The following is a 271142-nucleotide window of genomic DNA, read 5'->3' on the forward strand; positions in this document are numbered from 1 at the left end:
GTCTATATGGGATATGGCATTACTTTTCGACCCCCAATAACCAAGGTAAGAATATACAAGGGTATCATGGTTATATGGCTTCATTTTCGGTCCACAATAACCAAGATAAGAATTCAAAAAGTGATGTCATATAACCATGGTCATATGACATCACTTTTTGATTTCTCAAAAGCCAAGATATGGATAGCAGGGTACCACGGTTATATGGCTTCACTTTTCTATCCCCTATGACCAAGATAAGAATACAAGGGTACCATGGTTATATGGCTTCATTTTTCTATCCCCTATGACCAAGATAAGAATACAAGGGTACCATGGTTATATGGTTTCACTTTTCGATCCCCAATGACCAAGATAAGAATACAAGGGTACCATGGTTATATGGCTTCACTTTTCTATCCCCTATGACCAAGATAAGAATACAAGGGTACCATGGTTATATGGCTTCACTTTTCTATCCCCTATGACCAAGATAAGAATACAAGGGTACCATGGTTATATGGCTTCACTTTTCGATCCCCAATGACCAAGATAAGAATACAAGGGTACCATGGTTATATGGCTTCACTTTTCGATCCCCAATGACCAAGATAAGAATACAAGGGTACCATGGTTATATGGCCTCACTTTTCGATCCCCTATGACCAAGATAAGAATACAAGGGTACCATGGTTATATGGCTTCACTTTTCGATCCCCTATGAACAAGATAGGAATACAAGGGTACCATGGTTATATGGCTTCACTTTTCGATCCCCAATGACCAAGATAAGAATACAAGGGTACCATGGTTATATGGCTTTACTTTTCTATCCCCTATGACCAAGATAAGAATGCAATGGTACCATGGTTATATGCCTTCACTTTTCGATCCCCAATAACCAAGATAAGAATACAAGGGTACCATGGTTATATGGCTTCACTTTTCGATCTCCAATAACCAAGATAAGAATACAAGGGTACCATGGTTATATGGCTTCACTTTTCGATCCCCAATAACCAAGATAATAAAATAGGGCTACCATGGGCATAATACTTCACTTTTCCATTGTCTTCTTAATTTGGTTCTTTATGGATCGAAAAGAGAAGAAGGTCTGGGTATTTTTTAATGTTTTTCCAAACTAAACCTTATTAAATCTATTATTTATCAATTTTCTCATAGTTGTGTTGGCACTGGCAAAAAATTCAGTGTAAAAAGGACGAGGAACGCCTGGTCAATATCGTGACTTTTACACCAGCTCAAAATGCTTTAAATTGAGCTTAATCCGTTGGTGTAAAAATGACGAAAATCAACAGGCGTTCCTCGCTCTCATTTACATGATACGTAAATGTAATATATGATATATATATGTTTTTCGAAAGGTTTTCTAATAAAACATGTCATTTAATAGATTGGGGAGTTCAATGGGTTATCCCTTGGGGTTTAGGGCATTTTAGAGCACTTTCCGCGTGTTTTTCAAATAAGGGTTAAAATTTTGGCAAAAAGCTAGTGTAACAAGGACGAGGAACGCTTGGTCAATATCGTGACTTTTACACCAGCTCAAAATGCTTTAAATTGAGCTTAATCCGTTGGTGTAAAAATGACGAAAATCAACAGGCGTTCCTCGATCTCATTTGCATGATATGTAAACAATGGAGTTCTGTTTCTTTATGTTTTTCGAAAGTTTTTCTAATAAAACCTGTAATTTAATGGATTGGGGAGTTCCATGGGTTATCCCCTTGGTGTTTATAGCATTTTAGAGCGCTTTCCGCGTGTTTTTCAAATAAGGGTTAAAATTTTGGCAAAAAGCTAGTGTAAAAAGGACGAGGAACGCCTGGTCAATATCGTGACTTTTACACCAGCTCAAAATGCTTTAAATTGAGCTTAATCCGTTGGTGTAAAAATGATCAAAATCACCAGGCGTTCCTCGCTGAATGGCTTTATTTTTCGATCCCCAATAACGAAGATATAAAGGATATAATGGTATCATTGTTATAGGGCTTCACATAAACAGGATAAGAATTCAAAGCTACCATGGTTATGAGGGTTTTGGGTTGTGAACAGATTACTCACCTTTTGCAAAACAATTATCTATTAACCACAATTGCATATTATTGTATTTTCGGCCATCTTCGGTCAAAAAGAGTGGAATATAGCTCATGCTTTTGAAGAAGCTTGTATAATTTTCACAAGTTTTGAAAAATGAATGATTTATGATGGGACCAAATTAAAACAAGTCATTTTTGACCGATTTTGGCCAGAAAGCATGTCCGGCTTAGAGAGAATTCCGGTATACTGAGGGTCCGGTATAGAGGGGTTTCACTGTGTTGCCCTTGGTTTGAAAAAATGCATTATTTTCACATTTATTGTTTTTTATTATGAGTAAAGAGACATTATTAACTAGGAAAATATTTATTCTTTTCGTAGCGTTTCTTTAGGAGACACATTCAATATCAATGTTTCAACTTTTGATCAACTATTTTTTTACAACTAGAATATATTGATGCTAAAAAGTAACGATTATTAAAGAACCTTTGTGTTAACCCTGTTTGTTTCGAAGGAAAGTTAAAGAACTCATAAAAAATAAAATACAAAATGTATTTAAGAAAAAGAAAATACGAGAAAGCTAAAAAAAAAAGCAAAAAAAAAAAAAAAAGAATAAAAAATTAAGGGAAAGAAGAAGAAGAAAAAAAGAAACAAGAAAAGGGTTAAAATGTTTTATCACAAGGGATATGTCTATATGCAGATTTTAAGAATTTACAAAGCACTTATATCTGGAGATGACAAAACAGGTATGGGTGGAGATCGACATCCGTTTCCGATATTACTGGGCGTGACAGATTCTCGCATGAGGTCGATGAGTGTACCATTGATATTGAGGCTCTGGACACATCCCTCTAGTCTGACCTTGGATGACCCAAGATGTGATGAATGCCCCGAACCATCTGTAAAAAAACGAAATTTAAATGGTTTAGAGAAAGAAAATGCCGAGATATGAAAAGATTTATAACGATCACTGGTGCCAATGGACTACTTCGACGATACGGCGGCCATCTTGCCAGGGGGAAAACAAAACAAAGATGACGGAAAATATATAGAGTTTCGTGTGTTTGTCTTTCTTTTATGGGTAAAGGGACATTGATGAAAAACGCACTGCGCATGCGTTGGGAGAAAAAAAACAAAATGGCGGACAATAACAATTGATCACATCTAAAGGTAGGCTTTATTTTAACAGACAGGGCTATTTTTTAAATATTTGTTTTGGAATTTTACAGATATTTTTGAATTTCTTTACATAGAATCCGACTATGTGATTATCTGCAAATTAGCCATGCTGGATGTCGACGTCGGGTGGCGGTACTTTCAAAGATTATTTTTGCTTTGTATAAACAAAAGTTTTTTTGTATAAATCAGCAGTGTATCACTATCGAAATTATCTTGCTATTGCGAAAAGGACAACCTTAAGTTTTCAGCATTTTTCTTAAGTTTTGCGATTTTGTAAAACAATCAAAACACCGGCATCAAAAACATAAGTTGCCCTTAGTTACGCTACGCCATCTCCGAGCGTGCGCAGTGCGTTTTTCACCAGTGTCGGGTATAGGTAAAGGTAATCAATGTACTGTTTTAATTAATCTTTACAAAGCTTTTTTTGTACCCTGTACGACCCATAATGCATCGTGATCCAAGATGGCCGCCGTATCGTCAAAGAAGTCCATTAAAAAATCACGGTCATGTCACGACATCCAATAGGAATGCTCAGTGACGGCAGTGTCACGGTCACGTCACGAGCAGCATACGTTAAACCAATTACATCGCACAATATTTTTATCCAATCAGAAGATAGGACATAGCACGTTATTCAATAGGAATTTTCAGCGACACCGTGACGGTCACGCGGCACAGCACTATTTAACAATTTTCACAATCACAAGGAATTTTTTTAACCATACTTACTTGGTACTCCACCAACGTAAAACTTTCCAGTCAGCGAGAAATCTTCATTGACAGTAAAGGTCTTCGTTTCGTATTGGTCAACAGAGATCTTCACCGTGGATCCTATCCTCTGTACACGAACACTGTGGAACTTGTTATCGCACAGATCGTAAGAGGCATTGTACATGTCCTCAGAAGGAATAGATGGGTCTGTCCACACCATGGTGGTTTGGTTCGACTCTGATGTGAATTTCAGTACGATCTAAAAAAAGAATTAGAAATGCCCATAATTTAACTGATGTATGACGATGGCTTTTAAGTGCCCCTAATGCCTGAGACAATACTTTTAGTATTGATTCTACATGAAGTGAATAGTTGAATGGTGAAATGTTTCTGCATTTGAGTGTTGCGTCTTTAAGTTATAAAGGTTTACACTTTTGGCTGTGACGTCATCTGGGTATTTGGGTGAAATTTGTTTTAAACTGTAATGCTAAACACAGGCAAGGACGGATCCAGGGGGGGGGGGGGGGGGGGGGGCAAAGGGGAGCTGAAGCCCCCTTCAGCAGAAAAAAAAAATGAAGAATTAGATGCTTTTTATTATTGTTTTCCGTTGTGTTGACGGAAGATCCGCCCTTGAACCGGCCATTATGAGACACCAAATTTACATTAAACATTGTGTAAACCATGCGTATGGTTTGATATTTATTAAATACTTTTTGGTTGAACAAGTTAGTATTTGTATTTTTAATGAATACCCAGATGACGTGACAGTCAAAAGTATAAAACTTGATATCTTCAAGACGCATCACTCAAATCATATAAAAATATATTATCATTCAGCTATTCACTCCATGTAGAATCAATACTAAAAGTATTGTCTCAGGCATTAGGGGCACTTTAAGGTTTTACTAGTGCGGCGACCAGCACAGAAACACGGTTTATGCACTAGGAATTAAATTAACTTTTTCAATCAACGCGGTAATTTTTCTCCCCCTCCCCCCTATATACACTTGCCTTCCCTAAATGTATCTTTATAGAATAAAACGCTTAGAAGTTGTTTTCCCAGAAGTTGTTTTCGATGTCGGCCTTCATATATGTTTGGATTGATTGAGCTTTATTACCATCATTTTTCAAAGTTTATTTACAAGATAATATTGAAACAGGTATTCAGAATAGCTAGACTAATCGAGCTGAGTAGCTGTTTGCGCTTACTTCTGTTTTCATTCTCGAATTCCCCCTGTTTTCAAAAAAAGAAACTAACCTGTCCTTGTAGTTGCTCCAGTGTCACAGCTCCACGCCCCGTGTTATTAGTCCATACCCACAGCAGTCCTGAACGCATGTAAGTACGGACGCTTATATTAACGTCTATCGAGTATGGCAGGGTGTAGTTCTCGTCTGGAACAAAAAGAATCAAATTTATGAGGAAAAATATCTTAAGATGGTTTTGTGGTGCGTCTGTGAAGGGCGGGCGGAGTATTTGGTAGAGCGATTGGTTTTCGTAGGGAAAAAAAGTTTGCGCCAAATTCATAACCGTACGGTCATTGGATGATTCATATATATATAATGATGCACTGATAGCCAATTGGTTACGACATGTTGTATACAGGCATCAAGAGTTCCGCGCTACTACTCTAAGGGTACAAACCTGAAGTGGGATCATGCATGGGTTGTAAAAATCATTATATTTTGTTATATTTTATTTGGGATTAGCTTATTTCTACTTTCTCTTGGATATTTAAAATGAAAACTGTGCATGATAAGAAAAAAACGATTAAAATATAGCAATTTTTATAAATCTCGCGTTCTGATTGAACAGGAGTGCGTGCTTTGTGACAGCACACAGCACGCTTGCGCGCACTTTCTTTGGGTCTTTCGTATCCAAAATTACGGCTATAGCTGTATTTTATTAAATGAATAAAAAACTTGACACAGCACGCTCGCGTGTTTTCCATTTCTTTGATACAGTAATGTGCTACACGTCTCCCATTCACAATAAAAGTTATATATGAATGTTAATACTTACAAAGTAAGATGTACGAAGGACCATAAAATGAGGCCTGTGGCTGGACATATTTGTAACAGGATGTGTTGCTTATCTTGGTGTTATTCGCATCGTAGTCCGTCCTTTAAAACAAAGGAAAAAAGCTATTAATAATGGTCTTACTTTTCTACTTCTGGCAACGCTTTTGATATCAAAATAGAGAAATCGTATGATGATTTAAAGTGCATGATGATAGATATGTTGAGTACAGAACCATTCAACTGTTTTGTACGAAAAAGGATGCAAGTTGTCCGAGACAAGAGGCCGAGAGTTAATACGCTCTATGATTTTTAGGACATATAATAATAATAAAAATAATAAGTTTACCTTGGGTTAAGTTTCTTGGTTTGTGTTTCATTAGCAGAGCTGATTTCTAACGAACCCATACATCCCATAAAACTGATAGCTTCTCCATTCTTGTCTACAGCCTGACAGACACAAGTACAAATAACAATACGATTGACTTCGTTACTTATCGAGTTTCTCACTGAGAAGGGGAATAGCGCGCGCGTGCGTTTCGACGGGAAAGTTCCCGCTAAAACCACAGGAACTCCACAGGGCTTTTCTGTTATTGTGAGCGAAATTTGGTTTTCTTGACAGAATTAATGAACAAAAAGGTAAGTTCCACATAAAAAGAGGGTGATTGCTCCCATGTCTTCCCTACGCTACCGCTATTCAGAGTTCTCGCACAAATCTTTCCTTATTCACATTTCCGCAATAGGGGCCTTGCACCATCACGTGATGGCAGCCATGACAGGAGGCACAACAATAGAGTCTTTTCCCCTGGGAAACTGAATTCTTTCTCATGTAAATCAGATTAGTCCAGATTCAATTGTTCCTGCCTCCTGTCATGGCTCCCCTCACATGATGGTGCAACGCCTCTATAGATTATCATCACTAGGGTCACAAAATTAAATGTCTCTTACCTCGAGCATTGAGGTGTTGGTTCCTTTGGGGATCCCTCCCAGGAACAATGGAAAGTTGAGAAGAAGAGATTTAGTGGCATCACCAACGCGTTTGTTGTTGTAGTCACGTGTTAGGGGTACGAGTAGACCACCAAACTGATCGATCCTTAGGAAATGAGCCTGAAACAACAAAAAGACAGAAGATGACCGTCTGGACTTACTTCAAGAGAAAAGAATACTATTTACTACTCAAGAAATCTTAACAATGATAAATAATAAACGCCAAAGATCTTCATAAGCGCAAAGAATATTAAGTCATGTTATAAAAGAAAGCAGAGTGGCAAAGAGAAAAAGGAAATGAATTAAGTAAAAGAGAAGAACGGAAAACGAAAAACGAAAAGCGAGGGGACGGGAAAGGAAGTTGGAAAACTTAAACGAAAAAAGAGGAAGAAAAGAAAAAAGAAAGGAAGCAGGGAAATAGGAGAAGGAAAAGGAAGTGAAGAAAATGAAAGGGATTCCTTACCTTGTACCAAACACCTCCAATGGAATATTTATTATGATAGCTCTGTACTCGTACCAGCCCAGCACCAGTATTAAACTTGAAGACAAGTCGGCCATTAACAAGCTCTATAGACAGGAACTGTGTTGGTGTGACGAGGTTATCGGTAGCATAGAGTAACACCCCATTGGGTGATAGAGAGCGGAAGTTGAGAGTGATCACATGCCTAGGAAAATGTAACCCATGTTAGTATACTACTATAGTTTATTATATAGACATTCTCTCTTATTACCCAAGCCAGTGAAGTGAGTCCTGGGACACAAATGGGTCCCAAGCATTGTGTTGCGGGTGCCAATCAATATTTAGGAAGCCCTTGTCAACACAAGTGAAGTGAGTCCTGGGACACATTTGGATCCCTAGCATTGTGTTGCGGGTGCCAATCAATATTTAGGAAGCCCTTGTCAACACAAGTGAGGTGAGTCCTGTGTATCCTCCCATCCAGGCCCATTCTAGAGGAGTATATTGATAATCTTAAGAACAATCATACTACAGACACAAGCTCCATCTCTGACACATTCAATGTGCTTCCCCCTCCCAGGTATAGACAATAGTCCCTTCTACTACCCCCTGAGTTACTTTGTCAACTTACTGGTGTTCCATGTAATCCAATACGTTTCGTTCCAACCAAAATCCAACATACATTGGCTCAACTCCAAACTTCACTTGATCGGGTTCGCGTGATAGGGCTCTTTCAGGCAGACGGTCGCCACATGTAGGTGGGGGTAGGGTGGGTGGGGGAATAGTTGGTTTTGGTGTAGGAAGAGCAGTTCTTTCAGGGCTGCTCCCAGCGAGAGACACTTCCTTCGATTCACCAGAAAATATATTTTGTCTTCTGAAAATATCAATGTAACAAATCTCTTTTAGCTTGGGTGTATTGTTTACCCATTTTAGACCATGTGTCATTCCCTTGAGTATCATTTCTTTGTTTATTAGTTTCGTTTGAGAAGACACATGAATATGAATACAACTTAAACAAAGAATATTATTCTCAAGAGAATGACACGTGGTCTGAAATAGAAAAACGTTACACCCAAAGTAAAGAGGTCTAAAGATTTCTCTATCATGTACAAACTTTTTTTGTAAATTCAAGTAAATGACAGGCAACGAAACTCAGTTAAGTCAGTAAGTCACTTTCGATATTTTCTTTTGGTACAAGATTCGCAGAAAACGGACAGGTAATTAGTAAGAATAAATAGAAAACAATCATTGTTTTCAGAAGAATAAACCAAAAAATTGCGGAAGTAGGTTCCCTGTGTTTTTAGTACCTTTCATTAACGTCCACATATTCCATGGCTCCTACGAATGATTCTACAACTGGAACATTTAAAAGAGGAATGTTCGATGAAGATTTCACGCCCCCAATAAATAGTGTTCCATTGAGCTGAACAGGACCAGGAGCCACTTTGGGGACATCAACGGACAATCTTGCATTTGCACCGTCCAACACCAGTTGAAGGCTGAGAAAAGGAAAAGCAAGGTTATATGTAAAACTTGTTATATGTAAAACCGGTTATTTAGACCATTTTGTTCTACTGACTAAAAAGAGAAACGAGTTTGACCCGCTAAACAGGTTGTTCATACTTCATAAATATTCTTTATTTTTTATTTTATTTTTGTATTTTACAACCACCACTCCCCATACGGGGCTCTTCCGTGAGGTTCCCTCCACACGCACTACCACTATATTCTATATTTACAACATACAACACTCAACTCACATGTTGATTTTTATGGAGGGAGGATACCGGAGAACCCGGAGAAAACCCTCGTAGCATAGGAGAGAACAACACGTCAAACAAACTCAATTCACATGTGGCGACCGCAGGGCCCGAACCAGCGACCCGACTCGTTGGACTCACAGCGGTGAAAGTCGACGCGTTAGTCGCGAACGCCACCCATGCTACCCATTTATTACCCAGTTATTCTTACCCAGCTTCAACGAATGTAATATCCACGGTGTGAAAAGCACCATCGTTCAATGTCTGCCCGGAGGTAGTTACTGTTTTTTCACTGTCTAGGTCTTTGGTGTTGATCAGAAACAAATTGCCATGAAAAAGAGCCAGATAGAAGTAGTGATTCTAAAAAGTTGATCAAATATTAGCAAGATTAATACACCTAAATCCAAAATGGCGCAAGGCCGGGTGGAACGAGGCATCCAGGGCCAAATTTACAGTATTTTCTTATAATTTGATGCCGCGAAATTGTTGTGTTCCTGAAAGTAAGAAGAAAGGAAAGACAGAACGAGTGAAAAAATGTGTATAATTTAGTTTGACAACATATTATTTCTTTGCATCTGGCCCTGGAAGCCTCGTTTTTATGTAACTCATTCGGCCGTACCCCATTTTGGACTTGGGTGTAAACGACCTCGTATCATCGCACTCAGAGACGGTGCTGTATGTCTGACATGGTCTGCGCATTTGCGCAAATAGGTTTGAATACAGGCGCGCACTATTGATACATGCAAGTAGTAAAGAGAATCTGCAGCGCACATCGAGTATATTTTGTTTAACGTTGGCATGGTAACGGCGCTAAATTGACCAACCACAGTGCGTGAAAATCGCCACTTATCCAATAGAAATGCTTGGTCACGGCACCATCACGGTAACGGCACGATTCATTCCACGGTGAGTTTTTCACAGTCATACGAAGTTCGCTCTAAGACGATACACGCGCATATACTAGTTATGAGAAAAGGTTTCATTTGCCTACACCGTCAGCGCACCATGCAAAATCAATATTAACAAACAAGATAAATCATGTAGTTGTACATACTGTAGCAGCATCTCCACTATAGACCAACACGCCACTCGGGTTCAACGTCTTGAACTTAATTGACAAGTTGGACATGTTCCTGAAACCCGTGTGTACGCCAGCGTAGCCGTTACCGATGAATCGAATTGGTGGTTGAACCTACAACAAACAATAAAAAATAATATAATAATGATATCAATAACCCTTATGAATATTACGCTTCTCAGCTGATTTTGGCGCGAAAATAGTTTTGTCATGAAGTTTTGACGGTGTAGTGCAACATCAAAAATATTCAACAGGGCCCGGCGTTGTACGAAGCCTGGATAGCGCTATCCGGCGGATAAATCCTTATCCAGTGGATAAGTCGATGCTGTTTTCCAATAAATTTATCCACTGGATCAGATTTATCCGTCGGATAATGCTATTCAGGCTTCGTACAACCGGGCCCAGGAAGCAAGCATAATACTGACGACAACGGCAATACAGCGCAACATGACAACATGCACAATTCATTGACAAAACTTCGTAACTACTTCGAAACCAATGCCTGTCGCTGCAAATAGCGTAGTATAATAGCGTGGTATAGTACCATGAAAGGAAATCAGGGACCAAAAAGAGAGACCCTTCTCCCTTTTGACGAAGCTTAGGCTTATTGTCATAGTTGTGGATCTACTTACATAGCGCAGAATTCCACAAGAGTTGACTTGATCGGATGTTTCTGTAAGGTTTTTGTCACTGATGGATCTGGACACTAAGGACCCATCGGTGCTGCTAAGGCTCACGTTGCGGATGTGACCGGCAAATGGGGTCTCAATCGGAGCTTCGAATGGCCTGAAAATATAAACAAATTGATGGGATAATGAAATAAAGTTTCCATTAAAGTGAGTGATGAAGGACAAAATCGTTTTATTTAGGGGGAATGTACGAACTTCATCAAAAATGGCGGGTAATTGAAGTTAATGGGAAAGCCTTACGTCTCTCATCTAGTGCATCTTCAGTAGAAGTAATCGCGCGCACATTAAGAAAGATTTTCCCGTCCAAATCTAAAACCATGGTTCGTTTGCATACAAATTGGCGGCGTGCTTCCTTTCCCATGAGAATAAAAAAACAACAGACGCCATGTTGGCTGACAGGACAAAGTCCTGGGTTTTGGTTAATATTTACCTTTGAGGGTCTTTGCCACCAAATATCAAGTTTTGTCCATTTGGAAGGACAAGAGATGACCTTAGGGTCAAACTAGACACATCCATCTCCTGAGAAGCAACGTCCTTAATGACAAGGGTTGAGTTGATGAGCCCACGAGTCACATGGACCTCGTACCAGCGGCCATTACCATAGGTGGTCTTGTTGCTTACAAGGGTATGCAACGCAGAACCGTTCTTGAAATAGAACCCCACTCTACTGGAATTGAGGTAGACGCCATACACATAGCCCTGGAAAACAGCATGAAAATAAAGGAATGATGGCTTTGCCTACTCATGTGTATCTAAAGCCACGGGATTGCCATGGTTACTATCTAGTAACTATAGTTACGATGTTGCCATGGTTACTCCTTAATTACTTACCAGTTCACGGTGTAGTACATTCATGATTGCCCCAGTCTTCTGGAAAGTTCTGAACTGGAACATGATCTCAGACGTGGATGAAATATCAAACGTTCCCATGGACTGGATGAGGTATGTGTTGGAACTGCCGTAGAAACTGGTGCCGGGTATGACGTCATCAAAGCCTGACACGAAGGCTGAGACCAAGCTACGAATAAAGTAAAGAAATATATGATGTTGCATCGATACAGAACTTTCACCTTATATGTAAAACTTGACTTTGTGTAGAATATTCATGTGTTCCAGATAGTATCTACGCAAAATTACTGTAGTATTTTTGTTCAATAAAGGGGCGCTACAAATTACTTTCCCGTATCTGCGCAAATTACTGTAGTATTTTTGTTCAATAAAAAGGCGCTACAAATTACTTTCCCGTATCTGCGCAAATTACTGTAGTATTTTTGTTCAATAAAAAGGCGCTACAAATTACTTTCCCGTATCTGCGCAAATTACTGTAGTATTTTTGTTCAATAAAGAGGCGCTACAAATTACTTTCCCGTATCTGCGCAAATTACTGTAGTATTTTTGTTCAATAAAAAGGCGCTACAAATTACTTTCCCGTATCTGCGCAAATTACTGTAGTATTTTTGTTCAATAAAAAGGCGCTACAAATTACTTTCCCGTATCTGCGCAAATTACTGTAGTATTTTTGTTCAATAAAAAGGCGCTACAAATTACTTTCCCGTATCTGCGCAAATTACTGTAGTATTTTTGTTCAATAAAGAGGCGCTACAAATTACTTTCCCGTATCTGCGCAAATTACTGTAGTATTTTTGTTCAATAAAAAGGCGCTATTAAACTACTTTCCCGCCGGAAAATGAAGCTTATTTTTCCTAAAGACTAATGCTTATTAGTTTACTTAGCGTAAATTAATTCCAAGGACAAAAAAGGACCATATCATTTCTTACCATTTTGAACATGTAAATCTTTTTCCAGTAACCTTTGTTGGCTCCCACAACCCTACGCGCTGCTGGTTCACCACGACATTGTCAATACATCCATAGAAAAAACGATGAGTTACATTTGGCTGAAAAACAGACGAAAAAAATACTTATTATTATACGTTTGAACTGCTATTATTGGTCAATTATGTCACATGACATTTGTGTTAACCAATACTTTTCCCCCATTAATTTTCTCTTGATTTTCCATTAACCAATAGCATTTCTTCGGTGACGAGCATTTCTTCACGTGACGAGCTAGTTAACCAATAGTATTTTTGCCTAGTCTCACGTGATCGTCGCTTTAACCAATCACAATGGCTTGTGAAACTTAGATACCCGTAATTGTTTTCACTTTTCTTTAGTATGTTTTCTTTTTTTAGCAGAAACGCGTTAAAAGAATTATGTATGCAGGTGTGACGACGGTTGTATCACAGTTTCTCTTACCAAAAGGTCATTAGGAAGGCTACCAAGAAAGAAAGGACTCGATGACGTGATATTCATGTAATTTCTTGGTAAAATCTGATTGGTCGAACTCTCGTAAGTGCGGCTCATGTTGTTGAGGTAGTTGGTCACGGTAAGACGTGCCTTGTCCTTAGTCCTACAAACCAAATACAAAAAAAAGTGAATTGTACGACGCTGGCTATTGCCATACCACTGAAATGGCCTTCCAATGTTTCATTAGAATTCTTCCAATCATACGCCTACATAGTCTCCTAAGCAGACGCTGTTAGTGTCGTCACGCAACGTAGGGAAGTGAGCGTTGCGTGACGACACTAATAGCGACCGCGTAGTAGACTAACACTTACAATACTGCTAAAAAGTTGCCTTTTCCCATCCATATTAAAAAATCCTCCACTGAGCATATGCGTTTGTAAAATTCGTCTGGTTTTTAAATTGCATGTGGAGAAACTCACAAAATGCAAAGTCCAACAGTTCAAGGTAAGGAGGGCTAAGTAGTTTTGGCATCTGTTTAAGACTAGATGATATTTCCAGGAAGCATTTTAGCACTAGGAAAAGCGTATCACATACCTGGACGCATATACTCGGTACCAGCTTCCAGTTCTGATTGGAACTGCGTAGTTTATGACAGATATCGGACCTGAACCAAGGTCAAAGGTAAAGCGAACATATTCATCATACACTATTGACAATAACATACTGCTACCCTGTAGGAAGAAAACATTACACAAATATATGTTAAACTACAGTTCTTTATTGAGTTTGATTTGCTAGCTCGAACCCCCTTAATTATGATCCTGCATCCGTCCCTGGAATAGGGAAGGAGGGAAGGAGTGAGGGAAGGAGTGAGGGAGGGAGGGAAGGAGTGAGGGAAGGAAAGAGGTAAGGAAAGAGGAAGGCAAGGAGGGAGGGAGGCAAGAAGGGGGCCAAGGAGGGAAGGAGAGAGGAAGGGAGAGAGGGAAGGAGAGAGGGAAGGAAGGAGGGAAGGAGGAAGGCAAGTAGGGAGGGAAGGGAAGGAGGGAGGGAGGGAAGGGAAGGAGGGAGGGAAGGAGGGAAGGAGGGAGGTAATAGAAGAGCACTAGTAAATAGACTTGGTCAATTTTGCACTGTCGGTTTCCTAGATACTATGTTAAAAGCTGAAAAAATTGATGATGTGTAAGTTAAAAGAAATTATTAAATTTTACCGAGTCGGTCAGTCCCTCAGCAAGGTAAAGAAGTGGGCCTTGAATGACTTGGTTTCGTTCTGCTTTGAAGTCCAAAGAAATGTCATTGTAGAGTGTCTTCTTCGCAATCCGTCCCGTGGGGGTGTACTGTAGGGTGGTGTTGCCATGGATTTTCAGAGCGTGTTGAATCTAGCAGGGAAAAAAGTCAAAATGAAGAACAAATCAAAGGAAAATAAAAGTAAAAGGATTTTTCTTTAAAGATTAAAGTGACTAGCTTTTTTGATTGACTAACAACAACTTTGGCAGATAGTTATACCCAAAATAAGAGATCAGAAAGCAAACCTTTGCTATTCTCTCCTTTGCTTGCTCTAATTTTTTTCTCAGTCTGTCCATATTTGTTTCCAACTGTGTTTGCAGGTCAGCGGTTTTATTCTTTTCGAGCTGCACTTGAATTTTGCTCTGTGTCACATTTACCAACGCGGCATTTCCTCTAGCAACTGAAAAACAAATATGACTTGGAATAAGAACTGAACGAAATGATCATATTACTAAATGAAACAAAAACGGGTGTAAGTGGATGGAAGGATGGGAAAATGAGAAGGAGACAGTAGATTATTATTTTTAAGAAAAATAGAAATGATAATGGTTTTCATTCTTTTTAGTAAAACAAAAACAAAAACGAAAGAGGTGTTGGAAAAAGAAAAGAGATTTTCATCATGGTTCTGAATCTTTGTTTTCGCTGGTTGTTTACTTCTTGGTATACTATGGAGAACTAAATCGAAAATTTACAGCCAGGATACCCCAAGATAACCACGTACACCAAACAAAAACAGATTCTCAGTAGAACTCTTACTTGCTGCAAAGGCTTCAGGCATAAGTTGATGCGCATGCTCAGACGATGCATTAATGTAGGCGATGGAAGAATTTAGCCTTGACACCTCTTGCTGAACAACCTTCGAGTTATCCCAAATAGAAGGAGCAACTTGATCAACATTCGATTTATAAGAAGCAGCATTTTTAAAGTCTGTGTAGATTGAGTGTTCTGCTGCTCCAGGCTCAGATAAACCAATAAGTCTGTTGCTTCTGGAGAGAAGGATATTATGGTACAGGTCGATCTGTCTGCCAATCAGAGTCGCACGTTGGAATGTCTCGTTTGCCATGGTAACGTTCTTTTGAAGACCTTGGAGGAAGGGAAAAAAAAGTATTGAGAAATTTTGGTAAAACTTAGTCTAAGGTTTTTATTCGATACCACAGATTTGTTCCGCGCGACTGTGAATTCTCGTAATGCGTACGCATCGACTAATCAGAAAGACAGAATTTATATAAAAATTTACAATACAGAATGAAGGCATTTAACCAGTGAAATAGATATTAGACTAATACACTTTAGTAAACCTTATGAGGTCCTTTTTGAAAATCATGATTATGAAAAAGTTATCTCAATAAAGGTTATTATTATAACCTTAATTCCATTGTTTCCTTTTGTGTCTATTTGACTATTACACGTTGACTAATATTTTTTATTTCACGGGTTATATGCCTTCACTCTAATATTTGAAAATAGCCAATAATTCAGGGAAACACTACATGCATAGGGAATAAGCGTATTGCACAAAGATGATTTCTTGCAATAATTTTCCAGGAAACGAAAGATGCATGATTTCTTGCAATAATTTTCCAGGAAACGAAAGATGCAATATACGATGAGATATTCAAGATAAGAGAAAAGCCCGCAAATCCCTGTTGCTAAAACAAGAAGTGAAATATATTCTCGATTTAAGGAATGAAGAAACAAAAATATTACGAGATCTCATAGGTAACTCTTTTTTACCTGCAACATCGATACTCCTAGCTTGAGTTTTATCGAGCAGGTCTCTGCTTTTGTTGTAACTGTCTTCTGCACTTTGCTTCACAACAGAAAACGATGAATGGAAATTATTTAACTGTAAAAGAATTGGAAAAATAGTTTAATTTTAACCTTTTCTATGCATTCTTATTTTCCAGCTTGTATCTTTCCAACTTCTTCTCCAATTCCTATATTTCATATCCCATTTTATCCCATTCACTTTTCCCACTCATCTACTCCAATGCTGATTTACTTACGCGTTCCATAATCTGTTGTAAGGTCTTGTTTACTTTAGCAGTCGTTTCCAAGGACTGGTTGACAAGTTTTACAACAGATTCGTATTGTTTAATAGCATCTACGGCTCGCTTTGCGTTGTCTGCGATGCTGTCTAAAACACTGGTAGGAAAAATACAATATACATTTGATCATTTGTCATATGTTTTAGGTTCTCCGCAATTTTAAGATGTCTGAGGTGGGGGGAGGGGGGGCTTTGATTTCTGTCAACCAAGACCGTTTAAATGAAGGTGAGGTTAGCTTGTTGCTAGGAACAAGTCAGTGGAGTCCCTCTACCTTATGAGAGTCCCTCTACTTTATGAGAGTCCCTCTACCTCATGAGAGTCCCTCTAACACATGAGAGTCCCTCTGCCTTATGAGAGTCCCTCTACCTCATGAGAGTCCCTCTACCTCATGAGAGTCCCTCTACCTTATGAGAGTCCCTCTACCTTATGAGAGTCCCTCTACTTTATGAGAGTCCCTCTACCTCATGAGAGTCCCTCTACCTTATGAGAGTCCCTCTACCTCATGAGAGTCCCTCTACCTTATGAGAGTCCCTCTACTTTATGAGAGTCCCTCTACCTCATGAGAGTCCCTCTACCTTATGAGAGTCCCTCTACCTTATGAGAGTCCCTCTACCTTATGAGAGTCCCTCTACCTTATGAGAGTCCCTCTACCTTATGAGTCCCTCTAACACATGAGAGTCCCTCTACCTTATGAGAGTCCCTCTACCTCATGAGAGTCCCTCTACCTCATGAGTCCCTCTACCTTATGAGAGTCCCTCTACCTTATGAGAGTCCCTCTACCTTATGAGAGTCCCTCTACCTTATGAGAGTCCCTCTACCTCATGAGAGTCCCTCTACCTTATGAGATTCCCTCTACCTTATGAGAGTTCCTCTACCTTATGAGTCCCTCTACCTCATGAGAGTCCCTCTGCCTCATGAGAGTCCCTCTACCTTATGAGATTCCCTCTACCTTATGAGAGTCCCTCTACCTTATGAGTCCCTCTACCTCATGAGAGTCCTTCTACCTCATGAGAGTCCCTCTACCTCATGAGAGTCCCTCTACCTCATGAGAGTCCCTCTACCTTATGAGATCCCCTCTACCTTATGAGAGTCCCTCTGCCTTATGAGAGTCCCTCTGCCTCATGAGAGTCCCTCTGCGTTATTTGAGTCCCTCTACCTTATTCCCCCCCCCCCCCCCCCCCCCAGTCTCTATACTTTTTTAATCATACTTTTTCCTTAATTGTGCTTCTGCCGTCAGGTTCGCGGCATGTCTGGTTGCATTCACATTCACAGATAGGTTAGCAGATTGAATACGACTATATGTTGGTGATAGGCTGGTGTTAAGTTGAGTCATCTGGCTGTTGAGTCCTGGGTCGTTATTCAGAATCTTGTTGGACTCCTACAAAAACGAAAAGAATTGACCCATTGTCATGGGAAAAGACAGTCAGACAGTCCAGAAAGTCAGAAAGTCAGACAGACAGACAAATAGATGTGTGCGCATGCAACTCACCTCAAGAGCAATTCGTCCATTTTCGATCTCAGCCCAGCTTTTGTTGAGAAGAGCATATGCGTCTTGTAGAAGACTACCAGCTGATGCCAGCTGCATGTCGCCTTGGCCTATTAAAACCTACAAAACAAAGACTGGTCATTAAAATATCACTAAAAATGATGGCAGGATTTTATTCATATCCTGAAACGACCTCTGCACTCGTCAGGGTACGGATAACTTACAGATTGAACCCGAAACAACCTCTGGGCTGATCTAAGTCAGGGTACAACTAACTCACAGATCAAACCCTGAAACAACCTCTGGGGTGATCTAAGTCAGGGTACAACTAACTCACAGATCAAATCCTGAAACAAACTCTGGACTGATCTAAGTCAGGGTATGGCTAACTCACACAGCAAAACCTGAAACCACCTCTGGGCTGATCTAAGTAAGGGTGCTGCTAGCTTTCAGACCGAATTGGCTTTAGTGTGTAGGTTTTGCAAAGGGAGGAAAACCAGAGAACCCAGAGAAAGCCTGTTGAATCAAGGGGACAACAACAAACTAAAAACAAGGAAACCATGCTTACCAATGTCTGATTAACCAGCACATTCACTTGTGCAGTAAGCTTTTTGAAGTTATCATTTCTTGCATGGATTCTACTAAACTCGAACAGTTTCTCATTGAAGGTTTTTTCATTTCTGGTGACAGTGGCATTCAAGGCTTCTGCGGTATTTCTATGAGTCGTAGTGTTATGCCTGGAGATTCTCGTTAATGTATTATTGACATAGCTGGCATTGGAAAGCTCGTATTCAGCTCTGACTGACTCACTGTCAAATGTTTGGTTGAGAAAGGTAGATACGTGAGACAGCATTTGATTGGCTGAGACTTTCAAGGCTTGTAATTGGTTGGAGATGTTGAATGTAAGTTCGTTTACACCTATAAAAACATAACGTTTTGGTTAAAGCTTACACAAGTGTCTATAACCAAACCGGAAGTACGTCATTCATATTAACAGGAAGTGACGTAGTTCATTACTTACTCTTAACATATTGGAGCGCATTTTCAGTTTCATTCGTAATGTTTCGTACTCGGTGTATTTCTTGAGATGTGTTTTGTTTCAATGTGTCTGAGTACAACGTCATAGCTGAAAGCTGCAAGCACAAAAATATTTATCAATTATTTGTATTAAGTATCAATGATCTTTGTGTCGATGCCAGGCCTTATAAGAGGCTGCGAGGGACTAAGGGGACTCAAAAGATCGTCTGCACATTTTAGTCATGATATGTGATTGTAAATGAATTTTTGTAAGCCAGTAACTACTGGTGTTGTAAAAGCTTTGATGTTGTAACCCAGTAGTTACTGTTATTGTAAATGAATTTTTGTAAGCCAGTAACTACTGGTGTTGTAAAAGCTTTGATGTTGTAACCCAGTAGTTGTTGTGATTATAAATGAATTTTTGTAAGCCAGTAACTACTGGAGTTGTAAAAGCTTTGATGTTGTAACCCAGTAGTTACAGTGATTGTAAATGAAGTTTGGTAAGCCAGTAACTACTGGAGTTGTAAAAGCTTTGATGTTGTAACCCAGTAGTTGCTGTGATAATAAATGAATTTTTGTAAGCCAGTAACTACTGGAGTTGTAAAAGCTTTGATGTTGTAACCCAGTAGTTACTGTGATTGTAAATGAAGTTTGGTAAGCCAGTAACTACTGGAGTTGTAAAAGCTTTGATGTTGTAACCCAGTAGTTACTGTGATTGTAAATGAATTTTCGCAAGCCAGTGACTACTTAGTGAAAAAAAAATTGTGAAATTTATAATTATCCTAGGAAGATAGGAACATAGTTGCACCAATCCCCGGAATAAGAATAATATTCCTAAAGTTCATTAGGGCTTTACACTAAGGTAATGAATGTAAATATCTATGTTTTTCACGACATGGCGTATTTACCTCCCTATAATACCTAATAAGAATATTGAAGTAAAGCAGCTATATATAGCAGGAATGTACTTTATGTTTTTGATAACAAGGTGTCTTACTTGTGACTGAAGATCAACGATGGTTTTGTTTAAAGTGTTTGATTTCAGGTCTGCAATTCCTGCGCTCAGCTCTAGTTCTCTTTTATCAAAATCATCAGCCAAGCCCTGAGGAACATAAATTTGAAAAGGTAAAGGAAGAGATACAAATCCTCTTTAAGGATGGGCCTCGAATAGAGAACTGGTCATGATGATGATCAGATGGAGAAGACATCCAATGATGATGGTAATGATGATGACGGTGACTAAGATGATCTGATGGTGATGGTGATAATGGATGACGTTAATCATGCTAAAGATAGTCATGAAGATGATCTGATGGTGATAAATATACAGTGGTGATGGCGATGATGATTATGAACTAACAATATGGGAATTAGATATTGTATATCTATTATATATGATAACCTTGTTGACGATGAAGCACGAAGATAATGAACTAAGTCACAAGGTCGATAAATAAAAAATAAATTTATTTATTTATTGAAGTGTCTAGTCGTTTTACCCCTTTCCCATTGATTGGGGACACTTTTCACTCACACACACTACCGCTACATTAAAGATTCTTTGCACACAACGCTCAACTCACATGTTGATGGTGATGGTGATGATGATATGAAGTTAACAGAATATGAGAGTACAACAGATCATTAAGTAAAGCCACCCTCCTCTTAATCCCAAATTGAAAAGCAAAAAGTATCTCAGCTACTTCGTCTCTCCCACACAGTCGTTCTTAGCGTCGTCACGCAATGCAACAGGATGCGTAAGTGTCATCACACAATGCAACAGGATGCTTTAGTTTAGTCACTCAACGCATCCTGCGACACTCAGAGCGGCGGTCGGAGAGACTTATCACTTACTTTGATCTTCAAGACTCTGTTATCCACATCGTCCAGTAACGCCTTCAAAGGTTTCAACTTCTCCACTTGCATGCTTTCATTCAGTGCTATCTCCAATGTGTTCTGAGTTTCATTCAAAGTCCCTTGGAGGTTCGTTCGGGCACACTCAGGACAGGCTGCACATAACACAGTGTATGTTAATTAATTACATTGCTAATCTAGTTATCGATAAGTTATAAGAGACTTGCGGCATGTTGGACTTGCTAACTCAATGGAAGTGAGCTCGGAAAGGGGAGTGATTCTGGGATCAAAGAGGGAGAGGAAAGTACGCATTTTGCGACAACGGGATATAACTGGATAACGTTAACCTCCTTATCTCCTTTCAACTTTTGTGTATGTGAATAAATTATTCATATGATATTATGGGGGGGGGGGGGGGGGGGAGGTTGGTGCTCTAATGTGGACTTCAAAAACGATAAATGACTCGATATTTATAGAGATTTTGTACCACCACGTGATGACAGCCATGTCAGATGGCAGGAACAATACAATCGTTTTACATAAGAAAGAATTCAATTCACGAGAGCAAAGGGATTTTATTGTTCTGCCATCTGACCACAGGCAGCCCAAGCTGTTTTATGGGCTTGGTCACTTGATTGTGCAAAACCTCTAATTTCACATTTGGACGACCTTTGCTAGGCCTAGTTTTGGTGATAACAGTACCATAGGGGAACGAAAAACACACACCAAAAAACAAAAGATTTTGCCACCCAAGCCAGGCCAGAATGCACCAAAGGCTGAACACACTCATGAAGATGACAAAATAGACTTTTGATACTCACGATCGCAGCCATCAGAAGAGAAGTTGACGTGCATGACCATACATCTGTCACACTTTCGTCCTGTCACGCCTCGCTTACAGTGACACTGACCATTCAAACTATCGCATGGTTTTGATGCATTTGAACCAGTTTCGTTACAGTCACAGGCTGAAAAACAATGTCACGCATCTGGTGATTTTAATAGTCAAGGAGGGAAGGAAACAAGGAAGGAAGGAAGGAAGGAAAGAAGGAAGGAAGAAAGAAAGAAAGGGACGGAGGGAGGGAGGGAGGAAGGAAGGAAGGAAGGAAGGAAGGAAGGAAGGAAGGAAAGTGAGTCATAGTTTTTACCTTTACACGCTGCAGCTGGAAGGCCATAAAAGAAATCTTCACATTTATCACACTTTATTCCCGTGGCGTTCTCTTTACATTCACAGACTCCTGACTCGTTACACTGTAAGTTATTGGAACCAAACTCATTACACTTGCACTCGGTACAGCCACTCTTTGTGAAGTTATAGCTATTGAGCTGGAAAAGAAAACATTCATTCAAATCAACAGATGAACCTTTAGTCATAAAAATAGCCTGTTTGAATTAAACCAATTATCAAAATATATATTTTGTAGATGTCCACATCTCTCCTTTGATTGACGTCCACTAAAACCTATTTCGTTGCGACGAAGTTGTACAATTGGGAAGCATTGGAAGAAATATAGTTTCTCTTAAAAATTTCAGAACCCCTGCGAATTCACTCGATATTATTACCTCGCATCTGGAACAGTTTCTTCCGGTAACATGCGGCTTACAATAACATTGTCCTGTTCTGTGGTCGCATATGGAGCTGTTTGATCCAGTGATGTCACATCGACAATCTGGAAAACAAAAAAAAAGCAATTGAAGAGCATTTACTTTGGCAATTAATTTGTGCTGTCATAACACAAAAGAACCAAATAAATTAAGGAAACAAAAACAAAATGTATAAGGAATGTTGGGTGGGTTGTGAAGATTTACACAAGCTATCGACCTCATTCAAGGGTTAACTCGTGTCTAGATCACCTGGCCTGTTTTGCTTGGTGATCAGCATTGAATGCAGCCTATGCTATGTCAGTTCTTCTTGGCCAAAATGTGAGTAAAATGAAAGACCATATGGCTTGAGTTTGGGCTACTTGTGTCTAAATCAATCAGAGTTAATACCTGTGCAGTTTTGTCTGGGAGCGTAGCCATACGTGCCATTCTCACAACGCTCACAGTGAAATCCTGTAGTATTCATCAAACAGTTATGGCATTCTCCAGTGATGGTATTGCAGATATCACTGTTGTTGTTACACTGACAGAGAGAGCAGTTTCCACCCGGCAAGTGAGGTTTACCAAAATACTTAAGCTGACACCTTTGTAAGGAAAAGTAATAATAAATTGAATAATATGAAAATAATTACAAGTTAACAAGAAACGAAAAAAAATATAAATATAAGACAATAGTAAATACACTCGGCTATTAACGTGTAAGCCTCATTCTGTAATGGATTTAACTAATCGGAGAGTAGAGCGCGCGTTTTATATTTGACTTCTTCACAGTCTTAGGCCTTGCTCCTTATTTTGTTTAGCCAATCAGAAAGTGCGCTTTAACTGAGTACTTTTGCGCGCTCTTTCAATTTTAAATGAGAGTGTCTAAAACGAAAAGCTTGGACCCCGGTCTAAGTATTATATTGATCAATCAGGGCGTGCGTCAATCATAACTTACTTGTCACAGAGATGCCCTTCATAACCAAGCGAACAGTTAGTACATTTTGGTTGTCCTTTATCATCGGTACAAAGAGACCTAGGGGAAAACAAAACCAACACAATCTAAATTCTTAGATCTGTAAAGATTCCAAGTGCTATGAGGACTTCCAAAAGCATTCGAGGACTTACGTTGTAGTCTTTGGGGCCTCACAAGGACAAGTCTTGCAATCACCCGGTGTCCCATCTGTAGCGTTACCATAGAAACCATCCAGGCAGCGCTCGCAATGGTCGCCAGTAGTATTATGTTCACAATTCTGTAGATGGAAGCCAATATTTAAAAAAAAATTACATAAACAATTCGCTTAAATTTTTTTTCTTTTTCTGAGGAGACGCAGGTTAGTTATAAGGAGCGTGCTCTTTGAAATGCCTCAGTGAATAAAAGTATATAGTAATCTCGTGCGCGCTGTGATTGGCTTAATGGATTTCATAAGAGTGACCGTGACCATGCCGTGACAGTCACGAAATCTAGTCCACTGGTCAAGTATACTTACGTAACACTGTCCAGAACTAGCATAGCAATCCAGAGTATGATTACTACAATCACATCGAGTACACTTGCCAAAGAACGAATCATCGGTGACATTGATTCGGTAATGAGTTGGAGCACATCGCTGTTGAATGACAAGTTAACAACATATGTTAACTAAGGTATATGGAATAATATATACGTTTAGGCACTGCCTAAAAGCAGAATAGAAAAAATTGGGCGTAATGTTTTCCCATTTAAGACCACGTGTCGCTCTCTTGAGAATAAGATTCTTTGTTTGAGTTGTATCCATGTTCATGAGTCTTCTCATGCACAACCGTTAAACAAAGAAATGATACTGGGAAAATGTTATGGGAGTGAGCGTTTTGCGTGACGACACTAATAGTGGCTGCGTAGGAAACTAAGAGACATCACACTAGGAAAGATATTCATATATTCCCAACCCTAATAAACTGCATACAGTGTACCTCGCATGAAAGACCGGTGTATTCTGGTCCACATTGGCACTGTTCAACTTCATAAGCTCTCTCCTGAGGTGAATCACTGACGTCTGGTAAAATAACGCCACCGAAGCTGAGAATGAAAAGGTTGAGAGGGTTAACCAGATTTTTTCCCGATCCCTGTAGAAAATAAAATCTGTTCTTATGCAATTTCCCACATCAAGGCCATGTTACAGCTCCCTAGCGATAAAATTTCCGATTGCAAACTAAATTAGCGCGCGCACGTTAAACAATAGTGCAGTTTTCGTATGGTTGTGAAAAGCTCAGTGCCGTAAGCGTGATGTGCCGTGACCGTGATGCTTTCTAGAATTTTAATTGGTTAATCTTTTTCTCGCGCAATATGATTGGTCTTGCATTGCCGTGACCTTGGCGTGACCGTGTCCGCGCCGTGTTTATGCCGTGTTCCGGGTATTTGATTGGATAGAGAGTAAATTTTCGTGCAATGTGATTGGTCTGGGGTATCCCTTGCCGTGTCACGACCGTGCTCGTGCCGTTAACTTTTCACGGTCATACGAAAACTGCACTAACCCAATAACTGCGCACGCTCCAAACTTTGTTATCAAGGACTCTAAAATATAAGATTTTCTTACCTGGTTTTGTAGTACCCATCTCCTCCACGTAACAACGAAGCAGTCACGTGTACAGATAGTGGCTTGGCCAACACGAGCATGAAGTGTTCACGTGATACTGTAGTTGACGTTCCCGCATAATTCCATGCAGTCTTATAAACAAATAAAAATCTTCATTATTATTTATTAGGGTTACCAATTGTTTCCATAGAAAACATATAGCTACCCCGTGCCGTTTCCTAGGTGATCACGTCGTTACCTTGGTATTTCATTTTAATTTTAGTAATTCACTAAGTAAAGCAAATTTCATTTTACGTGACGGTGGTATGTTCAAGCATTTTCATTGGATGCGCCGAAATTTCGCTAGCTGTGATTGGTCAATGATTGTCATTCATCCGTACCGTGACCGTGTCCCCGTCTAGTCACATCACAGTAATAAAAAATATACTCTAACTATTATACCACAGTCTTACCTCTTTCATGAAGATAACTCGTCGGTTCATTTGATCGATACTAACAGACGAAAAACTTTGCTCAACTGTGATTCCATGTGAACCCTGCAAACAACGAAGATTTGTTGGTTTTTACTGTTATGGAGATAAAAGCCACAACAAATTAATCGGCAAAGAGTGCCGTTATTTTATTGACACTAAACCACGTCTTTTCCTATTAACTTGATATGAATTTTGCTTTTATCTGCACGAAGCATTGATAGGAATGTCAGTAGACTCAATTGTACGAGTAATAGATACACAGACAGACTCTACCTCGATCACGATCTTGGGGTTTGTAACCACTTCTGCACCCGAAAGATTGGTAACATGGAGGACAAAGGACATATTTCCATTATACGAGGACACCTAAAAAAAATTACACCAGAGTAGAAATAAAGTATACTGAAAAAAAAAAATAGGGCATAGCAGAGACAGGCAATTACTTGGTTCGGCAAAAGTGCATTTAGCTGGGGAATTGCAGAACGCCTATGTCCCCCCCTCCCGATTCTCATTATTGGAAGTTTGATTGCCGCCCTTAGGCTATGTAGTTTGAGGGAAGGGAGAGGCTATCAACTGTAACGCAACGATCGTACATACCAAAGAGTTCTGAGTAAAATTGTCACTGGCTTTCCATACCAGTCTTTTAGCACCAGACGAGACATTGGCTGTAATAACTGAAACGTTACCTTCTTCTGCAACCTGTTCAAACAAAATTAGGATAGATAGATGAATTTTCAACTTTAAAACAGCGTTTTACGATTGTCCGACCTCTCAGTTTTGCTTTGCATTTGCCTTTATTTTGGCAAACTGTGCATGAAAAGAAAAAACTATCATGTTCCACGTGTTCCGATATTCATCGAATTCAACAACATTTTATTTCCCTTTTTTACTCCGACGAAAGACTAGCGTCCTAAACGTCAGTAAGTTTTTTCATCTTTTCACGGTATATAATTTACCCTTTTATCATTACTGTTTCATTAGAAACACCGACGCAGCTCACACTAGTTTTTAGCTAGTTATCTCTTCCTATTTTATTTGCACTATCAGTGTATTAACTTTTACCTACCTTTAAGGACTGGTCAGCCTCAATTGTCTTGTTATTTTCTTCATCAAATAAATACCACAGTTTCGACTCCAATGGACGCTAAAGGAAAATGAAAGATGCAGGATTGACTTAGTTGTCCCGTCAGCACAGTCCTCTTGGTCTGTTGTGAAGTACTGAGAGAAAGGCGGGGGAGGGGAATGGGTTGGAGAGGGAGGCTGATGCGGAGAAAATAAATAAACGAATGAAGAAGTGCAGGAAAGAAGGAAGGAATGAAGAAAGAATGGATTGATGGAAGGATGAATGGTAGCAAGCAATAAAGGGAAGGAGGGAGGGAGGAAAGAAGGAAAGTCAGGAGAAAGGGAAATGAATATATTATTCATTCAAGGAATGAAGGATGGATGAAAGACGTAAGCAAGCAAGCAAGCAAGGGAAGATGTAAGGAAGGGAGGAGTGAGTGGATGAGTGACTGAATGAAGAGTGAATGTAGGTTACCTGGTGTATGTTCTTGGTAGTACTGCTGCAGTTCTTGGTGATCCCCATACATATACAGTCCGTACAGCCTTTAGGGTTTGGTTCGTTCAAATAAAACGTCCCTGCTTTACACTGATTGCATTGTAGTCCCATGGTGTTGTTCTGCAAAAAGATGGAATATTCTTAAGCAAGCAACACACTACAGCTGACGAAACTTCAGTACTTCTAACGTGAATGTTCGTGCTCTTGACCCCATTCATATTCTTGCTATGTCAACGACCACTTTCTAATAAGAATAAATCTCCTAATAAACGACCACCATATCTCATAAGACACCACCATGTAGCTAGATAAAACATATACATACCTTGCACTGACATTGGCCTGAACCCTTGTCACAGACTGAGCTAAGACTGCCTTCAGCGTCACAATCACACCTTGAACATCCTTTATCTGAGAAGCCCTTGTATTCATCCTTACATTCTGTGCATTTAGCAAGATGGACTCCTGGTTTACACCTACAAAAAACATTACCATATCAAAACCTGTGAAATATATTCGACATTAGGAAACTCCATGATCAGTTGTAGCTATTTTAAGTGAGGGAAGCAAATTATCCTGTGGGGGGGGGGGGGGGGGAAGGGAGGGAGCTTCCCTGCTACCCTTCTTCCCCACCCCCCTTGGATGCAGGCTGCTCCTGTCAAGTCTCATTTTCCTTCTCCTCCGTCAACCCTTCTTTCTATGCACCACAGACACAGTGGCTACAAATAAATGTAAAAGATGACCCACTTACCCTCGCATCTACAGTGAGTGTCTTTCTAAATGGTTCCAGTTAATACAGAAAAGCAAAATAACTACTTACGTGCAAATACCAGTTGTAAGATTGCACTGAGTGTCTTCACAGCCTGTCAGGTTACAGTTACAAGCCTAGAGATATATGAAACACTAACTTTATCAATCTTATCAATATCTTTTAATCGCTTATCAGATGTATATGAGTAGAATGTTTAGTTGGTATTCTTCTTTGTTGCAAGGGTTTTTCTGCAGTTCTTCGTTTTTTCTTCTCCGCAAAATAAATTCCTAAATTCTGGTTGGATCTTGTAACGAGGGGCACAGGAAAATTATTGTGCAAGAGTCACAGAACTATGGAAAAGTTTAGTTGGTTTTCTTCTTTGTTGCAAGGGGTTTTCTGCAGTTCTTCGTTTTTTCTTCTCCACAAAATAAATTCCTAAATTCCGGTTGGATCTTGGAACAAGGGGCACAGGAAAATTATTGTGCAAGAGTCACAGAACTACGGAAAAGGTTGTGAGCTCCTAATGGATCATAATGCAAAGCTTAGCATCTAAATTGGAGGATAACAAAGATTAGAGCAAACTTGATGACTAAGGAAGGGTCTTGCGGTGCAAGTAGTTTATGATTTTAAACCCTAATTTAGCCTCTACGTAAAGTCCCTGATTGTTAATTCTTTCATAATTTCAATCTTTTGTACCTGGCATCCTGTAGTAGCATTCCAACCCCAGAATGTTGCATTACACTGGTCACACATTCTTCCTACGGTATTTGGAGGACATGTGCATTGTCCTGTCACACGGTCACACACCTTGTCATCCGCAGAGCAGTTACAAGCTTCAGTCAGAAAAAAACAGTTTAAGAAAATTAATAACAGTATCCAAAGTCAAGGTCTAATTGGGGGAGGGGAGACTGGGTGCGTAGATCCCCCTCCCCCTTGGTCAGTTGTTAGTCTCAAAGCCAAAAATTAAGGGTAGAATAACGGTGCAGTCATGCAGTCGCCTCTAGCTTCTGGGGTCTAGGGTTCTATCCCCGGATCCAGCATTAGATGTGAGGAGTTTTTATTAGGTCTCTCCCTTGATTCAAGGGTTTTTCTTTGGGTTCTCTAGTTTTCCTCCCTCCACAACACCCTTCACACACTAAATTCCAGTTCAGCCATAGAGTTAGCCGTTCCCTGGCTTTGATCAGCCCAGGGGTTGTTTCAGGGTTCAATCTGTGAGTTTCTAACTGTGTCCTGACTTTAATCCACCCAGAGGTTGTTTCAGGGTTTGATCTGCAGTGAGTTAATCATGCCCTGGCCCTAACATATGTAGTTCGACCAAGAAGTTGTTTCAGGGTATTGATAATCTTTGAAGACTTTTTAAAGGAATTAAGTCTAGTTATCTTCATTTACCTGTACATCCAGATATAGTTAAGTTATAGAATCCTGCCTGACATTGATCACACTTTCTTCCGGTAACACCTGGTCTGCAAGAGCACTGACCACCATATTTCTCACATATTAGATTATTTGAACCAATAGGATCACAATTGCACTCTGAAAAAAAGAAACCATATTTATACTGATAAAGAAAACTACTGAAAATAGAAGAATAATAGAAAGCGTCCCTATTCAATGATAAACTGGGGCTGTAAGACTGTTGTCAAAAAATCAAAGCACTCTTCATTTGCACTCTTCATTTCTTCACTCACAGCCAAAAGCAGATAGTGTAGTCTGTCTTTCAACTCTTATATAGTTGCCTATCAGTTTCATGCAAATAAATGCTACATACTGCATGATGGGTATGCACAAAACTGGCTCGGAGCCTGAAGTAATTGGAGACCAATGATTGAAGTCAGGTGTCAATAGCATGTTACTTTCAATGATATTTCTCGTTAAAGGCAACAGAAATGCATCCCGTGCTGTGTACTCTTATAAAGCATTCAAAAATTTGCGGGATACAAGATAAGTATGTTCTAAGTGTTCTCAGTGCCAATTCCCAAGTGCTTCATAACTACATAAAGCACAGTCTTGTGTGTTTCTTATTTTTTTAATAATGTACAGTTTCTCACCTAACGCCTTTCCAAGGTATCCAGTAGTGATAGTAAACACGCCCTTCTTACAGAACTCCTCCGACGAATTACCGATAGGACCATTGCTAATAACACTGCAGTTCCCAAGGAAGTCTTCCTGTCCTTCTTGCAGGATATCAGGTTGATAAAACTCCTTCGGCAGAGCAACAACTCTCTTTCCTTCAAAACCATTAGCACCAGAATATGTAATATTTACTTTCACCACCCCCCTAAGGTTCATCTCTCCAAACTGAGATAAATTCCGATAACATGTGCTTGAGCAGTTGTCAAGGGCAACACTCTTTGATATTGTGTCTGTTGACATTGTCACAGTAACGGTTACCGATTGAGAGGAATCGCTTTGATAATATAATAGGAGGGCAAAAAGACCCGAGTTGGTGGAACGACCAGTTGTAACGTTGAACGTTGTGGACCAGGAGTTTGTCTGAGGATAAATAGATAAAATTTTGAGAATTTACATCTGCTAAAAGAGGCCACAAAATCAAGGCATGCCAAATAATACTTATATATAATGTGTTACCTCTGGATTATGTTGAGTGTTTCCTCCAATGAAGTGTAAATCAGGGTAATATGCCCTGTCTTCGGGCCTGAGAGAAAAGCAAGAAGAACATGAATTGTGTCGCTTCCATAACAACCTGTAATGGCTGATCACTCTCAAAATAAGGAAAAATGCATGCTAGGAGCAAAGGAGCTCTACACTGACAATGGTCATCTACTCGTTCCCTCCTCCCCCACCCCGGCCTCCTAGGTACACAAATCCTGGCTCCGCCCATGGTTTCCAGTCAGTGCCAGTAAAGTCAAGTTTGATGATGATAAAGATCTAGGAAGACTATTGTTATTGTTGTATTACCTTTCACATTGTCGTCCTTCAATGTTCTCTAGACAAGGGCACTGACCATTATGTTTGACACAAACAGAACCATTAGATCCACCATAGTTACACAAACAAGCTGAAACAGGTACAATAAAAAATATTACAATCAAAGTTAAGCACTACCCTGAATAATGGGCAACAATCAGTCGCAATGCCTAAATAAATAGTATAATTTTTAATGAATTGATCACAAAAGCTTAATATGTCCATCAGTGGTTCACTTAGTGAATCTTCTTCCAATTAATCCAACTTGAATCTAGAAGTTGATCTTTGAGAGAGGGAAACCAGAGAATACCAACAAAAAACTGAATAACATAATAATTATAACCCTGAATTCCCTGAGCTTGGGAATTAGATCCTGGGGTGTCACAAAATAGCAAGAGTTGAATGCTCTGGCTACCACACCACAATCACTCAAACCTAAGTTTATATTCTTAGTGAAGCTAGGACAGGGTAAGGTCTTTCAGTATGTACATACAATGTACACATACAAAACTTCATTACCTTGACAGCCAAGGACATTATCATGACTGAGGCCATAGAAGGTATCCTTGCATGTATCGCATGTAACACCTTGTACATTGCGTTTACAAGTGCATTGACCTTTGTCGTCCGGTTCACAGATGTTGGACTTATTGACTGTCCCCAATTGATTGCACACACACACTGCAAAAATAAAGCAATCAGACTTGTCAATGATTATGCTATTTCTAGAATTATAATCTATGTAATATACATGTATATACTAAAAATTATTTGCACAAATATATGCTGCTCGTAGTTTTCACCTTGACATCCCTCTGGGTTAAATTCAGTCAGGTTGTAATATCCTGGTTTACAGCGGTCACACCTTCTCCCTTCAGTGTTGTTCTTACAAAGACAGTCACCTGGAAGCTGTTAAAAATGGAGGGAATTAAAGTGAATATGAAAAAATATAAAAAAATTCATGTAGACAAGAATCATTGTATCAGAGAACAAAAATTTCTAAATTTGTGAAGTATTCCTGTGGATAAACTTACGAGATTCTGTCCTGGTTCTCTCATACATTCCCTAAATAGGACTCCCGGCAGTGTTTCATTTCTTGAACCAGCCTTGCTGCAGTTGCATGCTAGAAATAAAGTTGAAAATCATTTAAGGTATTGTTAAACAAATGTACAACTCAGCTCTAGTCATAAAAATGTTTTTCTGTCATTTTCCGATTTTTTTTTTTTTTGCAAAAAGGTACATGTAAAACTTCAGAATATTTTTATAATTATTTTTTAGTGCATATTAAGTTTCATGAAAGGAGTTGCACAAGAAAGTGTATGTTGCCTGCATGTAAGGGAGGTCAAGGAGAGCTGATGCATTTTAGTTTTGATTTGCATATTTTTCTTTCCATTTCCTGCTATAAAAAAATGTTAGTCACCCCTTCATTTATACTCCTTTCCTTGTTCTTACCAATTTGCACAAAAAGTAATGACTTGGCCCCTCAAAGGCTTGCATAAATTTCTGGGACCTTCCTTTTTAGTTTGCATGGTAAAATTAATGTCCTAACATTGTTGCCCCTCTATAATAATTCAGGGATTGGTCACTAACATCCCCTTGAATAAAAAAAGAGTGCAATTTTCACAGCCAGCAGTATTCTGTCTACTTCGTAAAACTTACATTCACAGACATCAAGAGAAAGCTTGCTTCTGTTTGCAGGGCGATAATAGTAAGGCTTGCATCTTTCACAATTGACACCTTCTGTATTATGCTTTAGAGGCAAAGAAAATGTAAAACTGTTTATAAGAAGTCAGAAATATATGTTGGGTTTCCTGCATAAGGGCAAAACTAGGCACAGGATGCTCTGGAGTTGGACCATATGGAATTGATAACAGAACATAGGTACCATTATTCCCTTAAGAATAATAAACTTTGCGTGCGCACAGAAAACGATTCTTAAACTATGAACTGGCCTATAAGAAATACAATAGCCTGTATGTACTTAATTACCTGACAGTTTTGACACACTCCTCCCCCACTATATTTGTTGTCCATGGTAAGACTTGCATTCATGCGTTCAATGGTTTCATCGTAGATACACACATTGCTGTGATTGTGACAGTTACACACTAAAAATTAAATAAAAGAGAATAGGAAAAAAGTAAAATCAACATATTTATTTTCATAATTAACATTTTAAGAGTAATAAATATATAAGAAAAATCAAATTCAAATTATTAAATTTTATTTGATGAAATATATAGAGGATATTACATGGGCTTGCGGAGATACAAAATTTATCTTCGAGTGAGCTCTCACGAGTGAGCGCAGCAAATATTACGTGGGCATGCGGAGATACAAAATGTATCTTTGAATGTTGAAGCACAGCGAATGAGTGAGAGATTTTCAACACGAGAAGGTAAATTTCGTATCTCCAAGCGGCCATGTAATATTCTGTTTATTATATATTTATCCATAAAATGAACTTAACAAGCTTTTTATTATTATAAAAAGCTTTTATTCATAAATAGCTTAAATACACATGTGAACGATATTTTCACATGTGAAAATAACATGCTATTTTCACATGTGAAAATAGCATGTTATTTTACATGTAAAAATATCAATTTTTTGAAAATAAGAAATATAGTTATTTTATGAATAATTTATATGATAAAAGGATTTATCCGGTCTTGAATTTCGTACTTTCTACACAGTGAAGTTTGCTGTACTTACTCATGAGAGATATTATCAACACTCTAATATGACATTCGTATCCCCCCACACCTATGATATCCTCTATACAACCTATAAATGACCCCATACTCACACTGACATGCTGAGGTTTCGTCAACCACCATAGGTCCCTTACTTCCTCGTTTCCATGCATATTGATTATAAGCTGGGCAACAATGTTCGCACTTGTCTCCACACGTTCCTGGTTGACATGCACACTTATTGTCACCTATTGTTTCGTTATAGTTGCAGGAAACACCATGTCCATTACAGTCGCAGTATGCTATCACCTTTACCTCTCTTACTGCATAATGATACTGTAAACAAAATTTATTCCCATTCTCATTAGTTTATCAATGTATTATACAGTCAAGAAACTGAACAGGCTTATTTTTCTATATTTATTTAAAATCAATCAAAACATCTGTAAGCAAGGGAGTGTTCGTAATTTATGGGGTGGTATGGACTATGGAAATTTGGAGGGTGGACAACCATTTTCTCTGGTAACAATAGTTCTTGGAGTACCAAATATTTTTTTCACATTTATGATGATTGGTGTCTATTAAAAGTTCGTAGTTTTGAGGGTCACTGTTAATGGGGAGAGGGGCACTTACGGTATTATTTCAAAATGTAAATCATTATGAAAAATAATCTATGGATTACTAAGCACTTTTGATTTTGCTGGACTTTGATTTTGAATATAATACACTAGCATGTAATACAACTTGTATTTTCAAGTATTTTCACTTATAAAGTTGGGGTACAGAGATGTGAGAATTGCATGTGAATTACCAACAAAAATTAGAAAGGCTACAGCTATCTGTGACTTACCCAAAGAACTGCAAGAGGGTCATAGGGTTTATTCAATGTTAAAAAATTGATGCGAATGTTGGTAACATTCATCCAATCCTAGAACATAAAACATGAGGTAAGAGGTAAAAGCTGTTAGCACTTGGCATATGGGAATGGCAACTTTATATTAATTATTTATTTTATTTCATTTATTATATATAAGTGGGAAAAGTATAGTATTGTAATACAGCCCTCACACAGTAGCTAGGACGTGTTGTAACACTGAAATGGCTTCTGTTGTCTTCCAATAATTTATTTAATAATGAGGCATAGTTAAGGCCGGTTGAATTAGACGGTATGATTTTTGCCTACAACTATCGTATACAACACGCTCGCCAACTCGAGTCGTAGTGTGTAAATCAAGCTTACAACTCGCCTACAACAGACGCGAGCATGTTGTATACAATAGTTGTAGGCGAAAATTGTACCATTTAAACCAGCCTTTTATGAATGGCTACATTATTGTCTCCCACTCATATGAAAATAGCTCTTTATTATATATCATATTAATTTATAGAATCAACATACCACTAGCTTAACTGTGGGGTTGTTTGGTTCACCTCTAAGGAAGGCAGGTTTCCATTCAACCTGTGACACAAATAAAAATATATAAATAAATCATATAATTTCAGTTATAATAAAATTTCTTAATCTAATAAACAGTAATAAGAGGGTCCAGAAGTGGGGTCCTAATCCCATTTCCCAGCCCACATTTTGACCAAATCCCATTGTCCCAGCCTATGTATTAATTGCTAAAATCTCAATCCCATTCCTGTTTTTTTGTTTTTGTTTTTTGTTTGTGAATCCCATTCCCAGTGTGTAAAATTCAATTTTCCCAGCCCAAAAAGGAGAATGCCAGCTCCCATTTTATTCTATTTATTTATTTATTTATTAGAATAAGAAATAAAAATTTTGAAACGAGACAGGAAAATTAAATTTAAAGATTTTCGATGTATTATAAATTCCTTTTTTGGTACAAATCTAGGTAATTTCGAAAAGGGATTCCAAGGAAGGGGGCAAGCAGTATTGGCACTGATTAGTACTACATATATAATGCCTTACTACCACTGCTTTCATTGGTGCTTATCTAGGTCCTTATCTAGACAACAGTCATGACATGGAAACTGTGCAATATTACACTGCACTGTACTGTTAGAGTACTGTTAGAGTACGTAAAGGTACAGTACAGAGTGTGACAACATGCACTCGTTTTTACGGAGTCTGAAAGAAAAAGTGGGACCCCTCGCAGTCTAAGGTACAGGGTTACTGCGAAAAGGTGCATGGGAAACTACTCTTATAACAATTAATTTGATTGACAATGTACTGTATAGCCTACAGTATGCTGTCAATCAAATAAATTATAAGCAAGTGGGACTGTTGTCTCTATCAGTGCAACTAGCAATGATAAAGGTGTTAAAGGGGAGGCACTACTTTTCCAAGTGCTCACCTATATACCCCTCCTCAATCAATCTCTTCTTGATAAAAAATAAACTGTCCCTTACATCTTTACAAAATCCATTTACCATACCTTTTGATCTTTTGGAAGAGCTACTGGATCAGGATACTGCGTACATATAATATTGTCCACATAAGCAGGTTTTGACCCTAGGGAAATGTTAAACTTTTCTTGGCACTGGTTTTCGGGATTTTCCTCCGATACATAGTAATGCCAGGGGATGTAGTTCTCGCCATGGTCTGTGGACTTCTCAAACGCCATCTGCATTGGTCGGTAGAACTCTCCAAACTCAATCTCAATGCTATCGACGTAGTAATACTAAAAACAAAAATAAATAATAAAGAAAATTATTACACGTCATATGAAGATAAATTATGAAGATTTTCATATTCGATCCAGATCGAATGGAAAAGGTACGAAAAAATGTAGTGGACTAATAGTATCGAAAATAAATGAACTGGATTTGTAAAATCAGCTGTCTAAAAACGAAATAAATTATTATCATTATTTTTCCGAGATCTATGTAGTGAATTTCCTTAAAATCATGTACATTTTTTGCACGAAAAATATGAATTCAACCCCGAAAATGAACTGCCGAACTAGTTAATTTAAAGATAGCGAAGTTAAATATTGAAATCTCCAAAGTAACGAGTCATGAATTGAACTTAAATTTTTAATGCGTCACTTAACCGCAAAATCGATATGGTTTGTATAAAAATATGAAATTATAAAAAGTTAAGATCAAGTTGCGAAAAACGGGCCAAAGATCGTAAAGTACCAGTTACAGCGATGAATACAAATGGTAGAAAGAATTGATTTCCAACCGATAACACTCAAGGGGTTACCGAGTAAATTTGTATACATTTTTTACCTTGTGCATCGGACCAGAGAAGTCAATAGTAATGTTTGCAGCATTCACCATTGAAGTCGACTGCCAAAACGTATCTCTATTGCCGTCTACCAAGTACGAAGCATTGTGAGAATCTGTAGGACTTGAGGCATTGCAAAATTGACTTTCTCGAAATCTCGGTGGAACCTCGTTCTGTGACGAAGAGAAGTATTTCTCCGGAGGACTTCCACAAGTTTTTTTAGCCACAACATATTTTTTGAAAGCTGCATTTGTGGTTGAAGTACTCAGAGCGCCATTAATCCCGACAATAAAATCCGTATGAAGAGTTAGAATCACTACAAGAATAGCGAACGCCATCTTGTGGAGTTCCTTCGTATGGTATGTAACTAGGCTTTGTGCGTCTTGCTACTAAGGAAATGGATTAAACAATGACTGACATATGCTAATCAAAGTCGGGCCTTTTGTATTTTTTGTTTGATTTAATCCCCCTAACAATAAACGTCGAAATTTGATCTAATTTCAAACCTAACGGCCTTAAATCAGATTTATTTTCGGATACAAATACAGACAAGCGATATTTTTACAGGAATGTTTTCAGCGAATTTTAAAATCAGAAAGACAAAATTCCCTGTGGATAATAACTTTAATTGAAAGTTTTACACTAGTCCATTAGTGTCAATTTTACGCATGCTTGATTCTGCTATAGAGTGAATTTAGTCTAACTGTTGAATAGTTGACACCACCTAAATTAGATAAGTTATTTACTATTCAACAACTAGTGTGACTAAATGCACTCAACTAGTATCTTCAAGAAATTCGTATCAAATCGTGTCAGCTCCCGATTACAGTACACTAATGAAGCCATAGAAAACGCGCGCGTGCTGTGTGCAGTTATAAAGCACAGTTCATGACAGTTATAAAATAATACATGCAAGTTAAAACAGCCCTTGAAGTTCGGTTACTGTTTCATAATTTGGTTAAAACGAAACTTTCAGTCAACTTTAAAACACTATGTCTATGCTTGTGTCGATAGCAAAACCAAGTTTTAAACAAGTTTATCCCTTTGTAAACAAGTTATTTAATTTTAAACCATTCAGTAACAATTTTACATTTAAAAAGTGGGATTCTTAGCCATTCTTTTCCTTCTACTTTTTTTTTTTTTAATTTAAGTAAATTATTTTATATTTCATGATTTACATTTTACTTTAGGAAAGTGGTAGTTTCGGCGACTCTTTCTCTCTTATACCCTTACAGGGGCGGCAGAGCAGTTTTTTGATTGGGGGGCTCAATAGTGAGTATTAATTAAAATGTCACAAAAAGTGGGGCGCTAAAGCCCCCCCCCCCCCTCCCCCAGCCCCCCCGGTTCCGCCGTCCCTGCCTTATTATTTTAAAGAAAGATTATTTTATGTTTGACAGTACAGTTAGACTGAGAGGTCAAACAAACCGAGAAGTTGACCCCATGAAAAAGCACATTATTATGCACTGTTTTCAATGCGTTCGGCTAATGTGAAGTTCGACTTTGATAATAGTCTTAGCTATGAATCAGAGATCAGCCTGCGCAGGAAGTTTTTCTCCTCTCAACCCTGCGAGAAGATTTCTGGCTGCAAGTGTAGCCATTTCCGTCCTTGTTGCGTCCTCCGCGCTACCAATATGAGGAAGAATAACTAGAAGAAAATAACGGGATAGTGAACGAAAAAATATCTAGTGGAAAACGTAAGCCTTGCGCAAAATCTTTCTAAATCGGGCAAGCGCACCTTTCGTAGACTAATACCCCAATAAAATGAAGCTGGTCGGTTTACAGAGGTTACTATATTAAGTGGTTATTGCATTGGTGTTGAAAACCAAGGGGGCCCCCTTCGTCGCAGCTTAATAGATTTTATACTTACTATCTGTGTTACATAACATTGGTCAAGCATCTGACCAAGGCGGTCGATTGAACTGGGGTGTTTATGCAGTGTAGTATTGGTCGCATTTAAAAGTTTTTTTTTCATGAGAACTAAATAGATTCACCGATCTGAAGATTTAAAAATTAACAGCTAGCTTACCGCAGTTTTTAAGTGTCAACAGCTTGTGGTCGGTTGGTAGAGGTTCGGGCACAGTTACATCCAGCCCCGCAGCCTGTTGCAAGAATATAAAAACATGATAGTCCTTTTCCACTTTGCTCAGGGTGACGTCGCTCAGGGTAAGAAACAAGTGGAGACAAAAGCGAGCGTCGAAGTCGCGATTGTGAAATTGCCTTCGTGAGGTGCGAGTGATCCTGGTTGGCTTGCGTGTGCTTTATTAAGCGTGCGCAAGAGAATATTACATCATATTCTCTTGGCGTGCGTTAACTAATACGTAATAGGAAATCGCACGGTCTCGAGTGCAATTCGAAATTTATAGGTACGACTGATGTTTTGAAAGTTGAATATTACAGGGTGGCGTTTGATGGGCTTCCTGTGGTTGAAAATTTTAGGCGCGCAGGAAAGTAAAGTTGAGCCAACGAAACATATATAATTTTTCCTTTCTTAGTACAGTAAAAATAGTTCTAACATTCTAGATTTTTACTGACTCCCTCTGGAAATGGAGAAGTAAAAGTAGTCACATATCATAAACTATCTGTGATGTTCTAAAATCATCATACCCTAATGTTTCCATTTAATAATGCATCATAAAGGTCATCTTGATTAACAACCCCGCCTCTGTGAAAACACATTAAGAAATTAGATAAGATTTCACGAAAAATACCACCGCCATGGTGTATACTGATTTACTATGTTTTGTCTTTTTGTCTGTTCAATTATTTTTTGCTAATATATTCCCAATAAATCTGATGGACGGAAAACCCTTTTGCATAACAGACGTTTCAACACAATTTCCTGTCCAGATTACTTAAGGCTAATCATAGTTAACAGAGAGGTATAGACCCATCTATTAACTATGGACAAATGAAGTACATAGACATACCTACTGGAGTTGACAAATATAGCAGAGGGTTTCATCTTGGAAAAAGCATCTTTGTTAAACATTTCTAGCACATGATGAGATAATATTAGTTTTAGTTTTAATCTTAGTTTTTGTTAGCCTCACAAAGCTTCTACTTTTGGGTATCCTGTGTTGTCTTTCCCTCTGACACCACATGACTCCCATAAAATAGAGTAGACTAGGAGATTTGCTAGCTTTTCTTACCATTAGTCTCAGGCGTCAATGCCAGACAGCCAACCACAAAGTCAGATTCTCTGAGTAAAGTATCAATGCTAACTGAGAAGGAAAAAAAATTAATAAACTAAAGTTTTACTAAAACAAAATCCTAACTTGAAAAGGTCTCTTACCATATGCTGCATTGACCTCTGCTTCAGCTGTAAAAAACCGGAAAAAAGAGAAAACCAAATATGAGAAATGGACAAAAACTGAAGACATAAAAAGGGCTGTAAATAATGTTCAGTATTACCTTGATTATGAGGGCTACGCCCAGAATATAATATCTTTGAAACACCAAAGGGTACAAGTCTCTTGGCAACTGCTACACCTAAAGACAAAAACAGGAAGGCATGAATGGATGGACAGATGGATGGATGAACAATGAAATGGATGGCGGGACAAACAAAGGAATGGATGAACGAAGGCATGAATGGATGGACAGATGGATGGATGAACAATGAAATGGATGGCTGGACAAACAAAGGAATGGATGAATGGATGAAAAGTATAAGAAAAGCAAGCATGTCTTGCATTCATATACATCTATTAAAAAACTCAAGGAAGAAAGTGCAGCATGAAAGTTGTACATTAAAATGACTGAGCAATATGTTTAAATACCAATTCTTCCAAGTCCAACAATCCCAACAGTGCTGCCCATAAGAGTTGATCCACACATCCACAGAGGTTTCCATGTGCTCCACCCTCCACTAAAGGCACCAACAAATAAAAACAATGAATCATATTAGGCCAAACAAAAAAATAGGTGTGTTTTCTGTTGCACGACCAACCCTAATTTTCTTGCTGATTTTTGCCGACCCTAATATTTTTTCATTCCCAAATGCACCACTGGGCTCCCAGTAAGCTCATTTCCACTGTTGTATCAGTAAAAAAAATCTGACCTACCGACCCCAATTATTTTTCTCATGCAACAGGAAACACACTTATTTTTTTGTTTAGCCATAGTGATATTGCTTTTCCCAACAACTTCACCGACTCCTAATTATGACCATACTAACAAGATACAGAAATGTAAACTCATGCTCACATGTTTGATCCAACAACATTGGGCATTATACCCTGGGTACTAGAGGCTTTCTCACTCCAGTGCTTTGATAACAAAACCTTGAACCAATAACAAGAAGCACTAGAGCCAGAGAGCCTCTAGAATTCAGTATATGGGCATTAGGAATAAGGTCAAAAAATTGTCATCTTATGAATCCAATTTAGAAAAAAATAACATCAGGTTCATATTTTGGACCATTACTTTGACCTTATCACCAATACTACAAAAAGATCTATCTTTAGTTGGTATTTTATTTAGTCTTACTTTTTGACTTCTGCTGCAGATTCGATAAGTCTTCTACTAGTTGCCAGTAACAGTGCAACAGTCAGCGTTGCCTAGAATGATCATTTTTTAAGGTTTAGAAAACACATTAGGGTGCATATGGTTCTATGACAGCCATGTCATTCAAATAAATAAAATATTATTTTGGCAAATAAGCACAATGAACATCAACAGCAACAGGAAGCCCACAATGTAAAGTCAGTGTAAATACTTACAGTAGCATCAGTGAGAACATTAGGTGTGTAACCCAGTGGAATGTTTCTGTATTTAACCAAGATTATTAGATAAGTAAAACATTATTAGGCCAAACAAAAAAATAAGTGTGTTTCCTGTTGCATGAGTAAAATGATTGGGGTCGGTAGGTTGAATGTTTTACTGATACAACAGTGGAAATGAGCTTACTGGGAACCCTGTGGTGCATTTGGGAATGAAAAAAAGGGTCAGCAAAAATCAGCAAGAAAATTAAGGTCAGTCGCACAACAGGAAACACACTTATTTTTTTGTTTGGCCTTAGCAAAAACACTGCATTGAGTGCTTGACCTCCAGTTTTCCTCTGCAAAAATTTAAAGTTCTAGATTCTTTTTGCAGTCAGTGGATATAGAATTACTGTGTCCATGCCATGCATCCCAGCCCTTTTTCAATCAGAGTCCCCTTCACCCGATTTTCTAAGGCTTTAATATGCTGAAACAGAAATAGTTCCATGCCAGTTCCATGCCTGTCAAACAAACTCTCCTCACATGTAGACGTGAAATGCAAGTTTACAACCACTGCACCCCCCCCCCCCCCCCCCTTTTGATTCTTCGAATTTAATAACAGTTCTCTTGTAATAAAATGAAATTAAGCAAATGAACAGTTCCTACTGCACCTTTTCTTAAGTTCACTAGTGGTCACATGATCATAGCCTACTGACATAGTACTGACAACTTTAAGCTGTTCACCTGTAAAATATCATAACAAGACATTGGTAATGCCATTAATTAGTAATGAGAGCCTGACTTGGAAGACTGAGCAATCACTTTTTGAAAATGTGTTGCTTAACGTAACTCTAACCTGCTGTATCTAACAACTCAGCATCAACCTTCTCAGTCAACAGGACATACAGCCCATCTTTGCCTTGAGCTCTTTTCAGTAGTTCTTCTCTTGGGATTGGGTCATCAGAGTCCCATACATCCAGCTCACAGCTAAGAAAGCAAGACAATGCAACAAAACTGGGCAAATAGACTTTATTTTAAAGAAATATATGCAGAGTAATAGCACTTGATTTAGAACAAAGTCTGAGGCAAGCACTATGTATTAAGACAGAGAAACAGAGCAAGGATCGAACTCATAAGGGGGTCCCTCAGGGGTTTCAGCATTGTCAACCAGTGCTATTTTATATAATTCTGCTAGTTACTGACCTGAGAAAAAATTATAATATTCAGTATGCATGCTTGATAATTCTTAAAGTCGTTTTCATACACACCTTTGGGAATTCCTCAAAATCTCCATGGTAGGCAGAGGCACTCGACGAGTAACTAGTACTTTATTATTTGCTTTCGTTGCTATTGTTCTTGTACAAATTAAAGCGGGCTTCCAAGCTCTCCTTAGAAGAAGCATGGTGGTGTTCCTATGCTTATATTTGTCCTTCAAATATTTAAAACTACTCGAAAAAGGCTAGAACTGTCATAAAAAATGGGGAAATTCTCGAGTTACTGCATCATATAATAGACCTTTTGTCAGATACTATAATTAGAGTGAAAGCGCGGTTTTTACGAAGTAAAATTAGACAAACTGAGGGAGAAATCGCTGCAGTTCTATAATCACGAAATTTAGCAGGCGTTCCTCCGTTAACACACCCGCAAGGGCTGCTGGATAAAACTTAGACAGTAAATTTGAAAAATAAAATGACTGCATAAAATTGAAAAAGACGATGTTAATTTTTTTATCAATGTTTGTATCGATTCCTTGCATTTTTGGTTCAATAAAGCCTTCACAACAATGGATAACTATATCTATATTCATTTACCTTGGGCTTCCTGTGGTAAAGCTTTCCTTGCACTGTACAGGGTCCTGAATGTGGGGTCCTAATCCCATTTCCAAGTCATCATTTTGCCCAAAACCCATAGTCCCAGCCTATGTAGTGCTTAAATCGCTATCCCATCCTTTGATTGTTTTCTTTTTTTTGGATCTCACTCCCTGTGCATGAAATCCCATTTTCCCAGCACAAAAAAGGTGAATTCCAGCTCCCATTTTTAACTCTTCAGGTCCCTAACCATAGCACAACCTGTCAGAGATATTACTGCATATGCTCAAAGAAGAGGGGAAGGTTGTTCAATGGTAAAGAAATCATAGTTATATGGTTTTATTTTCTCATCCCCAGTAACCAAGCAATATTCATATGCAAGGATAGAGTGATTTTACTTGCCTGTAATACAAAGTTGTATATAAGTAACTAACAGTACAAGTAAAAGAAAAGAAAGCAGTGGAATTTGTATCTAGTACTAAGTATTACATTGACTATTCTTTCACTGGCAAAGTAAAATCACTCTACCAAATGCCTCTGACTCTTTTCTTTTTTTTTTTTTTTTTGTGAAATAATATGTGGACTACATGTATTATTTTCTGTTGTAATTAGTTTATTGGTGATGGCTTAGACTTTGATTGAACGATGAATATATCATAAAACAAAGTCAAGCAGCCAAAGCAAATCTAGCACTCATTTCTTACAAATGTTTTTTACATTTCATACCTGAAATGCACACTACTTTTTCAAATTTGAGAACACAATTCCAGGGCTTAAAATAATGGCTTGATGTCGGACAATGTCAACCCAGAATTAGATCTTTGCATTGCCAGTCTTTTTGACCAGTAATGTTAAGCAATAAACAAGGTATGACTGAGCTAAAACTAATTTGGCCGGCCATCATGACTGGCAGCTTACCAACGATTATTTCAAGCCCTGCAATTCAATGCTCAAGGTGAAACGATTTTGTGGCAGAGCACATTGCTAGCAGGTGCTCTCACATCAATATTAGACATGTTATGTGAGTGAAGCTCTCGTGCATCATTCAAGCAAATATGTTATTATTCTGCAGTAGGAGCAGCACCAGATTCTGAACCCTCTCTACCGGAAGCCTTCTTGGTTCCTGAGACAATGTCATCAATACGAAGCAACAACATGGCAGTCTAAAGATAAATAAAATAGAAATGTTAATGTACAAAATACCTGACATAAAACCCCTCTATAACAAATCATACTGTGTGGTTCCAGAAAATATAAGAAATCAGAAATTCCCAAGGGGTGGGGGGTTAGAAGAAAAATGAAATTACAAGTTTTGTATAAGTCTTGATGGCGGGGAAAGGAAATTTTCTGGAATGAGGCATTGATAATTAAATAACAAGAGTAGCAAGTGCTTTGGTTTACCTCCAGAGCAGTTTTAAATGTTTGGGCCTTAACAGAGTAAGTATCCCAGACTCCTAGCTCAGTCATGTCCACTATTTCACCAGTTTCTCCATTAACACCCCATGTGGTATTCCCTGGAGTTGCATGCTTGGCCTGTTGGTGTTAACACAAGAAATGACTATCAAAACCATAATAATAAAAATTATTTATAATTATTTGAGTCTTGGAAATGTAAGAGAAAATCTTCAAACTTCAATAATGTATAGGGAAAGTTTGTTACTACATGATGTTTGAAGTCAGTGCTTGAAGAAATTTCCTCCTCAAACCTTCCAAACTTAAAAAATTTAAAATTCTTTTTTGCTGAGGTACATTGTGTACATGAAAATATTTCCTAGACTAACAAAACATAGGTGTTCTTTGACAGAATTAACGAAAATAAAAATTAAAAGAAATAGTTTGCATACCCTAAGTGCTGTGAGGGTTCTGATAGTGTTAGCTCCACAGTTTTGTATAAGAGTTCTGGGAATTACTTCTAGTGCTTTACCCACAGCACGGTATGGCCATTGCTGGATTCCAGCTACGGACTTGGACTTCTCGATTAATGCCTGGAATTAAGTTAATTAAGTTAACAGCACTGCACAGCACCCAAAAAACACTTTGTCCCACCTCCTCTCACCTCAACTAAACCTACTCAATCAGACCCCACACTATCCATCAACCCCACTTTATCCCACAATGCAACACCTCTAACTAACAGACCTCCCTTTAAACCTCCCCCACCACATTATACCCCACACTATCCATCAACCCTACTTTATCCCACAATGCAACACCTCTTACTTTCCCAGCCCACTTTAAATCTCACACCACAACAATTATATACACCTTTCTGCTCCACAGTTCATCTTATCTTACAACAACTGAACTGCCAATATTACTAGCTACTAACAATAGGAATTATTCCTGTCTGACTTACATGAGCTAAAGCCATTTCACAAGCACCACCTCCAGGGACAAGCCTTGGATCTTGGATCACATTGCGAGCAACGTTCATAGCATCTTGAAGGTTTCTCTCGACCTGATAAGGTTTAAGATTAAATGATAATGTATAATTATAAAATGCATCCTTTCCTATGCGTTTTACACTATTTAATCATCTATTTCATTTGTTATAGCAGTATAAGTTTCTCTAGCACAGGCTTTAAATTTAATTTGTATGAGTATAAAGAGAAAGACAATTACCTCATTCAAGATATCTTTACTTGCTCCTCTAAGTAAAATAGTACAGGCTTTGGGGTTCTTGCATTCAGTAATAAAAGTGAAATATCTGATGGGCAAATACAGCAAAGATAAAAAATATTAAAATACAATAAATGTATTAAAAAAAGAGCAGATTTAAAAAAAAGCCAAACTGAAGTCTTGGTTTAATCCCTGGTCAAGGCACTAGAAAAAAAAGTGAAAACCTGGCACCCTACATTAGGGACTTTGTATCCCTTGTAGCTTAGATGACTACGTTAAACGGCAGTCCTGTCTTCAAATAGGGATGTAAAGGGACCTGCATAAGAACCACTGAGGACGCTAATGAACCTTATCCATAACCACACTGACAGTGCTAGTAAAAGCAATCTAAGAATCTTCCCAATAGACTACTTAGTGTATGAGACATTGAATTTCATTGTTAACCACATTACAAATTACAACTGGTAATACTTATGGAAGGAAGATGAGTGGTAGAAAAACACAGGAGTATATTATTATACTATGTATGTGGGAAATCATTCTGCATCAACTACCATAAGAATTTGTCACTTACTCATCTCCAAATTTATTAATCTCAAAGAGACCAGCACCAGTTCCAACATCTTCTTCTTTAAGCTCATCAGTTCTATTAAGAATAGTAGCACCAGTGGCACGTGCAATCCTGTTGTTATCAGTTTTCCTGACTCTACGGATAGCTGATATGTTTGCCTTCATCAGAAAATGCTGAGCAAGATCTATATGGGTATTTAAGAGAATTATAATCAACAAGCATTCTGTTTACACCTACTTGCAAGAACGTTGTCATACGACATTAGAACATTAGTAATTCAGTGAGAAAGGAATACATTAAAAGACAAAAAAAAAGTTCTTCTTTTGTCTTTTAATATAATTCCTATCGCACTAAATCACTAATGTTCTATTTTCGTATGACAACGTTCTTGCAAGTAGGTGTATATTATTATTCGTACATGTGTATAAAAGTCATGCACACCTGAAATGCCTTTTTCTGTAATCACAAGGTCAGGCTTAACAGCAATGATGTCATCACACAGCTTCTTGATGTACTCCTCTTCAAGCTCTAGAATTCGGCTGTAAAATAACTTTCATCAATACTTATACAATATTTAAGAAAATAGGTTTTTGCATGCTCTCAGTATTTCAGTAGTAAGCACTTTAAAATGAACAAATTGAAGGCTAGTAATGCCCAATTTCATAAGCTTCCTAAGTATTGTACTACTGAAAAAAGCACAGATTTATTATAATTATGAAAAGAAAACTCCATTGTAGTTTTAAATGCTGTTTTCTTACACTTCTTTGCAAAGCAGGGCATACATATACAGATTGCATCAGCACTGTGCTCTGTTTACTAATACACCACAGTCCTTGACCAATCAGAGTGTGTGTAGTAGGTGAGGTAGTTAAACGATCTATGGTTTTATATACCACTTACTTGAAGTCTGTTTCACCAGAGATTTCTAGACTTGTCTAGAAGGTAATGATAGAACAAAATATATTGGACTCTGTATATTTTGCACACGCACAGTGGACACTTGTCAATTGAATTTATCATTGTTAATTTTTTTACCTGGCTTTCTCCCTTCTTGTACTCAAGGTTACAGTCCAAAAGCACAATTCTAGGGTTTTCAATGCGTCTAAAGTAAGAAAAGCATCAAAGTAATTAGGGTATGATGGATAATTTGTAAACCATAAAGAATTTTATGGAAAATAAACCTTTTCATTCTGCCATGGGTTACATCCTTGTTGATCATAACGCCAGAGAGTACTCTTGAATCTTCTATATCACCACCAGGTACCTAAATAAAATTACACCAGAGCATTTAATTAGACCTCTTTGGTTTTGGGTGTAATGAAGAAATAAAAAACGAGCATGCATGCTGTGTGCAGTTATAAAGTATGTGAGGGTTGGCAGAACACAAGAGAAGTGTTAGGAGAAGCACAACTCATAGCAGAGTGCTTCTCGACCCTTCTCGAGTGATCTGACAATCCCCAAGTGCTTTATATTTCCACACAGCACAGCAAGCAAGTTTTTTATGTCCTTTATAAAATACCAATTACATGAATGATTAAAATGAAAGTATGCCAGTGTGCTGTGTTCTGTGTGCTGTGTTCTCTCATAAAGCACATGCTCCCAACCAATTAGAACGCCAGATTAGAACGGTTATTTTATAAAGGCTTTTTCTTCAAGGGTTTTCTCTGGGTTACTGGTTTTCTTCCCTCCACAAAAACCAACTCCGAAATTTGACTCGCGATTGGCTACCTCTCATACATGTGAAAACATTTTTATATTTCCACGTAAACACGAGGCTAGTCAGCGGCTAGTCAGCGCAAAACAATAGTTATTCACATTGGTTGCCATATTTGAATTCAGTGTATTATTTTATTTTATTTTTTGTATCAGTGTATTATGAATTATTATTGTTTGACAAACCTTTTCTACTTTGGCATAGTTCTTAATATCAATCTCTTTTCTGCCTCCTCTATCGAGAGCAACTGTATTGACAGCATCTAGAGCTATGTTGCACGCCAAGTCACCCCTGAAATGATAAATTCATTCAAATATTAAATAAATAAATAGAATAAATTATTAGTAGGGCATGCGTGCCGAACTATTAGACTTTGAAGGATTATTAAGTTATTATTATCACCATCATCACTATTACTATCATCAACATCACCATCATCCCAACCATCATCACCATCACCATCATCACTGTCATCGTAACATCACTATCATCATCATCATCAACATCATCACCACCATCATCATCACCATCATTATCATCATCACCACCATCATCATCACCATCATCATCATCATCATCATCACTATCGTCATCATCATATTCATCACCACCATCATCACCACCATCATCATCACCATCATCATCATCATCATTATAGGAAGTCTGACCCAGCAAGTTGCCTAAAAGAATAGATATACTTTCTAAAATCGGTGCTTACCATTTATTGATAAATTTCGTACCCACTGAACTCCTAATAATTTTTAACATTTCTTCTCTGTCTCCAACATCTACAGGTACACTATAACATACATGGTACAGAGAAAGTTATGAGTAAAATACTAAAAGATCTTACACCAAAATGAAAAATATTTGTACCAAACTATAGCATTCAATATGAGGAAAACCTAAGAATCAAGAGAAATCCTTTAATAAAGAGAGAATCCTAACAAAAATTACTTACATGTGGCCCTAAGTTTGAGAATCAAATACAAGTCCTCAGAGGTAGGGAGAAGGTACAGTGTACTATCAAAACACCACCCTTAATTTTTCAACGACTGAAATGCATTGGGTCAGATTCTAATATCACCTCATATCATCAGTGTCAAAAAATCCATACATTGCAGCTTCTCTCTCTTGATTGAGTTTAGCATGTCAATTTTTTTCTTTATGAATAGATGTAAAGTCTAGTCACTAGTGTCTTCAAGATAAGTGACATGATAACATGAGAACAATTATATGACAAGTATTACCTGACTTGGTTTTTAAGAATATCAACAAGGTCATCCATTGCTAGGCGATATGCTGTTATAATCTGTGTAGGGTGCATCTGTTGTTCAAGGAAAGGTTCAGCAAAAGACATGAACTCTCCAGCTGTAGAAATAAAAACATTAGTTTCAGTGGCCTGGGCTACCTGTGTTAGGAGGAAGGTCGCCATACCTGTCAGTAAAACAGTCAACATGTTTGTGGGGTGTATGTGTAAGGATGATTTGAGCAAACAAATTCACCCACTAAGCAGGTCCAGAGGACTCTATACCATCATCAATACTATGAAGTCTTACCGAGTATAATGACAGAGGTAGTACCATCACCAACTTCTTCATCTTGGGTTCTGCTTATCTCTATCATTGATTTAGCAGCAGGGTGTTGTACTTGAATCTGAAAGATAAAACATTCTAATGTTTAACATAACTGGTAACTTATATGCTTATATGTACATTACTGGCCTTCCCTGTTCTACCACCCATCACAAAGTATTCTTGTATTAAATCATTACGATTTAGATTACCTCTCTTAGGATAGCATTACCATCATTTGTCATCACCACACCACCCATGGGATCCATCAACATCTGCAAAACAAAATTTAGTTTAGAAAATCATATAACCTGTGTGTGTAAAAATGTTTTCCACCCCTCCCCCAAAGGAAGGAAAAAGGAAGAGGAGGGGGAGCTATAAGGAGTGGTTATAGGCAAGGTACAATTCAAATCCACATGTGACAATACACATTTCAATCTTTATTACTTTACAAACCTTAAGCATTGCCCTTGGACCAAGGCATGTTCTAATGACATCTGCTATAGTCTAAAAAGAAAGAAATATATATTTGATATTCAAGTTTGTATTAATATTTATTATATAATTACCAATGAAATATCTATTTTTCTCTATTTCGAAAAATTGATATCTTCACACGTGAAAATAACATGTTATTTTCACGTGTATTTTCACGTGTGAAAATAACACCATTGCGATGGCTATTCAAAAATACATGGAAATAATTGCCTGAAAAAGCCAAAACATACTCCATTGATAATTATATAATAAACAGAATATTACATGGGCGCTTGGAGATACGAAATTTATCTTCTCGTGTTGAAAATCTCTCACTCGTTCGCTGCGCTCACTTGTGAGAGATCTTTTCAACACTCGAAGATAAATTTCGTATCTCCGCGCGCCTATGTAATATCCTCTATATATCTCTTAATACCAAAGAGCATTTGACACTACTGTATAATGTACTGACAAAGATGTGGGACAACTGCAGCCAAGGACACTGGAGCATCTTAAAAAGTAGGGTGGCTTAGATTGCAAAATATGGCAGACTACTTTGCAGAAGACTAAAAAGAAGGGGTTGATCCTTAATTTATTTTTTGTGGATAATAGCTAAAAGTGTGTGTGTGGAGGGGGGGGTGGGGGGCCGTTCTCTACATGACTGTAATTGCAGCTCTACAATGTATCATCTGTCAAATATGTCAAAGGCATTATGTTTATAAAATTCCTATGCAATGTGATCAATCGAGATCGGATTTGCCAAAATGTACTGGATCTTAGCCATCATTAACACCCCTCCCCAGTTTCACAATGTACGTCTCTGCATAACTATTACTTTGCGAATCTATCTATACATTATGTGCACACACATAAATCTGTTCTGAGCACCAATATCTTACACAAAATCAAGTGGAAAAGGTTCAATATGTGAAAGAGTCACGCCCATAATTTTAGAGTAAGGAAAAAAAATCAAGAAAAAATAATTCAAACTTTTATTTCAAGAATATATAAAAGGTAAAATACACATAACCCTGAAATAATGCAAACTTCTGAGTCAAAAGCAACCCGATATACGAATTTTCTAATTTTGGGCGATGTCTTTGACTAGAAATTTATATCTTTAGGAGTTCAATAATATCAAGATCTTGTCACTTGTCATCCTAAAACAGGCCAATCTAACCTTCCCTATCAATCGAAAAGCATCACAGCACAACCTTAGGCTCAAAGAGGTATAAAAATCTTCCTATAACACGATATTAATGGTAGGAATAGCTGGCTTCAATGTACGAGAATTATACACAATGTCATTTTCATGCAAGAATATGTACAAGAATTTCAAGCGATTCGATCCAAAAAAATTAAACTTTTCGCTACAAATTTTACTCCAATCAAAAACATAATTATCAAGCATTTAGTAATTCAATAAATCCAAAGGTTTTGAGTCTTTCATAGTTCTTTAAAGTAGTTATTTCTCACCTTTGCTGCTTGAACATTAGAAAGCTGAACTTTTCTTCCTGACTCTCTTTTAGTGTTCTGATCTGTAGCAAAAATATCCTCGTTAAATACAATTTGCACCACTACCAGTCTCAAATAGGCTTCAGAGATAAACTATATACTTACTAAGAACAATTACGGACATCTTTGTTAGGATTTAATATGTTTTTTCTAAGGTTTTTAGGGTCGAAATTTCACCGGTAAAATTCAATATGGCTGCCGCCTGCACGTGTTGGTTGACAACCAGATGAGTGGGCTGGGTGCTAGTACTTGAAGACGTGAAAGATTGGTATCTAATGTGACAGACAGACAGTCTCTGCTACTGGCGAGGATTTTCTAGGTCATATAGATAGATCGTTTGAGTGCGCAAAGACACATTTTACTGGAAATCACTTTCTGAGAGTGCCCGGATTGAGTTGAGATATCCAGTTTTACTTCAAAATTTAGTTTTGTCCATTATAAGATCTGCTTCATTACGTGAATGAGGAAAGCGCGTTGAAGAACGGGCGGTATGATTATCCAATGATTGATTGACCTAGCATGTTCGCGTGAGATTCTTAATCATTTTACACCTGAAGCTCAGTTAGCCTCTAATGAATATCAGGATAACAGCAAGAAATACGTAGTATAGCGAAGGAGGAAAGACTGAAAAGAAGGAAGGAAAACCATTCGGAAAATCATGGGTACGCCCCTGAAATAAGTCATAAAAGAAATAAGGAATGAAAGAATGAGTGAAGAGACTAAAAAGAGAAGAGAAGAGAAGAGAAGAGAAGAGAAGAGAAGAGAAGAGAAGAGAAGAGAAGAGAAGAGAAGAGAAAAGAAGAGAAGAGAAGAGAAGAGACAGAGAAGAGAAGAGAAGGGAAGGGTTGAAAAGAATAACAGAAGGAGAAGCAATTCAGTTCTAAATCTTAACCAGACACATAAAAAGCTAACACCAGCGGGTGATTATTTGATTAATATTTTCATAACTGAATTCCCTACACAGGCCCATTTCTTCACTACAGACCTCTAAAAAATCACCCAATCAAATGCCCCGTTCTTATGCAATCTATAGCACCTGTAAATCTTTAATTTCCATCTTTTCGATCCTCATTTAACATTTCCATCCCCGTTCACAAGAGCTACTGGATGTACTTTGATACTGATGATTCTTGATAAACTTTTACTGAATTAATTCGCTGATTATAACGGAACTTTTCCAGCTTAGGATTGAAACGACGACAATGACATAAGATTATGAATATGAACGACTTTCGGGGATTACGCCATCAAAGTTTTTAGGATTGCGGTCAGACACTGAGCCAAAAGGTCTAAGATCGTTGGATCAAGAAGGTTTATCAATTCCCGTACCGTCTCGAGGGCGTTTGTTTGATTCAAGCAGATGCTTTAATGGCTGCTTTGCGGCGATTTCCCCAGATAAAGAAAATCGTTCTCAATTTTGAAGTTTCAAGTGTTTCAATTAACTTTTAAAAATAACATGAACTAAGCGTAGTTTTTCCTCCCCTTAATATCCGGCCAACAGACACGGCTTATTTTATTTCAGGAAGCCAGCCATTATTAGTATTGTTCTTTTATGTTTCGGTGTTTTAGTTCATCCGGCAATTGTGTCGTGTAAGTCTTTGATTGATGGCTTCATCAACTTTCAATTTTTGAGGAGTTTTTTTTTTTCTTTTTTGAAACAAAAGTTTCTGCCGAAGTGTCTTCACTCTAGTTTCATTCATGAAAACATTCTATCATCTCCAGAGCAATTGGTCACTGAAGTGCTGTGTGGCGTGATGGCAAATCACCTCAGTCGCAATACCAGAAGATTTTTCCATTATTAGTTTTAGGAGCTTTTACTCCATGAGCCTGTTTAAGATCTTGGCCTGTACCTTCATCATAGTCAAAACTTTTCAAAATTCACTCCCCCCACATGGCTTTTTAGAGCCAACATGCTTAGAATATAGCATATATGACCCAGCCTATCCCAACCCCCTACCCAAAAAAGGGTTCAGTGAATTAATACCAAACAACTCTCAGGATTAGTTTTCGTTTTTTTTATAATTTTGACTGCCGCGCGATTTCGTTTGCACGCTGGGTGTGCCAGCTGCATGTAGTCAGGTAGTGCGGAGAGTTAACGTTACCAAAATACCGTTATCTTTCCCTACATATCCGCCCCTAACAGTATCAGCATTGAACGGGGATCCAGATTAAATTTAGACGCTCTGGTTCTGCCTGCTTTACCAGCCGGAAAGAGAGAAACCTCCCATCAGTGTCAGAATAAATCAAATCACTGACCGCACCTAGTTTCTCGACTCTTGACAGGAAAATATAAAAAAGGAAAATTGGAAAATTCAGCAAAATGGTTAACTAACGCCACATACCGTAAGAATGAAATTCAGTAAAAAAATATATAATTTAATGATGGAGCTGAAGAAAGTTAGTTATTTCAAAGAGAACGCTCTCTCATAAAATATACTTAAAATAGTACTTTTCAAATAGGTATTGATGATTTTCGATCTGGTTGCGTATTTTAGTGCATACTCAAAAGCGCCTTTGAAATATACCCATTAGAGTTTAGAATTGCGTCGTTTTGTCAACGAGTACTCGAAGAATCCAGATAGCGACACGAGTGCCCGAGTCATGTCGATGTTAATACTTTAAGGGCTTCCTCCATTTTATCTTTTTTCAGTACTAGTTTCGCAAAGAGTTTTAAGAGCCACTGACTGCATCAAAAACTTACTAAAGATATTTTTTTTAATGGTTAAGTGCCTTTGAAATAAGTAGAAGAGTTATAACAAAGAGCGGTGGTTTTAACCAAGTTGCCCAGTCATTTGAAACACTTAGAAACGAAAACGGGTCAAAAGTATAATGACAAGTGCCTCCGTTGAAATAAGTAGAAGAGAGCGGTATAACCAAGAGCTGTAGTTTTGACCAACTTCCCCAGTCATTTAAAACACTTAAACTGGTAAAAAGCATAAAGACAAGTGCCTTTGAAATATGTAGAAGAGAGTTCAAAGGGGTCAAAAGTATAAGACAAAGCGAACATCCTATACGTTCAAAAATGGATTTGTCTATTTGAACAATCATGTAAAGTTGCTGAGAGAGTACTTGAGCTAGTTACTCTTGTCAGTACGATGGGAATACGTCCTTAGAAGTACTCTTGAATATACTTGTGTACGGGGTATCTTCGTACAAGATCACTTACCAATGACACTATCTTTAGCGGATCAATACATCTGCATCTTCATGCACCTCTGACGTCACAGTTTATTTTACAGTAAGAACCGCGGTTAAAAAAAAAACGTTTTGCCTATTTCCCGAAAAATTCCCCCGCTAAAAAATAGCTCTCATTGGCAAGTTAAAGTAGCGAAAAAAGTTCTTTGACAGCACAATAAGCAATCGAAGTCCATTCATATCCTGAACTTGTTATTACGTTTGTTTTTAGTAACTTTATTACATGAGTTATTATTTCGCGATTCAAGTAAGACATCGGCAAGCATAAGAACATGGCACCCTTGGCTTTACAGTAACAATGTCCTCAAATAAAAAAGACAATACAAAATCAATATTAACTGCATAAAATTTTAAATACAGGTAAAGTTTTGGGCAGCGACATGACTGATAATATAAGATCCAAAGTATCGATCTTTTGACACTATGTAAGATTTAGATAGGCTAGCGCTTGCGCATTAAGTCAGAAAATATGATCATTGCAGGCTGGGACAATTTTTTTTAGAAACTGAACCTTCAGATACGCAATACGGGATATTTGTTGTTCCTTTTTTTTTAAAAAAAAAACTTATGTCAAAAAACCACCTTAGGTTACTTTTTTCAAACTTTGTTGCAAAAACAACTTGACCCAGAAACATTGAAAGAAAAAAAGCTTTGAACGTAACATCCACGATTATTTCAAATTTAGTTTAAAATATACCAGACAGATAACAGTTACTGACATCCATAACGGTTGATGCCATTCCTACCCATCCATTATCCTGGCAAATGATACCTGCAGACAGCCATTAATGTTACTTCATGACTGATTTGATTTGCTGGTTCTCTTTTTTTCTTTCTTTTCCTTTTTGCTAAACCGTGAATCGATTTTTTAAATAACACGAAACTGTATCAAAAAAAATTTTTTCTGATCATGAAATTTTAAAATGTTTCTGAAAGAACTTCCTTTCCTTTTATATTTCACAATAAACTCTTTACTTAGCGAAACTTGAAAATACTTACACCTATACACACTGGACACAAGTGTGAGAAGCGTCACAACTTGCTTCCCTTGTTCCTCCCCACACTACTGAGCTATATTGTTTTCATATTTTATTCAATCCACAACAATTGAGAGGTGTGAACGTTGTAGTTTTTAGTTAATTGTAGTCAGGAGATTACGTTACGATAAGGAAAAAAAAGCTAGGGCTAAGAAATCTACTCTGGTTCCCGCCACATTTCGTCGAAGAAGCGCAGAAAGAATGGGGTCGTGAAATATAACGGTTAGGAGACCGTCTGTCTCATTTCAGTTACTTTGCTGGCTTACTGCCACGAGTTTTGTTTTGCAAGAATATAGTCAGAGAACAAAAATGCCTGTATTTAGTAATGATTTATCTTCACTAAAAGATCCATTAAAGAGCTTTGTTTCAAGTTGAGGCTTCCCTTCTCTTTCTCTCAAAGTGCTTTCTTCCAAGTCATTCATAGCGAACACTGACGATCCCACGCCGGAAAGACATTTGAACCAGTGAACAATCAGCACTCCCTTCAAACACGGTGAATCTTGAAGTTCTTAAGACTCTGTGAATCGAAGTTTTTAGCCTTCGCTTTGGTCTATACACACTGCTTAGTCGTGGCCACGGAATCGAAGTTAATTAACACACGATTGATAAAGATAATAAATGAAATCAATTCAATTTACAATCTAATGAATAACGTACATTGCAAACAACCTCAATGTGACCTTCAACTTACTAGACAAAAAACTTTTCATCGATTTTTACCTTCTACTGGAGAACATTTTTTTTCATAGATAAACCGTTTTCTCCCACCAAAGTTAAAACAAAACCTGATGCGTCAATGATGCATTTTTCTTATTTCGTTATTTACATCAAGCATAGATTTGTTTGCACGCTAGACTTTTTATTTGTCACAGCTGTCGCTTGTCATCATTCCAAAACCAGGCGACCGGTCTGCACCGCGTCGAAGAGGAAACAATAAAAAAAGGTTTATTTTTCGAGGTTTTTTTTTTCTTTTCAGGGTTCTCGTGTTTTGGTGCTTTCGTAAAACTTAACAACTTAAAGTCTAATTCAAACTGTGAGATATCCATACCCTGACTTTGATCAGCCCAGAGGTTGTTTCAGGGTTCGATCTGTGAGTTAGCCGTGCCCTGACTTTGATCAGCCGAGAGGTTGTTTCAGGGTTTGATCTGTGAGTTAGCCGTGCCCTGACTTTGATCAGCCCAGAGGTTGTTTCAGGGTTCGATCTGTGAGTTAGCCGTGCCCTGACTTTGATCAGCCCAGAGGTTGTTTCAGGGTTTGATCTGTGAGTTAGCCGTGCCCTGACTTTGATCAGCCCAGAGGTTGTTTCAGGGTTTGATCTGTGAGTTTAGCCGTACCCTGACTTAGATCAGCCCAGAGGTTGTTTCAGGGTTCAATCTTTAAATATCGGAAAATCCGAATGGGGCCTTTACTACTGAAAAAACGCTCGTTCTTGGTATCGATAATATTTTAAGGCTTAAAGATTGAAATGTCACCTGCAGTCAATATAACATTGCCTGAAAGATACCTTTAATGAATTGATCCAGTATTTGGTGTTTTACTCTCTTTTTGACGGTGTACTTCCGTCATGGTACTGTAGTACGAATAAAAACATTGGAAATAAAAACAACACAAAATTTTTAAATTCACTTTCTTTAGTTTTTGTCATCCCTGGAAAACTCTTTCGTTTTAATATCCAAAAAGAATACCAGATATCACTTGATTTACAAAACTTCACATAGGGAAAACTTCCTATCAGAAAGTTAATAATGAATTTAGAAGAGAGGGTACGGAAAAGTGTTAATGAATAAATCGACAGCTGGAATATTTTCTAATTCAGAAACACGTACGCTGCGATTATCATTTAGTGTTCCTTAAAAAAACACGCCTCCATGCTCCAACCTAAATTTTACTCAACTGATGGGGCGTTTTGACTGAAAAGGGCTCTAACAATTCCTTGAGTGAAGTCTTCCGATCTCTTATTCCGCTCCCGCCGCATGAACAATTCCATAAGACATCGTGATTAGAGTACTTACAAAAACGTCCACATTTTATCATTAATTTATTGCAGCGCTGTCATACCTTCCTTCTCCTTCTCTGTGTGAGATCTCCAAGAAATTATTCGTACAATTTGTTGGACATTGTTTCATCATTATCCATTAGACGAGAGAACAATGATCCTTTACGGGTGTTATAATCTGTTATTTTTGTTACAGAAACAATCTAACTATAATTGATTACGACTTAGAATTACGAGCTGGCGGCTAGAACACGCACCATTCACATGCTTCACAGCAAAAAAGGACATCGATATATCGATACGATGGACCAAATGTTCGAATTAACATAAATGAAAAACGCTCAAGATCTTTTATTTTTAATTATTTTTTTTTAGATTCAATGAATTTTATTGAGTTTGGAAGCTAGAATCAAATCGTACTCGACTTGGGTAGACGTCTGGTGTCGACTACCATAACACAACCACAACTTGATTCAGACAGAACTTCATACGCGGTTTAGATAATTGAATTAAGTATTAAAAGAGAAATTTTTTAAATGGGAGTTTAACCTAAAAATGTTTCAAGTTAAGCAATTGATGTGTTTTGCTTTAAGTGTCTGATAAGTTTGCCATCAAATATTAGCAAAAATAGCCGTTCCATTAAGGATTTAAAGACTCAAGATTAAGACCATTATCAAATTTCTAGGATAATAAATCATCCAACTACGAGAAGTCCCCGAAAAAAGGCTTTATGAGCTTACGGTTGCATTTGCCAAAGCCGGAAGAATTCATGTCTTCAATAAAGGAAAAACCAGCTTAAAGTAGCCAAGGGAAATAATTAATTTAGAATTCAATTTTTCTAAGAGCCATAGCCAGTAATCTCTGCGAGAGTTGAAAACTTCGTTACTTTAAAAAGACAACGAAACAATCAATCAGGCGGTTCGTTTTACGTTTCTATACAGTCGAGTTACATTATTTGATTACAAATATTGACCAATAGTATTATGATTTATTATTTTTTGGAAAATAAAACAATTTTTTTAGGATGTTTGGCTATCGAAATATTTCATTTCATGTCTCGTTATGTGAATGCTTTTCGTTCTTAGTTTCAATTGAGTTCCCCAGCGTCAAGTCTATTAACTGAGTTAAGCGACGAAGGCTCTCTTAGAAGTTAATAAAAATAAGAAAGGCAAATAACGCAAGCATATTACTGCAGGTGTTAAATTCAAACGCTAATTTTCCCGGCTGCAAAAACAAAGTCAATAGCGGGAAATAACGTGCCCCAGACGCAAGCTAAAAATATATCAAACCAAAAGATATTACATTTTTGACATTTTTTAGAATTGTTATATGAAGGAAAGTTCAGGATGTTGGGTAACTTCATTCTTTTAATGGGTCAAAAGATTCGCAAAAGGAAATTTCAAATCAAGTCGACCAAGTGAAAGGTCTTATTAAAAATACAGCATCAAATTGGTTAGAACTATCTAAAGGTGAAAAAATTCTTCTCAGAATAAAATCAATTAATGCTCGCGTAGGAGAAGCTCAAGATTTTCACCTGTTCCACGCAAAACAAAAACAATTAAGACGCTCCGGAAATCGAAATTACTATATTACTGACCGACGCCCTATGGTGAATACACTTAGCTTCTTAATCCCGTGTGAGGTATAGATACATCAGAGCTGCCAGCAACGAACGATCAGTTGCTCGACCAAAGGCATGCAACGAAACTAGTCACAGATACAGCAACACTGTTTTAAGTCGTCGTGAAGGAGTAAAAAGAAAAAGAAGCCTTCCCAATAATGTTATTCACAACTAGAATAGTTCTTGTCTCAGTTTTTTTGTTAGTCTTTGGTCAATTTTCGCGGTCCTTGCCGTTAGAGAATCGCCGAAGAAAAGATGATATCGATTCGTTTTGGAGAAACCAACTCCTTACACCAGAATGCCAGGGAGACGATTGTATACGGAAAGGAGAAGCAGCGCAAAGAACATTCTCTTCGTGTCCTTTAGGAGCGCCGTGCACCCAAACGCTGGAAACACAAGAAAAGAGAAATCCTTGCCTTACGAAAAGATGTCAAGAAAGTCAACACACCAAGCGGATGAAAGAATGTCAACAAGATGAAGAATGTTACAACAAAAGAAGTAGCAACATAAATAGAAGTGACAAAGAAAAAGAATCACTGGGATGTCCTTTAGGAGAAAACTGCGAGCGGACAACATTAGGTTTCAATAATGACAAATCTGATATTCGTTTTACAAGAAGCAAGCAGAACCAAGTGTTACAGCGAAGAACCGTTTCACTTAGGAAAAGGAAAAGAGGAAGAAGGGAAGGCATAAAGGAAAGGTACGCCAAGAAAACGGGAATCCAATCATCTGATCAACTTTCTGGTTGTCCGCCTGGACTCTGGTGCAAAAGACAAAGTGAGAAATCTAAGGACAAATTCAAGTGTCCTCCTGGATTGTGGTGCAAGAGAGGGCTGAATAAAAGAAAAGCTATGAAGTTGGGATTCCAGTCATCTGATCAACTTTCTGGCTGTCCGCCTGGGCTTTGGTGCAAAAGACAAAGCAGCAAATCTGAGGACCAATTCAAGTGCCCTCCTGGATTGTGGTGCAAGAGAGGGCTGAATAAAAGAAAAGCTATAAAGTTGGGATTCCAGTCATCTGATCAACTTTCTGGCTGTCCGCCTGGGCTTTGGTGCAAAAGACAAAGCAGCAAATCTGAGGACCAATTCAAGTGTCCTCCTGGATTGTGGTGTAAAAGAGGTTTAGCTGAAAGAGATGCTAGAGAGATGGGGTTCCAATCATCTGATCAACTTTCTGGCTGTCCGCCTGGACTTTGGTGCAAAAGACAAAGCAGCAAATCTGAGGACCAATTCAAGTGTCCTCCTGGATTGTGGTGTAAAAGAGGTTTACCTGAAAGAGATGCTAGAGAGATGGGATTCCAGTCATCTGATCAACTTTCTGGCTGTCCGCCTGGGCTTTGGTGCAAAAGACAAAGCAGCAAATCTGAGGACCAATTCAAGTGTCCTCCTGGATTGTGGTGTAAAAGAGGTTTAGCTGAAAGAGATGCTAGAGAGATGGGGTTCCAGTCATCTGATCAACTTTTTGGTTGTCCGCCTGGACTTTGGTGCAAAAGACAAAGCAGCATATCTAAGGACCAATTCAAGTGTCCTCCTGGATTGTGGTGTAAAAGAGGTTTACCTGAAAGAGATGCTAAAGAGATGGGGTTCCAGTCATCTGATCAACTTTTTGGTTGTCCGCCTGGACTCTGGTGCAAAAGACAAAGCAGCAAATCTAAGGACCAATTCAAGTGTCCTCCTGGATTGTGGTGTAAAAGAGGTTTAGCTGAAAGAGATGCTAGAGAGATGGGGTTCCAATCATCTGATCAACTTTCTGGTTGTCCGCCTGGACTCTGGTGCAAGCGACAAAGCAGCAAATCTGAGGACCAATTCAAGTGTCCTCCTGGATTGTGGTGTAAAAGAGGTTTAGCTGAAAGAGATGCTAGAGAGATGGGGTTCCAGTCATCTGATCAACTTTCTGGCTGTCCGCCTGGGCTTTGGTGCAAAAGACAAAGCAGCAAATCTGAGGACCAATTCAAGTGTCCTCCTGGATTGTGGTGTAAAAGAGGTTTAGCTGAAAGAGATACTAGAGAGATGGGATTCCAGTCATCTGATCAACTTTCTGGTTGTCCACCTGGACTTTGGTGCAAGCGACAAAGCAGCAACTCTGAGGACCAATTCAAGTGTCCTCCTGGATTGTGGTGTAAAAGAGGTTTAGCTGAAAGAGATGCTAGAGAGATGGGGTTCCAGTCATCTGATCAACTTTCTGGTTGTCCGCCTGGACTTTGGTGCAAAAGACAAAGCAGCAAATCTAAGAACCAATTCAAGTGTCCTCCTGGATTGTGGTGTAAAAGAGGTTTAGCTGAAAGAGATGCTAGAGAGATGGGGTTCCAATCATCTGACCAACTTTCTGGTTGTCCGCCTGGACTTTGGTGTAAGCGTCAAAGCAGCAAATCTAAGGACCAATTCAAGTGTCCTCCTGGATTGTGGTGTAAAAGAGGTTTACCTGAAAGAGATGCTAGAGAGATGGGATTCCAGTCATCTGATCAACTTTCTGGCTGTCCGCCTGGACTTTGGTGCAAGCGTCAAAGCAGCAAATCTAAGGACCAATTCAAGTGTCCTCCTGGATTGTGGTGTAAAAGAGGTTTAGCTGAAAGAGATGCTAGAGAGATGGGATTCCAGTCATCTGATCAACTTTCTGGTTGTCCACCTGGACTTTGGTGCAAGCGACAAAGCAGCAAATCTGAGGACCAATTCAAGTGTCCTCCGGGGTTGTGGTGTAAGAGAGAGGACCACAGTGAAACGACTCCACCTAAGTTTGAATAAACTTTGCTTTCTAGGACAATTAAGGAAATTGAATGAAAGGAAAAGCAATTGAAATTTTCTCTTGAACTAAGTGTTGACGTTACAATAACTAATTGCGGACACAGTCATTTACACTGAACAAGCAAGTCGATCACCGCATATCAAAAGTAAGATAATTTAGCATATTGCATATATTCATTCTACTTTATTGTAGATCTGAAAATACAGACAAATAGTTTAGTAACCTCAAGAAATAATATAAAATGAGAAATTACTTGAAATAAAGAGAATAATAATGAAGGCGAATCTTCGCGTTTGACGAATACACGGTAATTATTAAACTGTAACTAGATTCCATTTGCAGCTTTGTTCAGGAGAAAATGTTGAATAATCAATGTTAAAACTTAAATCAAAGATAGAAAAACACAGAAAATAACTCATTCTCGGTTGAATAAGCTACCGGTTAAAGTTATTGGTATGTCTAAAATGCTGTAAAACAGTCCTTTCATGAGATACTATTACTAAATAAGGGTAAATCAATTAAATTAAATGCTAAATATTGGGGCTTTTTCTAGAGTTAAAAATTAACAAAACATCAGAATTCAGATTAAATTATTGATAGACATAAAATGATAATAAAAAGTCACCAAACTGATGAAGCCTGAAATTACTCTATCAGTTGAGAAACTGAATAAATAGCAAAATTAACTAGAATATTTTAAATAGACTCGGTAATAACTTACTCAATTATTTATCGTGTTTCCGATCCTCTGCAAGAATTAGCTGCTCCGTTTTAGCAAAGATGTTCCTTCTGAAATGAATAGGAAAAAAATGTTTTTTTTTTCTATTGAAAATAACAAGTCTTTTTTTCCTTGAATTGTAAAATGGCGGGGGGAACGTAGGCGCGTCCCATTTTTTGGCGGGAAAATCATGGCACACGCGCGCTTTTTTGTTGGCGGGAAAACTAAGATACTGTCAGGTGGAATCACCATTATAATTTGATTAAAATAAAATAATTTTTACCAATTTGCTTGACTCGCGCAAGATATATTCCAAACCCTAGTATAGGAACATTAAACTTTTGAATTTGAACTAAATTTTTATCTTGCCTTTGTATTTCCCAGAACATCTTTAAGTTTTGTTCAATGTGTCTTGCAGCGCATCACTTTCGACCGACATAATTTCGGGTATCTCGTACTGATTGGTTGGGAGCCCGTGCTATATGAGAGCACATAGCATGCGCGCGCACTTTCTGTTTCGTCATTCATGTAATTTGTATTTTATAAAAGAAATAAAAAACTTGCTTGCTGTACTGTGTGGAGTTATAAAGCACTTTGGGATTGGCAGATCACTCGAAAAGTGTCAAGAAGCACTCCGCTAAGCGTCGTGCTTCTCCTAACACTTCTCTCGTGTTCTGCCAACCTTCACGTGCTTTATAACTGCACACAGCACGCGCGCGTTTTCTATTTCTTCAATATATATATATACACATACAACATACATATATACAAACAGTTCTTCGAAGCAAGGATGGTGATCCTCAGTCCAGTTTTCCCCATGTCTATCGTAGTTTTGGTACTAACATACCAGTTTGTTTGAGAACAAAGCAAGAAACAAGTTTATACTTTTAATTTATTTGTGCGAGGTACAACATCTCCTCGAGTTGTTACACATGATAAAACTATGTACAGGTACTACTGAACACACATTAATTAATCTTTATTGTAATATCTGTTTCTAGGGAAATACCATGGAGAGAATAGAGGCTTTGCACCGTTAGGTGATGGCAGCCATGACACGAGGCACATGTCCTTTTTCCCAAGGAAGCTGAATTCTTTCTCATGTAAATAAGTTTAGATCAGATTCAATTGTTCCTGCCTCCTGTCATGGCTTCCATTAAGGGATGGTGCAAAGCCTCTATACTAGTTTTTTTAGTGCGGCAAATTAGGCAGGATTTCGAAAGGGGTAAAAAGCTTTTTTTTTTTTAAGTTTTGTTTGTCTGCTTGTAACAGCCCTTTGCCTTTTGTTATCACCAATCTCTAATTATGCGGAGAATTTTTCAGTTTGATGCCATAACTCGAATCCCAAAAAAATCGAAATGACGTTGACTCTTAAATGGCCATGTGGTTTCCACCGTGGTAATATGCATACCATACGATCAAAGTCGAGTATAATGGCAAACTATCCATAGTCTCTAATTCATAAGAAATAGTATGGTACAATATTGTACATCATAAAAACTGAACTGGATTCAAACCAAAGAACTGTTTTATGAAAACTAGAGCTTAGTCTATATAGCAAACTACATCTTCGTTCAGTATTAAAATATACAATTCACTTCAATAAGGCTAGTATCAAGTTATATGAAACTAGTATAAGTTTTAAGTGCTACAGATCTATCAGCTGTCCAACTGCTGGAGATCTTGCAGCAGTCATTAAATTTGAAGGGGTGTTTTCTGACTGTTCATAAGTGTCGTAAGAGGGCGAGTGTGTTAGGCTTGTTCCATTGACAGTTTCTGGTGAACCGCCTTGTGAACCTTTAAAAAGAAAAAAAATGACAATGAGAATTTATTAAGAGAGTGACACTTGCCAGTATGAGTGGGAAACGATACGCCAAATTCGTCACAGCAATGTAAGTGTACCGCAACATAGTGCAGTTTTCGTATGACTGTGAAAAATTCACGGCACGAACACGGCTATGACACGGCAAGAGATACGCCAGACCAATCACATTGCACGAGAATTTACTCTCCATCCAATCAAATACCCGGAACACGGCATAAACAAGGTCAGGGCAAAGCCAGACCAATCACATTGCGCGTAAAAAAATCAGCCAATTAAAATTCTAGAAAGCATCACGGTCACGGCACCTCACGCTTACGTCACTGAGCTTTTCACAGTCATACGAAAACTGCACTATGTAGCCATAACTACGCGTTGTGATTGGTTGAATTACCGGAAGACAATGGAGGCTATTACATTTGGGTTTTTGGTGCTTGCTGCAAATAAAGTGCCGTAATATAAAAATGCACGACTTTGTCAGTCATTTGGAAGCTTACTTTTAGGAATTCGAGGAACGAAAGGTGTGTTTTGGACAAGAAACGAGGAATCCATACTTTCATCTGAAAATAAGGAAGAAAATTAGCGTTTCTTCTGGAAGATATTCAAAAACATTTACAACAATTTCTGTCTCTTACTTAAGAAATTGTCATAGCTGAGTCTACGGTCTCCAGATATCGTTAGCCCTGCAGTTGAAAGAAATGTTAATGGATTAGTAATACAAAAAAAGCCATAAAAGCACTTTTCGTATCACGATTAGTACGTGGCCTTTAAAGGGCTTCCATTCTATTCTGCACCAATCATAAAGGCCATTTAGGCCTTGTCCACACGTATCCGGAAATTTTTGTATCCGCAATTTTTTTTTTCGGATACGAAAATGTTCGCGTCCACACGCAGCGTATTCGAATCGTTTTCGAATCGTTTTCACTGTCCATACGTATCCGGAAATTTCTTGATCCGCCCTGATGCACGCTAGTGCCTAGTCCCTTTGACGGATAGTTTTTCTCATTGAGCATGTGCAAAATCGTGTTTACGTCAGCGTATTCGAAAATTTGCGGATACGACCGTCCACACGTATCCGTATTCGGAGCGTATTTGAAAATTTCCACTCTAAAGACCGTTTTCGAAAATTTCCGGATACGGATACACAAATTTCCGGATACGTGTGGACGGGGCCTTAGACAAATTTAGACACACGAGTTTCCAAAACGAAATCTGGTCGCTTGGAGAGGTGAAAATAAAATGCGTTCACCTTTGGGCGTGGTATGACTTGACATCCAGGAATCCTCGATTCCATTCTGATCACTCGCCGTAGATAACAGTGTAGAACGGTTTCCCAAGTGTTCCACAGTCGGACTAAAATCGTGTTTAATGTTCAAGTCTTTTGATATCGACTCACTATACTTGTCGCCCAACCGTGTGGTGCCAGGATCCGGAGTTCCCTTGGGGGAGTAAAAAGTCTGGCCTTCTATAGGAACACCAAACTTTGTGGTTAAATTATCATGTTGCACATCAGGGGAGGCCATAGGAGAGTCTAGAGTAAACACCCGGTGCAAAGGGGAATCGTTCAGATAGTCATCTTTCTCAACTCCGAACGGAGACTTGAGAAGAAATCTTTCACTTAGCATCGACAGTGGAGTCGAACCATTACTGGACGTTTCAGCGGCTTCTCTAGTCGAACCTTTGGTTAATATTTCCAATGAGGATTTTGCTCCAGCCTCACTATTGAGAGGTTCTAGAGAACCATTAATTCTTGTTGTTGTAAGGGGTGAGTCTGCCCCAGTGAAACTGGTTTCCAAGGCGACAGGAAAGTCAGCGGCAGGGAGTACCTAGAGAAAGGTAATAAACAGAAGAAATGAAACCGGATTCCTTGTTTCGGGTTGCCTGTGGGAAAAAAAAAAAAAGAAAGAAATGATCTCACCTGTGCTTGATCTGATCTTCTTGGCTGTAACGTTTCCATAGCAACACTCCCTGTAGCTGAAGTACTCATACTTCCATTACGTTCTTTCGCCCCAGGACTTTCTAGGTCTGTCTTGGATGCGCCACGTCCTGGTGATGAGTACAGGAAATCGTAACGCTGTTGCGCTTGTTTGATTTTGTTCAACCTGCTCATTAAGTCAGAATCCTTCATCTCCTTGAAAGAACTCTCACTTACAGGATTTTCTTTCAACGGGGTTTTCTCACGGCCCTCAAAATCTTCATTATCACTTATCTCCAGTCCTCCAAATGGAGAGTTCTTTTTATCCAATCGGTGACCCGTCTCATCCTCCGATAGTATCAAACTCCCTTCTCCATCACGCTCTATAGTGGGCTCAAAAAGACTGATCTGAGGGCTGAGCTTACATGCCGCAGCTTCATCAATACGGCTATTCGCTTGGGTGTGAGAACCAAAACTCGGAGACGCAACAGTTAAAGATGGTGTGTTGAAATGACTAAAGGATGACGTGGTAATCCTATGACTAGGTGTTTCTATTTGATTGATTAGCTTTTCATTGCTTAACCGTAGCTTTTCCTCTAAAGCATCACTCAGCATCACTTTTGATGCTGTCGAAGGTGTGACAGTCTTTTTAATTGAGTCTGTCCCATTTACTTTACTAGGCATTCCACAAGGCTCGGTCGTTGGCCCTTCATTGTCACTTTTTAAAGTGGTGTAAAATGGCGATAAACCTGCCGCTGGATTTTCAGTTCTTTTCGAATCTTCCTTGGTTAATGGAGTAACGAAAGAGAAAGGAGTTAACAATGTCGGCTCATGAAACTCCAAAATGCCTTCGTCCTCGCCAGCCACAGACACACGTGAAAGTTTTGGAGTTTCGAATGCAAAAGGAGACAACAACAGCTCATCCTTGTCGAACATACTTCCATTTAAAGCCGATTTGGACATAGGGGAGTCCATGTCGTGTAACTGCGACGCCTGTAACATCTTTGAGAAAGGGCTATTGAGTTGCTCCTCAGGGGAGGGAGGGAAGAGAGAAGTTTTTACTTTTGCTACACTTAATGGCTCGTTCGTTTGATTCAGGATTGTTTCTAATAGTCTACCAGATCGATCTAAGGACTTGGTTTCTGAATGCTTTTGTTGTGACATTGTTGAGGAATGTTTTAATGTGTCATCGTCGTCATCATCATCGTCACGATTATGTGTAGCGGAAGATTTTACTGGCGACGGAGCTAAATAATAATAATAATAATAGGAAGTAAACCCCAAGCGAGACAGGATAACATGAATAAATATTTAAGTGTGCATTCTTGACTTACAAACATAATGAAAAAGGATAAAAAAGATGAAATTTTTCAGGGTGTCACAGCAAAACTAAGGGAAGTTGGGGGAAAAACCGAGTCCCTCGTGGGAAATGATCCAATACCCTTCCTTCCAATTCAAGTCAGATGCTCTACCAAAGAGCTACAGGAGACTGTCAGTGAGCTAATGGGCAATTTTTTCGTGATACGCTGAAAAATTTCATCTCCTATTAATACCAGCGAAAATGATTCTACTTTTCGATTAGAAAAGAGGTTACCATATTTTTCCTTTGGTGCTGGAGTACGCATGAGGAGATCACGTGACACAAAAGCAGTCTCATCTATAATGATATAATAGTTGCAATCAGTAACATAATTAAATCAAAACAAATGAAATGATGAGTTAATATCGCATGCATTATTACCTAGTGCTTGCATTGGATCATCGATTGCCTGAGGCTGCAAGAAAATGGAAGAATGACAATTAATGGGATGAAGTTCCAAAACGCCATAATAGGTACTGACGCGGGGATACGGCATAGTATGACACAAAAATCATTGATTGGCGACTGGATTACACGTGGTGTACCTAATGTTACGATCACCAAAACATCACCAAAACGTTTGGTGATCAGACCAGCGTCATTACCCAGAGTATTATTTTTTCATTGAACAGTTGCACATGAGAAGACACATAAATATGGATCCAACTCAAACTAAGAATCTTATTCTAAAGAGAATGACACGTGGTCTGAAATGGGAAAACATTACGCCCAAGTTGAAGAGGTCTATCAAGATTCTGTACCTTTGGAGTGCTGGCTCGAGATGATGACTGGGATGAGCTAGCTGAGGCAGAATTGGGTCTGTCTGATGACATAACACCAATGATCTGATAATAATAAATGAATAAATGAATTGAAAAATGATGAAAGGGAGGAAGGGTGAAGGGAGGTAGGGAGGAAGGATGTAAGACAAGGAAATGAAGAAAACAACTTTCATTAATTGTGCATCCCCATATGAGCATATTATACAGGTGTTATAAGAATAAAAACTTCAGGCCCCGTCCATACTATGCCGGATAGATTTGAATCCCCAACTTTCACACAGAAACCGAAAAAAAAGTTTTCCATCCACACATGAAAACGGATAAAATGTTTCGCATCCACACTAGTCCCATCAGAGGCGACAAAAACGCTTCATTGCACATCTGAGCATGTGCAGCAAAGCTGAAATTGAGCCCACGGTGAATTTTTAGCCTTCCCGCCATGTTTCCATGACAATCATGACATCATCGTATTCGAAAAATTTCGGATACGAAATGTTCTCTGTCCACACTAATACGGCTAGCCGGCGTTTTCAAATTGTTCCACTCTGGAGACCATATTCGAAAAAAATCGTTTTCGGTGAAGAATTGTTCCGGATTCGCCGGAACTAGTGTGGACGGTAGGCCTAACCGAATGAATAAAAATTCGAATTCAAATTTATCCGGCATAGTGTGGACGGGGCCTCAGTATTGAAGTTCAAGCTGAAGTGCAAGATCGCTAAGCCACACCCCTCCACCCTTCTTTCGCATTCACAAATAAACTCTCTCTCTCTCTCTCTCACCTGATTTGCAACATCAGTGACTGCAGAGGCCTTATTGGGATCAACATCTTCCTCCATTCTCTTTGAAGGACCTTTTGATACTTTCTTGCGAGGCTCTGTTCTAGTCAAATGGCTTGTCTTAGTACCAGACACCATTGTCTTTGAAATAAGTCTACTATTAGCTGCTGGGGTAAGAGGTTTCTTAGCTGAAGCAGATGTACCCTTATGAAACGATCCTTTGTTGACTTGTCTTCTTTTAGATTGATGTTTCTCAAACTCGCTAACAGTGGTCTTAGGTTTAGGAATCTGTGACGGTATTTCCATTCTCTTGCCACTTGATGGCTCAATACTGCAAAGAGAGTAAGATTTCATAATGATTTCTAGGAAGAATGCTGAATATTAGAATGCAGAAATGAAAGATACTGTACTTACAAGTCAGTCCTTTCCACAGATTGCTTGGTATGAACTGATATCATAAGGAAAAAGATACACAGAAAAGAATGAACAATGGTTACACTAAACTAACTTCAACTACAATGGACCCTCTCACCTTGGGTATGTTTTTCCTTTTCAGATGGCACAGTACATGTCAAATATTTTCTCATACAAAACCATTAAACAAAGGAATGATACTATAGGGAATGACATGTAGCTTGAAATGGGAAAACATTAAGCCCAAACCGAAAAAAATCTATTCCTGATCCTATTTAGTTAAAAATGCTTATCTTTTCATTAATCCCAATAGCATTAGAATAGAAACATCCCATACTAGATAAAACCCTGTTGGTAAGGGATTTTAAATTACCTTGATATTTTCTTCCCCGAAGTGATTCCGTCCAGGAACTAACAACATCTGGTGTGGAAACTGTAGGCATAACATTATACAAGCATAAAGACAAGAAACAAGACTGCAAATAATTTTTGTGAAAGGCAGGTCATTTGTCAGGCCAGATGCATATTTGACCAGTAAAAACCCATGTGTGGCTGGTCAAATGTTTAGCCAAGGCAAATCATTTACCAGTCAAGTGGTCGTTTTACTGGACATTGTCCAGTGACTGACAATTATTTACAGCCTTGAGAGAAAGATGTTAGATTATAAGTTATAATTAGTATACAGTGGTTCATACCTCCCACTGGAGTTTTCCTTAAGGAATCTTGAAAGGATGAGATTCTATGACTTGCTGGGGTTTCTGCTGCAGTAAATGAGACTGGAGGAGTAGCTGGAGCTAGACCGAGGCCAAGATTCTAATAATAATAAAAAAATAATAATATTTTACAACCACCACTCCCCATATGGGGCTCTTCCATGAGGTTCCCTCCACACACACTACCACTACATTCTATATTTACAACATACAACACTCAACTCACATGTAGATTTTTATGGAGGGAGGAAACCGGAGAACCCGGAGAAAACCCTCGTAGCATAGGAGAGAACACATCAAACAAAATCAATTCTCATGTGGCGACCGCAGGACTCAAACCAGCGACCCGACCCGTTGGACTCACAGCAGTGAAAGACGACACATTAGCTGCAAACGCCACCCATTCTACCAATAAAAAAAAGATTTTGGAAACCTTTTAGCTTCATAAATGCACAAATATTCCCATATGATAATGAACGCATCAAGTCCAACTTGGACTTGAAGGCTATCCTTGTGGAAATTTGGGCAAATCCAGGAATTAGGTTTATCAACATTTAATTTGTCCAACATCTGTTTTGATTTTTCCAAGAAATTTCAGTACACTATATTTGGTCATAATAATCACTTGAAAAATATGTATTCATGTATTACCATGAAGAGAATATGGAGTTTTTGATATTGGGAAATTTTAACATACTGTAGCTCTTACAAATGAGTATGGGTGTGGTCCATTGGTGCCTCTCCTCAAGACCATGTCTTGGTATATTCTATTCTTCAGCTTTTCTACCGATTCTTTAAGTTCAGGTATGGTCTCATTGGATAGCATTGACCTTGTGAAGCAAAAAAGATAATTGCATTAATTCCTAAAAATGTACACACTGTAGTTTTTAACAATTGTGTGAAAATTTATAGCAGGTGTAGATCAGTTGGTTAGTGCGTGGCCTAGAGGTCGAGCTAGAGGTTCATGGTTCAATCCTTAGGACTTCCATGTCTGTTTCGATTTATCTCTAATCTTTGTAGCTTCAGCTTTGAATATTCTTAAAACAGAGCACTGATGGAGTCAGAGGGGGGTAAAGTGCACACTGTCAACTCCCTGGAAGACCTGGAAGACCAACTACTGTACTAGCTGAAGGAACACTGACGTTAAATAATGCCTTTACCTTAACCTTTTAATACTCTATCATAGTCTTAGTAATACAAGGGAAATTACCTGAGAGTTTCAGTATTTGATAAGAGAGACTGATGAGTGTGGACATCATTCTTTATCTTTGGTGAACTTTCATCAAAACTTGGCACAGAGTCTAGTACACAAGTTATAATTATGAGAGTCAGCCTTCAGTAATAAAAAAGTGTTCAAACTGAAAAAACGGCAAACAAAAGTTACTTAATTTTGTGTCAGTCGTTCATAGCCATACTGTACCTTGACGAATCTTGTCTCGAAGAAGCCTCAAAGATAGGTTCCAGAGTTGAACAAGACTGAATAATAACAACAAATTTCTTAATTTAAGTTTCTTAAAAAGTAAAGATTTTTCTATAAACCATTTCGTTGTTTACTTTATTTCCAGTTTAGCAGGTGGGATTTGATGAATCCAAATGCTTCTCAGCCCAGTGAAATTCAGCGAGTGGTACGGTCAACTGGAAATAGCAGTAAGGCACAGAAATATATTCCATACAGTACCTCAATAGATTCAGCTTTCCACCAACATATGTGTTACCAATTCTTTTCTAAAAGAAAAAATGTATGTAAATATATATTGACTCAGCCTATTTAGTATTCAAAACTAGAGGTTTGAATAATGCTTTGTCTTACCATTTGGAGCTCTCTTTCACACTCCCGAAACAAGAGATCAGGAATCTACAGACAGAGAGAAATGAGTACCATTAATTGATAAACATGGAGCTTATAATGTACTGTAACTTTTTCTACTCATATAGACTGACACACCCACTCAGTATTATCCCACCCATATGAACATAGACCATGAACAGAGTTCAATTCCTTAAGTGAGTATCAGGTTACCTTGACTACAACATCAGTAGCATCCAAATGGTGTTGATTAGCTTGCCCTTCAAGAACTGCTTCCACAACTTCTCTCTATTTAAAATATAGTAATCCATTATAAATATGCTTGACAATAATAATTATCTCCCCAATGCTTCCCATGATGCATCAAACTCATGCTTAGTCAGCATTACCATTTAAGACTGGACTGGCTAGATATATTGTAATGTGTTTAATATGTCTTACCTGTTGACCATGTTCTGAATGAAATTCCTCAAACCCTCTCCATAAGCCTCTAACCTGAATTAAAATGAATGATGCTTAATCATACAATTGTTACCATATTATTTTATGATAAAAAAATGGTGAATGGAGTCTCACTTTTTGAAGTTGTTGTGTTCTTTTTATGGCATCTGTTTCTTTTTGATATTCATGATTAGCAGCCAAGCTAAAATTGAAGAATAAAGATGTCATTGCAAAAAAAAAAAGCCTAAGAACACTTTCAAGAAAGAATATTCTCTCAAAATTAATGATGTATCAGGGGTAAAATAAACAGATGCTCAATGGTTGAACATGATGACCTACCACACTGGACTGATCAACATTTCACTAGTCAATAGGACTGGCCAATGACAAGAGCCAATTTTGGCCTAACATTGTCTATTTACTGGCCATTACTTTGAGTCCTGGATCTAGAGAATACACCGGGGGGGGGGGGGGGGGGGGGGGGTGGGAGAATACACCATACAAAAGGGCCAAATAAGGAGAGTATGCAGAATATACTCCCGATAATACTATCTTGAGCCTATTTTATTGCACCTTGGATGGAAAGATTGAATTAATTTTTTTACTTACCTTCTAGCCATTTGCTCTCCTTTGTATTTCACTTCACCTTTTAACTGTCGCTCCAATTCTTTAATTTTCTTTTTCAGACTCCTATTCTCTTTGGTCAACTCACTAACAGGACATGCAGAGACGATAATTTTAAAAATCATCAAAAATTCAGTGAGTTGATAAAAAATGATGTTATGCTTCTATATACCACAGTGCCAGTTTATTGATGAACGTTTAAACTTTATGCAGAATAATTATTGAGCCAAGCTTTCTGTGGTCTTTTTTTGGTTATTGCATATCTGGGTAGCCTGAACAGCATGAAATACTAACATAAAATACTGATATACTTCTTTTTTGTGCATTTGTTTTGCCCATTTTGGACTATGTGTCATTCCTTTGAGAATATGATTCTTTGTTTCATTTGCGTCCAAACAAAGAAATGATACTCAAGGGAATTGACATGCGGTCTGAAATGGGCAAAACATTACGCCAAACTTAAGAGGTCTATTGATGCAGGACATCAGTGGAAATTAAAGTAATTAATCTTTAATAAACTTACACGGCAAAAGCTTTCCAATGCTGCTGGACTTCTATAGAGTATTTCGTAAGTTCAAAAAATCTTGAATTGAGAAAAAATAATGCAATGAATATGAATACATCGATTATTAAATAAATAAAGATTATCAAATATAAAAAGCTTGATATAATTTTGGTTCACGATTTTACATACTGTATCATATTGCAAACAAGTGAGTCCAAAAGTGAGTGAGCAATATGATATGCAAAATAAGTAAACAAATATTTGTTTATTGCAAATTTAGGATTGATACAATAACAAAATTTACAGTTTACAAATATTGTTAAGAAGTATTGTATAACTTTACTATTAAGGTTTTCATTCACGACTTTATTACAGTGATATTGATTCTATTTAGCAATAATGTAGGCTGATATTTCAATCCCTGGGAATGATTATGCATGGAGTCTGGTTAGGAACTGCTTAATATTTAGAGCATAATATAGTGAGTGGGCTGCCAATTTTTCTGTAGAGAGAATGGGGGTTACAATAATTAACAATAATTGTAATTTATGGGGAATTATTGTGCCTTACAAAAAATGTGGTTAGGGGGAGGGGGGTGGGTCAAAAAAAACAAAACATGGCATACCCACTGTTGAACCAGCCCCCTTCCTCACCCACTAAACAATGACTGGTCCATTAGGTACCTTTTTCTATGTATTGCTGTTTGAACTTGGTAAGACTTGGACATGACTTGAGTAAAACTGTGATTATGAATGGACTTGGAAGGAAAAGGTGGTATAGATACATGCCTACCTGAAGAATAGTCAGAGAAATGGAATAGAGTTTATATCTATATCATTATCATTGGGAAGCATGTTTTTCCTCCTACAAAAATCAAGTCCTAAATTCCAATTCCATCATGGAACGAGGGCCACAGGTTTGTTAGCCTCTGGCTATTAAGTGCTACCCTTGTAAAAAAAGTACAGTTTTTTTTTTTTTTTTAATCATCATTTTTATGCCTGTGTGGCTAGTAGGTCACCGAGGACCTATAGATCTCCATAATCTTTTCACCCAAACAACTTGATCCATATTTGAGGCATGAAATAGTCAGTAATAGACCAATAAACACCCAGATCTAGTAATTATTAGAATTTTTATAACATTCTCAAATACAAATGATTCTTACTGTGATCTCTCAGCATGACAACTGTTAAAACATAGCTTGAAAAAACAAGAAGGAATTGATAGAACCTGTCTCCTAGTAAGGAAATAGAAACTCATTAGTCTTTTGTGGTTTACAAAGTGATTTGGTTTACAAAGCAAGTCTTTACAATCACACATAAATAATTATGCATGCAGTGAGATTTTTTAAAATTTCATTTACCAGGGATTTCTGTTTTGTCTACTTACCTCCTTTGTTTTATTTTTTGTAAAGCGCACTGAGATCAGAAGGGTTTGCGCTATATAAGAACATCTTTATTATTATTATAATTACCTCCAGGAGAATGAAATAATGATTGAACTACTCTTGGCAAGTAGGCATCTTTCTCTTCCTAAAGAAAAAACCAACACTTAACAAATATTCCACTCTATTCCTATTTCTCTCAATTTTCCTTATATTGAGCAACTAATTCATCTATATCCTTGCCTAATCTCCATCAATATGTTACTATCGTAAAATAATTATCTAACTTATTATTGTAATCATTTAATTGTTTACAAATGGAGATAAATAAAAAAATACAAAAATGTGTGGGTGGGTGGTGCACTGAGAGTAGCGGTGGTTTTTGCTGTGTTGTTGTGATTATTCTGAAAGTTCTCAGTGACAAGTTACTGTATATTAAAAACGTTTTCCAGTAATTCTCCATTCTTATAGTTATAAATTACCTTAGCAATTCTAGAGACCCAATTATAACAAGTTTTCCTAAACTGTTGCTCTTCCACTTTGTTCTTGACTGGCCAACAATCCCTGATTTAAAAAATATATTCACATAGTTAAAGTTTCTCTTTTTTGTGTGGTGGAGTATTTTTTGTTTCATTAGTACCACAAATGTTCATATTCATAAAGAAATTGTTTTTACGACAGCTGTTAGGGGACTCTTTTCTTACCTAAATTCTTCATAGGTCATCTGAGGATTAATCTTAGTAAACAAGAAGTGCATAACAACCTCCATGGCTTTCTTGTTTGGTAGTGCAAACATATCCCTGAACAAGCACAACAAAATTTGAATAATGGTAAGAAAATAGGTCATAGTTTAGAGCTAGGAAGTGTGCACTGGAGTTTGCTGACTTGACATATAAATAGATCTGAAAAACTTATGCAGACACCTCAGTTAAATCGTTCGCTGTTCCCAAAATGCTATGCCTTCTTGGGAATTCCAAGGGAAGGACAAGATATATACTGTGATATACATTGTAAACAAGCCTAAAAGCATGAGACGAAGCCGAGCATTTCTCTTGCTTCTTGAGTGACCTATAGCTTCCAGGGTGTTTATATTACAGTATAGAGACATAAGCAAGCATTTCATATTGCTTTTATAAACATTTTCATAAATTTCTATTTCTATTTCATAAACATAAGTCTCTTTCCTCTGATATAAACATGGTAGCCAGCCAATCAGCACACACGTTATATTTCAAATTTTTCATAAATAGTATTAAAGAGGGGGCCTAGTGATCGCTCAGCCAAAGTGGACCATTTACCAGAAATGCATTTCCTGGTCAATAGACCAAATTCAAAACTCGCACCGATGTGAGGCTTAAGTTGTGAACAAAGGGATCTGGCATGACTCAAAGTAATCTGGCGTGATTCAAAAGTCACGAATCACGCCAGATTCCTTTGTTCAAAACTTAAGCCTCACATCGGTGCGAGTTTTGAATTTGGTACACACTGATCAATTTGATTACGTCGTAAAATATTACATCAAATGTTGATACGACCTCTAGATTATGGGCAATGATGCATGAAGGAACAGTTTGATATTGATGATCTATTAAAATATAGCGTAGTGTAACTACACACTTTTTTACGCACCCTAAACGAGGACGAAAAAGAAAGAAATAAGAGTATGCATTGGAATGTAAATAAATAGTAGCATAATCAAGTACACATTTCTCAACAAACACAAATATCATGAATTTAGGAGCTTTATAAGCACCAAAAGGAATGACCACTAAAAATAATAAAATCAAATGAACAATGTTTACCTGTTAAAAGGTATTTTTTCTCTGGATTCCATTGCTAGTGGGTCAAACCCTAACAGCAACAAATTAGTAAAAAATATCTCCCTAGAATCCAAGTGATTGGGCATTATACCCACACTTCTCATAGCTAGCATCTTGTAAACATATGGAACTGTTAATCCACGTCTTAAATTTTGTACTAAAGTGTATTATTCGTATTAAAAATCGCGATTTTCGAGATGTGTAAATATAATTTATAAACGAATTGGATCCGCCATCTTGAAGTTTAGCGCCAAGAAACCTGCGAAGTCCCGGATAACAACATTCAATCGAGGCTACTTCCTACCAAGTGCATTATGGGTAATATCCAAGATGGCGGTCGCAGTGAAAAGGTTATGTAAGGGAGTCTTCAATTTAAACTCACTTAACACTGGATTTATTGCGTCTGGGAATTTATTGAAGGCGTCTGTACCTCGTACTATGGCATATCTAGGTTCAGTTCGAAGATTGAGCGATAATGTTGAGGATAAAGAAAGTACGCAGTCAAAGAATGAAGGGGAGAAGATAGAGGAATCAGCTGATCCTTTTGCAGCCTTCCCTGATGATGTTAATCCTGTAACGAAGGAGAGAGGAGGACCTAAAGGACCGGAGCCTACGAGATATGGCGACTGGGAACGCAAGGGACGATGTATTGACTTTTGAGATTATTTATTATCAACAGTCAGTTTGGGCAAAGCCCCGAGTACTGAACAAAATGGATGACGCAACTGTCAAGATACCTTACATAACGAAACTCTTACGTTATCCCAAATGAGACACAGAAATATTTCTTATCCTCAACAACATTTTGAAAAAGCGATTATTACCTTTTTTATATGTACCGAAAAAGAAAACCATTGCCATGGTAACATTACCCCGCTGTATTTCTGAAGGACGTCGTGTTCTAATACTGGGTGCTGCGTATCATAATGCATTAATAAATGATAATTACTAGGGTTAATGGATAGTGGAGTTTTATCATTGTTCGTATGGCATACTAGTTTCATCCATCCAACGTCAAATTTTAACCCATGTCTGGTCAATCATTTGTCGGTTCTACTGAAAGGCATGAAAAAAAAATTGATATCTTCACAACCCATAAAGAATGCTCTAATCGGAGTCCGCAGCTAGAGCGAATTTTGGATTGGTGGGTGTGGGATGGGGGCTAATGTTTTTAAATAAATGCTTTCAAATGCTGAATTTTAAATCATATAGAGAATAAATCACAAATGGAGGCAATTTTTTTTGTTTTTTGTTTTGCAAGCAGATTGTTCTTAATATACACCCTCAAGGTTGGTTGACAAGGTATAAGGAGACTCTGCTTACAGGGTAATCTGGGCTGTGCTAGTGCTACGGATCTAGCTAGGTTGTGTACAACTCACTGGTTACTGTTACTATCTAAAAAAAACATTTTAGAACTTTTTTTTTTTGGATACTTTACTTTCCTGTATGTGGCAGTTGTTACAGTTTTTGAATGAGAAAGTCAACAGGCTATTGATTTTAAAACAGAAATACAAAGAAAATCAGGGTACTTAAAAATTACAAAAATCATAACAGCACAATGATAAAGATCATCAGCTCACAGAGCTCAATAAAACGATCCTGATTTATAATCATTAAAAAGAGTTAAACTGTTTGTGTTTTTGGCTTGTAGCCAGGTATACATTATTCTTACAAGTGCGAGTTACAAGGTGGCACAGCTAGTACATCTCAATATTTTGCTTTTCTTTGACGCCAGTAGAATAAAGTAAAAGGTACAAACTGATTGCCAAGTTGTCAGTAAAGAAAACATTCCAGCATGCAGCTCGCAGCTACGGAGTAGTTCGCATATCACACAAACAGTAGTAAGTGCAAGAGTAAGTTGAATCTGAGATCATGGAGAAAAAAGTCCAAAGAGTTTATAAATTGAAAAAGACCATAGAAAAGTTAATATTCCCTTTTTAAGGGAGTTCGTAAACGAAATGATATAAACCAAAAAGTCAAGGCCGTGACAAGCGAATGCTTGTTTAAAAACTGAAGACAAATAAAAAATTAATGTGACTCTAAATCTATCTTTTAGTTTAACACAACGATAATTGGGATTCCTGTGTATGGATCGAGTACAGTTCGTTTTTTACGCCCTTAGAGCTTTAAACTGTGTAAATAAGTCGAGGATATGAGGGTGAAGGTCACTTGTGAATAGCAAAGTTTCTAATGTTGTTAGATACTGGAAGACTTGATCGTGGTTCTGAAAATAAAAGATAAACAAGACTTGAATGGTTAAAGACTCAAATACTCATAACACAAGGAAACAAGAATTGCGTGGAGAAATTTAAAAGTCTTCCCCAATTTGTGTTGCCCAATTTTGTGACTGACTAAGAATCCAACCCTATTTTCTTTAGCGAAGCAAAGTTATCACGAAGAGACTTCATATAAAACACGTCTTGGTTCTGGTTTTCGCGAATAACGCGAGCAAAAGTGCAAAGCCTATGAAAAATTCCAGTTGTATTCTTATCTTTAATGTTTGATCACGTCGCATTTAAACATGGTTTGATGCTTGCGCTGAACAACGTTTTTGCAAGTGAAAGCTCCTCATATAACTGATCACACCGATCTTAGCTCAGCCTTGGTCCTACAAATCCCAACTCACCATGAGCAAGACTTCCCTCAGTCGTTCTGTTGCATATTTAAACCAGGGTGTCATCACCTCCATCTGTTGTTGTTCGCATCGCACCAGATGTTCTGTGAGCATCATAATAAATCGCTGAACACAAGAACAGGATAGTTAGTAAAGCAGTTTGTTAATGCAGTAGGCAAAATGAAGTAAAGTTATATACAGTAAAAGTTGGCTAAAATTAAAAAAAAAAAATTTTTTCCTACTTTTTACCTAAGTAGGAAATACCGTAGTACCTCCTGTCTTACATGTGGGCGAAGCTTTTCTATCATTTTCCTTGGCGCATTTTTGGTGACCGATTTTTAGGGTAACGGGGGTTCACGACGTAACTCCCAAACTTTCCCACTCTCTTTCTCTGGCAATTACAACCGCTTTTCGAGAATCAAGCACTCAAGATAAAATAATCCAATCTTTCTTCATACCTGAAAGAGTATAAGGTAGAGCTGTTTTTGTTCTCTTTGCACGTTTTCGAGTTTCTCGGATAGTTGTTCAACGTTGACTTTCTTCTTCTCGATTTCTTCTGCCAAGGCGGCGTCCCTTGGTTTATCATCAGGATTCAGACTCTACGACGAAAAAAGTGACATGAACACTGCTATTAGGAGAGTAAAGATGTATTTGAACCACAACGATATCTAACATACGGCCTTCTAGTTCTGAGATCGAATTAGAGTTTAGAAATGTTGATTTATACGGAGGGAAGAAAACCGGAGGGTCCGACGAAAAACCCTCGTAGGATGGAAGTGAACAACACATCAAACAATCTCAACTCACATTTTGTGCGACTGAGATTTTTTTGTTTGGCCCTTCTTACGCCTAATTTTTTCCTAATAACCCCCCTCAAATACCACTGCCAACTCCCCCCCCCCCCCCCCCTTCCCCGGTAAAAAAATGAATGGTCCCTAAGGCAAGAGTTTGTTTTTACCTGTCGTGTCGCTCGTTCTTCCATCTTCACCAGCTGATCCTTCTCTTCATTCACTTCACTTTGAACCTAATGGATATTAATGGATATATAAACGGCATGGCTTATGTAAACTCATAAAATCTAGAAGTTCAGACTTATAAACTCTAGAAGTTCAGTCAAAATTTGAATAGACTTTTTAGAAGGTACATTGTTACCTTGATGGCGTGTTTGTTCATTTTATTTAAAGTTCCTTTCAAGATTTCCCAAGCATAACACCTGTCAAGAAAAACACACCAAGGTAAACTTAGAGAAGTTTTCATATGACTGTGAAAGGCTCACGGTACGAACACGGTCGTGACACGGCAAGAAATACGCCACGGACTAATCCCATAGAACGAGAATGTAATCTCCACCCAATTAGATGCCCGAAACACAGCATGAACACGGCACGGAAATGGTCACGGCCAGACCAATGAGGGGTAAAATCCGCCAATCAAAATTCTAGAAAACATCAAGGTCACGGTAAGGCACGCATATGGCACCGAGCTTTTCACAGTCGAACGAAAACTGCTCCATAGACAAGGCGTAAGGCACTATGGATACTCGGAAAGGCACTAAGGCTTTGGATGCAAATACAGGTCAATCCAAACTATTTTTTTAAGAAATCAATAATATATTTATTTAGAATATGATGAACAAACCTTGTGAAATCTTCTGCCATATCTTTAGATAGAAGCCAGTTGACCACAGCTGAACATTCAACTATCTGTAACCGGACCAGCTTTTCGATGATAACGACTATCATCTGGGAAAAAACAGCACAGCAAATGAATCAAAGTTTTATTACCACTCGCGCGCAGCAAATTTTCATTGGTTCAAAGAGTAGAGAGAGCTTCTGTTGGGCTTACCAATGGATGTGTATCCCAGAATTCTTTGAGGGTCTTGAGCAAATGAATCTGTGCGTTTTCATTCACAATAAGCGATTTTATTATTTTACTATACCTAAGGAAAGAAAAACAACAGGTATAAGAAAAAAAGCAAGCTTACTGCTTTTTTTTTTTTGGCCTGGAAACGTCGCACAACTGTACTGATGCTGGTGATATTGCAAGCAATGAATTTCTTCAAAGATGTCAAACGCATAGTAACCTTTCTAATATAGTTGAATATGAGACATTGCATGACTATGACCTTGAGTTTGAGGATAGCATGCTCCACTGGATATTTTTAACATTTTTGTTCTCATACAATTCGCATAGGCACTCTGCTAAACTAGTCTGGAACTAAAACTGCAGGACCGGGTTGTTCATAGCTGGATTAGTGTTAATCCAGGATTAACTCTATAGGTCTTATTAAGAGTTAACCCAGGAATAGCACTAATTGGGCTTTGAACAACTTGGCCCAGTTACACAATAAACATAAAAGCTCTGCCAAACTAGTCTCGCTCTAACACTGCAGTTACACAATAAAAACATGACTGTGCAATGTCTCTGTTGAATGGAATGCCCTTTTCCATAACTGCATATAAAACTAAACCTCCTCTTTAACATTTTCTTTCTCATACAATTCTCATAGCCACTCTGCCAAAATAGTCTCGATTTAACACTGCAGTTACACAATAAAAACATGACTGTGCAATGTCTCTGTTGAATGGAATGCCCTTTTCCATAACTGAATCTAAAACTAAACTTTCTTGGGTTTTAAAAGTAAAAATAGAGACAAAAAATATTAGACATTTTGAAAACCTCATGACATCAACCTCATGAGGTCCTCAAAACGTCCATTACTTGTATCTCTAACTTTTCTATTGAAATGTCTTTCTGAATTTGACATAAAAAGGGATTTTGAATTCAAAACTCAAACAAAAAGCTTCAGATTCCAATAAGATTCTCTGGGATAGGTGTATCCATTTTCTAAATAGCACTTACTTAATAAGAGCACTAAAAGAATGGCTGATTGATTTACATCCCAACTTCAATAGCGTATGAACCAAAACTTCGATTCTCAAAGCAGAGAAAGATGGTTCTGTTGCAGGAGCTACGGATGCAAAAAAAAAAATTTCTTGGTTTAGTTCCTCTCTTTAAAAATTCAAAAAACTTCGTAATGATAAGAAAGAAGGTATTTATGATTCTTTGTAAATGTGGAAGAAAGACTCATAATCTAATAATATGAAGGATGTGGCAGCAGAATTTGAGAAGGAATATTGCTCTCAATTCAGCCTAATCACAAACACAATAAAACACATTCACTTTTTTCAGAGTTATCATTAAGCTTTAAAATAATGGAAAGGGAACATGAACTAGCTGGAGAGTCCTGGCAGGATTTTCATTAAGTTTAGAAATAATAGAAGATCATGGTACAGTTTGAGCCAGAGAATTTGACTCAGTTAAACCAGAGCATTTTCCAATCTCACACCCTCAATGAAAACCCCTTCTTTTTCATACCATCACCATCCTCAGACTGTCCATTAGCACTGGCAGTTATCTCATTCAGTAGAGCTTGAAGTTCCTCAAAGTCTTTCTTGGCTTTTATTGCTTCCATTAACTGCTTGGCGATGTCACCTCCTGGAAGACCCTCTAAAATGAATAAAACATCAGGGAGACACATCAGAGAGACATATCAGGAGATAACACAGCAGAGATATCACAGCTTTTAAACTCATCACTAGTAGCCGAGCTTGGCATGAGGTGCCTGAGAGGGGCCTGGCACATAAAATCATGGTAACCATGGCAACACTGTCACAACTCACTATGCACCTGTCACACTGACAGTCTGGTCAGTGGAATACTTACATGAAATTATATATACCTACCATAGGGCGGGAGGGCAATCAATAGTGTTAATCAACTACCGATGAAATAGCTTAGCCCTAGTTTAGCGTAATCACCAGAATAGCGTGTGAATGTGATAGCATGGTATTTAACGTAATAATAGCTGGCCAGCAGGCTGACAACAAATGGAAACAGCAGCTATCATAGACTATTCGTTGCTACTCAGATCGAGTCTCACTTTGCCTAAATTTCATTTAACCACATTTAAAAAGATAAATAGAGCCTTGTCTCTAGTAAAAAAAATCCCTTCATATTATTCTACCTTGCAACATGGCTTCCATATAACATAATACCCTTCCATACCTAGTATTCATTCCTGTTAATTCTTACCTTCTGAGAATCTGTAATTTGGTAAAGGAGGAGGAGGAACAAGGCTCTGGAACTGGCCTGATGGCAAGGCATTCACCATGTACTGATGGTATGAAAATCTAAATATAAACCATACAACATATATTTAATACAACATTCTGAAGTATGCTTTTTATTCATTTTTGGACTCTTGCATGCAGGCAGTCCAGAAATATGCAGCGCATTGCTAAGGAAACTGCTGTGCATGCTAAACATGAAAAGGATCATTTTTAGAGGTTAATATTTTACTAGAAGGAAAAGCTTTGTGTACTTGCACTCAAATTCAAAGCCTGTTGCCTAAAACATGGGAAGCACGGGTGGTGTGCGCTGCTAATGCGCCACCTCTCATCAATGCGACCCGAGCTCCGTGCTCGGTTTCGTATGTGAGTAGAGTTGTTTCTTGGTTCTCTCCTGTGCTTCGAGGATTTTTCTCCAGGTTCTCCGGTTTTCCTCCCTCTGCAAAAATCAACTTCTAAAATTCCAATTTGATCTTGGGCTTTCACCTAGCATGGATCTGTGGTTCAGTTCGTGATTGTCCCACTCTGTGATTACAGACAAAACTGGTAGATTTTTTTTTACATGCAATTATAATTAATTTTAAAACTAAAGTTATCTAATTATTAACTTATCTAAAAAGGCATCTACTGTATTTTTTAAAAAACTTGCTATGCTGTACTTGGTCCATTGAATTGAACAGGCATTTTATTTTGCCGGACAGGTACATTCATTTGATTGTTAACAAAATTTACCTGATTAACTTCTCAATAAGTTCAACCATAAATTTATACTTTGGTGATTCTGGGTTGTTGGTGTAAGATGCCCTGCAAATGGAAACAAATTGATCAGCAATGGTTAATGATTATTAAACAAAACAGGTTTTTATTGGAGCTGTAGAATGATAGTTTATTCACAGGCTTAATAAGCTCATGTTGGGTTTCCTGTATTTTCGTTGGTCTCCCTATGGTGGCATATGTTCATTATGATTTCAACTTATTGGGTGATTTGTTTTCGCTCATCGAAGGAAACCCAGCATGAAAATCAACCTGAGCGTGGTAAGCCTGTGGTTTATTTTCTATCCATGCAATTCAAAATACAAATGTTCTTATCAATAAATCAAAAACAAAATTGCCATCATAATATCTTACCAATCATCCCAACTCCATTTAAAGTTAAAGTTACTTAAATGATAAGACAGCCAACAGACAAACCTGAAATTTGAAAGTCAGTCGAAAATTACCCTTGGCATCATAAGCTTTACTTTTCAAAAGAGAACAAGAGCAAGTCAAGTGATGGGTGGCAAGCAATAGTTGTTCAATGTTGTGGTCAGATTTGACTTAAGCTCTGCTGACACCTTATGTGAATCAAGTTTGTTTGATGTACGTGTTGTCCTCCCCTATACCAAGAGGCTTTTCTTTGGGTTTTATAGTTTCCTCTTTTCATAAAAATCAACATGCAAGTTGAGTGTCATGTAGTGGTAGTGATGTGAATCAAATTTGTTTGATGTGTTGTCCTCTCCTATACCAAGAGGCTTTTCTTTGGGTTTTATAGTTTCCTCTTACTGTAAAAATCAACATGTAAGTTGAGTGTCATGTAGTGATAGTGAGGGTGAGTGAAAAGTGTCCGGCCCAGATTTTTTATCTTTCCTACATTTTTTCTGCATTTTTACAATCCATACAATCTTGACCCAGAAATTTCCTTTATCATAAATCAAAATACATTTTGAAAAGTTCTTTATTTTACCGGTTCAATGGTAACTTTACCTGTCAATGCAAGTTGTGTTCATAGTGTCTAAATGTTCAAACAGAAGTTCTGTGGCTTGAGCAACCTTTTTCACATTAAGGACAAAAATTTATCTAGGATTTTCAATCAGCATAAGTTTTATACTGTACATATTGAATGTGTAGTTCCAAAAATCATCCATTACTCCCCCCCCCCCCCCCCCCCCAAGTCCATATATTAAACTCTGTAATTTGACCACCTCCCCCTCCCCTCAGTGATTCAAAATTCCTCCGTGCAGGGCAGGGGGAGGGGGGAGGGTATGGATAATTTCTGGAACTATACATTACATTGCAAATACATGCCGAAGCAAAGTCTCTCCAAACAGTCATAAAGGATACAATTCCAGGCATTGAATTTGGCTGCAATTTACAAAGTTCAATCAAAAGTGAGCCATAAAACAGGTCAATGTGCCGAGGATTTGGTAATCTAAAGATCTCTGAAAATATAACCTGAAATGACAAAATGATGAAAAATAAAAAATGAATGATTTAAAAACAGTGTTAATTTGTTAATTTCTCCAGCTAGCAGCTGTTCTTCCAGAAATTCCAGCACATAATTACATTACAGATAAATTTTATCATTAAAATTACAGAGAAGTAACAATTTATTGTGCGAGGCCCCTGTGATTCAAACTATGGTCCTCTTGCTTAGCAGGCACCACACTAACCGACCAAGTCACACTTGCTTCTTAAAACAAGTGTGCGAGACCCCTGTGATTCAAGCTATGGTCATCTTGCTTAGCAGGCACCACACTAACTAAGTCACACTTGCTTCTTAAAACAAGTGTGCGAGGCCTCTGTGATTCAAACTATGTTTATCTTGCTTAGCAGGCACCACACTAACTAACCAAGTCACACTTGCTTCTTGAAACAAGTGTGCAAGGCCCCTGTGGTTCAAACTATGGTCCTCTTGCTTAGCAAGCACCACACTAACCAACCAAGTCACACTTGCTCCATAAAAGAATTGTGTCAGGTCACTGAGGATCAAACTATGGACCTTTTGCTTAGCAGGCAGCAAACTAACTAACCAAGTCACGTATACTCCTTAAAACAAGTGTGCAAGAGATCACTGGAGATCAAGCTGTACTTTGTGCTTTGCTGAAATTGCAGGGCTTAAAATAATAATTGGGTAATAGGACAACGTCTTGTAAGAATAATTGGAACTTGTCCTGACAAAACTTGCCTTGCCCGTCATTTTGACCAGTATTGTTGGGCCAGAAACGAAATATGCTGGAGCTAAGAGTAATAATTATTTATCCAGTAAATGACCTGCAAATGACAAGTCATTATTTTGAGCCCTGAAAAAGCACTTACCACCAAAGCCACATTTTTTTTTTTTTTTTTTGGTAAATGAAATAGCATTCTTAGAAAAGATGAATCTTTTTATAAAAGAATATGTTTTAAAACATTAATTATCTTATGATACCTACCTCAACTAAACAGTAGTCAAAAGGGACTTTGGATTTTCCAGGCATATTGAGAAGCTGGTTGGCACTGAAATAGAAGATTAAGTAATTAGAATTTCACAAACTAGGTATTTGTGAGCTGTACACTGAAATTTGATCTTTTGATGCCAATCAAAAATAATCACTTAGTACAGTACCTTATATTCTTGAGGGCAGTGAAATATCAATTTCACAACAAGCCATTGAAATGTTGGCGTTTACAGAATATCAAAAACCCCAGTAATGTTGTGTAATCATTTTGTACAGTTCTGTCCCGGGGGGGGGGGTACTACCACCCCAACTTGGGTAGGGGTGTGCCGCCAGGAGCTCAAAACCCTGACCCTATCCCAGACCTAAAATTTTGATTTTACATACCCTACCCCAGACTAAAACTAAAAAATATACACCCTATCCCAGACTAAAAGATGGAAAATATGGTTTTACAATCGATTGCAATCAATATTTACTAACATTTTTATTGTTTTTGGTCGGCAGAAAGTGTAGCCTATTCGCCAGACAAAAACGACCAAATCGTTAACCCTATCCCAGACTAAAATGATACCCTATACCAGACAAAATGTTACCAGACAAAATGTCAAAAAATGATACCCTACCCCAGACCCAAAAGCCGAAAAACCATACCCTATAGGGCGGCACATACCCGTATAGCAAATATAGGGGAGTACCCCCCCTGTGAGTTTTTTTCCTCCTACCATTCTTTTCTGTCCTTGTAATGAGCATTCATTACTCTTCTGATGCTCTCTTCAACTAAAAATCGTTCTACAGAGTGAGCTCCTGGCATCGCAGGCCCCTAAAACAATCAAATTAACAATTTTGTTAGGCCATGCTATATCTTGACATTAGATCAAATAAGATGAAGGAGGTCAAAGTTAAGAGTGGCAAAGTGAAAAACACACGCCTATCACTTCTGGGGTCTTACGTTTGATTTCTGGACTCAACATCACATTTAAGCAGAATTTGTTAGGTCTATTTCTTGATTTGAGGGTTTTTCACAGATTTTTGACAGGTTCTCAAGTTTTCATCCCACCACAGAATGTAACCAGCTAAGTTACAACTTGGTCTGTGATTCAGCCATGCCCTGACGTTGCTTAGCTCAGAGATTGTTTCAGGTTTGATAAAAACAGAATTATTATTATTACATGATTTATGAAAGAGAAGTTACAATACCTCTGGCACATCTGTGTAGTCAAACATTCTATATACAACAGAAGGACAAGGATAGGTTGCACCCTCTGCATGGGGAGGGACAGTAAAGGATGGCAATGAATGCTGCAAAAGGAAAAGATTAAAACACTGTAAACCATATATTTGCCTAGTAAGTGTATATGAGAACAATCAAATTGTGACCTTTTCTACTCTATTGTCCCTGAAGCAAATCCCCATCCATAAACTAGGGTTAAACAAAGCTGCGAGCATAAAACAAACCTGCAGAGCATCTCCAAGAACACTTTCAAAGGCCAGATAAGGTCTTCTAACATGCTTTTCCTGAAATTGTTTACATGAACATGTCAGTCACACTGATTAAGGGTGTGGCTCATTGCAAACAAACTTGACTGGTCAGCCTAAGAGGCATTTGGCAAGACAAGTAATATTTTGATCAATAGTCAATAATTTTTTAATTGCTATCATTTGTGGAAAGCATGGCTTGCACAGCATTGACAGTGCTTGTCTCTCACCAAGGCAACCCTGATTCATTTCCTGGACTCTGCGATATAATGTACTTTGAGGGTTATACTTTTAGGGTTTTTCTCCAGATTCTCTGGTTTTTCTCCCTCTGCAAAACTCAACTTCTAAATTCCAAGTGGAAGCCATTGGAAGAAGATTGAGCCAGTCCGTAGAACCACTTTTATGCATTCATTATTTTTAGCCCAAATTTCTATAAATAAATTTGGAATCTCAGTACCTGCCAGTCATCAGCTTTTAACTTCTTGATTTGTGCCCACAGACAGTCAAGATACTAAAAAATGTTTTAGTAAAAATCATTAATCACTATACTTGGCACTGTACAGCATAAATTTTCAAAACATCAATCAATACATACCTCTTCTTGTGGGTGGACATCGTCTGTGGACCACACCCTTAAAGCCGGTACATGGGTTTTTTGTCTTTGACTGAAATTGAAATCAACCAATGTGAAATGGTGTAAACAAACTAATCATACTGAAACTAATCTATAAGAATCAACTGTATCCGAGATAAGAAGTACATTTTCCTTTTAGTAGCCTGTATATGCTTTGGCTTGTCTTCAGTTTTCTATCAACCTAACATTGATTGACTATAAATCAACTGTTTGTTTTAACAAATGTCGTATATGGCATTCGACACTACCTTATGTAACCATCTATGGCAGTCAGCATTCGTTCTAGCTCATGTCCTTTCTTCTCTGATAACTCCTTCCCTGCCTGAAAATATAATTTAAAAAGTGAATGAAAGTATGAACAAACAAAGGAATGGATGGATGGATGGATGGATAAATGGGTAGATGGGTATGGATGGGTGGGTGGGAATGAAAGGATGGATAGATAGATAAATAAATTAATGGGAAAATAGAGGGATAAATGAGAGAATAAAGGTACAAATCTTCTTACCCAAGGGAGAGCTGACAAAACAGTGTAGATGAAAATGTCTGTGCGAACCTGAAAAAATACCAAAGTTTGTTAATTTTTTTATCTACATGTATCCACTTTTATGTTCTCCAAACACCAGGATTGAAATCTAAGAATATGTGGATGGAAAGCATCAAAAACATAGCAATAGTCCCTTTCACAGTTTCCTGCGCCATCTTGAAATGTAGCTGTGCCTTTGCATCAAAGCGAGACGAAGGGTGACCTTGCTGACGGGGACTATTACTAATCCAGCAAGTATACTTGCCTGAGGAACATCGGTTTCCATACTTGCTGCTATGAATTTCTCAAACAATTCAATGATAGAGATAGGTAATATCACATGGCAGTTGACCAAGTCTGCCAAGAAACGAACCTACAAAGAAAATGTATAGAGAAGTTTTAGAACAGCAAGGGAATCAAGGGTGGTGTATCGGTAGTATACTCTCCTTTCATTGCTGTGGTTTAGGGTTTAGGTTAGGTTAGGGTAAGTCTCTCCCTTATGTGCAAGGGTTTAAAATTTAAAATTGGAGTACCAGGTAAATCTAAGACTCAGAGCATTTCCATATCCAGACCATTATTCATTAGGAAAATGGTACTCTTGGCTCTGGGAAACCCTAAAATTTCAAGTGCTCTGATTGTTTGAGTGGGATTTGGACCAAAATAATTTAATGTGGGTTCCCTGTGAAATTTTCTAGACAGGTAACCCAATATATAAAAATTTCAACATGATTGTATGTACAAGCTATGAATAGTTACCATTAGTCTTGCTCTATCATACTGGTTTGAAACAAGCACATCCTTAAGGTTAGCCAAAATCATATCAAGGAACTGCAATAATAAAACCAATATGTTCATAAGTTATAAACTAACAGACGGTCCAGTTTTCAAATTTTAACTGTGAAACTATCTTCTAGGTAGACATTTGATAAAAATTACATTAATTTATGTCTATTCAGTTCCTTAGTGTTCAGCTTTTAATCTTGATTCATAGTCTTTACAACAAAACCATTGAATATTGTAACCATAATGACTGTCACCTAGTTTGACAACCTGTACTAGACCTCTTTATCTTAGGCATAAATGTTTTCCCATTTCAGAACACGTGTCATTCCAAAGAGTATTGCTTATTTGCTTGAAGGTTGTGCATAAGAAGACAAATATATGTGGATTCAACTCAAACAAATAATTTTATTATCTAGGGAATGACAGGTGGTCTGAAATGGGAAAACATTACGCCTTAGCTGAAGAGCTGTATTCCAAGTACATGTATTATCGTTTTTATGTTTGGCATACCTCTTCTCCACATTTATAATTTCTTGCATTTAAGAGTCCCACAAGAGTACTGTAGATTGCTATTTTCTCTGGGAGGTTTGTTACACTGGAAATGAAAAAAATAATAGAACCGACTTATATATTTCTTCTAATATACAGTCATATCACAGGAATGGCAGGGTACTTTGTAAAGTACTTTGACAGAGTAAAGTGGGAGTGGGGGGCAATCTCAGTGGGTTTATTTAATAATTGAAACGAGTACTGACAAAGTTATGTGTCATTCTCTTATGGGAGGTTAAAGCCCTTGCAGCTATCCCCCCCCCCCCCACCCCACCCACTCTTCTCCCCCTGTACCCTTGAGAAAATAACGGCCGGTAAACTAAACATCATAGCTAGCTTTCTGGGTGGATTATGAACATGGTTATAAACATAATTCATGAAGACTACAGTTTGTAATGTTAAATACTGTATAGACATACCATGTGCAAATAATTTTCAAAATTCTTTCCTTGTAGTTAGGTAAGTCAGCCTCCAGTACATTAGCCAAACCTTCTAGATTGCTTTCAAGAGATGACGTGCTCTAAAGGGAATCGTTAAGTTAAAGTTAGCTGAATCATGAGGGGGAAAATGTCATGTTTGATGTAAGCTACGTACAGACAATATACTGCATAATTTAGTTCAACCACTAAGTATCACATTCTCTTGCACATATTTACGAGATAGTAAAGAAAAATAAAACAACTTTGAAAGCAGTAAATGATTTATTTGTTATATATTATGTATATTTTCTAAAATGACCAGTTCATAAAGTCGGACACAAATGAAAAGACTGAGTCGTCCCAACTCAGCTGATTTTCAAACAAAAACAACTCCATGTCAAACCTTTTCCCCAACTCTTGTGATCAAAGACTCCAATCGATCCTCTATATCAACAGCCTCTGCTACTACTCGACGGCGCTTCCTTGGTTTATCATCTTTTAAAACAGAAAAATATAGACATAATAAATATTTTACAAAAACATAACCTTTGAAAACTAAGCTTGTCACTTCGTCGATCGAACAGAAAAAGTTTCGCAACGAAATTATACGAAATTTTAAAACAGTTTTACGCTAATTTTGAGATGTAAAAGCAACAAATTACTTACCGTTATCTTCGTAATATCGTTTACGTTCCCTAGACATTGTAACAGCTTAAAAAAGATTTAAAAAGGAGCAAAACTTGGAGCAAAACTTTCAAGTCTTTTGATGTTGATGGCTATGGCTACACATGGACAGGAGAGGTTACTCAGCATATGCACAGGTAGCCCAAGGAGACATTTTACCCTGACTGAGAAAAACATCAAGAAAATCAAAACAAAACAAAAAGAAACAAGAATAGGAATTTTATTTTAGGTTTCTTTGAAAATGCTGCCTCGAAAAAGTTAATTGACAAAAGGCGTTATGCATCCAGGGTGAGTGAGGTTTTCACCTTGTGTTGGGCTTCCTGTGGAAATAGCCATGCAAAGTTCAAAATGGCGGCCACTACACGAAGTAAGTGATGTCTAATGTTATCCCCCAAAAATACAACTTTTACTGAATGTATCGTAAGGCAAGGCGAAAAGATAACACTTAAGCTTTAAGGGGATTCATTTTTTACAAGATACAGATAAGAAGTTGTCAAAATTAGAAAAATAAGCTTCATTGCATTGAACCTGCTGTAATTATTTTACCAAAACTCACCATAATATTCTGTGTTTGGTTTAGGCATTATCCAGCGTAAGTTATGCAGTGTTATAGACTTTTGCGTCCAGTCTTGTTCAAAGAGGGGATTTCATTCAATCCCATCGTCATCATGGAGTGTCCTTCAACATCAACTGACATGTCATTCAAACATTGGGGCTTCTACTGCCAACAGTCAATACAATTATTTATCAAAAAGAAGGTAATTTTCAATTCTATAAGGAAAATTATTTAACTCATTAGTCTATAATATTACCCCCAAAATACCATTGATTCAATACCCCCACTCTCTACCTAATCCCTCTACTGTATGTGCCCCCCTGACCCCACTCCTACCACCCCCCCCCCCCACCTAAATAAATATATATGTATATGTATTAGTATAAATAGCAAAGTATATTGTTGGCTCTCACTCTCCCCTCCCTAAGAACAGAGGGAACTCCATGGGACATTAAAATGTACTCCTTTTAAGCCGCCCTGTAAATGAAACATTTTTTAAAAATTTCAGACTTGCATCCAGAGCCAAGCCACGTATGACATTTTCAGCTGATTCAAAATTCAACGAACAGCCAATCGTTTTCATAAATGCAACATACAACAATACAATGCTGACACTAACAGATTTCAAAGGTATTGTTTGTTTGAATGTTACATTATGAAGCCTTGTTAGAAAATATATGAATAGCAGCATCAACATGGCTACCATCTTTGCACTCTCTTGGGGGTAAAACACAAGAACCACACCCAGATTCCATCTGCCATTAAACAGCCAACTAACAGTTAAAGAACTAACAAACTACCATGTAACAGCTGACAAGTAACAGACCGGGCTTCTCAGGGGCGGATCCAGGGGTGCGCACCCCCCCTGGTTCGACTTCTTGCCCCTACTTCGAAGTAACCAATACTGTTTTTTCCATTTGATTCCAAGGGGTGTACCCCCGCCCCCAAGAGTTAACTTCGTGCATAGCACCCCCCTGAACAAAATCCTGAATCCGCCCCTGCTTCTGGTGTGCCAGTCTTGTGTTTTACCTCTTTTGGAATTCGCTTGACAAATAATGGCAAATTTGATCAGGTTGTTGACCTTGATCGTATAGCAAAAGAAAAACATGGCCATTAGTACTCTAACTTGGTAAACACTGATATTACTGTAGTAATAAATTATGCGTTCGGTGTGTATATAATGAAGTAGAGAGAATAAGAGAAAAATATCAAATGCCCTTGGCAGGATTCGAACCCACGTCTATCGTACATATTTGCGTACATATTTACGGTGTTCAACTTATCTATAGAGAAAAAATATCGCTCTGGGATCCTCACGAATACCCTACATTTCATATTCTGGCTGCATTACCAGCGTGGTTGGTCCTTGTAGTGTAGTGGTTAACACATCGGACTAGAATACCGAAGACGTGGGTTCGAATCCTGCCAAGGGCATTTGATTTTTTTCTCTTATTCTCTCTACATATATTACTGCCTAATTTAGAACATTCATGGTGCTTATGTTTACGTAACCTAGATAGCTCCAAGCATAATAACTTGTTGTTCAGGTTTGTATTTGACTGAAGTCAAATTCCCAGACATCAAGTAGAGTTACCATGGGTGCAGAGTCATGAAAACTGGCCTTACTCATTTAGCTATGTGGAAAGCAATACTAAGAAAGCCCTAAAGCAAATTATACTTTAATATTTCAATTTTAACCAAGATTGCAATAATTATTTTTTTCTTGATAAAATACCACTTTGTTTTATGACTAAAGACTCATATACACACAGGCTCAGCCTTGTTAAAATTTAAGAGCAAACCATTTGCAAAAGTCAACTGTAACGTAAAGAATGATTGTGCAGCTTGAACGATACCAACATTTTGAACTCCCACAGAACCCGTTTAATGTGCAGACTGTGAATAGCTGACTCATAAATAAGGTTAAGCCTATACAAATGACTCTGTGGTCTCAAAAACATTTGTATGCAATGAAAGTAAAACTGCAGGTAGTTGATTATGTTTTTTAACTTTGGTACAGAGATATCAAAAATTTCCTTTAGTGAGAATAATAATTTGGACTTGTGCTCCTCAATTATGGAGTCATTTTTGAAATTTAATGATCTAATTATTTGTGGCAATAATTTTATAGCAATTTGTTCAGCAATTTCTGCTGCAACCTTACAGTAACTCCATAATGCAAGTTTAAACTAGGTAGTGATCAGGTACCAAAAAAGTCATTTGAGTTAACAAGCCTTACAGCCATTCTCAATATTCTGCAAACTCAAACATTCCAAGGACTTGTCCTGAAATTGGTTTTTCGCTGCCGTCAATCAAAAATAATCAGTCAGTACCATTTATGTTCTTGACTCGCCGCAGTAAAAAAGACAATATTTTCAACAAGCTGTTGGAATGCCTGAGTTCACAGAATATTTAGAATTTCAGTAAATGAAAAAAAGAATATTATGTATGCATATGTGATTTTAAAAATTTATCTTCAATTTTGTTTTTAAAGGGAACACTTTAGCATGGACCTCTGCAGTAAGTATATGTGCTCATTATAAATTTTTTTTTGAATTGGTAATACTCCAGCAATTTTTCAAGTTCCCATATTTGCTCAGAGATTAGGAATCAAATTCACTGACGTCGTATTGATAGGCATGAGCATTCTCACTGCCGACTTGAAAGTTTACACTATTTCAACAACCGCACACACTGTACCATGAACAACATGATAATTTTTTCCCCAAAAATTTCGTATTTTATTTCAAAATGTTTTATACATATATATATATACATACTTGAAAACATTTATACATACTTGAAAAGTTAACATTTATATGTGTGTAAATAAACAAAAGTCCAAAGTTCGAGTCCACTCATGCTTGCCAATAAAGATGATTTTCACTAGACTGCTTCATAGAAACTTGAATGCTTTTGCTTTTAGGGGGCTGAAGGTTTCAAAAATTCTAAACGTGGAAGCAGTGTTGCAGCACAGCAAGCATCTCTTTCATTAGCTAAGGTAATAATGGGAATTTCTTATATAGAGCATTTCAAATATCTCAATGCGCTTTACATTAATGACCAGTGGAGGACTTTACGGGCTGCATATTAAGGCACTATTAGCAGCTGTGCAGCTTACAATCATAAGTTTGATTTGTTAGTACATTAGTGTTATGCCTCCAAATTGGGATAGGCTGTTGAACCGGGAGACAATCCCCTACTCTTATAAGAAAAATTCAACAGATTCTTTTATGTCCCCCATTTTACTGTAGGCTAGGAAGGGTTAGGAGACAGGGTCTACAGTTTTAAGTCCTTGTGCGAGAAGACTTGAAGGTCTAACCATTTGCATATATAAATCAAAGGCACCTTCTCTGTTATTTTAAGCCCCTGAGTGTTGGTCCGGCTGAGGTTTAAACCACTACCTCCTGCACAACAGACCAACCCTCTTACCAACTGAGCTAACCAGATGGCGGTAATGTGTTGGAGTCCAGCTTTGGACCATTATACACGCTCCTTGCACAGACTTAACAATATTTATTTTGCCATAAAAGTAAACGTTTTCTGAAAGCTAAAATATGTTGTTTTCAAAAATCATTAAAATTTCTGAAACAGTGTAAAGGTGAGAGCGCTAGCCCCTCACCAATGCGACCTGGGTTGGAGTCCCACTGAGCTCGATGTTGTATGTGAGTAGAGTTGTTTGTTGGTTCTCTTCTGTGCTTCGAGGGTTTTCCGGGTTCCCCGGCTTTCCTCCCTTTGCAAAAATCAACTCCTAAATTCCAATTGGAATGACAGTGGATGAATAGCTACTCTGTAGAAATGCCACTGCTAAATCCCATTTATTTATTATTTATTTATTGATCAAAGTCAGGCATAGGAAGTAACCCAAAGAAAAACTCTTGAATCGAGCTAGAGACTTAACTTATTCACATGATGAAGAATGCAAGGATCAAATCAGATACCCCGAAAAGAGTGCACTTCTGCTATGCCACCCTTTATTTCCAGCTCTATATTTACATTCTTGTGAAACCTTGCAAAATAACCAATTTCTTATAATTCTCATTTTCTGCTTACAGAAAGCTACTGATCTTGGGGTACAGAATGTTAGAATAAAACTGAAAGGTGTTGGAAATGGAAGACAGGTAAGAAACTCAAAAGAAGGTTTATAGCTATATTAGCTTTATGGGAGATTTTATAAAATTACTTAACAAACTTATTAATAATTCACACACTAGAAATCATGACTGCAAAAAGGTTTATAATTCTGATACAAAATCATGTTCGTTTGCATAAACTTTAACTTGGCTTTTCTTGGGAAGATTCACTTTTATCTTGAAAATTTTTAGTGAAACACAAAGGAACTAACCTAGATGTTTGTTAAGCAAGATACAATATTCATGTCCGTGTTAGTTGTATACAATATATAAATTTGAGGCATAGCCAATTCACACTGTATGTATTACTTATTGATGTCTAGATCTGATGCAGATGACTTTCAAACCACAACTTCTCTTGTTGAAAAGCTTGATTTTATTATTTTTGACAAAAACTGATTCCTTGTTGATTTAATAGGAAGGTCATGAATTTCTTACTGAAGGGAAAAGGCTACAATGAACAAATGTCATTTTGAAAATGCTTGAGTTCTCTGAGACCATTAGCCCACTTGTATGAGTTACACCCTTATATTTACTATGGTTGATTGGATGAATGGTATGCAAGCGCATCAAAACATTTTCTAATACCAATGTGGGTCATGATTCAACAAAGGTTTAACCAAAAAATTTTTTCCAGGTAATTCAGTCTTCCTGTTTTCTCAGTTTTCTCCCATGTAAAAATCAACTAAGTGCTGAGAGAGCTGCACTGCTTCATATAGTCTTTGCATGTGAGAGAAAGATTTTCTAGTCTTAAATATAAATACCACTATTGTGGATTTGGCTTGGTCCATTGGAATTAGTTTGTTCTGCTATCCAAATGACTTCAACACAATGGAATTAAATCCTAGAGTGCAAACAATTAACCTGTGAAGCACTAATTACTAAATAGTACAAAATAGCGCTAGTTAAACAATAGAAAACAATGGAATTTGCATGAAATTGTGCTATTTAGTATTACTAAAGTCACTCTAACTAGCTAAAAACTAGTGTAAGCTGCGTGTAGTAGAAAATAGTGCTAACTAAACAATGGAACAAAACAATGGAACTTTGCATGAAATTGTGCTATTTAGTATTACTAAAGTTTCACGGTTATATTTGCATTCTAATTGCTTTAATTATTGTTTATGAACTTTAATATGTATTGATTATATGCTTTTATCCAGGCATCCGTGAAAAGTCTTGCTTCATCTGGACTCAAGATCACGTCTATCACGGATGTTACACCTATTCCACATAACGGCTGCAGACCCAAAAAAGCAAGAAGAGTATAAACTCTTTTTCTTTGTAACAAAACGAGCTAGTGTTAAAAATAAAAACACATTTTGTTGGAAAGAGAGTAAAATTCAGCAACTTCATTTCTAATCTTGTCAGATAATCATTGCGCAATTTACGCGTCACTGAGAAAAGGGTTAAGAAGCTTAGAGAAGACTGCACGAATGACTTGAAAGCAGCTGTGGTTAAGGTGTGTTTTCAAGAGGGGCTAAGAGGTCAAAATTTTCGCGGGCATGCATGAGCGCGGCAAAATATTAAATTGCCTCGCTCACATGCCGGCCCGCGTCACTTTTTCCAGTGATTACCACATTCAAATTACACTCTACTCTCGTCTCCGCTCATTCCTCGCCCATCACTTGAGGTGCAAACAATTGTTCTATTAGCTCTTCCACAGCAGCTGTAGTGCTCTAACAAAAATGGCTTTTCGCCAAAGAATTCGCAAAATGAGAAAGGACATCCGTGATGTTAAAGAAGACAGAAAGGCTTTAGTCCACAAGGAGCTTTTCGTGTTGGACAACTCGCTTCGTGAGAGCACCGTAGGGCAGCTCCGAGGACATACCATCGAAAATAAATGGAAGATATATAATGAGGTAAGGTGACGTGGTACTAATACGAAATACATCCCGCGCAAAACGTTTATTTACAGTCAAACCACTTCTGCGTGTCAAATCTTCAAAGCCTAGCATATACAAAAGCCTAGGATGTATGCAGCTCAAATGCAAGAGCAACTTTTTGTGCAAGGAAAATGTAATATTTAATGACTTACCTTCTGTTTACGCTATATTCAAGAGCCAACGAGCCAAGTTAATCGAATTTTCAAACTTATTATCATTATTATTATTATTATTTTTTTTTTTTTTTTTTTTTATTTTTTTTTTGAATATTGAAGACTTCGTTTTTAAAAATGAATGTTAGCATCGAATAATGAAATCAAGAATTCAAAAATAAAGTCATTAATGACCTCTACGTGTTTACGCTTGAGGTGGTTTGACTAATTTAAAATGTGTTTATTGTTATATTATCAGCCATGTTTTAGGCATATTATGCAGAGTTGCAAGGAGTGGCCATGCCCCTTCTAAAATCATCCATTGCTTATTCCATTCGGTGAAAGGTTGTTTCAAAAAAAGTGTAAAATTTGGAGCTCGCAGCTTCTTAACCAATGAATTAATATAAATATGTGGCATCGAGCAGAAACCGTGATTCAAATTTTATTAGCAATGGCAAGTTTTTTTTTATTTACCTAGGCTCAAGTCATGCAATCAAAATTATCAATTATCAAAATGATTAGCTTTTGAATCAACCCTTTCTAAGAAAAAAAATTACTAAATTTAATTGAAACAGCGCGAAGAATCTCCCTGCTGTCGCATGCTGTAAAACGCTGCAGAAACTTGAAAATGAAAATTCTGGATTTCGAAAACCGCCAAGAAATTTTTAATCATTACTTTGCGTGTAACAAAAAAAGCTTGACAACCTTAAAACATTCCGTGAACAGGGACGGCGGAGGTGGGGTGGCTGGGTGCCTTTAGCCAACCCCCGTTTTTTTTAAAGTGAGGTGTACCTAAACAGCTCACCTCGTCGGTGGACAACAACGCTCTCGGTCGTTCCACACGGTTAAGTTCGGGAGAATATTTGCATAACGACTCTTCAATTTCTCTGCACTTTCTTCAGCTACCAGTAATAGTCCTGAAAAACTAAGACCTTCTGATAGGACGTTATTATCAACATCTTCCTTTTGGTCATATATATTGCCATACTGGTCCACGGCGTAATGCCGGCCATCGATGGCCATAATAAGTGAGCATCGGTTTCTTGCCACGAGGCATAGCAATCTTCTACTTCAAGACCAGTGGTTGTAGTCAAGTAGCCCATAGGGCATTGTATCCAAATTCAGCTTCTCTTATTGATTTATTTTGGGTTATTTCCAAATAATGTTTTCTTTGTCAGCTTTATATAACACTTGAGCTCCTTCAATCATTACATCAATGGAATTCCCCTTCAAGCAATGCAAAAATGGTAATCCGTAATCCTGTTGGATGTGTAATTTAAACAAATAGTTTACGAGTTATTTGCGCATCTTCTCGATCATTTTGTTTTTGAAGAGATACGACTCAAAAAAAGAATATTATTCTCAAGAGAATGACACGTGGTGTGAAATTTGAAAATGTTATGTCTAGATGGATTAGGTCCATAGGTCCATATACGACTAGCGACTAGACCTTTTGACATTTGGTCGGTCAGTCAGTCGGTCGGTCGGTCGGACATTCACTCACCTACTATCCTTTGTATTTTTAGATCAAAAAGGTTGGCTTCAAGGAAATGATCGTGGCGTCGTTTTCGCACATGACTCGTTTGGGTGACACATTTATTCGTCAACTAGCAGAGAAAGGTGAAGACTTCAGTAAACTTTGGGCCTTCAGTGAGTTCCTTGAATCCATTGACAGAAACCGAGTGCCGAATACTAAAGCTATTCCAGTTGGTCTGAGGAAGTGCAAAGAGCTGGGCCTGCGCAACGTGATCATCGAGTTCGATCTGGTCTACAAGGGAATCGATTACGACAAATTCACCGTGGAGCAAATCTGTCAGCTTTGTTCTGATAGAATGAAATGGGCCCGTGAGAATCTCGCTGCAGATGCTCGCATCCTCTTCAACCTTCGGGATTTCTCGGACGCCATGATAAAGGAACCAGAGCGCCAGTTTAAAGTGGTTAATTATCTGTCGTCCCTCCCTCAAAACGAACGACCCTTTGGCTTGATTTACGAAGAATCGGGAAAATACCTTCCTGAAGAGCTTGGTGCGTGGACGGCTGCCGTTCGTGCGGAGATGGACGACTGTGGGTTTCATGAAGGACATCTTCTTGTACATGTGCATGAGCAATGGGGCCTGTGTGTGTCGACGCAACTGGAATGCATTGCTAACGGTGCAAACGGTGTCTGGGCCAGCCTCTGTGAAGAGGGAGCAGCAATGGGCCACTGCAGTTCAACCATGACCCTCATGAATTTGATTCGCCTTGGTAATAAGCGTGTTCTTAAGCAGTACAACTGCGTGAAGCTTCGCGAGGCCGCAATTAACGTCCAAACAATCACCACTGGGAAGCCACCACACCCAAAACAACCCGTCTACGGTGAACGCGCTCTCGATATGGTCTTTGGGATGCCGAATTTCCAACCAGATAAGAAGGACTTCAACATGGCCGAGTTCTTTGGCGAGAAACCAGTCATGAGGATGACTACATTGGCCTCGCCGCCGATGATTGTTTCCAGGCTCAAGACCCTGTTTGGAGATGACCCACAGTTTACTGAAGAAAGGGCCCACAGAATGAAGGAAGTGATGTTAGAAGATCTGCATAAGAACAGAAAAGAGGAGTATATGAGCGCCGTGGGTCTGGCACTGTTATTTGACCGCTCTGGTGGCAAACTTACTGAAAAGATGAGTGAAGTGATAGCCAGTAACAAACCAAAGGATATCCACGCACAAGAGGTGATTGCAGAGGTACGCGCCATGTGGGATGAGTGGGACCTTAGAGATGGAGTCAAGGATGACCAACTTGAATTCGACGCGTTCTACAACGGCTTCATGGCCCCGTACTTTGGTTGCTACCGTTGTGAGGAGACCACGAAGGCCTTGGGAGCCATCGATATGGATTCCGATGGCACAGTGGATTGGAATGAGTTCGCATTGTATCTAAAGTGGGCTATGCGTCAGTACCCAAACATCGCGGACGCCGAAGAGCTCCTCTCTACTGCCTTTCGTAAAGGGTTGATTCCAGCCATGCAAGACGAAGTTCTGAAACAGTAGTAAAGCCACCAAGGATGGTAGGCAGGTCGGTGATAGTAATATCACTTTGAATTTCAGACAACTTCAAATAATTGCAACCAAGACTTAAGAATGGAAATTCAAAGTTAAGCGATAAATCTAAGTTAATCTTTAATGCATCGTAATTTTGATCGGGTACAGCATTAATTTGATTCTACTTTGTAATCTAATATAGTCTAATGCGTTTACCACTACGGGTGGTCGGCTTAATGCCTAACAGGTAAGGCAGCTGATAGATCGAATTAGAATTTGAATTATTAGTCCGGTAAAACCTGGAATGTATGAACAGTTAATTGTTTACAGCGTGGTAAAGTCAGTAAAGCTTATAAGTCCGTTTTCTTAGATCCATTCTTGCTGCTTTAAGAGCTGATATTCCGAGTGAAACTCCGCAACTCTATCTGAAAATGATAAAGAAGCCATGTTAATTTAGGGTAAAAACCTGTTTATTACTAGTAAATAAAGGTTCATTCGAATCTACTTAGCAGCCGTCTTTAGTCTTGGTCCATTCCCCTACGGATCACTAGCCATGGTTGAAGAAAAAACTGGGTTGAGTTAGCATTGCAGTGCATTGTGGGACAGCTTTAGAGGACTAATGAACTAAGGATGTCCCTTAAAACCATTCCCATGAATCTCGAAACATGCAACCCCCCCCCCCCCCCCCCACACACACACACACACTCACTCACACACACACACTCCACTCCACTCCACTAAGGAAGTAGCCCAATAAACTGTGAGTCTAACAAGCATACGGAAAAGTCCAAGTAATTGAACCCGAGGAGGCCTTGGAAAGCGCCCTCGATTCCAAATCAAAGGCACAGAAAAAATTTCTGTGAACGACTGAAAAATACAATAAAGTTTGGTTCATTTTGATCGTGTTTTTTACTTACTCCGCCGAAAGTGTTTGTTGGAACTGATGAAGATGATGAACGTGAACGGTTGAACAAACGATGGAAACTGAGCCCCAAATAAGACTCTCTTGTTCTAAGACTGGAATTGTTGACACTTATTGATTCTGAAAATACAGAGGAAAATATAATGTATGAAATGACGAGAAATGAATGAGAATTTGTTTCCTTTCACCTTTATTCGTTGTGATATGTATGTCTAATATTTGTTTTCATAGAGGAAAGGTTTTAGAACATTGACGAGGAGGAGGACGATGGTGATAGTGGTGAGGATGATGGTGATGATGGTGTGATGATGCTGATGGGGATGATGATGATAGTGTGATGATGATGATAGTGTGATGATGATGATGGTGTGATGATGATGATGACGACAGTGTGGTGAAGATGATGATGATGACGATGATGAGGATGTGATGAGGATGTTGCTAATGATGATGATGATGGTGGTGAAGATGATGATATTGATGAAAGTGGTGTTAGTGAAGATAATGGTGATAATGATGATGAAGGTGGGGATGACGACGATAGTGAAGATGATGATAATGATAATGATGATGATTCAATCCAAAGCTTTGAATTTGAAATTCATTTAAGTCTACCAACATCAATTCAGGACACAAGTTTACAACTAAACCTGAAACACCATAACAAACAGCGATTACAGTTACGGGACTGCACGGCACGGTAAGACGCGTTCTCTCCCATAAGAAACATAGTCCAGTATCTCAACAACATACCTGATTTCGAAAACTTCGAAAGCCACTTGTAAAATCCCTTCTTGAGCTTCTTCCTTGCTTCGACCGTAGAAAACGTATACAAAACTGGATTTAAAGATGAATTAAAGGGAATCACATAAACCGCAATCACTGCATACACTTTCCCAGACGAATCGTTGAAATGACCAGTTAGCGATAGTACACTCAGTGCAACTACTGGAATCCAAGTGCAGAAGTCTGTCAAAACTATCAAAAACATTCTTTTCCCCATTGGACGTTTAGAGCTTCGAGCTGAACCCACCCTGCGTGCTGATTGGCGAACTTTAATGAATATCGCGAGATAACCAAGCGCAATGAACAGAAATGCTGCTCCATTGAAGATAACGAAGACGCCCACCGAGTACTCCCAGCCGTCAGGGCGATCGGTGGATAACTGCAGTGGAAGACAGACAGTTGAACGGCCATAAAAACTGAACCCCGATTCCTTGTCGTTGAAGTAGCTTGGAATGAGAAGAGGAGCGACTGACAATATGGAGGACGTAATCCATATAAATGAACAAATGATACGAGTCAATCTAATCGTGAGACGTGCGGAAGAGAAATAAAAAAGAATGGATTTGATTCTGTCTGCGGTAACGACCACCAGGATCATCACAGATACCTCACTTGAGAGTGTTGATATTACCCCTGCTATCTTACACCCGAAGCCTGATCTCCAGTCGACATCATGTTGGAAGTATTCTCCCATCCATAGCGCATCGTGCACCGCAATAAATAGTAAATATACTCCCATTAGGAAATCAGCACACGCCAGATTAGAAAATAACAACGACTGCACGTCTTGTATCTCTGACTTTGATTTATTCTTGGTTGGCTTGGAACACTTGGACCACCAGATGATAACAGCCACGTTGCCAAAAGATGCTATGATTCCCTGGATCCAAATACCAAAACGTAAGGCAGAGGTTTTAAGCATGTCATCACAGCTTGACAACTGGTTGCTAGGCGATTCGCAATTAAGGTTGGGGTTATTCTTGGTTGCATAGCAACATAGGATGAAGCTGTCTAATGTTCTGGAAACAAGACAAAATGCTTTTATAAGTGAAATATATCTATTGAGGCTTTGCACCATCACGTGTTGGCAGCCATGACAGGAGGCACAACGAAAGAGTCTTTTCCCCCTAGTCCAGAACTGGACCCACTTTTATCTGCGCGCGCGGTAAAAATATGAGAAGAAGATCTGGATCGAGAGTCAACGGACGCGATAAAAGTGGGATAAATAAAATCTTTCTCATGTTAACCAGATTAGATCAGATTTCTTGAAACATAAAGGCACACGGCTCGGCACGGCACGGCACGGCGCGGTACCTTTGGAACCAATCACATCGCGTGAGGTTATTACTCAGCCAATAATGAAAAGTCCTTGCATGCGGCATCATCGCTTTCACTGTATTTTCGTACCGTGAGCTTTTTACATTTATATCAAACTCAAGCTCTATCTGAGTGTGGGACAGAAATTAAAGCCTTCTCCCCCTTCGTGGTCACTGACGATTTTACAAGTTCGTCTGACTACTTACAAATTTCGTAAGTTAACGAGCTGTGCGAATGCATCTTTTTGAACATTCTGCTCCTTGAGTGGGTTGTCGTGCAGTGTTCTAAAAGTTGAAGAAGACAAGTAATTTTCTTTGTAACTTTGTATCGAGGTAGGAAAAGCTCGAAATAAATGGCCGCCATTTTGGATGACGAAAGGATATTCGCGCAAGACTCACAGTTTCTGTAGCTCGGCGAGCCCTGTAAAAGAAGATTTGTCCAGTGACCTGATTTTGTTTGAATGAAGTTTCCTAAAGTAAACAGATTACGAAAATTAGAATAAAGAAAGAGATAAAGAAAGAGAAAAACAATATCAAATGAAGCAGATAATTATACGGAAATAGACACAGACAGATTTCAAGAAGACCAACACAAAAAGCGGGAAACAAAATCTAACATTTTCTTACAGGGTTTTAAGATTTTTCTGCTGACGAAACAGCCCAGTTGGAATCCTTTCCAATGCGTTATTGTGAAGATACCTGAAAACATAAAGAAAATAAAGATTGGCACTGCAGCCTTTAATACACTAGGACTACAAGTGCCACAGGGCGCCCAATCCATAAAATACCGGATTTTGAAATCATATTCCGTATTTCCTCTATTGACCCCCTAGTCTCCCTTCTAATAAGCCCCTTCAAATAGTCCCCATTCCAAAAGCACTGAAAAAGAAAAAGCCTCTGGAAGCTTAGTAAATGAAATACGGTATATATATATATATGATATGTTTTATATTTCACTTACAGATGCAATAATTTTGTGTTATTTGCGAAGGTCTCGCTCTTAAGATCCGTCAGTCGGTTGCTATGGAGACCACTGAAAATAATGTTTAAATTGATGATAAAATGATATTTAAAAAAAGCTTTAAAATTATTAAATATTTATGAGTTGGTATTATTTATTGGTATCCCCCAACGTTTAACACTAGGACCCCTTTTAACTTTATAGGATAAAAGATAGAAGGCCTCAAAGGATAGTAAAACAACATATGAAGCTCGTAAACTATTAAATTATTAAATCATTATATAATTATTGCATAAGATGATTCAAACTCAAATATACCCTAACGGGGATCCCTCAAGGATTCATATTGGGACCTAATACTTACAGGAATTGTAGATTGAAGAGACTTAAAAAGGTGCTGTTTTCAATTGCTATAATCAAGTTTTCACTAAGATCTCTATAAAAATCACAGCAAATAAAATTAATGTTCCGTATAGGAAATTACCACAATTATATTATTTTGTTGTTGTTGTTGTTGTTGTTGTTGTTGCTATTTATTTTAGAGTTATAGATTCCGATAAACATTTTGGTCCCATAACTATCAAGTTAAAGGAATGTTGTCACCCCAGGCTAGTTCTTATCTAATCCGGACCGGATTTGGCGTATTTCATGGTTACGGTACGGGAACTGACGTTAGTGGTTTTGTAGTCTACTATATACTTACAAGGCCTCTAGACTTGTTAGTTTATTGAACATTGTTCCGTCTAATTCCTTGAGGAAATTTGCGTTGAGTCGCCTGTTAGTTCCAAGAAATTAAAAGAAGAAATAAATTTGAAATATATTTTGCAACTAAAGCTGACCAAACAAAACTACCCACGTTCAACGACCCACCCACCCACCCACCAACCAACCGACCCGACCGACCGACCGACCGACCGACCGACCGACCGACCGACCGACCGACAAACCAACCAACCAATCAACCAACCAACTGACAAACCAAACGCCCAACTGGCCCACTCACACACCCATCAATTAACCGACCGACCAACCGACCGCTCGACCGACTGACCAATGACCAGCCAATTTTCCAGTCTTACAACAACAAGACTCCATTACTTACAATATTTTTAACGAAGGAAGGTTGAAAAAGGATTGTTCCTGCACCTTGAAAATGACGTTATAGCTTGAATCACTGGAGAAGACAATAAAAATAGAGCTTAAAGTTTTATTATGATAAGAGTTCTTTTTAAAACCAGAAACTGTAAAAACAGTCCTTATTTGTCAGGGGCTCAAACAGGATTACTCAAGGTGTACCACTAATATTAACAAATCATCCCTCCCTCCCCACCCTCCCTGATACGCCCCTGTTGTCTTTCACTTATTGTTTTTGTAATCTCAATTCGATTAAACTAAATAATACTTACATGAATGACAAGAAAGGAAGGTTGGAAAAGCTTTTAGTTTCGATTTGGTGAATCTTGTTCCCTGAAAACAGACTAAAGAATACCCAAGATAGTAGGAATGGTTGGAAGAAATAGCGAAGTAGTGAGTAACGATGATTGGGATTTGTGAATGCATAGAAGAATGGAACTGGAATGGAAAAGAAGAATGGATGGAAGGGTGGGCAGATAGATGGATAGATAAATGCATGTGTGGGTGGATGAGATGGCGTCTGAATGGATGGATGGGATATGAGGAATTGAATGATTAATGTATGTATGTATGGATGGATGGATGGATGGATGGATGGATGGATGGATGGATGGATGGATGGATGGATGGATGGATGGATGGATGGATATACAAGGTTTGTATTTCTTATTGAATATGTAATGGTGATTACATTGCACTTGTTTCCCTTGGAAGTCTATCAGGAACTGACTGTAGTCTTTTGGATGATAAGATGACTTCGTTGCCAGTCATTGCCCTTTGACAAGAACAATCAGATGGGCAATCTGTCGGTAGAAATATAGAGAGGTTATTACACTGCAAGTATTTCACTCGTATTTCACTCGCTCAAAAAAAATATGGCCGCTTTCACTCGTACACTTGCATTTCCGCACAAAGGAAAAGGTGAAAATCCCCTTGCGCTGACATTAGCAAGAAAACCCATTCAAAACCGGTTCACAGACTGTGTATTATCGCTCTGTTATTGCACTCGAAAGATGGTCGTAATACACGGGGAATTGAGTGGGTCGTAGAACAAATATGTTTTATTCTGAATTTCTTATCAACCACTGCTCCTTATATCTATTTATAATGAATGACCAAACTCACCCTGAATACATCCGTCGTCTTGAGGTTCTGAAATTCAGAAAGAAGAAACATTAAGGTGTAGGCATACGGGCAAAAAAATGTTGCTCGTATTACCACCCTGTGCGCGACATGTTTTGTTGCGCGAAGCAGAAAGTCTTTCTACTCTTTGCAACAATGAAAATATATTGTATAAAAATATATTATAGTCAGTCAGTTAATCAGTCAGTCAGTCAGTCAGTCAGTCAGTTAGTCAGTCAGTCAGTCAGTCAGTCAGTTAGTCAGTCAGTTAATCAGTCCGTCAGTCAGTCAGTCAGTCAGTATCAGTCAGTCAGTCAGTCAGTTAATCAGTCAGTCAGTCAGTCAGTCAGTCAGTCAGTCAGTCAGTCAGTTAATCAGTCAGTCAGTCAGTCAGTTAATCAGTCAGTCAGTCAGTCAGTCAGTCAGTCAGTCAGTCAGTCAGTCAGTCAGTCAGTTAGTCAGTCAGTCAATACCTTTAATTGTCTTGTAGAAAAGTTTAAACCCTGTTCGTATGGTTTTCTCGTTCGACATGAAGGTAACTAACAACGTGTTAGACGTTGATTGAACTGACGAAGGATATCTGAAATAAGATGGAAAACTGGGTCAGGGTAAGCAAGGAAAGAAACACCAACTCACTCAAATCGCACTGCACCTTACCTGACTCCACAGTACCGACCAAAACGAGTAGTGGGTAGAGGTACCTCCCCGTCATACACCTCTACGTAGTCAGCTAAACACTGCGGGCTCAACTCCAGTTCAAATGATTGGATTTCAAGACGAATCACGTGACCCTTGCTGGCCTTGATTGTCCAGGTACAGTTAGCATTGTTGTCATAGAAACCAGGATAGTATGGTGACGTAATGTAACCTGTCTCGTTGTTCAGAATCTCGTTGCAAGCTGTTTTTGAAAGCGTTACGTTAATATAATTATTTGATTTCCATCCAATGAATTTCATCCATAGATCCATCCATCCCTCTATCCAACCATCCATTATATTCATTCATTAATTTGTTTGGTTGTTCATTCGTTTGTTCGTGACCGTTTACTCATTGTTAAACTCTTTCATTCACTCACCCATTCAGTTCTTAATTTATTGTGAAAGAGAAAATGCATGTTTGCGTACCTTTCCTCGCGGTGGTTGGCATGACAACGCAGTACCCGTCAGTAGTGTACAGACCCTCTATTGACATTATCCCTGGTGCGTTTGACGTTACGCCCTCAATAATAACCTGTCCAACAAAAAATATAATAATGCTATATGTATACACTCAATTGAAGAATCGTTGTCGGGTTCAGAAACATAGAACATAGAAGCTGAGACCGAAATGGCACATGAGAAATGTCATAATTATATTATAATTTATTCATTTGCGTCATCCATGCAGTTGGTTTAGAATGCCAAACGCGTATTCCGTGTCGACGGTCACAGTATGGATGTAATTTTGTACTTTCCATGTGCCATTTCGGTCTCAGTTTCTATGTTCTTTGTTTCTGAACCCGACAACGATTCTTCAATTGAGTATATACACAATATTTAAATGGGGGTCCGTCTCTCCACATGCACTTCGCCATACCAATATTGGAGGAATGTAAAAAAAAACACTGACGACAACAGGAAGACATTTTGGCAGTGACCACCTTCAGTCTCTGCACCTCATACTAACCACTGTCCTCGTTGTAAAGCGACTTCAATCACATATGGGAAGGGAGTATTTAAAATCAATAAAACCGGGTCCACTGTTTAAACCTTACTTGTTATTTAAGAATACATACTTTGTAAGCCGTTACAGCTACTAGTGTTACTTGTCCATCCCTCCATCTACTGTCCACACTGTCCTTAACCATCCATATCGGTCTCTTGGTGTATTTTTTGTCATCCAGTTCTTGATATATTTTTAACGACCTCGCCCCAGGTGCCCAGATTTTGTACCTAAACTTTAAACATCTCGCTGGAGAATCCGATGACCTCTCGTATCGCGGGCTCTCTATCGTTGCAACGCTGTGTGGATTTTGCCTGGAATTGGTGATCAAACTCAAGACATTCTCTTCAAAAAATAAAAAATAAAAATAATTCATTATAATACCCGATGGCACAAATAGTACGTGCGCACTGTTTGGACATCAAAACTTGGAGTGAACATATTCGGATGATATCGTTTTTTTGTGTGTGTGAATTTAATGTGGAATTCTCTCGGTCATCAACCAATGAATTTACCTAGTATGATATCAGTGAGTCGTAGTTTTTCTGCTCTATGGTTTATACTTGCTTGTTTCTATCTTTTCCTCCCCTCCCTCACCCTTACTCCCTCGCTCCCTCCCTCCCTCTTCCCCTCCCTCACCCTTCCTCCCTCGCTCCCTCCCTCTTCCCCTCCCTCACCCTTCATTCCTCGCTCCCTTTCTCTCTCCCTCACTTCAATATAAAGTTATGGCAAGGCATTACTACCTCGACGCAAAGTGAGGGTCACACACAGTGACTTCATGGCGCTCGTTCTAATCTGCTTTTCCCGCTTTAACTTTTCTCCTAAGCATCGCAATACGTTGTTCCTTTGCTTTTGGCGGGAAAAACCTTGCCGTCACCATCGCTCGTTTCTCTCGAAGCCAATGAACCAATCAACAACAGAATATAATAAAATAGACGTAACATTTATCGAAATGAGTAATAACATTTCTACCTTGGCTTCTTCTGCATGTTGAGTTATGCTGAGTAAAAACCCAAGACATCGATATACTTTGCATAAAATTGCTCCATCGTAAAGTGTCCCCTTCTTCCTGTCCACATCGGTACGACATGTAACGAATCTGATGAGCAGACATCACGTGACTCCAGACATTCAGGCGGCTCAACTTGATTTTAGTGTCGACCCTTGACCTTGATTCAAATTTGATGAATAACGCGTCTGAAGTGAAAAGAGATTTTGTTCAGGCTCCTATGAACAGGCTATAGAAGTTTGAATCTGAAATTTTCAGGAATTCCTAGGTAATGCACTAGCGGTTGCGAATGACACTCTCACCTCTGGGGCCCTGGACTGTGATTCAAAGCCACTTCCAACCATCCTTTACAAAGTTAAAATTTTGTATATAAAAAGGTTTTGAAAAGTTTCTTTACCTTGCATCATCTTTTTGTCCAAGATGCCTTTCCCATGATCCTTCAGGATGCCATTAATGTACATCTGCCACACCCCAAAATCGGATTTCCACGTCACGCATATATGTTTCCATTTAACCTGTCTGTAACTATAGAAGCAAATAGTTTTAACCACCACGTGCTCCTCGGTGTGTATTAGGTATATGAAACATGTCAAACTCTCAATGGGACATTAGATTTCGTATAGCTTAGGGAAAAAGTCACGGTACGAATCTTCTGTGGCGTTACACAAACGTAAAACAAACGCTACATGACCTTGACGTAACCGTGGTGTTACCATACCGTAACCGTGGCGTGACCATGACTGTGACATAACAATACGAAAACCGTTGTGTGACCGTGCCGTAACCGTTGTGTGACTGTGACGTAACTGTTGTGTGACCGTAACGTAACCGTAGCAATGTCAGTGTCATAGTCAGTATTTTGATTGGCTGAGCCATAATGTCGTGCCAGGTGCTGTGACTGTCACAGTCATGCTTAATCTATATTCTCTGCTACTAACTTTACCCTACCCCTACCCCGCCTCCGCCTGTCTTGACTCTAAGACTACAACGTAGCAGAGCATTCTGATTGGCTGAAATTTATTGTGTAACTTGACAAACCCATATATCACTCAAGCAAACCCCTGCCGCGCTTTTACCTTGAAATGTCGATATCAGGTGCCATAGGTACTAATCTATCGGTAATATAGACCATCTTCAAGTATATTGGGACAGAAGAATTAACACTCGTCCAAAGACACAGCGTCATCTCTGTTAATGGTCCTTTAAACTTTAACGGCGGGAAAGGGGTGAAACCCAAAAAGAAAATCCCAAGGTCGAATTCATGCCCTAAAAGAAATGTAGTTTATATGGTTAAACCAATAGGTCGTCGCAAGCATTGCCAAGGAAAGCACGGGTTGTTTGCGCTGCTAATTGTCGGCTTCTCTCGCTACTGAGGTCAGCGGATTTCTTCCCTTTGTCCTTCCCCTGTTTATTTTAGACATCGGTCTTACCTTGGAATCTACTGACTGAGCAACCACTCTTCTTTTCTATCGATTGTTCTACATCATCAATCCATTCGTCATTATTAAGAGTCCATCTTGTTTGATTAGAACGATGTATCCAATCTTTCCATTCCGAGTTCTCGTTGAAGTTTAGAATTTCTGCAACCAAAAAACAAAATCAAGTGTTAAGAGTAAGGTCCACAGTTCAATGTGATTCCATTTCATTCCATTCCAATCCATTCCATTCCATTCCATTCCATACCATTCCAATCCATTCCAATCCGTTCCATTCCATTCCAATCCATTCCATTCCATTGCATTCCAATCCATTCCATTCCAATTCATTCCTATCCAATCCATTCCAGCCAACCAGCCATTCCATTCCATCCCCAGGCCAGGCCATTCATTCCATCCATCCATTCCATCCAATCCATCCAATCCAGCCAATCCATCAATCCATTCCAATCCATTCCAATCCATCCACAATCCACATCCAAGCCAACATTCCATCCAGAAATCCAGGCCAAAGCCATTCCAATCCAGCCAAATCCATTCCAATCATCCACGCCAATTCCAACCATCAACTATTCCAAATTCCATCCATCCATTCCAATTCATTCCAATCCATTCCAATCCATTCCATTCCATTCCAATCCATTCCATTCCAATCCATTCCATTCCATTCCAATCCATTCCAATCCATTCCAATCCATTCCAATCCATTCCAATCCATTCCATTCCAATCCATTCCATTCCATTCCATTCCAAACCAATCCATTCTATTCTATTCCATTCCAATCCATTCCAATCCATTCCAATCCATTCCAATCCATTCCAATCCATTCCAATCCATTCCAATCCATTCCAATCCATTCCAATCCATTCCAATCCATTCCATTCCATACCATTCCATTCCATTCCATTCCATTCCATTCCATTCCATTCCATTCCATTCCATTCCATTCCATTCCATTCCATTCCATTCCATTCCAAACCAATCCATTCTATTCCATTGCATTCCAATCCATTGCATTCCAATTCATTCCATTCCATCCTAAAAAAGATGATGACATATTAACGTCTTCTGACCCACCTTGTTTGTATTTGGTGCAGTATCTTGAACAACTAGACAACTTCTTTGGGAATTGATAAACATAAAAACCGCCACAATTACGTACTCGGACCACAGTTTGTTTTTCACAGCACGAAGGACCTCTGTATACGAAACATAATTGTCTTTCCACAATACCCTCCTCAACCGAAGGAAGCGATCCGTTGACCCAACCCCTGTAGTCATCATACGCGCAGGACTTTATTAGATGTGTCAGAGGTACACCTTCGCGTTTGTAACAAAATTCTTCCATTTGATCGCCGGCAGCTCCAGCAAATCTGTACCATTTCTGCTCGTTTAGCTTATCACATAAGGGTGGGTCACTTCTTAGGCGTGCGATAGTCATGTCAGAGCGCCGATCAGAACCATCCAGGATATTGTGCTCTTGACATTCATTGCCTAAAACTAGAATAAAACAACAATGATATTAAGTATTAAGGTTTTTTTATTTTTTCATTTTATTTTGTTTGGTTTTCCGAGAAAAATTTGCTTGACGAAACAAAATTCACATCTTTAATGATGATATAGACCTTGCATGTGACGTCGAATAATCTCAGCTTGTAGGACAAAACAAAAGACTAATCTGAGAATTGGAAACCTATTGACATGTCAGTCCAATGCCTGCATTTCCACATGCTGCAAGGGGTCTATTCCCAAAGATAGGTTTTACAAGACGTTTTAAAGGCGTGCAACTCTGAAAAACGCGCAATTGCTTACATTGCTATAAGTAATGTAATAAAGCGACAATGATATTCCCAAAGATAGCTTTTATGAAACAATTGAAGGTTGCGCAATCATGACTGACCAGTTTGCAATAGCTACATGGGCGCTAACGTTATCGTAGATAATATTTTATTTTATTTTATTTCTTTTTTTTTTTTTTTTTTTTTTTTCTTTTTTTTTTTTGAGCGCGCAACTACAGCGTAAGAGTTGGTCGTTAATAAATAATTTGGTAAGCAAACTGTAATTTGATTGAATTATTTGTGGTTTTACCTGGTATCTTGCGACACTGTTCTTTCAAGAACGCTACATCATCTATAGCGAGAAAGGCCCCTTTATCTTGAATGAATCCTTTTATTACGATCTGCAACAAAGTGTTAGCACATTTACGCACAAAGTTAATATCGATTATTAATTTAATACCAAAAAAATTTTCAAATAATAAATTAAATAATAAAGGTACGGCGCCATATCCTTGGATTACCCAAGGGGGGGAGAAGGGGGGAAGAGATGTTTATTTTGTCAATCTTACCTGTAAGCGCTGCACTTCCCATGGCATTGGCAGTTGAACAAATGTCCATTTGTCAGTCGCGCTTCTGTAGCTCCATACCTCTGTAGTTCTATTTTCTGTTTTGAATTCTAAGGCCAATTTTCTTCTAAAATATTTATTACCGCTGTAAAACCAAAATCGAAAGCATCCCCATCCTTCAGCTTTTGGATAGAGAAGTGGACTCGACACGCTAGCTGTTCTATACAATGGCGAGGACAGAAGAAGAAAGGAATCTCCTGGGTCTGTAAAACATATGTATTCATCTTAATTCAAACTGCATATATGAGGCTTTTTAAAGAGAACCACTCATCCCTCGCTTATTGGCCATTCCGAGATTGCGCGGAAACTGGTAACGAGTAGGACGCGCGCTGAATCATAGGGCTGTCTTAGGGATAGGTTTCTCGTCATTTTAGTTTTTTGAAACGCATCACATTTGCTTTGGTTTTCAGTCTGTTTTGCAATAGGGTTTGCTAAGCTTTTCGCCCTTTTGAAAAAATGGTGTCCCTAAAACAGCCCCTTAATTCAGCGCGCTTCCCATTTGCTTCCGACTCGCTTCCGACTCGCTTCCGACTCGCTTCCGACTGGTTGGCAATTTTCCAGGCATCCTTGGAAAGACCAATTAGACCTGCTTCATGTGGTTTACAATGACACTGTTGGGTCGAACACTAGCTTTTTTTCATTGCTACCCACGTCTTAAATAGTTTTTCATAGGAGATATTCAGGCTTCATACCTTGTATATCGTACAGTTTTGACATGCTTGGTAATCTTGTTGATGTTAGTGTCCATCCGTCTTCAATGTTCCATTTACATTTCTCTCCGATACCAAAATAACACGATGGGTTTTCTGTAAAAATGAAAACAAAGTTATCTCAAGGTTCGTTTTGATCGCGCTTTACAATGCTATGCACATCTTTAAGTCCAATCTGAAAAGCTTTGTCACTTGTGGTCTACAGAACACTTGCATGTGACGTCAAAGCAGCTCGATCTGGGGGACAAAACAAAAGAATTCCAATCTCCTGAAAATCGGAACCTATTGTTTTGTCTCTGAGATTGAACTACATTCTATCTACGCCCCGCACAAGTATGGGCGATTCTCTTATGAAATTGAATTACCTTGAGTATATATAGTCGAACACTGGCCGTCTTCAAACCCCAAGTCATCCAGAGCCACAAATCCCTCTTTGACATGTCCTAGAATAATAATCTGCAAAGAAATTTGAATTTAGTAAGAAAACGTAAAAAAAACTGGTTTGTATTGTACGAGAGAATGGGCGATTTTTAGAATACAATAATGAATGTTGGGATAGTATGTGTTTGATAGTGCATACATTATGAGAGCAAACAGCACTCGCGCGCTTTTTTCATTGCGTCATTCCTATCCAATATAACAATCATTCTAATTTGTATTGAATTAAAAATATATAAAATTTGCTGCGGTGTGTACGATTAAGAACTTTGCAGAACACTCGAGAGGTGTTGAAAAGCACTCAGCTACGTGTAATGCTTCTCCTAACACTTCTCTCGTGTCTTGCCGATCCCTTCGTGTTTTATAACTGCACACGCGCTTGTTTTCTATTTCTTCAATTCAGAGACTAGGCAACCTACGAGTCACCTTAATACAAACCTTTCCTGGTGAGATTCCAGGTATTTGTACTTGTCCAAATGCCCAGACTTCAGAAGTAGAGTTTGAAGTCTTCCAGAGAAGCTGTGAGCTGGTCGGAGTCTCAATAGCGATCTCAAGGAGGGAATATAATTCATTAGGAATAAAGTACCAAAACTGCATACAGCCTGGCCCAGTGTTGATCCAGTCCCTGTGAAGGCTTGAAGACCTAACCACACTCGTCACATGCTGTGACTTTAAAAGAAAGTAGGTTCCTGAAATGAAATACAAACAAAATGAATGGTATTTTCTTAAAAAATGCACTCCCTTCCCGCTCAAACTGCCATAGAGTAGATTCAGTATGAATATGAAATGCCTTACAGTAGGGTCACGCTTATGTCATGGAATTTGTGACATCCGTTAAACCAATCACAGCGGCGCCCGAGGTTATAGAACACAACGCCGTCACGGTCACGGCATGGCACATTCGTACCTTAAATTCTATCGATACTCCGAAAAAACTTAGAGCTGGTCAACTTCAGGACACGACTAAAACACAAGTAGAAACCTGAAACAACCTCTGGGCTGATCAACGTCAGGGCACGGCTAACGAGGGGGGGAGGGACAGCCCTTGAATCTAGGGAAAGACACAATAAACTCTGCTCATATATGAGACCTAGTCCAGAAATCGAACTAATACCGTGACTTTTTGATGGTCATAGGAAATGTGATCTATAAATACCGTTTCTGGTCATCGTGGTGTGATCATGGCTTGGAAGATTTGCTTTTTTATTTAGCAACTCAGCTGGAGTGAAAAAAATCCACTGTAACGTGCTGCTGCGGTTTTGTTCAAAACCACAGGGACCGCTCTCAAAACCACATAGTCCTAAAACAAAGCAAAAACAATTAAAACTACAAAGAAAGATTTTTAAGAGAGCGAACATGATGCAATGTGGTCTAGCTTGGGTACATGTACAACTATATTTTTATTATGCATTACGAGTTTTTGTTTGTACAGAAAACTCAGTAAACCCAATGGATTCTGCTTATCGAAGTCTAAAATGATAGCAAACATGGTGCATTCTGGTATAGAATGGGTACAAATACTTTTCATAGACGGTGAATTGCATGGTGTTATTTGTACCCAAGGTATACCAGAATGCATCATGTTCATCGAACCCACAAACGGCGTCTTGTATAGTATCGTGTTTACCTTTAGATTTACAGTGTGAGGAATCACTGCGTCTACTTTGCGAATCCACGCAACTATTAGAATCAATCACATTCTTTCCTGTGGAAATCAGAGATAGCAATAATTCTATTCAGAGTTATATTGAATAACTATGATGATGATTGATGACGATGACGATGTTGATGATGATGATGACGATGACGATGACGATGATGGTGATGGTGATGGTGATGGTGATGGTGATGGTGATGGTGATGGTGATGGTGATGATGATGATGACGATGACGATGATGATGATGGTAATGATGATGGTAATGATATGATAATGATCAGTCATGATGATGCAGATGGTGATAGGGATGATGAAGATGATGGTGATGATGGTGATGATGATAAGTCATGGTGATGTAGATGAGATGATGATAGTGATGATGATGATGGTGGTGATGGTGGTGATGATGGTGATGATGATGATGATGATGTTGATGATGGTGAGTCATGATGATTTAGATTTTGATAAGTGATAACGATAATGATGATAAATACGATAAATAGCATAATGCTGCTGATAATAACTTAATCGCACTACTTACTGTACAGAGACAAACCATCTTCACATGTTTTGTTGAAGGCGCAAGGTTCAGGACCACAGGTCCCGTCAAAACATTCAAAACCAGGGCATTTGATTTCTAAATATAACGTAATATATTATTTTTTGAGACATCGGAAAAAAAGAAATTATTTCGTTAAATATTAGATTTTTCTTAGATTAAACTGAACTAAGCACTAAGCGTTCTTCGTTTGCACATGACGTCATAGCCGCCATGTTGGAAGAATTTGACTAAAGATTTTCTTAAATGATTTTTTCCGTTATATTTTCCAACATGGTGGCCATAGCTTTTGTTATTTTACTTCCTTGGGAATTACTGCAAACCAATAAATGACGTATTCTATCGATTGTCAAAGTTGATATCAAGAGATATGATGCTATTTTTAGAATCTTTGATGCTACTTTTAGAATCTTTGATGCTATTTTTAGAATCTTTGATGCTATTTTTAGAATCTTTGATGCTATTTTTAGAATCTTTGATGCTATTTTTAGAATCTTTGATGCTATTTTTAGAATCTTTGATGCTATTTTTAGAATCATTCATTTGATTGTTTGTTTTTCTACACGTGCATATTGCATAGAGCGTGCGCAGAATGCGCGTGCAGATAAACAAACGATGACAAATATGATTCTAAAAATAGCATCAAACGGTGCCTATGATGGTTACAAGCATGGAATACCAGAGATTCCTTCTTTTAGTTTATTTCCTCTTGTTGATATTAAATCCATAATAAATATTTTCTTCAGCACGCACCACGGTGAATCTCGTCTTCTCCATTTCGACAGTCTTCGATTCCATTGCAGAGTTTAGTGTACTTAATGCATGTTCCATCTGAACACCTGAAGTAACTAGAACGACAAATGCATCCTGTTTCGTCTGATCCATCCAGACAGCCATCAAGGATTCCATTACACCTGTATGTTTTATCGACACACTGGCCGTTGTCACACTTGAATTGGTTGGTTTTGCAGCGAAATCCTGTCAGGTTAGAAATATTACTGTTATTTAAATATAAAGAAATTGGCATTACCACGTTGTTGACCATGTTGCTGATCATGTTGCTAATCATGACAATGATCATGATGATGGCGATAATGGTGATGGCGATGAAGATGGTGATAATAGTGGTGGTAATGATGACAATGGTATTGATGGTAATGATGATGATGATGATGATGGTGATGATGGTGATGACGAGGTTGATAATAATGATGATGACAAAAATGTTGCTAATCCGATTATGATGATGATGATTACTAGGGTTGGTATTAATGATGATGATGATAATAGTGGTGATGGTGGATGATGATGAAGATGATGATGATGATGATGATTGTGATTCTGCTTTAGGTTCTTCCGCCTCAATACGATTAACACACCTTAATTCTAATCATACCTGGTTTAGCGAAGACAGGCAGCAATTCGCAATCCTCAGCATTAAACTGGAAGTTTTTCACAGCAAGGGCAATGGTATCATTTGCAGCCGAGATGCCTTTGAATAACACCTAAAAATTAATCAATCAATCGATCGATCGATCGATCGCACTCCATTCAGTGGCCTTCCACCAAAGGGAAGGGAAGGGAAGGGAGGGAAGGGAATGGAAAGGAAGGGAAGGGAAGGAAAGGAAAGGAAAGGGAAGGGAAGGGAAGGAAAGGAAAGGAAGGGAAGTAAATTATCTCGTTTTGACCCCCGGGTGGAAATTAGTGTAAGAGTCCTATCATGGCACCGCTTGGACTATTCATTTAAGAATCTTTATTCGCTCCGTAAAACCTAACAAGCTAAATTCCAATTCGATCTTTGACTTTGAATAGCCCAAAGGTTGTTTCAGGGTATCGACAAAAAAATATTTTTTCACCTGAGCTGCTTTAGTGTCTGTTATAACAAGTTTCTGCTGTAAAGCATACCTTGAAGGGTTCTTCTGATCTCACAGGTATCCTTGCTCTTCCCCAACTTATACCGTGATAACCTGACATCGTCCATCGCAGTACCTTATCATCTGAAATTCTGTTAGAATGGCTGTAAACCTCAAGACGAGAGGTGGAGTTCGTAGGAAGAAGATAGGAAAACTCTACACAGAAACTAATTTTCTTGTAAGTAGGGTTCCACGGCAACTGTGGGGACCATAGAACGGCTTCTCCAGGTGTCGTAACTGCCATGAAAGGAACTTGAAAAAGAGAGAAAAGAGAGAAAAGATGGCGTCAACAAAAGTAGCATCTGGTGGTCCTTCCTCCTAAAGTTTAGTTTTCCACTTCATCCATGTTTTTAAATAATACCATTTTTTTTTTTTAATAACATTAGGAAAAAAGCCATCCACAACTAGTTTGTCTCTAAGTAGCTCGTATTGATGGAGTTCTTTTGGTTTTGGCGGGAACATTTCGCGCCAAAACGCGTGCGCTCGGCGGCTGCCGACCACCCCTGGATCCGCTACTTAAAGAGTAAAAGTTTATACGGTTCAAGAAGGACTTACTTTGTTTCTCGAGTTGGCAAGAAACATTCAAGCTTGAAGCAGGTCTCCAGTTTGATGTTTCAGAAGAGATTTGCCAGCCATCACACAAGCCGTTATGAAAACCACATCGATAAGAAACAGAAGCTAAAACGAAATGAATAAAAAATAACTCAAACTTTGATATTTTTAATTATGGAATTTACTGTAATTAGGTATTAGGTGCCTCGTTACCCCTCCAGGACCCGCCCTTGAGCATAGGTACGCATGCTCGCATCGCTCACTTCAGTATAGAACTCACCAGAGACTTCTACTGATTCAATCACTGTTCTTCTTCGAGGCGAAACTAGTAAGTGGCCTTCAAGTGAGTAGATTATCTGCGAGGAAAGAAGGTTAAGCAAGGAAGCAAGGAAGCAAGGAAGCAAGGAAGCAAGGAAGCAAGGAAGCAAGGAAGCAAGGAAGCAAGGAAGCAAGGAAGCAAGGAAGCAAGGAAGCAAGCAAGCAAGCAAGCAAGCAAGGAAGCAAGCAAGCAAGGAAGCAAGGAAGCAAGCAAGCAAGCAAGCAAGGAAGCAAGCAAGCAAGGAAGCAAGCAAGCAAGGAAGCAAGGAAGCAAGGAAGCAAGCAAGCAAGGAAGCAAGCAAGGAAGGAAGCAAGCAAGCAAGGAAGCAAGGAAGCAAGCAAGCAAGCAAGCAAGCAAGCAAGCAAGCAAGGAAGCAAGGAGCAAGCAAGCAGGAAGCAAGGAAGCAAGGAAGCAAGGAAGGAAGCAAGCAAGCAAGCAAGCAAGCAAGGAAGCAAGGCAAGCAAGGAAGCAAGGAAGCAAGGAAGCAAGGAAGCAAGGAAGCAAGGAAGCAAGGAGCAAGGAAGCAAGGAAGCAAGGAAGCAAGGAAGCAAGGAAGCAAGGAAGCAAGGCAAGGCAGCAAGGAAGCAAGCAAGCAAGAGCAAGCAACAAGAAGCAAGGAAGCAACAGAGCAAGCAAGCAGAGAAGCAGAAGCAGGAAGCAAGGAAGCAAGGAAGCAAGGAAGCAAGGAAGCAATGGAAGCAAGGAAGCAAGGAAGCAAGGGAAGCAGAAGCAAGGAAGCAAGGAGCAAGGAAAGCAAGGAAGCAAGGAAGCAAGCAAGCAAGCAAGCAGGAAGCAAGGACAGCAAGGAAGCACGAGGAAGCAAGGAAGCAAGGAAGCAGGAAGCAAGGAAGCAAGGAAGCAAGCAAGCAAGGAAGCAAGCAACCAGCAAGGAAGCAAGCAAGCAAGCAAGCAAGCAAGCAAGGAAGCAAGGAAGCAAGAAGCAGGAAGCAAGCAAGCAAGGAAGCAAGCAAGCAAGCAAGCAAGCAAGCAAGCAAGCAAGCAAGCAAGCAAGCAAGCAAGCAAGCAAGCAAGCAAGCAAGCAAGCAAGCAAGCAAAAAAGGATGGAAGGGTAGAAAGGGAAGGGAGGGACGGAGGGAAGAAAGAGAGGGAGGGAGGGAAAGAAGAAAAAATTAAATTAAATTAAGAATAAAAAAATCAATCGAAGGAAAAAATTACCTCTACACTATAATTCCCAGGCTTGACATCTATCTCAAAGTCATACGTCCAGTTGTATGCCGAACAGTTCATTTCCAATTTTTCATTGACTGTCACAGTCTTACCAAACGCGAGTAACTTTAGAACGACTGGACAGGAAGGACAGATGAGACCTCTGCAGCAGAACTTGTACGAAGCTGAGGAGATGGAAAATAATGTGGATTCGCAGCGTGCGCAGTAAAGATAATTATGGCCTTCGTTTCCAATCTCGTTTCCGCATGCGCAGTAAGAAAGAGTAAGAAATAACGGCTCTGGGAATGAGATTGATTCGTCTCCGTGCAGACAAAAAGAATCGCAGGCTTAACTGATGAAAGCGGATGAACAAAAAGCTATAATCAAGGACTCGTAGTATGCCAATAGTCTTACATAACAGCTTTTTATATATTCTACCAGATCAGGAAACTTCTATCGAACATACCTTTGATCGTAAAGTTTGACCCAAGACCTACTCGTGTGCTCGAGTTCTCCACGTCGAACTGAAGGTCTCTAACACCTTGTAAGAAGTAAAATCGATAAATATTTCAAGGCACAGCTACCTCACAGATCGAATTAACGTGTTGGATTTGCAGGAGGAAAACTGAGTAAAACCCTGAGAAAATCCTCCAAATCAAGGGAGACCACACAAAGACTACTCACATTTGATACCGAGTTTGGGAATTAAGAGGTGAGAGACGAGTGCACTAATTCTACGCTACCCTTAATTGATTCTTACTCGTCATTTATGGAAACCATGACATCACTTGCAGAAGCGATGTTGCCCCCCACCCCTCTCCTCAGTGCTACTCACTAATGATAAAAGCTATCGTTGCTTACCTGGCTTTACCGAGTAAAGAATGGATGAAGGGATGGTTTGTGGGTTGTGATCATGAGGAGTGCTGTACACGATGCCAAGTCCACCATTAAAGGGTGATGTCATGTAGACTTCCATGTAGTACAGGAAACATTTGCTCAACGTAACCTTCTTGTTATCCTTCGGCATCCTGAACGAAAAGATAATATTTTACCTAATTCTTGTAAGTGAATCTGGAGTACACGAAATCCAGCGTTCATTGATTGGAATTTGGAATGCGCGGAATTTCGAGTCGATGACCTAGAATCAGTGATTTTTGATTTTTGATTTGATTTTTTTTGAAAAATTCCAGCATAAAATTACTAGTTATGAATATTATAATCAAATTAATAGGATAAAAGCCGCAAATTCGGTGTTAAAAAGTTTTATCGATCCGCGATCCACTTAACCGACGTCCAGTCCAGTCCAACTATGCCCGGTTCCAAATTTTCCAAAATAAAAAATCTCTCAAAATTCAGAAAACAAGGCACAGAAATCAAATTTTAGATGTTGGACATGTTTTTGCTGCACACCAAGATTATGTATACCCTTTCAAAAGAAAGTAATTCGACAATTTTTTTTGGCAATTCAAGATCTATTATACCTATATATTTATATAGATATTTTTCCTGACATTTTTTCAAGTTGTCTATCAGTGGGGCTTACTGAAAACAATATTAGACATGATATCCATAGTTTTGATATACTTGTGTGTGTGTATTATATATACCTGGTATTTTTTCCTTACATTTTTATGTTATCATGAAATGTTGTTGATTCAACTTTGATTATCAAGTCGTCATCGCTCCCTCTCTCATCCATTCCTGGCTCCTCAACTCTTCGTATCCACACTTCACAGTTTTCAGCGCATTCACTGACGCCAATAGTGTACTGTCCTTGATCAGAAACCTGGAGCAATGAAAAGGAAGATATTTAAAACAGAGGGAAAATAGGGTGGGGAAAAGTAGAAGACAATAATGAAGGAAGGAAAAGAAGGAGGAGAAGGAGGAAGAGAAGGAGGAGAAGGAGGAAGAGAAGGAGGAGAAGAAGGAATAGAAGGAGTAGAAGGAGTAGTAGAAGAAGAAGAACTAACAGGAGAAGAAGAGGAAGAAGAAGAAGAAAGAGGAGGAGAAGGCGGAGGAGGAGGAGGAGAAGAAGGAGGAGGAGGAGAAGAAGGAGGAGGAGGAGGCGGAGGCGCAGGAGGAGGAGGAGGCGGAGGCGGAGGAGGAGGCGGAGGCGGAGGAGGAAAAATTCATCATAAAAATAAAATCCAAGAAAAGACTTACTAATTCAGCTGTAATTCTTACCATTAAAAAGCCAGTCTGTTTAATAGTGTCACCATGTAACGTATAAGGGAAATATTTGAATTCAAATGTAGGCAACCCCTGAGATGAGATGTCAGGAGTCTTGTCCAACAAATAGTTGAATTTTAGAATAGAACTTTCGTTAGGAGAGATGTACTGATTCCATCGATAATTTAAAACACCGTGCGCATCTTTCCAGGAATCTTTAAAGAAGATAAAGATAGGATAGTGTATGTATCAATGTATTCTACTGAGTAGATTAAGGCAGAAGGGATGAATCACGAGACACAGCGCTGCAGCATTGATCAATTCACACACACGAACACACAAAAAACGAAACGAAACAAAATAAACGAAATCATAACAAGATATGGATACGAAACAAACTAAAATAAAACGAGACGCAACCAAACCAAAAAGAATAAAAAAGTAAAACAAAATCATAAAATGTGGGAACGAAACAAACTAAAATAAAACGAAACGAAACGCAACCAAACCAAATAGAATAAAAAAATAAAACGAAATCATAACAAAATGTGGGAACGAAACAATCTAAAATAAAACGAAACGAAACGCAACCAAACCAAATAGAATAAAAAAATAAAACGAAATCATAACAAAATGTGGGAACGAAACAAACTATAATTAAACGAAACGAAACGCAACCAAACCAAATAAAATAAAATAAAATAAAACGAAATCATAACAAAATGTGGGAACGAAACAAACTATAATAAAACGAAACGAAACGAAACGCAACCAAACCGAGTAGTATAAAACGAAATAAAACGAAACGAAACGCAACCAAACCGAGTAGTATAAAACGAAATAAAACGAAACGAAACGAAACGCAACCAAACCGAGTAGTATAAAACGAAATAAAACGAAACGAAACGCAACCAAACCGAGTAGTATAAAACGAAATAAAACGAAACGAAACGAAACGCAACCAAACCGAGTAGTATAAAACGAAACAAAACGAAACGAAAGATAGAAAAGACAAACAAACAAATTTTCTTACCAAAAGCGAACACATCCAGTCTGCATAATGATAACGACACATTCTCTCCTATCAAGCCAACTCTAACAGCATCAGTCTTAAAATCCAAGTCGCACTTTATCGTTTGTTGCCTAGAGTTCCTCGTGCTTACGTTACAATAAATAGATTCCCATGTGTTCCCGTCGTACAACGTGACGTTTGTTTTGAATTTCGTTTGAGTCGTGTTATCTTCTTTCCCCACAAACACTGTCAAAGTGTGGATGTAGGTTTTCTTTCTTAATTTCAACTCAATCCATGGATTCCTTTCCTGAAAAAGAAAAAGGAAATTGGCTTAATAATTAAAAGGTTATAGTAATACTTTGAGAATTGTGATTGGTTGATGTAAGTGTTCTAGTCACTTTGGGTCGGTAGATCACCACCAACATCACCACCATCATCACTATCACCACCACCATCACAAACATCTTCACCATCATCATTCACATTAACATCATACACTATAAACCTCATCAATCTCATCCCCATAATAACTATTATCATCACTATCATCATCAACGTCGTCATCATCATAATCATCAAAAACAACAACATCGTCATCATCATCATCATCTACACCACCATTACCGACAACAGCAATATCATTCATCTAAAAACCGAATATATTTTTCATCTGATTAATAGCTCCGTGGTTCTCCTAAGCTGTAAGCGCGTGTTTAGCTTTCAACTGAACCAAGATTGTAGATTACCTCCCTGACTCTCAATTCTTTAATACTGCACATGACTTACCATGTTTGAGTGAAAACACGAGCTTGGGTCATCATCAAGAGCCAGCAGCGGTGAAGATCCTTTGGCAATACTCGATTGATTGGTAACATTGGAATAGTCCACTCGAACTGTACAAAAAAAGGATTTTAAATGATTGATTCGATATGACAGGGATCGTTGCGAGATTCCAAGATTCCTCTTGGAAGGATCTGGAAGTGGCGCGCGCATTTTCTTTGCTCAATAACAGGATAACTGGAGAGCCCTGTGCCCTATTCCTGTTCAGATCAAACGATGCTAAGTGTTGATGGAGTCCCTGTGGTTTTGGCGGGAAATTTTCGCGCCTAACTACGCGCGCGCTCGCCCCTCCAACTCTTCGCCACTGTCATCACTTATGAACACTAAACGTAAACTGTGCTAAACCCTTACCCGAAGGATATCCGCAAGAAATGGCTCTTCTCTCCATGAATGGACGAAAACAGATACCCCCAACATCGTATTGACAATCAAGCAATGATTTTTCGCTACCGTTGCAATGACATCTTCCAAAGAATTCAGTTGCGTATTGACTGTGGAATGCTTTCAGGTTGAACCACGGTGATGCCTCACCGCGCATGCCTAGCATTCTGCATGCGACCGCTGACTCTTTCTCGCTCCACTCTTGACTGCATACTGTTAGGGTGAGGTTGCCTCGCTGAATTTCTATAAAGCCTTGGTTGGGAGTTACACCATGGATTAAACGAATACCTGTAATTAAGTAAAAAGACAGTACAGATCATTGATGATACATTGATTCATTGATAAGATATAACTAGCTAAAAACTAGTGTGAGCTGCGTCGGTGTTTCTAATGAAACAGTAATGATGAAAAGGTAAATTATACACCGTGAAAAGATGAAAAAACTTACTGACGTTTCGGACGCTAGTCCTTCGTCGGAGTAAAAGAGGTCTTAAAAGAGGTCCGAAACGTCAGTACGTTTTTTCATCTTTTCACGGTGTATAATTTACCTTTTCATCATTACTGTTTCATTGATTGATTGTACGATACGATACGATACGATACGATACGATACGATACGATACGATACGATACGATACGATACGATACGATACGATACGATACGATACGATACGATACAATACAATAAACTTTATTTAAGGAGGGTGACACAATTAACCCAGAGAGTTAACTAACACGTGGCCCTCTGGATTGTCATAATGTAGAACTTAGAAAGCGCCTAAACAACGCGAGATATGCTCGTTCTTCTCTTCACACTTTTTGTGCTTTCGTCACTTTCTGACTTCTGGGTTACTGAATGGAGCAGGGAAAAAGCTCTTTTATAAACACACACAAATATGTAAACAATTCAAACTACTGTAGTAGAAAGAGGGCATTGAGTAAACAAACTGCTGGACTATCGAAAATCAAACTGATTAGCTATCAAATGAACAAAACGTGTAAAGATATACATATAAAAACAAAAACAAAAACAAAACAAAACAAAACAAAACAGAGAGACTATATTGAAGATAATTTTAAAGTTCTAATTGGCTAAACTACTTACTGTTTTGTAATGAGTTGCTTGAAGAAACCACCAAAAGAACAGTGACGAGAAGAGCAAAAATATCTTGTTCCCTCATTGTCAGCCTAATGATTTAGTAAGTAAAAAAGTTTTATGAATTAAACCGGCTAATCACCTAATACAGTCAATGTCATTAACGTTGTCCACCGAAAAAAGACATTTACACATTTACACATTTAGACTAAAAGAAATATCACGTGTTTCATTATGTATTCTTTGCCTCGTGTGCGTCAGCCTGATCTTTAAATGTAACAAATTCAACTCGTGAATCGAAAATCCAGAATGCTCCGACCATTTAGTAAGGATTTAAGATGGAGAATGGTATTTCAGCGTTTGTTTTATGCTAGAACGTTCAAGGAAACACGTGGTGTTTCTTTTAATCTAAATGTCTAAATGTATAAATATGTAAATGTCTTTTTTCGGTGGACAACGTTAATGACATTGACTGTATGTTATGACAAGATGAGCAGGGTTTTTTGTGTCAACTTTGGCACTAAATTCCTCCTATGAAAACGAACTTGTTTTTCTTCGTCTATGAAATATCCCTTAGCCAGTCAAGCATACTATATTCGAGGCTGTGTTCCCCTCTTTTGAATTTTCTAGTTTTCAATGTGGTTAACTTTTGTTCAATTATTTACCGACTTTTTGGACTTTTTCTCGTGTTTTCTTGCACATAAATGAGAAGTCAAACAATTGAAAAAATAGAAAGAATACCTACTCGAGACTACTTAACCACAAATTGTTTCCTAACGCCATCTAAAGCCCGCCTCCAGCTGTCTCCTTAAGGACACACGTGAATATATGATATATTTTTAAAAACATCGCATTTACGGCAAGCGTGAAACGTCAGTTGAAAAGTACAAAATTCTTCAGAATATGTTAGTAAAAAGAATCAAAACCATCTTCATGTAATAGATTAATAAAATAATTCTTGTCTATGGTGAGAAGGTTTGCAAAAGGTAAAGTAAAATATAAGGGAAGTTATGAAAACGTGGTCATAGTGTTTGCTGTCAGTCGCAGGAAGAAAAAACCAATATTATTCTTAATGTTGCTATTGTTTTACGCACCTGTAAAAGGGGATGGGGCGAGACCTCTAGTAAAGATCACGTTTCGGTGACCGTTTATTGAGTTGAAGTAATCCATACAGCAGGACGTAATTTCTAAGTAGATTTAGCTTATTTTTTTGCTTTTTCCTTTTATTTTCCATCGATGATGGTAAATTATTTCTATGTTCTTACACAACACAACACGACACGACACGACACGACACGACACGACACGACACGACACGACACGACACGACACGACACGACACGACACGACACGACACGACACAACACAACACGACACGACACGACACAACACAACACAACACAACACAACACAACACAACACAACACAACACATTTGTGCCCATTTCAGACGATTTTCTCACTACTACACTCAAGTTTTTCTAGCCGTTCGAAGCTCTTCATCGCGTGCGCAAATTAGAAAGGTCACCAAGGATCAATGGTTACCTGAATACCTTACTTGAAATGGAAAAAAAAGCAATCGAGAGGTTGTCCACGATTTCACTAAGAAACCTTTAACTTTCACATTAAATATGGAAAACCGTCGAATGTTGAACATTGCTAATTGAAAGTATAAGGTACAATATTAAATATCGGATTCATTATAAGCAAAGTCGGACAAAGAATGGAGTACGTTGGAAAAAATTCAAAAAGCACAAGCTTGAAATATTGGTTTTTGTCGAGGATGGTTCATTTGATGTGTTTTTGTATAGGATCATTTATTCTCTGTCAGACAGGTGGTATGTTTTTCGACAGATAGGCATGCACGACCTCAAATAATTTAAAAGAGTTTTTACAAGTGTATTGGGTGTGGTATTATAATGTAGATCACCCCCGCATTGAAGATTTTCCTACGTTACTAGATAACTAGTCTACTAGTGTGATTAATTTGGACAGATTGTGTTTGCTGCGTCCCTTCTGCGTGCACAGCACAGTCAGTGTGGGGACTCGATGACGCGTGAACGTTAAAAGAACTCAAAAGATAAGAGAGACAAAGAAACCAAAGTAAAGAAAGAAGGATCAAAGAAAAAGAAAGGAAAACTGAGAAAAGAAACAAAGAAAAAAGAAAGAGAAAAAAAGCTATTTTGATGGGCTATACTCTATCGCTTCGTTAGCACTGTTATCTGGAAAGAATTTAATGGAGTACAATCCATGATTAAAACCAGATTTAATCTATCTAATTTATCTAAGCTCCTTAACATAATAAAGGAAAAAAGAAAATATCGCGTTACCTTTGGAGATTAGGAGCGGCCTTCCAAACGAAACCAGGCCGATTTTCTTTCTTTTTGCTGATTATTTCCTTTACAAAATGAATGTCTTCTCTTTTTTTGTGTGTGTGAGCTGAGCGTAGCTACAAAGAATGCATCCAACTAAATTAATTTTAAGTTTAGTATTATATATAGGAAGCCTTTTTAAAAGAAATGACGGTGAAATGAGATTGTGTAGATCATGATGGTTCAGTGTATGGACTGACAAGGATATCTAGCTAATGAAACTGAGAACGTTATCTGCATTTATATCAGTATTTATATCTGGGGGTGCTAGTCTGCTGAACCAGCGTCAGAAATCTTCGCACGGAACAATACTTTCCTTATATCTTGTTTTCTCATTTAGCTATACCGTCGCGGATTCAGGGCACAGCTTAGGAGTATGCATTTATTTACAGTTTGAATTTTTTCTCCTAGCTTTCCGCACATACACTCGTTCTCAAGCAATACAAGATAGATTTTTGGGAAAATACAACAATACTAGAAATGAAATTTAGCTCGTTTTTATAATATCGACATTTAGCTCGCTTTTATAATATCGAGATTCACGAAAAAATCTGTCATCACATCCAAAAATATCAATCGAGTCAAAATAGCCTCGAAAATCAAAGAGCTTTTATATCCTCGAGTGTCTTTTTACTAAGATATTGAATACTTAGCGGTTATTAACCTTACCTTGTTTAGTTAGTGACCCGTTTGAATATGTCTGAGAAGAAACAACTTGATTTTAAGTTTAAGTATGACTTTGCTGTTGCACGGGATCCTTATTTTCTCATTAAAAGTGTCATAATTTTAGCTCGCTCTCTCTCTCCGCCCCTCTCCCTCTCTCTCTCTCTCTTCTTCCTTTCTAGTTCTTTCTTTTTCTCGTTTTTTCGTTTATTCACACTGGATTCTCAAACTTAACAGCAAATTTTATAATTGATGCCTAGATAAAATCATAAAACCGATTCCCAAAGTTAAAATTAACACAAAATGATCATTTATCTTAATACTGACCTTGGTAAATAGCTGTCACTTCTGTCTGTCACAACGTTTCCCTCTCAATTTATGGTCTAATTGGTGACTTACCGACTTAGGGAATATATGCAGAAATATTACTTAACGATATCTATTCAATCTCGTTTCACATCAATACTGACAGTTTCGTTTCGATCTAAAAAGACTTTTTTTCCAATCTAATTCTCACGCGCGTATTTAATATATTAAAATGACGTTGTTTAGTTGCTCTTTCGCTGATTGGTCGGTCGCTTTTGTCTGCTCTCTTTGGATTGGCCAACTACCTGCCAATGTTATAAAGCTTTTTTTTTTCATCGTCTTATGGTCGGGAAGAAAATTGAAATTAGTATTACTAAACAGAATAGAATGCTGGTACAAATAGAAGCACCATTTGCTTAATTCTATAAATCAAACGTCTACAAATTAATTGGAAAGTTAAATAGTAAATAATAGTTTTTATCACTGATTTTTTTATGCAATCATGATTTAATCAAAAAAAAAAAAAAAAAAAAAACACTAGCGAGGTTTTTTTATTATTTTTAGAAAGATTGTCCGAAGACTGTTTCTCAACAGATAAAACCTCTCATTAAGACTAAAAAGTCAGTGACAAAAACATAATTTACTATACAACCTTGCTGCAACTTCAACATGATTTTTACAGTTCGTCAGTTATTCAAGTGAAATTTGCTTTTTCTCGTTTATGTGTATTTAATGCTTTTTTATAACTGCATTTTGATCTCTTCTTCTTTTCCCTTCTAAAAAAAGATTTAAAAAGGAAGAACTGACGAAAAAGATATTTCATTAGAGAGTTTTAGATTGACTTTTTTTCTCCCCGCAAACGGCAAACGTGACCACGTTTTCATCGTTTTCCTGTACTTTATTTTGCCTTTTACAAACCTTCTCACCAAAGACAAATATTCTTTTGTTTTTCTACTACTTGGACTTTATTTGCAATTCTTTTTAAGCTATTTAAAATAATTTTTAAATTGTCAACTGATGTTTCACGTTTGTCGTAAACGTAAATCTAAAACTCTCTATTGTAAATAATTTTTAATGCGCGCAAAAAGGCGCTTGAAACCGTTATTGTCAAATGGCTTCCTTTCCCAACCAATCACGAAGCACAGCAAAACCAAGTAGCCAATCACAATGCACGTGTTATGAAAACGCCATTTGGAAGTTCTTTTCTTTCTTTCTTTTTTTTTTTTTTACCCTGAATAAGAAATTGTTTCATAAATATAGCAAACTAAAAAAACGAGTATAAATGTTATTGTGAAAATAAAAACTCTGGGCTACATAGTAATTAGGATAATGTATAAATAGTGAGGGCATAATAACCTTGGGATATTTTTTTTAGAATACCGACGGAAATTGAAATGCAAAACACGTAAGAACTCCTGCTGAAGTGAGCGTTAATAGGTTCTACAGGCCATACGATATACGATAAGGATTCTGTCAAAAATGAATATCAAAATAAATGGGGACAAACTATTGAACGTTGAAACAATCTCTGGGCTGATCTACGTCTGGCTATGGCGATTAGCGCAACGTAAGTTTTTGAGGACTTCTGTCAAAAGTAGCTTTCAAACTAAAATATGAATGACTCGCATTTTGCCGGAGGCTGGAGAGGAAAACTTGACTCAGATCTCAAAGAAAAGAAGAGGCAAACTAAAGATAACGGTGTTTATAATAGCGATGATGATATAATGATAATGTCATAATTTTCCAAGTAAAGTGGCAGAAAAAAAAAAAAAAAAAAAAAAAAAAAAAAGAAGAAGAAGAAGAAGAAGAAGAAGAAGATTATAACAGCAATGAAGACAGTTATAATGAAATCTAGCAGTTATTAAGTTCAAGGCAAACTTGTAGAGGACAGTTTTCTTTGGCAATTATAAATTCAATAAAGTTAACATACTGATTGCTTTAGATTTGTGAAAGCAGATCTTTTATAAGTAAGAATGACGTACATGCGGTATTTCGGCCAAAGAAGGGCGCGAAACTCACACCCTCAAATCACAACGCTTGAATGAGTAAGAACGATATGAGGCATAGTTTTGTGGCACTAAAATGGCTTTTTGTTTTCGGCCAATGAAAGGGAGAGAAACTCAAACCATCCAATCACAATGCTTGAATAAGTAAGAACCATATAAGGTATAGTTTTGTGGCACTAAAATGGCTTTATATTTTCGGCCAATGAAAGGGAGCGAAACTCACACCATCCAATCACGATGCTTGAATGAGTAAGAACCATATAAGGTATAGTTTTGTGGCACTATAATGGCTTATTATTTTCGGCCAATGAAAGGGCGCTAAACTCACACCATCCAATTACAACGCTTGAATTAGAATAGACATATTACAAACACGGTAGCATACCATTCCCATTCATACAAAACCTGCTCTAGCTAAATACAAAAGTGTTGTATTTACACATGAAATGCGAGGCATGTTCTGTTAGAGCTATCTCACTGACCAATTTCTACTTGTCGTCAATTGTTTTCTGAGTCAGGGTAATATGCCAGTGAACTAAAACATCAACTTCTTCGCCAAACCGTGCACTAAAAATAAAACCATTAAGATTCTTTAGACTCCGTGTTTGTCCACGGAACTTTTCATGCTAAATCTCTCCCACCCGAGGAGGGAGAGGCAGATTTACGGACTGTTCCCTACCTCGATTCCGTACCTACACTACGCCAAACCCTTCCCAACAAAAATCTACAGAACAACTTTTCTTGAGGTCGCCCAATAAGACCATGCCTCATTGCAGAAATTGCAGGCGAATAGCAGTATTTTGGACCGTGTTGTGGTAGGTGGTACGGTGATCTATATAATTTGAGGTCCCTTCGAAGAAGGATCATAGCTGCTCTTACCTTTATCTCCATCTGCCCCTGAACTCAACTTTCGTTTAACAGGCTTCTCGTCTTCTTTATCTTTAGCAGAATTTTTCGGTCTTGGTAAGAATTTTGGCGGTGTTGGAGCCGGCTTGTTCGAAAAATACGGCATTTTTAGCGCCTAGACAAAACAAAAAAAAAAAGCAAATAAGGCGTTTTTTGTGTGAGATGGAGAAGGGGCAAACTCGTACGAAATCCGTTCTACGTAACTGTAAGGTTTTCCCATTTCAGACAGCGTATCATTCTCTTAAGAAGATTCTTTATTTGAGTTTATGTTTCTTTTCATGCGCAAACGTTTTTAAAAATAAATGATGCTCTAGGAAACGCCCGCCAAGTGGTCTGAAATGGGCGGGGCGGGGGGGAAGGCCCAATACAAGGCAAAGAGGTCTATTTGGAGATATAAAAGAATTGAGCTATTTGTCTTTCCTAAGCGAACTCTGGAAAATTTCAAACATTGAAACTAACTTTCAATTTGAATGAATAGTCCCTTACCTGGGTAGCATTGACTCTACCATTTGGATTACAGTCCAGTAATCTGTCCAGCAAGTCCAGTAAGTCATCACCAGCAGCGAAGAAGATATCCTTTAGAGGAATTCCAGGAGAGGATTTGAACTGGACATAATCTGGTAAAGATGACACACCCTGGGAAGAACAGAAAACTATTTGCTTTACTTTCATTGATATACCCTTCAAATTTTATTAGTACTTTGAAATAAACTCTAGGCTGATCTAAGTCTCGGCTATGCCTCATGTGCTTAAGCTGGGTTCTCTCATGCTCTACAGCTCCCAGTGTGTTTATATCACAGTACAGAGACATGTGTACATGTTTTATATCCCTTTAGAAACTATTCGGACAGTCATATGAACTATACTTACAGGCCATGTTTCTTCGCTTGGTGTCCCAAGAGTGTCAAATATTTTACTAAGTTGATCTAGATCGGTACTCCCCTGAAGAAATGGAACTCTTAAGAGAAGTTCAGCTAATATACACCCCTCAGCCCACATATCGACTCCTGTGCCATATATTCTGGCTCCGAATAATAACTCTGGTGCTCTGTACCACCTGGAATGCAATGCGGTAACAAAAAAATGAGTACAGGCGAAGCTTATAGGGCAAAAATTGTCATTTTCAATTAATGGTTCTATAATAAGGGGCACAGGTGGGTGGGGGGCAAGGGCGCCAGGGCTTTTTTCAGTTTGTTTTTATTTTTTGTTTTTTGGTTTGGTGTTTCGGGGGCAGTAACCTAACTTTGATCAGCCCAGAGGTTGTTTCAGGGTTCAATCTGTGAGTTAGCCGTGCCCTGACTTAGATCAGCCCAGAGGTTGTTTCAGGGTTCAATCTGTGAGTTAGCCGTGCCTGACTTTGACCAGCCCAGAGGTTGTTTCAGGGTTCAATCTGTGAGTTAGCCATGCCCTGACTTAGATCAGCCCAGAGGTTGTTTCAGGTTTCAATCCGTGAGCTAGCCGTGCCCTGACTTAGATCAGCCCAGAGGTTGTTTCAGGATTCAATCTGTGAGTTAGCCATGCCCTGACTTTTTTCAACCTAGAGGTTGTTTTAGGGTATTGTTAAAATTTGCACTTTTTTAGAGTACTGATCAACAGAAGGGATAAAAGATGTCTGTTGGCTTTCACTGATAACCGCCAAAGGAACTAAAAATATGTTTTGTCTTACCTTGTAACAACCTGATGTGTGTATACCTTTGTTGGACTACCATATGATCGTGCTAAACCAAAATCTCCTATTTTTAGAGTTCCATTTTCATCTAGTAGCAAATTGTTAGGCTTCATATCCTGTCATTAATAACAGATAGTTTCTGTTATAAACAACATTATTATTAGCAAAATCATTTATTTTAGCAATCATTTAAGGTTGCATAAAGCACTTGCCTGTCAACTCTGAATTCTCAGGTTTGATTCCTGCACATCACATATGAGTAGAGTTTGTTAGGTCTTTCCCTTCATTTGAGGATTTTACACTGGATTTCTGGTTTTTTCTTTTTTTTCAAAAATATCTAACAAGCAAAATTCTTAATCATCTTTGAGTTAGATGTGGCCTGACTTAAATCAGCCTAGAGGGCGTTTCAGGGTTTGATCTGCGAGATAACTGTGCCTGACTTAGATCACCTCAGAGGTTGTTTCAGGGTCCAATCTGTGAGTTAGCCATGCCCTAACTTATATCAGTCCCGAGGTTGTCACAGGTTTTTGATCTGTGTGTTAGCCATGACCTGAACTTGATTAGTGCATGCAGAAGTTGTTTCAAGGTTTGATTCGTTGGTTAACTGGGCCCTGACTTATATCAGTCCTGAGGTTGTCACAGTGTTTGATCTGGGAGTTAGCCATGACCTGTCCTTGATCAGTGCAGAAGTTGTTTCAGGGTTTAATCTGTGGGTTAGCTGCGAGCCCTGACTTATATCAGTCTTGAGGTTATTACAGGGATTGAGAAAGTTTCAAGTTTTTTTTAAAATACTGTAGCGTCACCTACTCTATGTAATATCCAGTGCGAATGTAAGTATTCCAGACCTTGTAATGTCATAATAGTAAAGCTCTTGATGTTTGCTGGAGTAAGTACAATACTAGTGTCTTTAATTAAAACCTACAACAGAGACACAAAACATGTAACTGATACCTTTTTTGTCTAAAATTATGCATAGTTACAGATTCAATCTCAGTCTCTTACATGTATGCATGGCTTTGAACAAGCTTCGATCAGGTTTTCTTAATTGGTAAAGAGCATGTTAAGATTTGGCTACAAGCAAAGGTTTTCATACAAAATTATGATTTTTAAAAATTCATATTTTGGAGAATTTTGAACTTACAGTATAGTACTTCCTTCAAGTTTCACCATTTTACTAAAATTTTAAAATGTCCTTTTTAGCTATAATCATTATGGTAATTATTTTTCTGTCCTGTGATTTTTGGAAACCCTTTGGAATAGGATGTTTGCATGATGACATCATTTGACTTCTACTACCAGAATCCCCCGGGGGGTACTCCCCTATATTCGCTATACGGGTATGTGCCGCCAAACAGGGTATGGTTTTCAGCGATTCTACTCTGGAACAGGGTATATAAAATCATGCTCGCTCTGGAACAGGGTATATGAAATCACGCTCTCTCCTCTCTGGAACAGGGTTTTCAGCGATCTTGCTCTGGAACAGGTACAAATTTCAGCGATTTTTACTCTGGAACAGGGTCAGGGTTCAGAGGGCTCAGCGGCACATCCCTACCCTAAACGGGCAAGGGTACCCCCCCCCCCCCCCCGGGCAGAATCCCTTGCACAAACTATTCTTATTAGAGGGGAAATAACTTAAAAAAATCAAAAATTAAGCAAATATCCATACCTCCTTATTGAACAATAGGGTCAGAACTCTACTATGGTGAGGAGGGTCTAAGTAGGGTATATGACTTTACTTTCTTAGGCGGATAGATGTTGATGACATTACACAATATTATTCTATCATTTATATTATATTATTATACCTCTAAGTCTGTTTCCATGAAATCAAAAACAAGACTGATGTTTGACTTATGACCAAATACATCTAAAAGCTGATAATAATAAATAAATAAATAATTGTTAGAATTTCTTTTGCTAATCTGGTGGTCAATATATTTATATTTAACAAAATGTTTTACCCCAATGATATTGTCATGCTTTAGTTCTTGAAGTAACTTAATTTCTCTCAAAGCAGTTCTGTTGATTCCTATAACATCAAACGAGGAAAACATTAACCATTTATTAGCTGGGAGCTGTCATTTATTTGCATGATCATAGATCCATGAAAAGGAAAAGAGGAAGTGGTCCCGAGGGGGTACTCCCCTATATTTGCTATACAGGCACTTGCCGCCAAACAGGGTATGGTTTTCAGCAATTATATCACGCTCACTCTGGAACAGGGTATATGAAGTCATGCCCTCTCCTCTCTGGAACAGGGTATCTATTTTTGCAATACCGGAAAAGGGTATGGTTTTTAGTGAATAACTTGCTCTGGAACAGGGTATGAATTTTAGTGATTTTACTCTGGAACAGGGTCAGGGTTCAGAGGGCTCAGCAACACGACCCTATCCTAAACAGGCAAGAGTACCCCCCCCCCCCCCCTCCAGGGAAGTGGTCAAAATAGTTGGGCCACAATCTCCCATATATGCAGGCTTATGGACCAGACATTGGCCTAGGGATTGCTTCTCATCTGCATGTCTGCATGCACATCCTATATTCATTCTTCAATTGCACTCAACATCATTGTGGCCTCTCGGGGGAGCATTAGTACCATTTAACAAAAGATTTCTTATTAGCATCCATTGTGAACAGCACCAATATGGCTGACATGCTTTTGTCTCTTAACTCTTAGATATGCTTGCAACCTATCAATTGGTATGCAATCTAATGTTACCAACATAACTGGATCTTATATCCTATTCTGCATCAATATTTTATTAACCCATTGCAGCAATTACCAGAGCAGCTCAAATCAGAAGATAAAACAATGTTCAATAATAATTATTATACTGTTTTAATAGTCCAACAAGTTAAGCTGCGTTGGGAATATGCTGCAGTACAGGTAGCTATTGAAAGTGCCCTCACCATCTTTTGCTTCAGCTCTGTTTCCAAGTTTTATCTAAGTTGGGGGAAAAAATGTAATATGAAAAAAATTACACTTTGCAAAATAACACAGGGTTCCCATTACTGCATGTCAGTCCAACAAATGTCAAATAAGAATGAATACTTATTATCTTATAAACCTTACTTTATCCACTAAGACATTTTACAGCTAGGCTTTGTGTAACATAAAGTTAATGAATAAAATATTTGAAAGGCTTGAGGATTATATTATATACGTTAAGACTTTCACCTTTTTCACAGCTACAATTCGACCAGTTTCTTGGTCTTCTGCTTTAAAAACAGTAGCAAACTACAGCAAAATATAACAGAATTATATACAGTACAGTAAAATGTAGCATAAGCAAGCAAGGGCTGAGGCATTTACCTGTCCTTCGCCCAAAAAATCGATCTTTTTGTATCTTTTTGAATGTGCCTTGGATTTGCCCTCCATCTTGGAAAGTTTGACTAAACTCAACCACAGGTAACCCAAGAAGTGTATGGTTTACTAAGGTTCACTCAAAATTATAGAAATATATTTTAATAAAAAGGTAAAACGATAAAAACGAAATATAATGGTATTAAAGGACGGAATGAAGTAGCTATTTTAAATTATGAAATTCTAGGGAAGGACAATTTTTCAATTTTTTTATTTTTTAATTTTTTTTTGAACATCTCACTAAGTGTCTGTCTGTCCACTTACTAGTGCCAGCTTCTATACCGTTTCATTTTCCAAAATGGCGGACGTAATGGAGATGAGCACTTGGTCTGGTGAATGGGGCCTTCCTTCCATAAACGTTGCTTGTTTGGAAGTCATAGTAAGGCTTTATCTATTTATTATGGCTTAAATATTTGTATTTTGCTAAATTGATGTTGGTAAACTATTCAAATTCATGTTTTTTGTTTATCTTTATAGGCATATGCTAAGTTTTCTGGTTGTCCTATTAAGGTTAACAAACACAACAATCCATGGAAATCTCCAACATGTAAGAACTTAAATATCTGTATTTTAAAACTCCAATGCTTTAAGCGAAAGTTTAGTGGTTTAATATCCTTCCTTGAATAATAACCTCTGTCTGATCCAAGTCCTTTAAAACCTGAGCCTCTGTTAAAAAATCCCGGGGGTACTCTTGCCCGCTTAGGGTAGGGATGAGCCGCTGAGCCCCCTAAGCCCCGACCCTGTTCCAGATTAAAAATCACTAAAAACCATAACCTGTTTTGGTATTGCGAAAATGGATATCCTGTTCCAGAGAGGAGAGAGCGTGATTTCATATACCCTGTTTCAAAGCAAGCGTGATTTTGTATACCCTGTTCCAGAGTAGAATTGCTGAAAACCATACCCTGTTTTGCGGCACGTGCCCCTATAGCGAATATAGGGGAGAACCCCCCCGGTAAAAAATACATCAAACATCAAATGAAGTCATTGTTTTACTGCATAACTGTGAGGCTGGGGATCTATCTGTATATATATGTTTTATTCAGTGAGTTTATATTAATGTTTTTATTAAATCCTTGCATTTAAAGGGCAGCTTCCGGTGTTCAGATCAGGGGACAAGATTTTGACGTCATCACAGAAGATCATGGACTTTCTGAGAGAACAGGTGACTAATGAGATATCAAGGAGACTATGCTAGTGGGAATATTGTGTGGTTGGTTGGGAATTGAATTTCCAAAGTAGGGTATTATAAGTAGAGGATATGTTGTTTTATTTCCATATAATATTTGATGCCCCCCTCACCCCCCCACCCTTCCCCCTCATCCCCTCCCACCCTTCCCCCACCTGTAGAGATTGGGATCGGGAGGGACTGTGGAGGTGTATTATGGATGTAGGTATTGATGGTATGCATATCTCCCCTACCCATGCATTCCCATTGAGGGCAGGAGATGGGGTGGAGAGAGTTGGAGCCAGCTTGCTTACTTGATTTATTGAAGACCAAAACAGATATTTCAATTTATTTTTTTGACAGAATTTCAATGCAGATTATCAGCTTACAGCAAAGCAAGGAGCAGATACATTGGCATTCATGGCTTTAATTGAAGACAAATTCTATCCAGCATTGGTAAGATAAAAATCTTATTTTCTTAATATGTTAAACATGCCTTTAGTATCTACAATGATCTTAGGTATCAAAAAAAAAGATCTCAGGTATCATTGGGCAGCGTCCAGGGCCAAAGCCCCAGTAACCCCTCCCTCTTATTGATTTAAGTTTCCTTATGACTCTGTTTAGAAACTGCAGAAAAGTTGGTTATGGGGAGATATCAGTCATAATGTGGATTTTACAAGAGCACTCTACACCAAGAGACTTCACATACCTTTAATTAAGTCTTATCATGTTTGTTTCTGCAGCAATATTGGTTTTGGGGAGATGGCAGTAATTATTCAGAGTTCACAAGAGCTCTCTACGCCAAGAGGCTTCCAATACCATTAAGTTTTATTATTCCTGGTCAAATGGCGAAAGTGGGAAAATATGTTGCTACAAAGAGTCTTGAGATTGAAGAGGAGAATGAAACAGCTTTTGAAAACAAGGTGTGTTCATGATAAGTTTATAAAAAAACAGGTTGCCCACACTAGTAAAGGAATCATGGCTGGGAGAAAGGGTGTGCTATGTGTATGCAGTATGCAGTGTCCTTGACTCAAAAGACTTTAAGGTACAGCTGCTCAATAAAGTCACATAAAAAGTTTAGAATTCTTGCCATAGTTAATATTAACTATGTTCTTACCAGGAGTATCCTGAGTTGGCTCAGAGTTATTCATACCCTAACTTTGATCAGTCCATCCCAGCTCAGGTCCCCCCCCCTCCCCCCCAGGTTATTGAATGAATAAAATTTGAAGGTTAAGATTGGAAACGAAGCAAGCTCATACTGACTAAATCTTTCTCTGAATTTTGTATAGATATTCAATGATGCTTTACAGTGTCTACAAAATTTATCCATTCAATTGGGTGACAAGCCATTCTTCTTTGGTGAAAGGTTAGTTATATTAGACTTTAAAATGTATACTTTCTTTGGCTTGCCTTTATTTATAAACCTCATACAAACTTGCCTATGCTTTTCTGGTACCTGGGCGGGGTACTCCCCTATATTCGCTATACAGGTACGTGCCGCCAAACAGGGTATGGTTTTCAGCGATTCTACTCTGGAGCAGGGTATATAAAATCGCGCTCGCTCTGGAACAGGGTGTATGAAATCACGCTCTCTCCTCCCTGGAACAGGGTTTTTAGAGATCTTGCTCTGGAACAGGGTATGAATTTCAGCGATTTTTACTCTGGAACAGGGTCAGGGTTCAGAGGGCTCAGCAGCACATCCCTACCCTAAATGGGCAAGAGTTATCCCCCCGCCCCGGGTTCTGGTACAATGTAGATAGAGGCAGCATTATAAAGACTAGCATGAAAACAGGTTTCCTTGTGTTAAGGAGTTGATAGCATTGCTGGCAATGAAGTGATCTGACTGCACAACCATCGAAACACAACTAGTATCAATATAACGATTGCCAGATTTCAAGTTGCACAATAAATATTGTTGCACTGTCTCTGATTTCACACGTTTCTTTAGTTATTTTAGTTTAACTTTTTTTGTTAATTTTTTAAAAATTGCAGCCCAACCACTCTAGATGCTGTGGTGTTTGCTCATATTGCTATTGTATGGAGAGCACCACCATTACCAAACAATAAGCTAAAGCTCCACCTTAGTGGCTTCGAAAACCTTATTGCATTTTGCAGCAGAATATTGCAAAGATATTTTCCCTACAACCCAGAAGGTACACCATAAACTAAGAAATAGAACAAAATATAACACAAATTTTTAGTGTTTACAATTATCTGTTCTTTTTTTATTTACTTTCATTCTAGTTTTTCATGTTACAAAGATTTCATTGACTTCCTTTTTTCTCCTGCCTATCTTTTCATTCATTTTCCCATTTTATTGTGTTTTATTTTCTCTTTTTTCTTGTTTCCTATAAACTCATTGTCTTTCATTTTTCTTTTACTTTCTTTTACTTCCCTAAATATTTTCCCATTTTTTGCAGTGCCTCTCTTCTTTCCTCAAACACATGCAGCTTCCTCTTTTCTCTTTTCCCTTTTTTCCTTCATTCATTTGTGTGTTTTGTTATTTTTTCTATTTATTTTTTCCTTTGCCAGATCCTCCACCAGAGACCAAACCCAAACCCACTGCTACAACACTAGATGAAGACCCTTATCAGAGACGTAAAATGTGGCTATCTGTTGGTCTTGCAGCTCTGGCAATGACAGGCTATGCCCTATTTAGTGGGCTTGTTCAATTCAATATAACAACTGAGGATGAGTTTGTGGACAAAAGGAACGAAGAACTAAAAGATTTTCCTAATGGTCACTTTAATGAGGAATATGAGAATGAAGAAGAATAAATGATTAGGAAATATTTGGATAAAACGTTTGGACCTTAAGAAGGCTATGTTAGGTCCTGGCTCTTTGTAACATTGTATATAAAAAATAAATTTACTTCTACCATTTGGAAATGAAGCAAAGATCTTTTTAAAATGTTTCTTCCCTATAAATTATAATTATTTTTCATTTATAGGCAGTGCATTCATAACCTTTCCATTAGGCAGCTCGCACTCATTAGCTTTCTCATGAGGCTGTGTGTTCTTGTTAACCTTCCCATCAAGCAGCTCACACTTGTTACCCTCCCCATGAGTTGGGTGCTTTTTTCCATCAGTTCTGCAAGCCCAATGATTTCGTGCCACTCTGACAAGTATTGGGTGTCATAACTAGGGAGTTGGGTAGCCTCTCTCCGTTTGTACTGCCAAAAACCTACTTAGACCAATCAGTGCAAAGCTACCCAAAACACAAGACAATGCCGCATCTGACCTGGAGTGGTCCGTAAACTGAGTCCAAATGTTGAGAGTTTTCTGGCAAGTTTTAAGGGGGCTCTACAATGCGTTCAATTTTTTCTTCGGCCAAAAGGTTTATTCATAAACGAACCTAACTCTACGTGGCGGGACGATTGGTTCTTCGAATTCCTCGTCAGAAAATTCATCTGGACTTTTCGAAGTTTTCCTGGATTGACTGCTGATGCTGTTAGCGTCTTCTTCATTCTCGTGCTTCATATGCATATCAGCAATCTTACGCAGATGATCCAGATTGTTCATGATAGTCTCGAAGTTTGCTTCAACATTTTGGTCATTATTGACGACTCGAGGATTGGCCTGAGACACTCCTCCTCTTCTGCCTTTAGAGTAACCACCGATTGAATGTTCAACTATGTCTGCCCCGAGTACCTCTTCCTGGTACGATACTCTCAATCCGATCGATTTGTTGATGAGGAATAAGATAACCAGTGCCATAGCACCACACCACAACATCACCACGAGTACAGCAAGCAACTGGACACCAAGGAAAAGAAAATTTCCAGTTTTGAAGACGCCGCCCTTGAGCTTGGTTGCACCAAGATTGGGCTCTAGTAGAAGCCCAGTTGCGATCATGGCCCAGATTGCAGGGAACATATGGATAGAAATACTTCCAATGGGGTCATCGATCTTCATCTTGTCTAAGACTCTGACTCCATAGCAAGCTATGATTGCACCTATTGCACCGATGAAGATGGTCTCCCATGGTTGAGCCCAGCCACAAAACGCTGAGAACAAAAATAACAAACGTGAGCCTTTCTTACATGGCAACCATGATAATCTTACAATTACAAGTGCTTCAGAGTAATTTAAAGTGCAAAAACAAAGGCTTTTTGGACTCATGGCCAAAGGCGGATCCAGGGGAGGGGTGCAGGCGGGGTGCACCCCTTCCTGGTTCCACTTTGTGCCCCTACTTCGAAGATAACCAATACTTTTTTTCCCCTTTATCTTAAGGGGTGCATCCCTCCCTGGGTTAACTTTGTGCACAGCACCCCCTCCCTGAACAAAATCCTGGATCCGCCCCTGATGGCAATATGTATGTATGGGTAGTCCGTGACGAAAATGTGCAAAGTACCTGATATACTAACTAAAGAACCAAGAACACCACGGATAAGGAACTTCACATCGAATTTACGATTTTTGGTAACGTAACTATAATAAAGAAAGAAAACATCAGATAAATGTGAAGCACATCTGGTGATGGATGAAACTTGAATAAGAAAAGAGTACAAGAACGAAATACCATGCTAGTTGATTAATAGAAGAACGTACTCGAGGAGGAGTATGAAGAAGAAGAAGAAGAAGAAGGAAAAGGAGAAGGACAAGAAGGAGAAGGAAAAGGAGTAGGAGAAGGAGTAGGAGTAGGAGTAGGAGAAAGAGTAGGAGAAGTAGTAGGAGAAGGAGAAGGAGTAGGAGTAGGAGAAGGAGTAGGAGTAGGAGTAGAGTAGGGTAGAGTAGGCGGGAGAAAGGGATAGGAGTATGCGCGGCGGGCGTCGGGGAGTCGGCGTCGGATGCGTAGGCGTGGGTCGGCGTCGGCGTCGGCGGTCCGGTCGGGCGCGTGGCGTCGGCGTCGCCCGGCGTCGATCGGCGTCGGGTCAGGCGCCGGCGGCGTCGGCCGGCGTCGGCGTCGGCGGGTGCGCCGGCGGGCGCGGCGTCGGCGCGCGGCCGGCGTCGGCGGCCGCGCAGGCGCGGCGCCGCGTCGGCTCGGTGCGTCGGCGTCAGCCGGGCGTCGGCGTCGGCGTCCGGCGCCGGCGTGGCCCGGGTCGGCGCGGCGTCGGCGCGGCGTCGGCGCCGGCGTCGGCGTCGGCGTAGGCGGCGTCGGAGTCGGCGTCGGCGTCGTCTGCGTCGGCGTCGGCGTCGGCGCCGGCGTCGGCGTCGGCGAGTCGGCGCCGGCGTCGGAGGCGCCGGCGTCGCGTAGGCGTCGGCGCCGGGCGGCGTCGGCGTCGGCGTCGGCGTCGGCGTCGGCGTGGCGTCGGAGTCCCCGGAGTCGGCGAAGGCGTCGGCGTAGGCGTAGCTTCGGCGTCGTCGGCGTCGGCGTCGGCGTCCGGCGTCGGCGTCGGAGTCGGCGTCGGAGTCGGCGTCGGCGTCGGCGTCGGCGTCGGCGTCGCGTCGGCGTCGGCGTCGAAGGCGTCGGCGTAGGCGTCGGCGCAGGCGTCGCGTCGGCGCCGGCGTCGGCGTCCGGCGTCGGCGCCGGCGTCGGCGTCGTCGGCGTAGGCGTCCCGCCGGCGTCGGAGCCGGCGCCGGCGTCGGCGTCGGCGCCGGCGCCGGCGCCGGCGTCGGCGTCGGCGTCGGCGGCGTCGGCGTCGGCGTCGGCGTCGGACGGCGTCGCGTCCGCGTCGGCGTCGGCGTCGGCGCCGGCGTAGGCGGCGTCGGCGTCGGCGTCGGCGTCGGCGTCGGCGTAGGCGTCGGCGTCGGCGTCGGCGTCGAGTCGGCGTCGGCGTCGGCGTCGGCGCCGGCGTAGGCGTCGGCGTCGGCGTCGGCGGCGCCGGCGTCGGGCGTCGGCGTAGGCGTCGGCGTCGGCGTAGGCGTAGGCGGCGTCGGCGTCGGCGTCGGCGTCGGCGTCGGCGTCGGGCGCCGGCGTCGGCGTAGGAGTAGGCGTCGAGTAGAGTCGGCGCCGGCGTCGGCGTCCGCGTCGGCGTCGGCGCCGGCGTAGGAGTAGGCGTCGGCGTCGTCGGCGTCGGCGTAGGCGTCGGCGTCGGGTCGGCGTCGGCGTCGGCGTAGGCGTCGGCGTCGGCGTCGGCGTCGGCGTCGGCGTCGGCGTCGGCGTCGGCGTCGGCGTCGGCGTCGTCGGCGTCGGCGTCGGCGTACGGCGTCGGCGTCGGCGTAGGCGTCGGAGTCGGCGTCGGAGTCGGCGTCGAGGCCGTCGGCGTAGGCGTAGGCGTCGGCGTCGGCGTAGGCGTCGGAGTCCGGAGGCGTCGGCGTCGGAGTCGGCGTCGGCGCCGGCGTCGGCGTCGGCGTAAGTAGGCGTCGGCGTCGGAGTAGGAGTAGGAGTAGGAGTAGGAGTAGTCGGAGTAGGAGTAGGAGTAGAAGAAGGAGAAGGAGAAGAGAAGAAAAAGGAAAAAGAGAAGGAGATCAAAGGAGAAGGAGAAACAAACAATGATGACAATTGTTTTTCTTTGAAAAATGCCGCTGTCTCTCAAATGTCATTACTAGCCGACGCACATCGTTTCAAAGGTCCTCAAATGTAACATTAAAGATCAGAGCACTAAAAGCTTTCATTATTCATTAAATAAAGTGTACAATCTAAGCTTAAGTGTTTGTCTACTAAAAGCAATCGAGGGGATATGACCGATAGCTACAATGCGGCTTTGTTCAAAGCATATGGCTTAGAAGCATTAGAATCAACGCAAAAGGATATTTAAAAGCGCAATCGATCACGAAAGTACTGAAAAAGCAGTATAGATACAGCAGTTTTCGTATGACTGTGAAAAGCTCACGGCAAGTGACACAACAAGGCATACGTCAGATCAATCACATTGCTCGAGAATTCACTCTCCATCCAATCAAATGCCCGGAAAACGGAATAAATATGGCGCGGACAAGGTCACGCCAAGATCTAGACATTGCCAGACCAATCACATTGCGCGTTCAAAAAATCAGCGAATTAAGATTCTAGAAAACATGACGGTCACGTCACGGCACGCTAACGACAGCTTTCCACAGTCATGCGAAAACTGCTTTATGTTTACTGAACCCTTTTCAAATAAAGGACCAAACCCAACGCCCTAATTTGACAATCTCATTACCATTTCTAACTTAGTGACTGTGACTTTGATTAGGCTATTTCATTTCACTGCTCGACTAAACTAAAAAACATTTCTTTTTGATATATAAAATGGGTATACTAATATATATAAATGGGTATTTCCAGACTACTTGCCAATTACTTTAATAGTATCTCTTTCTGTTTTATACTTAAGCTAAATTAAAAGCAAAAGCTTTTGGAACGGAAAGGATATAGATTAACATACATAGATAGAACTAAAAAAATATTATAAAGAGTCTTGAGAAGTTTGAAATTCAAATTAAAAATGACGCTAAAGTAGCAAGGTGCGATTGTTTTTGTATAGTCACCTGCACAGTTCCCGACGCCGACTTGAAAGGCAGCCGTGCCTTTGCATCGAAGCGAGACAAACATGAGCAATGATAGAGACCTTTTTAACACCTCGAGCAATTATTCACGTCTCTATGATTGCAAGCTCACCATTCGTCTCGCGTCGATGCAAAGGCACGGCTACCTTGAGATGGCGCTGGGAACTGTGAAAGGGCTTATTGAAATACGCCTAAGGGTATATGGCTCAAATAGAAAATGCCTCTTTTATCTACCGTTCAAAGTGTTTTCACTTGATACAGCACGCCCCCACCACAATGCCATCTCTTGAGTTTATTTTCTTGAAATTAGAAGTGCATTTTGAATATCGAATCTTAACAAAAGAAACCTTATCAAAACAGATGCTGGTTGACGATCGGATGAAAGCCTCGAATACCGGAAAAATGAGAAATTGTGGAGGGAGTCATAAAATGATAATGGAAATTTAGAACCAGGCATAAAACTTGATAAAGTTGATAACAAAAAATAGCAATACAACTGCAAAAAAAATTATTATTATAAAAATGAAAATAACGAATATATATGAACTTGATAAATGATATCAAAGTTAAAATAGGAATGAAACGATTTGCTGATAATGAAAGCAAAATAAAAAAGTTGTAATACCACAAGCAGTGAAATAGAAACCCTAAGAAAATCAAGGAATGAATTTTTTTTTAAAAGTTCGCGCATTAGACCCCAGGCGTCGAGGAAATCGAAATTGTTGCGCGTGAGAACTCTCGAACAACTGTATCACCAAGAGTTCCTTTGTGCATTTAATTAGATTCAACTCAATAAATAATATTACGATATATTGGAATATACCTTAGAATAATTGCTGTTATTCCGCCACCTATCGAAGCATTGATCGTCATGACGGCTGCCCTGTGGGTGAGAGAAGGATGAAGAATATTTCATACTCGTACTCTGGATATTAAAGACAGACAGACAACTTTATTTAAACACGGTAAAAAACATCAGCTATGTTATGAATATAATTTAGTTAAAATTTGAACTGTTTAACAGGTTCACCATGTGGGAAAGAAAGAAAGAAAGAAAGAAAGAAAGAAAGAAAGAAAGAAAGAAGAAAGAAAGAAGAAAGAAAGAAAGAAAGAAAGAAAGAAAGAAAGAAAGAAAGAAAGAAAGAAAGAAAGAAAGAAAGAAAGCCAAAGAAAGAAAGAAAGGAAGGAAGAAAGAAAGAAAGAAAATACGAATGGATTACTGAGACAAAAATAAATAGAAGAAAAAGAGGAAAGAAATATCTGAATAAAAAAATGATGGATGGATGGATGGATGGATGGATGGATGGATGGATGGATGGATGGATGGATGGATGGATGGATGGATGGATGGATGGATGGATGGATGGATGGATGGATGGATGGATGGAAGAACGGAAATAAAACAGAAATAAGATAAAAATTATACTATATGCATCAAACATCCGGTTAAACCAACTTCCGAGAAAGCTAGTAACCTTCCCTACACTCTATTAGACTGTTTCATTAAGCAGCTCGCTCGAGTAACTGTCTCATTGCTCAACTGACCACCAAATGTCGTGATATAAAAGCCTTTAGTTGGTTTTTATGGGATTTATAACCGACAAATTAATGCCACATGAAACAAAAGTCTTTTTATACAGAGAACAGAGAAGAGGCGACATTTCATATCTCCACTAAGAGTGGTTCAATTCACTACCTCTTTAAAATAGACTCCAAGCTGAGATTGTCAGTGGTAACGGTTTGGTAAAATAAAATTAAAGTTTACAAGATTGGTGTCAAAGTTGTTATTAACCGCAAACATGGTGGCGAAAACCAATTGATTATATACCACCTACTATGGTCACTGAAAACTGCTGGCTGCTATACTTAAAATGGTTTGGAAAACCGCCTTAGTTCCGTGATCAAACCCACGAGTTATTGGTTAGTGGCTCACTGTGAACTGTAGATAAGCGAGCTGGCTAATGACATAATATAACGGAGCTCGAAGATTGTGTTTTGACGCGTGCGGTAGGGTGTCTTCCCACAGGAAGATAATTTCCACACCAAAAATTACTGCTGCTTGCTGGTGTTTTCATAAGGATAGGAATTGCGTTCGTGGACAAAGCTAAAACCCGTTTATCGGGTTAATTTAATTGCTGTTTCGCGAAAAGATCTGTTAGTTAGCCGTGCTCTGACTTAGATCAGCAAGCCCAGAGGTTGTTTCAAAAGGTTTGATCCTTTAATTTGAGTCGGCCGTGACCTGACTTTGATCAGCACAGATCGCCGGAGAGGTTGTTCAGGGTTCCGATAAATTAGGAAATTTAGAAATTGATAAAATAAAGCAATATAATCAATATTTTTACCCAAAATATTGTTTATATTTCATTCCTCGTAAAACATTTCTGATCTCACCCGCGTTGAAGTTCCACCAGTATCTATTGTTTGCAATAAACAAGGAAGCCTTCTTAGAGTCCAATAGATTAGGGGCAGTGAAAACAGCGAAATTATACAAAAACAAATAAAATACCTCAGTCTTTCATTCAAGCAAATGATTATTTAAACTCGAATAAATTTTCACACGGCGACCATTTTTATTTTACTTGAATTCATTTTTCAAGCTCGACAAAAAAAGAAAAGCCATTCTGCTAGAATATATGCGAGTAACTTTGTTAATTCAATATTTTGCAATTATACATTTTCTTAAATTGAGTTTTGTAAGTTTAATCCAAGATATTCTTATCTTTTGCAATTGGCCACCTCGTCAGAATTAATCATAATCTTGTCGCTAAAAAAGCAGCTTCTACGAGTGACGATTAATTTTTCGAATGTTTCTGTCAATCATTGAAGCAATATTTTCTCAGTAGCTGTACTTCGGCAAAGAAGCATTTCCGATATTCTTATTTTTTTAATCTATTTTAACTTTTACTACTTGATAGATGACTCATACATATTTATATTCATTATTGGCTTTTAATAATTTATATCAATTTTATCATAGATATACCAAAATATTTAGATAACTTTAATATACTTGCATGTGAAGCGCTTTTAGACTTTAGAAAATGGCGCTAATATATAAAATCATTATTATTATTATTATTTATCTATATTTATTTTTGACCGAGACAAAAAACGTTTTTAGCCAAATTACTGGATTTTTCTCGCTCATTCCTTTCCTTTCTTTTCTCCTTTCCTTCCTACCTTCTTTCTTTCTTTCTGCTGTCATTGAAATAATGCACGGCAAAAATAAGGAAAACGTTTTGTCGAATTTCATTACAAAATATTTTTTGATGACCAAAGCTGAGAAATGACCGCCGTAATACTACTAAGGTTTACGATTTCAAACTGCATGAAGCACTCGTTCTTCGATCTTTCTTTCTTTCTTTCTTTCTTTCTTATCTTTTCTATTTCTTTTTTATTTTATTTCTTTATTATTATTTATTTTTCTTTTTTTGTTGACATTATTTTTATTATTATTCCGTTGATATTATTATTAATAAATGACAACAACAACAAGAAAATTAAAAAACAAATGGAAAAAGACGAACAGACGTAATTGTGATGGACAAGAAAGGATCTAACTTGCTTTAATAAAAAGAATAAAAATCAATTATACATTCAATTCTAAGCATTTTCTTCTTGTTCAACCATAACGGGCGTACTTGAATTTATCTTAAGAACCACATAGTGCATAAAAATGTCTAAGAACGAATTCGTCAGATGAAAAGTACTTAGTCTCGGTTGATGATTCCAAACCGTTAATGAAAGCCCCATATTAAATGCAATGTGTAGATTTTTTTCATACTATACAGATTTTTGCCTTATGAAGGAAAGCAAAGATACCTGAGCGATTGGACTAATATATATATTTACTTAGTTTTTCAAGTGTGGCAGACTTATTCCCGTAGGGTTGTCGCTAGCATTGCCGTCACACAACGTTCTTTAGAGGACTATAGGATTTCGCCAGACAACTCACAATTGGATTGTTATGAAACCGAAAAAGCTTTCGCACGTATTCTTCGCAGTTTACGTTTTCCGTAGCGCGTTCATTATATTTTAAACCAAACAAAGGTGTAAAATACAATGTAATTCATACGCCCCCCTAACATTCCTAATCACTGAAGTCTGTAGACCATGTATTGAAAAATGTGTTTTTCAGTCCTTCATGATGCATTACATAACGTACCGTTTTCAGAGATCTTTTTTACACGCCTACACCTTTTTTCAATCATTAAGCTGTTTTGTTCTGGTCAGAAGTTAGTCCACGTGCCAGTAATCAAAGTAGGGTAGGGTGGGTAGGTAGGTAGGTAGGTAGGTAGGTAGGTAGGTCAGTAGGTAGGTAGGTAGGTAGGTAGGTAGGTAGGTAGGTAGGTAGGTAGGTAGGTAGGTAGATTGTTATGTAGGTAGGTAAGTAGATAATTGTAAGATCTACCTACCTACCTACCTACGGTAGGTAGGTATATGGAAAAAAAGTACTAGGTCGGGAGGTAGGTAGGTAAGGTAATGGTCTGTAGGTTAAGGTTAGTTATTAGGAAGGGTCGGTTGGTATTTAAAAAATATTCCCAACCCTACTTCAAATTCCAACTATTGAAAGTATTTGGTGTAAAATGTGATCGTCCGGGTGAGTGTAGTCTTGAGAAAGACTGTCGTTGGTGGTGGTGATTGACGTTTCGACAACCTGAGCGGAAGTCATCTTCCGAGTCCAGGTAGAAAATGAGGAATTTACCCTTATTTCAAGTATGTTTCTTATCTAGTATCAAAAAAATATCTAGTTTGATAGTAATATAAATAAACTGTCCGGTTTTCCTCCCTCCGCAAAAATTGGAAGAAGTGGAAGAAAAGCCACTCTCTGGAACCACTGTTGCAATTCCTATTTTCTTATTCATATATAATTTTTAAGTGTAGGTTGGTCTCTACGTACCTTGCCGCAATCTTCCACTTGCCGTCGGTGACTCCAAAGGTACTGCCACAGTTCAATGCAAGCCATCCCCACCATAACATGAAAAGACCAAGCAGAGAAGTAGCTGGGGCTCCCATTTCAGAGGTATCGACCTGTTCTGTATCATCATTTTCATTTTCAAATCGTCCCGAACGGGGCTTCAAAATAATAGTCGCTACTAGTCCGGTCAGTCCGCCAACCAAGTGAACCGTACACGCACCAGCTTCATCAAACGCGCCAAGTATATAAAGCCAGCCGTTCTCCGACCACAACCAATGTGCTGGCAAACAGAAAATGATCGTGTTTAAGAAAGAAAAAAGGCAGTAGGCCTCTAGTTTGACTCGCTCTGCCATAGCTCCGGAAACTATTGTTGTAGCGGTCGTTGAAAATGATGCTTGAAAGAAAAATCGGGAATAAATCCATCCCATATCTTCGCCATCAACGTCCAGGAAAAAATTCCCAAGTCCTATGAACTGATTTGATCCCTTTGCGTTTCCATAGCTAAAGGCATAACCAAACATCCAAAAGGCTAAACCACCAAATAACACATCCGCAATGTTCTTTACTAAAATATTAATTTCGTGTTTACGAGAAACCATTCCTGACTCCAGCAATCCAAAACCCGACTGCATGGTGAAAATGATGAAGGAACATGTAAGAATCCAAATAGCATCATCCCAAGGATTGTGTTGGGAAGCTGGAGCTGACAACGTAGCGTTTTCACCCATGTCTTTCAACGTACAGTGGAATTACCCTTAAGAATAGAATCCCAAGATTTTTTCTCAGAATCTTTTGGTAATTTATAATAAATTGAAGGTTGTGGTTGTAAAAGGCTTTGTTAGTTCTTTGGCCTCGAAGTACGAAGAACGTTCATCCTTTGCTATTCTTCTGGTATGGCGGCTGCTTATATAGAAGTTTTATTTTGCTTCCAAATTGCTCTTTTCACCAACATCGTTTAGCAGCTGCTGTTTCCATGGAGTCTTAGGTCTTAACATGATTATCGATTATACCAAAGACCCTTTGTTATCGATCATGTAGATGTTTATAATCGAGACTGCCCTAATGTTACCTCGAAAAACTATACAGAACAAAACCTAACATTAAGACAACACGCACTCGTCAGTCATTCCTTATTTTAGGGATAATGAAACTATGAATTGAGAACCAACCAATCAAAACAGTGACACGATAATGAATGGCACAAGGACGAGCATTCGACACAATCGACACCTCATTCAAGATGAATATCGGATGCAACGCACTGAAATCTTTGAGAGCCAAGTTGAGAATATCCTCAGTTCTTTTGATCTTTACTGCAACATGACTCCGACTTCCAAAATCGAGCAAATGCGCTTCAAATTAAGCAAAAAAAATACGATTTGTCGTCTGTCAGTCTTCTCAGATTCGTCGAATATGGAAAAGTGCTTTTACCACAAAAGGAAATTGGTGTGACGAAGTTTTTGTTTAATTTGTATCCACAGGCAAGACGACAGGTGTTATCCTTTACAAAATTAGGTCGATAAAACCAAATTGAGTCCCTTCTCATTAAATATGTCAATGACAAATATTTGCTATCTCAGCGAGCTTTAAGCAACTCACTTTCAAGATATGCTTCGCTTTTCGCGCAGAAATTTTACAACTTTTTCAAATGTTTTTTTCAAACTTTTATATTAGTATATGTGAGGCTTTGTGGATTGACAGGAGAAATGAAGAAATTGAATTCAGCACATAGCCTCGTACTGAAACCTTTGTGCGCAATAAGGGAAACATACCTCGAAAGTGGGCTATATTTTGCGTCGATGATTTAGGAATATACTTCTAGACTTGAAGGTAAACTTCATGGAGAAGAAACTGAGATCGCCGCCAGCGGGCGGCAAAACGATTTCGCTCATATCTCATACTGTCAATACAAATAGGGCGATATTACGAACAGTATTTTGACTGTACGTTTTGTTTTGGATATTAGATTGACATATGAATAAACTGAGGGCTGAGTTAAGAAGACGAGAGAAAACAGTAGAGATTGATCAAGTTCGCCTAAGCGACAGAGACAGGAAATAAAGAGAGAGAGAGAGCGTGCAAGTGAGCAACAGAGATTGAGAAAGATAAACGTCAACATATATTTTTTTGGTTACAGATTATACACACAATAAACTTACGATAAAAATAAATAAAAAATTGATTTTATAGATAATCGATAACGATAGTTTATTAGCAGTAGACGACTGATTTGTTCTTTAGTTCATCATTCCAGCTTCGAAGGACAATGTAATGAGTCAAAAATAGAGAATTACCTGAAATTCAGTACAAGAAATTCCCCGAGAGATTGAGAGTCGACAGTAAATTAGATTTATTTGTTGTGAACGCCCACAAACTGTAAACAAATAAACCCAAAATAATTTCAAATGTAATTAATCTTAGGCTGGAACGTCAAAAGGGTCGTATTGAAGAGTCTATAAAAAGAATATTTGCAGAATAAATAAAGTTTGGTGTTTATTCATTCATTCATTTAATATTCTTTCTTTCTTTTATTCGTTTTTTACCTGTTCGCTTATTATTCATTCAATCATTCTTTCGCTTGTTCATAACAATTCGTTCATAATTCACTTGATTCGCTTACTCGTTCTTCCAACCATCGGTCCATCCATCCATCCATCCATTCTTCATTTATTCATACGTTTGCTAACTTTGTATTCATTTATTCAAGTGCAAAATCAGAGGTACTCATGGTAAAGAATATCGACAATCACGTTATCACTGTTATCATACCATAGTATAGGCATATTGGGGAAGAAGAAGAAAATATATATTTGTCCGACTTTTGGTGTCAAGAATTTTATTACTTCTTACAATGGAGGTAAAAATAACAGCGCATGCATTTCTACATCGATATGATTAAATCGGAAATCAGGAACAGTCAGTGTGCTCTGAGGGAAAACTATTATCACTCTGCAGTTGCTTGCAATGATTATAAAAACAACTCCAGATACGTTGGTACTGCGTGGTTTTACTTACTATAATAACAGGGAAGTCTAAGACTTGAACATGATATATTTTGACTGACCCCTAGCGCGATAACAGTGGCTGATTTCGGATATCTACTCAATGTACGCGTGCAAGGAATATCAACTCAATTCAATTTATTTACACACCAAAAATAGAAATAAATATAACAAATCATAATTGATTATATTGACAAGTTATTTTAGATTCTATAAAAAATATATATATAAATAAATATTAAATATAAACAGTTACTACAGTGAGTGTGGAGTGATGGATATCAAACAACTCGTGTGCGTAAAAAAAACATGACTTGAAAGTTGACGATGATTTGCTCACATGCCGAATAATGTTGTACTTTATTAAAACAACATCTACAAATACTTGTTTGTGATTGGTCGATTGGCTCTTCATTTCCTCTTTAATGTGTGCCGAATTAATCAATTGCAAGCACGGTTTGAGTGAATGATAACGAACATTTTCGTCGGTCTAATGTAAAATATAAGGGAGAATCTAATTGAAGGGTTGCAAGCATTCCCAAGAGAGTTAAAAACGAAAACATGGCGGGCATTCTGGTACCGTTAACAATGGATACTAATGAGAAATCTTTTGTTAAATGGTACCAACATGACCGCGATGTCGTAACGTGCAAGCGAAGAATTGCCTTTAAAGTCGTCGACTGAAATTCGGCGTCTGATTCAAATGTCGTATTTAATTCTGCCGCTCGCTATGAACTTAACGCGTTAACAAAAGCCAGACGTCACTCGATTAGATTCGACGCGACAAAGTTCGTATCTGAACATGGACCTTATTGCCACATAATTTTTTCTAGTGTTATTTTTTAAATACCGTTTGAAAACATACAAGCAATGAATGGCAGAGCTTATCCAAGCAGCTCCGCCTTTATTAAATTGAGTATAAATATTAGTCCTAATTATCTTGAGCTTCAAGGTTTTTCTTTAACGCAGGTTCTTGTATTTCCCTTTCGCCGCAACAGTTTGAAATATTAAAAAAAAAAAAAAAAAAAAAAAAAAAAAAAAAAAAAGGTAAAAGCTATGCGTCTGCTATTCAAGTAGCCATCTTAGTTCTTTTGCTTATGAAATAAAGACCTTTTGCTGTAGCATTGAAAGAGAAAGCTTCGAAGCTCTAATCGATTAAGCGCGCGCATGCGCAACGTCACAATGAAAAGATTGTCCTACTTAAGACAAGTCAATTATAACATAATTATGACAAAAAAATCAAAAAGAAACGATAGACCACGATGAAATGGAAGATTCTCTTGTAGGAATCTCGCCTCGTGCAAGTGGAAGTGTGTGCTCGTTGTTTAGCATCGACATCAGTGACTTCATCGGTCATGAAAATGTGAGTATACTGTAGAAGAGCGCAAAACTAAAAATATACCTCTCACAGAATTCGCTTATTATTCAAATCCTCATGACAAAAACTTAAGCTCACCTTAGAAATCTAAAGAGGAAATGCTATACAATTGAAAGAGTAAGAGAAAATGTTCATTTATTCAATTTGTCGTGTATTTAGAAGCAATGACAATAAAGTGTTACAGCAATTGAAGCAAGAGGATGTCGAAGAGACGATCACTTACGTCGTATGAACCATTCCTAGGGAGTTGATTGAACTTGATAAGTGTCGAGATTTTGCTTTGAATAGTGTACAAATGCTTCAAGAGCTTGATTTTCGTAAGCGCTCGTTCGATTCACTCGTACAAAATATTTCAGGGAAAGAAGATAAGTTAATTTTGATATTAGCTTCCGGTTTTAGATTTTGAAGGATTAAATACCAACCGGATCCTAAGATTACTATGAAACGTGATCGTAACTGGATGGACTGAATGGCTTAATAAAAGATAAGACTTAAAGAAAAAGGATAAAGAAAACATTACGAAATACAGGAACTGTGCGAGTCGAGCACTCACTATAGACATCACTATCGCTTTATTCTCATTTTTCCGTTCTTTTCTTTAGCACTTTAATTATTCATTCTTTTGTATCATTTCCAATCTATTCACTTTTAACTCACCCACTCTATCGTTCACCTACACGCCCACTCAAAATAGCCCTCTTTACAACGACTTCTCTCCCATTCATCCGAAAGACCCATACCATCGTTCCATCCATGCATCCAATCTCATCCATGCATCCAATCTCATCCATCCATCCCATCTATCCATCCATCCGTCCCATCTCATCTCTCTATCCATCCGCCCCATCTCACCTATCTATTCATTCATTTCGCCATTTACCTCAGTCAAACGCTCTTTCATACAGTCATTTAATCACACTAAAGGATTTTCAGGTCTTCTGAATTCTTTTCCTTCTGGCGACTAAGCTTAGACTACCAATAGCTATAGCCAAATACATTGTCAAGTATTCCTTAAATAATTTGAAGTTTCATGATATAAGAACTAAAAAAAACAATGATTATATTACAGGGTGCTGGGCCCTCGACTGGAAATGGAGATGAAGATGTTAACTCGAGTGACAGCCATTATTCATGTAAAATTTGCCGGGACAATTCAATAACAGATGAAATCATTTCTCCTTGCTCTTGCACGGGAACGATGGGCCGAGTTCATCGAAAGTGTATTGAAGAATGGCTTTCCATGTCTAATAAAAACACATGTGAGATCTGTAGACAGTCGTTTCAGGTGGAGCGTACTCCGAGAGGATTTCGAGATGTGAGTAAAGCAATCAAGAATTTTTTGTTAAATTTCTTTTGGAGACTCTATGGTTGGCAGAAGTACAAAGGGTTCATTCTATTCTATTCCTTTAACGCAGTGTGGATGGTTGGTTGGGCGGCTCATATAGATATATATATTAATGTGACCGCGTGATGCGGTTAGAGCCGGGCTGCTTATTTATTCTGACTGTACGTGGCTGCGTGATGTGGTCTGTATATGCTTCACCCATGGTACCCTTGCCAACCATAGAGTCTCCAGTAGCTCAGTGGTTAGAGCATCTGAATAAATTTCTTTATCAACTTTCTTTTTGTCTTTTTAGTGGCTCAAACATCAACAGTCAAGAATAGAAAGGCGCTACATAATCGCAGACGCCATTTGCTTTCTATTTCTCGCACCCCTCACAGTAGGGAGCACGTACCTCTGTGGTAAGGGCGCATTCTACTACTTCGATATCGGTTTTGTATGGTTGTCCGCTGGCCTGTTAGTATTGAGTTCTTTTCTATGGCTTCTTTTCGTGTTTTGGGCTGTCATGACATTGAGATTTCACCTCAAGGTGTGGCACCAATGGCAGCGCCGAAACCAAGTCGTACATTTAATCCTCAACCGCAGTCATGAGAACGAACGAGAAAACGTTTTTGATGCTCATGAATCGGTTACTATCGTCTAAAGAGAATCCCCGCTTACCACAGGCAACCCAAGCTATTTAATGTTTCTGTTGAAAATTTTAGATATTTTTCATATATGCTAATCAGATTACCTTGTTAGTCTTAAGCTGCCTGTTTAATTCTAACTTCTTTTACTGGGTTCTGTAGCGCCTTAAAGTCTACTTTCCACACATAAGCTATAAAGCTCCCTACTACCCTATCTACCTTACATTTTTCTTTTGCACCAACCAGCAAATTTACTTTATTCAAATGTAACCAGGTATATATTTTTTTACATTTTTTAATGACTTCAAAATGCTTTATTACGGTTGTAAATATTTCCATTAAATTAGAAAGTGAAAAATTCAACTTGTTTAGTTTTACACGACTATTTTCGTTTCGCACACACTGGCATCTTTTAACTGGTTTATGATTGTCGGAGATTTTTTTTCCTCTTTACCCTGCAAAATACACAAGATACAGCAGTACGCTCTAATCGTGACATGTTTTCATTGAGAGATGTTTTAACTGGGACAGTTTTTACAGCAGTTAAGGTGTACAATATTTAACAATTCTGTTGATGGCAATTGAAATTATAATTTAAATTCAGATTATGATGCGAAAAAATTGCAGAGTCACACCTTCAAGACAAGCCGACGACTGATGCAGATACGAAAAATAGTTCAAAGTTTTTTTCAAGGCTAAAACTAAAGTCTGAATCTACGCTATTACATCTTTGGAATTCTGCTTCCTTTTCTTTGGTTTGGTCTTACATGAGACGGCATGACTGAAAAACGAATTGAAATTTGTTTTTGATAAATGGAAAGGTTAGCACAGTTCCAAGCTCATATAGGCTGGAAATGGTCACATTACAGCGAAATTTTTTCTCACCCTCATGCATCTACCAAAGGAAAGAGATTTCTACTTATTAATCATGCATTTATTTATTCATTCACACATTCGTTTTCATTTTTTCACTCACTCACTTACTCGTTTCCTATTTACATATTTATATATATTCAGTGAATATATCATGCAGCTATTCATCCAGTTTTTTTTAATCTATTTTCATTTTTTTACTTACTTAATCAATCATTTACTTTACCTTAACTTTATCCGAGACTTTTGATTTTTTTTCCCTATTTCTTTTTCCTTACTTTTCATAATTTACTCCTTATTTTAAATATTTTTACCATACACCGAATCGAAATATGGCGACCAATTTGAATAACTATTGTTCTGCACTGACTAGCGACTGACTAGCCTCGTGATCACGTGCAAACACAAAAGCTTTTTCACATGTATGAGAGGCTAGTCGGTCGCTAGTCAGTGCAGAACAATAGTTATTCAAATTGGTCGCCATATTTCGATTCGGCGCATTGTCAGACAAATTTGAATAATATTGATAACACAAAATGGTACTGGTAACGAAAGAGTGATGTTTTTTAGAAAAAAAGGTATAAGATAATTAAAATAAAAACTCAGTGAAACAGGAAAAGATGATGAGAAAGAAAAAGAAAAACCGAAAGACAAAGCACAAAGTTAGGACATTCTATTTCATTAGATAATAAAGGAGTATTTTTGACTTTTTTACACATTTTATTAGCAGAACAAACTACCAAAGACATACTTGACAATGTATTATTTTTAAGAACCCCCAGTTTACTTACATGAAATATAGGTACAAATAATATGCATTTTAAGTGTTTTTTTATGCAGGGAAAGTTTTAAGGTAAAGAGAAAGAACTTAAAAATTAAAAAACAAGAGGGACATGCACTAATAAAAATAGACAATTAATTGATATCAAAGTAATATCCTAAAATTTCTACGACCTTGACAACGAGAGATAATCAGTGAGCACATTTCTATAAGCAGATCTAAGTTTGATAATGATGTCTAGGCACAACTAACAGATAGATTTGGGCAAAATCCATCAAGCTTATTGTTCAACGATTGACTTTTTTAGCCTTCTGGATGTGTTTTATTAAAAAATATCGTATTTTCTTGTGTAATTTGCTTAAAGATGTTCGAGATCCTTTAACCACAGATTTCTGCCTTGAACACCAAATTAATCCTCGTAAAAATAATAGAATAAAGAAAAAATATTGAATAGCGAGGTTGGTTGCTACTGACAACAGTTTGGTAAATGAACAGTTGCTACTGTTTAGCCTTTTTATGGGAGAAGGGGTGGGGTTTTCCTGTCAATATTGATTATACAATGCATTTTTCAGGTGTTTGCTCCTTAATGTTGAGTGCACTGACAAACTAGAGGCTTCTTTAAAGGCTACCCAGGAGATTGTTAGATAACTTCTACAGTATCTTTATAAATTGTACCTCATGTACGTTTACATAATTGAGCAGCCCTTTTTGAGGTCACCCTGAAATAAAAATGAAATAGTTTCTCTAAAAGTAAAATACTTGTACTCACTTCTTCATTCACTCGCTATCTATATTACTGAACAAATCATGCATCTGTTCAATACCCATTCATTTATTTGTTTAGTCATTCATTTAATTTACTAAATAACTCACTCTTAAATTGTTTTTTTGTTGTTTTTTTTTTCCCATTTCATTATCTACTTATTTTTTTTCATTTACTTAACCAATCATTTACTTTACCTTAATTTTATTCGCGTGACATTTGATATTTTTCCCATTTCTTTTTTTATAATTTACCCCTTTTTTATTTTATTTTTACTAGTCAGACAAATTCAAATAATAATAATAATAATAATAATAATAATGATATTGGCCACAGTAAATCCGTGAAACTTTAGTAATACTAAATAGCACAATTTCATACAAATTCCAGTTTTCTATCGTTTAATTATCACTATTTTGTACTATTTAGTAATTGGTGTTTCACGGATTAATTGTTTGCACTCTAATGATAATGATAGAGTGATTTTATTCAAACAATAAGAATCATATAGACACTGTAAATATTTTTATTCGATTTTATCACTGGACACACACCTAATTGAAAAAACGTAGTCGGGTTCGAGAAGGTCATATCATCGAAGCTAAGACCAAAAAGGATTTTGGGTACTCCTAAATGTGTATTATATTTGCATATAGACATGTAAAAATGCACAGTAGAGCAAAGTCGGTCAACCTAGATTAACAACATGCCAAAGCCATGATGCATAAAATGTGCACAGGAAGGGAAAACTGCAATACACATGAAATTAGCATTATTGTTTGTCTTCCCATGCTCCCCTTCGGTCTTTAATCAGCTTTGATGATATAACCCTTTTTGAACCCGACGTTTTTTCAATTAAGTGTATTACACAATTTCTCTGATTAAATGAAATCACTCTAATCAGATAAGACCAAGAGAAAGGGAAAAAATGAAAGAAAAAGCACAAACCTGAAGATAGGACATTCCATTTCATTAGACAATAAAAGGAGTTTTTTAATTTGATTTTTTAACACATTTTATCAGCAGAACAGACTAGGTGCAAGAAGACATACTTGACAATACTTTATTTTTAAGTAGTAGTGCTTTTATTTTTAAGTAGTAGTGCTTTTAAGTAGGAAAAGTTTGAAGGTAAAGATAGAGAACAGTACGCATAATACACAGACATCCATACATTTTATTTTAAGAATTCACAATTATAAAAAATATGCTTTGTTTGCTAAATACTACAATGTTACAAATAGATATTTCTAGTTAAAGATTTTTTTAGTCTTATGACATGAAGCTATGCAAGAATTGATAACATGATCAAGCAAAAACCTTGTTCATATACATTGGAAAATCTACTTAACGAAAGCAGTATAATATAATAAATATTTCTAATAAAATGACAACGGAAAATAAACTGCAGAGAGCAGCCCAAAACTAGTAATAATGATATATTAATATCACAAAAAAATCTAATCATAAATCAAAATTTTTTGGGGATAAAACCCAGTAATATGCACTTATGTACAAAAAGGAAAATCAGGGACAATATTGACATCAAAAAGTCGTAAATCCTAGAATTTCTATGAGGTGAATGACGAGAGATTTCTGCTTTGAGACTAAGATAATTCTCTGTAAAATTGATAAAATTGGTTGGTTGCCATTGACAACAGTTTGGTAATCAAACAGATTCACTTCTGTTTTACCTTTTTAAGGGGAAAGGGATTTGTGGGTTTTTTGGTCAATATTAATGATGCTTTTTTCAGATGCTTCCTATAACGTTGAGTGCACTGATAAACTAGGGTCTCCTTTTAAGGCTACTTTAACCAGGAGAATATTGTTCAATAGCTTCTCCATTTCAACTAAGTATCTTTACAAAATTTTTACTTTGTGTACTTTTACATAAGTGAGCAGCCCTTGTTGAGCTCACCCTGAAATAGAAATGTAAATGTTTTTTTCTTTAAGGCGAAATACATTCACGTAGGTATGAAGACCATGTAAGAGGTAGATGATTAAAAACTTGGCTACTCCAATGTATGTTAAGGTAAGAGTGACAGATTCAGAATAATTTCAAGGCAGTTGACTGTTACTTTGAAAGGCATCACATTGAATCCTTTTGTAGGTCTTATCTTATCCTTTATTCTTATTATTTTTTTCGGCCTCAAAGGGGAGTGACTAGTCATTTGATTCACTCGCCTCTGGATTTGCCCTTGGGGTAAGATGTTGGTCAGTGGTTGGTGAGTAGATGATAATTTGATGGTAAAGTAGCATGGGTGCATGTAACATGGGGTAGCATGGGTGGTGTTTGCGGCTAACGCGTCATCCTTCACTGCTGTGAGACCAACCGGTCGGGTCGCTGTTTCGAGCCCTGCCGTTGCCACATATGAATTGAATTTGTTTGATGTGTTGTTCTCTCCTATACTATGAGGGTTTTCTCCGGGTTCTCCGGTTTCCTCCCTCCGTAAAAATCAACATGTGACCTTCAGGAGCGTTGTGTACATAGAATATTGAATGTAGTGGTAGTGCGTGTGGAGGGAACCTCACAAAAGAGCCCCATATGGCCATGGGGAGTGGTGTTTGTAAAATATTATTATTATAATTATTAAAGCAACAGTGCAATGTCAGGATCCATATATTGTTTTAAATAAAAAAATTACTCAAATACTCGATAATGTAATGTTAAAAAAATCAAAATAAAAAAATAAATGAAGTTTTACTTTTTTTTCAGAAAAAAAAATTTAAACACGAAAATGCAAAACTATATAAAATATACTTAATAAAAATACAAAAACAAACAAATAAACAAACAAAAAACACTTTAGCAACATGACCAAAGACAGGTTTGAGCAGAAAAACACTGATTATTGAACAAAAGTAGATTTTAAGATCTCAACAAATGGCTTAAAGAAAAAGTGTGAAATTGAAAAGAAGACCAGAAAATAGGAAAGATTGAAGAAAAAACTGTGAAAAAGATTATCTTACCTCTCTCTTCCTTCGTTGACCATCAATAGTATCTTTACAATACTGTTCAAATACTTTCTCTTCAGTGAGAGTTGCCAACTCCTAGAAAATATATATTAATTACGTTACCAATCAATATTTAATCAATAGTGCTAATGAAATTAACTATTTAAAAATGTTAAAAACTGCAGCCAGGATTCATGGTAATATTAATTAAATTAGTTGACTTTGGCTTATTTTTTAGACAAATTGAACAGATGTTTCAGTTCAATCTCAGACCTTATTTAGTGCAAAGATGTAAAACACTGGCAAGCTCAAAATTAGATTCATATCTTTAACTGAAGGAAGTCTGTGATTGAACTGGAACGTCTGTGCAACTTATCAAGAAAAATAAAACCGAGTGACAATTTATTTAATTATTGGACCAAAATCTAGTCAGGATTTGACAGTACAAAAGAATATGTGGCAGTCGACTTATTTAACATTGACTATTGTATCACTGATTGCTTTCATTATCATTGACTATTAGATTCTATTTCACAGAATTAATGGAATCTAATATTAGATAATAGAATCAAAATATTGAAAAAAAAAATTCCCAAAGCTAGAAATGTGCTTTTTATGATTTTCAAATTATATATATAATTTATATTGGATAAGTTCAAATATATTTTGATATTTAAATTATCAATTTGCTTCAAAAAATAATAAAATTCCAAAATTAAGTTTCAATGGAAATTCAAATATTGTTGTACTTTATTTCAAATTTCAAAATACTTTTTATTTACAAAAAAATATATGAATATATAAATGTACAAGCTTTTGTAATAAAATAAAAAAACTAAAAAAAATAATAATAATAATTAACAAACTTTTGAATTAAAAAAATTTTTGTGAAAAATTCTTAGATAAATGTTTTCGTAATTTCCATTTTCTGTTTTTTTTTGGTTTTTTTTTTTCTGTTTTGATTATAATTATAAACTCTGAATACGAAAATTAATCCTGTCTGACACTCAGATTTTTTTCTGAGCTAATCATTTCATATCTCTGCCATGAATATCTTCATTTCAAAACCAATTTTATTGCCCATAATTTATTCATATAAAAAAATTCTGAATATAATACTAAAAAAATATGTACATGTTGTTATTTGTAAATAATTTAGATACTGCATGTGTTTTTCTTGTCATGATGTAAAGAATGAAGGGGAAAGGAGAGAAAAGAGGTTTTGCATTTGTAAGTGAAGGTCTCTTCTAAGACTTATCCCAACGACAACTGTTGAAACAGACCTAATCCGTCTTGATGCAATATTTTCTCATTATAAACAAACAGTCATTCCCAAGAGTATCCATCCTTTCCTTGTTCAACAGTTACACATGAGGCAAGAATATGGTATACAAGCCAAATGAAGAATCTTATTCTCTAGGGAATAACACATGGTTCGAAATTGGTAAATTACACCAAGACTAATTAGGTTTGGACTTTTTCCCCTTGGCTTTGACCAATTCTTTTGATCACAAAAAGAATCAATCAAATGCCTATTGAAGTCCAAAAAGCTGTGAGAATGAATGAATGAGAGAATGAGAACAAAACAAGAGAAAAGAAGCAAATTTGATGAAAATCCAGATTCCCCTATATCAAATAATTCTAACTTTTATGCTTTTAGTAAGGAGAATTTGAACTGGGACACTTTCAAAAAGTTATGAGAAGAAAATGGAAGAACACAGTACAAGGACCAGGGTTCAGAATAAAAAGCTAGTTCCATAGATGGGTGTCTTAATGCCATATGTTTCTTCCAGCACTTGCTGGTGAAGTGCATTCCATTCTGTTCTCTCATCTGCAAATTGACAAAGACAGACACACACCTCTCCACCAGCATTTATCAATGCTGTCCGCACTTCATTTCCAGAGCCCCATGACTCCTGCTGTTTGAAGACTAGTTCTGCAGGTGGCTTGTGATGACCACCTCCTTGAGATGCGTATACCTGAAAGATAATTCATTTCATTCTCTTGTCATTAATACCACAACGTCTCCCCTCAGACTTTTTCAAGTTCATACCACATGCTATTCTCTTGTGCATTATATCTTTTTTCACAAAACAATCTTGTAAAGATACACTTGTAAAAACCTTATTTTAATATTATGGAAGGTGGACTGAAATGGGAAAATTACTGCTGAAGCAGGGTTGCAATTCTTTATTTTAAAAAAAGGTGGAAAAATAAAACTGAATACTCACTGTCACATAACTATTACCCTTTAAAACATATTTGGGGGTAAACTTATAGACTACTGGGTCTTCTTTGCCCACTTGTCTTTGAATAGTCCAGCCACCTAGAGGTTCATCCTGATGAAGAAAAAAAAAGTTTTTGTAGAATTTGAAATGCACAACTGGAGAAGCTTCACAAAAACCCAGGAGAGAGGACTAAGAAACTTTTTAGGAGCAGCCGTAACTCAGTTGGTTAGTGCGTGGCCTTTATAGCTTAGAGGTCCAATCCTCAGGAACTCCACATCTGTTTTGACTTCTATTTCTCTGCAGCTTTAGCTTTAAATGCCAGAATAAGGAGCACTGATAGGCTGAGGGGGTAAAGTGTGCACCTTGAAGAGCTTTATGCATCAGGCTCTGGCTTGGGAGTATTGGGCAACTACTCCCCTCATCATTGAAGTTAAAAATCAGCTTTACCCTTTTTTTACTCATATCTAATGCAGAGTTTAGGAATCTAACCTCGGCCCCAAAAGGTGAGATAAAAGAGCACTTGTAACTGCTACTGTTAATCACCCTTGATACAACAACAAAAAAAGAATTATTTCTTACCTTATCACCGCTGTTGAAAAGCTTAATAAACTTCCCTTCTGGGTCAGATTCAATAATCTGAATAGCACCTTCTGCTGTGGTGGTTGTTGTTATGGTAGATTCTGTTTCTTCTGTTCTTGCTCTCTTGGCTCCCCTTCTTGATCTACCAGATCCTGGTGTTCCACCAAATACTGGTGAAGATGGAGGAGTTATATTCAACCTGTAAGACAAGGATAGAGACATTAGGCAGGCTTCCTTTAGTGTATGGCATTTCATATGTTACCAAGCCCATCTCTAGGACCTTGAAAGGTGAGGTTCATGTTTCTATAAATCTTAGTTATGCCATTTCTTGAAAAACTAAAATAGAGCTTAACTCTTACAAAGATGGAGAGGGAGGTTCATTCGAACCATCGAACCATCGCAAGCGATGGGCCTGGTTATAGAGCTAAATTTTTGAGACTGAAATTGGATGTACAAGTATCAATATCAAAGCACCTTGTTAATGCATTTTTCACCCCCTCCTGGCCAGGTTTAAAATACCTGAGTGTTTTTAAGGTGAGGTCAATTTATTGGCTGCAATTTTCAATAAAGTTAATTTTCTCATCATTTTCATCATTGATGAGTCATGGTTATGGTTATTTTATCCATAAGAAATCTAGGTATATTTTTTAACAGTATAATATTAATAATGTTAGGTTCTTGTATAGCCCATTTATACAACGTATAACAATGGGCTGCACATTAAGGCGCTAGTATCAGCCGTGCAGCTTACAATCATGAGTGATTTGCTAGTACATTAGTGTTATGCCTCCAGACAGGACAACATTACCTGTATTCCTCTCCTTCAAGCAGTTTTCTGTATGCTGCAATCTCCATATCCAAGGCTACTTTAACTCCCATCAAATCCTCATAATCCTTGAGTGCTTCATCAATGTTAGTTCTCAACTCAGTTATCTCAGTCTCTCTTAGCACAATGGCTTCATCAGCCTTCTTCTTGTCTTGAGAACGAAGATCATGTAGGTCTGATACTCTCTGACTCAGAGCTTTGCTCTACAACATAGTAAGAGTGGAACCCCATTAGTGGACACCCAAAGACCAGAGAAAGTGTCGAGAGGTGAATACAGGATTTTTTCTTGGGAGGGGAGGGGTGGGGGTGGGTACCATTCTTCAATCTCCGAAAAAAGGGAAAGAAGGGAATGGAAGAAGAGCCTAGAAATAATGATTCAAGAGGAAAGTGGAAAGAAATATCATACCTTGGCTAGTTCCTGATTAAGATCAGATCTCAGAGTGTCAACTAAACTTGATAAATCTCTGTTTTCTTCCCTCAGTTTGGCAATGATGCTGCTATCTTTTTCCTGTTGAGCTTTCAGTTCCTCATACTTAGAAATAAGATAGAAATTGTTTTTTTTAAATAATGAATAACAGTAAACTAAAAAAGTATACTTGTACATCAAATATTTTTTGTGCCAAATGTTTTTGTGTTGAACATTATAGCAGTTTTCAAATTTTTTTTTAACTTCGGTAGTCGTGAGCTGCACAATTCAATTTGAGTTTTAACTTCCATCAATCAAAAATAATCAGTTGATATCTTAAATTTACATATTTGACAGGCGGCAATGAAAAACCATGCACCAACTACCTAGTTAGCATAATACTAAAAGTTACTGTAATCACCTTTGAGCTATACAACAGCTCCGTTTCTTCTTTGAACTTGTGTCCTTCAAGATCATAGTCTTCTCTCAACTCCTGTAATTTCTCCATCAATACACTTTCATACTTATTTTCGTAGTCTGTTTCAATGACGGTCCTCTTGGTTTCAACTGTCTTTAGCTGAGACCTTATCTCTGTCAATTCCTGCAAGCAATGAAATCAACTTAGTAATTTTTCAAGCGACTTTTCATGTCGGCGTTTGAGGCTAAAGCTACACAGCTTAGAGTAAAGGCAGAGGTTTGTGGAATCATGGGGACCAGCTAATATGCTGAAAAGCCAACAATAAGGCTACTTCAAAGGGCTCAAAATGATGGCCCATAAGTTCCCAGTTGTTATGACAAGCCAAATTAGTTTTAGCTTGATCATACCTTATTTCTAGCTCAATGTTACTGGTCAAAATGACTGGCAAGGCAAAGATTTGACTGGACAAGTTCCAATTCTGGGCGGACACTGTCTGATGTCCGTCCGTTATTTTAAGCCCTGCTACAGCCCTGTGAATAAAACGTGGCCTTTAATTATTGAATTCATAGTGGCAGATGAAACTTCCCAAAGGTTAATAATATCTATAGGAAGATGAATATCTTCATAGAACTTGAATGTTTCCATGGATACAGTTTATATGTCAACATATCTTTACAGCCACAAGTTTTTGGGTGTCAACTATTATGTGTCACCCTCTCGATGTAAATAAAGTTAATTATTAGATATGGCAAAAAAAAAAAAAAAGAAAAAATTATGGCCAATAATAATAAAACAATGGCTTTCCTCTTTGTAAAATGTATGTTTTTGGAGTCAAACTTACCTTATCATAAACAGACTTCTTGAAAATCAATTCCTCTTTCAAAGACTGAAGCTTGTTTTCAAGGTCGACTCTGCTGAGGGTCTCCTGCTCCAATGCATATTTTGCTGACTCTAGAGCATCCTTCAACTCTTGGCACTCACTCTGCAGTTCACGCATTACCTCTTCCAGATTCCTTGCTTCAGTGTTCACTTTGGAGAGCTGGTTTTCTTTGTCTGCAAGCTGCTTCTTGAGGTCATTGAGTTCTTTGTCTGCCTTTTTTCTGGCTGCACTTTCTTTCTCATACCTGTGAGGTAAAAATGATCACCCACTATAATAACAATAAAAATAATAATCAGCTTTATTTAGTCTGAGAGGTTTCAAACAAATTAGGACATAATATACAATATCCTACAGGTTTTTGCAGAGAGAGGAAAAACTGAAAAAGCAAAGAAAATTGAACAAGTAAAGATTAAAATTGTGGAAGAAATCAATGGAGAGTACGAACCCTCAACAACAATGGTGAGCTACAGGCAGCACACAAATCAAGGCAAAAATAAATCTCTTATTCATAACACACTTTTAGTACTAGCTCAACTAGCATGATATAGAAATATATTGAACAAAGGCCGAGTTAAGATTCTACCATTTATCTCTTCATTTGAGACTACATCATGATGCAGTGGTTTCTTCGGTATTATCACGTAAGATCAAGTCCTCTCTTATTCTATTTTGAAGCTTGTAAAGCCTTTTATATCTATATTACTAGTACAATGTCCACGTGCATTGACTACATTGTACTTCAAATTAGTACATTTTGAACCAAAAAGTCTGTAAGGTTTTGTTTTACTAAATTTTTTTCGTTTAAAGTTGATTAGGGTGAATTATAGGGTTTAACAGGGAACTTTTTCCTTTTCAAATTAACACAGTGCAGCTCATTGATTAATGCCCAATGCCTAGTGTTTAGAACTGAATACCCTTTGTGACTTGCAAAATTGTAACAAAGGACTCAAGCTAAGCACGACAAAACAACACATACAACAAAGTTTAACTAACATGATCTTTAAATACATCTTTTTAATTTTAGAATTTATAGTTTTTACAGTCAATACACTTATTATTAACATGACCAAGCAATCTTTGTTTTACTAGTACCTCGAAATCTCACATTAGGAATGTAAAAAAGTTTTTTTAATTTTGCGAAAATTATGTTGGTCAATCAGATGGACGCGATTATTTATGTGTTCATAAGACTACTTCAAAACTAACTTGTAAGGAAGTTACTCTTTGTGTTAGACAGAATAACGGACAACTGGAATTTATGCACGACAAATTTACATAAGGAATAATGCAGATCAGAAGATCATAAACCTTGTAGATATCAAAAACTATGCGGTTTTGCTTCACTAATTGCACATGTGCTGCAACTTTTTTCTGGTTCATGGACTCGAAAATCGAAAACTATGGCTGCGAAAACCTTGATAAAGACATCGATTCAAGTAGTTTTCGATTTCGAACGAATAATCAAAGTTTATGAAGTCGAAGCATGCAGGTTGAAGCACGCGTTCGATATTTCTAATCATGTACGCGTGTATACAAGAAAGAAAACTGTTTGCGGTACAGTGTACATGGATTCCTTATGTTATCTACTAGATAACAAGTTTAGGGTCCTTTTAAATATATAATTGAAGTCGACTGTAACTTACTTTGCTTTGTATTCGGTGGCAAGCGCAGAGTTCTTGCTGCTGTCTATTTGCTGCTTTGCTTTGTCTTTAGCAGTCTCGTCTAGCAATCTTCTAGCATCTGCTAGCTCAGCTTCATACATACTCTTAACGTTGTCGACTTCTTTTTCAACAGTCTCTTTAGTCGTAGTCACTTCAGACCTGAGCATGCTATTTTGCTCTTCCAAATTCCTCATTCGATCGATGTAGGTAGCCAAACGGTCGTTCAAATGTTGGAGCTCCAACTTCTCCTGATTTCGAGTTATTCTAGTGGGAGAAATCCCCTCGAAACGACTGCGGGATTGCTCTGGAGTTTGAGAAGAGGAGCTAGCAGGCGACTTCATTGCAGTAGCCATTATTTAGATGTCAAGAAAGGTTCGTAAAGTCTAATATTTAAGACGCCTTCGTATCTTATGTCCTCGTCTTGCGCGCACTGATCCTTCAAGCAAGTTTTGGCGGTCTTTTTCAACACGTGATGAAATTCAACCAATCAGGTTTTGTGTACTTTCTGGGGTTTTTTCTTATGTCAATTCTGATTGGTTGTTTTTATAGTGTGCTGTGTGTTTTATGATATCGTGACTGTCTCAATATAGGCGTGACTGAACGCTTAAAATTCCAGATGGTGGGCATGAGAAGGACTAAATATGAGACACTCATAATACACGTACGTCTTAGCCTGGAAATGATTGGGGCAGAGGGTAAAAATTTAGTAAAGTTTTTCTTCTTTTGTTTGAAATTTGAATACTAGTTTGTCTTCAAAAATCAATTTAAAAGAAAAATGCAAATTCTGTATAGTTGCATGAAGGACGAGAAAGCCGATCTCAGGAAAATCAAACTCTTTTGTCTCCAAGGCTTAATATATTCCTTCTACCAAAAGCAGATCCAAGGGTGGTAAAGAGCATAAACAGTCTCTACCCCCCCCCCCCCCCAAGCAAAAATGTTACAAAAAATAAAAACTTTCACTTATTTACACTTTATCTTTATAAACTTTTTACTTGAAGTTCTCAATTTTATTTTCTGTCAATTTCAGATCCTGTCATATTGGATAGAGGTACCCTGCAATGCAGTACACACCGGACACCCCCTAATGCCATAATTGATCTTACACTTTTTTGAAGCAAAAGAAACATTTATGATGCATAATATCTCTATATGATTTCTTTATTTGGGACGACCCCTAACAAATTCCTAGATCTGGTCAAGCATACCAAAAAAACTGTCATTGGACATAAAGTGTTAAATGCAACCTGCTGTAAATAAATATTATCAGTGTAATAATAAGAATATGAATACCCCTTTTACAAAAACTAAATTTTAAACTCTTGATGTAAAGATAATTCTTTTGTTCTTTTTTTATTAATTTATATATTTTAAGTTTATACTTTCTCCTTTCTCCTTCCTTCTCTCTGTCTTCCTTTCCTCTCTCTGTCTTCCTTTCCTCTCTCTCTTGTTTTCTTTCTTTCTAATCTTTAGTCTCTTGTTTTAGTTTTCATATCTTCAAGCTCTCTCTTTCATGTCGCTTCTGCTATAAATCAAAAATAATTTGATACAAAACCTAAAACAATACATTACTTTTTCTAAAAATTTCAACAGCATTTACTTTAGCTTCTTGTTCTTTTGTTGTCTAATTCAATAGACCTAATTGGCTAACATGTTGCTATAAATGTTTTCACCCAATTCAAACCACATGGGACTAAGTTTCATTGTTCGTTATATTTTGGTTTAAGTTGAATTCATAGAAACAAACGCTTGTATTCCCAGAAGGTTTGAATTTGGTGGTAAGGTACATAGCAACACATTAGCCAATTAGGTCTATTACTTCTTAAGACTGACTTAGAAATATTTTCCTAAAATAGCTAAAAGTATATTGCTATTCTTCCTCGAGCTCCACCAGCACTCCTCCACAGTCTTTAGGGTGAAGAAATACCACAGGCTTCCCATGAGCTCCAATCTGTATCATGGAAATAAATAAATTAAAGTGTCAGAGCATTTTAATGGTTGTCAAGGAGATGTTGCAATAATCACTGATCACCTTTGGTTCAGAGCTGAGAGCTCTTATTTTATGTTCTTTTAAATCCTTCATTGCTTCTTTGATATTTTTCACCTTTGAAAAAAACAACAATTTTAAGAAGTTATCTTGTTAAGGTAAAAGTAATTTATTTTAGTTTAAAACCACAGGGAGTTGTTGCCCAATCCCTAATGTGTAAAGTAATCAAAAGGTGTGCTAATCACCCCCTCAAAAAATATGAATTAGCCTGAGAAAACAAGCATCCTTTTTTTCATTATTGTCCTAGGGCGTATGTTTTATCAGCGTAGATACATGCAATAAAGAGAAAAAATTTATAGAGAAAAGTTTCCAAAATTTGGACTGGCCTCTTACAATACAATATAATACAATAAACTTTATTTAAAGAGGGTGACATAATAACCCAGTTTGACTGGCCATTCTTGGTGATCGCATTTGCAATCATCCTTATGATATTCGCAATAACGATCCCACCAAACCAGTTTCCCGCCATTTTAATCTAGCTAACCATTCTCTTTCTGACTTCATTGTTTTCGGTCTTTCTTTGCTTAACGACAACAATGATTGTCGCAAGACCAAAGACATGCGGCTTATTCACCTATTGGGCACTCTTAGTCCCAACGGGATTAATGAACGCTTTACTTTCAACTAACCTTTTCTTTTGTCTTTTGATTGTTTGTTTTTGTTTCCTTGACTACCTTCCTCTCATTGGTTTCTTTTGTCTTATTCTATCATATATACACTCCTTTCTACCATTTCTTTCTCTTTTACTCTGACGAAGGACTAGCGTCCGAAACCTTTTCACGGTGTATAATTTACCTTTTCATCATTACTGTTTCATTAGAAACACCGACGCAGCTCACACTAGTTTTTAGCTAGTTATATCAGTTTGATATATAGTGAATTTCAAGTTTGAGAGGGGGTTGTTATAATTACCTTGAAAGCCAGTAATATATTTTGTGTCATACCTCGATACAAATGTGATGTATTCCTCCATCAGGCTTGTTTTTGAGAAAACCAGAAATGGGACTCTTTTCACCAAGTGGGTGCAAAAGCTTTGGAAAAAGAAAAAAGTACCCATATTTTGATTAATTTTGAATTTGCATTAGGATGTTACCGAATTTGCATTTGCATGACTAACGACATATTTTTTTTAAATATAGGAGTGAAATCAAAAGTAAAGTGAAAATTTGGTGTTTACCTCAATTTTTGTGTTACCAAGATCAACAAAAACAGTGTAGACACCATGTTCTGGCAAAGCCTGAAAAAAAGAAGTTAAATACATCCACTATGAAGACTTTGTTAATAGAGTGCATTCAGTCAAACTGTTGAATAGTGTACGTCACCTAAATTAGATAAGTTAGTTACTATTTTACCTGACCTCACATAAATTTGGAACTACGAGTAAACAGCTACTGAGATCAGGGGGAGAAACAATGATACAAATGAATGTCTATTCACTCATTCTCTGGTAAAACACCACCCCGGATTAGCATGACCGTTGTTTCGTGCGCTTTTACTATCTTAGGTGATGTCAACTGAATAGTTATCTAAGTTAGATACATTTATCTAACTATTCAAAAGTTTGACTGAATGCACTCTAGCCATACACTTAGCTATCATATCTATACACTTTCCATATGGCTTGTGATGTGTGTGTGCTAAAAATATACAACTGACATGTGGCATATCACACAGTATACTACACAAACTTAGACTTTAGTAATGAAATACTGTGAATTTACCTGAGAGTCACTAACTTTAGCACCAAACACATTTTTGTAAAGATTTGATGCCTTGTCTGTTGGTTGAAGAATTGTAAAAGCAATTATTAAAAATATAAATTTTCTGACACTTGCTATATATTTTTTATTTTCCTATTCAATCTTTTAAAATCCTGCAAGCAAACTCTTTTTTGAATGGGAGGTGTATGGGGGGGGGGGGGGGGGGGGGGGGAGGGGGCACCTGCCCCTCATTTCCCCCTCCTTATGCTAGTGGTACTTTACCTAAATCTGGAACAGCAATGGCAACATGGTTGAGTCTTCCCAAACTCCATAACTTGTCACTTGAATCCTTAAAAACAACAGAAATCAACAAAATGAAATGAATGTTCTAGGATAGTTGTGATTTTCAAGAAGTTTAGAAGGTCTGAGAAGAGTATGCAATATTATGTGTGTGTGCGCACCTCACCTTGGGGGATATTATTGGACCTCTTTTAATAATACTCCATTTTACAGTTCAGTTCAGTAACCACAAACAATAGCTCCAAGTAAGGGCTGTAGTTTCCGCACCTATAGCACCCCAACAACTACAGTTTATCATGCGCAGCAACTCCCCCAGCCACCCTGACTTGGAACTGTTATTTGTGGTCACTGAATGGAACTGTAAAATGGGGTACTGGGTATATTAACTTCAGCCCAAAAACACATGATAACAAAAAAATATGACATTAGATAAAAAAACAAAAAAAAAACACACAAATAAAATCTGATCTTAGAGTCAAAAATAATAATGATGATAATAATAAAGAATGTTTTTATACGCATATAAAAAACTCTATGCGTTTACAATAACTATATGTATAAATGTATATAGAAATTTAGATTATAAAATAGAAAATATAATTAAATATCTTCAAACTAGTGGTATATATTAGCTATTTGTAGATTTAACTTATAGCTGCATTGTGTGCATATGCGTTTTTATTCTGCAAAATTTATTCAAATGGCAAAAAATATCAACAAAGAATGAGAAAAATAAAATTTCTTTTGGGCAATCTTACCGTTGTCAGACGTTGTGTAGTAGAAATGCATCGCAAATTCTACAAATAAACAAACCAACCATCAATTCAACTTTGTTAATAGCAATTGATTGATAATTTAAATGCAAATACCTTAAATGTTGAGTTTTGGGTCGTTATTCGAGCGAGAAGCACTTTATTTTGAGAGAATAATGCTCTACGTGCAAAACCTAACATTCGAGAAGCCATTTTTTTCTGACACTCGGAAGAGACTGGTGACTAGATTCCTCACGAGGGTGAAAACGGCCTGGTTCTGGGTTCAAAAGGACGGCCGATGTTAATGCTAACCAAATGAACATTGTCTCAAGGGTGTGGTCGATGTGGAGCGCTCCGCATTTTTAAAATGGTTTACAAAATCCTTTAATGCATGCTAGCCTATCAATGGGGTCTACACTATCGACTATTTATCATCGACATTATTTATCAGACATACAAAATTTGTATACGTTTTTGGTTCTCGTAGTTCGAAGCAGTCTATGTCATTCGCCATTTTCCATTCATTGGTTCAATGGTCAAACAAAAATCGCTCAAGCGAGGCGCCAACGTACTTTCAAAGGATTATTCAAATTTTAACCTTGCAGCCTCGACTGAATGCATTGTGTTTAGCCAGTGAACCGATGTATGGAAAATGGCGAATGGGCTTTCTGGTGCAAGTTTGGAACCCGCCGCATTGAAAATTTAGAAAATCATTCAAGCTCATAATTACGCAGAAAACGAAATGAAGTCATTCAATAACACTAGAATAGTTTGCAAGTTCTTTAATTGAAAATTAAAGAGAAGAGAATCGCGAAAATATTTACAGGTGTGCCTTCAATGCAGTCAGAATACAGGTAATTTGAAGAGAAAAAATAATGAAAATTAAGAGGCTATGCAGCTAACTATATAAAGTAGATATCTCTATCTTAGTAAGCACTAGTATTAGTGAGAAATTCAATGTAAGAATATTAAAAACCTCTGGGCTGTATCTCTGTATTCATATATTTACATCGTTTAATCGTCTCGCACTTTGCCAGCTCAGAGTTAAATTAGAACAGGCATTTTCGATTCACTCAAACCCTAAAAACAAGATTATTGCTTTGTGTTGAATAAAAAATAAAGTTTTATGTACAAGTAAGTACTATGAACAAACTCGAGGTTTTACTAAGAGCTTTTCTGGCTCTTCTTGGTGGTAGTTTTCTTTGTCTTGGCGGGTTTTGGTTCGGCAGTTTTTTTAGGTTTGCTCTTTGGAGTTTTTACAGTTTTTCCACTTGCCGTCTTTTTCACAGTTTTCTTTGCCTTTTCAGCACTAGAACCGACTTTCTTTATGGACTTCTTGGTCGTTTTCTTAGGACTTTTAGAAGTTTCTTTACTCGATTCTTTCTTGGATTTGGTTGTCTTTGCTTTCGTTGACTTTTTGGAATCAGTTTTTTTACTTCCCTCCTTCGATGACTTCGCTTTCTTGTTTTTCTCGCTCTTACCACTGTCTGCCTTTGGTACGGTTTTCTTTGCTTTTTTAGGCTTGGAAACTTTCTCCGCATCGCTACTACTGGGGTCTTCATTCTCCTTTCCTTCGTTGGACTTCTTCTGTTTCAACTTCATTTTCTCTGCTTTGAGTTTCAATTTCTTGGCTTTTTCTTCTTCTTTCTTCACTGCTTGAGAGAGCTTAAACGAACCACTTGCTCCTTTACCTTTCGTTTGGACAAGTCTTTCACTCAAAACTCCCTTTCTCAGAGCAAGTTTCACATGGCTTTCAGCCAAGTCTCCAACAGGAAAGTTAGCCACAATATATTTTACCACAGCTTGCCTAGAAGAGCCACTTCTCTCGTTCAAAACTTTAAGTGCTTCTTCTACCATAGAGCTGTATTTAGGGTGGGCTGGCTTTGAAGCTTTGATACTGGCAACATTCGCAGACATTTGCGCCATAACTGCCATCTTTCAACTTTAAGGAACGAGGTATTGATCAGTTTCTCGAGTGAAATATCTAGAGCTGAGCGTACAATGCCTAGAATTGGATATCTCCAATATAGTGTTGCCTTGAATTTATAGTCCATGGTAGAAACGTATTTCGTAATTTCACGGAATTCCAGTGTGATCACGTGTGAGCTTCAAAAACCGTGGTCCAACCTTGCATTATAAAAGTACAATGGCTATGACTGATCTCAAAGACATGATTATATTCATGTGCGTTAAATGTCCCGTTTTGGTATGCGGCTTTTGTATAGGCCTCCCGCAATTTGACGAAATTTTAATTTATCAGTCCTTTGGGGATATATCGAAATGCACAATCGGTGTTAATCAAAACAAGTCAAAAAGAATGGTAATTGTTCGTGCATTTTGAACGCATGCGTTCATACAGGGGCTGAATTCATGCGAATCAATCACCGCTGCAGCAGCTTTCCAAGTGTAACTAAACTTTTCTCCCACAAACAACTATGAAAGTACGCAAACATTTGAAACAATTTATAATTAATTTTCCGTGAGTTGGGTATCGAATATTCTTAGATACTAGGCAATTTGTTGATCTTGTGGGACATAGCAACGGTAACTAGGGGCTTGGAGTCGGAACCACCCTGCATATCCAGAAAAACCACGCTGTTGATTGAAGGAATAAGTACAACAAATGAATAAAGGGAAATTTTAACAGTACAAAAAAAAGTTTGCAACCGGACGTTTGTTGGAAGTTTGTTCTTCATGGACTACTTCAACGATATAGCGGCCATCTTGGATCGCGAGTCATTAATATGGTAAATCTTGATGACATTTTGTTTTTATATCACCTGTTAATATTACAGCAAAAGATGGCATATCGATTACCTTTACCCTTGAAAGAAAGAAAAACACAAATGTCTTTAACGTTTTGCTCCTTGAATGTCCCATAATGCCTTGCGATTCAAGATGGCCGCTGTATCGTTGAAAAAGTCTATTTCAAGAAAATTTTCAAGGGGATTATATACGTTCTGACACATGCATGAGGCATTCATATTATCATGTAACATTTCTATAGTGATTCCTAATTACTAAAATGTGAGAGTACAGGCTTAATATATGGGTGGTATGGGTGGTGCCTCTCACCACTGTGGTTCAGGTTTGAGCCATGCCTCAAATTGGATCATGTGTGAGTTAAGTGTTGTATATTGTGAATATGTAATGTAGTGGTTGTGCATGTGGAGTAGACTTCATGGTAGAACCACATAAAGGGAGTGATGGTTTGAAAATATGGTGTGTTTTTTTTTTAATATAAGGAACATTCCTAGTCTTTATATAAGGCTTTACTTGTGCATTAAGAAATAAAATCTATGGGAAACCAATTACAAAAAAATTTTGTATTTTGCATTTTTTACTACATTTTACTACCAATGTTTTCCTAAATACTGCTTGTGGCCAACTGTTTGGATGAAATTTTCATCCATGAGAAAATGGATGACATGTTGGTTGCAACAAAGACAAAAGCATGTCTGTAATCCTAAGATTCAACTACATTTACTATACCTGTGAAAGACAGGACCTATATGTTTTAGCTTTACATGTGCTCTGGGCCTGATGTTAAGTGCCTTATATGAAAATTCACAACATACTCTGCATTGGTTCTCTGGACGGATATTGCAAAAGGGTCATGTGGGTGAAAAGTAAATGCCACAAGTCGGCGTGCAGTGGGTGGGGTGGGCCTGCCTAAGAAACCAGCATGAATCTTGAACTTTAGAAGACCAGAATCCCTTGAATAAAACCTAGAAGAAAACAATATTGAGATACACTAAGACATTAAGATAATGTTAAAATGAAGGAAGGAAAGAAGGAAAGACGGAAGGAAGGAATGAAGGAAAGAACTACTATTTTGAAGGCTACTGGTATTAGTTGCAAAGTAGGGATAGGGTAGGGAGGGGAGGGGGTCTACCAAAAATTTGTTATTTTAAAATGTGAAACCCAACCAGCTCACCCTCCCCTTCTCCCCCTATAACATATCTTTGTCAATGTCGTAGAAGTGTAAGGATATAAAAAATGATTGCCTTACCTAATGGGATGGTCTCCACAAGCCTTTGGCCTTTCCATGACCGAAACCCACTTATCATCATAGCTAAAGAGGGATAGATCCAAGTATGGGCTACTGCTGTATGACTGAGAACTGATTGGCAGCTGAGCTAGAAGGCGTTTGACTGCTTCAGTGTGCCCACCATATTTTGCATTGATAATAGTGTGTTTAAATCGTCGCTGAATCTGACGTGCATATATGTTACTTGATGCAGAACATGTAAATTGAGCAGGAGAATGTAGTATTGCATTACGAAAAGAATCACAAAACTGTTCAAATAACTCCAAGAGCTTTTCAGAGGTGTTTTCAAAGATGGCTAGCACTTGTGTTGATTCCATATTGTAGAGTACAAAGAATGATGGTTGAGAATTGGGGTCTGCAACTCTCAAAGTGACAACATCCTCACTTGCATACTTTATAAGTACAGTTGTTTCATCTAGTAACTGCATTTTCCACATGCGCAACAAGCGAAACTGCTCAAAGTGCTGGAAAAACCTGCGCATTGATTCAGGCGAGCCCTCCCTTTTGGCGCACCAATACAAATGTGCCATAAGTCTGTGCTTTAAACCATTAATGCATGTTTCTCTATACGGCCTTGGAGGATGGCCATTTTCTGTCTCAGTACTCAATGAGGCTGCCAAAATAAGTTCATCATCTTCCTGGCAAAATCTACCAATTGATCTGACCTCTATGAATTTCCCGTCTCTAGTAACCTGGAAAATGTGAATAGTTTGCTGTTGCACTGACAATATGGCCAGTAAGTCTCGGTACAAATATAGACCCTGATTGTGACTAAGAAAGATTTTATCACACTTAAACGATCTTGAATCACTCAAACAACCATTACAAAGATCTACAATATGGATCGTGTAATCTTCTAATGGGGATCTCGGATTCGGTGACACTGATTCATTGTTGCGGTAAATGTCAAAGAAATAAGGATGAGGGTCCTCTGGGACATACGACGCAGATCCCACTATGACGTAACGCCCGTCATCTGTGAATAAACTGCATTCTCTATTCAAGTGTTCGCCATTCGAAGCTACTGTCACTACAGCAGTCTGTTTGAAGAATTTCCCAAAAAGCTGTCTTCTAGCAGCGGCAGGATCGCTGTCTTCTCTGGCAAGACCATGAAGCAATTCCTCTGCGGCGCTAGGTCCTTGAAACTCGTAAACTTCAATGGAACTCTGATCTAATGAAAAAGCTACAAAGTATCGTCCATCGGGAGAAAATTTTCTCAAAAAGCAAGGAGGTTTCTCCACGTTTACGATGGTAAAATTCGGAAATAAATTTTGTGTGAACCCGCGTCCCCGGTGCCAGTGGCAGCCGGGCCTTGGAATATGAGTTTCTCTTTGCTTCAGTTTCCATACAATGTTTTGGTTAATAACCCTCCTGGGTTTAAAATGCATCTCACCTTCGTCATAGTTATTCATTTGTTCGCATTAACGTTATAAAGCTTTGAACTCCTGCAGACATCTTTCAAACGCGGCCGCCATTTTGATACATACGGGACATCAGAAGAGAAGAATGGCCGTTAGAAGAATGGGTCGAGAGCTGAGGTGGCCTTTCTTGGCTTTTCTTTCCTTTAGTAACAACATGGGTAAGAATTACCTTCAATTTATTCCCCTTTTTATGAAGATATAACACCGCGATCTCTCTGATATTAACAAATATTATCATCAACAGCTATTCCTACCGCTGCGTCGTTTCTCTTTGCCTCTACCCTCACGGTTGTTATCTTTGCGGCGATGCAAATGTTCAAGAACAACTTGGCTTCGAGCGAATGGATGACCATTTTGGGAGGATTTGCTGGCTCACAACTTTTTGTTTTTCTTCTTACTGTATCCTTTTAAGTCGCTGTCTGACAGAAACTCATAATCCATGTTTATTTGGAGGTAGTTTACAGCGCTGAAATATATTGCCATTATTATTATTATTATATTTATGAATTATCTTCACAGTCAGACAAAGGGCTCTTAGTATAAATATTGATATTTTTTGCCTTTTTGTTACCTAATCTTTCTCTTCTTTCAACTTTAAAATAAATTGAAACTTAGAAGAGAAATATGGTGTAGTGACAGAGTTACAAGTAAGATAAGAGTTGCAGTATAGTAGCTCATTCTTTTTTGTGTGTGTGCAAAATTTCCTTAACTTTCAAAAAGGCTGTGGGAAATCTTGAAACTTGCTTCTTTGGTAAAAACTTTCAAACTAAACTTTTCCCAGAAGGTAAGAAAAAAACATTATGATGGAAAATAACTTATTGATTTCAATAAATTGCCAGCTGAATTTTGCATTCTGATTGGTTGTTGACCATGGTTAAATAGCTAGAGTATACAATGTATACCCCCTCCCCCCAATACAACATGAACAATCCTTTGTGTGAAGGGTTGTAAATAATGATAAAACCATTGATATTAATTTTACAGTTCTGGCCTGTCTTGGAGTGGCTATGTTTGCTTCAGGTCTTGTTCATAGGGTCTGTGTAACGACATGGTGAGTTTATTAGTTTGAAATATTAATAATAAAAGCTTGTTGGAGTTCCTGGGAGTACCAGTCCATGTATACATGTATTCTCAATAATTAGGATCCTAACATCATAATCAGGGCTTAAAATAACCACCTTTCATCAGACAGTGTCTGGCCAGAATATTGGAACTTGTCTGGTAAGGTCTAACCAGAAACCAGGTACTGTATGAGCAAACTAAGACTAAAAATGTAGCCAGTCATCTCGACTGGTGACTGACTGCTGGCCATTATTTTAAGCCTTGATAATAGATTCAAGCTGAGACTGGTACGATTGTAAAATGATATCAACATCACATTTGAAAACCTAAAACATGGAATATATATTGGGTGTATTGGGGAAAATTTATAGGCAAAACAGAACAAAGAAATATTGGCTTTTATAAACTTTATACACTCTTCATTGCTTTGTGCTGATAGAGACAATAGTCACAACATGGAAATCGGGTAATACATTGTTGTCCATCAGAGTATGTAAAGGTACCGAACAATTTATTTGATTGGTGGGTAGTCTATTGCCCAATTTCCCTGTCACTACTGTTGTTTCTATCAGAATGTAGCAATGAAAACAGTGATACATGAGGTCTGTTTGTACAGTAAAATAATGATGGATACTTTATAGGGGTTTCACAGAAGTAGTCTTGTGGGGCAAAAGTATTGAAATTTTCTTCTTTGGGAAATAAAATTTCGTATCATGCAAAGAGGCTGCATTGTTTTCCCCCTCAAAACAGCTGCCATTAAATTCCTTTAGCTTCAGAGATAGAACATGAAGCCTAAAAGTTCTTATTTTTTTATGCATTTAGAAGCTTTACCCTTTACTAAAGGATGAAATGCTCACATGAACCACTTTCTTTTGGTCCTTTTTAGCTTTCTTTTTTCCATTGGATTGTTATACTACTTGAATAGGATTTCTGCAGCAACCCATACACCTGTTATGATCAAGCCAACTCAGCCTGTCTCCAAGGGAAAGAAAAGCCACTAAACTGGAAGTCCAAAATCTACATTTATTACTTGTAAACCATCAGATTTATTCTTATTGGAATTTAAATTAAATCTTTTCAAAAAACGGCTGTTTTTGTATCTTTTTTTAATTTATTTTTTCTTGAATGTCATGGCCAATTTTTTGGTTATATAAATGTGTAAAGCCCTGTTTACACTAGCGATTTAAGCGGCAATTTTTGCTGCAATTGTTTTTACAATTTTGTCCATGATAAATAATGGTAAAGAATTTACTTGTAAAGTTTTTTCAGGATACCAAGATTTTCCTAGACGAATGTGTCTTTTGAAGGATGAGACAAAAGATTTCATATTTCCAAAAATTGCCACAAAAATTGCAGCAAAAAATCGCAAGTGTAAACGGGGCTTATAAATACTGTAAGTTGCATGTTGCATTATGGATGCAAAGGATCAATACACAATATGTAAACTGGATATCCATTTGTCGTAAGAGTTTCCACTTTTCCTTCCACAAAATTTCTACAACAAAAGAAAAAGAGGAAACCTTGCAGAGAAAAGTAGTTAAATATTACCAGTTGAACCTCTTAAAGTTGGGAATCTTGTAGTTTCACAAGGGCTTCAACTGTAGGTAGGAGGAACAACAAACAAACTTTCATTAACATTATTAATCCACTGGATAAAAGCAGGGATACTTTGGTGTTTAAAAAGCGAGGTCAATGCAAACCTGCTAACTTCATCAATTGTTGTCTCTCAGCTGTATTTTCTTGAAGTGCCTCCTCCATTAGCTGGAAGTACCTGTTCAATAAACCATTATATAAAATACATTACTCTCCTCATAGTTAATAGAGAGGAATGGTTATGGAACCTATTGTTATAGGTCTTTGTTCACTCTTTTCAAGCATGACAGTGCACAAAATACTTAAATAATACAAAAACGACATTCTGCCGTGCTCCCTTGGATAGTTTGCAAGCAGGTTTCTCATTTCCAACTTTTTATGCCTTTACATAGGGCCTCCGAGATTTCGCAACACTCATGGCTAAACTCTACAGACCCCAAGAATATGTCTCTCGTTCTGTAACCAGTGACTATAGGCTCTAAGTAAATCAAAAATACCTCAGTTTTGCCAGTTTGCTGCCTAGTGCTGCAAAAGGATCCTCTTTATCTGGTGTATCCTTCATTGTGGTTGTAGCATCCTCCAGTGGACCCTCTTCTGTATCAGATTTTTCAGAGTCTGACATTTCAGCTAAAGTTGGCATGATTTCCGGCCTAGGCATGTCCTCTTGATAAAGACTGTATCCAACACTACTGGATCGCCTACAAAGACAATCCCCATTGAGGCTCAACGCATCCCCACTTCATGTTTGTAATGAGAGATGAGGCGGTAAGCCGTGTGGGATGGGCTCGGAAATCATATGAGAACATGCGTAAGACAGGCCGAAACAGCTGTCCACGGTTTCTAGTTGATCTGGCTGATTTTTTACGCGACTTGAAGTTGTGAATGGCCCATTGGCACTCATCTTCAGTCGTTTCATACCACGCTCGTAATTTACCTATTGCGCATGTTTTCATGTATGCAAGTGCGTGGAAGCATTTTGTAATGAAGGTATTAGTACCAACATTTTATAAAATGTCATTTTTCTACGCGCAAACTGACTGCAGTGCAATAGTATACAGAATAGGGGTTCTGCAACGGGCGGATCAGCCCAAGAGATGACGTCATCGCACTAGGAGTAGTAACGTCAGAGCCTAAAGAGTGACTTCATAAAATTTAAGAACCAATCAGAAGCCATTCCGATAACGATAGCATCTCCGGAGCGATCTTCCAGACCCTCCCCCCCCCTCCCCCTCCGGAGAGATCAAATCTATTTTTAGAACAGCCCAAAGGGTGATGTCATAGGATGTGGGAACTCCCCGATCTCCCCGAACCCCTCCAGATAGCTGGATAGGTCTTATCTATTTTTAGTTCAGTTATCTATTTTTAGTTCATTTGTGGTTCAGTTTTTCCTTTTTCGAACTTCAGGCTTTATTTGAGATACTTGATCTTAGTAATGATGAAAAGGTAAATTATGATCTTACTTGATCTTAGTGCAAGCTACAACAATAACATATTGTGTTTCGAGACACAGCTAGCATATATGTATACACCTAATTTAAAAAATAGGCAGTCAAAGCCTGCATGTGGCTACTGCCATTTTAAACATCATGAAGATTTCATGAATGGTGACGTCATATGTCACATGATTGAAAGATGTGTCAGCAGTTTTGAGCAAAGTATGTCTGTCCAATTTTGACTCACATTGATCACATATTCATAGAGCAGTTACAGTTTATAATGTGGTCACGTGACTGGCGACGTCATGTCATATGATTGGCACCTGTGTGTAACCAATGTCCTGCAATGTATGTCTGTCCAGGTTTGAATGACATTGGTCAAATATTTGTAGAGTTATTACAGTTTTTATGTAGTCACGTCACAACAACGATCTGATTGGCTCCGAACAATTTCCGAAAGTATATATTCTCGACTTTCACATCCCCATAATACTTTGCGTGTTTGGGGGGTTCTCAGAGGGTAAAAACCCACTTATTTTGCTGAAGGCTGATCAGACAATGTTAACAATACCATGTTTGGTATCCAAAAATAAAATGAAGAAGTAAAAAACAGAAAAAGATAGAAGCTTGAAGACGTGTAAGGTAAATGCTAAACATTTTTTTGTAAGTCAATACATTTTCTGTAAGGCCAAAACTCTTGATGATCTGTACACGCAAAAATAACTTGGAATAAACTAATAATCAGTAATGTACAGATAAAAGCAAGTATAGTATAAATTCATTTAAGAAACTTTTCAATTTGGGACAGTTTTTTGATTGGTTACATCCCAAAGACGCAAATCATTATAGGGATGTGAAAGTATAGAATCGGACTAAAATCTGTATTCGATTTGGGCTTCCTTTGGTGTTTCACTCACGCACTCAGCACGATGACATTATGGCTACGCTTCTATCGAAGCAGTAGCCACAAAAACGCCAGTAGCCACAAAGCTAAGACCGAAGGGGAGCATGGGAAGACAAACAATTATGCTAATTTCATGCGTATTGCAGTTTTTCCTTCCTGTGCACATTTTATGCATCATGGCTTCGGCATGTTGTTAATCTAGGTCGACTGACTTTGCTCTACTGTGCATTTTTACATGTCTATATGCAAATGTAATTCGTCCCATTACGGAGTACCCAAAACCCTTTAGTCGGTCTTAGCTTCGATGATATGACTTTCTCAAACCCGACTACGCTTTTTCAATTAGGTGTATATAAGGAACAGTATCTATTGTACATGCCTGGTTCTTTTGTTATGCATTCAGTGTTTGTTAAATGGCTGAAAGTTCGAAGATTGTGATTCCACCAAGGAACGTTTCATAGATGTTGGAGAGTTTAAAGCCCGCTTGATTCCCAATTTCCCTGAAATCCTTTTCTGACTCGCTTCTTGTTTTGTAAACGCCGTTCAAGAAGTTGGACGTTAGAACTGCGTGAACGCCATGTTGAATCCCATTAATCCCAACGTTCTTATGCAAGACACCCGCGTCGTTCACACAAAGTGTCAAGACAAGAACTTTCCCTCCTTCATGTAGAACAGAACGGCAGTTTCGTATAATCTGGATCTTTTCCTGAACACTGAAAATGACTAAGGTATTCTTGAAAACGATCGCGTCAACGTGAAAATCTTTGGGATAAGGCTCAAAGAAATTGTGCTTGAGGAACTTGATACGGTTCTCTGGGAGTCCAAGCTGGTGGTATTCCTGAAGTGCAGTGTCTACCACGGCAGGTAGGTCTGCAACAAACCCCTGGATGTCCTGGCAATCAGGCTGCTTAAGAATAGAGGCAAGAAACGAGCCAGTTGAACCTCCTGCGTCTAGTAATCTTTTACAAGTGGACCATGGATAGACGTTATATACGGTTGGTATTCCTTTGACTTCTGGTAAAAGAAGGAGTTTTACCCGCATGGCTTGTCCTTTGTTGAAGTAGTCAGCGAACTCTCGCCTTCTCTCGTCGCTTCCAATCATCACGGTCGACGAACCTCTGAACTGCTTGGACTTGTCGTATGGAGAGTCATCAATCTGATTCATGTATTCATAGAAATCTTTCATTCCGTGCGCAAGGAAGAAAGCTGACTGGTTGGACCTTACGGCTTCTGGCAAGGATAGCAAGCCCATCAAATACTCCTCACTAGAATAGCTGCTTAAGAAGTGTCCAAAACTTGGTCCCTGGTCCATCCTTAGGAGCTCCATTGCTCTGTTCTTGGCAAAGTGTCTGTTTTCAAGTTCTTTGCCTATTCCCCATTGAGCGAGTAAGCGCATGATCAAGTAAATTTTCTCAGAAGAAGAACATCCTGTTTTAGCAGCTATGTCCTCGATGCTCACAGACGGCTTGTCGGTGTTGCAGAGTAGGTCAGGAATCTTGAAGCCCACTACAAGGCTCAAGCATCGGTTCAACCATACACCATGAAACGTGGACAAGATGAAATTCTCTTCTTGGCCAATCGCAGGTTCTGCCATGTTTAGCTGTTAACTATGAGCGTGGAAATGTTCGAAAACCGCGTGGTTAAACAATTGATTGTTTGAAGTTAGGCTCCAGTGGTCATCGTTTGTAGATTTAAGCCAATAGCGTCACTCGAGTAGATAATATGATGACACCGACCTTTGTGTGACCGACGCGGGTATCTTATATCGAATATATAAGAACGTTGGGATTAATGGGATTCAACATGACGTCTCCGCATTTCTTACTTCCAACTTCTTGAACGGCGTTTACAAAACAAGAAGAGAGTCAGAAAAGGATTTCAAGGAAATTGGGAATCAAGCGGGCTTTAAACTCTCCAACATCTATGAAACGTTCCTTGGTGGAATCACAATCTTCGAACTTTCAGCCATTTAACAAACACTGAATGCATAACAAAAGAACTAGGCATTTAGATTAGGTCGAATCATTCGGATGAGTGTTTTTCTTAAATGAATGAATGATTACAAAAATGTAAAATATAAATATAGCTGTACAAATATTATAAAACACTTTGATTGAAAAGACACCTATTTATCATAAGTTTCCACTTTTCCTTCCACAAAATTTCTACAACAAAAGAAAAAGAGGAAACCTTGCAGAGAAAAGTAGTTAAATATTACCAGTTGAACCTCTTAAAGTTGGGAATCTTGTAGTTTCACAAGGGCTTCAACTGTAGGTAGGAGGAACAACAAACAAACTTTCATTAACATTATTAATCCACTGGATAAAAGCAGGGATACTTTGGTGTTTAAAAAGCGAGGTCAATGCAAACCTGCTAACTTCATCAATTGTTGTCTCTCAGCTGTATTTTCTTGAAGTGCCTCCATTAGCTGGAAGTACCTGTTCAATAAACCATTATATAAAATACATTACTCTCCTCATAGTTAATAGAGAGGAATGGTTATGGAACCTATTGTTATAGGTCTTTGTTCACTATTCTTAATGATCGGAATGATATGCACGGTGGAATTTGAGTAATAAATCCAAAACAATAAATGTTAATGGACATGTTCACGTAGATTACGTAATATCTTAGCCATAAATACGGCTGTTACGCAGAGGTATTGCATTCTTGCTCAGTTTTACCAGCGGTAAAAGACGAAGCGGCCCACCCGCCCCCCCTTCGATTCGCGTGGGTCGTTGCCGTCCCCTAAGCCAAGCCGTGCCAGCTTGACTTAGGCCGCTGAATCGAGATTTTTTCCCATACTTAATTCAACTGGGCATGAATGCGAGCATTATGAAATAGATTACTTTTTTCAAGCGTGACAGTGCACAAAATACTTAAAGATTTATAAGAGATAATTGAATATTCCTTACAACAATCCCATAGACAAAGTTTATGTTTACTTATTTTGCAATTTCGGATGAGCATAAATCAAACATTGTTCACGATTAAGACCGGTTTAACATCAAAAGCGAACAAAGACCTGATAACAATAGGTTTCATAACCATTCCCCTCTATTAACTATGGTCTCCTTGACATACATTCTGTGTGCTATTCATAAACCTTATCCTAAAGTTCCCTTGTACCTCGTGACATTTATTACAATCTATCTAATATTAGTACATGATGCTACTAAGAATTCAAAGCCATGTTAGATCTATTTAAAATGTTATGTGAGCCAACATAAAAGATCTTGGAAGTTTACATTGAGTTAATGGTATCACCTGAACAGGGAACTCCTTGACCAGAGGGTCTCAACAGGGTTGTTCTCCATGAGGTCAAGATTTGCAGCTACTGTAGCATTCCAGTCTATGATCAAGTATTCCATGTAATCAGAAGACAAATAAGTTCAATTTGCAGTAGTGAATCTAGGGGGTTCATTCAAAGTCCCAAACTGCAATCAAACCCCTTAAATGACGACTACAAACCCTCTTATTAATCAATATAATTTATCTCATTTTTTATACACTTTACCAATTTATATTACAGTCTTTTCTTTAAAGTTGGCCCATGTCAAATCTACAGAACCCCCTGAGCTAAGCGGATGGGAACATTAAGTTTCCCATAAGTATGCATGTAGTGGTCGTTGCCATGGCTACATATATAATGTGGGTGTGGCAGGAGATAAAAAACGGATTCTAACTCACCATCAGAAATTTCATTGAAGTCATCCTGCACACAAGTGAATGTTTTGATATCCTGAAGTGTCTGACTACCCCGTGACTCTCTAAAATGATAATGATTGATATTAGCGGGGCTCTTCTGCGCCTACGTAATAAATGGTGAGCGGAAAGACAAAGCAAAGAGCAAAATGGCGAGAGAGAAAAACAAGATGGCGGACGTTTAATCAAAATTCCTCCATCATATCGTCAAAAACGACATTCTGCCGTGCTCCCTTGGATAGTTTGCAAGCAGGTTTCTCATTTCCAACTTTTTATGCCTTTACATAGGGCCTCCGAGATTTCGCAACACTCATGGCTAAACTCTACAGACCCCAAGAATATGTCTCTCGTTCTGTAACCAGTGACTATAGGCTCTAAGTAAATCAAAAATACCTCAGTTTTGCCAGTTTGCTGCCTAGTGCTGCAAAAGGATCCTCTTTATCTGGTGTATCCTTCATTGTGGTTGTAGCATCCTCCGGTGGACCCTCTTCTGTATCAGATTTTTCAGAGTCTGACATTTCAGCTAAAGTTGGCATGATTTCCGGCCTAGGCATGTCCTCTTGATAAAGACTGTATCCAACACTACTGGATCGCCTACAAAGACAATCCCCATTGAGGCTCAACGTATCCCCACTTCATGTATGTAACGAGAGATGAGGCGGTAAGCCGTGTGGGATGGGCTCGGAAATCATATGAGAACATGCGTAAGACAGGTCCGAAACAGCTGTCCACGGTTTCTAGTTGATCTGGCTGATTTTTTACGCGACTTGAAGTTGTGAATGGCCCATTGGCACTCATCTTCAGTCGTTTCATACCACGCTCGTAATTTACCTATTGCGCATGTTTTCATGTATGCAAGTGCGTGGAAGCATTTTGTAATGAAGGTATTAGTACCAACATTTTATAAAATGTCATTTTTCTACGCGCAAACTGACTGCAGTGCAGTAGTATACAGAATAGGGGTTCTGCAACGGGCGGATCAGCCCAAGAGATGACGTCATCGCACTAGGAGTAGTAACGTCAGGGCCTAAAGCGTGACTTCATAAAATTTAAGAACCAATCAGAAGCCATTCCGATAACGATAGCATCTCCGGAGCGATCTTCCAGACCCCCTCCGCATAGATCAAATCCATTTTTAGAACAGCCCAAAGGGTGATGTCATAGGATGTGGGAACTCCCCGATCTCCCCGAACCCCTCCAGATAGCTGGATAGGTCTTATCTATTTTTAGATGGAGTGTGTAGTTAATTATGATTTTCTCAAGTGGCTTTTCTTAAACTTTGCATTACGTTTCGCGGTTTGTGGTTCAGTTTTTCCTTTTTCGAACTTCAGGCTTTATTTGAGATACTTGATCTTAGTAATGATGAAAAGGTAAATTATGATCTTACTTGATCTTAGTGCAAGCTACAACAATAACATATTGTGTTTCGAGACACAGCTAGCATATATGTATACACCTAATTTAAAAAATAGGCAGTCAAAGCCTGCATGTGGCTACTGCCATTTTAAACATCATGAAGATTTCATGAATGGTGACGTCATATGTCACATGATTGAAAGATGTGTCAGCAGTTTTGAGCAAAGTATGTCTGTCCAAGTTAGACTCACATTGATCACATATTTGTAGAGTTATCACAGTTTTAATGTAGTCACGTGATTGATGACGTCATGTCACATGATTGGCACCTGTGTGTAAGCAGTGTCCGGCAATGCATGTCTGTCCAAGTTTGACTGACAGTGGTCAAATATTTGTAGAGTTATCACAGTTTTAATGTAATCACGTGATTGATGACGTCATGTCACATGATTGGCACCTGTGTGTAAGCAGTGTCCGGCAATGCATGTCTGTCCAAGTTTGACTGACAGTGGTCAAATATTTGTAGAGTTATCACAGTTTTAATGTAATCACGTGATTGATGACGTCATGTCACATGATTGGCACCTGTGTGTAAGCAGTGTCCGGCAATGCATGTCTGTCCAAGTTTGACTGACAGTGGTCAAATATTTGTAGAGTTATCACAGTTTTAATGTAATCACGTGATTGATGACGTCATATGTCATATGATTGGCACCTGTGTGTAAGCAATGTCCAGCAATGTATGTTTGTCCAAGTTTGACTGACAGTGGTCAAATATTTGTAGAGTTATCACAGTTTTAATGTAATCACGTGATTGATGACGTCATATGTCATATGATTGGCACCTGTGCGTAAGCAATGTCCAGCAATGTATGTATGTCCAAGTTTGACTGACAGTGGTCAAATATTTGTAGAGTTATCACAGTTTTAATGTAATCACGTGATTGATGACGTCATATGTCATATGATTGGCACCTGTGTGTAAGCAATGTCCAGCAATGTATGTTTGTCCAAGTTTGACTGACAGTGGTCAAATATTTGTAGAGTTATCACAGTTTTAATGTAATCACGTGATTGATGACGTCATATGTCATATGATTGGCACCTGTGTGTAAGCAATGTCCAGCAATGTATGTTTGTCCAGGTTTGACTGACAGTGGTCAAATATTTGTAGAGTTATCACAGTTTTAATGTAATCACGTGATTGATGACGTCATATGTCACATGATTGGCACCTGTGTGTAAGCAATGTCCGGCAATGTATGTCTGTCCAGGTTTGAATGACATTGGTGAAATATTTGTAGAGTTATTACAGTTTTTATGTAATCACGTCACAACAACGATCTGATTTACTCCAAACGATATCCGAAAGCATATCGGACTAAAATCGGTATTCGATTTGGGCTTCCTTTGATGTTTCACTCACGCACTCAACAAGATGACATTATGGCTACGCTTCTATCGAAGCAGTAGCCACAAAAACGCCAGTAGCCACAAAGCTAAGACCGAAGGGGAGCATGGGAAGACAAACAATTATGCTAATTTCATGCGTATTGCAGTGTTTTCTTCCTGTGCACATTTTATGCATCATGGCTTTGGCATGTTGTTAATCTAGGTCGACTGACTTTGCTCTACTGTGCATTTTTACATGTCTATATGCAAATGTAATTCGTCCCATTACGGAGTACCCAAAACCCTTTAGTCGGTCTTAGCTTCGATGATATGACTTTCTCAAACCCGACTACGTTTTTTCAATTAGGTGTATATAAACAATATTAAAAGAATCTTGTATATAAGGAACAGTATCTATTGTACATGCCTGGTTCTTTTGTTATGCATTCAGTGTTTGTTAAATGGCTGAAAGTTCGAAGATTGTGATTCCACCAAGGAACGTTTCATAGATGTTGGAGAGTTTAAAGCCCGCTTGATTCCCAATTTCCTTGAAATCCTTTTCTGACTCGCTTCTTGTTTTGTAAACGCCGTTCAAGAAGTTGGACGTTAGAACTGCGTGGACGCCATGTTGAATCCCATTAATCCAAACGTTCTTATGCAAGACACCCGCGTCGTTCACACAAAGTGTCAAGACAAGAACTTTCCCTCCTTCATGTAGAACAGAACGGCAGTTTCGTATAATCTGGATCTTTTCCTGAACACTGAAAATGACTAAGGTATTCTTGAAAACGATCGCGTCAACGTGAAAATCTTTGGGATAAGGCTCAAAGAAATTGTGCTTGAGGAACTTGATACGGTTCTCTGGGAGTCCAAGCTGGTGGTATTCCTGAAGTGCAGTGTCTACCACGGCAGGTAGGTCTGCAACAAACCCCTGGATGTCCTGGCAATCAGGCTGCTTAAGAATAGAGGCAAGAAACGAGCCAGTTGAACCTCCTGCGTCTAGTAATCTTTTACAAGTGGACCATGGATAGACGTTATATACGGTTGGTATTCCTTTGACTTCTGGTAAAAGAAGGAGTTTTACCCGCATGGCTTGTCCTTTGTTGAAGTAGTCAGCGAACTCTCGCCTTCTCTCGTCGCTTCCAATCATCACGGTCGACGAACCTCTGAACTGCTTGGACTTGTCGTATGGAGAGTCATCAATCTGATTCATGTATTCATAGAAATCTTTCATTCCGTGCGCAAGGAAGAAAGCTGACTGGTTGGACCTTACGGCTTCTGGCAAGGATAGCAAGCCCATCAAATACTCCTCACTAGAATAGCTGCTTAAGAAGTGTCCAAAACTTGGTCCCTGGTCCATCCTTAGGAGCTCCATTGCTCTGTTCTTGGCAAAGTGTCTGTTTTCAAGTTCTTTGCCTATTCCCCATTGAGCGAGTAAGCGCATGATCAAGTAAATTTTCTCAGAAGAAGAACATCCTGTTTTAGCAGCTATGTCCTCGATGCTCACAGACGGCTTGTCGGTGTTGCAGAGTAGGTCAGGAATCTTGAAGCCCACTACAAGGCTCAAGCATCGGTTCAACCATACACCATGAAACGTGGACAAGATGAAATTCTCTTCTTGGCCAATCGCAGGTTCTGCCATGTTTAGCTGTTAACTACGAGTTAAGTCGAAAAGATAAGGTGACAAAAAAAATTGAGTGTGGAAATGTTCGAAAACCGCGTGGTTAAACAATTGATTGTTTAAAATTTGGCTCCAGACACCGTCACGTCCAGTGGTCATCGTTTGTAGATTTAAGCCAATAGCGTCACTCGAGTAGATAATGATGACACCGACCTTTGTGTGACCGACGCTGGTATCTTGAATAAGAATTCAGTTACATTGTATTCAGTTACAACGAGATTACCTAAACTTGGAAAGATGGGAGTCAGATTGGAAAATGGAGTTTAATACCTCAAAGTGTAACGTTATAAGGGTTACCAGAAGGCTGAATCCAGACGTATTTGATTATAAACTTAGAGGGAAAGCCTTGGATTCTGTAAGTTCTGCTAAGTATCTTGGTGTTCATCTGGCTGAGGATCTTCGTTGGAACGAACACACCAGAAATATCTCAAAAAAAGCCAATAAAACACTTGGCTTTCTTAAGCGTAACTTAAGACATTGTCCATCCAGTACCAAGGAAACAGCATACAAGGCTTTAGTACGTCCTATTTTGGAATATTGCTCATCTGTCTGGGACCCGTATACAGTAAAAAATATTCGCATGGTTGAAATGGTTCAGAGGAGAGCTGCACGCTGGGTCCTGAACGCTTTGATCGTAAGGACAGTGTAACTGAAATGCTTTCAGTACTGAAGTGGAAGACGCTAGAAAGCAGACGAAGGATAGCACGACTATCTTTGATTTACAAGATACGAAATAAGCTGGTTTCTCAAGATGATGTTAGAATTAAGCCATTTGGTCATTCCTATTCTACCCGTTTCAACAAGGAGTACGTGTATACTCAGCCTATGGCCACAAAGGATTATTACAAGTACTCATTCTACCCAAGAACACTTTCAGAATGGAACCAACTCCCAAAGGAAGCAGCACTAGCAACCTCACTTGCAGCATTTAAGAATGCAATAGATATTTATAAGATATTTATTAACTTGTTGGACAATTACTATTTATTATTATTTATTCTATTTATTAATATGTTAATTATTTAATCATTTTAATAATTATTTAGCGTGGTCTAAAGTGCTCAGTATTGAGCGAATGACCTAATTGGTTGGTAAATGTAAGAACGTTGTGATTAATGGGATTCAACATGGCGTCTACGCAGTTCTAACGTCCAAATTCTTGAACGGCGTTTACAAAACAAGAAGAGAGTCAGAAAAGGATTTCAAGGAAATTGGGAATCAAGCGGGCTTTAAACTCTCCAACATCTATGAAACGTTCCTTGGTGGAATCACAATCTTCGAACTTTCAGCTATTTAACAAACACTGAATGCATAACAAAAAAACTGGGCATTTAGATTAGGTCGAATCATTCGGATGAGTGTTTTTCTTAAATGAATGAATGAATGAATGAATGAATGAATGAATGAATGAATGAATGAATGAATGGATGGATGGATGGATGGATGAATGAATGAATGAATGGATGGATGGATGGATGAATGAATGAAGGAATGAAGGAATGAATGAATGAATGAATGAATGAATGAATGAATGAATGAGTGAATCTTTATTAAGGCAAATTCAACAAACGTGAAATTGTTACAAAAATGTAAAATATAAATATAGCTATGTACAAATATTATAAAACACTTTGATTGAAAAGACACCTATTTATCATAGTTAATTATGAAGAAATTTTTAAATCAGTCTCTTAATAGCCTGCGTAGCCAGGCGTTCCTCGCTTGTGGGTCCCAAGCCTCCCCAAACCCCACGAGGAACGCCTGGCTAGACAGGCTAATCTCTTAAAGGACGGTTTCTGATAGGTGGTAGCATGTCCTTGAGAACGTGTTTTTCGTTAGTACTGATTTCTTTGAACAGCTTGTTATCATGTTGACATTTAAATTCTGAGATGGTAATCTTTCTGTTGGTGTATCTAAATTTAGCTGCTCGTCTGAAAAACCTGTCAATTCGTTCATGATCTTTATCTTGTGACGCTGCCCCCCCAGACTTGTATTCCGTATGTAAAAAGTGATACAATCAGTGAATCGAATAGTTGTGATAGTTGCTTAGGGGGGTATCCGTAGGCTTTACAGTTCCTGATAATATATAGTCGACTAGAAGTTCTAGATAGCAAATTATCGATGTGAATGTTCCACGATGTTGACTTGCTCTGGAAGGTTATACCAAGTAGTCTAAGAGATTCTTTCCTTTTGATGTCTTGAAGTGGTTGCGGCATAGGCTTTAATGTGTTGCCGTGAATGACCATCGGCTCATTTGGTTATTTTTTGCCCAGCTTGCGATGTTATATAGTTCAGAAAGAGCAGAATCTTCATCATTTTTAACAGGGGCAGTCACTGTGATATTGTCAGCATACTTTACTAGCAAGTTGTTTCTTGGGCCAGCTGTACAGATGTCATTAACCATCAACGAGAAGAGGGTTGGTCCTAGGACCGTACTCTGAGGTACACCTCTGTTTACGTACACATAGTTGGTTGTAAGTCCGTCAACCACAACCCTCTGCTTACGATTGCTCAAGAAACTTATAACCAAGTTGATGATATATGGGTTGAGGTTAGTAGATTTGAGCTTTTCGATGACAGGATATTCTTGTGAGGAACAGTGTCAAACGCTTTGCTAAAATCAAATGACAAAACTCGTACGTGGTCCGCCTCTCCGTCTGATGCTTTGAGCCAGTAGTGTTGAGATCTTAGGCAATAGGGCCATAGTAGTATTACGTCCTTCCTTGAATGCAAAGGTCATTTCGATGACTCCATACGCTGAATGAGCACTAAATTCGCTTTTGGATAAAACCCTTTGGAGTTGTATTTACGAAAATGATAGTATAAGTGAGAAAGCAAGATGGGTTAGATGAAACCAGAATATGTTGCGATCCGAAAATAGTTTTATTAACTGGATAAGCGAAAAGGAAAATCAGGTAGAGCTGAAATTTCTTTTAAAATATACATATATATTTTGATATTATCCACATCCCACATATATAGCTCCCACATCCTATGACATCACCCTTTAGGCTATTCTAAAAATAGATATGATCTATCCGGAGGGTGGAGGGGGGGTCTGTCGGGAAGACTAAAAATAGATATGACCTATCCAGCTATCTGGAGGGGTTCGGGGAGATCGGGGAGTTCCCACATCCTATGACATCACCCTTTGGGCTGTTCTAAAAATAGATTTGATCTATCCGGAGGGGAGGGGGGGAGGGGAGGGTCTGGAGGATCGCTCCGGAGATGCTATCGTTATCAGAATGGCTTATTGGTTCTTAAATCCTATGAAGTCACGCTTTAGGCTCTGACGTCACTACTCCTAGTGCGATGAAGTCATCTCTAGGGCTGATCCGCGATCCGCCCTGATCGCGCCCGTTGCAGAACCCCTATTCTATAATAGCATGTGCACGCACTCCAATGTAAGATCAGCAGAAGCCCCCAAACATCTCTGCGCATGACCTTTCCCACACTTAAGTCTCGAGTTTTCAGATAGGTAATAGATCAAAAACGAGTGCGAGTGTTTGATCAGGGCATCCAAACACCGAGAAAAAGATGAAAGCACGAGGCCGTATCTCAAACTCAGTAATAATTCATTTGATCTTGAATTTTCTGAGACTAAAAAAGTGAACAGTGTTTTGATCAGTGCCTTGATCCGTTTTTGATCAAGTATCAAGGTGCGTGCACGTGACTACAATGCAAAGTCGCCATTGGTCATTGACCGCATGAATTATTAATGAGTTTTCAGACCTTGATCTTGCGTGAAGCTTGTCTTGTCTTTCAAGTTCCTCTGTCAAGTGCTGTCTCATCTGTTCGGCTTCTATCGCTTGAGTCTGTTCTTTGATCTGCTTGTTGAAATCGTCTCGGATATTTTGAAAGTTCATAACTATTTTCAACGTAGAAATGTTTGTAAATTAGGCTGGTCTTCAGGCAATTTTATGATATCAAATCTAGAGCGTGTTCCTGAGCGCGTCCAATAAATCAAAGATGCAAAAACTATGGATAGAATTTCTGAGAACGCAAACTTTAAACATTTTTAGTTGTGGACAAACGCCTCCAAATCCACGTTGACACTTGTTGCCACTTTGACATGTGTCACCTTTGTTTTCTTCTCTCCCCTCCCATCCCCCGTCCCCCCCCCCCCCCCCCCCCCCCCAACACACGTATGCGCGCGCATACTATGACTGGCTACGTACCCATAATTCCTGCAAAGATATTTTTGAAGATAAAAGCACCGATACAAATCCAAAGGATTACATAAATCTTGGTTGTGATGTCATCAGCTACCTTCACAAGGTCATTCAGTATTTCATACCAATGGTCGAGGGTAAAGAGCTGGAAAAGCGTGATCAAGGCATTTCCAAGTGTGCTAAAAGATGATTAACGGGAAAGAAAATCAATGAAAATTGGAAATTACTAATCTATATATATGGCCCCATCAAGGGAAAATTCCCCTAATAGTAGTCAAGCAACATATTTTCTTCAAAAGTTGTGGATAAAAATTATCAATTTTATTCAACATCAAAATTTCTCAACTGCAAGTGGCTCCCAGGCTAAAACTTTTCACTAACTGGTTTTCATGATCATAATTGAGTCACATTATCTTCAACAAATATTCAGACTTTTTCAAAAATTGGGGCGTTTTCATCCAAGTTGTCCTATAAGACAAGATAAGATGACGAAGCAAGCTGAACAAATTTAAGGACGAGAGGAAGCGTACCTAAAACTGTTTTTGTACTTGAGATCCGTTCGGTTCGACTTGGTATATGTATCAAATATGACGGTACCAGCCACGGCAAAGATGTACATGAATGTTATCAGCAAAATCATGATGAAAGCCATAGACTGCAAAAAGAGAGAAAATATATGCTCCAAACTTGCGATGCATTCGTGTAGTAAGTTTTTTACATCGTATACTATAATCTCACCTTGAAAGCTTTAAGGATAGTTAACACGATGATCCTGAGCTGCGCAAACCGTGAAACCTGGAAATAACTTCACTATAAAGTCAAAAAGTCCCGCAAAAAGTCCTAGATACAGAATAGGTTGCTATCAATAGACGTCACTTCCGGAAATAGCTGCGTTTTTAATGGCTTGTAGAATCTTGGAGGTTGTTTTGATCTCTTGTTTTCTGGTTTTATGTCGTAGAAATAGTCAAATACAATAGTTCGAGGACTTATTTTGCCATTTTTTGACCTAACACCCGCTAGTTTGCCCCTCAGTCAACCGCTTGTTTGCCCTTCAGTTAACTCCAAAAAAGTCACGTGATTGATAGTAAGCAATTAGAATGGTGTAACTTCAATATTAATGTTACTACACCTTTTGCCATTCATTAACAGAAAATGTACATTCATTTGTGCCAATAGTTGTATCAATAACGTGTAATGTACTTTCATCAACACCACAAGTAACATCATTAGCGCGGATCAACTTTCAATAACGACAATTGAATATGCGTGTACATTCATAGGCAGCAATGGACAATCAATAGCGCGTTTGTTCATTCATATGCGCGGAATGTATTTTCTTGTGCGCGAAATTCAACTTCAATAACACCAAATGACAGACAATTGCATTTATGGACAATCATTTACCCAAAAGTGAAAATTCATTAGTGCTATTAACATAATCATTGACAATCTATAACGCGCTTGGACAATCATGAGGGTCAACGTTATATTCTATAGCGTGGTTCGACAAACATTTGCATGATTCGAATGAACAATAAGAGAAATAAAACAATCATTAGCGATTTTTTAAAAAACTATTTTAGCCTTCAATTTCTTCGCCATTTATACATCGTGGCAAATACGTTTGCATATATCTGAACCACTGATCACATTTAGCGATAGTGATGGTTGCCACATTTCTCTGGAACCCTTCCATTAGCAACTGCTTTCTGTAGAGACCTAGAGCAATCCCTTGTCGTCTTGCCTCAGCCCAATAGTTCGTATGTTGTTGGAACTCTGGACGGCTGATGTCGGCTTTAATTGCTGCTTTAAGTGAGCTAATTGCTATTCTCCTACGCAGCCGCTATTATGGAGGCAGTTTCCTGAGTTTTTTATATGTATTAAAGTGATTAAAAAAAAAAACGCTAATGATTGTTTTATTTCTCTTATTGTTTATTCGAATCATGCAAATGTTTGTCGAACCACGCTATAGAATATAACGTTGACCCTCATGATTGTCCAAACGCGTTATAGATTGTCAATGGTTATGCTAATAGCACTAATGAATTTTCACTTTTGGGTAAATGATTGTCCATAAATGCTATTGTTTGTCATTTGGTGTTATTGAAGTTGAATTTCGCGCACAAGAAAATACATTCCGCGCATATGAATGTACAAACGCGCTATTGATTGTCCATTGATGCCTATGAATGTACACGCATATTCAATTGTCGTTATTGAAAGTTGATCCGCCCTAATGATGTTACTTGTGGTGTTGATGAAAGTACATTACACGTTATTGATACAACTATTGGCACAAATGAATGTACATTTTCTGTTAATGAATGGCAAAAGGTGTACTATAAAATCGGAAAAATTTAAAAAGGAACCCACCCGCTTGTGTGTGCGTGGTTTGATACTGCATATGCATAGTGTTTGTGTGGACCGCGAACAGTGCGTTAATCGCGCTTACAATTAATAAGTATTGTCAAGAGAATATGAAGTATTTCGTATTCTCTTGGTATTGTACTTTACCATTTTTAAGGATCTGAGTATTCTAAAAACCCTTAGGTTTTCTGCGATGACTGCCACTTCCCGATCAGTTGAAGTAGGGCCTGAAGAAATTTTCATGACTTCTGGAACAACAGACTAAGAACGGAAGATCATTGCATGGTCTGTCTTATATAGGCGGAAGTCAAAGTTGTTATGAATTCATGACAAGAAGTTTGGACTAGCATTTCGTAAAGGTTTTTAAACTAATATATTTATATAGAAAATGCATTTTCGGCCTACGGATGAATTGCACTCGAGCGTTGGAGGCCTGGACTCGGTTGTACGAAGCCTGGATAGCGCGATCCAACGGATAAATCTTATCCAGTGGATAAATTTATTGGATAACAGCATCGACTTATCCACTGGATAAGGATTTATCCGCCGGATATATAGCGCTATCCATGCAGGCTTCGTACAACCAGGGACCATGCGTGTTTTCGACGCTCTCTCCACCCGGATATATAAATGGTTGGGGCATTAAGGCATGCAACGGCTTTGAGGTATATATCGCAATTTATAGGACGTTTTGAAGGTTTAAAGCCGCCTCCTATGACATCACACTCATTAACATATATTATTGGATGTATAAACCTTGATATGTCTAAGATGCATCACTCAAATCCTATAAAAATATTCTACCATTTAACTATTCAATTCATGTAGAATCAATGCTGAAAATATTGATTTAGGTGTCATAGGCACTTTAACCGTGATTGGGGCAGACGTTACTTGCACTTACCATTATTGTGACAAGAAAGTCAAAGATATTCCATCCATTTTTCCAGAAGCTCCAGAACCCATCAATCCACTTGACAAGAATCTCGAGCACGAAGACAGTGAGAACGCAGTAATCCAACACATTTAATGTGACTTTGAGGTTGTCTAAAGATTGGTCCTTGATTTGGGATATTTCTGAAGTGCAATCAAAGTTATTTTATGGTTATAACAATCGCGAATTATTCGTACGGGATTGACTAAAATGTTGGTAAATATTTGCTGAATAGACTCCCGTTAGAATAACAATTGCGAATAATTCTTACGGGAGTGAAAAATGTTGGTAATCAGTTCGCTAAACCGACTCCGGTATTTTAATGATGTGAATAATTGGTACGGGATTGACTAAAATGTTGGTAAATATTTGCTGGACCGACTCCCGTACGATTAACAATCGCGAATAATTCGTACGGGAGTGACTGAGACTACACGAAAAAATTCTAAGTGTCGCAAAAGTATAAAGTTAATTGCTCGCTACTGAGTACAGTCTCGTCAAATACGTTTGAATCAAAATAACATCACCGACATGAATCGGCTAACTGGTCTAAATAAAAATATCGTTATTAGGCTGGAAAAGAATACAGAGTTCGCGAGAAAATCGACGAATTAGAGAGTTTTAGATTTACGTTCACGGCAAACGTGAAACGTCAGTTGACCAGTAAAAAATTCTTTTAAATTACTGAAAAAGAATCGCAAAAAAGTCCAAGTAGTAGAAAAACAAAAGAGTATTTGCGCTTGGTGAGAAGGTTTGTAAAAGGTAAAGTAAAATACAGGAAAACTATGAAAATGTGGTCACGTTTGCCGTTTGCGGGGAGAAAAAAAAGTCAATCTAAAACTCTCTAATTTTTGAAAGTCGACGTACGGGTGACGTACGAAGAGCCACTCCGATTTACTACAATTTTTCTTAGTTTTTCTCTTCTCTTTTCAATTCTTTCTTTTTCTTTCTATTTTTTAACACCCGCTATTCTCTTTAGAAACGTTATTTTACCCTTAATATAATGAGTCGAGCTGACTGACCTGCTTGGATGCCTAAAATTACTGAGTTAGCAATTATCAATATCATGATGAAATTCTGTACTTTCGGGTCTGAAAATCAACAAAAAACCATAAACTATAACATTTTAGTACATCTAAGTAATCATTAGCACAGAAATGAAAATTTTCAGAGCTTATAAAAGACTACTTACTGACAACGACCGTGTGTGCCCATGGTCCAAGTGGTATGCTGTTTTTGTTTTTCACTCGGTTTAGTCTGCGATCGTGAAATCTTTGCTCATCTTTTTTGGTATATAACTGAAACTTTATAAGGCCTTGTGGGTTATCCTTCAGCAATGAACCCATAACTTTGTCATCTAAACATTAATAGTGGGCAAAGATGGAGGAACGTTTTAAATTACTGACAGAAATCAAAGAGAATGAATATATAAGTTAATAGAAAAATGGCATCACAGCGGTAAGTTGGCTAGCCATCAATGCGGATTTAAACAATGCATTAAAAGCGTTTGGACTCAATTGCAGTTAACAATTCTTTTAAAGATTTAAAATATAAATAACGACTTACCAAGAATTTCATTGGAGTAATGTTTTGGTTGGTCATGGCCTCCCTTGTCCAACATCATATCAAGTAGTTGGAAATCCTCGATTAATTTAGACCGGAAAATCTCCGCTCTGGGAGACAACTCCTCGGAAAACTCTTCGTTCATTTTTATGTTTTGCCTTTTGTATAATATATGACAAAACCTTCAAAAAATAGGTCTTAAATGGCTTATACAAGCCAAAGTTAAATATTATAAAAACAGATCATTTCAAAATGGCCGCCACAAAATGAACCTATCAAAAGATGATGGTCACGTGATACAATTTGTCCAATAAAATCTCGAGTACAACAGGATTGCAGCATTTGAAAGAGCTGCTACTTGAAAAGCTTTTTTAAAATATGGCGACCAATTTGAATAACTATATTGTTCTGGACTGACTAGCGACTGACTAGCCTCCTGTTCATTTAAGTAAAAAGGCCTTTTCACGTGTATGAGAAGCTAGTCAGTCGCTAGTCAGTGCGGAACAATAGTTATTCAAATTGGTCGCCATATTTGGATTTGGTGTATTGTCGGGAGTAGTTTCAAATTCAAAACATGAAAGCTGAGATTGAAAGGTATGCTGGGAAGTGACAATCATTTTCAGATATATTCATTTAAGATACACGTACAGTCGATATGAAACGTGTTGGCGGCTCCCATGCTCTCCGTCAGTGCAACAATTAGGCTATTTACCAATTTGGGATCAGCCCCGTCGGGACCACTGAGTTATTCGTTTCCTCGTGTTTTAACTTTTTATATCTTGCATTCGCTTTATTTAACGTAACTTTCCTGTTTCTACATTTTATCTTTTATATGGTCAAGTGAAAGTTTCTAAATGAAAATAAAATAAATTTAACAAATTATCGATCATATGTATCATGCATCGTATGTATCATAATATAATTTTGTATTCAGCTTACCGTATATATATTTAATGAGTAATATCTAATCAGAAATATGCAGGGCTATCTTTTTTACACAACCTTGTCACGTTTGGTAGAAAATAGTGTTATTTCCCAGTTTTTCATTTTTGTTCGTTCTTCTTCTCCAAATCGTTTCCACACCACACGAGTTCTTGTCCTTTCTCGTTCCAGTTCGTCAGAACAATCACACACACCGATTCGCCTGCGATCCCTAGTGATTGTGTTTACCATCCTTTTCTTTCTGTATCCGCTTACTTGTTCGTTGGTATCGCCATGGCGTCCTCTCATTGTATACATTGTCATTATTCTTCTTTGACATTTCTGCCAGAATGAGCCGCTGTTTGGACCGGAGGTAGAAGACGTTTCAATATCTCTTGCTGTCTTGTCATCATCATCGTACCTTGAATGCTGTTTTTGTTTTACTTCGAATTTCGAAACAGAATTCTCACCAGCTTTTGTTCCATTTTTCCTCCTTTTTGATTTTAGTTCATTCGCATTGTTCGGCTTTGCTTCATGCGAATAATATTCAGCGCTTCGGTCAGGACCTTGACAACTGCTACGCCTATTGGCAGTTCGATTGCTATCCAGATCATCATTTAACAAATTTTCGAGTGAGCGGGTCATTCTTCTGTTGAGATTGACATCAGATCTCTCAAACTGCACCGGGTCATTACTAAAACCTCCACGAAAAATTTCTCGCGACCTTTCGTTAAAGAAAGCAGTAAGTTCCAGCATCGAGAGTTCACTTTTTCGAGTCCTATTCCTCGTATTCATGGCGGTGGATCTGTATCAACCACTAAAACGCCGTCTGAGTCGGCTGTGTAGTGATGGTGTGTTCACAAGGTTTATATAGGACTGAGTCGGTTCCAATCTACCATAAAGGTTTTTCAGAATCACAGCAGTTTTAAGTAGCTTTCGTGTAGTCAAGGTAAATAAATAAATAAATAGATACCATATGATATTTAATTAACAGAGTTTCTGACGGATTCCGCCCTTCCCAAAAAGGACCAAAAAACCCAGGGGTGGGAGAGGGGAGGAGAGGGGAGGGGAGAAGGGTGGACAACACTAATCCTTTAAGGGTTTGGAATTCGAAAGAAATATTTATTTGGAGCGTCTCCTACCCCTCTCACTCTAAAATGCGAGCCAAAAAGCCGCTCTTATAGTGATCCAATAACGGCTTTAATGGGCGTGGAATTGCGAAAGACCTTTGTTAATGGGCCCCTAAGAACACAACTGGGAGCTTAAAGGAATGAGAGAACCTTGAGGTTTGCGCCATGGCGACACATCTTGAAAACCGCTGCATATTACCATACTTGAAAAATAGCATTTTCGCAAGGCATTCGACTCGTTTGCACCGCCAAAAGATTGCTGAAGAACACGACCAATCACATCGCTGCTTCACATTATGAACAAATGCCACGCCCATTCATCAATTATGATTTAAGAGGGTTGTTGTATTGCAGCGATTTTTTGTTCTTTGATGATACAAAATAATAGGAGGTGAAATAGGCCCTTTGCAGCCTAGTAATCACGTGCTGGAGAGCAAACACACTTTCTACAACCTGTTTCGAGAGATCGTAATAAAACAGCATTTCGTAACACACTCGTTACACATCGTTTCATTCAGTTCTTTACAAGTAGCTAAGAAGAATCAACAATTTAAAAAAAGAACGACAGTACAGACACGTGACAGCGTATCACGCGAATGGGCGAATTTTTCTGGAAAAACTAAGCAAATATGAAATATTTTAAGTAATTATTTATGGCAAGAATTCAACAGTCTGATTGCATGGGACTAAAACCAAACTTTTTTCCCGCCGAAATATTGACCAGTGGTTCGCGCTTTAAAGAAAATGAGTGTAATGGGAAATGAAATAATAAGGCATGTCACAGTAAAGCAAAAGCCTGATTCACACTAGCGTCGTAGTCGTAACCGCAATCATAAACGCACGAAGCTTAAAATCAAGTGTGTATCTAGTCCAGAGCACGCACGGTACTGATTTTATTTTATTTTTGAGACATAAATTAATAAGTTAGTGAGAAAAGAGGGTGACTTTCCAACAATCTATTCCCATACCCCTGTATTTGTCATTTCAGCCGTTGGAAGATAAATTAAGCCTTATTTGCGAAAATAACAGTGCATATTTGTCCACATTCGAATTTGCTTCTAGGCTGTAGGGTGATTGGTTTGGTCACATGACCAGCCTCGACACAAATCATGTTGGGATACTGTTAAAAAATCAAAACAAAAATAGAAAAATCAACATCAAAATAACGAAAACAAAAATCAAACCAAACCAAAGACAAACATAAAAAATCCAGAAACAAATATAAAAGAAGCAAAGATAAAACAAAATAAACATAAAAACAAAGACAAAGATGAAAACTTTTTGATTTACTCTTATTGATTTGCATTAAGAATATGCAGAAGAATGCTCAGAACACTTACTTCATTATCATCAAAGTCTGACATAGTTTTGGCCTTCTCCTGCCAAGGATTCCACACAACTGATGAAAAATAGACAAATTAAATAATAAAGACTAGAACAAGACTTTTAAAAACAATTGAGCTTTTTGTCAAGATGTCTTTTTCTGAGCAGCCCTGATCATAACTTTTCTTTCTTTTTTTCATTCACTCTTTTTATTTTTCTCACCATCATCATGATTCTCATTTTTATCATCTTCCTTATTACCATCATCATAACCATCATTATATCATCATCATTACCATCATCATATCATAATCCTTATCATCATCAACATCATATCACCATCAATCATCAAACACCATCACCATCATCATCAGCATCACTATCAGCATCATCATCATCATCACCATCACTATCAGCATCACTATCAGCATCATCATCATCATCATCATCATCATCACCATCATCATCAGCATCACCATCATATCACAAACTAACCAGTATCAGGCAGGTTTATTTTCTCTACCATGAGATCATTTCCACCTCCAGCTTTGGTTATGATGTGCTTGTCTGGTGTGTTTTCATAAACTCTAAAAACAAATATACATTCGATTCATACATACATTGATAACTTAAGGATGATAACTGGAATTGAAACATGGTGAACACAGCCATTCTCTAATTTATCAAGGACATTTCAAAGATGGTTATGATGTTTGCATGGACAGTTTAGTATGCAATCCACTGACAACTCAGTGGTAGCATCACTATTTGAATCAGGATCGACTAACCAACCATCTACCATACATGGAACCCTGAAAAATAATCTAGTTATGGTGTGTAAGTTTTCTTATCTCACCTGTCAGTTAGACAGTCAACAGTAATGGGTTCGCTTGTTTCTGTAAATTTCTTGCATTCTCTTATCTAATAGATGGGAAAGACGATAATTTTTGCTAATATTTAGTCAAAGTTCAAGTCTCATCCCTATTGTTAAAGCTACCCCCACCCCACCCCTCTTTGTGCCCATTTTATTCAAGGTGCCAAAATTTATTTTTAATTAGAAGAGTATGGTGAAAAGTCTAAGTAGACGATATTCAGATACCTTGTCAACATAAGCCAATCCATTAAAACCAGATACTGTTACCATAGTAACATCAGGTACTTTAAAGTAGGTATGAAACAGGGTTGTGAAGTCAAAGGGCTTGTCATCTAAAATGCAAGGAAATTATTATTCACAAATTTATTGTGATGCGCATAGGATTCAGGCCCATTGCTAGGGGTGGTTAAATGGTTCAAATGAACCCCCCTCTCCTATACAGAAAAAATGCAATAAGGTCCAATAGCTAAGATTGGTAGAAAAAGGAATTTCCCCTTTCGAGGTCCTAGTGATGGGCCTACATGGAATTTTGTGAATTTCCCTTCAAAGTGTAGTAAATAGAAACCTTTTATGACCTGTACATTTTCAATGTATATTACCTTTATTTTCGACATCAAAGTTAATAGCCAGCTTGTTTTGTCCAACTGTAACAGTGTAAACTAGTTTAAACCTAGAGTAAAATAAATCAGAAATCATCAAATATTCAGTGAGCTTCAGCAATGTACAGCCTTAATAAGAACTTTACCTATAGTTCCACATTTGTCTAGTGAAATCAGAATCTTCCAACACAAATCTAGCAATAGCACAATCATTTTTGATCTGAAAATAAAAACAGAAAATGCTGAAATATTTTAAATATATGCAAGAATAGTTTTTAAATGTTTAAAAAGTTTTTTAATTTCAACAGCTAATTTTGCATAAACTTGAAATGATTCTTGCTATATACTTCATTACAGTGCAACGTGCAAAAGCATGACCACAAACAAGCTCTTATATGCCTTATTTGGTAAAGGCGGCCAGACTTGTATCAAAATATATTGGTTTAATGTATGAAAGCCCATGCATATAAATATGAAAGTAAATTAAATGTGGTCACATTTTTGCACATTGTGCTCTTGTTTCAAATAAAATAATAACGATAATAATAATTATTTAATATTTATTATATAAAGATGAAGAATGGTTTGTCTGAAATGACTTCCTTACAATACTGAGCATCAAGCAATATTTTCTTACCTTTGCTTCTCCATCAAGATTCCATTTGCAAATTCTAGCAAATCCATGCTGAGGACCAAGGTCCCATGGACCAAAATTTGCTATAAAAAACAAAAGGATTTAACAGTCTTACAGTCATTTTCCCAATGGGTTTTTGTTGGGAAGAAAAGAGGTCTACTGCTCAGTTTAATACTTACGAAACACCACAGGAACCCCACCCCTGATTGCTTTCTTGCCATCAAACACAGCCTTCTTGCTAAAAAAATGAAAGAATGATTACTGTAAGTCTGTGGGAATTATGAGGATGCAGTGTGCAATAATATGAGACACAAAGTAGGTGCATAAAAATATGCTATTACTGTATATGTCAAGGGCAGATTCTGGGAGCACATCTTAGTTACTATCCAACCCCCCACCCATGTCTAGAAGTGCCTTGGCATTTCCTTTTTTGGGGTAAGGAGGGGGGAGGGGAGGGGGAGAAGGCAGGGGGAGGGGGAGGGGTGTAAGAATGGAATTTTTTCGAATATACCTCAGAAATAGCATTTCATTATCCTTGCATTTCCATGACGTAATTGATGCACCTAAAAGCAGAAAAGGGAGATAAACGATACAACAAAGTATATTCTAGTCAATACCACCCGTTCCCCTTCCCCCTCGCCTGCATGCTTCAGCTATGAAATTTTCCAACAGGTTTTTAATAGAGAGGCTCGAATGAGCATGTTCGTCTTCCTATTAAAGAAGTAACTTATAAACTCTTTGACTGAACCAAACTTTTAGCTAACGAGTCGAGCTTACAAACCAAACAAGTTCTTTACTTTACATTATTTAGTTTTTTTTAAGTTTTAAGAAGTGGACTGAGCTGCTATGATTTGGTTTAAGCATAACGTACCGTGTAGGAATATTTCTGCAGAGTCGCCGTCTGGTGCTTTGAGAAAAACAGAATCCGCCATGTTGATCCTTCACGTGGAATGAGTCTTACCGCTGACCATCGGGATTATTTGGCGCTCCGTTTTCTCTGAAGTCAGGGCGGGAGGAGGGGGCCTGCTAAATTCCTTCAATGACAGCACTGACTGAGTCAAGATGTTACAGTGAAAACAATATGGGTTAATTAAGCCACAAACTTAAGCCAATAATCAAGCAACGAAGCCTAGTTTACATTAGCCTGAGCGCAGAACGAATTTAGGCTAAGTTTACATTTCTGATTTAAAAGTGCATTAATCTAGGGGGGAAGGGGCCGGGGGTCATCAAAGCATTTTGAGAATGATACCTCCTTGGCCTATGCCAGATCGATAATGGATTGTTCAATAATCAGATAACGATTGGATAATAAATTATAAACCCGGTTTTGACTCGACCCAAGGTGAAATTACAAATTTCAGACAAAGAATGGTAGTTTAAAAAAAAATTAATCTAATAATTTTGTTTGAGGATTAGTGTAATTATAATAGGAGTTTTACACGAAATATCGTCAAAACAGTTTTTCCCCTTTTAGTTCCCCTGCTCTAAAACCGTATTAAAACACGGTGCCGTCCACTTTGAACTCTTTGCTCTTGGGATTATTGGCCACGATTCCCCTGTCCCCTGGGATCCAGAGGGTGTTTGATGTTTTGAAGGCACAGGATTGAGAAATATAACTCTGGAGACCCGGCAGGTTGATTGGTCATTATTCAATGCGTGCGCTTCACACACACACACACATATATATGTATATATATATATATTGTAGAAAATAATTTGTTTTTTTGATTAATTAGAATAATTAAAAGTTGATAAATAAGACTATGCATCGTTGTCTAGCTTGGGTACAAACAAGCACCATATATCAAGGTATGATGAACAAACGATGTAGTTATACCCAAGCTAGACCAGAATTCACCAGTGTTCACTATCAGAAAATGTCTATGAAAACCCAAATTACTTTGGATTTTCATGAGAAGATTTGATGTTGTCGGCATGCTCGAAAACATATCCCTTATCAAATGGAATAGGAAGACAGATCGGAATGGACTCCATTTTTGGGTAAAATGTGACTTCTCCACGAACCAAAGTAGAAGTAAACCTGTTCCAATCTAGTGGTCCCGTGTTTCCCCACTCCAAGGAGCTCACACCCAATAAAGGCCATGCATCGGTTGAGCAATACTGATAAACATAGAGCCGCCTTTTCTTTTCAGATAAGTTTGCCGCTGACCCATGGATGGCTTGAACGTGGTGCAGGCTCACTCCTCCAGAGGGAACCTCAAGATGAACTGCAGAGCTTGGATCAAATCTTGAGTCGTTTATAGCTGATGCAAATTCGCCATCTTTGAAGTGTGATAGCAAAGGACCTCTATGTGATTTTGGAACGACTTGAAGACATCCTGAGAAAGAAGGAGAAGGGAAAAGAAAAACTAAGAAAATTATTTTTTGCCTGAAAAGTACTCAGTGCTCATTCTCCGCAGCCGGGTTCCCTGTGGTTAATAAAGTAAACGTCTTTACATCTGAATACAAACCGTTTTCTTTGGTTGTGTCGTCGATAGACACACAAGCCATGAGGATCTTTTGATTGGTGTGAGGATTAAAAGCCCAGTCTTGATGCCACTTGATTGGGAACCCTGTACCTTTTGGTAACTTAAGGTTGACTTTGTCTTGCTTTATGTACCGAATATTTGGACCAATCTGTAAAGTAGGTCAAGTACCAAGAACGTATTATAAGCTTTGCAATAAGGTCTTGCACATGTAGACTGCGAGGAATTTCTACTTTTCCATCTAGAACAGTCTTTAGACTAAGTAAAGACGAGATTTTAGCCGAGTGTCGCTTCAAATTCGCCTTCACTTCCCGCGCTTCCACAATAGGGAAAAAAAATGCAACAAATGCAAGGTCAAGATGTGCCATCATCCTCTTTCTAAGTATCCCCTCCCCTCCCTTCCCCGGCGGTTACCTTAAATGTTTTGCCTACCAGCTGTTCGACGATATCCAATAAGCGTTCATGACGAATTGTGTCTTCAAAGACAGGGAAAAGTAACGAGGGAATGTGTACACGCTGTAGCATCGGGTTTTCAGGGGTGTGATGTGGATCCAACGTGAAATGGTTGGTTGATTTGGTCATGGATCTAGCCCTGGAATAAAGCAGAGGATAGTTTCAATGTTTGGATCTCAATTAAAGAAAGGTGCGTTTTTCATTTGGTGGGGGGAGGGGGCTGGGGATTCATAGGGGAGAGTCATTTGAAATTTTGTGTAGGGTCAAACCTTTTTTATTTTTATTTTGGCAAAAGCTGTTTCCTTTTTGATTTAATAGGAGGGTCATGCATTTCTTACCGAGTTAAAGGGGGAGGGTTACAACCGCTTTTAAGTTAACTGTGAATCCCCCTGTAAAGAAACCCCGTTCCTTTCCTAACTTAACATAACAGTCACCACAATCATTATATCCCGAACATAATGACCACCATCAACTGACCACCATCGTCGAAAATCGGCAGACATTTAGTGCCCTGGACTGTGCGATACACTCAGATACAGTTTGTTTGTCTTATCACAATGACCTTGCTCATCATTCGAGTTTCCTGTACCTTTGTCGTTAGAGAGTCCGACTAGAATACGAAAGTCGGTCGTGGGACCAATTCCCTTTTGTCTGGAGCAGGCTCTGAATTTTTACTTGTCTCCGCACTATTTTCTACATATATCATATATCAATGATCACCATCCTAAGAGTACTCCACTTCAACACTAATACCACTGTCTCCACCACAATCACCAACACTACCACTAAAGAACACTGAACAAGAAACAATACCTTCACATTCACCGTTTACCCCCCCCCCCAAAAGAACTAAGAATACTATCACGATATATCATCATTCCCCCCTGCTTCGCGCTTCGCCACCACCACCACCAACAATGACAATACCCAGCACAATCATAAAAACAAATGTTGTAAACCGTTGCTTACTTTTCCTCGCATTCATCAAGGACATCCTTCATCCTTTGAATGTGTTCCTTGTCGAATACATCATTCACAACGACGTATCCTTCGTTTTCGAACTGCAAATAAATATTACCATTACAATTGTATTATGATATAAAAAAAGGCTTTAGCTGGCCACAGGAACATTAATTAAGCAATAGAAAACTTTTTCCGTGTTTACATAGCCTGATAGCAACACGAGGGGAGATTGGGAGAATTCTCGACAGTTATGCAAACCCGAGACGTAGTCGAGGGTTTGCATAACTGTCGAGAATTCTCCCAACCCCTCGAGTGTTGCTATCAGGCTATGTAAACACAAAGAAAAGTTTTCTATTGCTTTTATAAAATAAATACTAAGGGAATACATTTTGGGGCATTTTTTTCCTCGAAAAAGACTGTAAATTTTTGAACTTGTACCGGGAAAACACGAAAGTTGTGACGTTACAACTGTTTACATATTCTCATGCAAACATGGCTATCAACCAATCACAGCGTGCGTACTATTTAATCTATTTTATAAAAAAATATAACATCAAACGGCCTCAAATCGCGCTGAAACTTCGCCAGAAGACTGCAAAAGGTACAGAAAGCGACTGCAGCAAATTATTCAGTGAAACGTTTGATTTTCATATCTTTATCCTAACTCCCATATATTCCCTTATTTAAAGCTATGACAGGAACCTTGTTTTGGGCTGCCTTTGGGTTCGTGTATTTAAAGTAAACCTCAGCTCTCCCTCTTCGTCTTTTAATGTGTATAATAATAATAATAATAATAATAATAATAATAATGATAATAATAATAATAATAATGATAATAATAATAACTTTATTAATGTCTCTATTTCTTCTAGCCGGGCACAAGTGCCCTACTAATCGGGGAGACAAAAAATAAATAAAGAAATAAAGAAATACAACGTGAATTATTCATGAGTTTGATAAATATAATTATAATTTATGACTATCTGAATATAATGTAACGTTATTATCGGCATGAAATATGACTATACAAATATAAATATAATATACTAAAATTTATTTGACAGCTCGGTCAGATCTAGTCTCCCTCGCATCCGTTTTTAGTGTCGGTCGTCACGCAACACTAAAAACGGATGCGAGGGAGACTAGGTCAGATCCAGCTTCCTAATACCTTTTTTGAAAGCCTGAAGAGATGATGATGACCTTAGTGATGTATTGAGCTTAGACCACAAGTATGGTCCAAAATACCTAAGACTATTCCACCCATACTTAACTGTAATATAACTAGTAATAGAAAAATCTGTGTTCCTTAGGTTATACTTATGAGAGGGAGAATCAAATAGATCAATCATAGTTTGAGGTAGCAGTCTGTTTTTGATCTTGTACATGAATACTGCAATGTTCTGTAGCCTTTTATTGTACAGCGTGGTGAGCTTTGCTCTCTTCAGTAGTTCTTCAAAGGATGATTCGTAGTCGCAGTAAACAGCCCTTAATCCTCTATGATTGATGCGTTCTAATTTGCTTCTGTCACTGGCTTTGCAAAAGTGCCTGACCAAGCTGCAGTAGTTGAAGTGTGGTAAGATTGCAGACTTCTAAATCTGTAGTTTTGCATGGATGGGTATTAACTTGCGTGGTCTCGTTAGGATTCCTACCTTCTTGCTTGTTGTGGTGCAAATAGCTGATATATGGTCAGTGAAAATTAAATCCTTGTCCAAGATGACTCCTAACAACTTTAATTTGTCTTCTTGAACTGTGCTTATGTTATCTATAAATGTATCTCTTATGTCCTGTTCTTGTTTCTTTCTCGTCATCACAATCACTTTATATTTACTTAAATTACCTTCAAGATAGTTCCCTCTATACCACTTTGCTGTGGTCGTTCCGTCTTGTTCCAATGTATTAATTACTTCTTCCACTTTAAGGCGTGAGGTATAAAGTTGATGGTCGTCCGCGTACATCGAGAGTTGTGATGTTATTTTTTCATAAAACAAGTCAAATATGTTCCACATGGCTGGCCCTAGACTACTACGAAAGTCATGCAGACGATCATTTTAGCCTTCCCGTGTTCCCCCCAATTTAAACACACACATATCGAAAATTATGATCCAAATTCCCTCTATTCCTGGCCTTACCTGTGCTTTCTGTGCAATGGTTAAAGCAAATCGATTTGATGCTGGTGCGTTGGTCGACTGTAATCGTTGTTGTGTTTGGACAGGATTGTTGGAAATCGATCGAACACGAACGGGTACGACTGAACACATACACCTTATTGTGCTATTAACACGAAATTTGAGTGAAAAGAATGCCATTTTACTTATTTAAAAGACTGAAAGTACTGCAACATACAAGCCCTGGCAGGAAAACAGTGAATACGACACCCGGGACAATAGCACGTGACTCGTACGTGACTCTTTAGTTTCTATAACATTCACAGGGAACCTAGTCTCCCCCACAGCCGCTTTCAGTGTCGTCACGCAACGCTTTCTCCCCTCAGATCGGCGCTGTAAACTGATAGCCGATTAAATTCAAAACAATAACCGTTGGTGTTTTGTTTCTTATGGGTTGCCTGTGGTGTGTAACGCACTTTCTAGTATTTACTAGAGAGTGCGTTACCAACGGTTATTGTTTTGAATTTAATCGGCTATCAGTTTACAGCGCCGATCTGATCACAGCGCAGATCGGATTACAGCTTAATGTAATAAGAAACCGATCACAACTCAGGAAACCCACAAAGAGCAAAGTTACTTTTCTAAAAGAAGCAAAAAAATACTCTAGCCGGGTTCCCTGTGTAACATTGTGTCACAGGATCTGGAGACTACTATCAAGGGTCGAGGCTGAATGCCTCCGCATCAGCCTCATAACTAACGACCAAAAAACGAAGGTGATGATATCTGGCATTTCCTCTGATTCCTCTCTTCTCCTATATATATATAACATCAACATATTCAAAACAAAGCTCAAGACATATTTGATTTGAACTTGTTTATCAATAATATAGTTTTATTCTAGATGGCATTTTGCTTCTTATCTAAATTCATGTGCGCTAGTTTCAATTTACTTTTGTAGTTTTGTATTTATATTGGATTACATATATTTCATTAGTTTTATTTTCTTTTTCTGCTTTTATAATTTTCACTTTTTATTGTAAAAAGCATTGAGTTTTAGAAATGCGCTTTTAAGAAATAAAGGTATTATATGTTTATACACTTGATTGCAAAAAGGTTGTAGTATACATTTATACATATATCTAATGAGATGCAAGATATCAAATGAGATGCAAAACTTAAAAAGTAACTTATTTGGTCTTATTTATCTTCTATTGTATCAGAGACAAGTATTGCACAAAGTCAAGTTAGAAAAGTATTTTCCACAAAATGTATTGGCTAAATGTAAGCAATCGTATTTAAGCATGTTTTACGTTCTGCATCTCATTAGGTATCTGTATAAATGTATACTACAACCTTTCTGCAATCAAGTGCATATATATATATGTATAAGCAGATTTGCTTGTTGGTTTTTTCCTCAGCTTCGATGATTTTCAATGCTACGATTTTCCTCCCACCTTAAAAATGAACATTGAATCAAAAATCAAAACTTTATTTTGATCGCGAGATTAGGGCCACAAGTGGGATTAATAGCCCATGTAAAATTAAAGAGCACGATTATTTTTTTAATAATTTTAACTACTCGAACACGTTTCCAATGCTATTAAACCAAAGTTCTTATACAATAGAACATGACTTTTTAAATAACACTAAATCCTTGGTATAGATTGAAAATGGCGAGCCATATTTAAAATCGCTTAATTTTGATAATTAAAACACGGAAGCAGAATGTCTACTGCAGTATTCATTGTTTTTCCAGTGAAATTCAATTTGGAAAATAAATTTTCTGCTGTTCACATGCTTCGATATTTAAAGGTTATATGTGTTTTAGTTATATCCGAGTTTCTAGGGGTTAGCAACAATTTTTTTCCGAGTTTCCACCTTTAACCGGTTTAACAGATAATAACAGCGCGTCAGCTTTCGAGTCGTCGCCGGCTGGAGAAGTAATCGGCGTACCCAGCTTTTCTTTTAACTCCCCAGCCATCGTCAGGAAAACCTTATCAACATTCGTACTATCCTTTGCACTAGTCTCTATAAAAGACATATTTACATCCTCAGCGAATGACTTGGCTGTTTTGTAATCAACCTGTCTCCTTCCGACAACGTCGCACTTGTTTCCAACTAACATTATATTGACCGCCTCGCATGAGTTTTTCCCTACTTCACCCATCCAGCCATCGAGATGTAGAAAAGAGTCTTTATCGTTGACATCATACACTAAAATGACTCCATGGGCGCTTCGATAATACGCCGTTGTTAGGGTTTTAAAACGTTCTTGGCCAGCTGTATCCCATATCTGTAGTTTGACAGTTTTTCCACCGACTCGTACAGTTCGTATTTTGAAGTCTACTCCTATCGTACTGATGTAACATTCATTGAACGAGTCGTCAGCGAAGCGAAGAAGAAGGCTTGATTTTCCTACACCAGAATCGCCTATCAGAAGAAGCTTGAATAAATAATCGTATTCCTGATTCATGTCCGAAAAGCCTTGCATGTCAAAACAGTTTCTCTTTGAATATGAATACTTCCTTCTTACTGAACTGAATAGAAACCTCGCTTGATCCGTAAATCTTTAGTCCACTCCTTCGCAAATAAAAGCAAAAGATACACCTTCATGTAATTCCAAAATTTGTTTTTCCTCGTGTGTTTTGTCAGTTTATAGGTTGATACTCGTCTTTTTTGATCGGCTTAGCTTTGCTTATTCGAATGGAATAATTACTCAAAGGTTTCGATTCTTTGTCGAGGTAAAAAAATGACCTTTCGTGGCGTTCCTTTGTGTCTGTTTTCTGGTACCAGTGTGACATGGATGACAGAACACGATCAACATGCTTGATTTTAGAATTACATATCAGTCTTCGATGACTAAAGAAAATTCAACAATGGAATATAATCAGTCCTAAGAAACCGAAAATATGAACCGAAAATGCTAATACCAGCCCTGGCTAGATAATTAAGGACAGTCGATAGCTTCTACCACAGGGAGTCCAACGCAAAAATAAAGAGGAATTAATCAATCTCATTCCTGAGTCCACGTTCCTCTTGGACAGAACCGCACTCGTCGGTAGGTCTTAACTATACCGTTCTTGAACTGTATCGTACTGTATACACTGTATGTACTTAGTGTCATCAGATGTCCTGTACAATCAGTGTATCATCAGTGTAGTATCAAAGTTATGACGTGATTCTCTTTTTGTCGATCTTGGAGTAACTTTGGATAAAACCTCTAGGACGTCATGCAGCTTTGTTGAAGCTCCTGTAGTTTGTTAGACCCTGTAGGTCTCGTTTCTCGGTGCTAACCAAGAGGAACGTGGGCTCCAAATGTGCTCTAAACTCGTTTCTACGAAAACAAAGGACACAAAAAAGTTACAGGGAAAACGATATTCAAATTTTCCAAAAATGTAGAAAAATGCGAAAAACGGTCACCCATCCTGGTACTAACTTCACCCAACCGGACTTGACCCAGTGTTAATGAAGCCAAAGTATTTTTCCACTGGGCCACGGTTCCAGGTAAATCAGCATAACAATAGCCGTGAAAACAATGCACCGGATAGACTAGACTTTTTAACATTATTTTTTCAACCGATTCCGTGCGTGGCAGAGATGCAAGGGATTAGCCGATATGGTCTGGGGGCCGGCTGGTCTCTCCCCTGATGCTTCGGCTAGAACATTTTCTTGCGTAATTCGTACACCCAAGGGCAGAAGGATTTAATCGCCGTCAGGTCCGAAGTCCATACGCCGCCTCAGCTCTGCGGATGTCTCGGGGGTATGGCAAAGTTGAATCGATTAAAATTTTTTTTTGTCGGTGGATTCAAGCCCCATCGTATCCAGATACGATTTAAAAAAATGCATATTATTATCATTTTAGCGATATCTTTTTAGTAAGAGTGAATACTATTTTTTTTGCTCATAATTAGCATAAAGTATTATTATTATTATTATTATTATTATTATTACATTACTACTACTGTTAATTGAAAAGCATTCTCTATCGGAAAGATCTGGTGCATTTTTCTGAATTGAAATGGTGCCTGGGAACAGTTTAACAAGAATTTTTGTTTATTTGGTACTGCGACTACTGCATGACTACCCAAAGGGGCCAGCATTTCCCAGTCCTCGCGCACAAATAAGTGCCCAACACTGACCCCCACTTGTTTCTGTCCAAGTGCCTCTTCGAGATAAAGATCAATTTTCCTCCTTTGCAGGCTAGGGCAAGACAATTATAACTTACAAACACGTTATGAATTTTTCCTTCTCTTCAGTCTAAAATGAAATAAAAGAATAACAAAAACAAAAAAAACAACAACAACAACAAAAAAACAAGCTTACAGGTTCCGCCTTTCCAAGAATCTTCGATTACCATTAATACCATACGTTACAAATGATTGGATGGTTTGAACTTAAAAATTAATAGGAAGCCATTTCAATGTTGAAGTTTCATGGCGTGACTATGAATATTGGATGAAAATGGATAAAAAGCTTGTGGTAATAAGCCATTTTAGTGTTGACTGCGATTGCATGCATAACATGATTTATGAAATGGATGTAAAATTAGTGGGAAGCCATTTGAGTGTCGAAGTATCATGGCGGACCAGATGAACTGGATAAGAAATGAGGGCAAATCATTTCAGTGTTGAATCCGTGTCATAACATTCACCAATATTGCTAATTGGATGAAATCGATGAAAAATATTGAGAAGCCAATTTAGTGTTTAAATATCAAGGCCTGTACATGTGACATACCAACCGTGTTTCATGGCTGAAGCAAGGCAATAAAGATAATATAATTGGAACCCATTTCAGTGTCACAGTATAACAGACTAAATTAATCCCCATCGTTCAGGATATTTTCATATACGCAAATATGAGAAACGCCTTAGTTCTAATCGCTGTGAGACATAGAGGTACATAATTATTCGTCGAGTGTTCAAAGATTCTATGATAAAGTAGCTTTTCATGATTATTGCATGAGACGATAAAACTGATTTATTCTCAACGTAATAAAGAGTGAATAAGTAATACGTCGAATGAAAAGAAACACTCTTTGCACGTAGTTTACTTGGACTGTCGTTTCTACAAAGACGTCGTTGAACGGCACGCTATAAATAGAAGCTGGTAGTGGCTCAGATTTTTTTCCCTATCAAGACAGCTGATCAAGGGTAAGAGTCTCGTAATATTCAGTTTTCGATTTACAAGGCGAAACTTCAGGAAAAAAAAGTAAGATTATTTCTCTTTTATTATAATTAATCGAAAATTTTTAATAGGTTTAAAAAATTTTACCCATTACATCAATGAACGACGTAATTTTAACTGAATTTTATTATTTGTAGTTAATAATTTTGTCTTTATATAAATATTTTTTTCTTCATCGTTTCTAGCTACGTGCAAAATAAACCTCAGAGAAAGAGTAGGATCTATTCTTGAGAAGACCGATTAAATTAATTCCTATCCTTCTCGGCTTTTTCTTCATTGTTTCTAGCTACGTACAAAATAAACCTCAGAGAAAGAGTAGAATCTATTCTTGAGAAGACCCATTAAATTGATTCCTATTCTTCTCGGCTAAGCTATTAAATTTATAACCACTTAATTAAGCCCGGGAAATCCATCGCAGCTAAAACAACTCTCGAACTAGATTTAAAAACCTTTTTTAGAAATCATTGGTGGCTTGTTTTTGACGAGAAATGATAGCAGTGTTAGTTGCCAAGCCCAGCCAGCACACATCCCGTACTCCCACTTCTCTAGGTTCTCACAAAATATATCTCAGTATTTTCTATTACCGAAACATAATATGCTCCCAAAGAATTTGCAAGAATACCGGATTTTTCTTATCTGAATTCCCGACTTCCGTCCACTCATTTTAATTAAGCTGACAGCTTTCCTATGAGTAAAGATTATCTATTGCAAAGATGCAGTCAGAAAAGCCGGGTTTCTTGCGGACGACAGAAAAATCGTCACCGCACGTGGCGCCAGCTTGGGACTCTTAAAATTAATCTTACAGTCTTAATTGGAATTGCAGTAATATTAAACTAAGAAAAAAAGAAATTAGTAAAAAAGAAAAAAAAGAAAAAAGAAAAAGATTTAAAACTAAGGTCCATACTTTTGTCATATGGGGATCAGGAGAATCTCAAATTGAACCCTGTATGAACGGTTAAATCGATTCCCCGCCCTATCCCGGGACCGGGTTTCGATTGACTCATCAGTTTATAAAGATTCATGTTTTTAGCTCAAGTGTGCGCTCCAGAAAGTCCAAATTCACGTATGAATAGAGATTTCTTTAAAATGATAACTAGTAGAATTCTTTGTAATTCTCATTACAAATTCTCAAATTATTAATTTACGATTTCCTGTGAAAGGAACGCGCTCGACTTGATGATCAATCTTGGTCACAGCTTGAAGCCTGCCCTTTAGAGATTTTGCATTGAAGTTTCAGATACGATTATATTATTTAGGGCTCATTATGTGTTGGTGAAAAATTGAGGATATGTAGCCAAGTAATTGTGGGATTTGCTGTTCAAATTTAGCGATTTATATCGCTGTTGCGGCGTGGCATTGATCTTTTCTGGGATAGCAAATAAAAATGCACTATAATTTCAATTGCAAGCTCGTAGATTTTTCGTTGTGATTTTTACGCTATTTTTTCTATTTGCCCTGCACAAAGAAAGCACCATGCCGATTGACCTTTCAAGTAATTCCCTTACTAAGTATTAAACGCTGGGCTCAAACACGGGAGATGAGATTGCGCATCAAAATTCGCGTGATTTCTAAACTATCAGGAGTCACCATAGCAACAGCTTGTTTACTATCAACGTCATTGTTGAAATCTGGTATGACGCATCTTCAGAAAACCGATTTTTGTTTGACAAATTTCACGTACTTTCAAATCTCTTGTTGTCCATATTTTCTGTATTCTAATTTGTTGTTGGTGTTGGTGGTTTGTAAAGGGATCAGAAACGAAGTAGTAGTCAAAGTCATCCAGATCTCGCGACACGCGTATAACTAGAGCTTGATAGTGTTTGCTATATTGTGATTTGAGCTACAGATTACAATGTTCTAAATCCCTATTCAAATGTAGTTAATGTTGTTTACCACCACCAAGCTGTGAAACAAATGAGTCACATTCAAGCTTTTTTTCCTTACCCAAGTTTAATTCATAAATAACTAAGACAAAGACTAGCCCAAACTTCGTGAGATCTTTTGAAAATCGACATTGAATATGCTATGAAACTGGGAATTTTTTCTGAGTCTTTAAATTTCAGTAATTTGCAGCTTCATAAGTTACTTGATAAAATGCGAGGATCAGCTCATTTTGAAATAGCCTCAACATTGTTATGACAACAAACTAATATAAAACTAATCATAAAGCACAGCCGGAAAAAAAAAAATAAATAAATAAATAAACAAAAGAAATCCGATAACTTTTGCTAATTCTAAGCCATACACCAACTCTCCAGCCAATTCTTTATTCAAAATGCTTTTTGTTTTCCAAAATAGTAGATATTTTCGAATCATGTGTCTTGAATAATGAACATCCCTTGGGAGTCGTTTACATTGCTTGGAATTATAATTCCATTAGACTCAAAAATCAGAGAAGCCACGTAAACAATTCAAAAGTACTCAAGTTTTAATATCAAATTTTTGTAGGAATTAGTTTAATTCTCGAGCCCTTAATTTTGTTTCTAAGAGCTCTAGGATATGGAGTGAAAGATGTTTTGTAACCTCGTATTCTGGTCAGTATATTAAATAGATCTCAGTCTGGGCTTGAAGTTTGCATATAAACAATGTACTAGCTTGAGTCAAATTTGACTGAGTCAAATCGAAGCCTTGAGTGACTTTGAAGATTCCGGACAACACTGACTACATCCCGAGTTCCTTTTCCGCAATTCCAGATTCCCTTGGGCACGAACCAGCCGACTATAGACACTTCGACTCACCCAAAACTCTTCAACAAAGAAGGTTTAATTTCAACTGCACATCACGGCTCAGTCTTCACGAAGAATCCTACGAAATACACTCAGTTAGGTAAGTTTAACAAAAAATAGAATCTTTATGATTGAGGAAGAACTAAGCCTGATCAGTGTTAGCGTTCATAACATCAAAAACTGAGCTGTTTTCGTAGCGACCAACTGAACTATTAAACGCCAAGATGGAATTTTTATGCAGAAACTGTACTTAGTCTAATTTACACGAAATTTAGATTCCCAAGTTCTTCCTCCAAGATTCATGCGTGGACTCCAAACGATCCTTCGAAGTATTCAGTTAAAGTGCAAAGTAAAAGTTGTTAAGTAGAAACAATTAACACTTTGTCATTTCGACATTACTGTTGACATTGTCATTATCACTTAATATAGCGATAATTCACACGAATTTCAGGCAGCTCATTCGAAACGTATTCCTCATTTTTTGGTTAAAAAATTTAGTACGAAACTTCTTTTCGTTTACCTATCAGTATTAAGTACTTTCGCTCCAAAAACGCATGTTCTTTTAATTGTTATTAATATTTTTACAGATTTTGATCAATTAAAAATAGTTTTTTTCAAAAAAATAATGCGTTTATTTACTTATGAATTCTTTTCGCTAAAACGGAATATTTGTTTTAAACAATTCTTATGATTATTAGATTTTGACATCTTAATCATTACTAGGATTGATGAGATGAATCGTTTAGTTGGGATGCTTTTGGGTTTTGACACCGAGTCTTACCGTATGCCCACGCACGCTATTTAATTTAACTTTAAGGTAGCTTTAACAATAAATATTTTATTGGTTTTCCTTTTTTGATATGAATCGTTTTTATCTTGTCATGACTGAGTCCATGAGGGTGCCAATGGGGTTAGTAGTAAACTGACTATTGGCCAAAAAAATAGTAGTTAAATGCAGACAAATAACCTTAAATAAATATTATGGCCAGCGCTTGTTAAATTATTACAGTTAACTGACCTGCGGCCGAAACATTAGTAATTAAATGACAATTGGGTACCCCCCATTGGCACCCTCGTCTATAAGTTAGTGAAACTAGCTAGAGCATTTTTGGAAAGAAAAGATAAGAAGGAAGACAGAGACAGAGGTGGAAAACTACAGCGATAGAAAGGAGGAAGAGGTAAGAAAGAAAGAAAGAAAGAAAGAAAGAAAGAAAGGAAGGAAGGAAGGAAGGAAGGAAGGAAGGAAGGAAGGAAGGAAGGAGGAAATCATTCGATTCCTTGAGTTAATTATCACTATATTTTATTGTGTTGAGTCGTTTTTCTATTATAACCTTAGATAATCAGTAGGTATTAGCTTATTTCTACTAACCGACGTATTCCCATAGCGAAACCACTTGTCATGTTGATCAAGGTGGTGCGCAGTGTTTCTTCTTTCTCTCTCTCTCTCTCTGGCTTTCTGTTTTCGAAAGGTGTCCGCTCTGACTTACAATAAGAAAGGTACTGAGTTAAAAGTATAAGAAAATTGCCTTCCGTTGTTTTGGGGACTTATTCTACGTCGGTATTAGCTGAAGGAACACACGCTCCCTTGGCTATAACACCTGTGATACAATGAATGGAAAAGAATATACGAAAAAACCCCAACTGCATGACATCGGACAACAATTAATGTCTTATTGGGAACATTTCAAGCAAACAACGATCTGCATATAACGCACCAGATGACGGGGGGCATTAAAATCTAATTTATCGAAGCACAAGTCAGTCCTTTTACGTTACCTTGTTCTGGAAGGTCGGTAAATGACTCAAATTTAAACAATTTTGTTAAGAAATTGAAGTAAAATGTATCTTATTGATTTGAAGCGAAATGCCTCGATAATCAGATTAGCGCGCATCCCCATATGGTGCATGGATAACACTTTGCAAGGAACGAATCCTTCAAAATCGATAAAGAAAGAGATATCTCTTGCGATAAACTGGAAATGACTCATCGATCCAATAATGACATTTTTTGGCAAACTTCGTGAATTATTAATCACTGTATTTGAAAAGCCTATTGTATTTAATTATCTTGATCTATACATGAAAACGCTGAACTATAAGACTCATGTGGTGGCTAGTGATGAATATTTATAACCGTCTTGCAATGGAGCGGCTAATTTTCCAAAAAGAATTTAGCTTAAATAATTCAGTTCAGATCTTTAACTGTTAGTAAGTACAGTGTACCTAATGCCTTACAGATGTAAAAGCCATTGAAATACTATTTATATAGAGTTAAATTTCAAAGTAAAATTACAAAAAAAAAAAAAAAAAAGGCGCGGATTCAGTTTAATGCGGATTGAAGTAGTTCTGCCCAGTTAGGTTAAAAATACTGACCCCACACAATGTTTTATGGCGAAGAGCAGCTTTGAAAAAATCGAAAAGTGTGGTAAACTTGTGGCTTAGTGGCAGTCTGAGAAGTCTTGAAGAAGGCTGAATAGAAACGACTAAAATGCCGATATAATTCCGCCACTGTATTTTCAAATGACTTCAAAACTGTGATAAGCCACACAGCGGATAACACACCCTTGAGAGAATCCGAATTTAATTTACTGTTTTGGAAGTTGAGCCCAACGACTTAGTATTTACCTTTATTTGTTTCCTTCTCCACTGGTGACCGGATTGATGAAAAACATTGTATTCAATTAACTACAGTAGTTTTGCGCAAGTCTCGAGCTCCCCGTGCAAAGGTATTTATCTTATCTGAATTTTTTTCTAGAATTTTTGTTTGGCAATATAGGCTGTATGTAGGCTCTCAAAATGGTTAATTTCCAAATTTTACTGTAAATTACTACCCTTTGAAGGTGATTCCCATATCACGGAAAGCACATAGCACTGACAGTGACCGAATTCTCGAAATCATTCCATATCTAAGCAATTGATTTGACTCAAAACTCGAAAGGGCAAGCGAAATTAAAACTTGTACATAAGTAATATATATAAATACTTTTTTCTTTTTGTTGAATAAAAGGGTTTCATATGAATAAGTAAAACAGGGGCATTGATGTTCTATAGTTATGGTGATGAAGACGCGCAATTCATTAAAGATTCATCTTCTTATTAACAAAACTAACCTTATGAAAATCTTACTAGACGTAAAGAAATTTCTGAAAAGATCTCTGGAACATCTCATAAAAGGATAAATGTTAAGTGGTGTATATTTTACTTTTTTGCATTTTCCCTATTGGTCTACAGGAAGGGATTTCTCCAACTCAAAAAGAAAAAAAAGTCAGACTAGCCGATGACAATATTTCTGAAATTTAATTTGTGCTGGATGTTGATTGATTTTTTATCTTTCCTTGCAGAATTCCAATCCACGAATTGACCAGCCATGTTTCATTTGCCTCAACTTTGCTTCGTATATGGACTTCTTATGATCCAAGGTAAACACGAGTTATATGTTATAAGGTAGATGTTCTTCATCAAAGTAATATATATATTTCCTTGTATTAAAGTTTGGAATTATCAAAACCGCCGCGGCGAGATATCCTCCAAGTTGAAGCCGCCAATTATCCGCGCGCGATGTACATCATGACAAATTTTCCATACGAACGAATCTTTGTTGTCTAAAACGGACAACGAATTCTATAATTTTGTTTGAAATAGCGAAACTAATAAGCATATGAGCGAAATTTCTCACCAAGAATGGGTTTCCTCACCACATATAGCCTAAAGTACTTTTCGAGTTGAAAATCTTAGCTGCATGCCGTTACACACAATTTTTTTTACCCCATCATAGTAGAGATGCCATCGATGGTCTTGGGAAAAACTGGCTATTTCTCGTGTATTGTTTTTCTTATTGACTTTCTATGGCTTTTGCTATGACTTTCTTATTGACGGTACATTATGTGCTAGACTTTAATGAATTTTCCAACTAAGCTTGGCTGGAGCAACGGACTGTTCCTTATATGCTGATTCAGGAAATGTGAGGCATGGGGGCACATTTTAAGAGAATCTTCTGTTGTCTTATGTTGTTAAAATCTTATGTTGCCTTTAGGTCCGTATGAAAAAAAAGCTCCAGCCCCAACCCTTCCTCTCTCCCAAACCGCACACACGTGTCCTCCGTCGTTCCTGTGTTTCAACGAATCTAGTATTGAAATGGACAAGTGTTAGAAATGACGTTTGACTAATGATTGTTATCAATCCAACAGAATGTTACGGAAGCAGATACGAACGAGCACTGCTTAAAAAACTCTTCTCAGGTGTATTAAGGCCTGGTAAATAGTTTCAAAATATCCCCCGCGAAGCTTTTTCCTTTGCTGGCAAATCCAAGATGGCGGATGCTTAGGGATACACGCGGCCGAAGATTCAAAATGAGATTCGAAGCGTTGTTTGCTATGAAAGGTATTTTTCTTTCTTGGTTGTACAAAGCTGAGTTTGTATGTTTGAAGATGGGAACAACAGAAGTTCATGAGATATGATGAATGAAGGTGAGTGATACCAAGTTGTTGTTTTAACTTGACCTTTTAAGGTCAATTAAAATTTTAAAGATTCGAACGCAACGGTAATGAAACCGTATTATCACGAAGTTTGCATTTTTGTTTGACTCTGCTACAAGTCGAATTGAGAAACATTAGAGCCGTTGAAGGTTAAACACAATAAGGCTTATCCAAAGCGATGCAAATCTTATTCACCAAGCTTAGTAAGAATGTTTTTCAAATTTTCCATTGTTTTTTTTTTTTGCCCGGGTTTTTTTGCTGCTTGTTTACAAGTTGAACTTATAAATCTTATATGTTTTGCGGATGAAACAGGTCACAATACCGAGTTCTTCTAACCTAGGAATTGTTGTTGCGTTGTATTTTTATCAGTGATTGCCTCCAGAAATTTGCTACAACACTAATTTTGTATTTGCTTCCAGACAATGTAATATTGCTGGGTGTATTTATAAGCTATTTGATAGGCTTATAATACATTAGCTTGTCATCATAATTGGTGGACAAAAGTTGTCGTTTCTCATGGTAAGTTTCGTACATTATCAATTTAATTGATCTTTGTTTTAGTTTGATGTCCCAATCTATAGCTGGATTATTCCCTATATACAACCCATAACATGATGATTCTAACTTTATAAATAAATAATTTATTTAGAAATTTTTTGTGCCCTCAAAAGTATGTAAAAAATTAATAATACATGCTTGATGTATATACAAAATCGTTTAAAAATGTGAAAATAGCAAATCATGTTTCATCTATATACAAAGTTATTTAAAATATTATACACTCGAATGCAAAAATAACAATACATGCTTCATCTATATACAAAGTTATTTAAATATTTATACAATTAAATACAAAAATAGCAGTAATGGATGCTTTCTCTATATACAAAGTTGTTTTCAAACATATTCACTGCAGTAGGTAGTTGTGTTTGTGAATGCTTCTTAACATCTGTATTTAGTCATTGGTGTGAATAGTTCTAACAGCAGCTTCATCTAGAAATACTATCTTATTAATCTCATACAAAAAAATTATTAATTTAATATACATGATGTATACATATAATGGCCCTTTTATATTTCTTGAGACATGTAAACATCATACTACCTATTGGAAGTGTACAGTTATTTTCCATAATTTAAGAAGTTCTGAAGCTGTTTTTAATTGTACTTTCTTTGTTTTGAACTCATCTACTTGTACTACAGGCTCTTCAGCATCGTCAAGGAATGAGCTCAGATGTTTGAAAGCTTTGAGAACTGCAATTTGGATTTTCACAAGGTGAGTTTCATATCTTTCAATGTGAAACCTTGATTTGGAATTATGTCTTAAATTCTCTCTTAGTTTGTCATACTTCAAAACTTCCTCACAGGGGCCTAGCACTGTACATAAGGCTTTTGCTGTCTTGGAGTTGAGTTGTTGATTGTTTGTTTCATCTGAATTCTTTTTCTTTTTGGTTTCTGGTGTACATTCATTGACCTCAGGAAATGAGTATGGCCTTTTACCATGTAGTTTGTTTCCTTCTTCAGCAGTTGTTGGTGTTTTATTTACAGCAGTCAATACATTCTCTGCCCCTCTGGTCTTGTCATCACCCAAGACACTTCCATGCATTTCTTCAGTCATCTCTTGATGTGCAGCCATTTGTTCTTCTTCTGATTCTATGTCACATGTAGTTGTAAAGGCTTCTCCATCCATGTTGTCCTCATCATCAGCCAAGGCATTACCAACATCACTGTCTTCTGTTATTAGCTGAATCATTTGCTCTGTAGAAATGGCATTGTCATCCTCATCATCAGGCACAGTTCCAGAGCAATAGCATGTTTCAGGGACATGCCACTTACCCTTGGCATCTCTCAGCTTTGTTGCTGGAATCTTGACCTTGCTCTCTAGGCATTTGTTCCAGGAAGTGTCTAGATGTTGTTGCTCCTTCTTTATTGTACTTGATCGAAAATGATGAAGCTGTGGTCCCTCTTCTCTGAAGCTTGTTTCATCATGACCATCAAGGAATTCTATTCCACCAACAACTTCTTTCCACCATACTCCTTCTCCTGGCTCCAAATAGTCTGCAATGAGCTTCAGGTGTGCCTCCCAGTCCCCTGCATATTTCATCAGATCAGTTGTGGGCACAAAGGTATTTCCCATCCTTGGAAGAGACTTAGCTAGTTTGCTGATCTCCCTTTCTTCTTTGAGAACATAGTTTAGACCAGGTTTGGATGGATCTTGTTTGACATGAAGAATGGCATTCTTTGGCAGATCTTGTATTCTCCTGCTCCAAGTCTTGGAAGTGATATCTGATATCTTCTCAAAAAATCTTTCAAACATTTCAGCATTAATGGACCTGTGGGATGTTATTCTAAGAAGCTGTGAGGAGTGTGTGATGCAGCTGTGGAAGTACAATCCAAAAAGTTTTCTGTAGCTCAGGGACTTTGGAGGAGTCAGTACTCTTCGGCATTGAATAGCATGCCTCCAACAAAGGTTGTGGAGGCGTAGGATCATCTTGGGGCATCTCTTCTCATCCTGGCTATAATAGATCTCAGCCATTTCACACAAAGTTACAAGTAGAAGTTTAACTTCCCGGTTGGCCAGTGGGTAAAGGGCAATTGTCACATAAAGAAGTGTCTTTCTGTAGTCCACACCTCTAAGTTTCTCTTTACCTAGCTGTACAGAAAGGATTTCCTTAAGCTTGATCAATGTGTCAATGTCTGTTATGTGATGAGGCAGTTCTTGCAAGATGTTTTTGATGTGGTTCATCAAACAATGTAATGGTTCAAAGCACAGCACTTCATACATTTCCAGATTGAGATCTTGAACTGAGGCATTATGGTGTAGCAATGCAGGCAGTCTAGTTGTTCCACCTAGTACTTCTGCTAGCTCTTTCTGTAGCTCATTCTTTTTCCCTTCATCAGACATACCCCTAGCTCTAAGCTCAGCTTTGAGTTCATTGACTTTCAAGTCCTTGAATGGATGCAGTGAATTCTTTCTCCCAGCAGGACCAGCAGTAATCAAATTCTTTTTCTCTTCTAACGTTTTATATTTCCTCTGGAAGGAGTATTCCATATCACAGCTAAAATTAATATCACCATCACAACCTGGACATCCATAGTGGCCCCCATGTTGAGTTCCATCTTCCATTTCTGCTGCTGGATTGTCCCCATTCATGAATCTCATGACATCCTTTATTCCTATTCCAGATTCAGTTGTGATATTGTCTTTCAATTTCTTTAAGTCTTCCTGTCTTGTAGGCACAAACTGCATTTGGTCCTCTACTGTTGATCTACTGGGACCCAGTATATACAGCTGTGGCTCTTCAATTGTGGCTTGGATGTCTATACTTCGGCCTGTCTTAGTAGCAAACTCTTCTGTGCTTAAATGAATTGCATTGTCATACAGTTCTCTTACGCAGAACAGCATATGCCCATGATTTGCCACTGTTGAGTGGTCATGCCATGTTAGCCAATGTCTTTGGCGCTGCAATTTCTTTAAGCGACTTCTCATTTCTTCAGTGTCATCTCCAGTTGTTTCGTTAATTCTTTTCAGCTCACTCATTATTTCTTCTCTGGTTAATTTGTCATATGAACTGTCATCTTTGATTCTGAGTAGATCCTTGTTTCTAACGAGTGCTTCAGATCTAATTTGCTGTAGGGGGATTTTTCTTGCAGAGACATTAGTCTTTTTTTGGATAACTTCACCCTCATTACTAATAGCTAACTTAACTATTTCGGTTTGTACCACTGGGACTCCAACATCATATGTCCCATCCTCAATTAGTTGCTTGATGGATGCCCGGATCTTCTCATTGGTGCAAGGAACTGGAACTGATATCTCACCTCCTGCCTGCTTCTTCAGTGCTCGTCTTACTCGAAATTCTGTAAGCCACATATAAAAGAAATTACTATATTTCAACTCACAGTACATCATATAACTAAGCACACATTATTATTGTTTAAGATAGTAAAAAAAAACCTGCACATGCAATAATAGAAAAACAAAGTTCATATTTGTTTTATCCATTCCCTCATCAACGTTTGAATTTCCCATTCCCTAATAGAACAAACTTATTGTACTGGAGCTTACCGGTATTTAAATATATTTACCACAGGCATCCCAACTACATTGATGACAATTCAAAATCAATGATATATAGATTTTAAATACCTTTTGGACCATCCTTATTTTCAGGCTTATCAAAATTTGCCAGGTTAACACCTTGAGTTTTCTGCAGTAAGGTCTTCAATATTTGACCACCATTTGGAGGAGTGGAGTCTTGCCCTTTGTACCGTATCTTGTACACCCTAGCCTTTTCAGACCAGTTTACTTGTTCATGCGGCCATGAGTTGATGTCTATCAAAAGCTGATCGATATCACCTGTAATGTTTTCTAGTGCAGGAATGTGGGACCTCTCTTTTATTTTAGGGGGTGTTGTACTTGCCCTTTCTTGTGCCTGTTCTGGTGTTTCAAATGACTGTGCTAATCGGCGTTGTTGTCTTGCATTGTAGGATTCCCTTAAATTTAGGTGCACACCAGTGTCATTCTCCATTAAAACCCTGTTTTCAACATCTCTCTTGGTCTGTCGAAGCTTATTCCTTTTTTCTTTTTTCTTTTCCACAGGGGAAAGTTTTCTCTGAAGACCAGCATCTGGGACAAGAACTAGTATTTCCCTTAGTGTCTTTCCAAAGTTTTCTTTACATTTTTCATTGTATGTCGAATAAATTGTTTGTCCAACAGACTTCAGCTGTTTTTTTGTTGCCTTTAACCCTTCAGAAAGCAGTGTATGTTTTTTAGAATCTGTGGCAATACTGGTAAGCGGGCCCCTTTTACCTAACATGGACATTTTTTTCAAAGGATACGCTGCTTGATACTGTGAGTTATAGAGTTGGCAAGCCTTGCAATATGTTATCGAGTGTGCTTTTCGTGTTTCGCTGGTCATCATCTTTCCCTGATCAGACCAGTTTGTCATCGAAAATTGAGACAAATACAGCTCCTTGTCTTTTTTGTTTCTCCAGTTAGCAATTTGCTCATCTATTTTCCTCGCAACACGGTTAAATTCGTACTGCGTTAGGTTAAATTTTGCATGGCCACTGAAATGTTCACTGTAAAGTTGATACCTTTCATGCAAAACCCTTGCCCCAAACTTTGCCTTTCCCTCATTAAAGGCCTTTTTTATAGAACACAGGCTCTTGGTTTCTCGAATGCACACTCTAGCCCAGGCACATTCTACTTTTACAGACATATTGAACTTAAATATTGTTCAAGTGAATTAATTATCCTTGAAGAAAAGTAAATTGCATAAACCATATAGCTTCTAAAGAAGCTGTATGCAAACTAAACTTAGGTCTTCAACTAAATTAATCCCCCTCAAACAAAAATAAGTTTGAAAAGAATTGATATAGCTTCTACGGAAGCTGTTTAAACACAAGTAATTACTTGTAATAAGGGTATGACTTCAACAGACTGTCTCGTAGGAGATCCCTTTGCCTCGACTAAACCGATAGAATTGAAGAGAAATTTGAGGCTCTGTTTGCAAATTGACGCGCGTTGCAAGGTTTTCCCGCCTAAAACTCAAATAAACATGAAGATATTGAAGAATATTTAACATTTTAATAGAGCAGAACTTTTATTTGTTAGTAAACGATCACTCAAACATTGTGGTGTGCATAACCTTTTTCAAATCAAAATTACCTGTCTAAAACTTCCAAAAAGGAATATCTTTGCTCATTTTATAATAGAAGAGGTATCAAATGATTGAACCATGCTCGTAGAATCATCAATATTATCTGTATTTTATGAGCAATTTGAAATCAAACATAGAGGGAATCGAAGGTTTTCGTCCGCCATTTTGAAATTGTGCCATTTTTTCGCTTGGGGAGGAAAGACGAAGATTTTAAAAGCTTCAAAACCAATGGGGTTTTATATCCCCTCTCTCCCCTGGATGGGGAATTTGACTATTTCGGGCCCATTCCCAGCTCGGTATGCAAACCAAAATGGCGGCTCCAAGAAATGGTTAGAAAAAGCAATAGTTTTTCTAAAATGGGGAACATTTAATCATATAAAATCATGTAAATTTATATTTTTCTGAAAAGTAGCATGGTTGTTCTTTATAAAGACGCCTTTCAACTTAGTCCAGAAAGCTTCGTTTCCAAACAGTAAAAGGAAAAGATGCTCAAAATAGTAATTTACTCGTGACTTTGGAATTTTTCTTCATTTATCTACATTGTAGTCAACCTTAAAAAGCGTATTTGAATTATTCAATTACATATGAGTACATAAGGGCCGGATAAGGCAAAGTTAAAAGTCTTTAAATTTTCCCCATTTTACAATTCTTTTCACCGAGTTTTTAATGTAGTATTTTTCAAGAAATTTTACAGACAAGGGTTGCCATAGCAACGAAAATGAAGAAAAAGACTTCATTTTGATATGATTAATAATATATGTCAGTTCGGTGAAGAAAAAATTATTTAGGGGTTAGAAAATTTTTTTTTGATTTTTAGCCTCGTTTCCATGCTAAAGTCAGGCCTTAATACACCTGAGTTAGAGAACTACGACAAACAAGAAAGGCCCGTCATCAATGATAATGACACCGTTAATGTTGTATTTGGTATGACTTTGAATCAGATTATTGATGTGGTAAGTATACTAAGTATCATGCATATATTGACCGAACTAGGCTACCTGTGCTTTATTGGGTAATATAGGCCGTTTTCGATTTAGTCAAATACCGCTGTGTTGATCAAAGACTCATTTATAGAACCCTTGCACTAAATCCCGAGAGGAATTGTTCTGGGGCATAAAACAATGCATTTTCTTTGCATAAGAAAAGACAGATATCGGAGTTACACTGTTGCCTTCAAACAATTGTTTCAAGTCGAGGCATTTGGGTCAATACAATGAATATATAGAAACTGACCCAAATGTAACAATTGTCTAAAGGCCGCAATAGAGTGTAACTCCGATGCTATTTCATAGGAGAAATCGAGGCTTTCCTGTAGAACAGAGAATTCGAAGCTGGAGTATTTTCCAAGCATTTAAAGTGGCCGTGGAGCCGCCTTGCGTCCCAAAATCGGTCCCTATAGCTAATTATTAGTTTTGACGTTTTCAAATTTGACGTGTCACGTGATTGTTCACTCAAATATTTAGCTTGGTCGTAATACTTTTCCCATACGCAATCCTTATTTAAAATGCGAAAGTTTCTTTTAATTAGGAAAATGATAATGCAAACGTCTTTTCCAAGAAAATTTTCGCGGAAGCTAGTTTCTTTAATTGGATAAAGGATTTGAACACTTGAATGGTTGCCGTGCTTCTGGAACATTCTTTGGTATTTATTCATTTCTTTGGACGCAACAGTCCAACGACCTTCATGTTTACCATAAATAGGTCACTTCAGTATATAGCTTTATGACTTTGTTAATCAACAGGACGAGAAGAATCAAATATTGACTGCAAGTGCCTGGGTCAGGCAGGTGAGAGGAAGTAAAAATATTGACATGGTTATTAAGGTCGACGTGGTTTGTTGCAACCTTATTGGTCACGTGGTGTTATAACGACTACAGATAGAGCGGTGTTTGATAAATATAGAATATCCACGTTTATCGATCCATTCTATCCACCCAAGCCATCAATAGACAAGCCATTGAATCGTCTCATCTGTCTATTCGAATTTGCGCATCCATATTTCTATCCATTGTTCCTTCCCGTTGATCTATCCTTTCATCACATCCACCCAACCGGAAATCTTTCCATCCTTCTATCCATACATCCGTTCACTACTCAACCATTTATCCCGATATATTTATTTATTCATCCATTCTTCTACCTTACCATCCATGCATCCTTCTATCTATCCCGTCCATCCCTACATGCATGCATTTACCTATTCACCAGTTACTTATATTAATATGGACTAAATTTTATTCTTTTTTTCAGACCTGGTATAATCCCTATTTATCCTGGAACCTAACAAAGTATGGAGGTTTAAGAACTATCAACATTGACCCCAAGGTCATCTGGTTACCTGATATCGTACTCTATGATAAGTAAGTAGAAGAGAGTTCGATCCCCGTCCTGGATTCTTTCATGGGGAGATGAAATTTGGTTTACTTTGATTAAATAGCGCTTTGAAAGTCCATGTGACGTCATATCCGCCATGCTGGTTGACATGTTATGTTTTGTTCCTGCGCATGTGACGTCATAGCCATCATGTTGGTTAAGTTGAACCGAAAATATTTGGTCTTTTTTTGTTTTTGTCATATCAACCAACAGGGCGGCCACTTTTGCCTTGGCATCTGACGTCATAGCCGCCATGTTGGTTGACTTAATTAACAAAAGTTTTAAAATAGATCTTAGTTCCTTCATATCAACCAGTATGTTGGACACTCATTTTCTCTTTATAATAATGGTAATGAATGCGCGCCACACAATAAGTGAGTGTAACGATAAAAATTGCCACCGAAACAAATTACGTCATTCCTCGTCCACCTATTATTGATCATATAAATGAATAATTACGTAATATCACGCGTTTTTTAGTGCTGATGACGACCTGTCCTTTAGCGGTAACCTCGACCGGCTCAATACTCGGGTAGTTCTACATTACACTGGCCGTAACCAATGGCTGGCACCGGTAACATTCAAGAGCAACTGTCCAATCAACGTCAAGGATTTTCCCTTTGATACACAGTATTGTAACATGAAGTTTGGATCGTGGACCTACGATGGCTTCCGCTTGAATGTTATGAACGAAAGTAAAGAAGGTACGAAGGGAACTATTTTAAAATACCTGTTACCAAGACAACCCGTTTCCTTCTACTATGCGAACGTCTCTTTCATTATTTCATTCTCTTCAGTAACAAACATTGTAAACAAAATCAGTGCGGACCCAGAACGAGGGGTGAATAGCTGTGTTACCGAAAGGCATCCATAATATTCTTGGGCTTTTAGCTTGTCATTTGATTCATCCTAATTTTCAACTCCAAAAGGGGTAGCCTGGCTAGTCACCCAATACATCCTCCTGAATCCTCCCATGAAAACGTTAGGCTCCATTTCAAATGTTTTTATCTCTATTGTGGTTAGATTTTAACTTTATGGTCAATTCCAGCCGATCTGGGGAAATACATGCCAAGCGCTGAATGGCACCTTGTCTCAGTCCCAGCAAAAAGGAACGTTATAAAATATTTCTGCTGTGAAGAGCCTTACCCTGATGTCACCTTCACCTTCATCCTCCAAAGACGATCGTTATTCTACATGATGAACCTAATATTACCGCTGGTCACAATTACTATACTGGTGAACGTATCGTTTGTTTTACCGGCTGAATCAGGTAAAAAGAATTTGCGGCGTTGTTTGATTTTATCAATACCGAGCTTAAATTTAACAGATCAAAGTCGGGGCATGGCTAACTCACAGATTGAACCCTTAAACAACCCCCGAGTTGATCTAAGTCAGGCTAACTCACAGATCAAACCCTGAAACAACCTCTGTGCGGCTGATTTAATCAGGGCACGCCTAACTCACAGATTGAACCCTGAAACAACCCCCGAGTTGATCTAAGTCAGCGCACGGCTAACTCACAGAATAAACCCTGAAACAACCTCTGGGCTGATCTAAGTCAGGGCACGAATAACTCACAGATCGAACCCTGAAACAACCTTTGGGCTGATCTACAGTCAGGACACAGCTAGCTCACAGATCGAATTTGAAATGCGGAAGGAGGAAGAAACCGGAGGAAAATTAACAAGAGACCCAACAAACGGGCGTAAAATAGTCCAAGAAGAGTTAATCAGTGCTAATATCTACGTTTTTTGTCGATTCCAGGTGAGCGAATCTCTCTTTCCATAACGATCCTTCTAGCCATGACGGTGTTCATGTTGGTAGTGGCCGAGACAATCCCACCTACGTCAGACGCCGTTCCTCTTATCGCGAAGTTCTACATGGCGGGAATGATAGAAATGGCCATTGCTCTCATATGGACTTGTTACATCTTGAAGTACTATCATTCAGACTGCATGGAGATGCCGAGTTGGGTACGAAAGTACATACTCGGGTATCTTGGCAACTTCTTCGGAATTCGCATGGAAAACCTTAAGCGTTTCTCTGAGCATTCTAATTTACGGAAAGACGGTTTCCAAGTGAAGGAAGAAATAACATTCCACTCTGAATCCCCTTCGAAAAATTTCCGAAAGCACAAACAAAACAAACTGCTTAAACCCGAAGACCATATCGAGAGTAACGACCCCTTCGAACACTCCCGCGACAGTTTTAAGAGAAATGGCTACGTATCGACTTCCCTTCGACCTCTTTCGAGTGGGAATCTAGAAGGCATGTCCGACGATTCCCCAAACAAACCAATCTTCGATCTTGGTGAAAAGATCTTAGAGAAAGTTGAGACATTGGTGGAGAACTCTGTGGTTGACGACAGGGTTAATATCCATAAGGAAGAATGGAGGATTGCAGCTATGGTGATGGATAAGGTATCATTGTGGGTATTCAGTTTGACGGTGCTGATCACTATACTAAGCTGCTTTCTGCAGGCACCAGCGTACGTTGCTTGAAAGAGAGCAAAGCCAGATGCTTCTGCTATCAATTATGGCACACGTCACTCAATTTTGGTATACCATCCAAGCAAATTTACCTGGAGTGTGATAGGGTTTTCGAGAAGATCAACTCATCCCCAACATAATATTTGTATGTACTAAGACTACTTAGTGACGGCAAGGAAATAGGCTATTAGATGTCTGGTAAAGAGTTTGAATATTTAGATTTCTTACTCAGCCTGACTCAAATTGTGTGCTTAAAAATCGCACCAAATAAATAAGTGTAGAGTGTTTTCTTTTGGTGCGCTGATTTTTTTTAGAGAACCAAAGTTTGGCTCACACACGAAGAGCGTTCTCATGCAATCAATAGAGTCGAAATTTTCCTCAATGTATATGCAGCTCAAATTTTACCTTAAAACGAAGCAGTTTGAGAGGACAAGGAGTGAGTCTTTTGATGACTTCAGCTATAGGTTATACTTTATTTTTCTTAAGAAATGCGGCATTACGATGCTAGGCAAGGGGCTAGAATATTCGCGAGGTCATAACTGGGAAATAAATTGATTTACTATACCAGAAAAAAATCAAATAAAGAGAAGAGATCTGCACTGACTTAATACCAGAAGATGGAACTGATCTTGGAACTAGTCCTAGTCTTATTAAAAGCTGTCCAGGCTACTGTGGCTCAGTGCTGCGACGAACCGATATTCTTACAATTACAGGAATGTAATATCTTGACAGGTTATTTAATAGAAACGGTTCTCCAATTGAGTTTACGTCTTTCAAACGACATATATTATAAAATCGTGGGGAAAAGTGTAAACTATCTGTTCCATAAATAGTAACTTAAGAATAAAGCATATTTATGAAAAGTTATTCAGTGACTGACTTAAAAGAAAATTCGCGAAGTATCTTGGTAGCTGTAGTAAAATGATGCCATAACGCAAGCTTGCAAACGTCCTATTCATCAATGACAGAATATGCATGTGCTTTAGTCATGAGTTTTACGTCAGTCATAAACCATAGTCCTTCCATGACTATAAAAAAACAAGACTACAAGAAATTGCTGCAGCATGTCAGCATGTGCGATGGGCTTGGTTTGTCTGCATTTCAATCCCGTGATGCACAATCTATGACGTCATCCGTGGAAAACTCTATTTCATCCAAGGCCTTGTAATTATGACTGATTTGATGACGATCCTAGTGAAGATCCATAATTATTTGACGACGCAAACCGTGTTATATACTTGTGCTATGTACTTGTGATATCCAAGATTTGCCTCGTGAGTTCATGACTTTTGATGACGCAAACCGTGGTACACACTTGTGCTATGTACTTGTGAAATCCCGCAAGGTTTGCCTTGTGAGTTTATGACTTTTGATGACGCAATCCTTGGTATATACTTGTGCTATGTACTTGTTATAACCATGCTTTGCCTTGTGAATCTTTGACTTTTTATTTCGCAATCCGTGGTATATACTTGCTCTATATACTTTGTCTCATGAATCGTATCCATATTACTTGACTACGCAAACCGTGGTATATTGGTAGTATTAAAATCCATTCCAGTCCACCTTTGTTTAGAGTGTCATAAAACGCGCCATTTCCATCAATTGCACTGATAGTTTTACGAAACTTTCAAAGAAAAACTGTCCCAACATCTTAACTGAAAAGTACCCAAGGCTTTGTTCCAGAACTTTTGTCAATTTTGTTGTTAAAGCGTTTGCACTGCAGCGTACTTGACATAAACAGTGTTCTCCATCCCACGACTTCAGCGGCGCTTTCAATATCCTTCTCCACACTTCCGTTAGATTTCTTGAACAAGATTGACCACAGTTCGTCAGTGTAACATACGGCACGAAGTCGTTTACTTGTCTGTAAAAAGAAATAGAACAATCTATCAACATAATAACAATTTTTTTACCGACTATAAACTGATAATTATTTTAAATCTGAAGAAAATATTGGGAACAGAGACACATATATATGCCTTCTCTTCAACGATTTTGCTTAATATTTTGAAAGTTCTCAAATTGCAATCGCTTAAAGGCTAGTGCAATAACAGTAACTTTCAAAACATTACGAGTACCTATTAATAAAGAATTGTACTCGAGGTTCTGCAAATTCCAATGAAAATAATTTTAGTTTTCTTAGTATCTCAACCGATAAAAATCAAACGTTTTGCATGTCACGCTCAAAAATATTTTTGCTGATTGACTTTAGCTTTATTTGGTTTGTCAGCTTCATTTGTTTGCTTAGCTGGTGTTCGTTTATGTCGTTGCAGCTATGAGATTAATTAGTGACTTTTTTATCTATTCAGTTCAATGTAATATGAATTCATCCTTTTCTTTCGTTCGATTTTTGATCTTACACGATGTAACTAAATGATGTTTTTCTTTTTCGTTTCCTTGTTTGTTTCTGTTTAAACCAGCTTCAAGCTATTTACAATTCAAGACCATTATCCAAAGAACGAAAATCTAAATAAACTTGCGCAAATTGTAAACATTGTAAAATGAAAAATGCATTTGCACTCGTGAATGAATTTCAGTCAGAGTGAAAAATAAATTTTAAATCGAAAAGCTAATTTTGTTCATCAAAATATGACTTTTGATCCTATATATTCCAACTTTAATCGGTATACACCAATTTCAAAAACAACGCGGTCTGAAATCCGAAACTCAAAGAAAAGTTTTGTGCTTAAATATTTTCTGGCTTAAATATGAAAAATCACATTTCTAATTCAAAAGTCATGCCTCGTATTCCAAACTAAAAGGAAACTACGTTGTTTGGCTTTGAATATATTATACAATACGTAGTGTGCTACTTGGTCTCAGATTTGATATTTCAGATGTCCGACCTACAACTTTTTTTGAAATAGGTGTACTGACATTGAACACATAATTCAGTATATGTTAAAAATACTAGTTAGGAACTTTCATACAAACCTGAGCAAGCCTTCCAATAGATTCCGGCTCTAAATTCAAGCATATTTTTCGTATTACATCTTCAGGGAGGTCCTCCAATGAGTATGACGATGCGGGAGAGACTATATTCAATACCTGTTCAAGAGTGTCACAGCCAAGCACACGCGCTATCTCTGTTTGTAAAGATTTCTTCTCGATGAACTCCTCGCTGGAGAAGATGGACTGAGCAGGTGAACGGCTGTCGCTGATACGAAGATTAATACTCCATGATCGCCAAATGACATGTCTATCGGCTTGGACAGTAAGCTGATAGAAGTCCTTACTCGGCGGTGGAGCAACGCCTTCTTTCTTGAAAACAACTCGACTTTCAGTCATCTTTAGAGAAGATCCTCCTTTACATGTTGTCAATAATAAATATCAACGTTGTGCCGAAGGTTTTTAAATTTATTTAAGTTTCCGGTGGTTTAAGTTTCAAATGTAAAGAAAACGGTGTAACTCCTCATCGATTCGTCTCCGGTATCCTAAGAAACGGCCCTCAAATATGCCAGACTGACTCCAGTAATTTTTGTAGTGAAAAATGACGATTAACTTCCCTTTTCTAAAATAAACAGTACTTAAACGTTATGAGATGTACAAGATTGATGATTTAAAATGCACTTATGAGGGAGATCAACCTTCAAAGCGGTCCGGAAACCAAAGTAGAATTTTTCAATTTAATTTGACCTGAATATGACAATAAACAAGCTAGCAGGTAGTTCATAGTATGATGGATTTGTGAGTGTACAACAAAAGAATCTTTTATACAACGCGAAGCGCCGCAATCAAATAAACTCGGCCTAATAATGAAAACCTCTTGTGATGTAACACGATGGCTTTTCTAATTAGTCCATTTCGCAAAACGAAAAACATTTTAATTTTATTTTTCAGAGACATGAAATTTATCAAAACCTGAAGCAACCAAAGTCTGAGCCGCTTCACAGTCACACCACGGCTAACTAACGGATCGCATTGCCGGAATTTAGCGTGTTAGGTTTTGCGCACAAAAATCAATCATTTTACGCTCGCGCCATTGGTGTTAAGAGAAGATTTTATAAATACATGAATTTAAAAATACAATAGCATTTGTACATACTTTTTTTAGAGTTTCAATAATTGTACGGTGTTTCGAAAGATAAAAGGTGTCCATTATTGACCATCCTTATCGCATTGGCTTTATTACTAAGATCAAATCATTGCACTAATAATCTTTTTTTTTTTTTTTTTTAATTAATAAATTGCGGTTAGTTTCGCAATCTCTAGTTTCTAATTCTCTGTTTCTCAGGATTAGTCCCGATTTTGTATAGAATACATATTCATGTGTTCTAGTGAAGGTCCGAGGATTTTCAAAGTGCTCGTATAGACCCCTTGCATGTGACGTCAAAGCAGCTCGATCTGGTGGACAAAACAAAAGAATTCCAATCTCCAGAGAATTGGAACATATTTTTTTGTCCCCCAGATTGAGCTGCATTTCAAAGTGCTGCAAGGAGTCTATCATTGAGATTGTTCACTCTTTATTTTAATGTTGGTATTTGTAAATATTTTAACGCTGAAATTAGACCAAGACTAAGCAAGGAACATAGCGGAATTTTACGAATTCGAAGATCCATGGACTTAGCAGTCTCTTCCGCAGCCGTCATTAGTTTCGGTCCCAGATCCTCACGGCTCTATACTGCAATGTATATCCATCTACATCTGCAACTGTTGCGCGCAAGAGTTTATGCAATGCAAAAGTAAAATGGAGATTTACTTCAGCAAAGATATGAGCAAGACCTGCAACGTTGATGACAATGACGTGAAATGCCAAGAAATACTGCTTTTGGAACGGTTGGCTGAAATTCTTCAATGCATGAGTAGCTTTTTCAACCACCTTCCCCTGTTTTGACATAACGTTTTTTTGAAGAAAAAGTTGATTGGTAAAACATCTCTCGCCAACAAAGTTGTAAACAACAATTGAACCATATGTCCGATCATTTATTCTACTTTTAGGCTGAATCCAAGTTATCCCCAAGTCAAACAAAGGCCCCTTGTACTCACACAACACGGACGGCGACTTTTCTGCTGCCTTCGATGACGCAAATTTTGATCCAAGCTCCGCAGTCCACCTGAAGGTTCCGTCAGGTGGGGATAGTTTTCATCACGTCATGTTGCTAACCGTACGAATCTCAAGAGACGATTGTACTTATATTGTTATTGCTCTACTGATGCTTGGCCTCTTCTTGGAGTTGGTTCCTTGCAGTTTGGTGCAACTGGGCCAGTGGACTGGGATCTGCTTACTTCTACAGTGTTTTACGTGGAGAAGCCACTATGGCATGTCCCTAAGATGGAGGTCCTTCCCACTAACTGTATTCCTATTCTTTTTGAAAACACTTATATACTCTTGAATTCGGTGATCGTGTCAAATCATCCCACGATGATCCTGAATAATGTTCCCGGTAGTTAGGTGTCAGTGCCTCTGATATTTGAGAACTAAGTTTTAGAGGTCCGCAGGAAACTGCTACTAATCCTAACTGCTAAAGCGCTTTTATAATGGTCCTATTTATTCCGTACTCCAGCGTCACAATTTTATGCATGACACATTTGCCACCAGTCTTTCTTTGAAAACGAAAAAGAGACATCACAAACAGTTCACATACGGCATAACTTTATCCCAATAATAATTCGTAGGCCTTTGCAATCACTCCTCCTCTAAGCACGAGAAAGTATGAGAAAGTGGAAGAAGTACAGATTAAACACATTCGTAACTTTTTCCCCATAATTGTTTTCGGGAAGCGTTCGTTACAAGTCTTTCTCCTAAATCGAATAATGGCGGATTAAGTATATGCATACGTTGCAACTATCAAGAGTGCAACTATCAAGATCTTCATGGATCAAAGACTACTGTGATTAATGTGAGCTTCGGTTGAAAATGGCACATCCAATTTTGAAAATCCTGTCGCGGATCCTTCACCGAGATGTTCTCCAAATTTTCCGGCCATTATAATAATGTCAGGACGGTGACAGTTGGTCGCCGTGAAATTTTGGACATTCCAAGTATTCATCCTTGAAACATTGAAATTTCTTTGAAAGCACTGACAGAACCATTGTCTATATTTTTGGCGAAAATGTTTGGTCAAGCTACCATATATGACAGGATTTACACAGCTGTGGGATAGAGCAATGAGTCGCGAGTACACGATAAAATTAATATAATGCTTAGCTACTCTTTCCGCGTTACTCTTGACCTCGTATTGAATCCTGACTATGAATAATGGGAGCATAAATAGAGCGAATGCGATCACAATCACAGCTAGAGTCTTTATTATCTCTAGATTTTGTCTACGCCCAGCGTTCATGTTCAAGTTCCCTTGCACGTAGGCGACCCGTGGGATCCTCTGGCGGTACAAATGCATCCCAAGACGAAAGTACGAAAATGCAATGATCAAGAGAGGTATAGGGAAAGCAATAACATATCCGATTATCCTGTAGATTTGAAATAAACGGTTTTGACAATCTGTTAATGGGATGACCACACAACTTTTACCAAAGTAGCCGACCCGATAGAAGATTAAAGGTAGAAGAAAGAGATAAGACAAAACCCATATGACAATACAGCAAACTACAGCAGTTTTGAGTTTCATCTTTGCTTTAAAGGGATTCAAAAGAACCCGGCATCTGTGAACAGCCATGACAACGATAGCATATATCCCCACGTAATGGCAAAGAGTCGGTATTATTTCCACAAATTTACAAACGGAATCCGTCCAGTTAATATACTCCAGGTTTGTGTCCAATTTTAATGGGAATTTGACCATGATGATCAGCCAGTCTGTAAGGCACAGATTGATGATCATAACATCCTGGTCCGTCTTTTTAGACTTGGTAACAACGACAGCTAACACGAGTATATTGGCTACTGAACCAATAACAAGAGTCATTACATGAATAGCAAGGTTTATCTGGCTGCTGAGCTTTCCTTCGTCGAGAGGAACAAACGAGGTTCCAACAAGGCTTGTGTTGTTCATGGTCAGTGTACAATGTGGACAGGACTTGTGTGCTAAGAAAGAGAAAACACAAATCTTCTTCACTGAATAATAGGAATGCGAAAAATTACTCCGCAGTTTGCAAGGATACAAGGCTACAAGGTTAGAGGCGAAACTAGTCCGAATAGTAAACGTGACTTTCATTATGCTATAGCTATATACCCAGGTTTCTGTTAGTTGCTACAGCTGCTATACAAATGAATGACATAATGAGAAATGTTTTCTTTGATAAGAAAAATAAATATTGTATCTAGAGTACTGAATCATGTCATCCAGCAATGATTTCCTCTTTGTGCGCAACGCACAATACTGAACACGAGAAAGTTTTTGACACTCTCACCATATACTTCACACGTTTGAGAAATCGCGAGGAAATTAAAATCGAACCCCCGTTCATACCAAAAAAAAAAAAAAAAAAAAAAAAAATCGCAAATGTTAAAGCAGAGGTAAGCAGAGGATTCTTCAAGATCTGTCGGTATAGGATGGCTTTAAGTTTTTTTTTCATGGTAAAATTTCAAACTTAAATCCTGCAGTGGAATAGAAGCCGGAGTGGGAGTAAGCTTTTCTTATATCTTTTCTATTAAAAAATATTTTTGACACAAAAATGCAAAGAAACGTTTTTCGTTTGCTTAAAAAAGGTTGCGCATGCCCAGTAACGGAACACTTTTTTTGTATCCAATGTTTACAAATTCATTTCCTTTCACGCGGAGCCAGTTTTTGCCATTCTCTCTGAACTACCCGACAGCAAACTTTAGTTGTCTCATATTACACATTTTTGTTGTTTCATTACACTTGATTGTATTTACAGCAACGCTTAAATAAACATTCTTTGCAAATAAGTCATATACACCTATGTCATCCCAGAAAGGATTACCTTGATTAAGATACTAAAGAGCGCAGGGGCACTTAAATATTTAGATTTAAGTTTTCTCTTTCCTTATTTCTTGTACGATTTTTCTCATCCCTTCCTTTTTTCTTTTAGTCGTTTCTCCCTGCGCAAACGAATGAAAATTGCAGTAAGGTAACCTTACTGCAATTTTCATAACATGCGAACTCTGTGTCTCCGAGTTGCAAGCTGAAATTTGGTTTTTCGCTACCGTCAGTAGCATATGAAAGGTACCGACTGATTAGGTTTGATAGAACGACAGCGAAAAACCAAATTTCAGCGCGCAGCTTGCAGACACAGAGTTCGCATGTTTATGAAAATTGCAGTAATAAAATGTCAATTAATTTGGATAACGATGACTTTCTTCCTTTCCCCTGTCTATGATGGCACTCACGTTTCCACTATATTTGTCCATTGTTTTTCTTCCTTTTCTCTCCTCTTTGACTCGGTCCTCTCCGCACTACTAGCTAAGCAGTTCCTTCACCTTTCTAATTATTTTCTTGTTAATTTGCCCATCGTAATTTGAATTTCTAAAAACAATTAAAAGGATTTGTATGAGAAAGAGGAACAAATAAATGCGTACGCGCTTAAACCAGGTTTTTAGACAGAACGTAACGACAATGTAACGAAGATTCGATTGAAATCTAAATAAGACTAGAAAAACTGTTTCTTACTTGTTTTTTTTTTTCAAGGGACCAAGGTATAAATGCAGGCGTCGATATCTCACTGGAACTTGAAAAGTGGAAGGTCTTATCCGGCACCAGCAGCTATACAATTTATAGGCATCATCATTTGAGTCCCCGGCTCTATATTGGCTGAATTAGGTCCGATTGATTTTCCTCATGCACCAATCAGCTTACGGCGATATTAATTACACGAAATGTACATCTGTCTTGTGGGGATGGATTTGAGGGTAATCATAATATCTTATTTGTTTATGGCTGCATGTAAAAAAAAAACGAACTTTGTAACTTATCAGTCTCAGGTTAATTGGTGTTTTTTCAGTTGAGCAAAGCCGCGATAGAGTCGTCCAATATATTTATTAACCTGAACCCTCGTTAGCAACGTCATGTTTTCTATCTCTATTTGCCAGCCAACTTAAAGATCAGTTAGTTTATGGAGCCCTAAAACAATGCAAATTTAAGGCACAGCAAACTAAGAATTAATTTCCGTGTTGGGTTCAGCTGCTTTGTGGGAGTGGCTTCATTGACAGTCCAAAAACTGGCTATTGTTTTCAGGTGTTGTTTTCCTTCATCCGCAAAAATCAACACTTTTAAATTCCAACTCATTTACTAAAAGGGGGTCAGTCTTTTTTTAATCACAGGGCAACAATAATTTAGATTAAAAACCAATACTGAACCTTTTTACACTTTTTACCGGTTATCTTTAAAGCTAAAAAGTTCATTTCTTCTATCGTCCCTGCGTCAATATCGAAAGGTATATTAAGCGTAAAGTCGTGTTTGTTTATCCAGTTTCTCTAATTTTCATTTTGACATTTTGATTAGTTTTGGGAAAAATTCATTTTAATGTTTCTTACCGACCAGATGCCTGAAGAAAAAAAAAAAGAATTTAAACGGGTTCTGTTAACTAGCTGTGTTGAAAATTCTAAAAAGTTCAGCATTAAAAACTTTGTCTCTGACATCGACCTTCTTTAAAAATGAGACATTTAAATGCCAATTATCTCTCTTTCTTTTTCTTCTATTGTCTTTTTTTCTTTGATGCGTTTTTGGAAAGAAAAAAAATCAAATTATCAGAAGTTAAGAAAAGATATCATATTTTATACAGATGCGTCTCTTTCTAGCTTAGTCTCATTTTTCGTTGCAGATTGGCATCCTGTCAACACATGTCTACGACGCTGGGTGCATGAGTTTCCTTGTTGTTCCTTGTTGTGTTCCGCTCCTCGACCCTCGTGGCTTCGCGACTCGCCTTGACTTCAAAGACAAGCATACGAGACCTTATTCAAAGCGTATTTAAAAAATTCCACTCTGAAGAGGGTATTCAAAAAGTTGCGGATTCGCCGGCCGTATTCACCAATACGTGTGGAAGGTTGGCCAACCCCCTAACTGCAAAGTTGCGGATTCAAAAATGTCTGGATACGTGCGAATATGATCAGCTGCTAATAAATTAACAATCAAAGAAGCCATAACGATTATAATACATGTCGATCTTTCAGCCAGCATATACTACTTACCAAAATTCGGTTTCATAAGTTATAACCCTTGCTGCCGCGGAAACAAAAAAGCCATGCAAAAAACATTAGCTGAAGATGGCGACTGTCTTACTCTTTAGCAAGATGATTTGGAGCTTGGTAGGCAAAGCAAACTAAAGTAATGGAAAATTATTTATTATTTTTCCATTTTCTTATTAGCCAGTTCCCAATTACATTTCCGGATACGATTTATTTGCGCAATAACTTTAAAAACGCTGACATTTATAACTCTCTAAGGTTGGAAAAATTTTAATGACATTACATGTATGAAAATAAAGTGCATTTATGGTCAGCATTATTGAGGAATTAAAGTATATATTTTTTATTTGTATACATATGTCAAAACCGGAATATGACACACATAAAATTCATAAAAAAACCTAGGACTTAAGTGAATAGGAAAAATCTAGAGCCCCTTTTACATTACCCATCTCCCTTCCATCTTTATGTTCATTTTTTAAATTTCATTTATCCCAAACATTACTGTTTATCCAATTATTCATTCAATCGTTCACTATATTTTGATTGATTGGGCTTTTTTAGAACGACATTATTTGAATTTACTGTACATTTCCTACTTTATTATTATTTATTTCTTAAAAATAAATCTTCTATCAAATGTACTAAACTGAATAAATAATTTACATTAAATTTAATAATATTAGCATTTATTGCTAGAAACATTCACAAAATCTCTCATCAATATCAAAACATTTAAGCAACATATTCATACTTACATTATTAATCTATCAACATACTGAATTATTAAAATGTCTTATTTCATGGGAAATAAAAATGTGGAATTTAGATAAAACTGCTTTAAAGACCTTATACATTTAATGGTGTTTTGATGAAGTTTTGAAGGAGTCAAATTTGAATAATGGAAGTATTAATATTTATTTCATGCTCAATTCCATTCATTAAGAAATTTTAGGACCCCTTGCCAACATAGAAATTTTTCTACATAGCTTTTCCACATGATCTCTTTTTCGAAGATGACTCAACCCCTCCACTTTATATATACTTTATATATTATGATAAAGCTGAAATAAAGCCATTCCCATGCATCTAAAACCTGAAGTCCTGATTCAACTAAATCTGGGGGAACAGGATCTTTTTAAATTTTAATTTACTAACTAGGAATTATTTTTTAGTTAATCAATAGTTGGTTAAAAAAGTCAACTAAATCTGGAGGGAAGTTAGCCTGTTTACTAGTATTCAATCATTCCCACTAAAGAGGATGAAAAAAACAAATTTAAGGAAATCATGGCAGCTATTTTGGTTGAATAACATGAGACTAATAATTGAAAATGTTTTGTTAATTCAACCAATAGGCAACTATGAAAACCAACCAGCAAAAAAGATGAATTAGATTAACAGAAATTTGCTGATGACCCCTAGCAACAAAAAATATTTAAAATATTCCACAATAAAGAAAATTTTGCTGCCATCAAGATGAATGTAGTGCAAAGTTTATTGTCGGAATTTGAGGAATAGCAGTCATGTAAACTATGAAGTGCAGGGATGTAGAGTTAATATTATTTATGGAGATTAAATAGATAACCAAGTATCATACCAGCATATAAATAGTGCATTTTTATTAGAAACATTTGATTTAAGAAACCTTTTTTTATATATTTTAAAATGAAGACTGACGACTCACTCCCTTAGATAGGGAAATAAAGTCTAAAGAATAAAATTAATGTGAAAAAGTGGAGTAGTGGAAGAGCAAAGGTATTGATGGGAAGAATTAATAATTGTGAAATTATGCTTATTAGTTAGCGGCAGTCTGACCATGATCTCAGGTAAGAGGGGTTAGGATCCTCCTTCACATTTTATATACACTCATACTATTTCAGTATCAGCTGAGACCCTCTTAAATGTAAGTTAGATGAAAAATATATGTATTCATGGAATTTGGAGCATGAGGAGCTGCATTGATTGGTGATTTATACTGATACAGCATGTTTACTAGAATGTTTCTTGCAATTTAAAAAAGTACTGAGTCTTAGGATTGGTTCAGCCTATACAAACACTTAGGTGGAGGAAAAGTAATTCAGATGCTTCCTCTACCCCCTACCCTCCTCTTCCACAACCAGCCCAATCCTCAGACCCCCCCCCCCCCCCCCACCGCCTGAAAAATCTAGTCCGCCCTATCATTAAATAAATACATTAATTAAGTATAATTGTAATCAAAAATAAAGCATATTTAGTCATATATGACCGGTGTATAGGAACAGTGTGTCAACACCAATATTAATAACTCATAAAGTTATTCATCGATCAGTATACGCGGACATTTTCCCCGGGGGGGGTACTACCGATAAACAGAAATACGCCAGCCACTTCTTCTCATTTTAGGGACTAGAATTTGAAGTATTTAAGACTTACCGCCTTGAAGGATGATGCATCTTAGATTCTTGCTCCCATTAGACTCATATTTGCTCGGGTTTAGGATAATAAAGAGTTTTATATTCACTCGTTTATTTTCTAGTTTTATTGTATCTCCTCCGCACGAGTCTCAGTTTTGGCGCGAAAATTAGACGCGTGTGTTATCACAGCGGTTTATAAACTGAGCATGCGCGATTTGAGTCACATGGGACAACACTGACAAGTAAAGAAGAAAAGGTAAAAAATATTGTCCTTTATTTCAATTTGTACATACCAAAATACTAAAATAGGCTAATTGATTGTATAGATTTCAGCAATAGGTCGTAAACAAGCTATTCCTGCCTTAATCGACTTATTCCTTATCAATTTGAATTGCTTTTGTCTTGAATAAACTCGAAGAAGTTTGCGGATTGCCTTTAAGATTTCATTGTTTTTACGCCCGTTAAAAGCATTTTCTTCAAGTTTAACGTTAAAAGCCATTACCTCCAAAGATACTATCTTTAGCAAGCCATTATTCAATTTACAGTAATCGTTGCGTTCGATATTTTCAAGAGCGGTTTTTCAAAAACTCGTACTCCCTTTTAATAATTCCCCCTGTTTGATAATCGCAATATTTTTAACCCAAAAGAAAATATTTAGGAAAAATAAGGCAATTATTCTTTATGATCAGCTGTTAAGTGGGGGAAGATGTTTTAAGGTTGGGGGAGGGGGGGGGGGGGGGGGCTTTTTCAATTAACAGTTACTGTTAGACAGTTTAAGCAGAATGGAGTAACAGGCCACGTGACTATACCCCATCGTGTTGAACGCGCACAAATACGATGAAAGAATGTTAAAAACACATTAGAGCCAATAAAGCTTACAGAGTAATTTCCTTTATTAGCTCTTATCTTTCACTGACTTCACAATATGGATAGGAGATAATAGTGGTCATGTCATAGCATGCTGTTTCTGGGAGTGGTGCACTGCACATGCCTTCTCGGAGCTACTCTTGGCTTCGTTTTTTTTGACAATCGGAATATTGTATTACACTTCTTCCAGTCCAATTGTCATTCCTTATTGTTTCATTTCTATCATAATCATGATTATGATCATCATCATCATTATCATTATCATTATTATATTATTATTATTATTATATACAGTTTATTATTATCTAAAACGGCTGCGCACGAGAAGATACATACATTTGGATATAACTCAAATAGGGAATCTTTTTACAAGAGAATGGCATCTGGTCTGAAATGGGAAAACATTAGTCTGAGCTAAGGAGGTCTATTAATGGCAAGTGATATTTTAATACTTTGAAGTCAAATTATTTCACAAAGACGTCGTCTTCAAAACTCTCTAAACGAGGGAAAAAGAAAAAATAAACAAGTGGCGTGGGCAGTGTTCGTCAGTCCTATGACGTAACGAAGATAATAACAAGGCGTGGTTAACGTTGCAATAGCAACACGTCGGTTTTTAACAGCACACGCGCACTAATTTTTTAATGATTTCAATCTCATAATCCATAATCTTATTTCGGTGTTTTTATATTTCTGGTAATAAAAATATATTGGGTTCATTTAAACTAATTTATTTTCAAACATCTCTTAGCGTGAGATCAATTCATGTTTAATATTTCTCTCAAAAAAGGAAATTAACAAAATAATTACACGCTTTTCGGTTTTTTTCCTATCTGCAGTCACATAAACAAATCACCGACGATTTTTTTGATTTGAAGATATCAGTTGTTTTGTTTTTGAAAATCGTAAAATCAAGATCTAGTCTTTTGCTCACATAGGGATTCGCCATGTTGTCTCTGTTTTGCGTTACTTTCTTTAAAGATAAGAACGATTACTGACCGTTAGATGAAATGAATAAGGAACTAGACTATAGTATCATAAAAACTGAAAGAAAAAAAACCAATGATTTGTCGCTGTTATTCCCTATATGAGTCATCTAAAATCATTGATTGACAGCTTAAGTGGCTCATCTGACACCTGATTGGCCCCATATGAGTCATCTAAGGTTATGATCGACATTTTAAGTGATTCTTCTGAGCCCTGATTGGCCAAAGGCATCCCAGCTTTAAAAACATCATTAGGAACATGACGATTGTTTTGGTTTAGATTCATGCAGATTAAATTGGACTTGTATTGGATTGACTTTATTATTGTCATAACAATACCACTGCTCTTTGGGGTTCAATCATCCATTAGGCAATTAGTCTGCATTGATAGAAGCAATAAAAATAGCATTTCAGTTACGGAGGCTAAAAGCTTGTTTTCGAAACGATAACATCACCACTTTTTTCGAAGACTGCGGACTTTAAGCGGCATAATAATACTTCTCAATACACTAATTATTTCGCTACACACTTGAGGTTTATACAGGCGAGATGAAAATGCGTAAACAAGTCTACCCTTTTGTTTAGATGATTGCCAATAAATCTATAAAGAAATGATAGTGTTATTCAAAAAAACTCAGACTCTTGGGCCAGTTGCTTTGAAAATATACTAAAATCATATCGAGTTAATTTACTTTATGCCGGAATGACTAGCTGCATCAGAGGTTACGTCTGGTGAACCCGCCCTTTATTTTGTCTTTCGCATTTGAAGACAAACGTCATGGCCTATAAAACTGATGTTAAGGCAAAAACAAAACAAAAAAACAAAACAATCGCTTTTATGATTGTTATTAATGCGTCATGTAGTTATTCTTCTAATTGTAAGAATTCACTATCTTAGTTTATTTAAACATAAAGAAAAGAAAGATTAATAACTTGCAAAATGGTTTTATTTAAAAGTTTACTTTACTATCATTTTGATGAAGTTACCAGACGATCATCAGTGAATAATCTAAATATCATTCTATATTATTTATTATTAACTATTACTAAAAAGTTTAATTTTTCATGACCAAGTAAAATAGCACGGCTGTTAAGAATAAGTGGTTCATCATTTTGTGGTATGTTTGTGACCAATTATCTAGAATATTGCAACCTAGAATTACATAATAACTGGACAACTTAGAACATTGGTATGTGTCTGGTTTAGTCTTCTAGTAATAAGCTCGCTTAGTATGTTTTTGTAATTGCCTCAAAGAGGTCACTCATTGACCCGTATCGTCCACAAAAACCTCCCCCTTTAGCCCTTTATACACGGAAAGGATAGAATTGATGTACCTCTTTTGTTTAGCTTTAGATCTTTTCATCCATTTACAAAATAGCTTGTTCTTCCTTGCCTTGGTTTCTTTGTGCGCTTTTTTGTTTAATTTGTGAGCGAGTGATCACGAGATTAATCAATGGAGATAACGGTGCCTTTTGAAGAATCGGTTGAACTAAGTGGGAGTACAATAACTCTAGTATTACCATAAGAAACCTTCAACAAAGTAATGATGAAAAGGTAAATTATACACCGTGAAAAGATGAAAAAACTTACTGACGTTTCGCATTTGCAATCATCTTTATGATATTCGCAATAACGATCCCACCAAACCAGTTTCCCGCCATTTTAATCTAGCTAACCATTCTCTTTCTGACTTCATTGTTTTCGGTCTTTCTTTGCTTAACGGCAACAATGATTGTCGCAAGACCAAAGAAATGCGGCTTATTCACCTATTGGGCACTCTTAGTCCCAACGGGATTAATGAACGCTTTATTTTCAACTAACCTTTTCTTTTGTCTTTTGATTGTTTGTTTTTGTTTCCTTGCCTACCTTGCTCTCATTGGTTTCTTTTGTCTTATTCTATCATATATACACTCCTTTCTACCACTTCTTTCTCTTTTACTCCGACGAAGGACTAGCGTCCGAAACGTCAGTAAGTTTTTTCATCTTTTCACGGATGTATAATTTACCTTTTCATCATTACTGTTTCATTAGAAACACCGACGCAGCTCACACTAGTTTTTAGCTAGTTATATCTTCAACAAAGTAGTGACGCTGGAACGTCTTAGTCCGATCCCAAGAGAATACCGCCTAATAAACGAAAGCGCAACTTTCGGCATGTTTGCCTTGCAAGCTAAGCAAATATCTGCGCGCAAATATTGACACTGCGAGGGCTATACCGACTAAAGAATGTACAAAAAAGTTATAATTTGATCCTGAAAATAAGAGACCCGCTCACCAGTTGGTTTAGCGAGGCTTATCATTCATATTGTGGTTGCTATGACCGATTTCGTTGATTTACCATAAGTCTTGTTATTATTAAGCTTTCTTATTTAGATTGCATAGACTGATGATGTATTACTGGGTTGGAACAATAAGCGCCGGCTTATAAGAATACAAAAAAAAAAAAAAAAAAAAGAGGATTAATAAAAATTCAAATTGAAGTCCTTGGCGATCGATCAAGGATTATGTTATGATACAAATAAAACCATGGCTACAAGAAACACAACAAATGCAAGCTGTAGACAAACTTGGTTATTCTAGTGCGCACTATTGGGTTTCTTTCTGGCTTTTGTCGAACTCAAGTAGGTTGTTATCTACTCGAGTAGCTGTCCACACTGTTGTCATTAAGTATAGCAACCTTTAAAATATGCTAATTGCAAGGTATTAGACGGTGATTGATGCCAATATATAGTGTTTTCTAATGACTTCGAAGAGCCTTAAGTTCAAGTGTAAATGACCTTCCAAAAGTATTAGAGCTTTTTAAATATATTTGTTTTACTAAAGGGAACTTCCAAATCAGTTCTGCAAAGTTATTATGCTGTATTTTCATAATTGGTTCTTGTTTCTATGGAAGTATCTTTGTCCCTTGGGTCTTAAAATTGCTTTTACGTGATCTGATATGACTTCGTCTCTGGTTGAAAGATTGTGTCATCATACAGTTCAGTGACTTCCATTATTGTTACTGCTTTCGGAAAAGAATTGAATAGTAATTAGAAGGATCTATTTCACAATTAGTCGGCCTTGCTGGCCAGTGCTCGGCTTCAATAGCCTTATCAACGTCAATACTTACAAAACCTGTAGTTTTTGCTGGAAGGTACTATGTGCTTAGCACCTGAATATTCGACAAAGTAAATATTTAATAATTAATGGCTTAATCACCCAATCACATCCTTTCAGACTTTATTCGTTTAGGAGAATGTGACGTCAATGCGTCCGTCTTGAGTGTAGAGAAAGACTCTTGTTTGGCGTTGCAGTGAGCTAGCGCATAAGCTAGACTACAGTTCCAAGTTCTAATTTTGAGCTTCTTATTGACAAAACAATCCATTATACCCGTGTTGCTTTTTAGTGATACTTCTCCATACACCAAACAAATTTTGAGTCAAACCCAAAACGCTATTTTAATTTCAGTTCCGGAAATTTCATATTTTCTCATTAGTCTGTGTTCGAACAAATATATCGAGTTCCCAGATGTGCATTGTAGTAAAAGAGAGCACCCCGCTGATGAGGCTCTGGTTCTGTTGGAAAGCGTATTCTGATTCAAATTTGCATTTAATATAATCAGAGCTATTTTTAACTTCCAAATCTTCTGAGGACAGTCAAACTACCTAAATTCGAAAGATCCTAGATAAACCAAATTTGTATAACTTCGAAAGATTCCACTCAAGGTAGTTATTCCTGTTTTGGAAAATATAATAATTCCGTTTTCTTCCGAGGGTTTTTTGTTTGCGCTAGTCATTAATTTTTCAATACGTATGAGTGGTTCGATAAACACTCCGCGAAAATTCTAGCCCAAGCACTCAGTTTAGCGAATTTGTACCAAAATTCAGCACCACTAGTAACAACGTCGTTGCATGTGGAGTAGGGAGACTTGTCAACACCTTTCAGAGTAATTGAAACGTTGAAATAAAATCAATCGCATAAAGGAGAAAACAATCTATGCTAATTTCACTTGAGATAGACTGGGATACCATCGATAACAACCACTAGACCACATCCCCAAAACACGCAACTCAAATTTCTACCAAAACTTTCAATGGCTTTATTAAAACAAATTCAAACACATATAGTACATGTGAATCTTAGATGATTGCACGCATATTCTTGAAGAAAGCTGCGCACATCTGACACCAATTTCACAAAGATTTTCATCAGTTCTGTTTATGTCTGACATATCTGTAGCTTACTTCATTGGATTCTAAAGAATTCCATGTACGAATACTATTCATTACAAACCTTAAATTCAGCCTTGAAGGGAATATATATATACTTTAATAGCAAAAAATAAAATTTACACTTTTAATTTTTCTGTATATGTACTCCAATATAGCATTATGTTTCAGTAATTAAGTGCATTTAAAATAAAAAATACTTCAAATTTTTGGATTCTCCACTGTATTCAACAGCTAAATATACAGAAACGTATTAGACTTTTCGTTCAGACATAATATTAAAATAGACAAACTATAGTGCAACGAAATATTGTATAGAAATTATACTACTTCAATGTACAAATCTCGTATATATATATATTTTATATAAGGATAGAATTCGCTCCAAGAATGTGTATATCAAAACTTAGAATTACTTAAAATAGTTCACATAAATATAGCTATGGAGGCTGGGATGTGATGAAATATTATTGTAAAACTCTTCCTAAACTCTTTCTATAGATAGATAGATTACTTTGCTGCCAAAATTTATTTAGTTGGCTAATTTTAGATTTAGTTGATATGGGACATGCAAAATCATGCCAATTGTTATAGCAGATAAGTTTTTCACAAACCCTGTATAGAGTTTTCTTTAACTTAGAATACTTTGTCTGAATTTTACTAAATATTGAAATAGGCATCTTCGTCTAATTTTACATATTATTATTAATCTCATATATAGCCTGCTAGAGGCAAAAACTTCTTTATGAAAAACATTCCTCTACTTATATGTAAGCAGAAAAGAGCTCACTTGAGCCCTATTCAAATTTTACTAAAGTCCTACTTTCATACAATTTAAATTAAGAGAAAAATACCGTCAGTTTGACGCTTTACGGTGAGTATAACTTGATTTTTACAGCTTCAAGACGGTTTATCCCCGCTGAATATTCCTCCAGTTCTTCATGAAAATATACGTAGCACTTGAATGACTTGTTTCTGGCACACGGGACAGGCCGAGTTTTCCTCTCGAATTTTATCAGCACACTCCATACAAAAAAGGTTGTGGCCACAAGGCACCAGAGCTGCAACCACCTCGCTTTCATAACAAATAACACACTCTTTTTTCTTGTCTTTCGACGCTGGCTGATTGTTGTTCGTCTCTCCATTGACTGATGTTTTGGTTCCGATGACATCTACTACAGTCGTTGTAGTGCCAATCACTCCAGCCGTGCTGGACCCGTTTGCAAGAGATAAAGCCTCGGTGTTAGCAGAGCTCGAAATCTGCGAAGTGAATGGAGTAAATGCTTGCAGAGTTGAAAACGTGCCACCCAGTGGTTCACTTTTCAGTCTTCGTGGAGCAGTTGGGCTTGCAGGTCTAGCGATCGAATTCTGCAAGTTATGTACATTAGCTGCGTTGAGACTGGAGGATCTTGAGAAGGAGCCAGCTACGTTGTTCACTGGAGCCCATATGGAAGGTGATGGTGGCGTTGGAGCAGGGTCGAATCCTCCAGATCCACTGGAGTTACCATCAGAGCTGGCATCTTTGTCTGTAGGAGAAGGAAAATCGCTGAAAAAGAAGCCATTTGGCGAGAATGGGCTGTTGATTGGATTGAAGCCATCGTTGTTAATCTTGGAAGAACTATTGCCATAGTAGAAAGAATCGCTTGACTGAGAGCGAGCATGGCTAGAGTCACGAAAAGAAGAAAAGCTAGACTGTGAACCGCTCGAATAGATGGATCCATTGCGAAAATCATTGAAGGAATTGAGATCTCCGTTATGGAAAACACTGTCATCATTGGCATCCATCAGTCCTCCAGTCCGGTTTGAAATATGATCAAGAATCTCACTCCGTGCACTTTCAACGTTATCAGCAGCGCCAGTAACTTCAAATACTGGCTCTTTATCTCTTGAAGGAGTGACAATATATGTATTAGTTTGTTGCTGAATACGCTTGATAGTAGCTCCTTTTGGGCCAACGACGAGGCCTACAACTCGATATGGCACTCTTACGTGGACCGTAGTGTGGCCTGGAATGCCTGGAGACGGTGGACCAGGAGTGAGTGAGTTTAGGCTATTATTTTTCCTCTGAGCACGTATTTGCGAAAAGTGCTCTGCAGCAGAAACTATTTCCCGTTTGGCCAGAGTAACGTCTTCTTTTCTTCCAGTAACGACGAACACGGGATCCTCTCCACGTACAGGTGTTTTGATATAAGTATTCGTCTTGGCTCGTAGCGCCTTTATCTTGCATCCTGAAATCCACAACACAACACAAAAACATGTCAGAAACACGAGGCTTGCTGCAGACAAGTTTGGCTACTGAGCCCTAAGTTAATTCGATTACCGCTTAAGTGAGAGAAAAGGAACTTCAAAAATACATACCTTGACGGCCTACGATTTCTGCTACGTGTTCTGAGCTTGGAACAGGAACACATTCTGTCGTATTCATACTTTTCTTGGAGGAGCGAATGTCGTCAAACGAGTTGGGAGTTGAATCATCGTCGTTTGTAAGTCCTAACATAGAAAGTTCGAGAGCAATTTGTAATGCACGCTGATCTGCTTCCAGTTGCCCCGTGCTTGAGCGTTCCATATCTTGTATTAGTGAGCTAGGCATATGGGAAATCGTTTTCGTGAGAGCGTCGAGATGCTCCTCTCTTCTGAACTCTGCTGGAGTGTTTGGATCGAAGAAAACAGCACTACGATCCGTCTCCTTTTCCCGCAACTGAAGGCCGGATTGTACGTCATAGATTTTGACCCGAATACAACCCATAATGTCCTACTCATTTGCAACATCTGGCGCACGTGGTATCGAGGCTGCGCTCTGATTGGTTCTTTTAAACAGGAGGTGTTGTAGCTTGTCATTTACGAGACCGCCTCGTTAGCCGACCGTCAAAGTGTTGATTAGGAGAGTTTAATGCCTCACGCCCCAGAATAAGGCTTAAAAGAACTATTCCTTGCTCGGGAAAGCTTAAACTTTAATGCTGCATTCTACTGGGACCTTGAAATAACTCGAGCTGAAACAAACTAAGCGAATTTAGCCAAAGTAAACATCACGCACGTTGAAATTTGAGCCCGAGAGTGACTCGGTTAATACAAATTCTTTCAATAGTGTTTTGTCATATTGTATAATCACACCCAATATGCAAATGAGCTACTTTTTGTTTATGATCAGTAACTCCATCTGCTTGCAATGCGGAATGTAACATCAAAATATTACAATCATCATAATTTCCTACCCTAAACTAGTATCCGAAAGCTGCTAGTTCGATTTACGGCTTGGAAAACAACTATTAGAGCGAATAGGAGTAGAATTAAATCGAGCAAAGGGATAGTCGTAATGTGTGCAGGTGAAAAGATTCCCTGTGTGCAAGGACAGTTTACCCACAACAAACAATGCTAGCATTTGTATGGCTTTCTCCAGATTCCCCCTGGTGGGTCTAATTATACGCAATCTTTTGTATATAATTTTTTTTACTATGATTGAATCGCTGACATTAATCATCATTTATATGCGGAGAAATTTGATGGAAGGTTTGAATAATGTACGTGTCACACTGTTGGGAATAACTTTTGTTTTGCCAGCGTATGTTATTAGGGTTTGAAGCAAATTCTATTGGTAGGCGAATATGTGATTGTGTTTATAATCTTATGGAAATTTCAAGCACGTCTGAAACGGACACGTCGCAAGAGGATTAAATTGTAGTAACGCCGTTTGAAATCAGATCACTTCATTTCCTCAGCCTTAGATTTATTTTATTTTTATTTTTATTTTTATCGAGATATTGTGGACGCTATGCTTGATATGTAGAATAGGCGGCTTCAGGGTTAATGATATTTTATTCATTGAGCAAAGCCCTCTTACACAGGCATACATAAATGATATTGGCTGACTGAATATGTTCATATGAAAAAACATTACTGTGTTTCGCGCCACAGCATTTGACAATAGTTCGTTAACGATTCTAACAAAGGTATTCTCTTTTTTCTCAACGCGGCTTCAAACTCGGCTGCCTCTTAAAACGCTTTAAAAGACAAAAGTTTTTGCATTTCAAAGAATGACATTTTGTTTGTAGTGGGACCTGCATAAACTGGTCGTGAATTGATGCAAAACACGTGGCTACTGCAAATAGTTGAAAAACTTCTCAATGTGCGGGATAAAAAGTACGAAAATAGCATCGCCATCGCCGGGCCACGTTTTCCGGACAAGCAACTTCTTGTTCCTTCCTGAGAATCGACTTCTTAGCCCTTTTTAAGCTTGAGTATAATTCCTTGAACACTTCAAAAAAGGAGCTCGACTTCAAACAAAAGATTCAATTTCACACTAGCAGAAAAAAAAAGCCTTAGAAATCAAAGGCCTTTGAAATGGCGCTTTTCTTTTTTGATTTTATTGTTGTCATAAAAAAGGCCATCCAGGATCAGAACTCCAAATTATAGCACAGACATCTGTTTTTATTATCTTGTGTTTTGTTGTTTTTAACAACCTCTATGTGATTTTAAATCAAGATAAGCCATGATTCTTTTGGTACTTCTCCAGGCTACCAACATCATAGCACAAAATCATAAAATATAAAAGAGATTTCGTACTGTGCGCGTCGTCTATGGTGTCGCTAAAGAAAACATCTCTTGATTTGCGCAGCGCTGTGAATTGTTTTCACGTACATTGCATTAAAAGCACTCACTCTGGCTAGAATTCGATAGAAAATAAGACTTATCCATCAAACATTTGACGTAAAGGTCGCGCTAAAGTGTTCTAGTTGGCTAATCCAATCGCTCCAAGGCGATCATCCTGCATCTTATTATCGAGCATAATAAGTCATGTACGAGGCTTGGGTTAACAAAAGAAAACTTAAGGTTTTGGTCTAAAGAGAAGCAAAGTAGGCGTGAGAGATAATAAATCCTTTAATAGACTGATGACAAGATGAAATGAATCAAGTAGGAATCTCAAGAGATTTCAGTCCCAAGGGACCACTACTATAGACTAATTATTTCTCGGAGTAGCGTCACGGAAAAAAAATAGCATTACTTCATGAAATTCAGAAGTTCTGCGTAAAATGACCTAGTTTTTAAATTAGAATCATTCTCGAACTTTTCATTTTCTTAGTTTGGTCTATAAATTGAAAAAGGAGGGTTTTCACGACCTCGCGAAATGGTCGCGTTTGTTCTGACATTTAATTTTGATATTTTTGATTACTTTTAAACACCTCGAACTATAAGATACCCAACACAACACTTAAACACAACCGTGAATAAACGCTCGTCTAAATAAAATAATATTTCCAGAATTGAGAAGTAATTAGAAAAATGGAGAAAAGAATTTCATCATCAAGTGCCTTCACCGACAACTACATTTGCCTGACATTTGGTATTGATTCGTGGTCGCAGTGATTTCTTAACCAAAGAATGACGTTGTTCTTTCTCGACGTTTTTAAACCGGAAATGGTCGACGTACATAGTTATCCCACGTTGACAGAAAATAATGCAAATAAATGAACAAAACAGTCTGGATACGAAATCATCTTTATCACATTCCCGACAATTTGAATGACACACAACGAGCGTTAATACGGCACTGCGTTACAAAGTTGATCGATGACCTAGGATTTAAAAATACTCAAGTCCTAAGGGCCATCTTTTAAATCTTTAACAACTTTCACTGACTGACCTTGGTATAATTTATTCGGTCAAAATAAAGGTTACGGACGCTTGATTTTCACCGTAGACGTACACGTAAACCACCCCCACACCGACAACCCTGAGAATCAAAATTTGTCTGTATTTTTGCTTAAGGGGCGCTGGTTCCTTTAATTATTTATAAACAATTTTATAGCCACATTTCGATTTGAAAATTAATTTATATTTTCTTAAGGGTTGGATTGGACGAAAAGGACTGCGGATCGTAAAGATCGCGCGCGCTTTTTTCAAAGCTATTCTTTACCTTTCTAGTATATTTATTTTATAAAATATTTCCATGAACACTAGGACTACAGTCAGGATTACAGTATTGTTAATATTGTTAAGTATAACATCAGGATATAAACCGCAAAATGCTCAAGCGGAAACACCTGACATCATCTCCCTACTGAGTGTGTTTCATCTCAGCAGCGGGTATCAGTGATCCTGAAGACTGTATTTTGACGTTGTGCTTCAATATACACTTGAAAACATATTCCGTTTTATCACGGAATGTTTACATGAACTTGTTGCTGATTTCATTCGCCCGCGAAGCCGACTCGAAGCTGTGAACCAAAAAGAAGAAAGGAGAATCCCAATATAATGGGAAACTTTTGGTCGTGACTCTGCAAAGACTTCCCTTTAAGTGTGACTTTGCAATGGCTTCCCTTTAAGCCAATTACAAAGCACCAGGGAAGAGGCACCATGCCATCCTGACTGCCGGCTCAAAATTTTCATCCGATTGAAAGCCAGCGGTTTGCCTATGAGTGGGAAACGTACGATGCCAGTCTTACTAAAGGTACACGGTACGACATGTCAACATTTAGATGGCTTCCCTTTAACTTCCAGTAATTAATCCGATCAATAACACATAGTTACGGCTAAGTTAAAATACGTGTTGCCGTATCGTTTTGCACTCATACGAAAACCAATATTACTCGTGAGGTGGGGACGAATGATGCAGTTATCTCGGAAGGTAGACTCGAGTTACGCACTTGGTTACATAAAAAATAACTGATTTGTCCGTGTGATATAATCATTATACTCTAGACTGAGTTAATGTTACTCCGGTACTGATTAGTCGTCGATTCCTGTGTCAAGTCGGTACATATTGGTTATCTTGCTAATCAAACGTGGGTGAGCATTGAATCAAACTTTTAACAACTATGCCTTGGGGATCGGGCCAAATAAAACGGATAAGGAGAGCAATAAGGACCCTTCCTATTCCCCCTCGCTCCTCAGCCATCCCCAAATCCTTCAACAGTTCTCTACACTCGACCCGCTGATGCTCTGGTGTGGTGCGGTATGAAGTCTAAGTCATAGCGAAAATTTTGAACATAATGAACTAAGTCTAAAGTACGTTATTGTTATTGGTGTTTAAGTTGACGTACCGATTAAATTCTTGGCATTGACATTGTGAAATAAAGGTTTCTCAACTAAAACTTCACTGATTTTTATCGCTCAATTTTATTCCTTCGATATAGTCTGTATATACATTGATTAAAAGATATACTTTATTTGTTTGAACTTTTAAGGAAGCATTTTATTAGCTCGCTAAATATATTTTACCCTCTCTTCTTTTTTTTAAAATATTTATTAGTATTTTTGAATTTTCATTTATTTTCAATTTTTAAAAAAAATATATAGTCTTTAATCAATAATTAATAATAACAATAATCTCTAATCAATAATTAATAATTTTTAAATATTTATACATTTTTTCAAGATTGTAAAAAAACGAATAGAATTTGTCCATTATTTAAATATGAATATGTTAATATATAATACTTACAAAGAAGAAGGAATTATAAGATGAAAAACTGACTAATAAGGAAAATTGAAATATGTATTAAATATATAACTATGTATCTTTATCTAAAAATCTACGTTAATAAGCTAAAAATCTAAATTTATAAAATGGCGCTTTCAGCAACCTGAATGTCTAAGTCTATGTTGTTTATATCATTATAAGTTCTTTTTATAGTCCTTGAGCCTCGTAGACATACAAGTGCAGATCTTAACAGAGAGAAACAAGTCTTGGCCCTAATCCATGCCATTGTTTTGTGGTACTCTTCACCTTTCTTTCGGGCTATCAGTTCAGCAAGCCTGCTGTGATATGTTTTGCATTCTTTACTCATACCTCCTGTTGTACAAAAGACAAGGGGAGTAAATGTTCCATGTTCGATTTCGTTTACTCTTTCGGTGTATTTCCGCTTCTTGTCATTTTCATGTAGCTTGTAGATTTTGGGTAGATCTAGATCTTTGTACGTATCTGCATTTGGGTGACAAACCCTTACGTCAAAAAAGGCAGAACGTTGCTTCTCCCAGAAACCTCGTGCATGGATGTCAAGTCTTGCGTCTGCAGCTTTGTTTGCTCCTTTGCTTAGTTTCTCATCTGAGATTGATTGTAACAAGGGCTCAATCTCTACGTCGTTGCATACTGTGCTAAGAAGCTCAGCCTCCAGATTGCGTAATTCGTTGTGACGTTGAATTACGAATCCACCACGTTTACATATCATTGCGTGATCGACCGAGAAATCTTCACCACATACATTTTCAATAATTTATTATTTATTATTTACTATATTTATAGAATTGTAATTATCATAATGAATATCTATTGGAATAAATGCCGAATAGTACTTCATGCATAGTACAAACACGTTTATCACCAAATGCACTTCTTGATAGAAATAAAGTAATGTACATAAACGACGTTTCCAGCCATTTTGAAAATAAAAATTCCCTGACGTTTCCCTGACTGTGTTTTCCCCTGACTGTGTTTTCCCCTGACTGTGTTTTCCCCTGACTGTGTTTTCCCCTGACCCCTGGGAACCCTGTTAATAAAAAATGTCTAGTTGAAATGCATTCAGTTCACTACACAAAAACGTTATATTCAAATCCACAGTATCTAATCCTATTGAGGTTTAATGCAATTTTTAACATTTCATTTCGGAGAGTCTCGGCTACTACAATCAAGATGGCCAGAGGTTCTGTCTTTGATGATAAGATTGACAAAACTCGAACTGACTTAGACCCTCGGGAACCCAAAACTAGACTTTACAAGGAAAAATGTCAAAATTGAAGTTCCACGGGTAACCGCAAGTGTTCAGCTAGGGATTCCTGTGGTTGCGGATGGAAAACGCAAAGTCGATAATTGACATTTATGATAACAGTTAATGAAAACCAAGGAAATCGGTTAGCGGTGGAGTAAGTCTTAAAGGTCGCGCATTGATTGCCGCAAAGCAACTTACAGTGCTAGCGGGCAAACAAGTAAAAATGATGACTTGCGTTCTTTTTGATGTTCGCTAAGGATGAAATGTTCACGACGCCCAGCGTGATCTTACTGTCGCCATCTTACCGCGGTATGATTGCTAAGTACCGAAAATTGGTCAGGTCCAACATTCATCGACTATATATTTTGACTTCATATGACACTCAAACGTGATTAGATAGAGAGGAAAAGAACGAGAGGCCATGTTACCATGGTGACAAAAGTGGTTACGTGATCTAATAGACGAGATCTAGGAGATCAATGATTTTTAGGTCTTGATTATAAAGGACGAATTTGTCTACGACCAGGGCGCGGACCATTCATCACGTGACCGCGTGGTCTATATCTCCGGTAAAACCAACCCCAGATTGTTTTCTGTGAAATATATATACGAACAAAATATATACCGAATCTTGGCTGCAAAATATCATGATGTTTAGGAGGATACTACGGTAAATAAAGAATAGAATCGATCCACGCTATGAATATAAAAACTACTTCCAGTGACATTGAAAAGGAACAGGAAGTTGTTACAAGGCATTGTTACGTATCTATGGTAACCCAAAATGCCAGAAAAAATCGCGGGAACTAAGATAAAAAAGCCCATCTCATTCAGCACAAAGGTGCTAAGATATATTAGAATGCTCGTTGATTCAAGAAATGTAATTTATTATCAGGCAAAATGTGAACCCCCTACAATTTCACATCTCCTGATGGGAAATAAATGATATAGGCTTGATAATCTATTATTGATATTGACCTGGTAAGAGAAAATTACTGTCTCAGCTGTTTACTTTGCCAATAACCTGAATGATTATGGTAATAACTACCGAGTGAACTGTCAAACTATTATATTAGGAAACTTAAACGCGCGTGCCTATATACTGTGAGATAAGCACGCTAGGAGCTGTAGAAAAAGAAAGAAGCGCAGACGATAGTGTTTCTTTGAATTTTGTCCATTTATATGAACATGGTTTTGCGAGCGTTTCGACCAATCAGGGCGCTAGTAGCAGCTCAATGTATATTATATGCCGTGACCCGACTAGGTTATGGCAGACAGATTAATCAAAGTATAGGTTTTTGCTTCCGACAGACTGCAGACATGGCACATCTTCATCGTTTACCTACATCACACATTACCTTTTATATGCAACTTTCGCACCGAAGTCAAAAAGTTTTTAAAAAGTCGATTCCGAACGACGCGCTGATATGAAATAAAAACAAATGTATATGAAATACTTGCTCAGTTTAGGATATACTAGTACTCGATTAAAAGTCAAACAATTCTCTTCTAGCGGTCTCCCTGATTAGCAAGGCACGTCACGTGTGCCAAGCTAGAAACTTGAGACTTTAATAAAGTTCATTATTATTATTGTTAAAGTTTATTATCATTATTTACTCAAATATCTACCACTTGAAGCTCTTCTTGACTCGTTTTCAGAAATTCTGGAAAAAATATGCTTGTCCACCGACCGTTTCATGTTTGCGTAAACACGATATATACTTAATAAACTGCCTAAAACTGTTTAACCTATCTCACGCTCTGAAATAGAAGGAAAGAAAGCATTAAAAGGAGAGCACTACAGACTGAAAACAATTTCTATTTTTATTCACAGTCATGTGCAACTTCTTATTAAAATCTATAATTTCAAGTGAAGAGAGCACAATGGCCTCAGGGAAACGGCTGGCCACTTGAGTTGGTCTGCCAGAATAATGATTCTCATCTAAGAAGGACCCTTTCAATCTTAACTATATAGGCTTATAGATCACGCGATCAGCACTATATAATTGATTAAGGAGAAATCATTCGATATTCACTAGCACTTCCGGGTACACACACTGTAAAATGACTAACTTTCTAGATACCAATCAACCCGGACGAAATCAGTTCAAACGAAACTGCTGTAGCTAGTAAAAAGGCCTTGTTCTCCGTCTACGGATAGCAGACTGAAGGAACGAGCATAGACATTGTGTTCTGACAGATGTACACTCAACACGTATTGCTTGTTTGTCTGTGTTGACTAGAATTTTTTGCAGCAAGGATACTTGATATTGGGTTCTGTATTTCTCAGTAAGATAATGAGTCGTACGCTAAGACAGAGATCTAGATAACTCCACGTGGTTTGTGAAGACCTTGTGAGGTCTGTGTTTTCACAACATCAGATTATGAACAAAAACAAAAAACGCAGAAAACCAACTCGTGTAAATACAATAACAATGCGACGCGCGCACGTTAGTCGATCAGATATCTTTCCTTTGAATAACATCGCAGAGTTCGCTGTTGGACTTTTAAACAGGGGTAGGATCTGTTAAAACAAACTTTCCCGCGCCTTTTTGTTTAGTGCCCGATAACATCCACGGTTGCATGCGTCGCACTGATATTATCGTTTGAAAAAGCATTCAAGGAGAATTCTCCCCCAGTGTCTCTTTTAGCCCAAGTGAAGTTTCAAGGTTTGGCGGTACTTTTGTATTTAAATTCTTTTATCATCAGCTTTATTATTTTTTTCAGGAAATTGAATTTGAAGAAGTCTAGCTCTTAGCTCCTTAATTGTGACATTTCTATGCTTAAACCTTTCAAATTTTATCGAAATCCTGAAACAGTCTGTCAGCTTAGTGATCAAATTCAGGGTACGGCTAATTCGCAGATCGAATTGGAAGTTAGCGTGTTAGCTTACAGATTGAGAACAACCTTAGAACCAAGGGATGAGAGATCTAACAAAAAAAACTTTACTCGAATCTTAAACCCAAGAGGTCAGAGGCGTGTGCACTACCGCTATGCTAACCTTGATTCCCCAAAGGCTTTTTAATCCGAACGATCAAGGCCGGGGAGTTGAGGATCGCGAGGAACTCTGTACGCCGTAAAGAAGGTGTACCAAGATGTACATACATAATCTCACTAAGCTGTTTAACGGCGAAATGGGATGAAGAAAATGAAATCCGCCAATGGTCTCCTCCGTCCGAAATTTTTGACATTTTTTTCCATTGCACGTTACGTCATCGCGGCCATGTTGGTGCCATGTAATCAAAACATTTCTTATTAGCACTCCACTGTGAACCGCACCAAGATGGCCGCCATTTTTTCTCTTTTGAATCTCTTGGAAATGCTCGCAGCCCATCAATTCACAATTTTTACAGCGAGGGATACAAGTGGAATTAATATAATGCGCATGTTCAGAAAACTCCGAACACTTGATCAAGAACCGGCGCTCTTCAAGCCTTCTGCCTATGAATTGTTTACTGAGAAGTACAAAAAACAATGGTGTACAAATTAGTCGTCAGATGCAAATTTAACAGTACAAGAATACATGTTTATGTAATGTTCTTGATATTCGTTATTTTTCTACGTTCTCGCGTACCAAGAGCCCGCGTTCCTGACAACAAACAATAGCGGTCACCAAATGAAATGTGGTCTGGCTTTGGGAATGCGAATGTCTCGTTTTGGATTGAACAAAAATGCAAACTACATGTCCTAGAGTCACAGCTGTGCCTGGTATCTTTCTGCTCAGCGGTATAGTCCGAGATCCCGAGGGATTCTCGTATATAATAATCAATCCCTCAAGACAGCTGTACAGCCATTCTTAATAGTTTATAAGTCTTGGAGTTCAATTCCATTCATGCACAGCAGGCAGCTCAGGCAAGCAGCTGCTCCAAGACCAAGATAGTGTAATTTAGAGTGTCTATGTTGATGTTATTTCGTTTTCTAACGCGGCTGTCACATGAAAGATCTTCTTTTGTTTATTTGAAGGGCTTGAAATAGCTTTATCTAAGCCTGATGTTAATAATCTTGAACGCGCAAAGAGAAAGCGCGTCAAAACAAAGCCAAGGTGAAAAGAAATTTTTAATATATTAAAAATTATTATTATCAAGTTGAATAAACCTGTCACCGGCGTTCGCTCCAAAAAAGTAAGATATTTATATGCAGAATTTTTTTTTTTTTTTTTACTTCCAACCGAAATAAAGTTGATTAGTAGCTCCCGCAGGTTTGTTCGCTTCGATTATTTGTGTGTTGTTCTTCAACACTCGAAGATAAAATCTCTGCGCGCCCACTCAGTAAACTTCCCTTCATTCACGATAAGCAGAATATATCCTACACCGTTACTCAACGGTTCATATAACAAAAACTTCGGCTTTCTTGTCGAAAAAATCTCTTCCAAAAAAGTTTCAATGTTTAGAAAAATTATGATAATTGTATCGGATTCAAGCGGAACTTCGTTTGACCTTGGTAGACATGAATGAATGAATTGACGGCTCGCAATGGTTCTTAATTAAAATTTTTTGATGGTTTTGTGAGACAGGTACAGAGTAGGCTTTCCAATGACTGACTTTGCTGTCAAAATATGCTTCATAGCCGTTATGTATGAAGAATACGGCCCTTTTAATGAGACAATAGAACAATATGACAAAGCTTAGGTATGAAAAGATGAGATAGCATAGGAAAGGATGGTATACGAGAGAATAGGATAAGAATAGATAAGATGGGTTGGGATATGATTAGATAGAATAGAATGGAATGGAATAGAATGGAATAGATTGGAATGGAATGGAATGGAATGGAATGGAATTGAATCGGAATTGAGTTCAAGTATAATAAAGATTCCTGCTTATAATGTTCAACCTAGCTTAAATAAGCAGCGTCTTTAACAGCGACCACTTACAAAAGGGGTTCAGAATATCTATATATATATGTCATTGATCGATTCAAAACGATAAACGTTCCAAAGAGACAAGCTTAGTATCTCAGCAATGTTTTATTGCTGTTATTTGATCTCTTATTAGTCCAATTACCACAAATTTGCAGACAAAAACCAGAGAACAATGAATGGCAACTTGCCTATGGGCAAAAACTGAATTCTTTGCCAATAACGTATAAAAACGCAAGTTGTTTTAACAGCCTGCCATGAGAACGTTTCTACTAACTAAAACAAATAATATTCCAATAACAAGAAAGTTCTTTTCAATAAAGGTAAAACAAATTGATGAAAAAGATCCAATTTTGTATATTGAATAAATTTTTTTGCTTACTTTTAATTGTTGAATGATACAATTCTTAGACAGAATCTCATTCTCCATGACGACTGTCTAATTTAGATATACTAACACTTATAAACTGTCATCTCTCGATCTTTTGTCACGAAAACACCAGCAAAAGCTACCTTGACTAGCCAAATAAAGTTCGAACTCACACACCCAAACATCTGGTTATAAAACAAGTTTGGAACAAAAGTGATGTTACTTTTTATGACGATTTCATGCGAAAAGTTTACAAAATTTTAACCCGCAAAAGAACTTGTGAACGTATATATAATCTCAGGGTGTGAGTAGAGGTAGTAGTGGTATTTTAAAAGTATTAGTTTCAATATCAATTATTTGCTGTGTTCGTTGGAAAGTATCAAGAATAGCTAGGTGATTCAACGACACGTGCTAACGTCACGACCCATAAATATTTTAGAAGGAAATGAATAATTCTTTGGGATGAAAACGTTTCTTAGTGTCTATACATAAAGATGAATTGTTGTCGCGCATCAAATATGCCACCCGTAAGATATGAATATAAATTGTAGATTCTGCCGCTGGATGAATGGATGGATGGATGGATTGATAGATGAATGAATGAATGAATAGATGGACGGACGATATTCCTGACTGGTTGCTTGAGAACGCCATGTTCCCCAGAACAAAACTATGGAATGGTCTCTAAAGAAAAGGGGACGATATAAAAATGAAAAACTTAACAACGTTCCTTTTTACATCAAAAGTAGCTCGATTTTCGTTATCGACGAATTAAAAAGTATAAACAGACCGACGGGGCACAAAACTGA

The 271142-nt window shown here is 37.9% G+C and overlaps 27 protein-coding genes, 1 long non-coding RNA gene and 1 pseudogene across 32 annotated transcripts; 8 read left to right on the forward strand and 21 right to left on the reverse strand.

Annotated features, from left to right (window-relative positions):
• Positions 1-2384: 2384 nt before the first annotated feature.
• Positions 2385-37055, reverse strand: LOC116306114 (laminin subunit alpha). The gene is made up of 59 exons (XM_089037163.1): positions 36602-37055; positions 35803-36048; positions 34803-34862; positions 34254-34331; positions 33517-33739; positions 32697-32815; positions 32367-32457; positions 31742-31830; positions 31511-31616; positions 31227-31388; positions 30699-30798; positions 30369-30435; positions 29828-30272; positions 29169-29312; positions 28476-28612; positions 27849-27913; positions 27354-27504; positions 27008-27148; positions 26537-26614; positions 26068-26169; positions 25744-25836; positions 25450-25533; positions 24998-25128; positions 24375-24480; positions 23912-24031; positions 23550-23674; positions 23380-23457; positions 22833-23026; positions 22404-22510; positions 21989-22166; positions 21662-21808; positions 20841-20995; positions 19984-20088; positions 18991-19102; positions 18538-18887; positions 17973-18089; positions 17692-17861; positions 16442-16580; positions 16170-16281; positions 15192-15518; positions 14681-14835; positions 14360-14527; positions 13746-13882; positions 13161-13314; positions 12681-12799; positions 11734-11920; positions 11333-11601; positions 10846-10999; positions 10190-10327; positions 9347-9495; positions 8683-8874; positions 8007-8249; positions 7382-7583; positions 6880-7038; positions 6281-6381; positions 5936-6036; positions 5174-5307; positions 3934-4174; positions 2385-2924 (listed from the first exon to the last, which is right to left on the reverse strand). The coding sequence occupies exons 1-59, from the start codon at positions 36935-36937 to the stop codon at positions 2737-2739; spliced, it is 9081 nt and encodes a 3026-aa protein (XP_088893289.1). The 5' UTR covers positions 36938-37055; the 3' UTR covers positions 2385-2736.
• An 889-nt stretch (positions 37056-37944) lies between these two features.
• On the reverse strand, positions 37945-42919 carry LOC116306132 (glyoxylate reductase/hydroxypyruvate reductase). The gene is made up of 13 exons (XM_031716176.2): positions 42568-42919; positions 42156-42286; positions 41971-42043; positions 41321-41366; positions 41088-41158; positions 40379-40467; positions 40011-40088; positions 39892-39918; positions 39749-39820; positions 39527-39590; positions 39204-39261; positions 38626-38698; positions 37945-38244 (listed from the first exon to the last, which is right to left on the reverse strand). The coding sequence occupies exons 1-13, from the start codon at positions 42699-42701 to the stop codon at positions 38123-38125; spliced, it is 1038 nt and encodes a 345-aa protein (XP_031572036.2). The 5' UTR covers positions 42702-42919; the 3' UTR covers positions 37945-38122.
• Positions 42920-43430: 511 nt separating this feature from the next.
• On the reverse strand, positions 43431-51828 carry LOC116306122 (T-complex protein 1 subunit gamma). The gene is made up of 18 exons (XM_031716167.2): positions 51683-51828; positions 51539-51600; positions 50042-50092; positions 49798-49860; positions 49571-49667; positions 49262-49382; positions 48730-48810; positions 48197-48302; positions 47479-47561; positions 47333-47399; positions 47198-47232; positions 46739-46836; positions 46301-46481; positions 45730-45814; positions 45464-45565; positions 44952-45092; positions 44509-44640; positions 43431-44270 (listed from the first exon to the last, which is right to left on the reverse strand). The coding sequence occupies exons 1-18, from the start codon at positions 51699-51701 to the stop codon at positions 44169-44171; spliced, it is 1626 nt and encodes a 541-aa protein (XP_031572027.1). The 5' UTR covers positions 51702-51828; the 3' UTR covers positions 43431-44168.
• Positions 51829-59436: 7608 nt separating this feature from the next.
• Positions 59437-62801, forward strand: LOC116306111 (uncharacterized). Its single transcript, XM_031716156.2, has one exon. It carries the CDS (start codon positions 59585-59587, stop codon positions 62165-62167), a length of 2583 nt encoding a protein of 860 aa, XP_031572016.2. The 5' UTR covers positions 59437-59584; the 3' UTR covers positions 62168-62801.
• Positions 62802-63760: 959 nt separating this feature from the next.
• LOC116306120 (uncharacterized) lies at positions 63761-77477 on the reverse strand. 2 transcript variants are annotated; one of them, XM_089037174.1, is made up of 28 exons: positions 77232-77477; positions 76134-76229; positions 75912-75993; positions 75520-75577; positions 75211-75282; positions 74729-74837; positions 74064-74123; positions 73526-73627; positions 73052-73118; positions 72917-72970; positions 72689-72763; positions 72479-72523; positions 72347-72393; positions 72089-72144; positions 71879-71969; positions 71378-71498; positions 70651-70768; positions 70329-70388; positions 69956-69989; positions 69545-69872; positions 68745-68828; positions 68365-68398; positions 68218-68280; positions 66627-67870; positions 65958-66534; positions 65344-65391; positions 65206-65268; positions 63761-64683 (listed from the first exon to the last, which is right to left on the reverse strand). In XM_089037174.1, the coding sequence occupies exons 1-28, from the start codon at positions 77360-77362 to the stop codon at positions 64535-64537; spliced, it is 4068 nt and encodes a 1355-aa protein (XP_088893300.1). In that variant the 5' UTR covers positions 77363-77477; the 3' UTR covers positions 63761-64534. The 2 variants fall into 2 exon arrangements, with proteins under 2 accessions (XP_088893300.1, XP_088893305.1); XM_089037179.1 differs by lacking the exon at positions 75211-75282.
• A 1013-nt stretch (positions 77478-78490) lies between these two features.
• Positions 78491-92379, reverse strand: LOC116306115 (nuclear cap-binding protein subunit 1). Its single transcript, XM_089037186.1, has 28 exons — positions 92244-92379; positions 91981-92072; positions 91578-91678; positions 91120-91204; positions 90583-90654; positions 90092-90199; positions 89809-89856; positions 89549-89622; positions 89262-89331; positions 89124-89177; positions 88646-88705; positions 88388-88489; positions 87913-88010; positions 87185-87248; positions 86094-86204; positions 85737-85801; positions 85122-85184; positions 84726-84797; positions 83959-84056; positions 83242-83373; positions 82726-82834; positions 81709-81802; positions 81502-81605; positions 81016-81076; positions 80822-80887; positions 80322-80462; positions 79876-79989; positions 78491-79473 (listed from the first exon to the last, which is right to left on the reverse strand). The coding sequence occupies exons 1-28, from the start codon at positions 92278-92280 to the stop codon at positions 79360-79362; spliced, it is 2409 nt and encodes an 802-aa protein (XP_088893312.1). The 5' UTR covers positions 92281-92379; the 3' UTR covers positions 78491-79359.
• Positions 92380-92581: 202 nt separating this feature from the next.
• On the forward strand, positions 92582-98312 carry LOC116306117 (uncharacterized). Its single transcript, XM_031716162.2, has 7 exons — positions 92582-92628; positions 92842-93019; positions 93326-93447; positions 95312-95337; positions 95744-95818; positions 96873-96938; positions 98114-98312. Exons 1-7 carry the CDS (start codon positions 92610-92612, stop codon positions 98219-98221), a joined length of 594 nt encoding a protein of 197 aa, XP_031572022.2. The 5' UTR covers positions 92582-92609; the 3' UTR covers positions 98222-98312.
• A 145-nt stretch (positions 98313-98457) lies between these two features.
• On the forward strand, positions 98458-102512 carry LOC116306116 (uncharacterized). The gene is made up of 2 exons (XM_031716161.2): positions 98458-98812; positions 100515-102512. Exons 1-2 carry the CDS (start codon positions 98639-98641, stop codon positions 102015-102017), a joined length of 1677 nt encoding a protein of 558 aa, XP_031572021.2. The 5' UTR covers positions 98458-98638; the 3' UTR covers positions 102018-102512.
• Positions 102513-102736: 224 nt separating this feature from the next.
• Positions 102737-131245, reverse strand: LOC116306113 (uncharacterized). Its single transcript, XM_089037193.1, has 45 exons — positions 130655-131245; positions 129944-130062; positions 127624-127706; positions 126489-126806; positions 126084-126190; positions 125319-125604; positions 124301-124500; positions 123742-123902; positions 122978-123144; positions 122583-122657; positions 122126-122301; positions 120911-120986; positions 120634-120756; positions 120071-120330; positions 119562-119670; positions 118919-119143; positions 118148-118243; positions 117576-117653; positions 117105-117248; positions 116387-116637; positions 115876-115966; positions 115493-115606; positions 114744-115003; positions 114485-114575; positions 113474-113896; positions 112390-112539; positions 112036-112225; positions 111357-111484; positions 110923-111147; positions 110024-110295; positions 109374-109479; positions 108907-109147; positions 108723-108829; positions 108253-108279; positions 107819-107930; positions 107400-107471; positions 107096-107167; positions 106697-106768; positions 106358-106429; positions 105994-106065; positions 105660-105731; positions 105432-105503; positions 105240-105317; positions 103684-104735; positions 102737-103050 (listed from the first exon to the last, which is right to left on the reverse strand). The coding sequence occupies exons 3-45, from the start codon at positions 127697-127699 to the stop codon at positions 102845-102847; spliced, it is 7305 nt and encodes a 2434-aa protein (XP_088893319.1). The 5' UTR covers positions 127700-127706; positions 129944-130062; positions 130655-131245; the 3' UTR covers positions 102737-102844.
• A 1587-nt stretch (positions 131246-132832) lies between these two features.
• On the reverse strand, positions 132833-138925 carry LOC116306127 (cyclin-dependent kinase 7). Its single transcript, XM_031716172.2, has 11 exons — positions 138846-138925; positions 138711-138770; positions 138443-138476; positions 137497-137564; positions 137341-137409; positions 136343-136453; positions 135533-135651; positions 134737-134923; positions 134353-134502; positions 133840-133981; positions 132833-133527 (listed from the first exon to the last, which is right to left on the reverse strand). Exons 1-11 carry the CDS (start codon positions 138909-138911, stop codon positions 133496-133498), a joined length of 1038 nt encoding a protein of 345 aa, XP_031572032.1. The 5' UTR covers positions 138912-138925; the 3' UTR covers positions 132833-133495.
• A 260-nt stretch (positions 138926-139185) lies between these two features.
• On the forward strand, positions 139186-142958 carry LOC116306130 (metaxin-1). Its single transcript, XM_031716174.1, has 8 exons — positions 139186-139275; positions 139374-139443; positions 139982-140058; positions 140425-140517; positions 140805-140984; positions 141351-141427; positions 142054-142214; positions 142594-142958. Exons 1-8 carry the CDS (start codon positions 139195-139197, stop codon positions 142836-142838), a joined length of 984 nt encoding a protein of 327 aa, XP_031572034.1. The 5' UTR covers positions 139186-139194; the 3' UTR covers positions 142839-142958.
• LOC116306128 (putative ammonium transporter 3) lies at positions 142949-153081 on the reverse strand. The gene is made up of 4 exons (XM_031716173.2): positions 152332-153081; positions 148255-148314; positions 144415-144491; positions 142949-144067 (listed from the first exon to the last, which is right to left on the reverse strand). The coding sequence occupies exons 1-4, from the start codon at positions 153075-153077 to the stop codon at positions 143400-143402; spliced, it is 1551 nt and encodes a 516-aa protein (XP_031572033.1). The 5' UTR covers positions 153078-153081; the 3' UTR covers positions 142949-143399.
• Positions 153082-156618: 3537 nt separating this feature from the next.
• Positions 156619-159004, forward strand: LOC116306102 (E3 ubiquitin-protein ligase MARCHF3-like). The gene is made up of 3 exons (XM_031716139.2): positions 156619-156714; positions 157799-158044; positions 158367-159004. The coding sequence occupies exons 1-3, from the start codon at positions 156619-156621 to the stop codon at positions 158712-158714; spliced, it is 690 nt and encodes a 229-aa protein (XP_031571999.2). The 3' UTR covers positions 158715-159004.
• On the reverse strand, positions 158986-171496 carry LOC116306100 (lamin-A). 4 transcript variants are annotated; one of them, XM_031716137.2, is made up of 11 exons: positions 171047-171496; positions 169365-169647; positions 168527-168706; positions 168106-168231; positions 167682-167902; positions 166874-167072; positions 166298-166405; positions 165926-166045; positions 164082-164162; positions 161027-161070; positions 158986-159478 (listed from the first exon to the last, which is right to left on the reverse strand). In XM_031716137.2, the coding sequence occupies exons 1-10, from the start codon at positions 171415-171417 to the stop codon at positions 161038-161040; spliced, it is 1722 nt and encodes a 573-aa protein (XP_031571997.1). In that variant the 5' UTR covers positions 171418-171496; the 3' UTR covers positions 158986-159478; positions 161027-161037. The 4 variants fall into 4 exon arrangements, with proteins under 4 accessions (XP_031571997.1, XP_031571998.1, XP_088893339.1 ...); XM_031716138.2 differs by lacking the exon at positions 161027-161070; XM_089037213.1 differs by lacking the exon at positions 158986-159478 and having other exon boundaries at positions 160611-161070.
• Positions 171497-172049: 553 nt separating this feature from the next.
• Positions 172050-176105, reverse strand: LOC116306131 (uncharacterized). The gene is made up of 8 exons (XM_031716175.1): positions 175981-176105; positions 175870-175908; positions 175094-175160; positions 174833-174888; positions 174289-174348; positions 174056-174142; positions 173094-173165; positions 172050-173012 (listed from the first exon to the last, which is right to left on the reverse strand). Exons 1-8 carry the CDS (start codon positions 176074-176076, stop codon positions 172932-172934), a joined length of 558 nt encoding a protein of 185 aa, XP_031572035.1. The 5' UTR covers positions 176077-176105; the 3' UTR covers positions 172050-172931.
• A 776-nt stretch (positions 176106-176881) lies between these two features.
• Positions 176882-177838, reverse strand: LOC116306125 (uncharacterized). The gene has a single exon (XM_031716170.1). It carries the CDS (start codon positions 177796-177798, stop codon positions 177028-177030), a length of 771 nt encoding a protein of 256 aa, XP_031572030.1. The 5' UTR covers positions 177799-177838; the 3' UTR covers positions 176882-177027.
• Positions 177839-179174: 1336 nt separating this feature from the next.
• LOC116306123 (DET1 homolog) lies at positions 179175-181389 on the reverse strand. The gene is made up of 2 exons (XM_031716168.2): positions 179876-181389; positions 179175-179591 (listed from the first exon to the last, which is right to left on the reverse strand). Exons 1-2 carry the CDS (start codon positions 181324-181326, stop codon positions 179387-179389), a joined length of 1656 nt encoding a protein of 551 aa, XP_031572028.1. The 5' UTR covers positions 181327-181389; the 3' UTR covers positions 179175-179386.
• Positions 181390-181445: 56 nt separating this feature from the next.
• LOC116306124 (dolichyl-diphosphooligosaccharide--protein glycosyltransferase subunit KCP2) lies at positions 181446-183484 on the forward strand. The gene is made up of 5 exons (XM_031716169.2): positions 181446-181493; positions 181580-181734; positions 182056-182119; positions 182320-182386; positions 183284-183484. The coding sequence occupies exons 1-5, from the start codon at positions 181490-181492 to the stop codon at positions 183396-183398; spliced, it is 405 nt and encodes a 134-aa protein (XP_031572029.1). The 5' UTR covers positions 181446-181489; the 3' UTR covers positions 183399-183484.
• LOC148913924 (uncharacterized) lies at positions 183338-185192 on the reverse strand. Its single transcript, XM_089037239.1, has 3 exons — positions 184488-185192; positions 184098-184168; positions 183338-183892 (listed from the first exon to the last, which is right to left on the reverse strand). The coding sequence occupies exons 1-3, from the start codon at positions 184646-184648 to the stop codon at positions 183780-183782; spliced, it is 345 nt and encodes a 114-aa protein (XP_088893365.1). The 5' UTR covers positions 184649-185192; the 3' UTR covers positions 183338-183779.
• On the reverse strand, positions 184575-203657 carry LOC116306098 (cation channel sperm-associated protein 2). Its single transcript, XM_089037232.1, has 15 exons — positions 203504-203657; positions 203130-203294; positions 202960-203028; positions 201908-202080; positions 201151-201264; positions 199375-199431; positions 199167-199291; positions 198643-198815; positions 198197-198332; positions 190429-190629; positions 190021-190100; positions 189598-189682; positions 188701-188768; positions 188549-188598; positions 184575-184688 (listed from the first exon to the last, which is right to left on the reverse strand). Exons 1-14 carry the CDS (start codon positions 203643-203645, stop codon positions 188561-188563), a joined length of 1626 nt encoding a protein of 541 aa, XP_088893358.1. The 5' UTR covers positions 203646-203657; the 3' UTR covers positions 184575-184688; positions 188549-188560.
• Positions 203658-206417: 2760 nt separating this feature from the next.
• Positions 206418-210226, reverse strand: LOC116306097 (uncharacterized). Its single transcript, XM_031716132.2, has 11 exons — positions 209853-210226; positions 209493-209544; positions 209161-209219; positions 208985-209064; positions 208494-208567; positions 208348-208418; positions 207974-208080; positions 207731-207795; positions 207370-207461; positions 206892-206950; positions 206418-206671 (listed from the first exon to the last, which is right to left on the reverse strand). The coding sequence occupies exons 1-11, from the start codon at positions 209911-209913 to the stop codon at positions 206555-206557; spliced, it is 837 nt and encodes a 278-aa protein (XP_031571992.2). The 5' UTR covers positions 209914-210226; the 3' UTR covers positions 206418-206554.
• Positions 210227-210350: 124 nt separating this feature from the next.
• On the reverse strand, positions 210351-215278 carry LOC116306096 (uncharacterized). The gene is made up of 5 exons (XM_031716131.2): positions 215013-215278; positions 212890-212981; positions 211900-212059; positions 211453-211618; positions 210351-211320 (listed from the first exon to the last, which is right to left on the reverse strand). Exons 1-5 carry the CDS (start codon positions 215187-215189, stop codon positions 210878-210880), a joined length of 1038 nt encoding a protein of 345 aa, XP_031571991.2. The 5' UTR covers positions 215190-215278; the 3' UTR covers positions 210351-210877.
• Positions 215279-216461: 1183 nt separating this feature from the next.
• On the reverse strand, positions 216462-218129 carry LOC116306094 (ras-related protein ORAB-1 pseudogene; annotated as a pseudogene).
• Positions 218130-228043: 9914 nt separating this feature from the next.
• Positions 228044-231140, reverse strand: LOC148913925 (uncharacterized). Its single transcript, XM_089037249.1, has one exon. It carries the CDS (start codon positions 230915-230917, stop codon positions 228482-228484), a length of 2436 nt encoding a protein of 811 aa, XP_088893375.1. The 5' UTR covers positions 230918-231140; the 3' UTR covers positions 228044-228481.
• Positions 231141-232939: 1799 nt separating this feature from the next.
• On the forward strand, positions 232940-238315 carry LOC116306091 (neuronal acetylcholine receptor subunit alpha-7-like). The gene is made up of 6 exons (XM_031716124.2): positions 232940-233995; positions 234784-234828; positions 235292-235401; positions 235895-236118; positions 236463-236684; positions 237179-238315. The coding sequence occupies exons 1-6, from the start codon at positions 233870-233872 to the stop codon at positions 237913-237915; spliced, it is 1464 nt and encodes a 487-aa protein (XP_031571984.2). The 5' UTR covers positions 232940-233869; the 3' UTR covers positions 237916-238315.
• A 41-nt stretch (positions 238316-238356) lies between these two features.
• On the reverse strand, positions 238357-241427 carry LOC116306095 (F-box only protein 36-like). Its single transcript, XM_031716129.2, has 2 exons — positions 240841-241427; positions 238357-239770 (listed from the first exon to the last, which is right to left on the reverse strand). The coding sequence occupies exons 1-2, from the start codon at positions 241192-241194 to the stop codon at positions 239558-239560; spliced, it is 567 nt and encodes a 188-aa protein (XP_031571989.1). The 5' UTR covers positions 241195-241427; the 3' UTR covers positions 238357-239557.
• A 39-nt stretch (positions 241428-241466) lies between these two features.
• On the reverse strand, positions 241467-244859 carry LOC116306093 (galanin receptor 2a-like). The gene has a single exon (XM_031716127.2). It carries the CDS (start codon positions 244857-244859, stop codon positions 243726-243728), a length of 1134 nt encoding a protein of 377 aa, XP_031571987.2. The 3' UTR covers positions 241467-243725.
• Positions 244860-244885: 26 nt separating this feature from the next.
• On the forward strand, positions 244886-248541 carry LOC148913926 (uncharacterized). The gene is made up of 3 exons (XR_016121197.1): positions 244886-244979; positions 246456-246676; positions 247588-248541. It is a non-coding gene; the product is annotated as an uncharacterized LOC148913926 (long non-coding RNA).
• A 7708-nt stretch (positions 248542-256249) lies between these two features.
• LOC116306109 (RNA-binding protein MEX3B) lies at positions 256250-259123 on the reverse strand. The gene is made up of 2 exons (XM_031716153.2): positions 258762-259123; positions 256250-258631 (listed from the first exon to the last, which is right to left on the reverse strand). Exons 1-2 carry the CDS (start codon positions 258991-258993, stop codon positions 257343-257345), a joined length of 1521 nt encoding a protein of 506 aa, XP_031572013.2. The 5' UTR covers positions 258994-259123; the 3' UTR covers positions 256250-257342.
• Between the last annotated feature and the right edge of the window lie 12019 nt (positions 259124-271142).

This window comes from Actinia tenebrosa, unplaced genomic scaffold, assembly GCF_029948245.1.
Source record: "Actinia tenebrosa isolate PJP-AT-01 unplaced genomic scaffold, QUT_ActTen_1.0 PGA_scaffold0__85_contigs__length_37466705, whole genome shotgun sequence".
NCBI classification, from domain to species: Eukaryota; Metazoa; Cnidaria; class Anthozoa; order Actiniaria; family Actiniidae; genus Actinia; species Actinia tenebrosa.

Coding starts and splice junctions, on each gene's coding strand:
- LOC116306109 (XM_031716153.2), bottom strand. CDS start 258,993: ATGCCTAGCTCACTAATACAAGATATGGAACGCTCAAGCACGGGGCAA. Junction 258,632..258,761: donor AGAAATCGTAGGCCGTCAAG/GTATGTATTTTT, acceptor TGTGGATTTCAG/GATGCAAGATAAAGGCGCTA.
- LOC116306117 (XM_031716162.2), top strand. Junction 95,819..96,872: donor CATCTCTTTCATTAGCTAAG/GTAATAATGGGA, acceptor TTCTGCTTACAG/AAAGCTACTGATCTTGGGGT. Junction 96,939..98,113: donor GTGTTGGAAATGGAAGACAG/GTAAGAAACTCA, acceptor GCTTTTATCCAG/GCATCCGTGAAAAGTCTTGC.
- LOC116306100 (XM_031716137.2), bottom strand. CDS start 171,417: ATGGCTACTGCAATGAAGTCGCCTGCTAGCTCCTCTTCTCAAACTCCA. Junction 167,903..168,105: donor TTAATCAGGAACTAGCCAAG/GTATGATATTTC, acceptor ACTATGTTGTAG/AGCAAAGCTCTGAGTCAGAG. Junction 166,046..166,297: donor AGGGTAATAGTTATGTGACA/GTGAGTATTCAG, acceptor ATTATCTTTCAG/GTATACGCATCTCAAGGAGG.
- LOC116306111 (XM_031716156.2), top strand. CDS start 59,585: ATGTTATTCACAACTAGAATAGTTCTTGTCTCAGTTTTTTTGTTAGTC.
- LOC116306114 (XM_089037163.1), bottom strand. CDS start 36,937: ATGGCGTTCGCTATTCTTGTAGTGATTCTAACTCTTCATACGGATTTT. Junction 16,282..16,441: donor TACAACAGATTATGGAACGC/GTAAGTAAATCA, acceptor ATTCTTTTACAG/TTAAATAATTTCCATTCATC. Junction 4,175..5,173: donor TGGAGCAACTACAAGGACAG/GTTAGTTTCTTT, acceptor TTCTTTTTTTAG/ATCGTACTGAAATTCACATC.
- LOC116306124 (XM_031716169.2), top strand. Junction 181,735..182,055: donor TTTTTGTTTTTCTTCTTACT/GTATCCTTTTAA, acceptor ACTTTCAAAAAG/GCTGTGGGAAATCTTGAAAC. Junction 182,387..183,283: donor AGGGTCTGTGTAACGACATG/GTGAGTTTATTA, acceptor GGTCCTTTTTAG/CTTTCTTTTTTCCATTGGAT.
- LOC116306097 (XM_031716132.2), bottom strand. CDS start 209,913: ATGGCGGATTCTGTTTTTCTCAAAGCACCAGACGGCGACTCTGCAGAA. Junction 209,065..209,160: donor TGGGGTTCCTGTGGTGTTTC/GTAAGTATTAAA, acceptor TGTTTTTTATAG/CAAATTTTGGTCCATGGGAC. Junction 208,568..208,984: donor ATCTTGATGGAGAAGCAAAG/GTAAGAAAATAT, acceptor TTTTATTTTCAG/ATCAAAAATGATTGTGCTAT.
- LOC116306102 (XM_031716139.2), top strand. CDS start 156,619: ATGGAAGATTCTCTTGTAGGAATCTCGCCTCGTGCAAGTGGAAGTGTG. Junction 156,715..157,798: donor ACTTCATCGGTCATGAAAAT/GTGAGTATACTG, acceptor ATTATATTACAG/GGTGCTGGGCCCTCGACTGG. Junction 158,045..158,366: donor CTCCGAGAGGATTTCGAGAT/GTGAGTAAAGCA, acceptor TTGTCTTTTTAG/TGGCTCAAACATCAACAGTC.
- LOC116306125 (XM_031716170.1), bottom strand. CDS start 177,798: ATGGCAGTTATGGCGCAAATGTCTGCGAATGTTGCCAGTATCAAAGCT.
- LOC116306096 (XM_031716131.2), bottom strand. CDS start 215,189: ATGGCATTCTTTTCACTCAAATTTCGTGTTAATAGCACAATAAGGTGT. Junction 211,619..211,899: donor TGGATATCGTCGAACAGCTG/GTAGGCAAAACA, acceptor CCTACTTTACAG/ATTGGTCCAAATATTCGGTA. Junction 211,321..211,452: donor CGACACAACCAAAGAAAACG/GTTTGTATTCAG, acceptor CTTCTTTCTCAG/GATGTCTTCAAGTCGTTCCA.
- LOC116306120 (XM_089037174.1), bottom strand. CDS start 77,362: ATGCTAGCTATGAGAAGTGTGGGTATAATGCCCAATCACTTGGATTCT. Junction 72,394..72,478: donor GTGAAAGAGAGCTCCAAATG/GTAAGACAAAGC, acceptor TTTTTCTTTTAG/AAAAGAATTGGTAACACATA. Junction 71,970..72,088: donor TCGAGACAAGATTCGTCAAG/GTACAGTATGGC, acceptor CTTGTGTACTAG/ACTCTGTGCCAAGTTTTGAT.
- LOC116306130 (XM_031716174.1), top strand. CDS start 139,195: ATGGCGGACGTAATGGAGATGAGCACTTGGTCTGGTGAATGGGGCCTT. Junction 139,276..139,373: donor TTGCTTGTTTGGAAGTCATA/GTAAGGCTTTAT, acceptor TTATCTTTATAG/GCATATGCTAAGTTTTCTGG. Junction 140,518..140,804: donor ACAAATTCTATCCAGCATTG/GTAAGATAAAAA, acceptor TTGTTTCTGCAG/CAATATTGGTTTTGGGGAGA.
- LOC116306113 (XM_089037193.1), bottom strand. CDS start 127,699: ATGAGGGAACAAGATATTTTTGCTCTTCTCGTCACTGTTCTTTTGGTG. Junction 122,302..122,582: donor GTCAAACTTTACGATCAAAG/GTATGTTCGATA, acceptor CCATCTCCTCAG/CTTCGTACAAGTTCTGCTGC. Junction 110,296..110,922: donor AACATGCAGAAGAAGCCAAG/GTAGAAATGTTA, acceptor TATTTTTTGAAG/AGAATGTCTTGAGTTTGATC.
- LOC148913925 (XM_089037249.1), bottom strand. CDS start 230,917: ATGAGTGAGCTGAAAAGAATTAACGAAACAACTGGAGATGACACTGAA.
- LOC116306095 (XM_031716129.2), bottom strand. CDS start 241,194: ATGACTGAAAGTCGAGTTGTTTTCAAGAAAGAAGGCGTTGCTCCACCG. Junction 239,771..240,840: donor CTATTGGAAGGCTTGCTCAG/GTTTGTATGAAA, acceptor TTCTTTTTACAG/ACAAGTAAACGACTTCGTGC.
- LOC116306128 (XM_031716173.2), bottom strand. CDS start 153,077: ATGGGTGAAAACGCTACGTTGTCAGCTCCAGCTTCCCAACACAATCCT. Junction 148,315..152,331: donor AAGTGGAAGATTGCGGCAAG/GTACGTAGAGAC, acceptor TCTCACCCACAG/GGCAGCCGTCATGACGATCA. Junction 144,068..144,414: donor TTCTTTAGTTAGTATATCAG/GTACTTTGCACA, acceptor TTTTGTTCTCAG/CGTTTTGTGGCTGGGCTCAA.
- LOC116306122 (XM_031716167.2), bottom strand. Junction 47,562..48,196: donor ACTATGCCAAAGTAGAAAAG/GTTTGTCAAACA, acceptor AATTTTATTTAG/GTACCTGGTGGTGATATAGA. Junction 45,566..45,729: donor GTAAAGATATCTTGAATGAG/GTAATTGTCTTT, acceptor AAACCTTATCAG/GTCGAGAGAAACCTTCAAGA.
- LOC116306123 (XM_031716168.2), bottom strand. CDS start 181,326: ATGAATAACTATGACGAAGGTGAGATGCATTTTAAACCCAGGAGGGTT. Junction 179,592..179,875: donor TGTGGAGACCATCCCATTAG/GTAAGGCAATCA, acceptor GTTTTCTTCTAG/GTTTTATTCAAGGGATTCTG.
- LOC116306091 (XM_031716124.2), top strand. CDS start 233,870: ATGCTAAAGTCAGGCCTTAATACACCTGAGTTAGAGAACTACGACAAA. Junction 236,119..236,462: donor TATGAACGAAAGTAAAGAAG/GTACGAAGGGAA, acceptor GGTCAATTCCAG/CCGATCTGGGGAAATACATG. Junction 236,685..237,178: donor TGTTTTACCGGCTGAATCAG/GTAAAAAGAATT, acceptor TGTCGATTCCAG/GTGAGCGAATCTCTCTTTCC.
- LOC116306098 (XM_089037232.1), bottom strand. CDS start 203,645: ATGAACGAAGAGTTTTCCGAGGAGTTGTCTCCCAGAGCGGAGATTTTC. Junction 203,295..203,503: donor TTACTCCAATGAAATTCTTG/GTAAGTCGTTAT, acceptor ATTAATGTTTAG/ATGACAAAGTTATGGGTTCA. Junction 189,683..190,020: donor CTTCAATGAAATTTCTGATG/GTGAGTTAGAAT, acceptor ACTTGATCATAG/ACTGGAATGCTACAGTAGCT.
- LOC116306093 (XM_031716127.2), bottom strand. CDS start 244,859: ATGAACAACACAAGCCTTGTTGGAACCTCGTTTGTTCCTCTCGACGAA.
- LOC116306132 (XM_031716176.2), bottom strand. CDS start 42,701: ATGCTTCTTCTAAGGAGAGCTTGGAAGCCCGCTTTAATTTGTACAAGA. Junction 41,159..41,320: donor ATGTTCTCACTGATGCTACT/GTAAGTATTTAC, acceptor TGATCATTCTAG/GCAACGCTGACTGTTGCACT. Junction 39,262..39,526: donor ATATTTGTCAACTCCAGTAG/GTATGTCTATGT, acceptor GTGTTTTCACAG/AGGCGGGGTTGTTAATCAAG.
- LOC116306131 (XM_031716175.1), bottom strand. CDS start 176,076: ATGGCTTCTCGAATGTTAGGTTTTGCACGTAGAGCATTATTCTCTCAA. Junction 174,889..175,093: donor CATTGCTGTTCCAGATTTAG/GTAAAGTACCAC, acceptor TTCAACCAACAG/ACAAGGCATCAAATCTTTAC. Junction 173,166..174,055: donor TACATCACATTTGTATCGAG/GTATGACACAAA, acceptor TTTTTTTCAAAG/GTGAAAAATATCAAAGAAGC.
- LOC148913924 (XM_089037239.1), bottom strand. CDS start 184,648: ATGCCTAGGCCGGAAATCATGCCAACTTTAGCTGAAATGTCAGACTCT. Junction 184,169..184,487: donor AGCAAACTGGCAAAACTGAG/GTATTTTTGATT, acceptor TTTATTGAACAG/GTACTTCCAGCTAATGGAGG. Junction 183,893..184,097: donor ACAATTGATGAAGTTAGCAG/GTTTGCATTGAC, acceptor CTTTTGTTGTAG/AAATTTTGTGGAAGGAAAAG.
- LOC116306127 (XM_031716172.2), bottom strand. CDS start 138,911: ATGGAGGGCAAATCCAAGGCACATTCAAAAAGATACAAAAAGATCGAT. Junction 138,771..138,845: donor ATTTTTTGGGCGAAGGACAG/GTAAATGCCTCA, acceptor ATTTTGCTGTAG/TTTGCTACTGTTTTTAAAGC. Junction 137,565..138,442: donor CAGAGCTGAAGCAAAAGATG/GTGAGGGCACTT, acceptor TTGATGTTATAG/GAATCAACAGAACTGCTTTG.
- LOC116306116 (XM_031716161.2), top strand. CDS start 98,639: ATGGCTTTTCGCCAAAGAATTCGCAAAATGAGAAAGGACATCCGTGAT. Junction 98,813..100,514: donor AATGGAAGATATATAATGAG/GTAAGGTGACGT, acceptor TTGTATTTTTAG/ATCAAAAAGGTTGGCTTCAA.
- LOC116306115 (XM_089037186.1), bottom strand. CDS start 92,280: ATGTCTAGGGAACGTAAACGATATTACGAAGATAACG. Junction 89,857..90,091: donor TGGAAACCGATGTTCCTCAG/GCAAGTATACTT, acceptor GTATTTTTTCAG/GTTCGCACAGACATTTTCAT. Junction 81,803..82,725: donor TCTTTTAGTGCTCTTATTAA/GTAAGTGCTATT, acceptor TTCTTTCCTTAG/GTATAGTAAAATAATAAAAT.